Source organism: Elgaria multicarinata, chromosome 10 (assembly GCF_023053635.1).
Source record: "Elgaria multicarinata webbii isolate HBS135686 ecotype San Diego chromosome 10, rElgMul1.1.pri, whole genome shotgun sequence".
NCBI classification, from domain to species: domain Eukaryota; kingdom Metazoa; phylum Chordata; class Lepidosauria; order Squamata; family Anguidae; genus Elgaria; species Elgaria multicarinata.
The window spans coordinates 28,432,458-28,720,815 of NC_086180.1; the positions used below are offsets into that span (position 1 = coordinate 28,432,458).

Consider the following 288,358-nt stretch of genomic DNA (forward strand, 5'->3'; position numbering starts at 1 on the left):
TGTCTCTTTTTTTATTGATGTGAGCTGCTTTAGGAGACCATAATTGTCTGAAAAGTGGGATTAAAATGCAGTAAAGTATAATTGTAACAAGGTGCTAGATTACCTAAGCGTGCAATCCCTTTACATGGAATTTGCCACTGGCTTCGTTTTGACGTGAGCTGCAGTCTTAAAGCTTAAGAAGAAACAAACTTACTGCCTACAGTAACTGGGGAGCCTGTGGGATGTAGTGGTTAAGAGTGTTGGACTGGGGAGACCAGGTTCAATGTAGCTCACTGGGTGACTTTGGGCCAGTCACTGACTCTCAGCTTAACCTACTTCACAGAGTTGTTGTGAGGATAAAATGGAGAGGAGGAGGAGGATCATCTAAACTGCCTTGGGCTGGGATATAAACTCTACAAATAAATGAAGACTTTCAAAACCAGGCCTTGCTTCTTCCATGAAATGGATCTGCTTCACCTTGACATCCTATCCCTACAGTCCTTACCAAAGTCCAGCTTTTAACATCAGCACTCTACTATCACTCAGCAGATGGATTTTGGAAAAACTACAGATGTTCCCAAAAGTGCCAGAAAATGAGTGGGCTAATTAAAGACTCCAAAGGATTAACTAAAGGTATGTTGGAGGGTGGAAACTAGACAAAACGAATCTAGTAATATGAAGGCGAGAAGGCTAAACCTTGTCTAATTCCTTGGGTTCTACAATAACCAGTGCCTCTGAATCCCCAGATACTGACAGGTTTGTTATTGTAGCTAATATTAACAATTATCCAGCAGAAGAAAGATTTATTGTGCTACTTTTGTGCTCAGTGGCGCCAGAGTTATGTTCTAAATCCAGAAACAAGATAAAATTTCTGCCTACAGAAGTGCCTGAGAAAAGGTGGAGCCATGACTCACACTGGAATCAGCTTACCTTGCTAATGCCAGGTAAATACATATTCGGTACAAAAACTTGTCCTTTGACAGCTGAAGAAACATGCTTTGGAATACCTTGAGGGTGAAAGGGACTCCTCACCTCTGTTTTTACTCAGAATGCTTATTTATCTGTATACTTATTCTATTAGGGAATGAAGAATAATACTGGCAATTATTAAGAAGGATACTGGCAATATCTACAACATGCATTTCAGGCTCTTATTACATTTCTAGGACCAGACAGTGTTTTGTCCACTGCAAATGAAGGTAAAGTGTCCCAATTAGCTTGATAGGTTTGGTCATCTACATATATATCAGTCATATTTATCAATGGGATTTAAGTTAGTCATTTACTTAATCACATTGATTTCAGTGAGTCTGGAATTTAAGAAAGCCATAAAGACTGATCTCTTCTGGCAGGCCTACCCAGCTGAATTTTAAGATGCCCTTTAATAATGTGCTGCTTTTTAATCATATATTAGTTTTATATGTTTTTAATCAATTATATGTATTTTATGGTGTTTTGTATTTATTATTATTATTTATTTATTTATATAGCACCATCAATGTACATGGTGCTGTACAGATTACGCAGTAAATAGCAAGACCCTGCCGCATAGGCTTACAATCTAATAAAGTTGTAGTAAACAATAAGGAGGGAAAGAGAATGCAAACAGGCACAGGGAAGTGTAAACAGGCACTGGGTAGGGTGAAGCTAAACAGTATAGAGTCAGAACAAACTCAATATTTAAAAGCTATAGGGAACAGAAAAGTTTTTAGCTGAGTTTTAAAAGCTGTGATTGAGTTTGTAGTTCTCAAGTGTTCTGGAAGAGCGTTCCAGGCGTAAGGGGCAGCAGAAGAAAAAGGACGAAGCCGAGTAAGGGAAGTAGAGGTCCTTGGGCAGGCGAGAAGCATGGCATCAGAGGAGCGGAGAGCACGAGCGGGGCAATAGTGTGAGATGAGAGAGGAGAGATAGGCAGGAGCTAGACCGTGAAAAGCTTTGAAGGTCAACAGGAGAAGTTTATATTGGATTCTGGAGTGAATTGGAAGCCAATGAAGAGATTTCAGAAGCGGAGTGACATGGTCAGAGCGGCGGGCCAAGAAGATGATCTTAGCGGCAGAGTGGTGGACAGAGACCAGCGGACTGATGTGAGACGAAGGAAGGCCAGAGAGAAGAAGGTTGCAGTAGTCCAACCGAGAGATAACCAGTGCGTGAACGAGAGACTTGGCAGAAGAGACAGACAAAAATGGTCGAATCCTGGCAATATTATACAGGAAGAAACGACAGGATTTCGCTACTGCCTCGATATGAGGAATAAAGGAGAGCGAGGAATCAAATATAAAGCCAAGACTATGAGCTTCCTATTATTCTTCATTCCCTAATAGAATAAGTATTTGTGTTGTACCCTGCCTTGATCCAGAAGAAGAGGTGGGTAAGAAATAAACAAATAATAATAATAATAATAATAATAATAATAATAATAATAATAATGATGGTCAGAACTCTTCCAGGCCCAAACTAACTAGGGATTCAACTGGGTCTCAGAGAAATTGCATCCCATGCTGCACTTCCTAACACAGCCGGCTCCTATTCCACCTTCTGCCATGAGTGGTTGGAAGGGGAGACTGGGTGTGTAAATGGCACTTGAGATCTAGAAAGGGAGCATATAGTTTGAATTTGCCTGTTATCTAATGTCTTCATTTGAAAGTAGAGATCCAATGCGACGTAAGGGAAATTGTAAGCATGCTGAGCTATTGCACATTTCTGTTTGCCAAGTCAAAAAGCACATCATGGCCTGAAACCCTAAAATAGGCAAACCCTCTTGTGCATTTTCAACACTTTACAGCCCTTGACATCTTGTTAACCTGCACATTTGAAGAGACCCTCTGCAAGAAAGGGAAACATGTATGAAAGTACACTCCAATTATGGCAACAAAACAGTCAGCACTTTATTTCAACTTTATTTTTGATGAAAGCATTTAAGTAAGGTATTTCATAACACCCCAAAATATGGAGGTTAACAGCATTGGGATGCCTCCCCACATCTGACCGTGTTCATTTTGGTGGTGTTTGTAAATTGACTGACCAGTGATGCTCCTGCAGGAGGTGAAGCTTGTAAAAAACACATATTAATTACATTAAAAATTACAATACAAAATCCAAGGCTATCTGTCAGATTAGTGCCCTTCTAGGTTATAAAGATATTACAGCCTGTGCTTTATAAGACAACAAAAGTTTTTTTTAATCATACTCTAAATCAAAGTATGATTGTTAAACCTGGCTTAAATGAAGCAACAATTCTTTCTATTGCCAAGGGTTCAGTCAACATTTTACCAGCCTAATCTTTTCCCACCTCTCAACATCACTATCTGCAAAATAGCAATATCTGTTTATAGTAACTATGTTTCAAATGCAAGTTCTCCGTTTCCTCAGAAATTCTGAAGAGTAGATATCTATTGTTCAACAAATAAAGTTCAGAAAGTGATAGATTAAATTACATGGACAGAACTAAAGCTATTTCAATGACAGCTACAGTAAACACCAAAGATTTAATAAGGGATGTATGAACAGATTTCTATGAAAGGACACCTTTGAAAAGATTGAACAATGTGCTTTGAAGTCAATTTCCAATTTGTTTTTGTTTTTCTGCTTATGGTTTTTTTAAATTTTATTTTAAAAGAACATACCTCCAGAAGATCAATGAGGCAAACTGATTCATTGAAGGTGAAATGTGTGGATGTTAAACAATTCTAATGCCCGTATCAGTGGATTACATCTTATTAAGTGTTTGCTTTCTGAAACATTACTAATGAAATAATAAATTTAGTTACACATTAATACTTTGTCAGAATATGTACAGACTTTATAAACCCAACTGAACTATACTGCTGTATTGTTACATGGATGATGCTTATTCAGATGACAAAAGTCTCGATAAGATGACCCCATACATTTTAAAGCTTTACATTTTCATTCAATAAAAAAATTAAACTCTACGACAAATGGTAAAAGAAATTCCTTCCCTGCAAAACCACTGTGGAAAGACCGCAATGATCTGTGTCACTATTATAATGCAGGAGCTGTAATGCCCTTACAAGTGTTCTCATAGTTGATAAGTCACTTCAGGTTTCTGGCTCATATTTGTGGAGAAGAAACAGTCAGCAGACCAGTTGGTTTGATTTTGTTTATGCCTCCATCCAGAATGCAAACCCTTGGATATTTGATTTTTACCAGATGAGCTGCGAACTGAAGCAGAAAGACTCTGTATAAGAATGCTGCATACATATGCAGTTTACACCAGGGGTGCAGAACCTCAGGTCCGGGGTCCCAATCCAGACCTTCAGAGTTGCCCAGATGGCCATAAACCCTCCGTCTGGCTCTACCAAACACCGATTATTTCATGTTTTCCTGGCTTTTGAAATCCCTCTCCTAATGCTTAGTTACTGACAATCATACAATATGCTGGTTTTTGTTTTTTTTTTGGTTTTTGGTATTTTTATGCTTTGTTTTAATTTCTGCCCTTTTTTGTATCAACAAAACAGAAAATATACTGTGTAAAGGAAAAACACACACATTACATACATAGGAATATCATTTTCCATCATGTGTACGTTCATTAAAAAAATAAAAAAAAAAAAAAGAGAAAAGGAGAGAATTATACATAAGTTTCAAGAAAAGTGGACCAGATATTCAGGTATTTATCCACTCGTAAGTTTCGCCTATATAATACCCGTTCAAAAGTTGATAGTGTTATTAGGTCTTCAGTCCATTGCATTAAAAGAAGTGAGCATTTGTCCTTCCAACGTGATAGTATAAGTTCTTTGGCTGTCATAAAGGCCCTGAAGATCCATCCGCGCTGATCATGTGTTAACTTCCAAGAAGCTGGTGGGTCATTTAGGAGGACATGCACATTGTTCCATACTATACACTGTTTCACTATGAAGTTTACCCTTATTATAATTTTCTCCTGTTGGTTTTTTTGGGTAATTTATGCTGGTACAACATGATGATTTTTTTGATTTTTTTGGCTCCACCCCTTTTGCCCCACCCCATTGCTTTTGGACCACTGGGATGTAGTTTGCAAGTGACTGGCCAAAAGTTGGAACATGAAGACGGTAACAGACTGACAAACCAGTTGTACTGTAGTGGCATATTTGTTTTTCGTTGGAATTGTTCTAACAACAGAAAACCAATAAATCATTGATTAAAAATAGATGCAGATCCACTTCAGTAAACAATGGGAAGATGGGAAGATGTATTGTCCTGTTAATCGAACAACAAATTTGCCTTGTTAAGTTATTTCAAGGTGACCTGATTAGGTTCGTATGTCAGAAATACTCCTTTTTACACAGGGAAGGGCCCATCGCCCAGTGGTAGAGCACTTGTAGGAGGTCTCAGGCCCAATCCCTGGCAAAAAAGGATCTGGAGAGTGAGCAGGCTTATGTGGGCATGCACCAGAATGGGCAACATGCAGGCCCTTGCTGCCCTGCTAAAATTTGTGGCAGTGGCAACAAAACAAAATAAAGGACGACAGAAGCCTAAAACATCCAAATGTTGCTTTTCTAAAGAGTACAGCCTGCCTGAATGAGGCCTGCAATGGGGAGGGAGAGTCTGGGGTGGAAAATGGCCCTGGACCCCTCCCCCCCCTGTTGCCCACCCCTGGAGTAGATGGCCCTTCAAGTACTTATGTCCTCTGCAGTTCTTGATCACATTGATTAAGATGGATCCTCACTATCATATTTCTTGTGTGAGAAAACCACATGGAAGTCACTTATTGACAATCACGGTTGAAATACGTCCAACCACTCCCCTTCAATGGTGAGGGAAACTCATGTGTTGTAAAATTTAAAATGTGAAAATCATCTTGTTAGTGTGTAAGTGCCTAAGATTATTTGAACCAACTAAAAAAGGATCATTGCCTCAGCTGACAAGAGGTTCATTAAAAAAGAATTGTAATCCAAATTGGATAATAGGTCAACAGAGCTACTTTTACTATCTTGCATGCGTGCATGCATGCAAACAAAAATAATTTTCTGCTGCTTGTCTGTATGTTAAAGAGGGAATTTCTTTGCTTCCTTTTTATGTTGGGCTTCAACTGCGTATAGACAAAAACACAGTTGATCACAAAACATGGAGTATTTAGTGTCACCACTATTAAAATATATTGCTTCAACAAAGTCCAAAACCAAGCAATCTTGGCATCTCTCTCTCCATTCAGATGGGTGCCAAATCAAGACAGGTTGAAGAGGGGAGGACCCAGTGAACTGACTGCTCTATAGTCACCTGGGGGAGAATACTGCAACAACACAGGCAGGGCAAAAGTATGGCCTGTCCTCTCTGGTCATGTTTTGCTTGACTACTTCTTGTTTTGTTTACTACTTCTCTTTCATAGCCTGTTGTCCCAATTCCAGAAATGTGCTACCCAAATAATTCACCATTCCCACTGCTCTGCTATAATTGACACCTCTCTTCAAATCTCTACACTGGCTTCCTGTTCCTTCTTGGATCCTGAACAAACTCCTTGTCCTTGCCTTCAAAGGCCTACATGCCCCTGCCATCTCTTCACTCTCATGTCCTAATATATCCTTCCTATGATCTTCAGTCTTCCTCCAGTTCCATCATTCTCAAGCATCTGAGGCTCCTCTTCCCCCTCAAATCGCCTTCCAGAATATCAACATGAATGACAAGCATCTCGTTTCATTAAAGTCTCTCAAAAATCACCTATCCCATGAAACATCTGACACAAGACTAATCCTCATCTCCCAACTGGTAACTATTTGTAACTGAAATAAAACCAGAATATTCACCTGCCAACATCTACTCTGGTGTTGAATTTAAACTGTAAGCTCTTCGCTCCTCTGATGCCATGTTTCTCGCTTGCCCAAGGGTCTCTACTTCCCTTGCTCGGCTTCGTCCATTTTCTTCTGCTGCCCCTTATGCCTGGAACGCTTTTCCAGAACATTTGAGAACTACAAGTTCAACCACAGCTTTTAAAGCTCAGCTAAAAACTTTTCTTTTTCCTAAAGCTTTTAAAACTTGATTTTGTTCTGACTTTATACTGTTAGTTTTACCCTACCCAGTGCCTGTTTACCCTACCCTGTGCCTGTTTGCATTCTCTTCCCCTCCTTATTGTTTTATTATGATTTTATTAGATTGTAAGCCTATGCGGCAGGGTCTTGCTATTTACTGTTTTACTCTGTACAGCACCATGTACATTGATGGTGCTATATAAATAAATAAATAAAATAATAATAATAATAATAATAATAATAATAATAATAATAATAATAAGCTCCTTAATGGAGCAACCTATCCTTTTGCTCTCTGTAAAAATGCCATAGACATTGAGGATGCTATATAACCCATGACAACAACTAAGCCAATCACGTGGTTCTTTTCTAGCCAATTGCTAGTGTGGCAGGAAGGGAGGTGATGCTTGCGTAGAAAATTAGAAAATTCTATGCAGTCATCTGTCCACCCATGTGGCTACAGCAGGGGTGGCCAACATCCCACACGGATGTGCCCCCTGGCCTTTTCAGAGGCACCCACTGCTAAAAATCAGTTGGGGTGGGTGGGTGGCAAAAAACAAACAAAAACTTGCTACTTTCCATAGACCTGCAGCCTTTGAGACCTGTTAACCATCTTCATGTGAAATAGCAAAAGAATTCTCCTCCATACTTTACTAAGTATTTCATGACTATGTCTTTGGCTTCCATTTATCCAAAAGGCAACTGTGTGTGTTGCAGGATTTGCTCATCGTTCCAGCTGATAAATCTTGTCCCGGGTTTGTTCTTTTGTAATGCTGAAATAATCATGATGTCGGCTTTCACTGTGGCTTTGACAAATGACCCTTTTAAACCTCCTGATGGGATGAGGGGCGATTACTGCCATTGTGCTGGGAGACCCATAGCAACCAGGCTGGAAAGGATCTGTGACAACTGGTAAAATATTACAAGGAGAAGAGAGAAGAGCAATGCAGAGGAAGAGCAGTGCATTTGCTAGCTGGGTGGTCTGAAGCAGGATGGGACACTGCAGAGGAAAGAGAGACTGCAGGCTTGAATAGAAACGGGCAGGAAGTAGGAGGTCTTGAAATAAAATTCATAAAAATGATGGGAAAAGAACAAGATGAAGTAAAATGTGTGTGTGCATGCATTCTTCTTACCAGAGAGCAAAACAGATGTAATTCAGATTGGAGAAGAAACACCATGAAAAGGAAAGCAGTTACGCCCAGCCCCATATTAGATCAGATCTAGACCATCTAGGTTACTATCCAACAGCATCAAAATAGATAGTTGAAACCTATATACACATACACTCTCTCTGGGCCTGTTCAGGCAACACACTAAGCCATGGTTAGGCCGCTAACCTGTTTGCAGCAAATGGTTGGTGAGTGTATTTAAACTCTGGTTATGTAGCCACCATGGTTAGGAATGGTCCACACAATACAAATCATGGCTCACACGCCATGCTAAACCCTGGGGTTAGTGTGTCTTCTGAACAGGGACATTCTCTCTCTCTCTCTCTCTCTCTCTCTCTCTCTCTCTCTCACACACACACACACACACACACACACTTTCTCCATAGATCTCCCTTCTTGATAGGAAATCATTTGCACTCCGCATGTGGCAATGTGTGCTCACAGTGAACAAACAAATGTGCATTTGTCACAGGTGATGGCATTCATGTACTACCTGGACATAATACCACTTTTCATCTGATACATTTTTCAAAGTAAACATACTTCTCAAATGGCACCTGTAACTATTGCCAATGAATTAATTTTATGGGATCATCGATATGCAAGGTGCTTTACAGAGTACAGGGTCCCTACTCTAAGAGGTTTATAGCCTAAACGTCAACATATGGGGAGAGAAGCAGAGACGTTGGCAAACCAGGAAAGAATGTGCAATTATTTCAGCTGCATATATTAGTTACAGGATTAGTTACAGTAGGGTTCTCTTCCCCAACCTGGTGCTCTCCAGATGACCAGAACTCTCGTTGTGCTGAGCCAGCATCAGCCACGTTGGCTGGGAAGATGGCAGTTGTTGTCCAACACATCTGGATAACACTGGGTTTGGAAAAGTTAGAGTAGGGCTTGGAAGGTAAGGGGTTGGGCCAAAGGCTGTATTGTCTTTTCTTACCAAAGATGTTAAATGATGGCCATCATTATTGACTAGCGCCGCAACTTTTGGCAAGTTAAACATCAATAAAATTATGTACGTAACTGTAGAGGTTAAAATCAGAATTGAGCCAAGACAGTTTTCAGTACTGTTTGTTTTATCATCTCCAAAATCACAGGATACGATTCATAACAACAACCACAAAAAAGGTTAAAAGGTTATTTCTGGTATGTATATCGCTAGAGGGAAAGAGGGACAATCATTCCAAATATTTACAAGGACCTCTAAAACTTGCTTTCACAACATAGTAGGTCTGTGTAACGATCATGAAGTTAACTTAGAAAAGAAAAGAAAATGCTGACAGGAGGGGGGGGGGGTTGGATCCTGCAAAAAGATACCGAGAAAGAATTATATCAGAATAAACATGGCCAGAAACAATTATCTAGGTTCCTACTTTAGAGGCCTAGACCAGAAATAGTCACTATGGGAAGACTAAAAAAAAAACCAGTTACACATTATTTTCCAGTTAATGCCTTTATTTTGCCATGTAGTATGAGGATGGAACTAAGGCAAAGAATGGTACTAGAATTATTTATGTGTGTATCTTCCTGAACGGGGGGGGGGGGGGGCGGAGGAGAGAGAGAGAGAGAGAGAGAGAGAGAGAGAGAGAGATTGGAAGCGAGGGAAGAAAAGAAGAATGACAAGGAAAATAAGGACACAGAGTTAAAACTAAACCCAATCCATGATTTTTGCGACTCCCCCCTTATTAAGACTCACTTAATCTAAACTGAGAACTGTGGTAAAATTCAAGCAAATGCTAAAAGCTTATAAAGAGTACAGCTTTACAAATTAATTTAAAACCCTTTTTCTCCTGAATACACTATTCTGCTTTTGAATATATAGTGCAGTTCTGACTATTTATGTTATACTCATGTATCAGAAGCTAAAATCCTTTGTTTACAATTCAACTGTCAACCTTCACGTTCCTCGATAGATGATTTGTCGAATTATGTTTATGCCAGACTGCTGTAAGCAGTAAAACCTCACATTGTTCAAGTATGTTGGTACATTAGACACATCATGTTCTCAAAGTGTATACAATAGAGACTCCATTATGAGAGGGGAAAACTGTTCAGCAGTAAATGGATTAAAGCCAAATCCTTTTACTTAAATTTCTCATACTCACGGACAAGTGTATAGCAAAGAAATAATTGAAGGTTTGGGACTGACAGAGAAGTAACAGTAGTTTCATACTTCAAGTATTTGGCCTTGGGGCTTCTTGGGATCATAGTCTTAAATGAGTTAATTCAGTAATAATGTGTAAGGAATTATGGTCACCTAAGTTCTTGATGTAGTAAATCGAGACTGAGGTCAACCAACCCTCTATTGTCCTATCACCATACAATCCCATGTCTAGAATTCAGCGAAGTAAGTGACAAGTACTAGGCACTTATTGAATTTTATATTTAAATTTTATACAAAGTAAAAATAAGTATGTGTAATTAGACAACATCAAACATATGTAGTTACTGGTTGTTCTGCATTGATTCCACACATGTGTATGCAATGTGGCCTTCTAGATGTGGTTGAACTTCAACTCCCATCAGTCCCAGCCAGCATGGTCAATGGCCAGGGAAGATGGGAGCTGTAAGCCAACAACATCTTGAGGGCCACAATTTCCCCACTCATGTCTTAGGCTGTTCTGTTTTGTTTTGTTTTTAGCAGGTGTCTATTTAGTCAACAAAGTTGAATAGTGAAGGTCTTCTATCAATGACACTGAAAGAATTCAAAATGTTTCTTAGATGTGGTTTGAAGCTTAAAGCAGACCAGCCCTGAACTATCAAGGCAATGAGTGAGATAAGTAGTAAGGAACACAGTATGGCAAAAATGCACTTTTTGTTCACTCAAGATCAAGGAAAAATTCCTTACATACTCAACTGGTAAGGAATGTACACTTTCCACTCCATAATTTCAAGTATAAACGACAGGTATAAGAGTCCAACACACAAGGAGTTTAAAGATCCCATTAATCTACATAGATGGAAAACATGATAAAAGATAAGACTACCATGGTCAGCATACTGTCAAGAGAGAATATTTCTAGGTTAACAACTTTAACTTTAACCATACTAATTCTGCATCGAAGTGTTTACTTAAAAAGTAGAAGTACTTTTTAAACCACTTCTCTGACCTTTAAAATGAAAAAATCCCATTACTTCCAAAGATTTCTTAGTATCCTGCTATAACAATGTATGTATGTTTGTAAAATTCAATATAATGTGCTACAATCAGCTAGTGAGGAAGGAAGACATTTATAGGGCTTTTCTAAAGTACATAAAATCATCATCATCAGAAGATGAGAAGGAGAAATTTAATTTCTATAGTATCACCTTCCTTCTCACATCCTGGCACTTTACAAGCAATACGTCAATATAATCACACACAAAATTTAAACGCATTTATAAAAGGAAAAAGGCAATGGAAACACGCAAAAGGGATTCCAACAGTAAACCCATAAAAGCCCACTGAAAACAATAAGATTTTCAGGTGCTTATATTTCAACATTTTTCATGGGTGTGTGTGTGTGTGTTGGTGTGGTGGGAGGGAGATAATTTTTGCCCCACTGGCAGTTTGCTGTTTTAAAATGAAAATGATATGTAGGAGGCTGCAGTGGGGAATTAAAGAATTGCTGGGTAGAGGTGCTTAACCATTTCCAATTGTACCCCATTCCCCCTACACGTAGCTTCAGGAGTGTGTGGGGGGACAATCTGGAGATGGATTTTGAACTGAAAACAATTGCCTAGTGAGGGAAAGTTAAACACTCCATTGTGTCTGCTGTTTCTCTCTTTCTGGACTCAAGTCTCTTGTGGCTGCTTCTCATTGAGAAAATAATAATTTTAAATTGGTTCTTGGGAAAGTAATCATGAGTCACTGGCCCTGTTCAGAAGACACCTTAAACCACGGCTTTAACCATGGTGAACAAGGCTTTTTGCCTTATTCACCGCGGTTAAACCTGTGGGTTAAGGTGTCTTCTGAACGGGGCCACTGTCCAAGGCCCAGGCTGGCCCATACATTCAGTCAGCAGCATTTCAAGTGACTTTGCACTAAAGATGGGCAACAATGCTAGTCTCCCTGTGCTGTGAACCAAGTAATTTTCTTCCATTGTCAGCCAAAGGAACAGTTCCCACATGGAAGAGTCACCATGCATATTTGGAAATATGTCAGTTTCATAAAGGAAAGAGACACTTGCTGAGGCCAAGAATGTGTCATGTTGCCTTATTGCTTTGTAAGAGGCCAACAACACCTCATGCAAAATCAAGACAGACTTTTTGTTTGGAGATGACTGCCCATCTTTCTTATAGCTAAAACTTCCATAAACTTACACGGATTGTGATATTATGGCAGAGTGATGTACGTGAGCTATTTAAACATTGTTCCAGATAATGAGAGGGGTAACATTACACTAACTATTACGGGCCAAAATAAATTGGTGTGATGATCAAAAGTTCACTCACCATAACCACGGACAGCTATAAAAACACAGGAGGGTAAAAAGTTCATTTAGAATAATAATCGCCTTTTGTGGCCTGAGCTTCCAAAGTTGAGTCCAAGAAAATGTTGTTCCCAGAGTAACAGAAAAGAATAGCTAATTATTACTGTCAACGGATTAATAAAGTTAAAACGGATCTTCTCTTTCCTATTAAGAGGGTTGTTTCTGTGCTGCAAAAGGTCAGTCCTGTCATCAGTCCAGATCTATGCTTTTTTTTTTTAGCAAATGTGCGCAGAGACTTCAACACACAAATCAAGTAAAAACATCCAGTATTTTAATACTAGTGTTGAAAATCCTTTAAGAAATAAAAGAAATCCACCCCACCACTCCAAAATGTTTAGCCATTTTCATAATGCTCTGAGTTATTGCTGCTGATCAATTGACATATACTTATTTAAAACGTTTCAATACCATCCGTCAATTAAAAATTTCCAGGGCAGTTTACAATAGCTTGTAAAACACTGAACACTCACAACACAGCATAATAAAAACATCAATTAGCAATAAAACAGTTAACAACAGTCAGCACTAAAAACGACCACAAAAGGAAGGCTGCCAAACCAGTCTCTATATAGTCTAGCTTTCTCTGCAGCCTTGTATGTTTGAGCTGTCAAACATACAAGGGTTCAGCCAAGGCAAGCCTCTATATTTTGGATAGCTACAGCCGTGCAAATGTGCGAATAACTGATTTTTTAAAAATTCCACGGGACGGAGGAAATGCGAAAAAATTCCTGGTCCCCCTATTGTGTAAAAAGGGGAAATAATAACAAGGGCTCCAACCATGATCAGGATCATGACTGGAGCAGGGCCGGGGCACTTGGCAGCTGAACTTCTGTTCTGCCACCATGTCCCCTGGGATGCTGGGCAGAGCCAGCTGGATGAACGAGGAGGGAAACAACCCGCGCCCACCCCAATCATCTGGCAGGTGCACCAACCACGCACTCACTGTGGGTTGTTTGCAAAACAAGCCACATTGTGTACTTCTCACCCATCGTGGGTTGGCATGTCATGTGAATGTGCCCACAATCACTTTCTCCTGATTCGGCTCATGGAAGACTGTTCTTACTATTTGCATCCAAACGAGCTGTGCACAGCGCTGATTGGCTAATAATAATAATAATAATAATAATAATAATAATAATAATAAATTTATTTGTTACCCGCCTCTCCCTCTGGATCGAGGTGGGGTACAATACAAATGCAGACACCATAACTAGCCTTCTGAAACCTCTTCCTCCCTCTTCAGAGCACTATTTTAAGTGTAAAAGAATGATAACATTTAATCCAATGCTTTGGGCTTGTCTAAGGGGCAGACAGCCCAGTATTTAAACATAAATGATCAGATGATGATGATTATGGTTATGATTTATCTCCTGCCTTTTCCCCAGTACTGGGACTCAAGGCGGTTTAAAAGATTAAAACAAGTACAATTAAAACATATAAATTACAAAAGTTAAAATAGAATTAAACCTACAGTAAAATTAAAAACATGTTGTTGTTTTTAAAAAAACTGTTAACAGATTAAAAAGTGGGGGGAGTTCAATACATTAACACAGGTCCAGTATTATTATTATTATTATTATTATTATTATTATTATTATTATTTATTTATATAGCACCATCAATGTACATGGTGCTGTACAGAGTAAAACAGTAAATGGCAAGACCCTGCCGCATAGGCTTACATTCTACATGATGAGGAATTATCACTCTATTTTTTCATTCCCTAGAGATTTATACAAGTACTTCTAATATAATTTTTACCCCAACCCATTTTAGTGTGATCACCCAAGTTAAAGTTGGATTTTGGTTATATTAAGCCGTGCTTGGGTTATATAGAATTTTCAGCAGAAAGTTACAGAGTACTACTTACTGAATGTTGTTGTTCTGAATGAAATATATGACACATCAAAAACTTACCAAGGCTGCATTCTTTGCAACATGTCCTACAACCACAACGACTCTTCCTTTGAAGCTCTGAAGTGTGGAAGTAGCAGCACACTGGATGAACTCTCCTTCGGCAGTGAATGCTGATCCATATGGGATATTGATGCTGCCTGATATATGCCCTCGATTAAAACTGGGCAAGAAGAGGATATGTTAAGGAAATTAATGAGGCTGAGAGGAAAAACAAGTTCTGTATATGGTGATGGAATTGGATCCTGCCCACAATGAGAAATCAATGCCATCAAAAGGGAAGAGATTCCCTTTGCAAAGTTGTTCATAGCTGTTTTTAGATGTATGTTTTTGTGTATGCTGCATGTTTTTATGGTTTTACATTTTGCATATTGTTTTTGTTTTAATCTTATGTAAACCGCCCAGAGAGCTTCAGTTATGGGTCGGTATAGAAATGTAATGAATAATAGTAACAATAGTAAGCATCTGGGAATATGCTGGGATGCAAAATGGGAAGCCTCGGGTCAGCTGGGTTGAGCCTCTGTGAAGAAGTATATACATATTTTTAAAATACATAAAATAAAATACAAATTTCAAAGTATGATTTGTGGGGCTAAACATGTTTTTTTATCTGATGCACACAAACAGCAACTTTGAGAGCTGCAGAGCCCAGAATCAAGGTAAGTTACTTTTCGTTGAAGTTGCTGCAAAACCATGACAGATTCTAAGAACTCGCATGAATTGACTTGGAAAGCCTTACAGTTAATCCAAGATTAATACTTGCATAGATTCCTTTTAAAATAATTCGCATGAAAAGTTCCATTTGGATGACTGTCAAAATTACACTGTGGGAATTACGAGAGCAAAGTTTCTTACAGAACACCAAAAAGCTGACCTAGCCCACTAGTTAGAATAGTTCATTAATTTCTTCTAACAGACTAATAAATCTATGGCTTCCTCATAAATATTACAAAATGGCATGATAATTGTAAAAGAAGGAGAGCCCTTCATGACAACAGTACTAATGATTTAACCTTAAGAAGGACAAATATACGTACTTTCGGTTACGGTAATTGCATTAGTATATCACTATGCATACTTTAAAAACTCTTCTGTATTCTTTCTAATCTTAAATGGCCATCTTAACCATTCCAGTGCTGAGATGATTATAAGAGTTAGACATTTATGCAAGGGAGTTAAAGAACCATAAAGAATTTCACTGAGATCTTCATGAAAGGAATGGACTGCCGCCAGTATTTTTGTAATGTATTTAAACCGAATCTTAGACAAAACTGCTGCCATTGTATTGCAAACACTAACATCACTTAGATGTTACTTTTTTCTTTCTTTCTTTCTTTTTACCAGCAAGGCCCAGACTACGTTATCTTTTTACCAGGAAATTTTACCTTATAAAACTGTCTTGGAGAAACAAGGGCCACTAGAGCTTATGGTGTAAGCATTACAAGATGCACAAGGCTGTATTTCAGTAACTCCTCAGTGTCTAAGTGCAATTTTACATTGAAAGTGACACCAAATAAAATAAAATAAATAGAATAGCTTTTGCTATGGACTGTGCAATATGTGTTTTCCATCAAATTGTGTTAACACAATAAACTAAAACATCAACCACCTTTTGGTGGGGTCATGAGCTGCAACATGGAAAACTATGGCTTACATTCAATGTAAGTCCTACTTACAATAGAGCCACTAAAATGAATGGGATTGAAATTAGTCATTATTAACTTAAGTCACATTCATTTCAATAGGTCTACTTTAAGTAGGGCTTACATTGGATTTTACCCTATGATCGGGAATTAATGTGAACATACACAGGTGAGCAACAATTCAGTGATACTGGCAGGGCCATCAAATCTGGTGGCATTGTTTGGCCATCAGAAATGCACTCTACGCTCATACATTCAAACTGTGATTTCCAGTTTGGTTTGGAGACAAAGGATGGCTAGCTGTAATCTGTTTGCCCAATTTGGGCGTCACTGTAAACTGCAAGCCAGAATTGGGCAACATCAGGACCAACCAAAATGTCATGAAATAGTGAGCAAGCTTTCAAGTTCTCCAGAATTCTTCATCAAGTGTTACACAAAGCAGGGACTGAGGGGGGGGGGGGGAAGCATATGAAAACAGGCTAGATTAAGGTCCACATTTAGACTCGTCTCAACATGGAGATTGCAGACCGATTGGCTTAGTCTCTACTAAGTGCGCTGCCAGTATCAGGCTACAGCTAGGATTCTGGACAAAGAGACAGTGATGGAATCCCATTTTAAAATACACACACACACACATAATGCCCCACTGTTTCCCAGATATGCCTCTAGGCTTAAGTGAAACACACACAGAGCAACTAACTATGGATTGCATGGACCAAAATGTGCAGGAGGCAATGCAATTGATGCAGTTGTCCACTCCCAATATTTAGGATCAGGTGGGCTACAGAACCAAAGAATCAAAACATGCAAAGCCTTTCCTCTTTTGCCCAACTATTCTTTTTGTACATTTTTCAGATCTGTATTTTTCATGGGTCAATTAAAACCTAACATTAGTCCAGCAAATCCAATGATGACATGCTTATTAGCTTTACAAACCCTCTTTGCATTGTAATGAAGAGCTGTGTTAATTGTGACACGTAAGTTATTACTAGCAAACTTGTTCATATTTCTGTTGTGTGTGTGTGTGTGTGTGTGTGTTTGTGTTTAACATGCGAGGGACAAGGGATGGCAAATTAAAAGCCTTTGTTATGAGTGAATCTAGCTTAAAAAGTTGAGCTATTTCAGGAGGGAAAGCCTCAGAAGACTAAACAAACGAGGAGCTGAATGATTTAGACACTGAAGCCTGTGATTGACTGGAAACCTCAAACGGTGCATGAAATTAATAAACATACAGAAGAAATAATTATACTTTCATGCTTCTTTGATCACTTTTGTTTTAGTTAGACAGCATAACATGTTGAAGGTTTAGTTTTGGCATACATTCAAGCCCTGACAATTCTGTTTTGCTTATATTTGCTAACATAGAGCAGTCTTCGAGTTCTACCCACTACACTGGAAGAAAGGCAATTTAAGTGATATGCTGCTGCTGCTGCTGAAGAAGTAGAAGCTGGAAGAGGAGAGATGGATACATGATTTTGTCAAAATAATCTCTAGCATAACATTGAGAATTGCCTTTCTGCTGGATAGGACTTGGAAGGTCCGTTTTGCTCCAGTTGCAGTGGTTCTGAGTCCAAATTCAAGGTGTTGGTTTTTACCTTTAAGCCTTGCATGGCTTGGGATCTTACATAAGGATTGTCTCTCTCTGTATGAGCCTACTTGCCATTTGGGGCTTAGTCAGAGGCCTTTCACGCCAGCCTTGTGACACATCCAGATGGTGGCAAAACAGAAACTAGGGTTTTACAGCAATTGGTCCATATTTGTAGAACTTCCTTCCTGAACAGGTCTCTGGTGGTGGTTGTTTTTTGGGAAGGCTGTAAGGCACACTTCTTACATCATAATTTTGGTTTGGTTACAATCTTATTATCTTTGGCCAACTCTATCATGTTGTTGATAACATTACGTGGCTGGTTCAAAATTGTAAACAGCTTTGAACATTTCAGAAAAGCAGTAAAGATTTTTAATTAAAATAAAAAATAAAATAGTAAATATCAGTGCAAGAAGATACTTTTTAAGTACAAATCTTTAAAACCTTGAGCTATTTCCTAGCAAAATCACTCACAGATTGAAGAGCTATCCACTGCAATAACATGAAACATTTTTGTACCATCTGAAGTAGATATAATAGACAATGCGCTTTAAAGTACTGCAAATATTGGCTTATCATGCACTGATAAAATCCATTATCGTGAAATTAAAACACTCTGATCCTGTTCAGATGACATGCTAAGTCACAGTGCTTAAGGACTTTGAGCTAAAACGTTATGGCTTAGTGTGTCGTGCGAACCATTCCTATTCCTAACCATGGTCCTACATTACCATGATTTAAACATGCTCACTAACCATTTGCTGCTGAAGGGTTAGCAGCCAAACCATGGTTTAGCATGTTTTCTGAACAAGGTCTTTGTGTCCTGGAACAGTTCTACACCTGATGGTAAATCATAATACAGCTTGCTTTCTAACACGGTCAGGGCCAGCCAGCCATTATCCACCCAGAGTTTTCCAGTCTATGTTGGCCCACAGCTTTTGACCTGCTGATGGCATTTGCCAGGAGAAGTGCAATGTAGCAATGTCATGCTGTATCAAAAGTCAAAAATCTTCAAGTTAGTTAACAATATCAACTCTCAGGGTGGGGGGAATAGCATGAACGCTTTGCTGTTTATATGTTTTTTTTAAAAAATCTTGCTCTTTGTTCATGGATACACACACACTAGAGCAGACTTCCTGAACCTAGCACCCTTCAGATGCGTTGGACTACAAGTCCTATCATACACATGCTGAGGATGATGGAATCTGTAGCCCAACACATCTAGAGGGCACCAGATTGGGGGAGTCTGCCCTTGAGTTACCTTGAATATTGAATCAAAGTTAACTGGCAATGGAAAACAGGCCTGGGAATGTTAACGAATACTCCTAACTTCCTAAGGAGAAAGCTTACCTCAACTGATGTTCAGAATGGTTATTTGAATGCTTTGCCATGTTAAAAAAACACCAATGCACAAAAAACTAGGTGTCATAAGGAAGGCTGGGCTAGGAATCATCTGGTTTTCTATGTGCAGAGAGATTAAAAAAAACATGTGGGAACATTCTATTATATGAGCCTCCCAATGGAGATCTGAAATGGTATAATCCAGACAAAGGTTGTTCACTTCAGGGAAAACTAGGCCTAAATCAGACTAGTTAAAAACTTTTTTTTCTACTACTGCAGTAACATTTATACTTAAAGCTGGCAGAGCAGGTAGCCGGGGAGGGGGGGGGAAGGATTAAGCTGTGACTTTTTCAATTTAGAAGGATACTCCTCGCTGTTACGAATGTCAACAATAAGCAACTTTGGCTTGCTGGATTTGGTTTTCTTTGTTGGGGTCTTGAAATGGCTAGGTCCCGTCAAGTCGCACAGGTCAATCAAATCTTCAGCTGAGATCCGTGGCGACACTTCTGATTTCAGATCATTCAACTTGATAGAATCCCTAGACTTTTTAAAGGAAAATAAAAATAAAATAAAAAAGAAAAGAAAAGAAAAGCCCTTGGAACAGGTAAGTCAGCTGGCATTAATTTGCAATTACCAATTTCTATGAAGATTAAGATGTGGAAATTCAGTAATGAAACATGCCTTCTGCAACAAACTTTAAGCTATTTTATATTCTACTTTACAATTCTACATTATTATTATTTTGAGAGGATGAGATGTCAGCTTATGCATTCTGTATTGACAACTTCTAGCCTGTCTCAGCCAACGTACATTTTAAACAGATGTCACACACGACTGTTTTCTTGCTGAAGCGCAACTTTTAATTGGTTATTCAAATTATGTGATTGAACCCTCTTTTTTCTACAGCTCCAATGCAGAGACGATCAGTACCATTACTTCACATTATGAAGCACAATGCAATATACCTGATAATTTGGCCATGTCTAAAAGCGCTGTGATCCTTTCTAGCCAAGATTGAAATAAATATTCTACATGCTACACCATTCTGGAATTACTAGTACTATAAGGGAGCAATCCTATCCTCATGAAGGAGTGCTCCAAGACTGGAGTGTTTCATTCCTTCCTATGTCTTCCTGGCAAGAGCCAGGTAGGGCAGGAGGAGGGTAGAGGCAATTTTGCCTGTTGTTCTTTCTCACAAACAAGCAGGCCTCCAAGCCTGTCTACTTACTGGCAGTGGGTGGGGATGAGGGATGGAGAGGCTATAGGATCCTCTGTATCCTGGCCTCTCCTCTCACCAACTGGAATGCCCCCTTTATGGCCTCTATGAGGTCAGTCTTGTGACCTTGTCAAGCAGCCGCTGCAGTTTTTTCACTGGCTGTTGTGAGGCAGAAAGCTCCCATGGTGGTAGACATGTTCACAGCTTTGCGAGGGGGAATTCGAAATACCCTATGGTCCCTCTCTAAATCAAGAATTATGAAATAAAGATGGTGTAAGAAAGAAATAGGTTGATGAAAGTGATCACATTCTGTGTCTGTGTGTGTGTTTAAAGAACAACAACCCAGTCTTCCAGGTTCTAGTGTGACCGAGAAACAGAACCCTGGATGGGGCTGTGTAAGTTCAGAAGTGAAGCTACATGTAGATAGGAGCAAGCTTGGTTCTCAGCTGCTACGGTGTCTACCAGGGGCAAGTAGACAAAGCACTGTACTTAGGGGATGTTCTGGTGAAGGCCAAAAAATTCCTCCATCCAGACAAGGGGTGGACTGGCTTTCAATATCAAGGATTGCAGAAGGGGATTGTGTGTGCACGTATGCCCACTTACATAGTGTTTCTGGTCTATGTTTCATGGTGCTTTGTAAAACCCATCTTCTATCTGCACACCAACCATCATGATGACAAGGACTTTTCTACTTCTGAGATACGACTCAAAGAACCATACTTCCATTATCCACTAAATTTCACTGAATAAGTGGATTCTGGACTATGCAGAACAAGTGCTTCTGGTTGCCTGAGAAGTTTGGTGTGATCAATGCCTATCTTTGTTTACCTGAAATAAGGTAACTGCATGTGATTGGAAACCATGCTGGGAAACTTTGACCCTTCATTCTCATGATGGTGGTGGTATGTTGGCGAAACCTCATTTGCTGCTTCCTCCTCCTCTCATTAAAAAGGTTAGCCACTTCTCTCCATCACATCGGAAATAAATCCATTGCAAAACTCCACAGCAATCTGGCTGCTCTTACAAACACACATAGCCCACACAGGCTAATAAAAAGAGTGGGAAGGGAAATATGGCAACCAAGGAGATTAAAAAAATGTAAATAGCCTCATTAGTCTACCTCTTTGTTTTATGATATTGTTTCCTTGGGGAACAACTAATCATATCATAGGAGGAAGGTATCTATTTTAGAGCTTTACTTGGTCTATAATGCTGACAGTATTGAGGTCTAATATATCTGCCCAATGGACTAGCCCTTCAGGGCTATTTCTCTACTTTATATGAAATTTAATACTCACTGTAGGGCTATTTTCACTCTTTTTAAAGATGAAGTATACTATTTATGAGATAAAATATATGGCATCCTTACTGAAGCAGGAAAGAAAACAGTAACACTCTAGAAACAGCACTATACTTTGCAGTATTTAGCTGCCAATATATCTTATTTACCTAAAATCACTCAAATATTTAAGGGAAACCAAAACACTGTTAGGGCTACATCACATCTAACACCTTCCCCAAATCATTATCTTGTTCCCTTTTATCACACCTAAAATCTGCTACCTAAGTCATCTGCCTCCCTTTGCCTAATGGCAGGACTGGCTGTGACTGCAGTAAAGAGTACAGAAGTGGACACAGGGCAGAACTTTGAAGAGCTTCTTTTGAGGGTAAATTATCCACATAACTCAGAAACCCACAGTTGAAAAATAATGAAATGTTGGTTTATCTTTCTTGACATGTATGTTTTGCAATTGTAAACTGATAAGCTGTGGTGGTGCCTCAGGATCCCCAGTTATTTCCCACTTCAGAAGAAATGAAGCCACTTCAAGCACTCTTCTTGAGGTACGGCATGTGCTAAGATGGAGAAAGACACACAAACACACACACACAAAAGCACAACAGAAGAGAGTCCCATTGCTGAAAGAGTATTTATTTTTCCTTTGTATAACATACCATCAACATTTGCTTTGCTCTGTGATAACGGACTTCAGGAGTTTACTTCAGGAAGTGATCAACAAACTGAGGGGAAATACTGTTCATGGCATGAAAGGAATTACAATTTATAAATAAGACTTCCAGTGTCAAGCCGATAAATGCTAGAGTCCGTTGGGGTGTGAAGAGAATCGTGGAGTACCAAAGGAGTTCTGCTGATAAGGCTGCTACTTGGCTCAGAAAGTGCAAACGTCTCAGAAAGGCAACGTCTGTTGCCTTGTTTATCAATTTTTTGCATTTCTGCTGCTATTGGAACTCCTCAAAGAGGAAGCAGTAATTGCTCCAAAGGAGAAAGTCTTATGCAATGGAATTGGTTCAGTTATTTTTCTAGAAACAATATATATGTTTGTTTTTTAAAGTGAATATTGTGTCTTTCCAGGACATGGACCCTATTCTCAAAATGACTGAGGTAGGTCTTAATAAGAAAATATAGGGCAGGGATCATATCAATAATAAAATAAACTTCAAAGAGAGCCTCAAAACGTCAGTGAGAAACATGAAAACATACAGGCAAATCTGTTAAAGGACTGTATTGCTAGCTATACAGTTTTCACCAATTGTCACAATGTGTCTTCTTCAGGAAAGTTAAAATACTATTTGAATTAAATGTATCTTAAAGTCCTTCTCCCTCAGAACTGAACAACTTCCTCAGAGACCATCTTGCTTGATATGTTCTTGCCTAGTCAATATGGTCATCAGGGCAGGCACTTTTAGTAGTGTCTTATGCTCCCTTTATAAGTTTTATGGGTTTACAAGGGAGAGGGCATTTATGGTGTGGCAGCACCTGGTTTGTAGAATTCCCTTCCTATTGACATCAGGTAAACATCTATAGTGTTGCTTTTTAGATGCTTGCTTAAGTCCTATTTATTTAGATGGGGTTTCCCTTTAGTGTGACTCTAGCTATAACCTTTTTGAGCAATATGCAGTTTATACTGAACTCTTACATTGTTTTATGAATTGTTAGTGCTGTATGCTGCTTTTTAAATGTTAAACACCGTACAAATTTGAAACTAAAGCAAACTGCAGTGGGTAGAAAAACACCACGCTGAAGGCTATGGGCAATATCCAATAGTGACTCTCCTCAATTGAGACCCACCATCACTCACATTTCATAAATGTACGCCGCTCTGAGATCTTAATGATATAGGGCGGGATATAAATGTTTTGAATTAATAAATAATAAATAATAAAGCAGCCAGCCCTGTTGATTTCGAGCTCTGCCAACCTGCACCTTATGCAGACTTTGCTGAACTGTCCTGTTCCAGAAACGACTGTTTCTGCTCATTTGAGGTTGCCCCTGGAGGCACTAAATTTCCGTTGCACAAGGGGTGGGTTTGCTTGTGCAATGGAATTGGCAGGGCTGGCCGCTTGTTGACAGTCACTGTTGGATACTGCTTAAAGTAATTGAGTTTTTTGTTATTTCTTCCTTGCCACTGGGAAAAAAAAGTTTAAATAAATAAGATTAAAATGGTGAAAGCTAGAAAGAACTGTTAATCTTGTGAAAAGATTTAAAATACTTCCCCAAAGAACAGACAAAATCAACATATACCTAGGCTGGTATAGACAAAGATCCAAAATGTTATCTGGTGTCATCCCACCACTTACCCAAAATACCGTTTTCACAGCACAGCTTTCCCCAAAATGTGTTTCCATAGGTAAATGCAGTTAACAAGGATAAATTAACACAGAAGCTACCTTCTTAAGGAATTGGTAACCAACACGTTAAATATAATAAGCTATCTAAAGTAAAGTATAGGCATTTTGAACAGCACATTTCACAAATTCCGCGAGAGGGAGGAAATGGGTTCTTTTTTGCTATTATTCTCAGTGGAGGGAAGGCTTACTCAGAAGCTCTGTGTCTAGGCCTCAATAATCTTGGTTAAAGAAATAAAAGACTACACTCAACAGAAACAGTAGGAGAATAGGAGCGGGGAGAAGCCCTGGCACAAGATGAAATACTTCCATTGGCACATTCTTCAGAGCAATTTTAGGATCAAAATGGTACTGGAACATAAATAAAGGTCACATGTGTATCAAACCAAGTACAGCACAGAGTGAGGGAAGACAGAAAAAAGGTACTATTGCCTAGAGCAGCTAGCTAACTAAAATAGACTATTCATTAAGAACAGAGATACACTTCAACTTCCAAACAATAAATATCCAAACAGGTGGTGAAGGAATGTAAAAAGTAATCGTAAGATATAAACTTCCATGCTTGGCTGTTGAGTGTAAAGACATGAATGCTAACAAACGTTAGATCTATTATATAGGGTTTCTTATTGCTTAAATAAAATCTCCCAATATCCACTTATTCCTGTGCTGCAGGAACACGTAATTCATTCAATGCCACATTTCTCAAGTACTGTTCAGGTGGCAGATTCCAGGAAGTGTTCTGAGGGTGCAACTGACCATTGAGAGAAAATAAGTAATTGAGTGGGCTGTGCCATGCTTATGTAAACTCACTACCTCTCAGTCTACCTTCCATTTTTTTTTCCTGACAGAGCAAGTGGGGAGGAAGATACTTTGTTCAAATAAACATGGAATAGCTGAGTTGATTTGTTACTTTCTCTGTGCTTCATGGTGGCAGGGAAGGAGCTTGTGAGAGGGGGAGAATGATAGACTGAGAATTCTCCATAAAATGTAACCCCTGAACAGGCTTTCAGTCACTCCAAAAAACAGCAAAATATATTCTACTGAGAAAGCATTTGTAAGGTTAAAGCACTTTGCTCCAACAGTGCTTTAAGTTATCATAGCTTTTTCCTGATAAAACGTTTACATGTGCTTTCACAGATTATACCTTCAATATACATTCTCTTGCAAAACTCCAGAAAGCCAACATATTACTCCCCATAAGAACTCATCTGTCTATAAAATCACAGTGACACAGTACAGTCAATATCCAGGCAAATGCTCTAATCCCCATTATTGGGAAGAACTGTTTTACATATGTTACATGTATATATACACAGTACAGTTATGCTTAATTTGAATAATTATGACATTGCTGGAACATGAAAGATAAGCTTCTGAAGTTTACTTTTTATGTTTATTTATTTTAAATATCTATCTATCGCTCACTTTCATACTGTAACATCTCACAGTGACTTAATACATATCAATTGTAACCCTCACCCACCCCAATTAGTTTCACAAGAGTATGCTTAAACTTTTATTCTATATTCTCCTTAATAAAACATCAAGATTAAAAATGAACAAACTCACCAGGTCACTTCTGGGCGCATCCTGATAATCTGATGAAAAACAAGACATTAAACTTCTTGTACAGTTTCCCTCACTGGCTTGCTTAGGATGCTGTGCATATTGTCTGTATGTAGCACTCTTAGGAGTCCAGCAAAAAAGGTTGATGGATTCACGGACACATCGTTCTATGTCAATTTCTGAAGAGAGGATACCAAGGCACAAATTAAAGGGGAGAAAATGAACCATTGGAACCAAAGATACAGTACTTTTTGTTGTTGTTGTAAATATACAATTGTGCAATGAAATTCTTTTAAGTTTTAGCACAAACCCTTGGAGATTTGTAGGTAAATTGTGATACAATCTAGTCAGACAACAAGAAACATTCCATTCCTCCACTAACAGGCAGCCAAGTGGAAATTCCAAATGACAATTACAAAGCAGAACAAGTCACATCAGAATTATCCCACAATTGCAAGGGAAGGGTATATTTTAAACAGCAAACCATAATTACAGTGCGTACACAGTCTGCAAATGTAATCATTGTAAAACATGGCAAAATCAGGCCAAATGGTGTTGGTATGATAATGCTTGAATGTAGGACCTGGCATCCATTAATGCAATGTGAAGTTCAAGCTTCGTGCATTTTGTCATGGTTACAGTTGCTAAAGGAAATCGTGAAGCAAACCAAAAGCACGAGTGGAAAAAATGTTCATGAATTTGAACTTTATGTAGCGTGCTGCATTTGAGAAAGCAGCACAATCACTTCCAGGAAACAAGAAAGAATCCGCAGCATTATGATGCAATTGATATCAAAGACTTGATGTTTTTAATCATCTTAGCTGGAACCCAGTTCCAAATGGCCCACAACTACCAGGCCAGAGTACTACCAAAAAATCTGTATTCAACCATGTCTGGATTCACATGCTTTGCGTAGTTTAAGAGGCTTACAGTGCTAACCTATGCATGTCTATTGAAAAGTATGTCCCCTGGAGTTCAATAAGACCTATTCTCAGATTGCAGTTTTAGGGTTGTCTGCTGCTCCGTATCAACCCCTAAAACAGGCAAAAAAAAAAAAAAAGATTTTAAAAATCTACAGGAGGAATACTAAAGACAAATTTAGTTTCAAGTTAAATTAGTGTGCCACTCACACTTAGCAATATTTAAAGCTATGAAGGATATGTAAAGATTTAGGGTGGGTATCTTGAACATCCACCTGAACAGAGAGGCACCCATTCAAGACAGTCAGAATAATATCTGAACAGGACTTCGCTCTCAGGTTAACATTCCAGTATCATAGCAAAGGTGGGCAACACGCAGCCCAGCTGTCCCCCTGTCACCCCCCCCCCCCAAAAAGGCAAGAAAGAGTTGGCAGCAAACCACTATGGATGCTTACTAAGGAGCTTAGCTTCTTTTCAAGTTAAAGTTGGCCTTACAGCCTCTGTAGCTGTTCGCTAATAATTGTTCTCCTTTTTTTTTGCCATGAAGACAACAAGAGTGCAGCCTGTGGAGGAGTCTTGGGCAGGGGGAGAAGTTGGTTCCTGGACCACCTGAAGTTGCCCACCCCTGAGCTACAGTATTAGATGGCTTAGCGTGTTGTCTGAACAGGCCCACCATATATGGCCATCTTGAATTCCATAGATGAAGGCAAGGCTCAAGATATTGCAATACATAAAATTACAGGGAAAGATTAAAAAATAAATTGTATTTATGTCTCCCTCCGCTTCGCAAATCACTTTCATCTAGCCTGAAAATGATTCTAAAGATTGCTCACCAAAATTAAGCAAGTCTGGTTAATAAACATATTTCCTGTAACTTTAATGAAGCGGGAAAAGGAAACTGTTAGCTAAACACTAGCAATTGGTTGGCTTGTATTTTTCAACATTAAGCCAATCATTAATCTTCTTGATTTGATAAAATTGTCACACATGGATGGAGAACCTTTAGGGGAAGGAGCAACCTAAAACTCCACGCTGCAACTCAGTCACGTATTACGTTCTTAAAAGCCTTGTCAAAAGATAACTGATAAAACACCAAAGCCACGCTGACTTCAGAGAGATTCCATAATCTCCGGCAGCCATTTTAAACCTTCAGCCTATATTTTACTGTGATGGCAGAGTACATAAAGCACCCACTTTAAGACGACACACAGGTGACAACAAGGGAGAATTTTACAGCAAAGTACTTGAGAACCTGTCTGCAAAGACAGCTCACAGGGGAGAAAACCTCACAGAGAGTGCTAAACAAGTGATTTGTGACAGAAACAGTTTCATGAAAAGCATAGTAAAAAGATATATAAATATGACAGTGCATGTGCTCATATACTTGTCTTCTGTGTATCATTTCATCCGTTCCAGAAACCTGCTCTTTTCAAATAAACCTGCATGCCAAGAGGAAATTTAGAGAAGACAAATTGCTTGTCACTCTCAGAAAGAATTAATGTTAATAGTTTTGGCCTGACCTCTTTGCCCAATGCATTCTGTTTATTATCCTACGCAACTAGCCCCAGGCACACAAACAACCCACCTCACCAGCGGGGGGGGGGGAAGGCCCACAGAAGCCCTTGTTTTTTACATCGTCTTGCCTATGAATGTACGATTTATAGATTACAGTTTTGGTTGTGACCTACCTATTATTAAAAGATTAGATAACATTCCATTCTTCACCTGACATCAAAAAATATTTTCAATTGATGAAATACTGTTTTGCTCAAAATCCTTTATACTTTCTCTCAACTGAACACAGCAGAAGAATATTGCATCTGATTGCACTGTAACTTAATGTTGCTGTCCTGGACTCTATCCTTTAGATAGGTAAAGGACGCAATATGGCAGGCTCAGTTAGGATTCTTGCACAGTCCGGTCATATGTTTGGAGCTTTTTGATCCAGTGGAGGCTTCTGTCAGTGGAATGGGTAGGGAAGTGATTTTCACTGATATCCTTTTCCCCGCCCATCTTCTCCAGAGGGTCTGTAAGGGGAGCCGTGCAGGGTCTGTAAGGGGATTGAAAATTGGTGGAAATTCTCTGGGAAAGCGGGGGGAGTGCAGGGCAGAGCCAAATTGATGGAAATCATTTCCTTACCCATTCCGCAGATGGAAGCCTATCCTGGAACATAAAGCCTACCACTGGTGGAGGGACACCACTGTACCCAACCCTATATAAATAATTATATAATGACCAAGGATCAAGAAGAAAGCACAAACGGGAGATTATTTGGGGTTCCCTCATTCTTAGTTCTGAAAAAAACCAGAATCAATAAGTTTGGATCTGTGGCCATCTTGTTGATAGAAGTGGAAAAATATGTATTATTTATTTATTTATTTATTACATTTTTATACCGCCCAATAGCCGAAGCTCTCTGGGCGGTTCACAAAAATTAAAACCACAATAAAACAACCAGACAGGTTAAAAGCACAATTACAAAATACAGTACAAAAAGCACAACCAGGATGTATTAAAGGATTCATAGCTTTAGGTAATATGGCATCAATCTTGCAGGCCTTAACATTTCAGAACATCTTTGGTAAGCAGGTGTGTGCTAACAAATCACTTTCTTGCTGTACCAAAGCCAGCTTCTCTATCCCATACTTGGCTGCGAGCTATTAAGTATTGGCAGCTTGTATAGCTTCTGTTTCACAAATACCATTATTCACCTTTGATGAATTTCTGAGAGCTGTTTTATAAACACATCTGCCTCCTTCTCCTTGACAAAGCCATCAAACACAAGTGATTCAAGAATATGTGGGGACAAAAACAAGCCTTCCATAAACAAGCAACTCTTGTGTCTTTTCCTTGGAACAGAAATAGCAAGTAATGTACCTTCCTGAGAGGGATGGTGAGGAGCAAACAAAGTACCTGACACCTCTCCAAGCCTTTTGTTGCCTGTAGGGAAAGTTCTTGGAGAAGGCTTCATCGTTCAAACACACACACACACACACATACACACACACACACACCCCTAGCTGAGCTGCTTGCCATAAGACTGGCATAATATGTAGTTCAGCTCCTTCTTTCTAGTAAAGTTGCTTAGGATTTCAGAGCCGCTTTCAACGTGCATGCACATCTTGATATTTCCTAATGCAATTGTTGCAATTCAGATCCTTTAGAACCAAAGACTGGTTTGCTATTGACTTTAAGGGTAGTTAGATTGCATCTAAGGAGATGTTAATGTTCTGCTCAAGATAAGGACTGGGGGGAGGGGAGAGGGAAGAACCTCAAACTACAATATGTAATAAACTATTTGTAAAAATAAAATCAAGATAAATCTGGTTGCTAGCATTCAAAAATGATACTGAATATCTTTCAGAACTTACATACACAGTTCAGTGTTGTAAGAACCAAAACAGAGTTTCCTGATTATCTTGGAGGTCAACTAGCTAAAATTGGCTATTGTCTTTGGAAACTTTGATATCATCTTCTCTGTAACAGCTGGCGAGAGGAGAGTATTGTTTTCTTGCTAGCTGCAAGGATGCCTGTAGGTTGCCTTGCTTATACCAGAGCTAATAATTTGTGGCCCTCTGGATATTGATGGACTGCAACTCTCATAATCCTTAACCATTGGTAATGCTGGCTGGAGCTGATGGGAACTGGAGTCCAACAACATCTGGAGGGTTACTGGTTCCTCATCTTTGTCTTACACCCTGGAAACTCAATTCATATCTATTCCATATGTTAAGATACCTGATTTGTAAGGCAGAAACCACTAGATGCTTATGGTGTCTAAAAGCTGGTGCTATATCCAGTGGAAAGATATAAAAGACATGGATGACCATACTGAGCTGATGTTCAATTTTAGAAAACATTTCTGGATTACTATTGGTTTTTTCTTGAATGAATATCTTTTTACGATAGCAAATGTTCTATAATGATGAGAGATTCGCTGTACTCCTGACACCAAGAGGGAGTGGTTCCTAAGCTATGGTATAAAAGCATGCAATTCATCGCCTTGGTGAAGCTAAGCAGGTCCAGCCTTGGTCAGTGTGTGGAAAGGAGACTGTGTGGGAATGTATACCTCCTTGAGATCCATTATGGAAGAAATGCAGAACATAAATGCGATATATAAATTAAGTCAATTTATTGGAGAGACAAAGTGTTGATAAAAATGCCTCCACACACACATACTTGAACATTTGCAACCCAAACCAAAAGAGGGTGAGGAAGAGGTTTAGGTACTCAAGGTTATAAATTAGTGCAAATTTCTAATCTCTAGACACACACCAGCTGCTCAAGGGAAGTTCAGGTGGATATGTCAAATACAAAGTATGGCTTTCTTAAGAAATATTTGTTAAGACTCTATTACACTTGTATGGTTGGAACTTTGGGAATCTGCTTTCTGAGTTACTTACACTGACATTAAAAAAGTCCTTGCCTTCTCCCCACACTTTAAGCTGTTCAGGCTTTGATTTATAGTCTTGTAAATAAAGCTGAGGTTGAAGCATATTAAGGGCTTGTCACTTTGTGACTAGTTATTGTGTATGTGTACGTGTCCTGAGGTGAAAGTATTAAATGCCTATTAAGTGCAACCACTGCGACTAGAAGTCGCTAAACTACAACTCCCATTCAATTACAAAATGACTGATATTTTTAAAAAATCCACTTTCAACTAAAAGTAAACAGAACTTTCATATACTGTAGAGAGATATCAGTAGGGAAACACTGTGCAGGGTCCGGGCAGCCTGGAAGCACCGAAAAACACTGAGATGTTGCTTATTGATTAAAGAATTCTGGGAAGAACTGCTGTCTCAGGAAAAGTGTTTGTGTAGCATTGCATTGGCAAATACCAGCTCTCCTTTACTAAGTTCTTGGCTTTCGCAAGAAGTAATAGCACAAAGCCTAAAACGTGTATTCTATAACATTTTGCGTAATTAAATATCAGTGTGTGTGGCATGAGTTGTCAATATAACGGAAGGAGGAGAAAGAAGGGAGTGGCAGTTGGGAGTGGTTAGGAAAAGAGGAGGAGAAAGAAAGAAAAAAGAGAGCTTCGGCTATTGGGCGGTATAAAAATGTAAGAAATAAATAAATAAATAAATAAAGGAAGAAGAGGAGGAAAAAGGGAAAGAGCGGAACGTTGGAGGGATTGTGGGAAGATTAGAAAGAGAAGGCGACGATGGACGGACGATGGTCTGTAAGGAGCAGTGAATTGGGCAGCCTGTGACATCGAACAGCATTTCAGGAGCGGCATCAAGAAGTTTACCCAGGCAACATGCAGGGCCTGCAGGAATGGCTGGACATCTATTTAGGGGTTGAGACAACTCAGGGACTCACAGAGTGTTAACTATTAAGTTAAGAACATAAGAAGGGCCCTGCTGGATCAGACCAAGGGTCCATCCAGTCCAGCACTCTGTTCACACAATGGCCAACCAGCCATCGACCAGGGATGAACAAGCAGGACATGCTGCAACAGCACCCTCCCGCCCATGTTTCCAAGTTGTTAATAAAAAAATTCATAGGTTTTGCAAAACAAAGAGATTTCTGCATTTGACAAAGTTCTGGTACCTCATCCTTATGGTTACATGTGTATTATATTTAGCACATTGTCTAGGTCAGGAGGGGGGCAGAAGATCCCCCCTCAAAGTTGCACCACATGCCTATGGTGGGTTGGAAGCAGAGCCTGACACAGCTTTCTGTGCTTGGGGAAGGGTAGTGGATGCATGCCTATAGTCATGCTACACTTCTGAAGTGTAACAAGCACCTCTAAAGGATAGTGCACATGTCTGGGATGATCCCACTTCCTGCAGCTCCAAACTCAAGAGGAAGGCTGTGGCCTGGAACCGACACACTGTGCTTCATGGAAGTTAGAGCGCTTCAGAAGTGCAATACAACTGCAGAACAAGAACGCACACCAACGTCTTGATCTGCAGGAAGGCTAGAAGCCATCACGCCCACCACAAGGTGTTGGGCATTTCCCACGGACAGTGGAACTGTGGTCCCGTGCCAGCACAAATTACTCTGAAATCTATTAGGAGAAGAATTGTGGTTTCACATTTCGGTACACCCACAATTAATGCAATCATCTATTATTACACTCATATAATGCATCTATCCAATTTTGCCTTTCTCCTCTAAAATTCAAGAAATACTACCAATTCAAATTCTGTTCAGCGCAATGTAAGGGCCTATCAATGCCAATTCTTTCCATCTCCCATGGTAATATATTGATTGACTGATTTAAAATTATTTCTAGGCTGCCCTTAAGGGCAGAACCCTTATTTTATATTGAAATCCTGAAAAATACAAAGATAAAACTTCACAAACCATAAGAGAAAACATCCAACATGGAAACAAGTCTAGCAAAAGTAATTTTAATACCTGGCAAATCTGAAAAGAGTAAAATGCATTCGTTGAATCCATTGGAGAGAAGCCGGTCTCTCAGCTGCTGTAGAATAGCCACTCCAATGCAGAATGGGAAGGAAGAATTCCCAAGGAGTAATGTATCCCACAGATGAAAGATTTTGTGCAAAGGGAAGACATCTGCAAAGTGGCAAAGAAACATTGATTTAAACAGGATAGTGTCTGTAAAATCATCTTGCAAGGCTAAAACCCTTCCTTGGTCTATTACCAGACGAACCAAACAAGCCTACTGATCATATATTTAAAAAAGGCTTCCACTCAACTGGAACTGTTGATCTAGGGTGTTGCTGCAGAGTGAGATGCATTAGGAAGCACATGCAACAGAGTCAAAGGGTGAAAAAATGATTTGGAAACTTTTCTGCCTATTAGGAATTTCTCTCACACGAGGTGGACAGGGAGTGGAGGAGAGGAACAAATCCTGTGGTATGTATAAGACTAATAACAGGGAGTCAGTATGAGAGGACTTGTGTTGCACCTGAAGTTCCAGATGGCTGTAGGAACAATAGGCTGTATACGCAGGGCCATGGCACATGCAAGGGACATTCATGATACTGGCGGCCCAAACATGACTGGACTAAACCAAGGGCAGAAGAATATGTTAAAGGCAACGAACAGCCAGGGGGCAAGGCACCCCCTCCCCAATGATACAAACAGGAAGCTAACAAAAGAAAGGTATGTCTATGAAAGGAAGACCAAAGGATTGATCACTGACTGATGCACCATGTTTATAATTATTTTTATTATTTTATTTATTGCATTTTTATACCACCCAATAGCTGAAGCTCCCTGGGCAGTTCATAGTACTGTTCAACAGAGGTAGCTCATTTTATGACTTGTGAAGTAGATCAAGGCATGCCATTCAGATTCATACACTTCCTGGTAATTCCTAATATGAAGACTAGCATGCAACCTCTAGACAGGTGGAAAGAGAGGGCTGGGCAAGGGACCTAAGGCACTGTACCAATATCCAGGAGAAGAGTAGAAGGAATGGGGCTACAGTCAATCTTGGAACATGGGAGACTGCTTTTGTGGCCAAGCTGTCCCGTGTTTTTTTTAAATTTCAGCCTATATCTTATTTTAAGCTGACACTTAATAACAAGCCAACGTCAAGCCATGGATTAGGAAGTTGGGTTATTAGTGTTAACTGTGATCACCAGTTCTGATGAAATGGGAAGCCATGGTTAAGGAAAAGTGGAGGCAAAAGCTTCCAAAGTCATCCTCTTCATTGTGCAGGATGACAGGGGAGGATAGGCATGCACAACCCCACAGCGTGTTGCAGTTCATGAACACCATAATAAACCATGGTTTATCAATGACATGCAAATGTTGCATTTAATCAACTAAAGGCGCAATCCTATACATGTTTAGACTGAAGAGAGTCCTACTGCATGGCTGGCTGGGGAATGCTGAGGATTGTAGGACTTTTTTCTGTCTAAACATGCCTAGGATTGTGTCCTAATTCATTGATTAAAATAGTATGATTCTTAAAGTTCTACAGACTTTGAACTGGTTGTCAACTATTTTTCTACATGCATTCTTTTACTATAACAACATCATGTTACTGCTTTGACACTTGAGAACAAACACTGCCTCAACTTGTTTGGAAAGATTTGTTTCCATATGTATATTTATTACTCTCCAAGGCAACCAATCTTATTTCAATATTATTATATGCCCAATTAAATGGATAATATATTCTGTTTCCACCTCCACCACCACCCCCCGCCACCTTCAAGGACTTTTCCTCTCTCTTTGAAACACTTATGTAGAAGGATATTATCGAAGCAAAATAAAAGAGATGAATGATTTGTGTTGGCATTAACGCCCTAGCTAACTGTGTATTCAAGGGGGTCTTTTCTCCTCTAAGCAGATTCCCGATCTTCTTCTTTTAATAAATGTCATGGGTACAAAATACTCAGGAAATAACCACAGTTAGCAGCTAATTAATATGCTAAAAGTATAACTGGCAATGATAGGAACACGTAGGCAAAACGAGACAACAGGTGCTTGTTACCAGGTAGGCATATTTACATGCAGAACTGATGCATTAATACAATGCAATGGCTTTCCAGCTTCATGATTGTGAAGTTAACTACATAAGCAGAACATCCCTATTTAAATGTTTTGCTTACCACGATATTTCAAAAGAGGCCTTCAGTGCTCAGTAGCACTGAAGGATGCATACTCAGAGCTAAATACCATTGAATTCATTGGAATTTGCTCCCATCTAAGTGTCCATAGGACTATAACCTTAGATAAAGCACAACTGGGGAATAGTGCCAATTTATTTTATTTAAAATGAGTCAGATTTGCCCCTCTGCAAACAGAGAGGCACCATCTGTTCATGGAGGAAATTGGGATCCAGTGAAAGCCTTTTCCCCACGACTGATGGCCACCAATTTGGATGGCTTTAAAAGGGGGTTGGATAAATTCCTGGAGGAGAAGGCTATCAGTGGCTGCTAATCCTGATGGTTATGTGCTACCTCCAGTAGAAGAGGCAATAAGTCTATGCACACCAGTTGCTGGGAATATAGGTGGGAGGGTGCTGTTGCACCATGACTTGCTTTGTTGGTCCCTGGCCGACAGCCGGTTGGCCACTGTGTGAATAGAGTGCTGGACTAGATGGATCCTCGGTCTGATCCTGCAATGCTCTTCTCATACTCTTAAGTTTTGCCAATTCCCACTCCATCCTGCAGCCCTCAGCAGCAATTGCCACTCTGTTCTGCTCCTCTGCTAAAGTGATAAAATGTAGTCAGCACCACTCAGGTTACTTGACAAAGGTGGATCTCGGAAAAATCGCAAGCTGCAAACCAAAACCTTCAGGAGCAGTGAAACCATGCCCAGAATATTTTGAATGCCATCTCCCAAAGGTTTCTGCATTTCATATGCAAAATGACTGATTTTGTTTTTCAAGTCCTAATTAAAAAAGAAAGTAAGTATTTCGGAGGGATTGGTTGCATATACTTATTTCTGTGCTATTTTTTTTAATCTTTACCTTATATTGGTCCCTGCTCCTTTTTCTGTTTATTATGTTGTGCTCTGACTTTACCTGCATGTCTTGCCTCCTACAACCAGTACATCTTGGGAGAAGTTAACAGGTTATTATTTCTGTTAATTTAGCTATCACACACTTGGGTTTATCAGAATAATATGTATAATATTACTAATAGTAATTTATACTTAAAATCTGTATAATACTTTCAGATTTTGTAATCCTTATTACAACCCCAAAAGGCAAGTCAGTATTATTATCCTATATTGCAGATGAGGTGACTGATGGGGACAACCTAATTCATAACTCAGTCTCTCATGCTACTCCATGCAACCGTTGCAATTAAACCCTGAGGCATTACACATAGGAGGGTATTTCAAGGTGCAAAACCCATGCATGAATCCATTCATTCCTTTTTTTATGCTTGCTAAACATCATGAATACACCATACACAATCATTGTCTATGAGGCATATTATCTGAAGAATGGAAACATCTGCATGTATGTTTGTGCATTTTAACTACTCATCTGAGATTTCCAGAGTATCATGACTGCAGAACAATCTTATACATGTCTACTCTGAAGTAAGTTCCATTGAGTCCAGGTAAGTGGGGATAGAGGTTTGTGGACTTAATCTATCTGACTAACACCACGCAGTAACAACCACTTGAGTAATAGTTAAATTTAGAAAACAATTTTTAAACCACATCAATATCCCATCACCAAAACTGATCTCTTAAAACACACAATTGTGGCATTCCTTCCCCAGCTATACAACTGTTATGAAATACTAATAAAAACAATTCTTCAGAAAAATGCTGACAGTGTGATTCTTAGATATTCTGCAAATCTCCTGTTAAGTATATGGATTATTCCACACACTTGTGGATGCTTGTAGGATAATCCCCTGTGAATTACGCACAAGTCTTTATACAGAATGAGCATGACACTGTATAGTAACTTTTCAATATACTGCAGACACACACAATATCATCAATTCTGAATGAGGAGCACTTTAAAAATATGATGATGCTGCGTGTGTAAACAAAGTCATGCAATCCTATACCCATTGGGACTGACTTCTAAGTAGACACATACAGGATTGCACTGTTAGTATATTCTAGAATTGCACTGTTAGTATATTCTAAGTGTTTGACATTACAGACTCTTAAGTGTGCCAAACTCTTGGCATGAAACTCTAGCCATCTTTTGCAGGCTTAGAACTTAAATAAAAGTATGCTTAGTACAGAAAAATGAGAAAAGATCATACTCACGTGTAAACATTGTGAGAAACCAAGGAATAGCATATAGCTATAAAACAAAATGCGAAAGGGGGAGTAAGGAATGCATCGTTAAAGCAGATCCATTTAAAATATGTTAATGTTGTAATTCTGCAGCTTCTGGTTTTAACACATGTGAGAAATTTGCATCAGGGTTACGATTTAAAATCTCTAGTTGTGTAATATGCTATCAACACCTCAAAGGAAGCTTCATTTGCCCTGTTGGGGAACTTGGATATGCAGACAGAGCCAAGTTGGTTGTTGCCAACTCTCCAGCTGAGAGCCCCTTCCCTCCTGCTACCAACTGTCTCTGCAGAGGCCACCAGTGAGGGAGGAAGCAGCAGCCAGGCACCTCTCCATCGTGCCTGGGTCCAGCTCCAGCTGAGAGCCCCCTCCCTCCTGCTACCAACTGTCTCTGCAGAGGCCACCAGTGAGGGAGGAAGCAGCAGCCAGGCACCTCTCCACCGTGCCTGGGTCCAGCTCCAGCTGAGAGCCTCCTCCCTCCTGCTGTCAACTGTAACTGCTGAACTTTCCAACTAAGATTGTAGCTCCTGAATTTGCTTTCCTTTCCCCCCTCCTCCTCCTCCCTCCCAATCCCCTTTCCTTTTGTGTCATGTCTTTTAGATTGTAAGCCTGTGGGCAGGGACTGTCAAGAAATACTTTTGTAAGCTGCCGTGAGAGCCTTTTTTGGCTGAATGGCGGCATAAAAATCCTTAAATAAATAAATAAATAAAATAAATAAATAAAGAGACAACCCACACTCCTGTTAAAATGGCAGTCTCTTTAGTATTAGATTAACCAATTTCTCAATATTTAGCTGCCTTAGATTGCAGTTATACCAGCAAATGCATAATTTGATAAAATAAAATCCAGACACGATTTTACTAGTAAGGAGTAATGCATATTTTTCCAGAAAAGTAAAATTCTAGGAATAGGAAAGAACAAAAAAAATTATCAAAACAAAACAATCATTTTTGCATCTTATTTTACCTTAGAAAGGTAACTTTAAAATAGCAAGAAAGGAAAAAAAGGACACCCAAGAATCTGGTTCAATTGCTTCCCCAAAGAAACCATTCGTTGAAATGTATTCTTAGTACACACTGCCCCCTACCAACCTCATTCAAGTATAACCAAATGTCAGGACTGTTCTTATTGCAATATCCCCCCCTCCCCAAATCTTGCTTTTAAGCTACTAGTTTGTGCAAGGGTGTGCACTTATTTTTCACTGCATGCCAGGGTTTGCCACTAATAAAGTATGCTTAAAGCTTAACACAAATAGTTACATAAAACCTTCAGTGTTCGAACTATTACAGTCTTACGTTGTTCACTGACACAACAAGCCCGTGAAATAAATATTTTGATATTATCCTACAGAAAACAGTTTATGATCAGAGCACCAAACAGTCAGAACTGCACTGTGGACCACCATTCCACCCCTGCTATGCTGAAAAACAACAACTGATTTTCCAATTACATTTGCTATCTGCCTAATACAAATTTAGATATTATGCAGCCCATCCCTCTTAGCTCAGTTGCCCTGTTTCAATGTTTCATATTAGTGGCAGGAGAGAATGCATGAGTGGCTGGCTAAGCATCCTCTCCTCCTACTTTTGGGTCTTATGGAAAAGGAGTAGATGCAGATTACCTGATATGATTTGGCTTGGCTTGGATTCTGTTCACAGAATATTGCTTTTCCATCACCCCCCTTCCCTCTGTAGATCCTTGCACATTTGGCCTTGAGAGTTGGGCAACCCTTAGGCATGGTGTAAGATATGATGCAAGGGGCAATCAGTGGAAAATGCTTCCCCCCTCCCTAAAGCATGAGCAGAAAACCCAAAACCACTTGGAATATGAACAATGACATGCAGCTCTTTGTGTGTGTGTGTGTGTGTGTGTGTGTATACATTCTATTCCCAGACCAGGATGTGAAGGTCAATCAGCTTTCCTTCTCTTGGTACTGCTATATAAATAAATGTACTATAAACGTCATTGTAATATGAAAAACCTCCAACATTTAAGATTTTTAAAAAGACAGAGAAACTTGAATGAAGGATGGACGTTTAACATCAGTGTCCTCTTAAATACCAATTAGTTGCAGCCTTATTACACAAACTCAACAATAATATGTCTTATTTGTTAACACCTATAATTAGCTAAGTGCAAAGTTTCTTGCAACTGAAAAAAAAAACCAGGGGTTATGGAGTAACTTTGCTAAGTGGTTCTGAGTAAACGTAACTAGACCCTATAATTAATGGGCAAGCCAAAAACTGTGGCTTGTTTTCATAATTGGAAACTGAAAACAAACTGGTACAATCTAAGGATATAGTTTGCTCTTCTGGTGGCAAGTGTTTCTTAATTTAAGAGTGCCTTGTTTCTATGTCCGAATTAGTTGGCAAGCATGGTATTTTTTTGCAAGTCATTAATATTTTATAAAATACAAAGGGGAGCAATGTTTAGAGCTCTTCCTCAATTTCCCCTGCCAATTCCACATAATACTTAATGTAGGTGTTGCAATAGCTGACAGCAAATGCTGTTTAGTGATGTTCAATATTCTAAAAGTTCTATAGCGTAAAAGCAAATGGAAGGAGTGCCAAGAAATAATCTCTCACACAGTGGGAACTTGAAAGATTAATCAGTATTTGATTTGATAGGATTAGAACTCAAGCATGAAAATCTGGTTCGTATCACTGCAGAAGTACCTTCACCGTGATGGATCCTGGAGAGCCACAGGTACAGAAATACAATGCAGATTTTATTTTCCAAGTGACAAGACGAACTCCTTCTATTATTCTTATGGTAGGATTGCAAAAGTGTTTGTATGAATGCAGTTTTACAGATAATTGTGGCAATTATACGCTTTCCCCATCATCTCTTTGCTGGCTTCATCTGATCATACAACTCCTTGCAGAAAGGACTGTGTGTGTCACTATATAGCAAATTCCCGGGAGAGCCAGCTTGATGCTGCTTGCAGTGCACCTAACTACAATTCAGAGGTTTCTACATAAGCATCAACACTAAAAGTAAGTTTCAATTCAGAGGACCAGGTCAAAGCTTGCAATGCCACCAGTAGCACCAAAGGACATATCTATATGACATGCCAGCTGTCTTAATATTCATTCTGCTCAGGGAAACCTGTGAATTGCACTTTGTGTCCAGAGTGTGTACATGTATCTATCTGAATCTGATCTGTCAGCTCCTGTAGTGAGTTAGTAAGTGAAAATGTGAGCTCCACAGAGGTCCTATATGGTGGTAGCAGGTCTAATTTGGCTTAACCGGCAGCTTCATAGTTAATTAGACAGGTCTTTCATACAGGCCAGACATCTATGGATTTCACCTTGAAGCTCTTTTGGCCAGCCATACGAAATGAAGATAAGGATGAAGATTTTTTGTTCTATTTCTCAGGATGGGAAACTCCCCCCCCCCCAACTCCCTTTTCCAGAATCTGATCGGTCAACTCCTACGCACTTGCATCTAGCATGCAAGTGCATAGAATCTAGTCCGGAGGTTTTGTGCTTAGGTTTTGCTCCAAAGGGCAATACGTGCTGTCAGATTGCAGTTTTTTTTGTGGTCCTAAGGAACAGCCTTTTGTACTCTGTTGGGGGGGGGAGTACAAAACAGTGTGACAGAGGATTGCACCTGTCACTTGAAGGATTGCACCTGTTACATGCATTTTTTGCATCCATTTTCTATCAATAAACTGTCATCTTTTTGCGCAAGAGAGCTTTGTTTCATCTTGGACATCAAAAGAATCTAATCTGACTGGGACCTAACAGAATCAGGACTCGAGATCAATACAGTGGGCCTGTTCAGATGACACTTCAGGCTCTGTGGTTAGTGAAAATGTGATTCTCTGGGGTTAGCACTAACCACAAGCTGTGCTGTTTCACACAACACTTTAAGCCACGGTTAGAGATGCTAACCCTGCTGCAGACGGTTAGAAGTGACCAGTGAGGTTAGAAGTGACCAGGGTTTAGCAAAACACATTGCACAAGACACCTTAAACCAGAAGAGTTTATTTTTTTATTTTTTTATTTTAAGGTGGCTTCTGAACAGGTTCAGTGTGTGTATGTGCATGTGTGCATACATACATGCTAGAGAGGTTTAAAAAAGAGCAATCAGCACCATCAGAATTCCTTGGGGAAATACATGAAAGTTAAAGTGGTTGAAAAACCAGAAATAAGTACTTGCAGCAGAGATATCCTCCAAGTTCACCATTGTATGCCCACTTACTTGGATGTAAGCCTCGTTGAACTCGCTGTGGCACCCCGGTTGTGGAATGAGCTCCCCAGAGAGGTCCGCCTGGCGCCTACACTGTACTCCTTTCGTCGCCAGCTGAAGACCTTTTTATTCACTCAGTATTTTAACACTTAATTTTAACTTAAATTTAAATTATACTGTTTTAACTCTGTATTTTAACCTTATATCAATTTTGCTGCGTGGTTTTATCCTGGTTGTGCTTTTTATATTGTATTTTGTATTTGTATTTTTAACTTGTTGGTTGTTTTATGATGATTTTAATTTTTGTGAACCGCCCAGAGAGCTTCGGCTATTGGGCGGTATAAAAATGTAATAAATAAATAAATAAATAAATAAACTCAACGGGACTTACTTCTAAGTAAACACTTCTAGGCTTGTTGACTAAGAGAGGTTACAGGACTAATTTAAGGTAGCCGTTAAGTGAGTAGAAGTGATGTGGGAAAATTCATGAGATTAATGCCATACATTTGAAATTGACAGCACAATCAGTGGTACAGCTACTTTGGTACAATACGTAACGGATTGTACTGGCAGCTGCTATCAGGTTGTGAAGGCTGCTTGCGTTGGAGTGTGATTTGCGAAAACAAACCTTTACAGCCGACCCTGCCTTCCTCTTCCGCTACCACCTTTATTAAAAATGTATTAGAACCATTTCCACTTACATCTGGAATGAAGCCAATTTCGTTGAGATGGTTACTCAGCTCGGGGTCATGGAATGCAATCATCTGGGAGAACACCGTCAGGTATTCTGGAAGAACGATAAAAGGGAAAGACATTTTAGAAAACCTTCCGCTAGGAATTTGGCCTTAGGGATCAGAAACAAAGTTTGGTTGGTGGAATCTCCATTACAAAGAAAATAGGGTGGGGGGAGGAGATAAGCTCAAAATATTTACTACAACTAATCTGGAATCGCACAAATGCTATGTTTCTTTATTTCATTCCTTTCCTTAAAAAAACCCTCCCAATAAATAGTACACAAATATTGCAGGAGACGTACATTTTGTATACTCCACCTGTAATAGTGCAGGACATAAAATATTTTGACATGCCATTAGAAAGTAAGTTTATTGTAGATGCTTAAAAATAATTCACTTTTAATGGTGGTTTGCCAGTTGTAGGCTTATGATAGTATTTGTGAATTGCATTAATAGCAGTTCCCAGCCATCTGCTTGAGTTATACCAACCATAATATGTAATATCACTGAACATATTTATGCTTAATATTTTTATTTCCCTTCTTACTATGAAACACCCTTGATAACATATTTTATATCCTCTCACAAGATCAGTGGGTTTTTCCCTAACATACCAGATTTTGAGTTTGTTACTAAAGTCAAAAGATGGGCAACCCATTAGCTGGGGGCCATATAGACCTGCTCAAAAATTTCTGAATCATGATTCTCAGCATTCATGATTAAAATCAGAGATGGTCAACCTCTTCAGCTTCAGTGAGTTGTGGTGAGACCCTTCCAATCTGCATGGGAATATTGTCAAAATTACAGTGGCCCCATTCAGACGACACCATTAACCAAGCTGGTTAAGGATTTTTGGTTAAGCAGCAGGGTTAATAGTGTCGTCTGACATGCGTTTTCCTTAACCAGGTGACTCCGCTAACCACATTGCGGTTGGCTTTACTAACCCTGTTTTGCTGCAGGGTTAGCGGTACTAACTTTGGCTTAAGGTGTCATCTGACGTGCACCTGCGGTTAAGGGGCCAAAATCATAGAGCTAGCAGTATAGAGTGCCCTAAATAGCCTAAATCATGCATCTGCCAGCTCTCTCAGCACAAGGGTTGATGGGATACGTCGGGGCAGAGCATTCAGAGAACTCAGGTGCTCATCTAACTGCTTTGTGGTTAGTGTGTGGCTAAGGAAACCAGGAACCGGACAGGGTTAATGATGTTGTATACAACAGTTCCCTTTGTAGTTAGTGCTAACCACAGAAAAGCATGGTTAAAGCTAACCACAGAGCCCTCAGTGTCATCTGAACGGGCCCAGTAACGATCAAATTAGCTATAAAGAGCTGGCTGATGACAATAAGGCTAATAAGGCTTTACAGGTTTCTCAGGGCCAGAGTTGAGAACTTGCAGTTAGCCCTCTAATTTTTAGTTATTCACAAGCAAGTGCATGATCAGGTTTGGGACCACCATACATGAGCCTGGGAGGTTTAAACATTCCCCACTTCTCCCCTCCTGTTTTGTTTTTTAATTGGGAGGGCAGTGGGAACTCTGTGTGCTTATTTGTAAGCAATTAAAGCCTAGAGGGGGAGCTGCATACTACGTTTTTAACATAATCTGTACCTAACACTCCTCCATTTTCAAATAGAAATTGTTTTTTGAGCCAAAATTCACAAGTTTTTCAACTTGCAAGCCTTTAGCACTGGCTACCTAGGTGGTCAAGTAGAAAGAATAGCAGGTTTTCATAGAATTCCCTTTTCTTACTTTTAATTTTGCCCCCGAGCTTCACACAGAACTTTTATCCTAGTATGAAAAGCCATGTGATCCTTCAGTACTGCATTATCTTAAAGCCCCTGAAATGATCCTTACTTTAGCTTTCTCCACATGTAGTGTTAACATATTTATGTTCCTAATAAATGCACCAACCACAGGTAAAGTATTTAAAACCACTAATCACATAAACTCAGCTATGTGCTGATGAAAACAAATTTACAATTAGCTTCCTGAAAGCACATTTCTTTTTAAACAAGGGATTCGTGCCGAAAGTGGTTCTACATGGATATGCTATACTCCGTTAAATGTCATCTTTATTTGAATAGCAAGGCTCATAAAATATAATTTGTGTGTGGGATTACATGGTTAATTAAGTGTCTATTTGAAGGCACACATCTTTCCATGATAGCGAATCGGTTGAGTTCAGCCAAACAGCATTGGTTCAGATGATACAAATTATTCCTATATCTATAAACCGCTAATTGGTCTTTCATTTCATACCCAGACATGGATCTTAAAAACCTATACTGTGGCTCCATAGGATATCATTCTGTAACTGGAGATGCTATGCTTACTCCTCATCTTGCAAGTCTAGCACCACTAGTATAATTGCCTCCAGAACAGCCACTAAATGCTTCCAGCCAGAACAGTATGAAGACACAGATTTATTAAGTCCTCTTTCCATGTGGGATCTATCCATAATGGACCTGTTCAAACAACACGCTAAGCCATGGTTAGTGAGCGTGTTTAAACCGTGGTTATGTAGCCACTATGGTCAGGAATGGTTCACATGACATGCTAAACCATACTGGGCCTGTTCAGATGACAGTTCAGGCTCTGTGGTTAGCAAAACCGTGGTTCTCTGGGGTTAGTACTAACCACAAGCCATGCTGCCACAAACAACACTTTAAGCCATGGTTAGAGCCGCAAACCCTGCTGCAGACCATTCCAACTGTGGTTAGTGAGTGAGCGGGCTTTAGCAGAATGCATCGCAGAAGACATCTTAAACCCTGCTGCTTAACCAAAAGCCTTAACCAGCAGGGTTTGTCTCTTCTGAACAGCTCCAAACGCTCAACCACTGTGGCTTAGCATGTCATCTGAACAGGGTCAATGTGTCCACAATTTCCTGCAACCACGGTGACCCTTTTCTGAATTGCTGCAATCATGAAAATAGGAATAACCATGTGTTTGGCCCCAAGGGGTACTGGTGGTTCATGCGCTTCGGGACCGCCATGTGCGACGCTGGCTCTATTGTGAGCCCGTGAATAGAGTACTGGAGGCCACTGTGTGGGACTTTATAAACCAGCCATTAGAGAAGGGGCATAGTTCAGTGGTAGAGCACACATTTGCAAGATCAGTGGCATAATAGTTTGACCCTGAATAAGTTAGCTGCCTTTGTTCCGAGTCCTGGTTGACGAACAGCCACCTACAGAGATTCTGAAAAAGCAGGACGGTGGCCTATTAAAATAGAAGTATTGCATTTTTATTTCACATGGTGCAACTGCAATTAATAGACTAAATACATTTGAGGTGGGGGGAAGAAGCCATCACAAATATAGTTATACTTCTACAAAGTTAGTTTCTTTCATCCTTTAAAAATCTCTAAGCCATTATAGAAAAGCGTAGAGCAGGAAGTTCTTAACTTGTTTACTCTGTACAATTAAATTATAGTTTTATTATCTAGCCTTAAAATATGTCTTTTCCAAACTAAACAGTCTTTATCTTTTATCGTTTCCTCGTACATTAAAAAAAACTCAATCTGATCAACTTTATTCCTTTGAAGAGTCCTTCAATTAAACGTCACTGCCATATTTTCCTTGTAGAACTGTGACATGGATTGTTTATGCACAGAAGGTTTTTAAACATTACCCTGTGCAGGCAACACTCCCTGTCAGTATTGTTATTTGCATGACACTTTCAGCAGCTTTTAAGTAAGTGCCAGGAATGGAGAACAGGTTTCTTTTTTCTGAACTGAGCTGTTAGAATGATTGTTAAGGGTCTTTCAAAAGACACCATAGAGATGTGCAAAAAGAGGGGTGCAAAAAGTGCAGCCCATGGGATGCAGGTGAACCCCCTTCCTCCCCCAAGCATTGTCTGGTGGCCCCTGATATGTGCAGCATCTGCTGTCACTAAAAAAAGAGCAGGCTCTATGATTCCTGCCATAGAAGCCTCGTTACTAGACCATCCCCAACGTATTTTAGGAAGCAATGCTTGAAGGGTCCTGCTGGCTTCCTAGGACGTTTCAGGGATGCTCTGTGAATAATATTTCTATGACAGGAACCATAGAGCCCATTCCTAGAGAGTTTCCCTTTTTTTGTAGTGACTGAGTTGAAGAGGCTTCTACCTATTCCCAAACTTATTACGGGGGTACTTACAAAAGAGGTAGCAATACTCTGCAATATATGTTAGCTTGGGTCTTCCAACAAAAACTGATATGGTATGGTATTAATTGCTCTGGTAATTTATCAGATGGTTTAGTGTGTGTGTGTGTGTGTGTGTGTGTGTGTGTGTGTTTGTTATGCAAGTTGTATGTGAATGTACAGCTTCTACCAGCCCAGGAAACATCCCATTTGGCTCTTGGGGCCTAAAAGGTTGTACACCCGTGTTCTACATCTGCCATTTCTATTGGAGGGCCCATAAACCAGCAGTATAACACTAGGTTTCAAGCTCCATTTCCAATTCAAAGAAGCCAGCACCTAGACTGGAAAAATATTCCTGTCTGAGGCCTTGAAAAATCTACTGCTAGTCAGGGTAGACCAGTCTTCCCCAACCTGGTGCCCTCCAGATGTTTTAGACTATGATGCAGGGAGGTACAGATGGAGGGGGAGCTGGTGGAAAGCACCTTTTCCTTTATGTGAATGGAGGAATAAGCAATTTAGGATTTAAGCCACTGTGAATAGCAGGTACTGTCTGAGCCACAAAAAGGTCTTGAAAAATAATTTGTACAAAGTCTTGGCAAATGGTAGTTAAGCAAGATTTTCAAACATAAGGAAGAGGGATGAAGTTCAAAGTCTCTTTCTGCCTACATAGGGTTGTATCTAATATTAATCCTACTTAGATTAGACCTATTAAATTAATGGAATATAACTTAGACTAACATTGGATACAACCATAGTCCTCTACTTTTAATCATACTTCTGTGACATGACCTGCAGTCATGAAGATAAATCACATAATGGATAAGTTCAGACAACGCGTTTCTAAACGGTGGTTTTAGAACTTCACAGTGGAGTTTTTACACCATTGTTGAGAAATGTGTTGTCTGGAGGGAAAACTCCATGCAACAGAGGGTTTTTTTTGGGAAAACACTCCACACAGAATACCCATGCTGTGCAGAGGAGAGATCCTGCACAACGGTTGTGTTGCGTGTTGTGTGACAGGCTCCATGGAGTTTTCCGTTGCAGTAAGTTGACTTTTCCCACTAGCTACAGAGTTCCCTGGCAAGTGCCACTCTAGGAGTGCAAGTGCCACTCTAGGAGAGCCACCAAGATTGGGTTTTTTTGCAGCAATTGCTGATGAGATACCATCGGGAGGGCTGGGGGAGGAGAGAGGGCAGAGAAACTATCAATCGAATGTCGCAATGGATTTTACTTTATGCCATGGTAGCCCACTGTCACGCAACGGTGGAATATGTTAGAATATGTTGTGTGGGGAGTACCCCCTAAAAACTGAACCGCTGAGTGGAGTTTTCACACTGCGTTGACTAACATGTTGTCTGAACTATAACTAGCATCACTAATAGGAAGTCATCAATCAACAATATCAAATATTTAAATCAATGTCAAGATGTCAAACCTAAATTTGCCCAAATTCTGCAGCTTCCCTCCCTCCCTCCCTCCCTCCCCGTATTATCGGCTTTTAGGGGAACTGTTTTTATGCCGCTCTTTCAGTGTAATAGTAGCATGCCTTCTGGTATTTGTGTCCATTGGGTTGCAATGTAGATTATAAATTTAAAACTATATAAATAGAAAGACAAACACTTCTATAGAGGCTTTTTAATGCTTATGAGAATATGATTAAACAGAGAACTTACCTTGAATCACATGGGAATTGTCTTTTAGAAAGAAGTTATAGAGGTATTTAGGAATAAAAGCAGACATACAGGCGTAGGCCAGGGCTAAAAGAGAATTAGGAAGAGAAACTTGAGTTCTACACCCAACAAATTATTACTGTTAGAACACTTATATTTTATTTCATAAGTTACATACACAAAGACTCCTATAAAATTTAAAAATAGATGTAAAAATTAACCACCATTCGTTCAAAGACAGAACGTCAGGAAACTTAAAAGCGATAAAACAAATCGACGCCTGTATTAAGGTAACCACCTTCCTCAATAACCTTCTTTTACACACACACACACACCATCATCTTTTTATTATTATTATCGCCCTTTTCTCGCTCGTGGCGGTTTTTCTAGACAGACATGACAGGCTTTGCCAAGTCATGCTGTCTTTTACTGATTCAGGAATTTCCTTACTATTGGGCACATTTTAAGAATGGCTGCTTTCTGGATGTCGGTGTGGAAGTATTTTGGTAGGCCCAGTTTCTGGAGGTTTTCTGTATAGTTTTTTGATGTGATGCCAGTGACTGATGTGTTGTGGCGTTTTCCTGTTGCCATAGTTCTTTAACTTCGTTAGGCAGTGGTGTATGGTTTTCTCTCTTTTCGTCTTCCTTTTCTACAAAATTTTTGTCATTAAGAATTGTTACGTCAATGAGATAAGTGGGGTTTTTTTGGTCTAAAACTGATATCTGGTCAGTTGCAGGGTATTGTTTTGCAGTTGTATTATGTCTGTCCATATAGTTCATTCCTGCCAGAATTTTACATCGTCTTGTTACATTGTCTATTGTTTCTTCGAACTGATAACATTTCCTACATAAATCTGTTGTCACACTTATCTTTTATGATGTATTTTTTGGTAGGTTTTTGTTGCTATAAATTGATCCTGTATGGCTGCTATTATTATTATTATTATTATTATTATTATTATTATATTTCTATACCACTCCACAGGCGAAGCTCATTGGGTGGTCTACAAAAGATTTACACACACGCTTATGTTTCACAACAAATTTTGCATCAAATGAATACAAAAAGCAAAGTAGCTATTAGCAACATGTTTGATTTCTCTGATCTGTGTGCACATCTGAATTATTATTATATTTCTATACCGCCCCACAGGCGAAGCTCATTGGGCGGTCTACAAAAGATTTACACACACGCTTATGTTCCACAACAAATTTTGCATCAAATGAATACAAAAAGCAAAGTAGCTATTAGCAACATGTTTGATTTCTCTGATCTGTGTGCACATCTGAATTATTATTATATTTCTATACCGCCCCACAGGCGAAGCTCATTGGGCGGTCTACAAAAGATTTACACACACGCTTACGTTCCACAACAAATTTTGCATCAAATGAATACAAAAAGCAAAGTAGCTATTAGCAACATGTTTGATTTCTCTGATCTGTGTGCACATCTGAATTATTATTATATTTCTATACCGCCCCACAGACGAAGCTCATTGGGTGGTCTACAAAAGATTTACACACACACTTATGTTCCACAACAAATTTTGTATCAAATGAATACAAAACGCAAAGTAGCTATTAGCAACATGTTTGATTTCTCTGATCTGTGTGCACATCTGAATTATTAAATAATTATTAAACATAAATCCTGTGAAGTTGCACAAATCTAAGCAGGCTTTTAATGCAGGCTTTCCATCCATTCAAAACATTCTTCATGGAGGGCAAACAGCTTACCTTCATTGTTGAAATTTAAGTATAAGAACGGTGCACAAAGGGAATCAAGACCTGCAGGGAAGAAAATAAATGAATGCACCAATGGCGTTAAAGAGATAGCTCAGGTATTAAAACAAACAGTATTAAACATGAAAAGAAGATGACTTTACACATTCCTTCCTATCCACCACACTCACAGGTATTCATCTCATATTACTTACAAAAGATATTTTTCTCACGTAGCACTTTAGAGAAATTCAAGTTTTTTCCACTTCTGTAATGCCCACGATCTCAGTTAAAGCTTTTGGTATATTGCTTTCTAAAAATCAGAACTTAACCTGCAATCTTACACACACTTCAGAGAAGGCTTCTTGAGTTAGATGGACCTTATTTCTGAGTAGACATGAATTGAATTGTGCTGCTAATCATTATTCTCTTTATCTGTTAACGTAACATTATGGTAACTTAACCAACTCGGAGTATGAAAGCAGAGTATGAAAACAACAGATGAATGAACAAATTTAGAATTAAAAGTATATACAATGCATTTTTTTTTAAAAAAAGAAGTCAGCAGAGTGTAGAAGATATCACTGCATCAATCGACTTGAAAGTAAATCATTTCTTTAGTTTCTCTACGATGTAGAAAGAAAACATCGAGGAATTTTTTTTTCTGATTGCTTAAGGAATAATAAATTTATGACTTCAAAAAATAATCGCTAGCCCTGGTAAAGAGCTGAACTAACCTTGCCAATATACAAGATCAGGATGGGAAACGACCCATGCTTTCAGTACCCGCCTGAATTTTGCATGACCCTCTGGTGATGACAGCAACTCGTCGTACTGATGACAGCGAGGAATGTCAACTTCAATCTACAATACAGCCAAGAGCAGGAGGGGAGATAAAGATAAGCACCATAGAAAGACACAACAGTGAACAGTGAGCTAGGTCCTGCTGAGTACGTAGAATTCATACAAACCGGGTGATAGGAGCTCAAATCGGAACTCTACAATATAATTCTCTCATGACAGGAACAAGTCATAAGGGGGCTACAGTGACTTTACAGGGATTATTCCAAAGACATGGCTGAGCATGAAGAAATGTTGTCTCCTCCCCCACAAAAAAACAAAAACTCCAGCAAAGAAAGAGGTATAAATACAGGAACAATGGACGTTTTTGATGCCAAGAGAATGTCCTTTAATTTCATATTCTCTTACCCATTTTGTTCTGCATATTATATCTGTTGTAGGGTCGGGATGAAACCCCTCCTTCCCTGAAGTTAGTCATTACGCTTGCAGATGGTGAATTTGGAGAAGCTATTTAGTTGCTTTTTCAGGCACAGAATGTTTTGAAAGGTTGCATGAGGGAAGAGCCTGCTTACCATGGACAGTCTCCTACCTGGTACTAGCTAATGAAAATTATGTTATGTTAATGTAAGTGACCTCTAGTGCAATGCTAATAGTATTAGATGGCACAATGGGTTTTCTTGGGAAAACGGCTGTGCCAGTTAATGCTATTGGCATTGCACTTGACACTGCTTACATGGTGCAACAGAGAACAGCCACCATTTTTCTTTTCAACATGCTCATGGAATGATCTTGATGTAATACCATTCTAGGGGTGGGAAACGTGCAAGAGCTTCCCCATGACCCAGAGCCCTGAAACTGGAAAGTATTAGCGCAAAACACGTTTGCCCCTAAAAAGTACAAAAATAAGACATCTACACAAAATAGGGGAATGAAATGATTCTCATTCTTGCTAGAGAGCTGGACTTTGATATGTACATAGTCCTGTATTCTGCTTATTTGAGGGGTCTGGAAGGGGGACATTCATACAGCTACTCCTCAAAATAAGGGACTCGCACTGTACTCCCAAATGGTTAAATAGTGCCACACCTGTTAGGAACTTGAAACGTGTAACATGGCTAAGAACCTGGATTACTAGATTAACCTGAAGATGGGGCATCTGAAGTAGTTAAAGCCAAGGAGGAGTGATTTACCTCATAACAGAAGGGGGCACACCACCACAGAGCCAGCAGTACTACATATAGGATAGAGTGTGTGAGTTATTTTGCCATCTACATATAATGCTCAATTTCAGGGAGACTAAAGTCTTGATGGGGAGAGAGGGAAGCAATTTTGAACTGAACTCTTTCCCCTTGTTTCCCTGCACACTGGAATATAGACATGGGTTCCCATGTGAAGCCAAGTAGAGGTGGTGTGGTCTCACCAAAAAACGTTGTGTTCACATCCTGATTCAGCTTTGTTTATGTTACTCTCAATATCTCAGTTCCACATTTTTCGAATGGTGCTAATCATGGCTTTCTCACAAAGGATTATGGTTTGAAACACAAACACTGTACGGGGTTTTCTGCACCAGAAGTGCTATTACGTAGCACTTTAAAGTGTTTTAATAATTTCATAGGTGATTACTTCACTTAAAATGAAAAGAATCTTACTTGTCTATCTGTAGGAATTGGAGTGTCCTTGTCAATAGCATCATATTTTGCTTGAATGGCACCCTAAAATGCGTAAGACAACACAGAAGTATTAATTGAGAATCTGTAAACGCTACCGAAGTATAAACTGAAGAATTGCCACTAGAGATGCGAGTGAAACCTATTCATCCAGGGGTCAGATATGAGACCACAAAGAACAGGAAGCACTGGGAACTCCAAAGTCTTTTCTTGCTTACATGAAGATCTGGGCCGGAAAAGAATTTGCAGTTTACTTATCAATAAGCTCTCCCCCTTCCTTTAAACACCACTTACAGGTTGGGCTGGTAATGTTCCAGCCACACGAAGAGTTTTTCCTCTCCTCCCTAAGGCTAGAAGTACATAGTGGCACACCAGACAAATGGCATACCCACCCACCACCACCACCACCACCACCCTCAAACCAGTTCCCAATGTTCTACCTCTTTTGGCCAATACTGATCGACTGTACACCCAACTTCGTTTTCCTCTCTCGTTCAAAACAGGATTTAATAAGACAAACCAGCAATCAGTTTCATCAATACACCCTGGTATTTGCAAGAAGCAATTCTCTCTCCTATTCTTACCTCTACTCCAAGCAAGGCTGCCCACGTTAATCCTCTCATTAGCGGAGGAATGTCGACTCTGGCTTCTTTCCAAATTTGGTTTTTTTTATATGGATATGCCTGGAGACAACATTTACAGTATTAGAAATACTTTCAATGCAATCTAATATTCTGATGTTGTTTGGATCTTTTTTATTTCATAATATTATTTATATAAACATAAATCTACATGTAATAATAATATTATTATTATTATTTTAAAATAATAATAATAATAATAATAATAATAATAATAATAATAATAATATCATCCAGGTATTAATGTCTAAAGAAGAGTGAATCATGTCTATATCATATCATACTGCATAATCTGTCAAGTGCAAAATTAATAGGTACAACCCAAGAGGTTATATGCCAAGGAATTCTACCTTTATTAATATTACACACCTTTAGCAGCCTGTCAAACAGGACGATTCTGTTTAGCTGGTACTCTGTATCCCGCTCTCGGATAATAAGAGGAAGATTAGCAGCAGCAGATAACTCATTGTTACTGTTTGAATGGGGTATATTTGACTGGCTGAAACAGAATGGAGGCAAGAGTTGTGCAAAAAGTCATGATAAATGCTATAAATGGAATTAACTGTAAAAGAAAACCTGAAAATGCTAAAGCAACTAAGATAATCATCATCGTCATACAGACAAAGCAAAGTCAATATTCTTTTTTTAAACAGAAGCTCAATTCACCCGAATCTCTTAATTCAGAAGGCAGAATATAATAAAATGTTGCATAAGAATTAATCAGTAAAGTAGTATCTTGCTATTGGACAGATTAAATATATAATATATTAATTAAGAAAGAAAGAACGTTTTGGCATAAATATAATGTCATTACTAAATCTGAACATTATACTTGCCCACTCAGCTGCTCTCTCTTCCCAATCAAGTTTATCTGACTCAGAACTAAAAATGGTTTAATGACCTTTACCAAAATCACCTTTACTGCTTCACAAGACTGGCCTATGGAAAGTGAAGCACGGTTGAATCCAGTCTTAGTTATACTTAGAGCAGACCCACTGAAATCAATGGGGTGGAAGCTATCCTTGACTAATTTCCCATTGAATACAAGAGCTCCTTCAGATGGGGGGGGATCATATTCCCTTACTGTTGGCTCTGAAGCTGTATCTCTTCTGCTTTTGCAATGGGCATGAATTACATGGGCATGAATTACAATGGGCATGAACCACGTGGCTTGTGCAGCTACAATGAAGTTTAATGGGACAACACCCTCTAGTGGATGTTTTATAGCAGAACTTCTCTTGCACATGGCAGGAAATGGCGACATATATATATGAAGAGTTGGCTTTTCTGAGCCTTTTTTAAAATCACTAAAACCGGGAAATGGAGGATCACTGTGTCGTCAAAATAACCCACGAAGGACCATGAGTGGCCAGTCATAAGCATGCACTAAAATGCTTGTCTGAAGAAGCTCTAAATGTGACAAAGCCTGGATCCAAGCGATAAGCATTCTGTAAATCTCCTTGATCTGGTAACTGCTATAATGTAATATCTTGCTTCATGTAGGTGAGCCATGCAATTTACTGAGAATCAGGGAGAGTTAGCACGGATAACCAATTTCTCCAAAGAATTAATGGCTTGTCCCATATACTTACTCATCTTCAAGCAATGGATAAAATGCTTCCCCGCCAACATCTCTCAGCCTCTGGGAGGGGTTATAAAAAAAAATTCAGGATTAAAAAGATGTTCTGCATTTAAAGTGATTAGTAAGGAAATAGCTAACATGACAGAATGGTCATCTACTACTCCATGATTATCTTGAACTTGGCTCTGAAAGAATCTCTTGCCTGTTTGAACCCTCAGAACTGATGCTTACTCCTTTAGCCTTTCGAAAGGTCAAAAGAAACCAAACCAAAGGGCTTCCTTCAAAACCGTTAAAGGTACGGTTTTGAGACTGGGCTTAAAGTGGAAGTTAGATAAACTCATGCTGGACAGTTTGTTCATTTATTACATTTCTGTACTGAAGGCTATCAATGGCTACTAATTATGATTGCTATATGCTACTTCCAGGACCAGAAGCAGCATGCTTCTGAATAACAGATGCTGTTATTCAACAGTTGCTAAGGAATAGCAGCGAAAGAAGCCTATTGCTCTCATGTCCTGTTTGTCCAAGAGGATAAAAGGGGGTTGGATAAATTCCTGCAGGAGAAGGCTATCAATGGCTACTAGCCCTGATGGTTGGGTGCTATCTGCAGTATTCGAGGCAGTAAGCCTGTGTGCTCCAGTTGCTGGGGAACATGGGTGGGAGGGTGCTGTTGCACCATGTCCTGCCTTGTTGGTCCCTGGCCGATGGCTGGTTGGCCACTGTGTGAACAGAGTGCTGGACTAGATGGAACCTTGGTCTGATCCTGCATGTCACTTCTTATGATCTTAAGAGGCATCTAGGCAAACAATGTGGGAAACAGGATGCTAGCCTGGATATGCCTTTGGTTTCATCCACCAGGCTCTTCTTATGTTCCCTCCTCTCGTGTTTGTGAATTAAATGTTGTGTCCGTACAGATGTTTTCATGGATAACTCTTAATCAGGTACATTTCTGATGCAGTGTTTGAAACAAGGAACTTGGTGTGTTTCAAATGCTGGGTGAGGAACACATCTGGGTTGGAGGGGAGGGGATTTGCACACAAGAAGGAGGATGCTACCGCACACCTTTCTTTACACTCCCTTAACAAACAAATGCTGTGAGATCTGCACCAATTCTAAGTCAATTTATTTATTTATTATTGCATTTATACCCTGCCTTTTTTCCTGCAAGGAACCCAAGGCGGCATATATAATTCTCCTCCTCTCCATTTTATCCTCACAACAACAACCCTGTGAGGTAGGTTGGGCTGAGGGTCTGTGACTGGCCCAAAATCACCCAGTGGGTTTCTATGGCTGAGTGGGGACTAGAACCCGGATCTCCTGACTCCCAGTCAGACACTTTAGCCACTACATCATACTGGCTCTCACTAACTTCACATTTAACCTTGAAAGTGCATTGGATTTTGAAAATCTCTGCATTGGAGGTATGTAGAAGCATTTTTGTTTCAGAAAAACACCACCACCAACCCCATCACTGCACCTTTGGTATTTCGGAAGCGCCAACTGTAGCATGCTTTAGGCACCAACTAAAGACCCATTTCTCTCCGCAGACTTTGCCTGAGTGAGTGTGCTGCTCCATCTGTTTGCTTGTGATTACGGTCTGGTATTAGTTTTGTCTTTATTCATGTTATTTAAATGCTTTAGCAATTATTATGTATTTTAACTGCATTTTAATGAATATCATGAAGTTAGTGTATTTAATTTTTTTGTGAATCACTTAGAGATATTTTTAGATAAAGTCAGCCGTATGTAAATGTATTAAATAAATAAATAAATAAATAAAATAAAGTAATATTTAACCAACGTTATTAAGTTTGACTTGGTAGATCTGAACACTTCATTTGTATTTACTTGAGAAAACAGTAAAAATTTCCTATCATACCAATTATACAGTGGCATCTGCTCCCACTGCCAAGAATCTCTTGAAGTAAAGGAAACAGACATGTTCATGAAGAAATTCTCCTGAAGCATCAGGAGAGCCCCTGACAAAGGAAGTGAGGCAGGTGGCTACTAGAAGGAGGGCTTTCTCCGCTGTGGCACCCCGGCTGTGGAACAAGCATCCAGAGAGGTCCGCCTGGCGCCTACACTGTACTCCTTTCGTCGCCAGCTGAAGACCTTTTTATTTTCTCAGTATTTTAACATTTAATTTAACTAAAATTTAAACTTTGCTGTTTTAATTCCATATTTTAACCTATATCAATTTTTGCTGTGTGGTTTTAATCCTGGTTGTGCTTTTTATATTGTATTTTGTATTTGTGTTTTTAAATTGTTGGTTGTTTTATTATGATCTTCGTGGTTTTAATTTTTGTTAACGACTCAGAGAGCTTTGGCTATTGGGCAGTATAAAAATGTAATAAATAAATAAATAAATAGAGAACAGCATGGGGCAAGGGGATTCAGCAGGGAGCAAGAGGCACCTCTTTCAATTTTGTGAATGTGTGTTTTGCTTTAAAAACAAGTGTGTGTGTGGGGGGGAAAGAAGCAGATAGCTATGGGATGACCTGCCCCCCCCCCCACTGCATAGATTCTCTAATTACTTGCCCAAGATGAAAAACAGAAAAATTCAGCCAGCCAGCTCAACATGTTAATTTGGACATAAAACTCACTGAGTTCAGTGAGGCTTCCTCCCATTTAAGCAGGCACCATTCATTCAGCTTGCAGCCTAGACAAAACGTGCGTGTTCAGGGGGAAACATACTCGCAAACCATGTGCTTTGGGTGTGTGTGTTTTTTTTTTTAAAAAAAGCATTGACTTTTAAAGGAAAGGGGGAAAAGTGAGGTGGCAGCTGCCATGGTTGGATTAGGATAATAATTAGGAAAATAAGGATATTAAGACACCTGCCTTTATTCAAAGAGGAAGGAAGGAAGCAATGCAGAACAGAGTAAACATTGCCCTGGGCAATACAGTGATGTGAGCATGCCTCTTCTCCTGTGCTGTGCGTAGCCTTGGGCCACAGTGCCTCGACAATGGTAGAATGAATGTCTGGTCATTAAATAGTAGCTGTCGGCAACGGGGAGGCCACTGGAGCATCAATAAGTGTCAGCCCACAAATGAATGAGCACTTCAGAAATAGCTGAAACCCCCCCATCCATTTTCCCTGGGATGTGAATGGGGTTGCAGAAGTAGAAGTGAGCATTGCCCTGGCAATGCAGGGGCACATGCGTGCTTCTTTTCTTGTGCAGTGCACAGTGTTCTCCCCCGTGGCCTCAGCAATGGTAGAATGGCATTTGATACTTCCTCTTTTCGTGAGGTAATCCAACCTAGGGCTTGTTTGCCCCGGCATGGATCCACAGTGGCGGCAGGTCATCTATATGACGCAGCCGCCATCACAGAGCCGTCCCGAGGCATTTCCCCAAAGCCCCACTTTAAAAAGTTTGGGCACTTACCCCGACTTTTTCAAGCCAGCGAGGGGCAGACCTGCATCTTACATCTATCCCACTCCTCCAGCTTTGCGCGGGAGGCACGTCCCCAGCCACTGGCGAACCCTGATTGGGTCACCATTGGCAGCAACAGGGGGAGGGGATGGTTCAGCAAGCCAAATGGTCACTGGGCCAGCTACGTCCCTCCATGGGCCCGCAGAGCAGTGCAGTTAAAGAAAACAAAACAAAACAAAGTGGAACCAAGTGTGGTGGGCCCAGACAGGTGGGAGGGGATGGCCAAACCATAAAAATAAATAAATGGAGGGGGCGCTGGCGCACCAGGACAGGGGGGAGGCAGCTCCTCCCTCCCCTCCTGTCACAACCCCCTCGCTCTCTCCTTCGGATGCCAGGCCTCTTCCCCACCTCCTCCAGGGAGAGCCAAGATCAGCCCGTCTTCCTGGGAGAGCAAGGTAAAGGGGGGCGGGGGGCGAGGACGGACGTCCCGAGCTACAGCGGCGCCCATCCAGTGGCGCAGCAGAGCAGCTCCTCTCTCCCCTCCTGTTACAACCCCCGCGTTCCCTCCTTCGCGTAGCAACAAGGTGAAGGAGCACAAACAGGGATTTGAGGGCTCACGGCACCAGTGCGCCGCCGTGAAGATGGGGCCCTAGACAGTCTTCTCTCTGCCTGGCACCTCAGCATTGGTGCTGTGATTATATGGGGCTTTATGACAGCAAAAAGAAATATTAAAGTAGTGGATGGTCACTACCTTCCTCCCCTAAAGGCGCAAACCCATGCGTGTTTAAACAGGAAAGAGTCCAACTCCCAGGACTTTTTTCCGTCTAAACATGCAGAGGGTGCCTTAAATATATCAACATGTGATTGTAGACCTTGGTATTGTGGCAACTCAGAAGCTCATGATGGAATAAACTGGTCAAAAGCGATCACTCTGATTGCAGTCCAGGGCCTCCAACCTCCAATGGTAGTTTTTCACTGAACAGAGGATGTAAATACAAATACATTATTATAGGCAAGTGAAAGCCTTATTTATTTTACATTATTGGATGTTTATATGCTTAGATTACTGTATTTTTGAATGAATAATAATAATATATTTATAAAAAAGATGTTCGCAGACATGACAGACGTGAAGATGGCTCTTTTAGTGCTCTGCCGGCTACAGCGCCAAAGATGAGCTGTTAACGGTAGACTAGAGTGCGCAGCGTGATTAAAGCTAATACCACCTTTCTGGCAATGATCTTAGACAATTCAGAGCCTACTCTGACGGTACAGGACTATCTTCTCGGGGGGATTTGCAGTGAAGTTTCAAGCCTTTTACTTCATGCAGCACTGATCCTCTTTTGATTACAGTCTGTTCCATCAGTGGCGCTTGGAGGGATCCGATTGCTAAGGAAAATCTTTCAGTTAATACTGCAAAGTTTGGCAAGGAAATTAGTGAGATTCAGACCAGATTTTCTCAAAAGAGAAAGATCTCTGCATTTAGTGTATTTCAATTTTATTGTTCAGAAACCCGGCAGCATAACCAAAGTAAGACTTTTATTTGTTCAGGTATTTATGTACCAATGAAACACTGAGACAAAATGTCTGCCAAGGGTATTCATACACTAAATACGCTGCCTCAAGTCTTTTCCCTGTTGTTCAAACTGCACAGGGGTAGGCTTTCTCTAGCTTGTAACTGATTATCCCACTGCTATTCCATTTTACTGTTTTTCGCCTTTTCCTTTATTTATTTAGTTTTGTCACTGTTTATTAATAGTGTATTTTAAACAGTGATTTTAATACGTTCATTTATAAATTGCTTAGACGTACCATATGAAGCTGTGCACAAATATTATTAATAAATAAATATGGTTAGTTGTAATCTTTTTTTTTTGCTGTTGTTCAAATTACATATGGGTAGCTGTGATTTATTACAATAATTACATTATTTTTGTAATGGTTCATTAATAGTGTATTTTAAACAGTGGTGTTTAATACGTTCATTTGTAAATTGCTTAGACACTATATGAAGCAATCCACAAATATTATTAATAAATAACTAAATATGGGTAGTTGTAATTCGGTTTGTTTTTTTGGCTGTTGTTCAAATTACATACGGGTATTTGTAATTTATTAAAATAATTTAATCTCAACTTGGTGTTATTGTGTTGAATATTAGGCTTTTAATTTATGTGAACTGCCCAGAGAGCTTTGACTATTGGGTGGAATAGAAATGTAAGAAATGCATGGCGGGGTGAAATGCCCAAGAGAAGTTGCACCGAATTTGCAATGCAACGAAAAAAGCATTCTCCCCCCCCCCCACAAAAAAAAGGCTAAAGTTGTATTCAAGCATTCGGCTTCAGAGTACAATGAACAGGCAACCAGGGGGAAGGGGGGGGAGCATGTTAGCCTTGTCCCACTTCATCCCTGTCACCCCCCACATTGAACATCTGCAGCTGTGGATCTTTTCCATCTTAAGCTTCCCATTCGATTTAGAACCCTGATTTTTAGTTGGATAGTTGTGCTTTCCATTGCTTTCTAGGGGACTTAGTAATGACTAAAGATTTTCCGAATTGTTCCCAACATGTTCCTAATGGAGATGAATAAGAACACTGTCAAACAAAAAAATAGCACACGACTTTCGTTTAAAGCAACTTTCAAGTTGTTTCCAGTTTTTCCAGCTTGTACTGATTAGAAATACCACAAATGTCAAAGTTTTATTACTATGTCTGCAACTCTCTGTCCCCCACCTCCCAAACAAGACCAATATATGCTTTATAGAATAAGAATGACCAAATAAAGGAAACTTCTAAGCTATTCTCTTTAACAGCTATAACAAGATATCTTTCAGTTACTGCATTCAAGCAAAATTACCAATGATATTTTCTTAATTAGATAAAAATTAAAAGCTAATGGGAGAGGGTGGGGATGGACTCTTGCGTATTGTAAAGGCAAGCTTTGCCGGCAAACTTTATAAATACTTCAACATGAGGAAACACTTTTTTCCACTTACATTTCTGAGCTGGCATAACGAAAGCGTCACAGTGGTGTCATCCAAAAGGAAGCTTCTGTCTCGCCCTTGTCCAAAGCTCTCTCCATCCTCAAACACAAAACTAAAAATTAAATTAAAAACACAGAAGACAGTTTTTAAAGCTCAACGTACAGAATTCAACACTTGATATAGGCATTGGATGGGCTGAACAATACAGAATAAAGCATTCCCGACCTTTGATCCTGTTGGCCAATGTTAGCTGAGGCGCGTTAAAATCCCAAACATCTGGAGGGCATTGGGTTTGGGAAGACTAACAACAAGAAATTCTGGGGTAACAAGAAATTGAAATAGTGTGTTTACTTTAGGCCACAATCCTAGGCAGTTGTGCCTCGGCTACTTGTAACCCTCCAAATTTGCAGAATCATTAGCACCCTACTCTGCATTTAAGCTGGATGGGCACTTTTGCCCATTTAGCAGAGACTTCAGGAAGGAAGAAGACTGGGGCAGCCATAGGATTTGTCATATGGCAGCCGCTCCAGTCTCCTCCCCTCCCCAGGAACGCCCCATTTCCCCACTGCTGCGCTCCATTTTGTAAGCCTGGAGAGGTAGTGGGCACAGTTCTTTCCGTGCCAGCTATGAGGGGAAGGGAGTGGGGAGCCTGATATCTTGGCTCCCAGCTTGAAGCACTGAATGAGCTCAGAGCTGGGACACCCAACAAACCTATGTCCCTCCAGACACTGTCTAGGGGACATAGGATTGCTTCTTCCAAAGCATATGTTTCAGGGCACATATATTACGCACACATTAGCAAACTGAGATTACAGATTCTGAAACGAAGATCCAAAAATTTGTACAATACTGACTGTACAGGCTCAACAATGCAACTGTTTTTTCAGACTGCAGACTTCCACTTTCTCCTTTAAAAACAATTTTCACTTTATTTTAGCATGTGACTATTTTATTCATGCTCAATTCCCAAAAGCAGGTGTTTTTTTTTCATTTCTTACATAGGAAGAGTGCAGATGGGTGGTTTTGAATGAATGATTTCCTTGTTGACAAGCTCTTTCTCCAAGTCTCCTCCAGCCAAGCACCAGAGATAATAAACTTCTTCAATCGACCTTTCTGCTAGGTAATCAGAGTTTTCTTCTATTAACAGAAGCCAACAAAGACAGTATTATGAACGGTCCAGCAACCCGTAAGATTTTTTCCCAACATTCAAAACATTTCTTTTAATGCTAGAAACAGAATAGGAGCAATTCCTCCTACTATGTTATTAAAGATAAACGATCTTCCCTTTGGAAGCACTAGAAGGAAAATCCCTGGGAAGACCAAGGCACCTGGACAAACTATGGGGATGCTCTTTAATGAGGGAGGGGAAACAGTGACAGAATGTCTCCATCTTGATTTGATAGCAGAAAAGAGAAAATGCAATGAATACACAAGGGAAACATTTATTAAATGCTTTATTCATTATTTAAAAGATGCTTCTCATCTTTAGCTTAATGGGATGCAGTGGCGGTACAGAACAGAGTGCACAATGTGTCTCCAAAATGTTTATGCTTGTACCACTTTTAATCTCTACTAAGATAAGACAGACTGCCCCTATGTGGTGCCCTCCAAATGTTTTGGACTGCAACTCCCATCAGCCCCAGTCAGAATGACCAATGATGGGAGTTGGGGCCAGGTTGCCTGAAGGATTGTCTTCTCCCATATACCCCTGCCCAGACTCCCCAAGAGTGCCTTCAGTGGTCCTTTAGTCCCTGCCAAAGGAAATGAAGTGGGTGGCTACTAAGAAGAGGGCCTTTTTGGTTGTGGAATGAGCTTCTCAGAGAGGCCTGCCTGGCACCTACATTGTGCTCTTTTTGGCACCAGGTGAATACCTTTTTATTTCCCCTTGAATTTTAGTATTTTTTCAGTCTCTATTAAATCTGATAGTGAATTTTAAATCTTTGCACTGCTGCTAGGTTCCATTTGGCTATTATTATTATTATTATTATTATTATTATTATTATTATAGACTGTAGTTTTAAACTTTAAACTTGCATTTAAGATTTTATGCTTTCATTTACTGTAAACCACCCAGAGAGCTTTGGCTATTGGGTGGTATAGAACCGTAATAATTTATAAATAACTAATAGTCTAAGAGGGCAATCCTATGGTTCCAGACAGAGTCGGGGGATACTTTGGATTTCTAGATCCAAGATCAGAGACACCGCTCCAACCTCAGACCCAGGAGTGCAAGCTCCCTGCCCCTCCCATTTCACAAAGGCCACCTTGGAGAGAAGGGAAAGGGGGAGGTTCTGTGGACAGAGAGAAGAGGAGAACAGGGCAGCTGGCTTATGGTGTATCTTCCGGCCACCCCAGCTTTATTCCCTCCCGCTCCGCGGAGCCCCAGCTAGATGTGTGAAATCGCCCATCTAGTTAAAATGCAGAGCGGGAGCAGCATGGAGGCAAAGAATGATTCCATGCTGCTCCGACTCTGCTCAGGATTCCCGTCAGTCTCCGAGTTTGGAGGCCTGATGGAAATCCATTGTGCCTGAACGGTTCTGTTGGGCTCCGGGCTGGGGACAGCTAGCTTGAGCTCTATCAGATTTATGGCCAATGCCAGTTGTCCTTCAGAAATCAACATCAAGGGCATTCAACACACTCCAGAGTTCAAGCTGAAATTCTCCTTTCTTTCTGACATATGAAGAGCTGCTATGTATCGAATCATAGCAATTCTCCTAAGGAATTTTCATCTCTAGGCATTCCAAACCGTGACTCCTGGTATCCATTTAACAGCACAGCTACTGATGAGGGCATTTCTATTATTTATTTATTTATTTATTGCATTTCTATACCGCCCAATAGCCGAAGCTCTCTGGTCGGTTTACAAAATTAAGACAATTCAAAGTATAAAACAACAGTATAAAACCATAATATAAAATACAGTATAAAAGCACAATCAAGATAAAAACAGCAGCAATGCAAAAATACAAATTTAAAATACAAATTTAAAACAGCAAAGTTAAAATTAATTTATAGACTGTTAAAATACTGGGAGAATAAAAAGGTCTTCACCTGGCGTCTAAAAGAATATAATGTAGGTGCCAATCTTTCTTATCTTTCAATCTCTATATTCTAGACTTACCTTTAAACAGCTGACTAATATCTTCAGGAAGAGTTAAGTTAGCACATCTTAGAGTGGGAGAGAAGAGGCTAGCAGGTTTGTGGAAGGTTGGGTATAAAGATGAGATTTCACTAAATACTGGGTCACTCAATAACTTGTCAGGAGTAGGCCTTGAGGAAAAGAGGAGGAGGAGGAGGGGGAAATTATCAAATTCTTTTGAAAATGAACTGCTTAAAATATATTTATGAAAATCCAAATAGAAAATGTACATGCACATTTGTATACATAAAGCAGCTTCTACACTGTATACCTTTTCCATGTAAACTCACACTTACAGTTCATCCTCATGCATCTTTACTTCAAGTAAGTCCCACTGTGTTCAATGGTTCTTATTGCATTGCCCATGCAAGATAGCATACAGTTGATCTTACTCTTGCTTGCATTTAGCAGCTTCTGTGCACACTGTATATCTTTAAGCTCTTCAAGTACGTGAAAGGGTTGAGGGGAGACATGATACTTCAGAGGAGGGCCAGGATCTCTTCTCGATCATCCCAGAGTGGAGGACATAGAATAATGGGCTCAAGTTACAGAAAGCCAGATTTCAGCTGGACATCAGGAAAAACTTCCTGACTGTTAGAGCAGTACGACAATGGAACCATTCCCTAGGGAGGTCGTGGGCTCGCCCAAACTAGAGGCATTCAAGAAGCAGCTAGACAGCCATCTGTCAGGGATGCTTTAAGGTGGATTCCTGCATTGAGCAGCGGGTTGGACTCAATGACCTTAAGGACCCCTTCCAACTCTACTATTTTATGATTCTATGCCTTATTACTGTGGGCTGATCTATACCAAGCAGGATATAACACTTTTAAAACGTTATGAAAACAGCATATGTAATGTGCCCCGGCCTGAACAGTTGTCATAACCATTATAAATCATTATAAGCATTAGTGTAGATCCTGCCAGGGTAATAAGGCATATTACCCAGTATTATGTTTTGCAACTGTGTTACCTTCTTAATCTACAACCAATCATGAAAAAACAGTTGCATCTTGGTGAATTTAATTGCTCATGTAGGTGGTCTACTTATGTAAATAAGAGAAACAGTAGGGAGTTATGCAACAGCTACAGCAGCAATGTTTGTGAACAATTTTTCTTGAGTGTCTCCTATTCACTGCTCCTGAGATATGTGTTACATTGCTCATGCAAGGATTTCACTTGTGCGAGCTGTTAAATTTATTTATTTATTTTATTTAAAACATTTATATCCCTCCCTATATCATTAAGATCTCAGAGCAGCGTACAGATAAAAACATACAGTATAAAACAATAAATATACACAAAAACAAATTAAACCATGATTCAAGTTAAAACAATATATAATTTAAAAGCAATAAAAGCAGTTAAAACAATGTGCCAGTGAGTTAAATGTGACGGATCATAACGTATGAACTGGCCCTTAGATCTCAATCTTTGTAGAAGAACAATATAATATGCTATTTAAGTTGCAACAACAAAAATGTATTTCAAATTCTGCACTGCCTTAATTGCTTATCTAGCACAAAAGAGAAGAGAACATTAATGAATCTTATCCTGACTTCCCCTGACTATCCCAAAAGATCAGCCATTGCTGATAGTCCTGGGACCACACACTATATTTCTAGGAATACACCTATAATATAAAGTGTGACAGGGAGGAAAAACCCACTTTTGTTTGCAAGTATCATACAGGTATGCTTGTTAGGAATCTGTGATTGGCTGCAACTCCCAGTGTAGCATACACCTGGTGGCAAACCTGGCATTGCCTCTGCATAATTTGCAAAATGGCCCAGGTAGAGACTAAATGTATGACCGCTAGATGTATTACTTCCCAAAAGGGGATCATACTTCTGTACACCCACTTAATTGGACCGGAATCTCTTAATAGATCTATACTGTGTATACATATATTAGATGTATATATAGCTAATAGATGTTTGTACAACTAACAGAAATCAAATCGGATTGCCACATATGGCTGTCATTTTTTAAGGTAAGTAGGAACATAGTGTTGCAGCACAACAGTTCTATTTCCTTTACCTTAAGCACATTTTGCCAATGTATTTTAAGTGTGCACTCACCGTCTGGAAGGCTGGAATGTAAGACACTTCTGCAGCAGAGCTAAAGTATTTTCAGGAACTTCCTGGTACATCAAAGTATAAAAACCATAGTCAAAGTTTGCAGATTATATTGGATGAAGTAAAGCATGTCAAAAATGTGCTTCATTTTTAATTAAAGTGCAAAGAGAACTATGGCCATAGCTAGACCTAAGGTTTATCCCTGGATCATCCAGGGGTCAAACCTGTTCATTTAGGTGACACACAGGGGATCCAGTGCTCAGGCAGGGGTGAACCCTGGATGATCCCAGGATAAACCTTTCGTCTAGCTGTGGCCTATGTTTCTGTTTGACTAGTAAGTGTCTAAAGCACATTATAAAAGCTGTGCCTTCTGGTTTGGCTAAAATTTGTAAAATACGATGCTGTGTGAAAAAGTACTTCCTTTTATCTAGCCTGAATCTCCCCCCCAATCAGCAATATATTTTTGTCATGTGCCAATTACGACGGAGCAGAAGGGATTTCATTTGTCAGACAGTGATGAACATTCATTCATAGAAAATCTCATTAACATCGTAGACTATTAAGCTGAACTTTCAGTCTTTAATCAGTAGAGCTTCTCTACACATTTTTGCTGAATGTGTGACTCCATGCAGATTCACTGCAGTATGTTAGTTCAATAAATGACATTCAGAAGGGCAGGCTTTGTATACTGGTTTAAAAATGTACTCAAATTGGATTAATTCCTGTTTTGAGGTTGGGACAGTCCCGAATAAGCTGAGTTTGCAATATTAAACACACACACAACTAAACACATCCTAACTAAGAAATAAGCATTTGTTACAGTGCAAGAGAAGTGAAAATGACAATGGATTGGATAAAGAGTTTTGGACATACAACAGGGCTGATAGAAGTGGACATTCCCATTCTCTATACCCCACAACAGCCCCTCCCTCACCCAAATGCAACACGTCACTCATCAGCGTTGAGGAACGCTGATGAGTGACGGGAGGGCGAAGAGGGTATCCCTGAAAATCCGGAAGATGGGTGGAGCTCTGGTCTCGGAAGGTGCTTTCATCTTTCACCTCTGCCTCCTATAGCACAGCGCATTCCTGAGAATCACACTTAATGAGAAGCCACCATGGGAGAATTTCCCTACAGCCCCACCACAAATTTAAATGACAGGGGTGCACCAGAGCTTGTAATTACCCTATTTCTTCGATTGTAAGACGCACTTTTCCCCCCATATAAACATCTCTAAAAATGGGGTGCGTCTTAGAATCGCGGGTGTGTCTTAGGGGTTTTTTTTTTTCTGTTGGTGGTACTGAAATTTGTGTGCGTCTTACAATCGATGGCGTCTTACAATCGAAGAAATACGGTACATGCAAATCCGGTGAGGTGGGTTGTTGGGGTGGTTAAACAAGCCACCCAGAACCCATGGGTTGTTTTAGGGTTGCAGAGGCTTGTCAACCACTCCAACAATCCACCCTCAAAGGGTTTGCACATATGGTGTGCCCTGCCCCGGCGCAAATATTCAAAATGGCTGCCATTTCCATGACGAGGAGTTCCACAGTGAAATTAACCTACTTGGTTCTCATTACATGCTAATGTCTCTGTGTAGCATTTGGTGGGGCTGAAGGGGCTGCAATGGTAAAGAGAAGGGGAGAATCCACTTCCACCAGTCCTGTTGCACATGCCGAAATCTGGATCCACCTCACTGAATTTTGGAACAAATATTTCACGGAAAAGCTCCCAACTCTGTGATAATAAGTTAATAAGGCTATAATTAAGCAATACAGAGAAATAAATATTTTCCGACCTTAATAATATCCAGACACCCATGTTCCTCAGCCAATACTGTTATGATATCATCCACACATCCTGTAAAAGAGAACAGTAGGAGGAACAAATGTTATCAATGTGACATTGCTCAAAGAGAAACCAGAAATCTGTCCCCTTCTTAGGGACACTCATCACCACCACCATATACACAGAAAAGAGCTTCACACTCCCATATGGTCAAGAACCAAGGTTTAGATCCAGAGTTGTGTGGAACAGATCTCCACAAATTGGATGATCCTGCAGGTGGAACGAGGGAGTGAGGTGATTTTCTATTATCCCCTTTTCCTCTGCCCTGCAGCACCCCTTGCCTCCAAAAATCTGCTATGGAGGGTTGCAGAACCCTCCAGAAAAACAGGCACAAGTGGCACCACTTCGGATGTGAACCAGCCTCTGCCTCTCTCACTAGCTCATCACAACAGCCTCATAGCAAACAACAACATTGAATAATAGAGTTGGAACGGGCCTATAAGGCCAATGAGTCCAACCCTCTGCTCAGCACAGGAATCCACCTTAAAGCATTACCTGACAAATGGCTGTCCATCTGCCTCTTGAAGGCCTCTAGTGTGAAAGAGATCACTAGATGGCCTTCTCCTCCAGGAATTTATTCAATCCCATTTCAAAGGCTTCTAAATTGGTGGCCATCACTATAATTTATGGTGAATTCCATAGTTTAACTCTGCACTGTGTGTAGAAGTACTTCCTTTTATCTATCCTGAATGTTCCACCAATCAGTTTCATGGGATGACCCCAGGTTTTAGTATTATGGGAGCGGGAGAAAAATGTCTGCCTATCCATATTCTCTTCACCATGCATCATTTTGTGCACATCTATCATGTCTCCCCTTAGCCTCCTTTTCCCCCAAGCTAAACAATCCCAGCTGTTGTAACCTTCCCTTATAGGGGAGATGCTCCAGCCCCTGGATCATTTTAGTTGCCCTTTTCTGTACTTTTTCCAGCAGTACAACATTGTAGTGGAGGCTAAGGGACCTACGCTTTCTTTGGTGCCTTTAAAACACAGATGTTGAACCACTTTCAGCCTGAGGGCCAAACTCAACTTTGGAGAAGGTTTCAGGGGCCGCATTCCAGTGGCAAGTGGGGTCAAAAGCAAAAGGTTCAAAGCTGAAAATACCTGTATATTTTAGCTTAAAGCTCTTACTACTAATAACTAAGCCTTAGGAGAGACATTTCAATCTTTTAGAAAGGGGAACAAAACTAGTGATTAGCAGGCAGGGGAAAGGGGGTACAGTCAAGAGAAGGAGGAGAAGGCATGGCTATATTGGGAACTCCGGAGGGCCCAATTGAAGCCCAATTGAAACCCAGGTGAGCTGGATTTGGGCCAAATGTTATTCCTTTATATTTGCAAACTATTTGCTGCATTATGGATATCACTAAAAAAAATGAATCACCATGATAAGCAGCAGTTCTTACTTTCCGCCTTCTTAAAATACTTTTATATCTTTAGTATTCTCTTTTAATAGGATTATTACCTTTATGTACAGTGCTGGTTTAATGTGTGTTTTAACTTCCCAACTTTCACATGCACTGAAAACATTGCACCCCACCCCCACCCCAAGTCAGTATTATGACCTTGGATTCATCTGGGATTTTATAAAGTCTTCGTGCCCTGCAGTTATATTTACATTACTCACCAAGATTAAGTATAAGTTTTAGTCTTTCAGCTACATCTAAACTCTGGAACAGCTTTCTGCCCTAAAGGAACAATAAGGTATGTGATTAATGAAGAATCTTTATGAAGTGCATGACCATTGTGTGCTCTTAAATCTTGTATTAAGAAAGAAATCCATGACGATAATAGTTTTGTTTTATGTAATCATTTTTTGCTTACCTAAGTAACATATGCAGGCCAATTTAAAACTGCTGTGCCAACTTGAAAGCCATGACTATATGAGTGGTTAAGATATCAACAAAATGCAGTGATAGGAAAAAAATGGTAAATAGTATGGTAACGTGTAATTCTCAATGTTGCTTCCCCCCACCCCCCTACAATGGTCAAGTTAACTGCTAAAAGTTTTGCTTTTGGAACAGTGAAAAAGAAAATAAACTCTGGCTTCACCAGGAGCACTGTCCTAAGGTAAATGGTAAATCTTACAAACGTTGAAGGTAATTGCTCCTTTCTGTAGAGGCAACCATAGACATAATTCTACCACTCAAGAGGTGAAGACCCTTTTAACACTTTTCCTAAAGTATTTCCTGTGTACGTTATAATATTTTACCTTCTTCTGCATTATTTCCTGTACGCTGCCGAAATAACCAACGCTGTACAGGGTTGATTATTTGAACAACCACTGGTTTTTGTGTCGGGCACCATTGACTATTCTGCTGCACACAGTTGGCTATTTTCAGTAGACAGTCTCCTGGCAAGAGCGACCAAAGCGGCAGCTACCGCTCTAGTCCAACCAGCAGAACTCGCAATGGCTGATGGGATACCAGCAGGAGAACTGAGGGGGAAGAGAGGGTGGGGGATGTGTCAATCAAACACACCGTTGACTAATAGTCAACTCAACGCTGGCCTTAATCTACATCACGGATTATAATCATGTTGTGTGGGGAGTATCCCCTCGATAATCAACCGTGGAGTTAACTATTAACCCACCATTGATTGTTGTGTTGTCCGAATGCAGCCGTAGTCTCATAAACAAAATTACATGAAGAAAATATGACATATATGGAGTGAAAATATATTTATACAAAGCTGTTTTGCTCAGAAGCAACCCAATAACCCAAATACATAAAATCATGTAAGTTACATACCACACAAAGCTCAAATAATATAACACCAAGGGACCACACATCTGATTTCGGGCCTGAAGGGAGAGGCTTTTCACTCTGCATTTGATCACTACATTTGATAATTCCCTGTGCAATTACTTCCGGTGCAAGGTATGATGGGTACCTATAACAAATATAATTAAAGCAAAGACATATTTCAAGAGCCCTGTGAGGCATGCTGAAAACCAGTATCATTTAAACCACATATCACCTTTTAAAGCTAAAAGAAACTTTGAGAGGTACCGTTGAAATGAAATACTAGTACTTTCACACACACAAAAAGTCAACGTTCGCCTGAAAAGATACATTGCCTCACGTATAGAAAGGACCAAAAAAGTATTACTTTTTGTTAACTTTTTATTGTGGAGATTGCATTTTCATTTTCTTGTTCAATATTATGGGCATTTCAAACTTTGGTGTTCTGCAAAAATTCCCCCGTTTTTTTTTTTTTTTAGGATTTGAACATTTCCTTGCAATGCACAGCCACAGAGGAGTATTCGTTGTTTTACAAGCTGTACTCTCCCATAAAGGACAGGACTGTCGTTCTTGCCCAACTCTGCACTTTGGATTCCTGCCTCCCTCACAGATCAGTGCAGCATTGTTTTCTCTTTATCTCCCTCATGGGTGATTGGTAGGTCCAACAGGCTTTACCAGCATGTTATGCAAACTGAGAGAAAGCCCAAGTCCACTGAATCAGAGCATGCCTTATAATGCATCCTTGAATCCACTGCAATGCGCAGGGATTCCTCAGTACGTGCGCTGAAGCCTGTGTGGTAGACAGATCCGCTCTACATGATCCATCAAAAACTACTTGTTCCAAGCAACTTCAATAAAGCCTGGTCTGTCCATTAACCGCTCAGAACTGAATTGCGATAACAAGACTGTCAATTGGTGTGATGTGGCCACAGAAGACTCCCTTTATACCTATAAGTACTCCAAACACCCGTATTGCATTGCGGTGCCATTAACTTTCAACATTGCAACTTAAAGCAGGCATTTCTCAGATTACGATACCAACCCAAAGAAGGGAAAAAAGCAGATCAAAAGAGCTAGGCTGGTACCAAGAAATTATCTAATGCAGGACAGACCCAGGAGAAGAATCAGAACACCACTTGTTGTCATCTACAGTTCCCAGTTAAGAACACTCAAACAAATCAGTGATCTACAACCCATCCTGGACCCATGCAACATATCCATCTCACAGCCCTTGTGTGGTACTTGCTGTACAGACAGCCGATCAACCCAAAAAGGTTACTCACCAGCAACAACAGGCCTTACAACAGAGGTGCAAACACAGGAACCAGACCCTGTGATGGATCCAGATGCCAACATCATTGCTCTGCCAGTGGAACGGATACGGAAGGTGAGCCAAGTGCTCCCTGCCCTGTGCAGCTCCCAGTGCACTATTCAAGGAGATGGTGTGCAGGAAGGAGAGGGGATGGGGAAGTCCTATGCCTGTTCCGCTGGCGGATTGACAATACTGGATCTAACTCCTCATTATTTGCATCATTATTTATGAAACCTCAAACTTTAAGTTTACCATGGCAACCGGGTACTACTCTGCAACTAAGCAGCTGAGATTTCGGGAACATTGGAAAAAAAACGCTGAGTATTAGTTTCTGCCAGCTACTAGGAGGTATTTTCAATAAGTTTACAAATGATGTACAATACTTAGAATTTCACAATGTATAACTTACCCAATAGGAAAATCAACATCTGCACCATAAGCTGTCATGTGGTAAAGGCCAAATTTAGCCAATTTAACATGCCCCTATTTAAAAAGAGGGGGAGAAATATATCCATTAGCTACAGTATGAAATTTTCTACCTTGCAGATTGTATATGGAAAACACACACCTTAACATTAGCTTTTGAGGCCCCAATTCCTATGGCCAACATTATTATTATTATTATTATTATTATTTGCATTTTTATACCACCCAACAGCCGAAGCTTCCTGAGCGGTTCACAAAAACTAAAACCACTCAAAGTATAAAACAAACAGTATAAAAACATGATATAAAATACACATTAAAAATGGATTAAAAACATACCATACATGATTAAAACGTCTTTAAAACATTAAAAGATCTGAACGAAGTGCCTCTGATGATCAAAGATAGCCACTACCTTCATGTACCAATGTCTTGGTAGTTTTAATATATATATATAGTTGTTCTCCAATATAGGTAAAGGCCGACATGCTACTTATGTACGCAAGGGGGGAAGGCCCTGTGCCCACGAGCCTCTGAGAAGTTTAATGCAAAACATGAATATAAGAATCTATCTTAAGTTTCCATTTTGATCAGTTTTGTAGTATTAGTAAAGTGCTGCATTAGTAAGGAAGGTTTCCTGAAAAATTATTTCAAAGGGAGCCATGATATAGACAAAGGATGTGTGTGGACTGACAATCTAAAAATAAAAGCCCGTAGCCTTACTTCTTGATCCATGAGGATGTTGTGAGGTGAGAGAGCCCGGTGGACAATTCCATGGTTGTTCATGTACTTCAAGCCCTGCAATACTTCAAAGGCGATACATAAAACCCTAAAAGAGCTGAAATGAAAGAAAACAACCTGATTTTCTTCTCTACACAGTCAAAACTTTAAGAGCTTTCACCCCCTGAACTATTGTAATAATATATTTTCTAGATTGTAAGTCATTTGGGCAGGGTGTTGTTTTATTGTTTTGCTCTTTGTACAGTGCCATGTAGAGTTATAAAGGTACATTGATTGATTGATTGATTGAGTTATACTTTATAAAATATAATAATAATAATAATAATAATAATAATAATATAGCATAAATTGTATCAATTTATTCTACTGCTCTGATCAGCTTCTCCTCCCCCCTCCTATAGTCAAGTGAAGGCTATGGATGCACAGCAAACAATTTAGCAAATTGATATGATATTCATTTGGTATATATGACGCAACACCTAAGTTACTATCCAAATACAGCAGACAGAAGAAAAACTCAATAAAGCCGGAGTGGTGTGGTGGTTAGCGTGTTGGATTGGGATTCAGGAGGCCTGGGTTCTAGTCCCCACTTGCCCATGAAGTTCACTGGGTGACTGTGGGCCAGTCACCGACTTTCAGCCTAACCTACCTCACAGGGTTGTTGTGAGGATAAATGGAGAGGAGGAGGATCATTTGTTTTCTGTTTCTCTAGAGATTAGGACCTAAGCTAATGAATTTCAATTATAAGAAGAACTATTTTTCTAATCATTAGGAAGAATGTTCTGACAGGTCTACAGCTGTAGCTGTTGGGACAGTGGAAAAGTCTTCCTTGCCTTCATTATAGGCTTATAAACAAGGGCTCAATGGACACATATTGGGGATGCTGTAGCAGCAGAGTTCTTTCATCAGTAGGGGATGGGCTGGATGACCTGAGGTCTCTTCCAGCTCAGTGGGGAAAGTAACATTACACATACTGTATCTTTCATTTTGATCTCCGGAATTGAGAATCAGAAAATGTGCATGTGAGAAGATGTATTTTACTGAGACACTAGAGGGCCTCCTTCTCATATCTAATCGCCACAAAAGGCAGTGTCTAAAACCAGAGCATTCTGGGGATAGACTGCTAAACACAGCCAACTCTAAACTCCCCACAGTTTAAATTACAACCATTACATTAACTGCTCGAGTAAACCATGAAACAGATCCCTTAAGTGAGAATTTCCTTGTGCTGTGTGGAAGGCAACAGTACCGTTTCTTTCAAGCCTGCAGAAGTTGACATCCATGGAGCAGGTGACCCTACCTTTTATTAGTATTTCTGCAGATTATGGGAGAGAAAGCACTGTTTTTATACTGTTCTGCTCCATGTGAATACTTGAGCTGAGAACTCTATCAGTAATTAGTGGGAGGAAAATAAGAGATGACATAAGCAGACAAGACGACTCTGAAGTTTCCTTTTTTAAAAATGTGTCTAGCTGTTTTGTTTGCACAAGACTCCAAAACATGAAACAACTCTAATTGAATGCAGAAATGCCTGCAGTTTGTAAGTAAGCCGAAAAAGCGTACTACTCGTGGAATGAACTGCCCCATATACGTCAATGGCCGCGAGTACTGGATGTGAGTGTTTTAAAAAACGGACTTTTTAATTATCCTCCTCAGAGATCATAATTACACCCATTGTCTGTATGCATTAATGAAAGGGATCCCGCCCCTGTCCCCAAAAGAAAATACTTCCAAAGGCAAAAAGCTATATGTAGGATCCAGCTGGTGGTCAGGAAACAGAATTATGAAAGGAGACGGAACAACGCTTAGGAAAAAAATCTACATAATGAAGCAGCGAGAAGATAATTTGTTTTCAATTCCCTTGACGAGAAACCTCAACCATTCGGAAAATACCGGACTACCTAATGAAAGACATTTTTAGTCTAAAGTGCTAAATGAATCCATAATGCTTCTGACCATTTGAAAGTCATATCAAAGGTTAGCCCACATTTTTCCTCTAAGGGCATGCATGCAAGCAAGGCCATCCCTATTAACAGTGGCAGGAGTTAGGAGACAAGGCAGGACTGGAACATTTGAAGCTGTCTTTTATCAGGTGGGAATATGTGTCCATCATTCCCAAAACTGTCTTCTCTTACTGAAAGTGGCTCCCCATCTTTCTCATCACGGACAAGCTGGAGAAGCCAGGGATTGAACCTGGCATTTTGGACACACCCACAACGCCAAGGGGCAGCTCGCTACAGCATCCTTCCAGCACTGCTGGAGACGTCATAAAAATGTAACTGAGTAAATATGCACCTTTGCACTCCGTTCTGCCCCTTCCCGCACACCCACCCATCTCCCATTTTGCTAGATGTATATTGTTTTTTTAAAAAATCATATAAAAACAGCATCAGCATGAGGTCGATCAATGGCGGCCTTTAAAAGGGGGCCTGCGGTCCTCCAGATGTTGCTAGACCACAGCTCCCATCATCCCTGATCATGCTGGCTGGGGATGATGGGAGCTGGAGTTCAAAATCATCTATAGGGCCAGAGTTTCCCCAACACTGCTTTGAAGTGTAAATCATTTCTTCCCTTCCTTCCACAGATTAAGACATAGCTCCCATTGCTCCTGCTCACAGGCCATGCTGGCTAGGGCTGATGGGAGCTGGAGTTCAAGAACACCTGTAGGGCCACAGTTTCCCTAACCTGCTGTAAAGTGTAAATCATTTCCTCCCCCACTTCCACGGCTAAGAGCCGCTCCAAGCAGCTATAAAGCCCGGTTCCCGCCATGATCAGCATGCAGGCATTCAAAATAGGCCTGTGGGGACAGCTATTGTTTTTTTTCCGAACAAGACAAGTCCCTGGAAGGAAGACATGTCATCACTCCCAGCCCTCCGATCATTTGAGGCCATATATTGATCGCCTGCATGCTGAGGGTTGGGCTCTCCAGCCAGCTGGAGTGGTTGTTAGCTGTGGGGGAAAGAAAGATTTATACATTAAAGGAAGCCCTCAGGCCACGGGAAATGCACATAGATGTCCGGACTCATTCATATATCTATGTACTGTGATAGTCTGGAAGTTGCAAACAAGGTTTGTTCTCTCCAAAATGAATGAAGTCCTCCCCAATCAATAGAACAAGTGGAAGGGTTACACCAAGGCCAGATTCAGTGCCTTAGACTGCGGAGACCATGAACACTGTATAAAGTGCAGAAATGAGAAACAAGGGGTAATGGAGTAACACAGTAGCAAATTTTCTCACCACTCAACCGTAAGTGAGAAGGGCTATAGCTCAGTGGTAGTGGAAAGGCTGTAGCTCTTTGGTAGAGCACATGCGTGGAAAGCAGAAAGTCCCAGGTTCAATCCCCGACATCTCCAGGTGGGACGGGAAAAACTCCAGCCTGAAACCCTGGAGAAATGCTGCCAGTCAGTGTCAAATAATACTAGAATAGATGGACCAATTGTCTGACTCAGTATAAGCTGGTGTCCTACGTTTCTATAAGGCTAATAAAAATTTAATCCCCTCTGGATTAAAGCAGTGTCATAGCTGCCTGGGGATCCAAGCACATATTTTCTTTGTCATCAAGGTATTCATGCCCGTGTCTTAGCTGGCACCGTTTCAACAGAGGTATTTCTTCCAGAGAGAGGTAGTACTTCTCCTAATGCCTCTATTCACCATTTTTGTAAGTACTGCATTTTTATATGAAATCTGCTACCTAATATTTGTGGCCACCTTTCAAATCAAATACATTAATTTATCCATATTGTAATCTTATGCTCCCTAAGGAGTGAGCCTTGTTATTGTGCTCCGTGGGACTTAATACAAATGGAATGTGGATTGGGCTGTACACGTGAAAGTCCTAATTTTTCACGGTCATCCTAAAAGTGTTTACTTGGAATTAAGTCCAATTTAAGTTACTGGGACCTAGTTCCAGGTACATGCAATTAGGAACACAGCCTTAGCTAATTCCCCTTTGTTTGGTAATGCCAGGGGCTTGGTTGTGAAGATTTCAGGCATATTATTCAACTCTCAGATGAAATAGTTGTTGTTTTCCTGAGCCTTTGGAATACCTCATGCTGAACTTATGTTTACAGTATCCTCAATACAAACATATCAGCACGACTTGAGAAACTTGAAACCAATTAAGATAATAATACACGTGTGTTATGTCCCTTTAAACCTGCCTCATTGCCTTTTAAAATTTACCTGTAAAAGTAGAGGGAAATACTTTTAAAATGAAAGCTGTGATCATCCCCAAATCCATCCAGAATCTGCACTCCACACAAAAGCGCCAGAGAACGGACATATTGCTGGCTGACGACTTGTTGCACAGTTCACTCCTGACTTAGGAGGTCTGACCTTGCGTATTTCAGATTGAAGAGTTAAACTTAGACTTGGTCTTGGACATAAAGCTGGAAACAAGTGAGCAAAATCCAAAGAACATATTAACACACTAGGGAGAAATATGTATTTGTCTACAGCCATTTCCATAGCCAAACTGACAAACGGTTTAAAAAGGAGGAGGAGAAGTGAATAAACAGCTCTGGCTGCTTGTAGGTTTCTTTCTTGCTCATTCAACACACAAAGACAATGTTCTTAATGTCCAGGTAGGTAAATATAGGAGGGGTTGTTCCTAGAAAACACTTAGATTTTTTTTTCAGTGGGTTGATGGGACAATGCTACCACTTTATTACTTGGGGTTGCTTGCCACAGTTCCATTTCGACACCGTCACACTGGAAGGGGATTACCATGCTATTCTAAATGGTATGGCAGTCTATTCATTTTATCTACATTATGTTACAGAAAACATCACAGTTTAGCCTACAAGTAGGATTTATTTTTATTTTTTTACAAAATAAAGCTGGTTGCAGGCACAAGAGGAATACTACTATATAGAACAGGTATCACTAAGTCTGCACTAAAAACTCCTGTGTGTGACAATTAATGTCGGTGTAATTAAACATTAAAGGGTGTTTACTGGGAAGTAAAGCCCAAGCTCAATAGGTCTTATTCCCAAATAAGTATAGGAATAAGTGTACCCAAAGGAATGTTGCCTCCCATATTATTTATTTTATTTATTTATTTATTGCATTTTTATACTGCCCAACAGCCGAAGCTCTCTGGGCGGTTTACAAAATTAAGACAATTCAAATATAAAACAACAGTATAAAATACAATGTAAAAGCTCAACCAGAGCTCCCCCAAATATGCCAACTTCTGCCTAAATACCAAAAGCCAAAAATTGGGGGAAAATAAGGAATGACAATTTTAAGGAAGTGACAGAATAACATTTGCATTAAATACTAATGCATAACATTTCTCTTTTTAAGAAACTTTGGAAGAGTTAAGTCACAAAAATGATTCCTTAGAACAATGGAATAACTTTATTCAGGATTGTAGATTTTTTTTTTTAAAAAAAAAACCCACAATCACACAAGTACATTTTAGTGATAGTGTGAAAGACAGATTATACCTAACATATATAGTAGACTTGATTTAGAAATTTTATTTTGGTTCAAAATAATACTCTGGGGGAACTATTGATTTGTTTGTGCTCTCCTGTTATATAATCATTTTTCTAAATAGTACTTGAAGGCCCCTTACTACCTACCTGGGCTCTAAGGTCTTCGTCCATGGCTCTCTTCCAAGTACCTCTATCAAATGTTGTGAGGTGAGAGGCTACAAGACAGACAGCCCTGTCTGTAGAACACTCCTCAGAGCAGATGCAAATTTTATGCAAATCTGAGTCCTCTTTTGTCTCCCTTTTATGGTAACACATCTTTTCTTTCTTGGCAATGTGTACATAACCACCCTAATTGTTTCGTTTCATCCTGTCTTGGTACCTTTCCATGATAGTTACAACTCCATTTTCTATTTTGCCTTTTTTACTCAATTCAGATGGCCATTGGTCAACAGAATTTTTTTAACATAATCATGTTTCATAGGAAGGTCCTCTCAGGATAATGTTTACAGAGCTTCTCTGTTATTTCAAGAGAATGCCAACACTTGTGGTAAGGGTCCAACTAGATGTGTCGCTAAATTAATCTTTGCATCCAACATACACTTTTTTTTAATGAATTGGCACTGACGGGGGTGTTCCTCCCAATGCAAATAAATAGTTCAAAAAGAGCAATTTTCCTTAGGATTGTAACAAAGAGAAGAATTAAAATTGCCCCTTCCCATCTGCTGCAAATCTGAGAATTATCACACACACACGCTAATACCCAGGACTGCTATTTGCACTTTTAAAAACATGCATATTAAATGTGGATGTATTTTATGTCACACCTAGATAGTCCACAATTTATTTATAGCCTCTTCGTCCAAACTTTTTTTTTCCAAAAGGAGAAGAGGCATCAACAACTTTTCCATTAAAAACAAAAGATTAAACTTTAAAATCTCATATTGGGCATTGAAAGGATATCTGAAAAAACTGACCATAACATGCCTTGTATGCTATCCTCTCTTCTTTAGGCAGCAGGTTGATACAAAATTATTAGACTTTTCACATTCCAGCAGAAATGTTCTGCCTGACCTTAAGAATTCAGCAGCTTCTGCCACTGAAGAACACAATGATAATAAAAACATGTGTATTTCTATTAGGTCCACATTCTTTAGGGCTAGCCTAGCTGTTTGGTCCCCATCCTGACTTGATTACACACCACAAGCAAACACAGCAGAGTTGTCTTCAATATTTTTTATTAACCATCATAAATAGAATACTTTATCAAGGAGACTGCGGTTAAAATATACACACACACCTCACTCTTTCTCTGGAATAAAACACTCCCAGATGGTAGTGTTTCATTTAATATACACACTGATGCAACTGACTGCCAGACTTATTCATTTTCACAATAGCAATAACTCATATTAACTCCGCTTTTAAAACAGCAAATTTGAGAATCAAAATTTGAATGCTGTTTCAGTGTCACGCAAATAACTTCCTTTTATTTTTCGCATGATTTTCAATTCCATTTGATAAATTTTCAGATTTGGATTTTTGTGCTTTGAAATTTTGTAAGTTCCCCCGTTGTAAGTTGATTGTAACAATTGTGCTATACCAAGACAAGCCATTGGTCTGTGCAGCTTATGCACTGTCCATGCTGAATGACAGTAGCTCTAAGATTTTAAGAGAGAGACTTTCTAGACCTAACTGAAGAATTCAGAAATTGAAGGAGGGACCTTTTATAGAGGCTTTACGACTTAGACTCCATTCCTAATGGTGAGCATGAACCCTTATAATAAAGAAATATATCATAAAATGTGATTTCTGAAATTAGGGGCAAGGAATTAGGTGTCCAAGTTTGCTGATGATATCAAATTATTTAGGGTGGTCAAAACAAAAAGGGATTGCAAAGAAATCCAAGAGGATGTCTCCAAACTGGGAGAATGGGCATCAAAATGGCAAATGCAGTTCAATGTAAGCAAGTACAAAGTTGAGGCAAAAAAATCCCAAGTTCATGTTTATGCTGATGGGATCAGAGCTAGTTGACCAAGAAAGAGATCTTGGGGTTGTGGTGGACACCATGAGGAAATTGTTGACACAGTGTGTGGATGCTGTAAAAAGGCGAAATCTATATATGGAATAACTAGGAAAGGAATTTTAAAAATGAAAATATAATACTGCACACAAATCTATGGTGCAACCAAACTTGGACCATTGTGTACAGTTCTGGTAACTGCATCTAAAAAAGGATATTGTAGAGTTGAAAAAAAGTGCAGGATAGGGCAAGTAAAATGTTCAGGAACTGGAGTAACTATAAGGAAAAGTTACAACATCTGGGACTGTTTAGCTAAGATAAAAGGCAAATATGGGAAGACATGATAGAGATATATGAATTATGCATGGCGTGGAGAAATTGGACTGGAAGCCATTTTTCTCCCTCTCTCATAATATTGGAACACGGGCTTGTCTGATGAAGCAGATTGGTGGGAATTCAAGACAGAAGTACTTTGTTGTGATTCTAACTGAAAAGTCAGATAACAAAGCAGTTCACTGTGCAATCCATAAAGTCTTTATTCAGTAAAAACAGTAACCACCTCTTCACACCTGAATAACATAATAATAATAATAATAATATTTATTTATTACCCACCTCTCTCTCTGGATCGATGCGGGGTACAACACAAATAAAAACACCATAAAATACATACAACTAATTCAAATGGTTGAAACCAGTTCGTCATCATGAAGGGACTCTGAAGGTTAGGAGCTATCTGCTAAGCTGAATTAATCAAACAAAGCAAGGCAGTTGCCTCTCAACTAAATAGATGGTTTCCTGCCACACCTGACAGGCTTTTACTGACGCCTCCTTCAGGGAGGGCCTTCATGACACAACTTTTGACATGCAGCTAGTCTGGCAGACCTGCCTCCACCTCTTCTCAACTCTGATGGCTTGACCCTGTGGCGGACGCTGGGATCTGTCAATTCTGATGTTCCCTCCTCCTCCAGCAAAGTCCGATTTTCTGGGTGGGGCAGTGGTGGGGAGACAATCTCTGAGCCTGGGCGTTCTGTTTGATAAGCTCCTGGGAAGATTCCTCCCTGACTCCTGGGGAGTTTTGGGGAATTTCCTCTCCCGCTACCTAATTTGGCTTCTTCTACTTCAGGCTCCAAGTCTCACTCTACATCTTAAACCCAACCAGGGAGGCCAGGCCCCATCCTGACACAGTTCTTATCATACAGCGTAGTTGAATTATGGAATTCGCTACCACAGGATGCAGCTATGGCTGCTAAATTGATTGATTTTGAAAGGGGATTAGACAAATCCATAGAGGATAAGGCTATCAATGGATGCCTATATGTTCCCACCAGTGTCAGAGTCAGTATGTCTATGTACACCAGTTGGCAGGGAACGTGAGCACGAGAGTGGTGTTGCACTCACGTCCTGCTTGTGGGTTTCCCATGGGCAGCTGGTTGGCAACTGTGTGAACAGAAAGTTAGACTAGATGGACTTTTGGTCTGATCTACAAGGCACTCCTTATGTTCTTATGAGTTCAGACATTCATTAACATACATTTGTTAAGGCAAGGGCACAAAAACGATGCTATCTGACAAACAGCCAGAATGACTTAACCTATTTCTTCACTCAACACATAAATTTAAGCACATATATAATTCCTAACTTCATGTTGCAGTGATGGCCACTAGCCAATACAGTTTTTGTTTTGCTGCTAGTCATGGGTTGTAGGGTGGGTATGAAGTTACCCCCACTGCACCGCGTGCTGGGTTTGAACAACATGGCAACCTGTGCTGCATTGTGGGAGATTATGCCATTGGCGATTGCATGTATGGGGACAGGGGAAGAAACCACAATGGCTTCTTTCCCACTGGTGATGTCCTAACTCAGTCACTGAGTGTGAGTTAGCATGTTGTAAGAACCTAGTCATTAACTCTCCAGGGTTTCAAACATGGGCCTTTCATTCCCTGGCATCTTCAGGTAGGCCTTGCTGGGAAAGATTCGTGCCTGGAACCTTAGAGAGCTGCTGTCAAATATGCTAGATGGATCAGACATGGGATACTACAATGAGTCATTTCTCTTCTGCTCACAACCCTTTGGGTTCTGATCATAGTCTGCACAAAACCAACAACCACAGAAGTAATATAATCTTCCCATTAAAATAACCGAGATATTTATCAGGAACTTTTTTTAAAAAAAAAACCCCACACCTTTTTCAAGCAAGAGAGTAAAGATCCTCTGAGAATAAAAAATTACTCTCTAGAGCCACTTTCAGATATTTAAAATATTTGGAAGAGAGTCTTTGGGTTTCCTTGTGCTTTTTCAGCTGCAATTATTTTAAAATAGCAAACCATTCATATTATTAGCATCATCCTCTCAATGTATTTTCCCCCCTAAAGAGTTCCTGACAGGAAATTACTAATTAATTTCATCATTATTTTTCTTTCCTTAGAAATATACATAATATTGCGCTGAGTGACCCTGTGTACTGTTTTCTAGCTTAAGATTGTGCAAATCGCAAAATCTGTCTTACGGTGTTGTGGACAGCCTACCACAGCTTTCTCCTTTATAGCGAGGCCAAAAGGATTATATTGATTTAATAAAACGTAAAGCCATGAATAAATGAAAAAGTGCTGACATAGCAGGGCCGCCAGGATTATGCTCTTTGTTTCAACACAACACCATTTTAACAGATGAAAATAATTGAGCAGAAACTTATTAAAATTTTCTCTTTCAAGTCCCTGCCGCCTCACTTTTTTAATCAGTCAAGTTCAATTTGATATGCATAATAAAATCAGAAGTGGAAGAGGAATATCTACGATAGGACCGAAGTAGAGGGGGGGAAATAAAATGAGTTCCAAGAGAAGATCATGGATTTTCTCACTACTATCAAGTTTAGTTCAAAAACTTAGTACCTGCCTTGTGGGCAAAGCAACCCACTGTTCTCTTACCTGCTGTTTTACAACATGACAATTACCCAGTAAGCCTGCAGCCCTCCCCTCCTTTTGGTCCATCTAAAGCTCTTTTCTCCACAGGCCCTGTCACTCAAAAGCCTACAAATATATTTTTGGAGAGGTGGGGTCCAAAGACGAAACAGATCGGAGTATCTACATGTAGCGCCCATGCAGCTAAGGAGCAGCCCTTTGGGACTGACTGTGATCGGGCAATTTCAGAAGGAAAGAAGAGCGATTGGAGCAGCTTCTTCCCTGCTACCTGGGAGAGATGAAAACCGTATGGCAAACGGAGAGTTTCCTCCCCACCCACCTCCCAGCACACATACATGCATATCAAATGCTCAGCTGCAGAGTGGCTCTGATCAGCTCCCTGCCAAGTTAGTGTTGATGGAGAAGGGGAAAGGGCAATCCGTGCCTAACAGAACTTTATGCGCAGGCCAGCCTGCATGTAAGTATGGAAGAAAGAAAGTGTATGCAATGTGGCTTTCCTCTCTGTAAGGAGGCAACGACCCTCCCCAATTAAAAAAGAAGTGGAGTCATACAAATGAATTCCATCTAAGAGTTGATTATACATTACAAGACTAAACAGTTCTAAGGAAAGCATTTAACACAAATCTAGTTTAACAGGCGGACTGTAAGAGACTCATCATAATTATTTATACCTCGCTTTTCTTAATAAAATGCATTCAAAGGGGCACACAAATAAAAGCTCATAAAATATACAGTAAAGGCAATGCAAAGTACTAAAATCAGTATCAAGCTGTTCATCTGGCATGGTAAAAATACACTAAAAATGATTAGCAGGATAAAACAATTCAGCATAAAGCCAGAGATAGAAACTTAACTCACACTAAAAGCATGACTATTTTTTAAAAAAGGTCCTAGCAGCTCACCTGAAGCTAGAGAGTGTAAGTAATGAGTTTGCATAGCACACAACAGATCTAAGAGATGCATACACGTCCCGTCCCCCCGATTGTGCAGGGTTCTGAATTGAGTGGAAACCAACATGCATATAGCTGTATGCACAAAGGTCTCCCCGCTACAGGAGTTCACACTGTATTTATAGTCACATACAGGGTCCACGCACAGAAGGAACGACATTGTGACATGACATCAGGTGGCAGAGCTACTAGGCATAGCCCTGTTCCTGCTCGTGTAGTGAGTCTCCCCACCATTATAACAATGCCTGAACAGAACCGAGGTGCGCAAAAATCACATGGATCAATGTGTGGTTAAGCAGGCTGTAAATTACTATATTTCCTCTCTATTATGAAGACATTAACAATATCCATTATGACAAAGGGTGCTTTGGCTGGGTTCAGACAAAAGGCCTGTCCAGACAACATGCTAGGCTGCTAACCCTTTGGCAGCAAAGTGAGCATGTTTAAACATGGTTACATAGCCACCATGGTTAGAATGGTTCACACGACACACTAAGACATAATGGCAAAATGCCTTATTCGCCGTGGTTAAAGCCATGGATTAAGGTGTCTTCTGAACGAGGCCAATGTTTAGCTCAAAATGCTTAACCACCGTGGCTTAGTGCGTCATCTGAACAGGATCATAACGTGAAATCGTGGATTGTGCTATTGTGAAGAAGCCACTTTGTGGTTTGAGCTTTCAAATCTACAACAGGACAACCATGGTCAAGAGCTGCGTCTCTGCTTTCATTCACCAACTGCTCAACACTCAGCTTCTGTGGTGCGTAGGCTCTTGAAGCAGAATAATGGCTCTAACTGTGCTGCGTAAATAGTTTGAAACCCTCCTCATAGAATAGCAAACTCATTATCCAAGTATAAATACATATGCAGCCATAATGGCACTACCCACATAGAAGAGGGAAATATCAGTAGGTTTGGGGAAACCACAAGGTTTGTAGAAGGAAAAAAGCAAACTAAAGAGGGGGAGGCCCCAAAAGAGCTCCATGAGGACTGAGCATGCTCAGTGGCAATAGAAAGCATCCTCAAAGAAGGCATGAGTAGGTGGAACACGGAACAGATGAACTCCACACTGCAGATTTATATTATTATTATTATTATTATTATTATTATTATTATTATTATTATTATTATTATTATTTACATTTCTATACCTCTCAATTGCTGAAAATCTCAGGGCAGTTCACAAAACAAAACGTACAACCATAAAAGTTGTAGTAAACAACCCAGATAAAACATAATATAAAACTTTTAAGTTTTAAACCCATGTAAAACCCAAAATATAAGCCAGCAGCAGGGCAAATACCTAAAATTGCATTAAAACTGAAGGACTAAAAAAAGCTGGGAAAATGAAAAGGTTTTCATCTGGCTCTGAAAAGACCAAAGAGTCAAGGTACATATGGAAGGAGATGGCCCTTCAAGTAACCTGGCCCCAAGCCATTTTTGTAGGTTAATGTGAATTGGCCCAGAACTGCTGACAAGGTCTTGCTGATCATAAAGCGCTGCATAATATGATAAAATGGGTCAATCAATTAAGAACCTTGCTCCCCTATTTTGAACCAGCTGAAGTTTCCAGACTGTTTTCAAAGTTGTTTTCAACTTTGTGTTGCAGATCATACTTGCTTAGACCACAGTTTGCACAAAACGTGATTTTGCAGTTTGCATAAAACGTGATTTTGCAAACCAGCTTCAAATGTAGTTTCAGAGTCTGGTTTGTCAGCCCCAAACAAGTTTCAAAAACCATGGTCTGTGGACAGGCTTAGATCCATATATTAAAACAAAATGTGATTTAGCTAGTAAACCATGATTTCACATTACCTCTGAACCAAGCTATTGTGATTCATACCGCATTTCTAATGGCTCAGAGCACGTGGTAAAGTTTATTGATATAAGGATATCTTCTGCTTTAGTTTTAAGACATTTTGCAATCCAGCTTCAGTTCCAAACTAATTAAGAAAAGCAGCATTGGATCCTGCATAAACAAGACATGACTAATGGATTTCCTTGTATCATGACTTCACTAAAATAAATGTTGTTTTGGAACTGAATTTCTGGAAAAGGATTAAAAAGAACTCTGGGCATGTAATTGCGTAAAATGTATGTTTTTTTTCATACTTCGTTAGAAAACAGTTTTTAAAAATTGGTTTATTGTTCTTCAGTCAAACATGCAGGTAAGCTTTTTTACTTTTCCATTACTGTATGTAGCCTTGTCCTTTAACATATTTGCTTAGTCTTTGATCCCACATCCATGGATTCAGCACTTTGCCTTTGATGAACTACATGAAAGCACTTCATGATCTTCACTGGCTGCCAGTCCATTTCTGGGCCCAACTCAAAGTGCTGGTATTAACCCTCTAAGATATAAATAGCTTGGATCCAGGATTGTCTTCTCCCATATAGATATACCCAGACTATGACTAACTTCAGAGGTCCTTCCTGTCAAATGATGCGAGGCAGGTGGCTACTAAGTAGAGGGCCTTTTCAGTGATGGTACCCCCATTGTGGAATGCCTTCTTCAGTGAGTTTCGCCTGGTACCTACGTTGTGGTCTTTTCAATGCCAGACGAAAACTTTATGCTTTTTTAACATTCTTATTTTTAGTTTTAAAACTATGTTAGTGTATTTTAAATTTTGCACTGCTGATTTATTTTTTACTTTGGTTTTATCATGTTATTTATTTATTAATTACATTTTTATACCGCCCAATAGCCGAAGCTCTCTGGGCGGTTCACCTTTTTAGGTTTTACATTATGTTTCATTACGTTTTTTATACTGTGTGGTTTTAAGTTTTATTTTGAGAACTGCCAAGAGCGCTTTGACAATTTAAAGGTGATCAATCGACAAAAAGATTCCATTAGTACCAAAAAGGTATTGAAGGGAGTACTTTTAGTCTTGAAAGACTACATTTTGAGCTATAACGGACATCCGTGGCATTATTTTCCTTCTTCTTCCACCTATTTCCAAACAAAAACTTCTTTTACCAAAAAACATACCCAGTCTTTCGAAAATACGTATTGTATTTTAAAATAAATATTTTTCACCTTCCAGGCTTTTAATTTAAAACTGTAATTCACTTTCGATGGATTCACTCTCCAAATCCAGCCTCCAAGTACTGACCGCACGTGTGAAGATTCCTTAAGTGTTGAGTGTTTCAAAGAAAGCATCACGCGTACAATCCTTGAAGCCATATCAATGGATACTTCTGAATTGGAATCATATGAGAAGTTCAGCTGCTGGAAAGCATTCCGTGCTATTGATACCCCTTGGGAGAACCCTTTTCTCATAAATCTACCTCCCGTTTGATTTTTGCAATGCAGTACAAGGGTAATGTATCTAGCGGAGGACGGAACAAACACATCTAATCCAGAGAGTAGACAATAGTTTAATAAGAGCAAATAAAATCTACTCATCCGAGTCCGATCATGCTTTCTACCAAGCTAGTAAACAGCTGCAGACATAGTCTGCTTCCGATCAAAGGCTCTGTGTATAACATATTATACCTCTGTATCTCTCTGATGGTTCACTGGTAATTTTTCAAAACCATAACCTCTGAAGCATATGACAACTATATTTTATTGAAGACATACTATGACCACTCTGCTCACAAATTCAGAGCCATGCAGAATGCAGGTGCCAAAAGTCATCAAAATGTCTGCATACTGCATTTGCTAGATTTTTTATTTTAAGATTGCAAAAGGCTTCAATAATTTTGAAGGGCATTTTAAAGTATAGTTTAGAAGAATAAAATAGTGCATGTCCTTCTTTTAAAGGCTTACAGGAAAACACTTCCCAGCTAACAGCTCTAAAAGCTAGCATCACTGGATAAAATAGCTCAAGTCAAAAGACATGCCATTAAGAAATTTCAGAAACAACTAAGGATATACCCCTGTGCATGTTTCTACAGGAGAAGAAGTTCCACAACTCACAGCATCCCTCCAGTCCGCCATGCTGGCTAGGGAAAGCTGGGAATTGTAGGACTTATTGTCAAAACATGCCTGGGTTTCTACCTTACAATCCTACACAGACACTGAGATATCAGCCCCATTGAACACAGTCAGACATAGTTAATAAGAACAGGATTATGCTGCATGAGATTAGGTAGAGTTTAATAATTCTGATTAATTGTAATTAAATTCTGTCTTATAATTAGAATGAGCAATCCAATAGGTATATTTGCTTGTACTCTAAACAGATTATGTTAACAGCCTCTCTCTGTGTGTGTGTGTGTGTGTGAGGCTAAACAAGCAAGGGTATTTTTTTTAAAAAAAACACTTGTAAATGACTGTGATCAAGGAGATAGGATTAGAGTTCTATTGCCAGGCTACAAGCCTACTCACCCAGGCAGATGGTTTTGTTGTGATTGCCTATTGCAATTCTACTGATATCAAATTATCATCCCAACATTTGAATGGCAAATTAAGAAATTAAATTAAGTCAAATTAAGAAATTAAAATCCAAGCTGCAAATTTTGTCAAATTTCAGATTTTTGCAAAATGCAATTTCAGCTTTACTACCAATGATTAAGTTCAGTTCAATTGGTTTGTGCTTGAAACACAGTAGAAACCAAATGATCAAAAATGGACAGTGCAATCCCAAGCATATCTACTCAGAAGCAAGATCCAGAATGCAGCTGGACAGCCATCTTTCAGGTATGCTTTAAGGTGGATTCCTGCGTTCAGCATGGGGATGGACTCGATGGCCTTATAGGCCCATTCCAACTTTACTGTTCTATGATTCTAAATAGGGCTTACGCTCAAGTAAGTAAGCACAGGACTACAGTCTTTCAGTGCAATTCTACACATATTTACTGAGAAGAAAATTCTAAGAGACTTATTCCCAGGTAAGTGGGAACTGGATCACAGAGGTACTCTAAATTGTTGAAGTCCTTCGTTCCATACTAAACGTTATAGATACAACACCTATTGGCCCCATTCAGAAGACTCCTTAAACCATGGCTTTGACCATGGTGGTTAAGGAAGAAAGCTCAGAAGACACCTTAAACCACAGCTGCAACCACAGTGACCAAAGCAAAAAGCCTTATTCACCATGGTTAAAGCCATGGTTTAAGGTGTCTTCTGAACGGGGCCAGAAAGAAATGGTTATATTTGTTCCAAATGTTCATGGGGTTGAAAGTGGTGGACTACAGAGTTGGCTAAATTTCGTTTTCTATACTGCTACCCAGGTTATTATAATAAGAGTTTTTTTAAAAAAAGGAAAGTAGAGGTAATAATATGCTCTCAAGAGTCTTTGAAGGTCATTGCATTTAACAAAGAGTTTTCCATTATCCAAACTGGATTCCTCTGGGAATACATAGCGATTATAACAGAAAATGTGCTGTAATGTTTCAGTGGAATGTTTAGCTTTCTGATGCGTTGCAACAAACCAGAACAATACAGCCACATATATTTAAGACTGCAAGAACTTCAGATGTCAAACGTTAATAAGCTCTTCTGATAGCACCCTATTTGAAGGGTAGTATCACCTCTTAAAAAAAGAAGGATCTTCTGGTGGGCTTAAAACAGAACTGCACAGAAACACCTATGTAAACGTTAGCTCATATGTAATGCATATAATGATGCATGACTTCATAAGATTAACTGCAAACAACTATCAGACAGCTGGACAGCCTGCTGTTTTGCAATACGTATGGAAAGATGGACCGTCGACTATGGTATATCTTCAATTTCAGCAACAGCCTAATAGAAGATTTCCTGCTGACTTGACATCAGCTTGTGGTACAGGTGCAAAGGACTTATTTCCTGGCAAGTGTAAGAAGAATTAATCTATAAACCACAAGGACAGCTTCTCCCATTCCATAACAGTTTGCAAAATTAATTACAATAGCATGCACATCAACTTTGGTGTATAAGACCAGTGTTACTATCATGAACTAATGCAATCAAAGTATGCAGAGAGTGGTGGTGCGGGGGTGGGGGGCAAATATTTCCCTACAAAGCTAATTGACAAAGATGGATTGAATAGCATAACTGGGAATTGCTCCTTCTTAAATTATTTCTGGCTATTGAAAGGTCTTATGAAAGAAACTAAAAAAATGTCCATTTTCATTAACTGAAAAGCAATGGGAAATATTTTAGTTAGTCTCTCATGAAGTCCCTTTGAGGTGAGGAAGCTTCTCTTTTAATGACTTTGAAGCTGAAATTGCACCACCTATGCCGACCTGAGGATGGCACATAGCAACACTCCCCTGCCCCTGGGCACCATGTCCCTGTCCCCAAAATATCAAGAATCGTGATTGGTTTTTTAAAAGTTGGAAATTATGCTTCCATATAAAATGTCTTTGGCCAAGCTTCTTCTTAGTGTCCTTGGGGAAGGGGGGAGATTTCAATCTTTCACCTTTCTAAGCAAGGAGGGAATTAAAGGCCTGAAAATGTAAATAATCCTGAAGCTAGTATTGAGCAATAACTGATATAGATATAGATATATATAAAGTCAAACTGCTGAGATAAAACCCACTTTGGAGATATTGGAACTATGCATTTAGACAAAACTTCATCAACCTGGTACCCTCTAGGTGTGTTGAGCTACAACTCCCATTATCCCCAACCAGCCACAGTGGTTGGAGATCATGGAAGTTGCACAACACCAAGTTGAAGAAAGATACTTAGGTAAGTAGAACTTGACGCTATAAGAGTAAAATCTATACATCATGCAGATACATTATATCTGAAAAATATTTTTCTTGGATCCAGTAGCATCTTTGACAGCTTGAGCAGCTCAGTGGCTACAAATCAGGAAGGTGACAGTTCAAATCTCACCTCTGCCACAAAACTACTCTCAGCTTCAGCCCCCCCCCCCAACTGCAATGAAGGGATACAAAAATACTGACTTGCCTTGCAACGTTGTTGTTAGGATTAGAATGAATAGCATTTTAAAAGGTTAAGTACTTTAAATGTACTTAACTAGCTAAATAGACTAGACTAGCTAGACTAGCTAAATATGTAACATTTAAAATTTGTAACATTCAAAATATGTAACATTCAAAATTTGCTTAGGCTATAGAAAGGGTAGGGATACAGGAGAGGAAAGGCTGGTAATAAAGCTTAGCATGGACGTAGGATGGAGAATGGCTGCATCTATTTGGCAAAGGAGGCGACTAAAATTTGTGTGTTTGTCAGACTCAACCAAAAAATTTACATGAGGGGTCTCAAATTTCCAGACCATTGGTGATCTGCAAGCTCCATTCATGTGGTCCATGGAAAGGACCGCAAAACAGTTGAGAAATCTGTATTTGGCCATGCACATTAAGAGCTGGAATTTTTCAGCTCAGAAAAAATACGAGTAAGGCAGGGGGACATGATGGAGGTGAACAAAATTGTGCATGGTGTGAAGAAGGTGGATAGGCAGGTGTTTTTCTCCCTCTCCCATAATACTAGAACCTGGGGTCATCCCTGAAGCTTTAGGAGATTTAGGACAGATAAAGGAAGTACGTCTTCTCACAGCGGATTTGTCTTTTATAGCTGATTGCTCAACGTTGTTTTTAAGATATATGTTGTGTCTGTGTATACCATTTCAGTGTTTTTATGTAAATGGTTTTAAACTTTTACACACTTCATTTTAATATTTTTAATACAATTTAATGTTTTATGTTTTTAATCTTTGTAAACCGCAATCATCATCATTATCTTCATCATCATCATCATCTATTCACTTCCACAAGAGGTAGTGATGGCCACCAATTTGGATGGGTTTAAATGGGGACTGGCCACATTAAAAGAGGACAAGGCTGTCAGTAGCTACTAGCCCTGATGGTTATGTGCTACCCCCAGTAGCAGAGGCAGTAAGACTATATACACCAGTTGCTGGAGAATGTGAACTGTGTGTGTATATATACGCGATTGCACTCATGTCCTGCTTGTGGGTTCCCTGTGTAAACAAAACGCTGGACTAGATGGACCCTTGGTCTGATCAAGCACGGTTCTTTTTTTCTGATGGGAAAAACTGAGGCCACTTTGACCAGGTACTTTATGTGTGCAATACAGGATTTTCATCAATTGCCACCTCCCAGCCCAAATACAGAAGCAGGCAAATGTTACACCCAACTTCACAGAACGTTGCTCACAAAAAACAGGCACATCCATGCATTAGAAAGGCAAGATGATGATTATTAAAACATGAGATTCCCCTGCGATTTTCAAATATTTCATGGAGGAAAAACAGTTTTGAGCACCTTTGCATTATAGGACAGGTGTATCAAGGGGAAAGCATCAGATTGCATAAAATACTCAAAGTAATTAACACCTCTTGACCAAGCTTAATATATTCTAGTTTTAACATGACATTAGGAAGTGTAGGAAGAGTTTTCAGTGATAGGGGCTTAGAAATCTTTAAACATAGCTTAGAAAACTGCTGGCTGTTACCTAAGACTCAGGTATTGCCACTGTGACCAGGCACGCCCCTGCTCATTCGGTATACTCTGCACATTGGACTGTCTCATTGGGTATAGCAAAATCAGTCAAGACAGCCATGCATCCATGTGCCATCTCTAAATGGTATGGCCTTAAACAGGAACACTCTCAGGTTTTGCTCAGATTTTCACTGGGAATTGCAGCTTGGAAGGAATTTTTTAAAAAAGAAGTCCATCTGCACCACAGTCCCGATCCTGATTCTAACCCAAGCCTACCTTTGGTTGCTATTTAAAGTTTGTTTGTTGTTTTTAAAAGCATTCAAAGTCAAACTTTATGTTTACAATAATATGCTATTTGGCTTCAAGTACCCTGTTCCCATAGCGATTTACCAAGCGCATTATACCCAAGACTCTTCTATACAGAAGCTGGCATTTGATGACCTGATGTTAAAAATGATTTCTGACTTTAAAAAGAAACACACCTTAGATTTTTATACTCAAACACACTTTACATAACCTTGCAAGGTAGGACAACACACAGAGCTAAGGAAAAAGAAAAGGAAGGATTCTGAATTCAATGCTTGTGAAATGAAAAGATTAACAATACTAACTAAGAGAAAGCCAGGGCTGGAGAATTTGACCACAGATGAGTTTTTTAAATATGCACAAGAAATATTGGTTGCAATTATACGTGTCTCATCCACAGGAAGAGCTAACTGTTTCACATTTATCGAATGTGAGATTTTAAGTGACTGACCCTATGAGTTACTGCATGGCAACAGCAGATAATCAGTTTAACTCTCCCAGCACAAGCACAAAGGAAGTCCTACATACTGCTATTCCACTGCTGAGATCCACCCTCATCTACAGCACCCAGGCAGCTACAGACAGAAAAGAATTTCCATTTGGTGCCAAATCTGGCTACATTAGTCCTATTTGCGTGATATATTTAAGTTATAAAAACATGGATTGAGGGGTGGGCGGGAGAATGCGAGGTTATCCCCATTGATCCTGTCCCCCCCAAAGATCCAAGATGTATGCATAAAGGTTCTGTCTGCATCACGTGTACCCTAGACAGGGTATAGATTTGGTATAGCATCTTCGCACATTAAGAGACAAACACACATGGGATCTATTCACCACTTCGGGTCAAGGTTTGGACGGCTTGATCCCTTCTACAACGTTGCATTCATTTAGGCAGATAGCTCAAATCAACAGTTGTGTTAAGCTAATTGCTGCCTAAAGCCAGAAATAGGCAGGGTTGTGCCATATTCTGCACTGAGCACCATTACAGCTGCCCCCTCACCTGATCAGAATGCGCATCTCTGTTAGATTCAAGCAAAATATAGCCTAACCTCTGGGGTGTATTAGCATTTTATCCCAAACACATTAATACAAAAACTAGAGTAAAATTTACACACACACTTTCTTTTTTGTAGCAAAAAGTCACCATTCATCATTTAGACACTTAAAATCCTGCATAACTAACACAAAAGCAGTGGAATCCAAATAGTTTTCAATACATCTGGGGCGGGGGTGGGTTTGTTGTTTTTTAAAGACACAAAACTTTATCTGAAACATAACTTAAAAACACAAACAAGATATACTGGGAGAAACAGTTGGCAGCTTTCCGTACCTTGATCATAAAACCTTAAACTTTTGTGCAGAAGTAAATATATACTGCGTCCTAAGCATGTGTTTATCTGGCTGCCAGAAGGATAAAGTAGTACTGGAAGATGTCAGCTTTAAATCTGTATAGACCTGTGAAGGTAGTTAACATTTTAAAAGAAAAAGTGGATCTGGACTTTGTCACTTAAAGTAGATAAACCTTTCAGTTAGCATGTTTGCTTGCAATGTTTTTCGTGATTCCATACCTCACTGGTTTCCTGTCTCGAAGCAAATCTTCCAGGCTCCTTCCACAGTGTTCTGCAACCACCACCAGCCTCTCTGATGAAAAAATACAAGCAGAGAGACAGATTTAGCATCTCAATAGACACAGGCACCAAAGCACTTTCACTCTCACATCACGCTGAAATTAAATCCATATTATTACCCCACAGCATCTCATAAGACACAGAGAATGTCTACATATTTTGGTAAAATATAAAATCATGCAGAGCATATATTACACAGAATATAATTGAATTAACGCAAAGATGGCAATTATTTCCAACCAACACAGTTTGAAGTAGTTTGAACATATGACCAATTTCTCTCACGTTACTTCAACTTTGGTGGCACGGGAGGGGGGTGGATGTTAAGACAAACTTGAACACACATAAACACACAGGCTCCTGTTGTCAGTTTCAATGTTCTAAATGCTTTTCGATATGTTTTAGAAAATGATTTGGCATTACGTTTAGCTTTGGCAAAGTCCTCATTATCAAAATTAACAAGTTATATTTGTGCAAGTGAAGGAATGCAAGAAATTAGACCAAAACAAAACAGGCACCATTTTTACAACAAGAGAAATGGAATAACATTGCAAAATGCAAATTACAAGGCACATGCTGGGTGCTATTAGTTCAATTAAACTCCCAGGCACTGTTCTTTGTGTCATCTGACCCGCAGCAGGGCTTGTTTGAGGGGGAAGCAACTCTCAAATAACCCATGGCCTGTTCCTAATGGCTCCTGGCACGTGCTGCAGATTTAAACAAGCCAGAGGGGGTTATTTGGTTGTGCAAACCAATTCATTCCCTTCCACATCCATTAATTCATTTAAAAAGCATATGTCTCACATTTTGTCTCAAAGAAGGAGGTTAGCTTCCAGTACAAGCCAACGGTAGTGGAGAAGGGAGAATATATATAGGGCATAAACCTTATGCTGGCAGAGCAGAAAGTATGTATGGGGAGAGCATTTTCCCTTTGTTTCTGGCCTTTTATTCCCTGTTTGAACTTCTTTCCCACATTGGGAACAATGGGAGAAAAATAAACTATATCAATTCCAGGTTTAGCACAGTTGCTCCCCATTTCAGGTGTGTGTTGGGGGAATGCCCCATTCCATCCTGGAAATGCCTTCTCTTTCTTCAACTCTTCCCTGGAGTTTTGATGAAAGAGAAGTAACAGTGGCAGACCTTCCCAATGCTGCACAATGGAAGCTTCTGAGGGCAGGTCTCCTTCTTTGATCACAGACCTCCCTTTATGTGGTCAGAGAGGGAGTTCCATTAGATCCTGTGGCCATATCCACTAGATAGGGTGGGGAGTTCCACTAAATCTGGGATGGACAACTGGTGGCCCTCCAATGGACCTACAACTCCCATGGTACCTTTGCCATTGGCTATGCTGGCTAGGGCTAAAGGGAGCTGTAGGCCAAAATATTTTGAGGACCACAAGTTGCCCACACCTGCCCTAAATCCTATACTCCCTGGGACAACCTTCCAAGGACCACAGGATTGCAGCCTTACAAATGAAGCGTTTTAAAATGGAAGAAAATATTAAAACTATATTTAAGCTGTTTTAATAATGAAAACATTATTATTTATTATCAGAGAATACTGGCCATAAAGGAATAGAGATTCAGTGATGGATTGAAAACAGCAGGACACCATGTTGAGTCCTATTTTGGCCTCTCTAACTCGGTTATCTCCTTCAAACAGAAGCATCACTTATTAATTCCCACAACTGATCCATTTGGATCACTTTCTAGAATAGTTATCCTGCTCATCTTACTAGTCAGCTACCAAATATTCCCATAACTGGAAACATTGGCGAAAGTATATCATAGCACAGTCTTTTCTGGTGACTCATTTCATAACAAATGCAATTCCTTTTTATTTGTCCATTTTAAAACAAAAAACATTTCCTTCCTTCTGCTACGTTCCAATACATTATCCCTGTATAGTTACATGAATATTGCCATTCTTCATACAACTCTCACTCCTTAAAAAGAAAAAGAAAAAGATTTGCAATGTGAAATCTATTTGCTGCATCCTGGTTTTGCCAGACATAATGTTTAGCTATACAGCTAAAGCTAGTTTAACAAAACTCACCATGTTAAATATATATACACACACTCCTTTTAAAGTAACAAACTGATCCCAGGTGTAATGGTCATTTTTTCCTTTCAGCAGCCTATGCCAAGATACCAAGGAAGCACGATCATCTTGAATTAGTTTCGAGCAGTGTATAGAAAACAGGGAAAAAATGACTTCTGATCTAACCTGATACATAAAAACACAATGCTCCTAAGAGACAGACCACATGCAATATCCAACATCAGAACTGGCGAGGGGAACGGGGAGAGGCAAACAACAATGAAAACAGAACAAGTAAAATGAAGTCCAGTGAAAACCTGAGCAGCTGCAGATCATGATACACACATGATCATGATACACACATGATACATACTCTAGCAATATGCGAGTCATCATGATAGGCAAGTTGTATATATTTTAAGGCTTTGTATATTTCTGTGTGCATACAAGGACACAATGCACATGTACCCTAGCAGGACCTCCTCACCACAACAGTAGCCAAGCGCAGCACTTTATTCCGCCCTACTTCCCCTGCTGCAGGAATGTATGCCAAACTATTTGCCTATACTCAAGATTAATAGCTGCAATCAGGAATGCCACTTGAGTGAGGGAAACATACATATGAAAGAGGAAGATGAAAAATAAAGGCATCCTACGACTTTGAGATATATGGGGTTTATCCAGAGGTGGGAGGACTTGCTTGGAACATTGAAATAAGAATTTTTACTCATAGAGGAGCTGGAATATTTACCATTGCAACTCTAAAACGGTACACTGTGTAGCCGGTGTCATGACAACAGAAAGAACAGTGTTGTGGATATTCATGGTTTCTCTTTTACTATTAGCGACCTTTAGAAATGTAAAAGGTTTGGATAATTTGTCAAGACAAACTTGACAAATTATCCGGGTGCCTACTCCGAGAGAGGCTTGGAGTGTGGCAACGAGGGACAGGGCCTTTTCGGTGGTGGCCCCCAGATTATCTCCCTGACGAGGCTCGCCTGGCACCAACACTGCTATCTTTCCGGCGCCAGGTTAAGACTTTCCTCTTTGCCCAGGCATATGGCAGCAGATCTTAATCACCTACATGTTTAGGTTTTTTTAATGGTTTTTAATGCTTTATGTGAATATGTTCTGTGTTTTAGAATTTTAAATTTTGTATACTCGTTTTTATCTTAATTTTAGAATTTCTGTAAACCACCCAGAGAGCCCCGGCTATGGGAGCGGTATATAAGTGCAATAAATAAATAAATAAAATAAATAAATTTTTAAAAACCATATTAAAGCCATTTTTACTTTTGATACTAGCACCAGAGCCTCGCCTCTTTTTCCTCGCCCAGCTTCAGTGGTGCTTCTCCCTTCCGCCTCTCCACCCTTGGAAATTTTGAAGCCATGTTTTTTTCCAGGAGCTTTCAGGGGGAAAATGGGAAAAAACTGTTTTCCCCCTCAAATTTTTCCTGACCTTGACATCTTTAGCCACCTTCAGTCCACTGTCTGGTACAAATAGTCAAACCCAAAGTAAAGTTCAGATGGAAGCAGCCGAAAGCTGTCATATACTTATTCACCAATTGCAGTCCATCCTGATGCTATCACCACAGAAGTAAACAAGTAAAATAGAAGAAGTGAAATAAAGTAAAAGCATTATTTATTTATTTATTTTATTGCATTTTTATACTGCCCAATAGCCGAAGCTCCCTGGGCGATTCCAACCCAAAACAAGACTCTCCTTGCTTCCATCCCACAACCACTACAATTAGTTCTTAGCATTTATTATTTATTTTTAAAAAGCAACCCTGCATTCATTGACTCAAATACAAAGGGGGGTTGAGACAGATGAGATGCCATTCACACAAATAGTCAGAATTGTGTGAATGGCTTTTAAAAAGGAAATTACAGGCATATGAGGCCTGATCAGGATTGGAATTGTCGTGGGGTTGGGGAGTTTTGACACTGCAGTCCCAATCCAATTTGTATCACTAGTGACTACTATGTGCATTGGGGAGGGGGGACTCCCATTCACTCCGATAGCAGGCAAATAGTAGGCACAGTGCATTGGGACCACAGCAGGGACAAAGAATTAAATGCATCCCAAATCGGAGTCCCAATCTGAAATTTACTTTTAAAAGCCATTCACAATTGGTAATTGCATGAATGGCATCCCATCTAGTTTAGTCCTTTATCACACTTAAGCCCTATTGAAATGAATGGAATGTAACATTACTGAGAACTTGGTCCTATTGATATCAGTATAGCATAGTCTTGCCAATTAAGCACAACTAACCATGTCTGGATTTGGGATCTTAGAAAAAGCTTCACTCCTGAACATCTCCACAACAAAAATTATATGATGTATGGATCATATGCAGCCATGTGTTGTACATATCAATATTTTAGAGAGATTTTCCACTCCACATTAACGTAATTTGCATATGGAAAATTTCCAGTTTTGGAAAATCCACATCATTAAACCATGTTAATATTGACGAACAGACAAGCTGCACAACAGAAACGGGCAGAGAAAGAAAGAAATCTATCCAGTTATAATCTCAACCTGTCCCGCAGTCAGAAAACAGGAGTTTGGACTTGTTAGTTTACACTGTAAAAAGCAGTATGTGTTGATGACATTTTAAAACAAGGAATCATTTTACTTGCTTCTTTGAATATGGCACAATGACTTGTAAAGGATAAAAAAAATCACTAAAGAATGGTGAATAACGGTATTGAATTTACTATAAAAAGTTCTGACATTCATATGAGTGGAAAAAGCTACACTCAAAACTTATGACATTCAATGATTTGCAGCATTCAGTGGTCTACAAGATATATATCAAGAAGTGTGAATTACAGTTTTATACGTCATCCTCACCATGATATATGCCTCACTGATAACGTCCAAAATGTAAGGACTGCATGAGAATGGTTGAGGCGGCCTTCTGTGGAGCACATTTCTTTTAAACTTCGAACATCAAAAGAGAGATTTGAGGAATTAAAGCAAAAGCAAGACAGATTGATGAATTACAGGAACCTATGAAACAAATCCACTGAAAGGAGCCTGTAGATTTAAAGCAAAGCAAAGAAAAAAGAAAAAGAAGCAATTGGGGAGAAGGGGAAGCAAAGAGAGATAGCCAGAGTGCGAAAAAGAAAAGGAAATACCTAAAAATTATCAGTGTGATCTGAACTACAGGATAACAAAGGCCTGCAAACCCAGCAGCACCCTACATCTGTGTCTGTTATATGTAACAATAGGGGGAAAGACTGAAAAATGTTGCTACGGAGTCAGTCTGGAGAAAAGCAAACTGTTGTCTTCGGGGAGGGGGGAATGCTAGTCTTTGAAGTCTATAATGCTCCAAAACACATGTACAAAATAATTACTGTAACACTCTTACATGCACACCCTACAGTTCTTTGGGGAAGGCGGGGGGGGGGGGAAGAGGAGAACGCACTCACCATGTTTTCCACGAGAAATGTCCACGTATTGGCAGAGCCTAGGATGTGTAATTGTCTTAAGAATCTGAAAGCGCCCCAGGATCTTTATGGAGTTTGGCGTCAAAGGCAGGCCGTTGCTCCCACAAACGTCATTTGGAAGAGCCGAAGCGAAGAAGGTGAAAGCTCCTAGCTCCGCATCTTTTAAAGGAAACATCCTGGAATCCAATGAGATTGCACCCTAAGCAGTGTGTTCCAGAAAGAGAAATATACTCAAAACAGGTTGCCGCTTCTAAGCCAGTAGAATAGTTTGCCTACAGAACAAGCGGTTTAAGGCTCACAACTTTAATTGTAAGGTTACTCAAGGAAACAGAAGCAGAGATGTGGGGCAAAACAATTTCTACAGCAAACTTTCCAGAGCTTTATTCTCCCGTGGAAAATTTCCCACTTCATAAGTACATTAGCAACAATGAATGGATGCCAATTGCAAGTGGAGTATTAGACATGCTTCGCAGTTTCAAAATTGTAGATGAGCAGTCGTCAGCATATCATGCATAGTTCTTTGGGCTGCTAAAATTTATTAGTGCGTCAACAGTTTTCGGTACCCTTTGCTTCCCCCCCCCCTTAAATTTAAACAATGAAAGGGAAGTGCATGTTATTGTCTTTAAATATTCCAATTAAAAAGATCAACATGATATAAGATTCAGATTCTTCTGGAAAACCCACATCACTTAGCATTAACATTGGTTTATAACAAAGCAATGCATGCTGTGTTAGATGAAAATATACACAGCAATGCACCACAAATAACAGAATATTTAAGTAACACTGCAATGAAGCCAGGCTATTTCTTTAATTTTGGTGAGTGAGGAAGGCTACAATTCCAGGAACACATGAAACCTGGCTCATAAAAGATGCTTGCAACAGTAGTCGATTAAGCATGATACGGGATGCTGTTAAGAAGAAAACGGGCAGAAACCTGCCCCTTAAGGCTAAGTGACACAGATCACTAAATCCGCTATACTGCCTCAAAACGAAAGAGAGTCAGGCTGAGAATACTAGCAGCTCCGGTCTCAAGTCAACGATAACACAGTTAAGTTCTGCCAGACAAGTCCAAATGTTTAGGGCTGCTTTCTTTGGTCTGATTTAAACTGTTTTGCTCCTTCACCTGGCACGCACGCACGTGCACAAACCTACCCACTTTTCCTTAGATCAAAGACCTGACTGGCTTTTATCAGCCCTAATCCAGGCAGGTGGGTGTGGGCATTCCTAATGTCATTTCAGGCTTCCCGTGACATTGCCAGCTTGCTTTTTTGAACAAAAGGCAGTTTATGGCTGTAATCTTAAACACATTTACCTGGGAGTAAGTCCCACTAAAATGGGATTTACTCCTGAGTGGACATGTATTAGATTGTGCTGTAATTGGCCCACTTTCCCTCCCGTTGGGCATACCAAGGGCTTAATAAAGAGATGCAATGTCTAATGGAGGAGCAGATCTAAAGCAATACATTAGTAAATGCAGCTTGGAGTTTCTGCTGATTCAAGTGTGTAAGCAGCCAATGAATCTATCACAGGTCAACAGACTATCCACTGTCTGAGTGGACATGCGTCCTGCTTTGCAGATGACAGTTCTGTATTTGAAGATGTCCTCTATCTGAAGGTCTGTCATGTCCAACTCTGCTTTGAAAATATAAAGAACTGTAACAAGACAGAGTAGCAGGGGCCTAGAAGTTGCCCATCAACATGTGCACCTGGACAGCTGACACAACATAGGTCATCTTCCCCACTGTGGTGAGATGCATTGCATTTCTATTTAAATTACAGTAATCGTGTCAGAATTTGTGTCTATATAAATTATCAGAAACAAATTTTAGGCCAATCTGTGTCTTCTTTGTTTTGGCAATTCAGTTTGCATCCAATTTATTGTATCAAATGTTAATCTAATTTAAGTCCCCTTCATATCAATGGATCTACTGTAATAGGATTAACATGTTTCATTCCCCTTCCCCACTTGGGTGAAAAACAATATAATAACACTCCTCCGCACAATTTACGATGGCCTTGTTCAGAAGACACCTTAAACCACGGCTTTAACCACGGTGAATAAGGCAAAAAGCCTTACTCACTGTTGTTAAAGCCATCGTTTAAGATGTCTTCTGAATGGGACCAAAGAGAGTATGAGCTTCCAGAAAGAAAACCACAGAGTGTGCACTGCAAGAGCAATAGAAAAAAGCAGGAAAAGTTCTCAAAAAAAGTGCCAATTGGGGTCAAAGAACTCTAACCTGTTCAGGAGTTGGCTGATGGCTATCAGGCACAAGGATCTCATTGAATGCATGCATGAGATCACATATCATATGCATATATTGTTAAGTATACATATATATTAAAATAAAAAATAAAATTCTGGAGTGTTGCTTTTATATCCAGTTTTTAAAACAAATCTTTGAATTAGGGGGCATTTGATGATAATGCTACATACCTGGTGGGTTGTGTTACATTCAAGATTAAGAACCATGGCTCTAAGGGTCTGGGATTGAGATATCTCAGAAATCACCTCTTCCAATGTGAACCTGATCCCGGAAGAGCAGGCCCTTCTTGCAGGGGCAACCACTAGCAGATGTTCAGTTGGCAGGCAAGAGAGCGCCTCTTAGATTGTGGCCCGCAGATTATGGAGTTCCCAAGAGAGATGTGTTTGCCCCCATTTTTGTCCATTTTAAATAGACACTTAAGGGCACAATCCTATGTATGTTTAGACAGAAAGACGCCCTACAACTCACAGCCTTCCCCAGCCAGTCATGTCATTTTCTGTCTAAACGTGCACAGGATTGTGCCCTAACATGGCTCAACAGGCCCTCTGAAGTCAGGGCTGGCACCAGACCTTTAGTCAGATCCTGCTGCCGCCCCCATTAGGAGTTCCCATCCAGTGTTGAAGCACAGATGTGTTTCCTTGGCTGGCAGAAGTGCTTTTGAATGAGAGCTGATCTATGGCGACTGGCCACCATCTTAAGATTTCTTAAAATGCCATGCCTAGGCAGGGGCACTGGCAGGGGCTGCAAAAATAACATCAGAGCCTTGAGTGCCCTAGGGCTGTGCCAACCTCTGATGCTGGCCATGTTTGTAGTTGAGGCTCTTTGTTACTTCATTGATTCTCTCTGCTCTGTATTATCTTCTCTTTCCATTGGGTTTTATGCTTTTTAACCCTCCTGCATTCAGTTCTAAACCTGGATGCCCAGATTTGGCAATGGGCATTTGAACAGCTAAGGCTAGTGCACCAACTGTGCCCATACCTGAAGGTGTTAGATCTGGCCATGGTAACCAGAAAAGCCAGAGACTTCCTGAGGCATAGAGTTGTCAAGCTTCCTGTACCTTTAAGAAATGCAGAGAAGGGAAATTCTGCCAGCTACAAAATTCTCCTGTCACAACAAGCCCATGGTGGGAAAAGTCACGCAAAGTGACACACACCTTTCTATGCCACCTTTCAATGCAAAGTGGCCCTCTAAGGCCCTGGGAAACGCCAAGACAATTAAGTGATGAAAGTCGCAATTTGATTTGAACTAACTAATCAAATGCACTATGGAGCTAAGAAAGCAGGGCAAACTCCAGTCCAGTCTGGGAAGGGCTCAGGTAAAGTGCATGAGAAACAGACACAATAGTCACATGCTGCAGTTGGAGCCATAGTACAAGAGTGAGAAGAGCCAAGTTCAATTCCCCGCTCAGTTTTATAATCCAGTGGGTAATCTCAAGAGATTCCTCTCAGCCTAACTTCCCTCATAGGGCAGTTGTGAGGACAAACTGAGCACAGCATTCACATTGCTCTAAGCTCCTTGAAAAGGGGCAGCATTAAAAAGAATAAGAAATACTACTAAGTATTTAACAGGCTGCCCTTTTCCTGCCTGCATCTCTCTTTCTGTAACAGAAACATACCACTACTAATCCAGCCCAGACAGGCCTTGCCTTACCTCACCTCCTGTCTACTTCCAGACTACAGCTCTGGTTAACCATGGCCAGCATCAGAAGCCAGGTTGCCAAAACTGGTATTGCCGAAGAGCACAGTGAACACAGCCGTGGAGTGGGAGCACCGTGCCCCCTCATAGCTCTTCCCTATTGCTCAGAGTCTTCCAGGTTCATACTGCAGCAACTGCCGCTTGCTTCTTCCGCTGGCTCTCATTTTAACCTTGCTGGTCATGTGGGAAACTCCAACAGTCCCAATTCAGTGAAAGAATGATATTTGTATCCAGTTCATCTTTTTTTCTCTCTTGACAATTCAAGTAGCAAGACAGGCCCTTTCGAAAACACCCTCACTTGAAGAGTCTCATTTGTCAGGCACGTGGGAAAGGACTTCTCCTGTGTTGCTCCCAGGCTCTCGGATGTATTCTCTCTGGAGTTGCGAGAGGTTTTGCATTCTTCCTGTATTCAGGAAGGGGCTCAAGACACAACTTTTCAAGTTGTTTTTTCATGATTTTAAATACTTTTAATGTTTACTATCTTTTTTATTTGCTAACGGTTTGTATGTTCAGAATTTTTGTAACCCACTTTGGTTAGTCCCAGAAAGGTAGTACTGAAATGCCAACAATAAACTGCAGCAGCTTGACGTCTCTAATTAATTCTTTCAGTTCATGATGGGCAGAAATACAGATGGATGACAGGGAACATCAGTGGAGTATGGGAGAGAGGGCACAGAAAATGCAAAGTGGTTTCATGACCCAAAGGAATATACTGGCTAAAATTCCTTAAACACCACCCTTCCCACATACATAACAAGAAATAGGAGGAAGAAATCAGAACAAAGTCAACAGCGACTCTTAGAAAGCAATTATATGGTCCCTGGGAGAGTGTCCCAGAAACCATAGAATTGCTCAGAAAAACATTCCGAGGTCAGAGACAGCACTCCGACCTTGATCCAACCTTCCTCTCCCAACCCCTCACAGCCAGTGCAGAAAGAAACACACTGGCTGCCCTTCGAGGTCAGAGAAGTTATCTCAGGGGAGGAAAATGAGCAAAGGGGGTGTTCCAGCAAGAAGCTGAGACTGGAGAAGTCAGGCTATGAAATATCCTGACACTCCTCCAGACTCCTTCCCTCCCCCTCCAAAGCACTCCCACTAGATGGGCTAAAAAGCCAGTCTAATGAAAATTATCAAAGACGGAGGATGAGAAGGCGAAGATCACTTCCACCGCACCTCCGGCCTTCAGCCCAGCAAAGTATAGGAATATTGGAAGCCTCTAAGTTCAGAAGCTTCCAAGTAGCAAGAGCACAATCAATAGAAAATCTAGACTACAATAGGTTGATGAGGAAAAGTTATAGACTAGAACAGCCTTCCACAACCTGGTGCCCTTAAGATATTTTGGACTACAACTCCCAGTACTCCTGGAGCATAGGCCATGCTAGGAGATGAAGTCCAAACCATATGGAGTGCACCAAATTGGAGAGGGCTGGGTTACAGCATTTGTTCTATGCGACTAGATTTGTTTCCTTCGCTATATTCTGTCAACCCTCTTTACTGCCTCTAATGATCTCCTGCCTTTGTCTTAACCTCCCTGTTCTCCCTAATTTACCAGTTTCACAATGGGTAATCATAGTACTTTGCTATAGTAATCACAACAAAGAGTGTTGTGGCACCTGAAAGACTAAGGTGCTGCAATGCTGGCTGGAGAATGCCAGAAGCTGTATGACTCGCTCTTTTTTGACAAACGTGCATAGAATTATGCCCTAACACATGCATTATATTATACTATTTTGTGGATAAAGCAGTCCATGAATGCTTATATCATAATAAATATCTTAGCCTTTTAATGGCATCTTTTCCCTGCTTTCTATTCTATCAAATCTTTACTGAGCATCTTTTTTCTCCATTTCACTTCTCATTTCTTCCCTTTAACATTTGCTTCAATCTGTTCTTGTATTTATTAACAATGTCATCCTCCACATGTTTAGACAGAAAAAAGTCTTACAGCTTCCAGCATCCCTCCAACCAGCATTTTTTTCTGTCAACACGTGCATGGGACTGTGTTCAAAATCTGAACACAAGTATGCCTGCTTGGAAGAAAGCCCCGCTGAGTTCAAAGGCGATAACTCCTCAGTTAAGTGTACACAGCATTGCAGCCTCTGTGCCATTTCTCTCTTCCTTGTTCCCTTTCCTCTCCGCCACTTCCTTTAGCACTCTTCTTACACCCGCTTCCTTTCTAAATTACTTGGGGATGGTTTGCTTGAAATTAAAGAACTTATGCGGGGGAATAATAACCGTTTAGACTCGTGGGTGATAGAACACGTACTCCAAGATCTAGAACATCGTAGGCGCCTCTACTCGTAAATCACACACACACGCACGCCTAATCCGTACTCCCGAAGTAAACTGCATAAGATTTATTTATTGCATTTGCATTTATAAAATTGCAGCCTTAACAAGTAATAGCTATACCCAAAGGTACACAAAACCATTTTTCAAAACATCTGGAAAGCGTTAGAAGCGAAGGCAAACCCCCATCACTCTTTGGAAATCACACACTTACAAACGAACCGTGCTAACACAAATGTCCTTATAACCAGGTCTTATGCAAAGCACAGGGCACTTTTCCTCTTTCGTTTTAAGGAACAACCCAACGCGGATATGCCGAACACGAATATCACCGCCACTCCCCCGACCCGCACGCCTTTAGCCGCTAAACCTCCTTCCCACCCCACAAGCCCCTAGCCCTCATGAACACGAACTCCCCAACATACACACCTGCCTCTGCCAGTCCTTCCTCCCATGACTCCGCCCACCCCGCTTTCCTCCTCACCTGACTGGCCAGAGCCGGCCTTGACCCAACGCGCGTGCGTTGCTCACGCACGCACGTTTGGCCTCTCGCTCTCTCTCCCCCCTCCCACGCCTCGAGCCGCACGCATGCGCACAGGGGCCGGTTCGCGCTTCCGCTGCTTGTGGGGTGAGGTGGGTAAGTTTTGGGGGGTCAGTTAACGGTTGGGGCGAGCGAGGCGTTGAAATGGGCTGGTTTGTTTTGGGGTGATGGGGAGCCGCTGCTAGCAACGGCTGAAGAGGGAGTGTGGCCAGCCCGTCCTTCTGTTGAGGGGGCCTCGGGAGGGGAGCCCTCAGGGCAAGGCCTGGGAATTGCCTGGGCTTTAAAAGCAACCCTTAAAAGTAGTTGTTGCCCTGACAACAGCGGGAGGGGGGAACCGATCCCTTGTTGACTGGAAGAACGTGGGATGGGATTGGGGGAGAAGCTGGAAGAGCCCCATGTGCATGAATTCATTTACAGTATTTATTATGATAGCTCCCTATGTTTTTATGCTCCTGTCATCTGGTTACTTATTTACACGTGAGAAGGTGAGGGATTCAAGGACCGTTAGGAGGAGCCGTTGCGGGAAATGTATGCGGGGGCGGGTTAGGGAGGGGATGGGGGGGCTTTCTAAGTATGGTGTGGACACGGCGGGGAAGGTATAATAAGCTGCGAACTTTGGTGGGCCCTCGTTATTCTTACTCGTGGGTGAAAAGTTTTTATTCCAAACTTGTTGCTATCTGTCATTCCCTTAAATGGGTTGCTGCACTTTATCCCTCCTGGTGTTTCATAGCCATTTGGCACCATTTCTTTTTCTAGTTTCAAAAGGGGCAGCCGTGTTACACGGCTGTGGTATGAAAACAATAAGGAATCTGTGTCACCTTAAAGACTAGCTGTGGGTTGAGCCCATACAAGCTCATGCCTTAATAATGAAATCGTATTTTTCTTTAAGGCGCCACTGACTCTTTCTTCATTTCTTTTTCACTATGTGTGTGGGATGGATTGTAGCTCAGTGATATGGAGCATGTGCTTTTCATACAGAAGATCCTCAGTTCAATCCCAGCCCAGTGTCTCTAGGTAAAAGGATGATGGAAAAGACTTTTGCTTGAGACCCTGGAGCACTGCTGCTAGTCAGAATAGATAATAATGTGCTAGATGGCCAAATGATGGATCTGGGATAAGACAAATACTTAAATTGCTGCCAATAGAGGACAGTCCTTAATGTATTTAAGTCTAGTTTGTGAAAGCCTGTGACAGAATAACCCTGATAGTCTTTAAAATGCCACAATACACTATTTTTTGTTGCAACAGGCATGCACAATTACATCCCTGGAAGTTTAGAAGTAGATTTGCAATCTGTGTTTAGCTTCTAAAATGAGAATGCTGGGGCTAGAAAACCATTTTAAGGCAGCTTTAAAGACTAGCCTTTTCTGGCAGGCCTATCCAGATCAATGTAAAATCAAGAATTTTTAAGATGTATTGATTCCTGTTCTAATGTTGTTCCCCGCCTCGATCCAAAGGGAGAGGCGGGTAAGAAATAAATAAAATTATTATTATTATTATTATTATTATTATTATTTGGTTACTTTGTCTAGGAAACTATTCTTCCTAATCCTTGGCTGGTGGAAGTGGAGTTGGTTTTTACTTCATGTGGACTGTAGAGTTGTGAAGATCTGGGGGGGTGGATGGATTTTTTCCCTCCCAAAATGGGAAAAAGAATAATTTTGGATTATGAAATATTTTCTTTTAGAATGATGAATAAAACTTTTAAGACAAGGTGTTCATATATTTATATCATAAAATTATTGTTCTTGTTTTATTAAATATAAAAGTTTAGTTTATTCAGACAATTTTAAATTTACTGAGCTTGCTTTTAAATGTTGGTAATTTTAATGATAATTTTATGAGTAAACCAATTTATACATAATATATTTTACATTCTGAAAGTAACAAAGTGAGTAACAAAGAGCATGAAAAAAATCAAGTGTATTGCATATTTTTCAATTTCCCCCCAAATTTTATTTTTTCTGCTTTTCCCCCATTTACATTAACTCCTCCCTCCATATGGCTCTTAGATCATCATGGTGACTAAACACACTTCAACATAGCTGATCTCTTATGCAACCTATTTAATGGCTGTTGAGATCATTCATATAATGCCCTGATAGTGTGCATTCTTAAATTTCTCAACTGTGTCTAGAGATATTTGTATGCTTAACACTGCAGGTACTCATAAAAGACAGATTTGGCGGGGAAGAGGAAGTAGAGTTGGGGTCCTGTCTTCCACTGAATCTTGCAGTGAGGATCTTTTCTGTGGCTGTACCCGTTAAATGTGAGTTGTCTTAACATCTGCTGGTGTAATGCATTCCTTTGAATCAAGGGGAAGCATAATGTAAGCATCACTGTTGCTGAAACATGTTAAGGAACAAAAATTGGGTTCTTAAACATGTGTTACCTCATAATGCTTAATCTTTCTTGTATCCACTGATTTCATGCAGTGTCTTCTATTTTCTGTTCCACTACTGCAGCCTCTTCTGTCACCCATAGGATTAAGATACAAGGCAGTTCTTCTGTTTAGAAATTCAGGGTGCATTCCTATGCATGTTTAGATAGAAATAAGTCATACAACTTCTAGCATCCCCCAGCCACCATCCCACCAGGAGCAGGTAACCTGGTGCCCTCTAGATGTTCAACCAGAGCCATCATGCTAGTGGTCAGGGATTATGTGTGTTTCCCTCCACGTGATTTGGACTATGCAGGTTGCCTATCCTTGAATAAACAATGGAGAGTTACCGACATCATTTTCTTTCTGTCACAATGGAGAGTTACCTACACCATTTTCCCTTCTTGCCTCCTTTTCAGACAAGTTACTAAACCAAAAGAAAATCCACCAGAAATCATCTTTTCTTTCAGATCCCACTGCTGCAATCTACCGACACTCATTTTCATTCTTAGGTTTTCCTTTTGTCCACTCACTCCCCCACCACATTTTTCTATCACTTCAGTCCTCCATAACCCTTTCTTTATTAATTTCTTCTCCCTGAGGATCTCTGTGTACTGAAGCACACTCTAATTTCAGATTCGGTATGAGTGGCTGGTTTCTGCACATTCTGCACATTCTCAAAAACGATTATTTGTGCTGACTTGCCACAACTTTCATACTGTAGCTGCAGAGAGAGATGGTATACAGGGTTCTTTGAAGTCACATGAGTAATTGGCTATATTCACAGTTGCTTTTGAAAGCCGAAAATACTTATCCTGCACGCTGTATGCTGCTAAAATGCCATATTTCTGTAAAATAGTTTATTATATTTTTCATTTTAAAATTATGTTATTACTTAACACTCAGTGAAGACCAGGCTGTTCTGTTTGCTTAGTTGCCATGTTGTGGATGATATACCCTATGGCTGGGTTCACAAGGTAAGACATAGTGGGTAAGTGCTGGGAGTGACCCACAAGGAGCTAACATGTGTCTGGGGGGATGTTCTTGCCACCCACAAGAGGTTAATTACCAACCCTCATAACCCATTATCTGCAATAGGGGCAAAGGGCCTCATGGTGGCTAATGGGGACTTATCACAGACGAGTACCTAGAGTGGCTGAAAACTCTCTGCTCCACTGGCCAGATCTCTTTACTATTCTGTAGAAAACAGGTGAAGTCCATCTTGTTTTACGGCTTTTTATAGCATTTGATTTTGTTGTTGTTATCTTGTCTGGTCCTCCCTCTTAAGTTGGATTGACTGCTTTTTAAAAGATCTTTTAAATTGCTTTTTATTTGTTATCTGCTTTTTTAATCTGTTTATGTTGTTTTGTTGTTTTATATGGTTTTTGTTAGCTGCCTTGAGGATTATGCAAAAGGTGGGATATAACTACCTAAAGTAAACTGGAACATCTGTTTCAATATTGTTTATCTTAGTCTTCCAATAATATATTTTAGAGATGACTTTCTGTTTTCAACCCTGGCAGCTTCTGCACTTCTTCACACTTCTAATAATGTATTTACCCAGCCTTTGAATATATACCACAGATTACAGTTTTCATGAAAACTCATTTTGAACATAACGTAATGATTAATTAGCATAACAGTATGATTTCAGATACATCTCAACCATGAATATAATTTGGATTAAAATGCCTGTTGCATGGGGGAAATAAAATATGTAAGCATTAAGATTTCCATTGAAAACCTCTGTTAAGATTTGCTCCCCACTTAGATATTTTTTATTGGAAATAATTGTGCAAGGAAACTTGGATCTCCAAAACGGATTTTGTAGTATTGCATAATAATTCAAAAATATTTTGATCATTTTATATACCTGGTAGAATTAATGTGCTTCAAAGTTCAATTCTGTTTGTTTACTTGGAAGTAAGTCCAACTGTATTCAGTGGGAGCTTATTTCTTCGTAAATTTGATTGGGATTGCAGTCTTAGCTGTCCTGCATTGAGAACTTTTTTATGTGGCAGTACAAAGCTCAAGTGAGGGTGCAAGAGCCCCCTCAAAATTACTGTGTGGACTGGACATTTAGGAAAATTCAGGATTGTGGGGAAAGGTCAACTTAATTGCAGCTGGGTGACATGGATGGAAGGAGGAGTATAATATGACCTTTAAGTTTATTATTGATACTACTACTTAATGTTCCCAGCCAGGTGGGCACTCACACAACATCAAAACACTTTAAAAACTGATACAGTTTTAAAGCAACATAAAAATATCGGAAAGCTGCTGCAACAAACAAGCAAACCCACAAATAATATCAGACCAGCAGCAAATCTATCCAACTTTAAAAAACAAAATGAAAACCAGGCAGGTGGGGAGAAGTATCTTAAGCTGGTGATAGAAGATACACATCAGAAGCTCTCAAGGAAGAGAATTTCACTGGATGGCAGCCAGTGTAAATCGGTCTGGATTGGATTGATTTTCTGTCCACAATAAATGGCTAATTGCACTTCATATCAGCTTAAGCTTTCAAACTGTTTTCACGGGCAGCCCAGTGTAGAGTACATTGTGGTAGTCTAAGTAAGATGGATAAATGGCTGTTGCAAGAACTTGACTAGACAGGAAAAATTATAGCTGGCTGACCATCTATACCTGGCAAAATATTGTCCTAGCTGCTGGTGCCATTTGGGAGTCAAGCATCAAAGCAAGGTGATGGAGCACACCTAAACTGCAAACTTGATTTTACAGGTGACTCTATCTAGATCAGGGTACATTCCCAAACACAGCTTCCTAATCATCATTACAATGTCCTTTCAGGATTTAATTTTAGTATATTTGTTGTTAGCCAATTCATACTGGCACAGTTACAGTGACAACACCCCAGCAGCAGTCAACTTGAAGATGTGTTTGGTTGCTAGGGACGAAGGTGGCTAGCTACAAGAACCTATCACTACCCACCCCCATTCTCTTTTAACATGAAGGTTGTCCCATCTCGTGTTCTGTTCCCCCACTCTTTTACTTGTTTTGAGCATGTAGAGACTTTTCCTTAGAGTTTTACATTTAAAGATTCCTACAGTGGCTTAACTTCCCAATACTTAACAATACTTTAGTATTGTTTCTAAAAGTGTCCCAGTGCTCTACACTTAAGATGTTTATTTGTATAAACTTTTTAGTGGGGCTTAGCAACTGCTTGGATAGAACGCTTGCTTAAAATTGAAGTCACATATGTAAACAATTTAAACTGCAAATTGGCTCTGCTTGGCAAGTGGGTCTCTGATCCCTCCAGGTGCTGAATGCAGATGATCTCAAAGTAATTTTGGCCTCTGAGAGTGATCTCCCATGGCCCTCCAGTGAGCTTTGGCAGAGTCAGGATTTAAACTGGCTCTCCCATACGCACAGCCAACCTCTGGTCAGTGGTTGATAATCCGCTAGTTGCAATACTATTCTGGAATTTAAAAGGCTTGAAGCAAAACCCAGGTAATGGATAAGAAATCTGTGTTTGTACCAGAGCTATCTGGAACCAACAGACAACATATATATCCAACAGTAATATATCGGGAATCTGAAACTAGTCTTTATGGAGCAGGATGGCTACTGTTAATTGTATAAAGCGATTCAAGCCCTTCTGGAATAAGGGGTTGGATCCAGAGTCCCCATGAGCAGAAATCCCTTCTGGAGGAAGAGGGAGAGACATTCTTTGCCAAGTCCTTCTTCCCACTGTCCTCCCTGAAAAGCTGCTTCAGAGATTTAGGTGACCCTCTCAAATAGTGTTAGGCCTGGGGACTGTAGGGAGAATTGGCAAAATTCAGCTTTTCTGTTTGTCTGCCATGAGCCTTCCTGCATCTCAGCTCTTTCAGCAAACAGAGTGAGCCTTTCCATTCAGGAAAAGGATGAAAAACTTTTAAAAGCATAAAATCAGAGTGGCTTGGATCCTAAATTTTTGCTTTGTGATCAGCAGAAACTTCCATTCATGGGAGGTGAGTTCTACTCATGGGATAACCCCTACCATGAGCAGAACTCTCCTAATGTAAATGGAGCAAAAATGTAGGATCCAAGCCAATATATATGTCAAGCACCTATTTTTCTATACATACTATAGTTAATTGAAAATTTGCAAAACATTTTCCCATCCTCACGGCTTTTGGCTAAGAAGCTGGCAGCTGATTCCATCTAAAGCTACAGATTGTTCTCAGAGGACTTTGCATCTCCCGCTGACATACTGAAGTCATTTAGGCTGCGATCTTGGGCACCCTTTTAAGGGTACTAAGTTCTGCTGAATTTTGTGGGACTTACTTATGAATAAACATGTATAGGGTCAAGTTGCCTATTAGTAAAAATATTGCCTCATCAGTGCAGTGATTATTTTGTGGTCTAGATTCAGGTAGGAATTTTGCCCCACCACTGCATTTGTTCAGGGTGGACTGGGAGAGAATAAAGCATTATTTTGAGTCCAAGCTAGACTACGAATGTTTGTACTGAGCTTTGGGAAGCAGGGGGTAGGGAGGGAAGAATTGTTATTTGAGGCTTTCTTTAGGCCAAGACTGCTTTTGGATCATATGCATTCAGCACCTGGAAGGAGGAAAGTGCTGCTTGCCAAGCAGAGCCGATTTGCAGCTTAAATTGTTTTCATGTGCAACTTCAGTTTGAAAAAAGCAACTGGTTGAATTGAAGTCTAACCCCACTAAAAGGTTATATAAATAAAAGACCAGCTGTAGAGGTTTGCCCATTCAGGACTGTAGAATTAACTAAATAATTATGTGATGTTAACTTCACAATGATTATAAAATTGATCTATAAAGGTTTTTTTTTAAAAAAAAAATTGTGCAAAGAGCATTTATTTCCCCTCTACTTACAAACATAATGCTTCTATAGAAATTTATATTCAGTTTTTGTTTTGCATAATGTTGAGGAATATAATACTGCTATCATTCTATTTTTGTTAAACCATTATTTAAAAGGTTCATAACATGTAAAACTGCTTAGAATGACAAACAACATAAAACTTTGTCATGTTTATTCTTGTAATTCTGGATTATATGATTAACTAGCTGGCAAATGCACTGTGGTGGATTGTGTGACGGAGAAGTAATTGCATACAGCTTTGTCATGGCATCTTATTACAGTCTTGGGAGATAAGTAGCTGGATTGTTCCTTTAGTTTCTAATGGATGGCCCAGAAGGATTTGTTAGATCAGCAAGTGTGATCATTCACTCATAACTGAACATAGTTAGTTCCTCTTCCATATTTAGGAACAGCTGTTCAGGGGCTGAATATATTTGCACTCCTGTTGAGAATGATATAAGGAACTTCAAGATGTACTTAAGGTGGTCTACTTAGTCCAGTTGCTCCTTGCTAAAATATCCTGCAATGACAAAAGGTATGATAATGAATTTAGAGTTAGAAATCAAGGCCACAACAGTCTAGCATGGACAGAGGAGAAGAATGCATCCTGCAAGGTTTGGACATTTTTACTTCAGCTCAGTAGGCAAGCTAATTTTAAATAGAGAAGTGTCTTGCCTGTTTAACAGAACTAAAACCCTTCACTGCACCTCTGTCTCATACTCTTTTCTCCCACCCACGCTATGGCTTTTTAAAAAAGAAGTTGTAGATGTATAGTAGAAATGTTGCTTCTTGCAGAATACCTATACGCTGGTCGGGCTACTTAACAAATCCTGAAATCTTGGCAGTTCAAAACAATGTAGAAGTCTCCCTTGAACTAGTGTAAAAGTCTTTCAGAACTTTCCCTGGTGGTCTATTTTCAGCTGTTATCTGTATTATCTTACACATGAGGCTACCAAGGAAGCATGCATAATTATTAACAATGTAATCCTATACATGGCTACTCCAAACCATGTTCTAAGGTGTTTAATGGGGCTTATTTAAGCAGCAGTGCACTGTCAAGTAGCCTGCAAACTGCACTTTCTTTTTTAATCCCTAGGAATTAGTCATGTGTTTTCTACCAGAAATACTAATGCCTGTGTGTGTTTTGTTTCTTATATGGCTGCACATGTAAATGTTCATTAAATAATTGAACTAAAATATGTTAAATAATTTTAATGACCTCTCAACTAAACTTGAGTAGGGTAGAGTGATTTGACTTGCTCAGGATTCAAGCAGTTGAATTTAACAAATGTGTTGCAGTTCTCATGTCCCTCCCAAATCAGTTGTGTTTGGCTTTTTATAACAATTTATAGAACAAAGTATTTTTGCATGCTCATGTAAATGCATCCATTAGTGTCCCTAGCTTAATTAGAACAGAAAAAAAATACTTCTGTCTTTTGTCAATGTGACTGGAAAACAACATCCAAGGTTATATTTTTTTCATGTTCAGTTTTCTGTCACTTTGTGATTTCTCCCGGTGTAGTGTATATGTAACTGTTAACCATGGTTAAGGAACAGGCTGTGGGATCTCGCTTGATTTCTAACCTATAGTTAATAATATCTGCACCATCCCACTGTCTTAGTTCTATTTTCATCCGTGGACTCAAAATACTATTCTACAATGTTGTACTGACAAGCCCTCGCTTTCATTTCTGAACATGTTTTAGATAATTGATGCACAGTATTGTATAGTATGGATGGGTCACCTGTCTATCATTGGAACTCTGGAATATTCATTGTCTCTTAGGGAACTTTTAAATTGCTGTTTGAATAAATTGGTAATCTGTTATCTAAAGAATTCCCAGAGGGGATCCCAAAGTGAAAAATGTGGGGAAGTTTTTCTGTACAGATGTTAAAAAGAGAAAGTCTGTTGCTTAAAAACCTTTGAAACTAGTACATTTTAACCATGTATATCATCTACAGAATATTTTCTAAAACTTAAGTACTATTCCAAATATATAAGATGGAAATACCAGTCCAATATCTTGTTGAAGTAATATGTAACTATAAATAACTGACAAGGAACAGTTGCTGCCAAGCAGCATGACTGCGTGCCTTAGAAAGTAGTAAATGCTTGTGATTTCAAAGCTGGACCAATCATTAATATTAATTCAGGTAATGTAGATGCTTGCTGGATATTAAGAGCTTTCCTCCAGCAATTATCGGCTTGAGAAGATGGAGTTCTTATATACTTCTAGTTGATTTGAAGTACATAAATTAGAGAACTGCAACTGTAAGTATAGCATTGGGTAAAGCAGTTTTGATTTCTACAGATTGGCCTGATTACTGCTGTAATTTTGGATATTTACTTTTGTTGCAATATTACATTATTTTGGTCTATGAAAAAGATTATGTTTATAATTTATTTTAGGTGGATAACTGTACGCTTGTTGGTTGCATGCTTCCCAAAATTGTCAGGGTATATTTTTGGAACGTTAAGCATAACATAGTTAACTTATAAGAAGCCTCTATTCCTTCTTAACTGCTACAAAATGTATATTGAAAACAGATACTTCAAAAAATAAATGAAAACACTATTTTAGAAGATACGGTTTGTGAATACTACAATGTCTATTTTTGGTATGAGACATGCTAGATTACAAATACTTTGGGTTGGACCCAAACATAGTCACACTCAAGTAGATCCATTGAAATTAGTGAACTTAGCCATGATTAACTTCATTGATTTCAGTGGTTTGTTAGTGCAGCTGACTTCACACAGCACAACAAACCAGTAACAACCCACACTCAAGCCATATTCAACCTTGAATCTGGGTTTTGTGTTGTGTGAACCCAGCCAATTTTGATTAATAAAATTATTTTCCCCCAATCTGTATTAATTTCATTTATTGATATTTCTAGGAATTACAAAACTATAAAATAAGGATTATTCTAACACATAGCTATTGTAACAGCATATATTATGGAGCTATGGAGTGCCGCAGGGCACCATCTTGTCCCCAATGTTATTTAACATCTATATGAAGCCGTTGGGAGCGGTCATTAGGGGATTTGGAGCTAAATGCCATCAATACGCTGATGACACGCAGCTCTATCTCCCTGTGACAACTGAATCAGGTGAGGCTGTGCAGGTCCTGGACCAGTGCCTAGACTCAATAATGGGCTGGATGAGGGCCAATAAACTGAGACTGAATCCTGGCAAGACGGAAGCCCTGTGGGTGAGTGGTTCCCGAGTCCAGGAGACAGGCTCATTGCCTGTTCTGGATGGGGTTGCACTGCCTCTGAAAGAACAGGTTTGTCGTTTGGGGGTACTCTTAGACCCATTTCTGTCATTGGAGGCTCAAGTAGCCTCCACGGCTCAGAGTGCCTTTTACCATCTTTGGTTGGTTTGCCAACTACGGCCTCTCCTGGACAGGGATAGCTTGGCCACGGTGGTACAGGCATTGGTAACCTCAAGATTGGATTACTGCAACGCGCTCTATGTGGGGCTGCCCTTGAAGCTGCTCCGGAAGCTGGAGCTAGTGCAGAATGCTGCAGCTCGGCTGTTGTCTGGAGCTGCCCCTTTCCAGCATGTAACTCCTCTGCTGAGGGAACTGCACTGTTATTATTATTATTATTATTATTATTATTATTATTTATTTATATAGCACCATCAATGTACACTGGCTGCCAATTCGCTACCGGGCCAGGTTTAAGGTTCTTGTACTTGTGTACAAAGCCCTAAACAACTTGGGACCAGGATACCTGAGAGAGCGCCTTCTCCCTTTCCAACCTGCCCGGTCACTGAGGTCATCCGAGGGCCTGCTCCTGGTGGTTCCACCTAGATCCATCCTCCGATTGGAATCCACCAGGGGAAGAGCCTTCAGTGTGGTGGAGGTCAGGCAGGCGCCAACCTTGTACTCCTTTCTGCGCCTCCTGAAAACATCTTTCTTCCAAGAAGCCTTTCTTTAACATGCAGCCTTGGATTTCTGTTTTTGCTTCTTTTAAATTTTGTTTTAACTGTTTTATTCTGTTTTTATTTTCATTTTACCTTGTACACCGCTCCGAAATTTTTCAATGGGGAGCGGTATATAAATATTCTAAATAAATAAATAAATAAATAAATAATATATTAGAATTGGTATGTATAAATTATCAGAAATTTGAAAACAAATATCCCAATAAAATTGTTGATTTGGGGGAAAATATTAAAAAACGTGCAACTGTTTCTTGCCTTCAGAATTATATGATATAGTAATATATTTTGTAGCTTGGTTAGCCCAAAATTATCACCAACAGGCAGAATTTGTTGCCTTAGAATTAATTGGATGGGCCTCCAGAAGTCTTGGACAAATTAGACAAATTGTTGACCTATGTTTTACTGATCATTCTATTTCTTGTTTCCGTTGCTGCAACAGCAAACGGGAGTGTTTAATATGAGAGGGTGCATTCAGTGGGTTGCTAGCAATCCTCCAGGCTTAGTGCTGCATTCATCCAAAAATGCCCCTACATCGGAAGGTGAGAATACTTGAGTAATGTCCCAAGGCTTGAGCATTCACAGTCAGATTTCTTTGTTTTTTCCCTTTCTCTCTCTCTATTTGTAATGCCCTCAATCCATGATTGCCAATGTATTGAGAAATGCACTCTAAACTAAGCATTGCACCATCCCAAATCACTCACATAGCCAAGACTAGAGATGTAAAGACCCAGGAAAAAACTGGGGAAATGGGAGGTGTGTATGGAAACAAAACAATTTCCCCCAGGATTTTTGGGAAAATTTGGGGGCAGGAAACATTTCCCTGGTTTTTTGTTTGTTTTTTGGTTCTGCCCCTCATTTTTTCCTGGAGTTTTATATCCCTGCCCAGGACAGTGTCATTTAAGAGATGACATGCAATCACATCTGGCCAGTGTATTTTAGGGGGAGAAGCAAGATACTACCAAGCATTTGGGAGTGGCCCATATCTTATTGTGGGGTACACACACACCCATTGCCATATTCATTTCTTCCCACATTGGCTGCTGTTAGCATGGGGGCATGCTTTATAGTGTCTTGTTCCCAAAGAAAGCATTAAAGCAGATCTAATTCAATGCCAGAGGCTTATAACATCAACAGGTTTCAATGATGACATAGCAAAGTGTGCAAGATTTGCTTTGAAAGCTTTAGCTTTTCTTGCTTTTTTCAGCACAACAATAATTAAATCTTTGAATATTTAAATGCTTGAAAGCTTTTTTAAAAGGATTCGTTGAAGTAGAAATATTACAGTGGGATGTGACTGGTACTTTTCAGCAATATTCAGTGACTTGATAAAAAACCCATTTTGCATCACTGCCACTTTTAATATATATTATGCAGTCTGATCTCTATAAAAATATTTTCTTTTGAGCTTATTTTGAAGTTCAGTCTTATTTTTTTACTGAACTGTCATGGTGGAATGACCTCTTTAGGGAAACCTCTCTGGCTACATCACTGCTTACCTTCCACTTTATAGTGAAGACATCGCTCTTCCAGAGTACCTTTAGGACTATGAAATTTGATCAATAGCTAAGAGCTTTCTTACTTCTGCTTGTTTTTTAACAGTTTTTACTCTGTAGACCTGATGTTTATTAACTGTGTTTTATTAACTGTCTTTTAGTAAACACCTTATTTTTCAATAAACTTTGCAATGTTTGGCATGGTGCAGTTTTTATGTTGTGTCTGGCACTGTGACACAAAGCCTTATACTTCAGCATTCTGATAGAAATGAACCTTAAAATTGGTCAACTATTGTTTGCAATAAATATTATCTGTACAGCACCATGTACATTGATGGTGCTATATAAATAAATAATAATAATAATAATAATAATAATAATAAATAAATAAATAAACATTGTATGACTTGCACTCTGCCTCTGCCTTGCAGTCTAGAAAAATGAAATGGATTTTAAATTGCACAGAAGAAACATGTTTGTTACAGATGGAAGCAGAAGTCACTTGTCTTTCCAAATACATGCACACATCAAAATCAGCTTGACAATTCCCTTTTAATGTGAGTTTTAAGTTAGAGTGAGCCCAGTGTGTTCTATTCTTAGATACTCTGTTCTGCCAACAATGGTTGGTTTTCAGTCCACTTATTCAAAACAGAACTGCAGATAATTGCATTAATAAAATGTTCATATTATCCTGTTTCCTTTTGTTTAGGATTTTAGTCCGTTCCTTGATGAAAATGGCAGCCAACAATGCAGTTTTGAGCAGATTGGAGCAGAAGGGTGCAGAAGCTGATCAAGTTATTGAATACCTTAAGCAGCAAGTTGCTCTTCTAAAGGAAAAAGCTAGTAAGGCATAAATCTTTAACCATATTGTTAAAAGTCCATGGAAAAGCAGTGAAATAGAGTCTATATCTTCAGATTGTGAACCAAACCCTAGGTAAAACCTCAATTTTAGTCTATATCTCTCCTATAGCAAGCTTTACACATTTTAAAAACCACAAGTTAATTTATTTATTGTCAAAAGGTGAATACGGTTGTTACTTAGTAGTCAACCCTGTGGAGAATATACAATAGAGTGCTAAGACTCTACTATGACCAATTCCTGAATTAAGCTTTGCAATAGCTTCCCTTCTCAGGTATCTGGTACATATGGGAGAAGGTATGCCAGGTCATTTAGGATTTTGTAAACAATAACAAGCACCTTGAATTGTGTCTAAGAAGGAACTGCCAAGAAGTGCAAATGTCCAAGTTGTCTTCAAGTGCATTCTATGAAGACTACATACAGTAGTCTAACATGAAGGTTAGAGCAGTGCATGAGTTACGGTGGCCAAGCTCCCTTATGATTAAGGAGGAATGGGATGGTATATTGGATTCAGTTAGTAAAATACGCTCCTAGTCACTGTTGCTATCTGGACATCTAGGTAGAATGCAGAAACCAAAGCATGCTGAAATTTCAAAAAATGATGTCAACATGTTTAGCAATCCTGATGACTAAAAATTAAGTATTTCTGAAGGATTTGTAATTTTATTACTTCTTCCAAACTGCCTTGAAATAATTTTCCAATCATGAACAATTTACATCATTTCCTGAACTAAATTGTGGACAATGGGCCAGTTAACAAGACAGCCCACCATGGGTTACTTAATCCACGGTGAAGTTGTGGTGCGTACAGGATGCATGTGGCTGTCATTTTGCATATGCAACCTTTCCTTGTGGGTTGTTGTCACATAACCATAGAATGGGCCATGGCTTATGTGATGGTTATTTAACCCTCATATAACCCACATTCAATGCATTTGCATGACACGTCAAACACCAAGCAGGCTGGATATTCAGAGTGGGGCTCGCACTACCGTGACTCCTCTTGTATTAAATAATCCATGATGAGCTGCACTGTGTCGTACAAACCAGGTAAAACACTCCATATGGAAGTTTAAAAGGTAATGTGCACTTCTTTTCGCAGCTAGCATCAAAGTTAATTCTAGGTATAGCATTTGCCTTCCAAAATTTGTGTGTACCTCGCAAACACTCACTGCTTGGATATATTCGCACACAATTACTTCCATTTAATAATATTGTTTAAGACAAACGGGCAATCCAACTTGTTTCTAAAAGCATTTGGATAGTTATCTTGCTGCTGGTTTCTAACTTTTTATATATTTTGCACTTTGGTAAAATTTGCATTTTGGCTTGTTTGATGCTTTGAGAATCTGGAACAGACCTATCAAATTAATAAAAGTAACTCCTGTTCTCAGTGGGAGGAGAGTTAAGATGCACAGGGATAAAGGGTATAAGCTCCTCTTTAAAGAGAGAGATGTCAAACTACTACTAACCTACCAGTTCATAAGAAAGTTACCAGAAGAGGGCCTACTCCACTTCTTTCCACAGTTTAGAGAAAAATCTGCTATAACTTGAACTGACTTTACTGAATTCCATCTTCCTTGTGAAGAAGAAATAGCGTCTGAACTTTGCAAATGTCAGCCACCTGTCTCCACATAACAGTCTCTCTGTCTCTCTCTGGGACTGCTAAAGCCCAACATATGAAGCTCCCTTATAGGAGCTGTTTGAATTTATTGTTACCATTTGTCCTTTGTCAATTGCACTTAACTGCCTATATACAGAATGGTAATTGTAGGTTAAGCTAAGACTATATCAGAAAGCGAAAAATATGCACTTCCTTCTTTTTTAAAAAATCATATTTATTCCAGGCTGAAGAGTTTTAGCATATTTAATGTGGCTTAACTAAAGCCCTTCTTCTTTTTTTCAATTCCCAAGGAGGCATTTTTGCTTAGAATTGACAGACAAATGATCTGCTTATAAATATAAGACATCAGACTTTTCATCTATTTTTCTTAATAGCCCTAAGGTAGTGCCTCTAGAGTTCATCTCACTACAGTTCACAGTGAAATGCTCTGTCATCTTTCTTCCACTACTGCTTTCCTGATGTAATTAGAAGGTTTTAAAGAATAAACCGTTTGGCTATGCATTCCATTGTAACAGGCATATAATGCCGTTACAAATTATATTCCCTCCAGAATCTTAGAGCAACAGTCCTTTTCTAGCAACAGGGATTGGGGGTAGGGTGGGGGAGTGAATATGAATAAGAAGTCTATTTCTGTTTATGCTATGGAATCAATTCCAAAATATACCACCACAAATATTACTGTAGTATTTATTTATTTATTACATTTCTATACCGCCCAATAGCCGGAGCTCTCTGGGAGGTTCACAAAATTAAAAAATTACTGTTTGTTGACAGTAGTGTAGGGTGCTAAAAACATCCTTTAATATTTAGGAATACTGAGGTGCTAAGTGCTTATATAGGCATTCTGTAGAAGAGGAAGGGATAGAATTCAAATCTTCTGCTCCCTATTCCAGAACTTTAATGGAAAGAATATCTTTCCTTTTGGTTGCTATGTTGAGACTGTCTCCGTTGCCATGACAGTTCCTCTCATTTCATTTTTAAAACTGATACTTCCACATTTTTAAAAATAATAAATCTGAAATTCAAGCATTTCAAGAAACTCCTCAAGTTACATAAGTGATTTTGCGTAATCCTACATTATTGGTTCTGTGTTAATTTGACCATTATTACCCTGCATTGTTTTTATAGAAAAGGCTTAGGCTTTGTATTGTATTATATTCTTTTAAATATTTGTATTGTATTTTATAATTTTAAGTGTATTGCATCTTAAACTGGGTTCGGACAACATGATAACCAACTATGGGTTAAATAGTGAGCGGTGGGTTGAATACTCAACACATGGTTATTGTGTCGTCTGTCAGGATTTTTCCACAGCACAGCTGGTTATTTGCCCGAAATAACCAATACAAATGACCACTGCTATGCAATGTGCCCCATTGGTTATCGTGTTATGTGTTGGGCACTGTTGACTATTTAGTCGCACACAGTTGGTTATTTTTGGTGACTACAGAGTCCCCTAGCAAGAGTGATGAGAGCTGGCCACTCTAGTCCAGCTGCCAGAACTCGCATTGGCTGATGGGATACCAGTGGGAGGACTGAGGGGGAGAGAGAGGGCGGGGGATGTGTCAATGAAGCACACTGCTGACTAATAGTCAACTCGACGCTGGCCTTAATCCACACCATGGTTGATTATAATCATGTCGTGTGGGGAGTACCCCCTTGATAACCAACTATGAAGTTGAGTATTAACCCACCATTGACTATTGTGTTGTCCGAATGCAGTCTTCGTCTTTTAACTGTTTATAGTCTGCACATTAGTTATTAGGCTTATTAAAAATATAATAAATAAATAAAAATAAATACATTAGGCCAAGTGTATATGGAACAGCTAACATATATGAATTGTGACTTTCCGGCTTTTTGAGGTTTTAGGAGCAAGTGGTTCTTATGTCAAACTGAAGCACAATAATAGAGCTCAAACTTGTACAAAAAGGCAAAATTGAGCTTACCATTTATGACAATATGACTTTAGTAGTTCCTAATGGAAATTATGTTTCCTGTAGTCTTGCAGGCATCTCTGAGGGAAGAAAAGAAACTTCGTGTAGAAAATGCTAAACTGAAGAAAGAAATTGAGGTGCTGAAACAGGAATTGATCCAGGCAGAAATTCGGAATGGAGGTGACTGAATGTGGGCTGAGGGAGCAAATGTTGCCACATGCAAGCACGTCATTTTAAAGCCAATTTTTAGCCATTTTGATTTCAAATTTAGGATTAAAAAAGTGTGGTGAAAAATGTGATAGGAGGGCTTTTATGTGAGTAGGCATTTTATTTTGTATGTGTGTGTATGCAAACTGGGTATAGCCTCTATAGGATCTAATTACATTTTTTTCTTAATTCTAAAGCTACTTTGAAACACTATTTAGTCATCTAAAGTCCCGCTGAAAGCTATGGGATTTAAATTAAATGTGATTAACACATTTCAGCAAGTCTTAGTCATGAACAGCTTTAGCTGGATTGAGAGCCAGAAGGACTTTGATCTTGAGAGGCATTCTCCCTCTGCAAATGTAAGTTTGGTCCAGCTATCTAGACTGAATTGTGAAGGAGAATGTATTTTGTAAGCCTTTAGATACATCAATAAGTCTGAAATATCCAGTGTTTGAAAGCATCCTAAATGTGTAGATACTATTTTCATGTTCTCTATTTATTTATTTATTTATTTATTACATTTCTATACCGCCCAATAGCCGGAGCTCTCTGGGCGGTTCATTCTGTCTTTCTTTTCTGGTCACTTGCATTTTATTCCTCTGTTATAATATGCATTTCTAAACACATGCAGCTTGTAATCTTCATATTTCGCTTCCTCCAAAATTTTACATACAGAAATGTTTTCTGTGACAATCATATGCAGAATATAGCCCCTTTTGGGTTTTCTGCCTCCTCTGGTCCCAGTCATGTGAAGAGAGGAGAGTGGGGCTGCATGTATTGACCCTACTTCTCAGTTGCTTCACCATAAACATTGCATTGCTATCTTGTTGGAGGGGAAAATTCTGAAGTAGAAACCTGCTTTCTGCAGGTGGGCTCCCTGTGTGATTCAGAGCCCTCATTATTGTTCAAAGTTCTAATCACAGGGAGAGCCTGCATGCATAGAGCTGACTTCCGACCTCAAAAGTTTCCCCTCCAACATGTGAAAATTGGTGACAGAAATGTGGCAGAGCTAATCTGCATGGCCCTACACTCCTGTTTCATGCGAATGGAATTATGTGAGAAAGAATGCCTGAAGAAGCCTTAAGTTTACAGGACATAGCCTTGAGAGTGCATGAAGTGGCCACCTTGCTGAGACTAGGCAGGATTGTGACTGATCAGTGCTTGGATGGAAGACCACGTGGAAATCCCATGTATACTGCCTTGAGTTCCATGATTGAAGAAAGATGGGATCTAAATGTATTTTAAAAAGCAGATAGTAACAGCCTACATTTTCAGTTGTAAACGTAATCTTATGCTTGTATCCCTACACGAAGGCACTTTGGCCTTGTTTATACATGCAGTGAAATGAGGTGGTAGATTCCAGAATCTAATAGTGTACTGTGTCACTTCATACTGCTCATGGGGGGTAATAACTTTAACCTGCTTGTGTTGGTTTTGTGTGTGGATGTGTTATATATGAGTGCATTTCAGTTATGCTATTAATCCATTTCATAGAATCGTAGAGTTGGAAGGGGCCCATAAGACCATCGAGTTTTCATCACACTGACTAAAATATAACATCTATCTAATCTCAAATAGATATTTGGAAGCAAGTATCATTTAAATTGGTTTTACTTGCTTCTGATTAATCATGGTTAGGATTAGCCTGCAATAACAGTAATTTTGTTGCTGTTTTCTACTTCATAACTACTTACTAATTCTCATGATGCTCACCAGTAAAAGCTGCAAGCACACACTTAATTTATGTAAATGAGCACAAAACTAGAGGCACCCCCCAAGTTTTCATGTAATGCTACATTTTACTCCAACTTACATTTCACAAAATACTTCTAAGTAGCAGAACCAAGATTTTAGATTAATGGATTGGATTTTAGCAGCAATATGCATTTGATTTGCTTAAATCTAAATATTTCTGTATTATCATAGTAATTTCTTTTGTAAAATTGATGTTTATTATGTGTTTAAATTTAGTGAAACAAATCTCTGTACCACCCAGTGAAACATCTTCTACAGCTTCATTTTCAGAAGGTGTGTCTCAGCCAGCACCTGCTGCAATCACCCCATCTGGTCACAAGGAACAACCTAAAGGAACAAGCGAAGAAAAGAAGAAAAAAGACAAAGCAGAAAAGAAAGGTAATTCTACAGAAGATGGAAACATTCAATGTACAATTTCACTGATACACTGGAAAGGAATTTGGTAAAGGAAGGAAATATGAACCAATTTTCTCATTAGTCCAGAAGTGTTCCAGGAAAGCTATTTGAGATCTTGTAAAGTATATAGGAAAGATTAATATGCACATAGCATATACCCAAGTTGGTTGTAGAACTACTCCAGAGTTGTTAGAGTTGATTTTCATATGAATTCGTATTTTTAAGGTTATTAAAAATGCACAACTATTAAATCTGTATTAAAATTAAAAAGACTGCCAGTGCTGTGTTAATGCTAATGAAATTGTTTTGTAGTCTGTTAGAACATGTTGATTCAAACACAGCTCTGAATCCCATTCTTGGACATTACTTCTAGTGAGGGTATTATGTGAGCTAGACAGATACCTTAGCAAATCAATGGTGTCTAAAAGAGTGTTACAGAATGGGCAATGTCATCCCCCTACTTGAGAAGTCCTCTTCAGAGGAGGAGCTAGAGGAACCAGAAGCCCAGGATGCCCTAGAAGTCAAAGCCCCAGACCAGGGACTTCCGTTAGCCTCACAGAAGCATGAGCCCTTGGAGGAAGTGGTTGCAGGGCCATCCCTGCCAGGAGAAAGAGACTCTGCCTCTTCCTTCTTTAAGGAAATTATACTGTGATATACTGCAATATACTGTGGAATTATGCTAGTTAGGAATGTTTAAGGAAACCTGAAGAAGAATTGTAATACTTGGTCTCATTTGAAATCACAGGGTGTATTCAAAAATACGTAGCGAAAAAGGGAAATGTATATTTTTATTAACTTGCTTGAATTGCATTACAAAGTGTATGTGTATAATTAAGCAGCTTCTGATTTCTTCTAGTTGCAGAAAAGAAGGAGAAAAAGCAGTCAGCTGCAAATGATGACTCAAAGCCTTTAGATGTTTCCAGGCTTGATTTTCGTATTGGCTGCATCACAACAGCAAAGAAACACCCAGATGCTGATACTCTGTATGTTGAGGAGGTTGATGTTGGAGAAGCAAATCCTAGAACTGTTGTCAGTGGTCTAGTGAAACATGTTCCTGTAGAAGAGGTACAGGTGGAATTCCTTTGGTACATTATTTGCTAATAAGGTTTATTTTAATAGTTTTTATTAGATATGATCATAGTTCAACATTTATTTCTGGCATTTACAGTATATATTAGGTGAATACCAAAGTAATCTCAGGAAGCTGAATATATTACTTAAAGAATAAGTTAAACAAATACCAAAGCAAATCTAGCTTCTGTGTGTGCCAGCACTAGAATCTGACTCCATCTGAAGAACTCTGCTGGTATCTCTCCTATATGCAGCACTCTTGGAATGGCCAGTATTAACTCCTTATTCTGCATCTTCTACACATCTATTGGCACAGCTTGCTCTGCTGTCCATTATAAGACATGGCAATTGAGGCAGATCTGAGTATTTTTTTATTAACCAAGCAATAATGCCACTTTAGCTGTCACAGCCCATTAATCAAGCAGTTAATATGTCCCTGTTCACTTTCATACGTGGCATACATGTTTGCCAATTATAGACAGAAATGTGTTTGTGTGTTTCTGGAGACTTGAAGAGGCCATTTGCAGGGGGGGAAATGCAACATTGATCTCCACCTTTATTCACACTCTTTCTGTAGTCTGAGCAATACAATATTGGGAGTAATTTTGCACATATGCATAACTTCAGATTATTTCTGCGAATATCCGTAGATCCTAAGCTCCTCTTGGTTCCCCTTGCTTAGCTTACTGTTGTAATGTATATTTTTCCAACATGTTGATGAAGGTGTATTCCTCAGAATATGGATGACATCACTTCAATCTATGCAAGAATGAAATGTTTGGCTCTTCCTGTGTAACTCAGCAAAGTTAGCTAAGTCAAAATTTACCCTCTTCTAAATTTTCATTGGCTGAGATCCAGATATTTATTACATTTATATGCTTCCTCTTCTTCAATGAGCTCAAGGCAGAATACATGAGCCTTCCCTTCTATGATTTTATCCTCACAACAATCCTGTTGTTGGATAAGATTAGGCTGAGAGAGTATGACTGGCCCAGGGTTACCCAGTGAGTTTCATGACTGACTGGGGATTTGAACCTAGGTCTTTCTAGTTCTAGACTAACCCTTATGCCATGCTGCATCAAGTAGCTCTTAAATAGCCTTTTTAGGCATGCCTAAAGGTTTGGGATGTGCTCAGTGGGATTTTAACTCCCCCCCCCCTTAAAGTGGCAGTCCCCTTCTGTCTCCCTCACCGCCCCATTCACAAACTTGAAATTCACTTTGGTTTCAAAAGAAACTATGAGGCAGGGTTGCTGCTTAGTAAACAGAAGCACTAAACGACTCCTGACATGCATAATTAGTCCTGCCATTTTTGGATCAACAGGCTTGTGTTTGGGACATTATGATAGACCTATATTAGGTCCTGCTGTTCATTTTTTTTTTTCTCCTAGGAAACAAAAAAGATACATTTTGTATAGTGAGCTCTGTGTCTGTGTGTGTTTTGGCAGTTTTATTATTCCATTTTTATTGCATAAAAACATGCGAGGCCTTTTGTTGTTGGCTTCTTTTGTATCCCAATATGGTTTAAAGCGTGTTCTGTACTGTGTTTTGTGTCTTACATAAAATATAGTGGAATCTTCGCAATCCAGACAGCTTGGAGGACACCCACGCTATCCGGAAATGCATTGAGGGAAAATTCCTTCCTGTCTGAACATATTGCAATAAGTCAGATCCTGAGTGTTAAAAAAAAACACTTATCCAAAATATTATTCAGGGAGGAGGATGCTTTGCTTAGCTTTTTGTCTCTTGTTCTGACAGTCCTTTTGTGTTCGAAAAGAGAGGAAATGGTCAGTTGGTCACAGACAGGGTTGCCTTAAATTTATTTGACTGTTCATTAAATCACTGAAGTTATTTGCTTTCAATATCTTTTTAATGTTCTATAATGTTTCATGAAGATAATTAGAAATAGGCTGTAGCTTCCAACCTTTCTTTCAGTTTTACATGGAAAAGGTATTAATCAAAAGCTCTTCCTTAAATTATGACTTATATGCAAATGTCTCTATTATGGAAACAGTAGTGTGGATTGAGATGTCCAGTTTTGTTAGATGTATTGTTTGTGAATTCCTATGTATCAAAAATAATTCATTTCCCTGGATAAAACTGTTGATTGCAATGCTCCCTAATGGAGCCTCATTGCCGTATTTATTTGTGGCATTCTTTCTTGGAGAAACAAACAGAAGCATCTATAGTTTTAAACAAATAGGTTGCAGTGCACATTGTGTGCAAGTATTTTAATTGAATTCGCTCCAAAACATTCATCCTGTCTTTGGCATTTGGGATCAGTATGTGTATGTACCATAATTACATCCTGAATGGTAAGCCACCTGGGCATATTTGTTATACTTTCCCTGATTAGTTCAGAAGGATGTTTTTAGCAAAATCCCTAATGTAACTGTTAAAAGTTGAAACTCAGAACCACAAAGAATGGAAAGCCAGTAAAACATTGCTTCGGCCATTATCCCAGCACATCAGGACATAATGTTAATGTCTTCATTGCACCCTGTTATGTCTGTTATATTAGAAGACAGTTAACTTTAATTGGCTGTTTCCTGGCTTTTACTGCTGAATTAATTTTGAAAGAATGTTAATTGTTGCTAACATATTAATATCTGCATACTTGTGTTTTTCACTCCGTGTGTTGGATGCATTAACTTTTTTTGCTTCCACATTGTGGAAGAAACATGGAAAGACTGACATTCCACCTCTTTTTAAAAAAACTTTTGTACCCATGTACAGATGCAGAACCGGATGGCAATATTTCTCTGTAACCTGAAGCCTGTGAAAATGAGAGGAGTGGTGTCCCAGGCCATGTTGATGTGTGCTAGTACACCAGAGAAGGTGGAAATTCTAATCCCTCCTAGTGGGGTTGTTCCTGGAGAGAGAATCACATTTGAAGGCTTTTCCGGTAAGCAAAAATATCCTAAAAATGGGGAAAAGGACAAACTGACCAGAAAGTTGTTCTTATGGTTTTATTCAATTAGAAAATGGGTTAAATGTCATTTTAAGCAGATACATATATGCCCAATAAAAGTTTTAATTTCAGGAACATTAATTTCAGGAACAACGTATACAGGAATGAAAAAATCCAGTGGTTAAACTACTTCGAGAGAGAAATAATAATTCTCCTTTTGGCCTTGGTGTAGTCCAGTATATGGAAAATTTGCAGAATAGATTTTTGTTCAGGGTTTACATATGTTGTATGCATCCACCTTCCTGTCGCAGTTCATTTCATTTTGGTCTTTTGTTTACTTGGTGTTAGGATTTGCATTCTTCTTTTGCTCATGCTCTTTTTATTTATATAAACATTGAATTTGTATAATTACCCATTTGCTCTTAGACACTAATAATTGGTTGATGAGCAGAACAAATGGAGTGAATGAGTGCCTTTTGAAATGCATTTGTGGATTGTGTGTGAAACGATTTGGCCTGTTTCTTATCAGCACTAAGACTGGTGGAAGAAGAACTTGGTGAAAGTTATATAACAAATGGGTGGATTTGCACGAATGGATACTACTACTGTAATAAAGTACCTGGCACCACTGAGATAATACTTGATAATAAAGTCGCTGGTAGGAATGCTTGAGATTATATTTCAGATAGTTGCCTTTAGTTACCTTTAATAGATATCTTTAATGAAGTACAAATTTTAATGTGAAGAAAATGTGAAGGGGAGCACCAGTTATGGGTGACAGGACAAAGAGTGTACCAATGATACATGATACTTTTACTGAGAGATCACACAGATGAACTGATGCACCGGGGGAGGGGGGAGATCTGTCCTTATTCAGTTAAGATTGTCATCAAAATTAAAAACATTTTTTTCTATTAACTTTCCACATCAGTTAATGTATAATCAGTTGGAGTGTTATTTTATTTATTTATTTTCTACAAACCTCTGTTTTTTAAATTTGATTAAATTGAATGGAGTGTTCGGGAGCCACTGCTAGTACAACAGGGAGTTAGCGGTTCTTAAAGCAATTGAAAACTGCTTGAGACACTAATTTCTAGAATGGGGCAGGTCAGTGGAGTTGGCAGAAGGGAACTTTGCTGAACTATCCAATTTCAGAAACTAGTGTTTCCAGGGTTGTTTTTAGGAAGCCCCCTACTCCCTGTTGCACTAGCTAGTGACACAACAGAATGTGCGGAAGTGCAGTGACAGTATAGGATACTGCCCAGCAAGCTATAACAGGTGTTTTTCAAGTTGAAAGAGAACCTAAAACTTGTGTTGCTACTTCAGATTCTAGAATACATTATTTTATAGGCAAGGAAGCATTTTCTTTGTCATGGAGTAGATGTCGAGTGAAGAGTAGAAATGCAGCCTTAGTATTATTAAATTAGCCTTTCTTTCACCGATCTGGCTATATAATAAGCTTAATATCATAGATAAAAAGTTGCTAAAGCAAGCATTATGCCAAAAAAAAAAACCCAGTAAAGCAGCAACATATTGGGTGGAATCCATTTACTGATGAACTGCTTCCATCAGTGGAACCAGGAGGGGACTTTTTCCACCTCGTCTAGCATGTCCTCAAGAGCTGCTCCAGAGAGTTCAAGGGACCTTCCAGAGCAGATATTTGTGGGGATGGACTGCAACAAAAAGGAAAAAAAAAAAGAAAGAAACTCTGGTCACAGGAGCTGATAGCGTGACATTGGATTCCACTCGCCAGCTTTTCAGATGAACGGGGAATTGTTTTGCTGTGAATTAGGCCAAGTACATTTTGTCTAGCATTGTTTCTTCCTACAGTTGCCAACCACTTGCCTATGGGGTATTAGCAGGCAGGGCATGATGGAGATAGGCATCCACTGAATTGCCCATCGTACCTCTTCTGATTTCTGCATTGCTGCTGAACATGGAGGTTCTATGTATCCCTTTGCTGAGGCATTCAGATACCATAGCATTAGAACATGAAGAAGAGGCATGCCGGGTCAGGCCAAGGGTCCATCTAGGCCATTAACTGTTACCAAACTACTTAACATGCAGATTTGCAGAGCAATTCTACCACTACCTGCAGGGAGATCCAAGGGCTCATGCAATGTCCTGCCAGGCTGATGCCAGCAATGCAGAAGGAAGGACAGAGTGGTGTTTTTGTTACTTTTTTAAAAACGAACAAACTCCCTCATTAGTTTCAGTCCACAGCAGTTCCAGAGCTGGCACAGATGTGCTGCTGACCTGGGGGCATGAGAGAACTGGGAGGGCTTGCGGATGCCCTGCTTCTCCCAGAATCCCCTTGACATGCCTCCCTCTTGCCACTATCTGATATTGGAATTCTGAAATCGGAGAAGCACCAGACATGGAAATTTTCACAGCAGTTGGGAAGGGGGTTCCTAGGTTGGAGCTCCTCCTACAAGGATGGGCCTCTCAGCCTTTGAAGGTGTAGACCCAATATATCCTATCCTGTGACCTCTGAGAGGGTCCCAGGGACAATAGGATTGCAATTTTAAAAACAAAGTTTGGTCCAACTTCGTGGCAAGGGCTATAGAAATTACTAATTAACAATTCCACCAAATTATGCATGCACTTCCCATTTGAGTATCAGAGTTAAAGAATGAGAGATTATGCCAAATTACATCACCTGTTTGAAAATAAAAATGTCTGGGGGAAGCAAAACTGCAGTTAATATTCTTCTGTTCCCCAGTAGCTATTATGCCTAAAGTTAAACAAGACAAGTGCTTTAGTTCCTTGAGGTTAAATTCGACAGTGACCTTTTTGGTTTGCATACATTACATTAGATTTATATGTGAATATCACATGATTATGATCCATCATACTGCAAATTCTAGGGTCCTCATCCTTTCAGTTCAAGCTGTTAAGATTTATCTTTCAAAAGGTTAGTGTTCCAACCAGTTAACCACATTCAGTGAAGGAACTGTTCCTTTGCATTTTTCTTCCTTTGTTAAAAGTTCACAGAATAATATTTCTTTTTTTGTTTTTTTTAGGAGAGGAATTATATCTATCCTGGTATAATGCCTTGATTCTAGCTAGGTTACCCATTGGTCCAGACGACCTCAGCATCACCTGTCATTTTCAAATGACAGGGCAGTGATCCATAAATATGTGTTTATTTAGGTTTTATTGCCAGTGTTGATGTTCATTTACTTTGATGCATGTCAAACTATAGTTTAAACCATAGTACTGCCTCATAGATGATCCCAGGGAGCAACACTGCATCCATCCATGAGGGATAGGCTGGTTTGCGATTTTATTAATTCATTATTAATTTTCTTCTCTCATTGTTTCCTAAATGCTCACAACTAATTCTTTTAAAATGTTGTTCATTTACTTAGTTAGGACTTTTTATTAGTAATACAAAGTTTAATAGCTTTCAGTTATTGTCTTCACACTTCCAAAAAGTTTTAATAAACAAAAAATCATCAGTACCCGCAGTTGTTATAAAAGCATTTCTCAGCTTGGTTTTATTTTAATAAGCTCATCTTATTAAGCCCACCCCTTTAAGGAAGGCACTGAAAACTGCTGCTGATTGATGAGTTTCCCTTTGGGGATGATTATGGTCCTATTCTAATTGGCTATGTTTTTATTGTGGTTTGTAGCGTGACAGATTGTAGTTTATTTTTTATTAGATTTTATTGTTGCATTTTATTGATTTTATAAGCCACCTCGAGCAAAGGAGCAGTGGAGTGTTTTTGTGTGTTGTTGTTGTTGTTGCTGTTGGTTTTAAAAAGTCTCATATGTCCATTTATATGAAATATAAGGGAGAGAGGCATTCTTCTCTCCCCTGCCCTGATAAATTATGCTACATACATGATTCAAAGGTTGCATTGAGGAATTAAGCAGTGTTGCTTTACCACTGATTCCTTTCTGATAGGATACCAGAGATAACTGTGGAGTTTAAATAGTTCCAAATGGAGGATTTATAACCTATTTTAAACAAGCTTGGTCTTCTGAGACTATATATCATAGTTGCAGAATAAGACAATGCTCCCTAAAGCACCGGAGGGAAATAACTGCTCACAAATCTGGTAGCTGTGAAACAAAGGCTGTAAAATTTGTCTCTGAGAATACACTTAATAGTGCAAGAGGCTCATTCTGACATCACAACCGAACTGAATTTTTGTTTATTTCTCCTGATATTCAAGTATATTAATGAAAGAAATGTAGAGAGCATGTAGGAAGACTCTACACTAATGCACAAAATAGGAAAAGCTGAAGGAGACTTTGGATGAATAATGTAGAATTGGTAAGACAAACTCTTTTTATGGAATCAAGTAATATAAAGATGGTTTCCAGCTCCATTTATTTAGTAGAGGTGCCCTTGATCATCTATCTTGTTATTTGGTAATTTTTGATCATGTATGCAAGAAACTGGAGGAGAAAGATTGTAACCCAAGAGAGTTGTTAGGTTCACATTAAGTGATTTTGAGCAAGAGCTGCTTTAAACTCCTGATCCTGTGCACTTCTTGGCAATAGCTTATGTGCTTTCAAGTTGTGGTCTTGGATTTGCATTTATTATGATACCACGTACCCCTGCATCATCTTGTTTACCCTTTAAGATCAGCTGGGAAGGCCCTGCTCTATGTCCCTCCCCTGTCTCAAGCTCTTCTCTGACTTTCGAACTTACTCCCTACTCTTTCACCTCCTTCCTCTCAACATTTCAGAGATCGTTGAACTCTGTCCTGTTTAGGTGGACCTTCAGTTTGGGTTGATTTATTGTACCCTTGCATATCAGGCTCTGTTTGGCGGTGGCTTGTAGTGGTGGTTGTGCTTGGAAGGGGGGACTGTGCTGTTTCTTTTTATGAAGTTGTGGTTAGATATAATTTTTTAAATGAGATTTGCACTCTGCATTGGGGGCTTTTTGTCAAAAAGCATCATATACATTTTAAAATAAATAATTCATCTTTAAAGAGCTTCCTGTTGAATTGAACATATATCCAAGGTTTCATTTCAGTGGGATACTTGCCATGGCACATAGACCTGGTTTGCACAAATACTATGGCTTAACCAAGCCATGGCGCATGCCTAACAGTCCCCGTAGGTGGGGGGAAAGCCAGTGTGGTGTAGTGGCTAAAGTGTTGGTCTGGGAGTCGGGAGATCCGGGTTCTAGTCCCCACTCAGCCATGGAAACCCACTGGGTGACTTTGGGCCAATCACACACTCTCAGCCCAACCCACCTCACAGGGTTGTTGTGAAGATAAATTGGAGAAGAGGAGGATTATGTACGCTGCCTTGGGTTACTTGGAGGAAAAAAGGTGGGATACAAATGCAATAATAAAATAAAATAAACTTATGTTGTTCGAAGCTGGGCAGCATGTTTCATTGGATGGGGGATGAAATAACCCAACAACAGGCCATGAGCTACTTGAGGGATGTTTCCCCAAGATCTAGCTGTGCTGTTAGATCTGGATGACACGAGAAGCTACACCCAGTCAGGTAATTAGGTAGATGGTGCCTGGCATGCGCCGTGACTTATTTAAGCCATGGTGATCATGTGAACCAGGCCTCTCTGTCCATATTAATGGGACAACTTGCTTATACTTTGGAGTCCATTGTTCCTCAAAGTTATTTTTCCTTGAGTGATGAATATGTGATGCCTCTTGTCGGCATAATGAGTTTGTCCTTACTTTGTCCTTACTTCCATGGGTTTCAGTTCAATCCTGGGTACATTGTGGCAGGGTGTTGCTGTTTTATTCTTTTACTATGTACAGCACCATGTACATTGATGGTCCTATATAAATAATAATAATAATAATAATAATAATAATAATAATAAGGCAATTCTGAAAACGTACAATGTGGCATAAGCTCCTAAGCTCTTTTGTGGGCTCTCCCACACTAGAGGCATTCAAGAGGCAGCTGGACAACCATCTGTCAGGGATGCTTTAGGGTGGATTCCTGCATTGAGCAGGGGGCTGGACTCGATGGCCTTGTAGGCCCCTTCCAACTCTGCTATTCTAAGTAAACAGAATAGTTTACTTAGCGTGCAAATGAAAATTTTAGAGTTAAATAAGACCCTATTATGGCCACAATTAAATATTCAGAAATATTCTATTTAGTTACAGGGGCAGATGGTATCTTTGTCTAAAGTAATTTAGCAATGCTGAAAAAACCTTTTCTGGCTGAGTTTGTTGTATACTGGGGGAAATACCCCTTGTCTGACTTTGATCCCTTCTCTTGAGGATATGGTGAATTCTAGTATGTTTTCAGTGCATGGGCTAGTCTGAGCAACAGTTTAGTTTGATGCATGTCAATTTGCTTTCTCTACATATTCAGAAAGTTTAACATCTAAAAGAGTAAGAATCCTGAGTTTTATGCAATTTCATTTATGGATGTCCTTCAGAATGGTTGTTGCTCTTGAAAGGGATGAGAAGGGGAGGTTTCTATGGAACATACAACATGCTGCTCTGGTAATGTTTAAAAGTGGTGCCTGTGCTAATCTAATACAAGCCCACCACAGATCCCAGGAGAGCTTGCCTGGGTATTCCAAAGCAAATTTTAATAAGATCCAGAAGGTGTTTATGTAATAAAAGCCAGATTTTAATTTATTCTTGAAAACGAAATTTGCTTTTATAATGTTTGCATTTTAAAAGAATTTCCTTCACCTTTGGAGTGTTATATTTCTTGTTTTGCTTAGATTCCCTTTCTGTGGATGTGTAGTGTTTTGTGTGTAAGTATTCAGCTTCCTCCAAAAATTGGGGTGCTATGAATTGGTTTATTATAGGGGCAGATCATCTTAATTATCCTCTCACTGCCTTATTGTTTCTTTAAAAGGTAAGCTGTTGCTCTGTAAATAGTGCTAGTTGGTAATAGTTGATGCACTGAAACTTCACAGGCCAATCTATTCTACAGAGAGGTGTGAAGGATTAATAGCAATTTACTCTGTGGCTGAGTTGGAAAACTGATCTCTAGCCATCTGGCAATATAATTGGGTGGACACCAAAGTCCAGTAAGTTCCATGAGGAAATTGTGTGATAATTTCTGTGTCTAGCTTCTCTGATTTATAAAATCCGATGTACCATTTATGGCTGAAACTGGTCATCAAAGGCAGATCAAAACAAAGTTGTGTGAGTAAGAATCTGTTATATAGTCAAGTTGAAATTGATGACTTTGTTTTTATTTTTCTGTTCACTGATAATGGGTGGGCAAGTAAAGCAACCATTTTATCCAAAATCTCTGACATAGTCTCTTGTTTTCTCCCCATCATAGCAAAGGAATATGGCCACCAGCTGATGCTAAGAATAGATGTCCCTTGTGCCAAATGTCCAAAAATAGTAAAACTTCAAGGCTTGCCTCTGATTTCAGCCTGTTACATTTAATATAAGCATTTATCCTTTAATTCAAGTTCTATAAAATGAAAGCAGAGATTTCTCTAAAAGAAAACAAAAATCTCATGGACAGGGATCCAAAGAACTGATCGAGTAGCTCTTTGGCCTAAAGAAAGCTTTGAACGTGTATTCTGCGTTCTGCTTTTGTTTGAATTGGTTCACGTGGAGGGAAAGTAGGTACATCACTGTGCTCACAGTTGAAAATCGGTTGTTGCAGAGAATGTTCCAATTCCTATTAAGCTAGTTGCTTTTGCTGTCTTTTGAAGAGCCTGGGTGTGTTTTCTCCCACGTAAATTTGTATGTGCTTACATTCTGAAGCCCAGTACCAAAATGCTTGTACTGACAAAAGGCATGTACAGTGTGCTGTTACTAAAGATTAAATGAGTCACTTGAAATGCTGATAGTAAAAGGATTGTAGCTGAGACATATTATCACTACAGTCAGTTGTACTTGCTAGAAGGAATTGCACAAAAAATTATAAGGTATCCCAGGGCATTGTGGCTCCATAAATTGAAAGCCTTGTTCTAACTATGAGGATTATAAGAATTATTATGACTAGCCACTGTTTTTCTGGTTCCTTTGTTTTTAAATTGAACAATTTTAATTTGCTTTTTTAATCTTTTATTGTTTATACCTATCTTCACCACTCTGGAATCTGTGTTAGATAATTGAGTGGTATATAAATATTGTAAATAAATAAATAAATTATGAACTGAAATTTACTGGTTATTACAAAAAGAAAATTAATAGTCTGATTTATTTACTGACACACTTCTTTTTTAGATTGTTGACATGAACTTCATTCAGTACCTGTAATCTTTAAAGTGACAGAAGAGAAGATTACTGAATTGTTCCTTATTTTTTAAAATGAGCTATAGATGAAACATAAAGAACTCTTCTTATGTCATTTGGAGTTAATCCCTCATATTGTATACCAGTACAGGAGCTTGCTGAAAGAATTCTTGATTTCAGAAAGCATGCATTCATAGCAAGTGCATTAAAGACACTAATTGCTGAAAGAATCTTCTACTATGGGAATAAGGAATAAAGAATTACTGCTGCTCTGCATGTTCTCTCACATTCGTGATGGAAAGCAGAGCACCTATCTCACTTAAATGGTTTTGATCATCTTACCGATGGGCTTTGTATTATTCCACTGTTGCAAGCCCCTTAACCATTCACAGCAGTTTCACTGAGTAGAAAAAGAGCATTACTCTTATGTTCCCCTAGCTCTAGGTTACATGGAAAAGGCCACCACTTGTAACCATGTGTTTTCCACCCTGACCATTTTGAACATGTTTGAGTGATCTTTTTAATATCAGCATTAAATCTTTTTTTTTTTGTTTTGTTTTGTATCCCGGATTCTATCAGAGTGCTTCAGAACTAATTGGCCACCACTAACTATGCTGTTTCCTCAAATATTAAGCATTGTTAATGCTAACCAGCATTTGCTCATAGCAGAACTTGAAAGCAGTTTTAAACTATGTGCATACTATCATATACGAACTATACAAATTATTTGCCTCCCAAAATTTGAATAAAACATGGCATTTTAAATTTTGGTATGAGAAAAAACGTGTTTATTTTTAAAGCTCATGCCATTTCCATTACATTTTGAATGAAAGTAATCTCTCAAATTCTCCCTCCCACTTTTCATGTTTTTTATAGGTGAACCTGAGAAAGAACTCAATCCAAAGAAGAAAATGTGGGAGCAGATCCAGCCGGATCTTCATACCAATGGCCAGTGTGTTGCAACATACAAGGGCGTACCATTTGAAGTGAAAGGAAAAGGCGTGTGCAGGGCTACTACCATGGCCAACAGTGGAATCAAATAAGCATAATCAGTTGTGGAAAAGCTTGAGTTCATTTTGAATGGAAAACAATGTGAACACAATTAAAAACAAATATTGCCTCACCCAAAATCATAGTTTACTCATTTTTGTTACATCTACTACCAAAAAGTATGCATACCATGGCTAGCAACTTCCAATTTCTTCCATCATTTCCTGCTTTCTTGAATATGAATGTAATCATTAATTAGGTGGATTAGAGGTCATTAAAATGATCTGTAAGTAGTTTGAAGAATATTTACAGAACTCATAATCCGTGTTTCTGGCCAACTGGTACATATCAGTGGCCTGTGTTACAACTGGTGTAGTGACAAGCCCTTGTTTAGTCTATATATGCTGGGGTTTTGCATGATCTATGGTACACAGCTTTATGACTCAGCGTTTTAATTTCAAGAGGGCCATGCACATAGACTGAAAAGGCTTCAGAACATATTATTCCGTGCAGCAAGAATGGGAAATAAAGGGCAGGGTCTGTGCACATTATTGGTGGTGGGGCGAGCTGCCTGGCTCCAGCTTGACCCTTCATGTGTTCTTCGGAAGGCACAAAATAAGGCTTATGTGGTACATTAACAATGCATTAATATACATGACTCTTCAGAAGTAAGCCTTGTTCAAGTCTTGGTCAGCATTTTCAGGAGTAGGCTCCTAAGCAAAGTATAGACTGAATAGTTCATTGTCCTATATTTAGGATTATTTGATATCCCTGAAAGATCTGGGATTGTCAGTCTCTTCTCAAAATACATCCAGCAGTTATTGTAACACTTTATTCACTATTCAGGACAAGTCCTAAATTTTTATACTCAAGTTTTTTTGAAAATTCTGATTTCATACACATCTACCATAAAGCAACCTATACTGCAAAAAAAGGAAGAAAGAAATAAGGCCCATTGAGTTCAGGTAAGTGTAGATAGGATTGCAGCTTAAATAATATTGGATGGAATACTACTACTTTACTGTAGTTGTCATTCACTTCTAAAAAGAAATCAGTTGAATTGAATTATTTGACAATTAATTTAGATTGTAACCTTATTCTAATGGTGACTAATGTTCCAAAATATACGGGCACAGAGAAAGAGGGGAGCCATGGAAATAACAGATGCATTCCACAATGACAGGTTTCAGGAAAAAATTTAGTATCCTGGGCTCTAGGAGGTGAAAAGGAATGTAAGTCTCTTGTGATACCTTCAATATCCATGAACAACCACATATGGCATGTGATGTTACCCTTGAGCTGCTGTCTATAAGGTCCTGCATAACTATGAAGAACTGGGTTAAACTGGAGTCTAAAATAGCAGCTGTCTACATGAGAGTATTGCTATGAAATCAAGAACAATTGACCCCATCCCAGTTTGATCATAGCCTGATGCCTGCAAAAATAAGCACTGTTAACTTTTTATTCAACGAGTGTAATGAAATGTAATGCCAAATCTCACATAATAAAATTGACTTTTATATAACGTACCATGTGTTACAAAATGTTTAGTCTTCAAATCTGTTTATCTCTTAAATGTACATATATTTTTACGTAAGTTTTAATTTATACCTTTGAACAGAAATACACAAAGATGCCATTATACAAAAATGATTCGTAAAAGCAGTTTAAAATTATTTTAAATTATTAACAGTGTTATCTGCTTTATCAAGAAGTAAACTAAAATTTCCCTCTGGTATTGATTCACGGGGGTATTGAATGTTTTCTTTAAGAACAGTATTAAAATGCGTTCATGAACAAGAAACAGCTCAGCATTCTTACAGCCTCATAAACTGCAGCCTGATAATGAAAGGTCTACCATGCTGGTATTGCAAGAACTCATATATGGAAAGTGATTTTTTTCATTCTTAACACTGCCATTTCTATGTAACTAAACAAAGTAGGACTGGCTAACACAGATGCATGAGAAATGGCATAGGGGAGGGGTGAGAAAGTGAAAAAGCACTGTAACTTAAAGCCAGGACCATATAACCAATATTATCTACCCTTTGTTTAATACATGTAGTGATCAAATGTAGTAATCTTTTAAACTTAGGGTTTAATGTTTAATAATATTTATTTATTTATTTATTACCCGCCTCTCCCTTTGGATCGAATTACATCAATTACATTTGATCATGGACACATGGTATAGAAAGAAGTCCCATTCGGATAGAATTTACTGCAGTCTGGTATTAAAGCCACTGCTCAAAATTTAGATATGATTAACAACCCCAAAATTCCTTCGAATGAATAGGGTTTAAGCAATTAACCATTCCAAATATGCTGGTTTAGGCATATTTACAACTTTTCTTGGCCTCTTTTCAGGGCAGAGGCCCTCACAAGGTGGCTTACAACAATAAATATTAAAAGCAATAAAACATGATCGCAATAAAACTAATTAAAACACAACCAACAATAAAACCAAGAACAATAACAGCAACCACAATACTCATCATGGGGAGGTCATGGTAAAATAAAATGTTTTTAAGACCTTGAAAACCTGTAAGGATGGTGCATGGCAGACCTCTCATGGGAGTTTGCTCCATAGGTTTGGGGCCACAGCAGAAAAGGCCCGCAGCTTTCCCTGTATTGCATCTTCTTTCTGAGCTTATGCTGAGGCCTCAGCTAGAAGAGGGGGGTAGTAGAGTGACGATCTCGCGATTTTATGATCAAGAGATGGTCATTCTGGTTTACATGCGGAGTGTGATCTCGCAGCCACCATTTTTGTGTTTTTTAAAGGAAAAGACCGCTCGTGCGCAAAACGGTGAGTTTTATTAAAAACAATTTATTTATTTTTTGCTGCTCCTACCCCACCCCTGAGGAGCTCTGTGCTCCGTTCCTGGGTCCTTGCAGTTACTTGCGAGGAGCCAGGACAAACTGCGATGCCTGCCCACATGTTCTGCGGTCTCAAGATCAGCCTGAGACCGCGGAAAAAGTGGGCTAGAAGTGTAGGGCGAGATCCTGGGGAAATGGGATCATCCCTCCCTGCTCCCAGGATCCCCTATGCTTCATGTGGACACAAAGGAGTGATCCCAGGGATATCGCCCCATCTAGCTGTGGGCTATGCTCATTTCGCCCCTACAAATTAGAATCTCATTGATGTTGTATACTATTGCTAATTAATTTATAATGCAATTTCTATTTAACATTGACAGGTTAATAAATAATGATTATATTGTCTGACAAACATCATCTCCCAACTCTTGTCGAAGCATAAACAAGGTTTATCTTCCAGCAACAATTGAGAAATGCTGACACATAGTAACAAGACAACACAATAACTCTTCTGTCTCTTTCATTCCTTGCATTGTATAGTTGATATAATCTAAAGTTTAAGATATTAATACACTAAGACAAACTAATTATAGAGTAACTGTATCGAAATGCTGCTTAAATAATCCTTGAGAGTTAATGCAACTTATTTTTATTATGCCTAGTGATGTACTAGGTATTTTCCAATTATAAAAATAGATGTGTCTCTTCCTAAAGAACTTACCATCTAAACAAAGACATAAAAGAAAACAATGTACAGGAAAAGTACGAATCATATATCTAAGAAGTTGATAGCGAACCAACTTAATTTACACCATTGTTTATTTGAATAGAAGGGTCTGGTAATGGTTCTGTCTTATAAACTCCATAATTTTTCTTAAAGCTTTTAACTTTTCCTGTTTTAGCATCCTTGCATGATTGTCTACAAAAATGTATTTTTGCTCAACTGACTGCAAGACTTTATGTAGTGTGTCTGTGGCATTATGCAAATATTGTTCTGAACTGAGCCTTGCCTTTTCAACCTGATCTGCATGGGTAAATAAAACGGCAGTATAATTCTTCCAGTTGGGACCCAGGAGTTCCTGTAACAACAACAACAAAAGATAGGAATATAGCTTTAATATATTTCTTTGTTTCCTATATGTTTTCTGTTTCAGCTTTCCCAACAAATGAGCAAAACATTGGTTTGGATCAGCAATGGACCTTTCGTGTCCCCTCCCCTCTTCATACCACCTTGTTTTGGACCATCTCCTGACCTTCTTGAATGGTTCTTGGGAGCCCAAGAGGCTGTAGGAAAAATTGCCAGGAAAGTGCCATTGCGTGAGCAGCCTTCTGTCCAAAGTTGGAACCAGCCCATTATGTCCATATAAAAGATGAATTTGCGATGGGTTGTGAAAAGAACTTAAATATTGGGGGGTAGGATGAGGCTGTGCCACTGGATATAAAGATTCCCTCTGGGCCTGACTGAGCATGTGATAGAGCTCCAATTAAAGGCTTTTTGAGATACAGCTACAAAGTGGGTTGGGTGATGCAACTTTCCTTCGGTACCTTTTTGTGACTACCAAGTTGGGAGGGAGACTGAAAACTTCACATTAGCAAAAGTAGTATAAATAATGAGAGTAATTTGTGGTTATCTTTGATTCTGTATGCTATGCAATTCATCAAAAAATTGTTACTATTGTTAATGAGTGTTTGCGGCTGCAGTGTTCTTGAGGGACAGCCATACTGAGGTATAGACACTGTTCTTAAAGAATCATTTGTTTCCCCTGGACACCATCAGTTCTCTGGCCCCATTTCTTTTATGATTGATGAAATCATAGCATCTGGAATTTTAGGAAAATAAATAATTAGCCAAAATTGCATCAACTGTCAACTTATAAAATTATAATTATAATTCTGGAATGGTGGCAGTAAATATTAATCTTCCCCGTTCCCAACTCTTGAATTAGTTTCCTATTCACTTTATTCTTAAAATCCCTCCACTTGAGGAGTTGGCCTGTGTCCTAAGTTACAACCGAATCATGATCATATGATTGGCCCCGTATAGAATTGTCCCATCTCATACTGTGTCTTCAGGGAACACAGTGCACGATTACGATACCGATACCGAAGTTTACTCTAGATATTTGTGGTGTGCACCTCACCACCTCTGTATCACACCTCTGTGATTTTGGCAGATGTTAGGTGTGCTTTCAGAAGTACTTGACTGATGTTTGTTATATTGAAAAGTAGCAGTTATTTAAAAAGAAAAGAAAAAGTTCCACTACCACAACTAAGAGTGAAATCAGATGGATTGCTCTGTTGATAGGCAGGGGGCTCCAGGATGGGAGCTCTTTGGATAGACAAAGCCCAGCCAGCGAGAAACAGGCAGGCTGGGAGGAGGAGACACTTTTACAGCCTCCCATTCCCCTTGGTCCATCTAGCTACCCAACCTTCCAGTGGGTGTGAATGGGTGATGGAGAGGCTTCAGATGGCATGTTGCAGATACACTTGCTGATATTTTACCTGGACCAACTGGATCATAGGATCCTCTTCCTGTTTGCAGAGCGGGAAGTCAGCTCTCAGGACCCAAAATGCCAAGTGCAGGCCCGTCCCTCCAAAGTGCTGAGCTAAAGCGGTTTTCACTTCTTGCTGCACCTGTTCTTTGCTCAGGCTGCCGTGAGGATACCCAGGAGTGTCCAGAACACGAAGCTGCACAGCGAGCTCGCCCCCCTGCCGCCGTGCAAAACCTGACAAGTGACAGCTGCGGCCTAGACTGCAGGATGTGGTCACAGAGCATGGGGAAAGACAGCTGTTGAAGTCCATGCTGCCTAGAAGGGTGTTTCCTGCAGCACTTTTGCCACTCTGTGTTCTTCCAAGCAAGAGAAGGTTGATGGTCATCTTGCTGTCAGTGGACATAGTGCCCTCCTCTCGTAAACCTTAAAAAAGGAAAGATTAACATTCATATCCGGCCAAAATAACAATATCATACTGCAGCCTCCCCCAGCCTGGTGTCTTGCATGAGCTTTCGTGGACTTCATAGTTTATGGTGCATGGAATATTATGAAGAGTTTCAGATCTGTATATAGTACATGTGGTGGGAGAGAACTGGATATTCTGGTTAGTATAGACTCTTAAATTATTGTTCGTTGAAATGAAGCATGATCATCAGCCACAAATAATTGCATTTGCTGATGCATCAGATGATAAATACTATAGAATTGCTGTGGCAACAAAGGAAGACTGACTTTTTGTCCTCAGAGGATGACTATCATTCAAATCCAGAGAAATGCTATCAAGTTTCAAAGATACCAAAGGATCCAACAGGGAAGTTTAAAGATTGTAGTAGTTGATATTCACAGCGCGCATTTCAAAAGTATCACACTGCTGGAGCTCCACTTGACATAATTTATTCAGACTCTGTGTTATGTCCTGTTCAGTGATTCTCACTCATCCTTCAAACTACTCATGTGAGCCTTATATAACTATTCCAGTAAAGACCAGAGCAGACGTGACAGTATTAAATGAACACCTTGTTGTTAAGAGCAACTGATTCTACACTTCCAGCCATTTTATTTGAACCCATGGTGAATAAAAGACTTCAATTCCTTTCCCTAGGCTCCAGTAAAATTAGGTTGGAAACATGTACTTTTCAAAGACATGTAAACCAGTTTTAAAATCACTTCACCGGCTGCCAATTAGTTTTCGGGCAAAGTATAAAGTGTTGGTTATCACCTTTAAAGCCCTACATGGTTTGGGTCCAGGCTACCTGTGGGATCACCTTCTCCCATACAATCCGCCCCACACACTCAGGTCCTCTGGGAAGAATTTACTCCAGCCAACAAAAACAAGGCTGACAACTATTACCCAGAGGACCTTTTCTTCTGCTGCTCCCAGTTTGTGGAATGACCTGCCAGGAGAGATTCGTCAACTTAACAGTCTTCCAGATTTTAAGAAAGCTATAAAGACTGATCTCTTCCGGCAGGCTTACCCAGTTGAATTTTAAAATGCCTTTTAATACTGTGCTGCTTTTAATAATGTATTAGTTTTAAATGTTTTAATCAATTATATGTATTTTATGGCATTTGCATTGTACCCTGCCTCGATCCAGAGGGAGAGGTGGGTAACATATTATAATATTATTATTATTATTATTATTATTATTATTATTATTATTATTATTATTATTATTCTGTAAATTACAAAACACATTTGCTATTTTCTGCATCAGTAGCTGACATTGTGGTTTAAAAGAGAGCAAGATTGGTACATCTGGCTTAGAGTACCTTGCTATCATGTAGTAAGAACATAAGGAGAGCCCTGCTGGATCAGAACAAAGGCCCATTTAGTAACTGGTATTTGGAGGCTTGCTTCCCATTAGGAACCCGTCACATTGATTTGGGGGAGGGAGATCCCCAGAAAGCAACCATTTACTAAGGGAGGTATGGGAAGTTTTGTTTTCGGTCAAATTGCTTTACTGGTGGCCATGTTCTTTCAAGTATTTTAAGTATACATTTTAAAGCAAAAATATATCATCATCATCTGTCTGTTAGCTGAGTTTGCTGCTGGAATCTATGATGTATGTTAGAGTTTACACAACAAATTAAATATTTTGACCCTGAATTAGAATAGCATCAAACAACATTCTGTGCCTAAGAAGGTACTCCAAAGTTGGCTTACCGTATTCTTCTCTCTGTTCCGTTTCTGTCTTTCAAAATCTTGTCTGTGATGGGTTCCAGCTTGTACTTTGAAGCGGATATTGCTCATGTACCACAGTGTGACTGACACGGGCTCTTTGCTCAGGTTAATCGGTTACAGAGTGATCCTCATTTATAGCTGATAAGAATGCCCCAATAATCTGCCTTGGCTTCCTCCGAGTTGTTCAATGGGATTGCAGTTTTCAGTTTGCTTTCACCTGAAGCCACTTTGAAAATTACCAGAGGGAAAAAATGAAATGCCTCATTGTTTGGAAAAGCTGTTATCCTGAATAACTGAGAAGGGAGTTGGTGCTCCTTTTATAATTCTGTTCTCTCCTTGTCACTTTTCTTTTCTATTAGTAGGCCTCTGGTATTTAAGTTCCTAACCATCAGGAACATGTAATGGCCAACCCTTGTCCTAGATAACAGGGGTGTAGAGCTAAAACGGCTCCAGGGGGGCAGATTGTTCCCCTGGTCCATCCCCATAGCATCATTCTATGAGCTGGATTGACATCGAGGGAGGGAGGCACCATCCATGATACCAGGGTTGGGGCTCTCCTCTCATAACGTTTTTGGGTCCCTGGCTTCACTCTTCCCTCACTTGTCCCTCAGTGAAGGACAAGTGGAATGCACTTGACTGATATATCCAGAGTGTCCTAAAAGCACTGGCTGAATGCGCTGCCAGGTTTGCTTATCCCTTTCCTTCCCCCATTGGGAATGATGTGGGGGTGGGAATAGCACTTAGCATGCTGCTCACCATCCCAGTTGGGGAATCTCCAATCTATGATTGGAAATAAAAAGCAGATTTCCTTTCACACCACTCTTCCTCCGATTAGGAAGGGGAGCAGTACACAGGGCACTCCTCTTGTTAACTCTGATCAGAGATAACAAAGGGATTATTCTCATCACCACCTTTCCATCCCCCCCCCCCCCCCATAGACCAAGGCTGGGGAATGGGTGGGTCTTGGGGAGGTTATCCATCTCTGCTATATATTAATAGCAAACTCATTCTCTGAATGTGGATCCTTATGTAGCCAAACTAGCACCATCCACATGCAAGAAGGAGGTATCAACAGTGCAAAATTCTTTAGGGGCAACCCCCCCCCCCAAATAACAACAACAACAACAACCCTATATGGAGAGGGTAACCCTCTACCATGCAAACAGCTTAATAAAGACGGAGCATGCTCAGAAGGCTGCCTGACTGAAAGGGTGGGGGAAGGAATGGAGTGTCTTGGAAAAGGGCATGGCTGGCTGGAACTCTAAACAGGATCACTGTTCTTTGTCTGCATATTTTCAAAAGTCAGCAAGATTTCACCCTCCTTTCCCAGCCTTCTGTCATTCTTTTTTCTTTTTCTTTTTTTAACCAAGAAGCAGAAATCAGGATTGGGCTGGTTGGATGGCTGGGATTACCAAGGACAGGGAAGAGTGTCCACCCCAATGGTGTGCCCTTCTCCCCCAATATGGGAAAGGATAATTGAACGGCTGCCATTAATTCCTGAAAGGGTTGCTCTGGTGTAAATATTGCAGTAAAACCCAAACCTGCTCCCCATCTGTAACATGGGTAGTTACTTATGCCCTCAAAGATGCCACAGTGGCAGGCACCCTCCCCTCCTTACAGCAATCCTTGCAGTATTCAAGCCCGCTACTCAAACATGCGTGCCCCATCATAGTGGTGAGCATTTGCTAGTGAATGAGTAATTATGCTACCTCCAGTATCCAAGGCAGTAAGCCTATATGCACCAGTTGCTGGGGAACATGAGTGGGAGGGTCCTGCTGCACCGTGTCCTGCTTTGTTGGTCCCTGGACGACAGCTGGTTGGTCTGATCCAGCACGGCACTTCTTGTGTTCTGATGATATTGATCTCTGAATTTTCTTGGCAATCCTAGTTGAATGATCACTGTAAAGCTCAGATGTTGTGCAAGCTAACCATAACAGGTGCATCGTGTAAATGTCTTAAACATTGAGAGAATGAGAGCGGCAGCCCCAAGAACTTGGTCTGAAATCCACATGAATGCTGAAGTTCAGGAGAGAAAAAGTTAGGCTTCAGTTTTATATTTGGGTATCTAGTAAAGCTGTGGTTGTAATTGCTGATCTATCTGTTTTGTAGAATGCAACATTGACAGTGGAACCCTTCATTTTACTGGCTTGCTATGCCAGGTGATATTAAGTTAAAGCAGGCATTGTGAAATTGCACGTTAAGCTATACTTCTCCAACTCAGAACAATGGCAGTTCTCCACCATGAGGATCATAATGTGAATGGTGCGAGGAGACATCTGGAAGATCTTATGACTGCATGAGTAGAAGGATTTAAGAAACGTTTCTTCCTGTGGGGATATGACAGGCAAAACATGAAATTGATTTATGTTACAATGCTCAAGACTCCTTCAGCTTCAGGGAAGGAAACATCCCCAAGGTGGCAGCATATTCCTATGTCACAGGTACCACTGCAACTTGCTGGAAATTTATTTTGTTTCAGTTATAGTAAGATATGAACTACTAAGAGTTACGTCTTAACATACAGGCTGGTTATTGGGGGAAAGGGCCTTTCAAGAAAACTGACAACCAAATATTGGGGAAGTTATGTAATCTAACTAACAATTCCTGTATATAAATTGTGTTAATTTTGAATGATTAAGGCAGGATCTACACTACTGCTTTATAACGGTATTGACAACTGTTGGGGCCCCTGACACATCCCATATACTCCCCCCCTTTTTTTCTTTTTTTAAACAAAAAACATTTTCAAAGTGTTATAACCTGCTTGATGTAGATTTGGCCTAAGAAGAAATAGGAGAGCAATTTAGAAAGTAGAGTCTGCTTATTCGTGGTTGTGAATATCAGTATATTTCTTGACCTGCTCCACAGAGCTTAATACTTTTGGTTTGAAAGTTTTGATGCATTATTAAGTGGAATTGCTGTCATTGCTTCCATTTCATGCATACTCATTCATACATATTGCAAAACAAAATACCCCTCCCCAAAATGTGTGTGCGTGCGCACACACACACACACACAAGGCTGGGAATTTTGAAAGCAACTTAAGGAAATTAAGTATCCTATTCACTTTTCATTCAATCCACTATGGCTCCCTAAATCCCTTATATGTCATTGTTAATTTCATTCTATGTTAATATAGTAATGCCCAGTTAAAATCTGGAAAGTGTTTTTCTACATATCTTTACTATTAAATTACATTGCATTCTGGTTGTTGCATTTACTGCTTTATTGGCAAATGGGATCAGAACCGCTTCAACAATGGGGTTCATCTTCTAGGTAAGCCATGTTGCTTTGCCACCCATATCTTCCCTCTTTTTGATGCTCAGTTCCCATGCATTCCAGCTCCTCAGAACTTCATTGCATACAGGCACTCCGATTTAGCCAGAGATAATGCCACAATAAACAATTTAAGATGTGCTTTTGTGAGCTTCACACTCTCTGATGGGAAACCGGGTGACATCAATTGATGTGCTGCACTTGCAGATGCTGCTTACCCCCATTGTTTCCTAAAATCATGGGAAACTTTGATAGCATCCAATATTAGAAACAGAATGCCGGCTGTGCATCCACTTCTTTTGAAATCAAAGTGCCACTTCTGTTACATAAAAGGAAATGTATGTCATTCAAAGTTTGCTCAGAGGAAGGGAGCAGAAATCCAATACTCTAAACACATTGGTCTGGATCCAGAATTTTTTGCAACTAATTCCCCATACCCATGTTGTTCCTCAAATAGCCTAGGGTGACCAGGTGTCCTCTTTTGAGGGGCTCTATTTGAAGGGTTGCCAGAGGACCATCCTCTATTTCATAGAATCGTAGAATAGCAGATTTGGAAGGGGACTATAAGGCCATCGAGTCCAACCCCCTGCTTGAATGCAGTAACCCACCTTAAAGCATACCTGAAAGATGGCTGTCTAACTGCATCTTGAATGCCTTTAGTGTGGGAGAGCCCATGACCTCCCTAGGTAATTGGTTCCATTGTCTTAATGCTTTAACAGTCAGGATGTTTTTCCTGATGTCTAGCTGGAATCTGGCTTCTTGTAACTTGAGTCCATTATTCCATGTCCTGCATTCTGGTATGATCAAGAAGAGATCCTGACCCTCCTCTGTGTGACAACCTTTTGGGTACTTGAAGAGTGCTATCATGTCTCCCCTCAGTCTTCTCTTCTCCAGGCTAAACATGCCCAGTTCTTCCAGTCGCTTCTCATAGGGCTTTGTTTCCAGACCCCTGATCATCCTGGTTGCCCTCCTCTGAACCCCTTCCAGCTTGTCTGCATCCTTCTTGAAGTGAGATGTTCTCAATTTGAAGAGCTGTTCATGAAGATAATGTACCATAAGAACTTTGGCCATCAACAGCGCCTAAACAGGCAGGCACAGAGTCACCCGATCACTATTTTCCACACTACACTAAGATGTCCTGCATTTCTATTTGAACAACAACAACAACAACACTAATTTCTAAATTGCATCTATTCGTAAAAATGAGCGTATGTAAATATGTGTCATTTTCCCTCTGTTTTGGCGATGCATTTCCTCTTTTTGGCGATTCATAAGTGGTCAACCTAACAACAGCTCCCCATGCCAAACCTCTTTTGAATCCAAGTAGAGATTCCAAAGAAGTCTGTAATAGGGCACTCTGGTCCTGCATTTAAAGGGGAGGGAGGAAATCAAACAACATATCCTTCTAGGCATGCCTAAGCCCTTGAACACACCTGAAGGACCACAGCTGTTTTGTACAAGTTGGACCTGTTGAAACCAAGGTGCCTTCAATGGGGTTTGCTTTCATTGGCCGGGTTAATGATATAAAGGATTTGATGCATCATATTGTTTTGCTGAATATGTATGTCCAAACAGTGATTGAGAGGGGGTCTTAGTTTTCTTCCTCTTAACACTCTTGCAAATTTAGGTTCATAGCCAACCACAAAGGTATACCAAATAAATACAAAACTTTAGTAGCTCCCAGTGCTACTTTGAGTTTAATGTATTTTGTTATAGTAAAGAAGTCAAAGTATTCTTCCTTATAATGTCTCTGTGTTTTACATTCTTCAATGTCAGGTTTCTCTATAATCTTCGTTATGTCTGGTCCAACATATTTCTGTTTTAGTGTTCTACTGGGTATCTTAGAAATGAATGGCTGGCGATGCTCTTTTCTTTATTATTTGTCCTAGCAAAGGATTTTAATGACTCCAAAGGAATAGTCAAGCAAGCAAAATGGTTGCACTATGCAATGGCCTCAAGTTCTAGCATACTCTTTGGCTTGTCTCAAAAATCAGCAAGCTCTACCCTCACCCATATTCATATGGCTGAACTCTTTGTATCAGGTCATTCAACCTAATCTCAGTACTCGTTCCGTCTTTCAGTCTTCACATTTATCCTCCTTTTTTCCATTGACAATCCTGGTAAAAGGTAATACTTTGATGTATGAGACCACCTTACATTGTGGGATAAGCATTGTTTGCTTGCAAAATACTATATTTCAAATATTTTACAAAGGTTAAAGCTCTAGCCTCACCTTTCGGGTTCATATTAAATTGTTCTGTAAATTGATCACTCACCCAAAGTAATTTAAATTGCAATGTAGAGCAAACAAACTAATATCCGCTATAAATTCTTTACTTCCCTATATTCAAATACTCGCTGGAGATTCAGAACACAATGTTTGACCCAGATACTTTAAAAATATTTTTACATTTAAAGCTTTCTAATGACCCAAGTATGAGGATGTTTTCCCAATACATTATACAGTTCCAAGCCATTGCAAATGTAATGTTAAAAAAAAAAACACAATATGGAAATTACTTTACAAACCAATGTGGATTTCTTTGGCAATGTCATTGTTTTGAAGGTCTGAAATTGCTCTAAATGGAATGTAAAAATCCCACACAATGCATGTAAATTGGAAAGGGTGGATTAGTGGTCCAACTGCAAGGCCTGGAGTTCAAGACTCCCTTGCAAACATATGTCTAAATCCTAGGGTGTTCAATCTAGTCTTCTGTGTTTGGGTAGGCTGATAAATTGAGCGGTAAGTTATTTGTTGAGATAGCTGTTTCCCTGAAGACAGAACAAGTTTTATTCTTGGATTTAGCTGCATGTAACTGTGGACAAGCTGACAGGCCAAGTCTGCAAACTTAGCACAGCTTGGTTGAAAGCAGATTCCAGTGTAGTGTGGTGCCATTAACAGGGTATTGGCCATGATCTAATCCCTGCTCAGTCATTATTTATTAAAAACATTTGTATCCCACCCTATATCACAAGGCTCTCAGGGCAGCATACAGATAAAATCATACAAACAATATAAAACAATAAATATACAGAGCTAAAACCAAAAAACATTAATAAGCTAAAACCAGTATAGAATTTTAAAACTGGAAAACCAATTAAAACAATTAAAAATATGTACAGGCTTGGTGAATTTAGTCACCAAAGGCTTTGTTAAAAAGCCATGTGTTAAGTTGGCGTCAAAATGAAACCAGAGCCAGTTGTGCCTCTAAAGGGAGGGCATTCCCTAGCTGGGGTGCCGCAACAGAGCACGCCCTCTCCCACGTCCCACCTTAGCATATGTCTCAATTTGGTGGGACACAGAGGAGGGCTCCTCTGACAGATCTCAAATCTCGGGCAGGCAGATTTAGGGAGAGGCACTCCCTCAAGTATTGAGGTCCCAAGCTGTTTAGGGCTTTAAATCTCATTACCAACACCTTGAATTCTGACCGGAAGTGTAAAGACAGCCTGTGCAATTCCTTTAAGAGCTCAAGGGATGGCTTTAGGCAAGAGATAAGAATATGCTACAGTTTATCCTCTGTTCACGAACTACAAAATCAAAAATAAGTACAACCTAGGTAGTAATAATGAAATCTCAAGATGCTTGTTATACTCCAATCTGCTAGATCATTTTCAGAACTAGTGGTGTGACATGGTAAGGTCATCACAGAATGATGACACCATTCAGTTTTGCACAGGGAATAAGTTGTTCAAATAATGTAGATAGCCTTCTTCAACTGGTATCCTCCAGTTGGGTTGGACTACAATTCTCATCAATTTATTTATTTATTTTACTTATTTATTTATTACATTTTTATACCGCCCAATAGCCGAAGCTCTCTGGGCGGTTCACAAAAGGAAGGAAAGACAGAATGGGTGCACAACATCTCTATCATCCACGATTGTAGAACATGAAGGCAAATTTCAGGTGAATATCAGGGAAAATGTCCTAATGGTCAGAGCAGTCAGGCAATGGAACCAACTGCCTAGGGAGGTGGTGGGCGGCTTTCTATCACTGGAGATATTCAAGCAGATACTGGACAGCCTTTTCTCAGAAATGCTTTAAATTAGATTCCACCACTGAGTGGGGGTGGGTGGGTTTGGACTCAATGACTTAAATGCCCCTTCCGACTCTATGATCCCATGATTCATAGTGTTAGTAGCCTTCTTCTTCAAAGAAGAGGAATATTTCATCTATCCTGAAATATTTGCATGACTAATTTTAGAATACATGAATAGAAGTAGCAGACAATAAAGGTTATAGCTATTGCAAAGTGATTGAGAGGGTATAGTGAAAACCATCAGACACCAGAGGTCTTCTTCTTTCTTTTATGCTAAGATTTTTGACCTGGTTCTGACATAAGGAATCCAAATCAAGTAAATCTGATAGACAGGTTTTCTAAACCAAATCATCAGCCAATGTACTCTTGGCACCAGCTCATGGAAACAGTGAAGTAGATTGATTTTGGATGATTTACTAGACGGGACCGAATAGCATGACAATTTTTCTCACCTAAGGCTTTACAGAATTCAGTCGGTTACTTCATTCTCTTTTTGCCATCCAAAATGCTATGGGGCATCTTCTGAGCAGTCATGGTAGAAGGATGAAGAAAGTCAGCTCACTCACAGGATGGTAAAGGAAAGTTTCTGCAATCCATATTTATTACGAGGAAATGAAGTTTTGAAGCTTCCCACTGTTGGCTAAGCTGAACTATTTCTCAAAGATTCAAAGGCAAACCCTGTGATGGATGGATTGACATCCCTAAGAGTCATGATGGAGGACTTCCTCAAGGGATATTCTTCATCCACCTGAGTCTGTACACTTAATTCCATACAAGCCACAGTATTTGGCTTCTGCAAGGAACTAACTTTCCAGCTGAACAGAGGCAGCTCTCTATTAGGGCTTTCTTTGGCTTGAATGTCTGAGAAACTGTTCCAATGGGAAGCAGAGGTTTTTATTTTATTTTATTGCCCTATCTTACATTGCTTGCTGTAGCCTTGCATCCAAATTAAGGCTTGATGAAGCTCTCTTGAAATAGGTCAAGAAACTCCTACAATTTATTAATTTAGACAAAGCCATTTTATGAAGTGCAGCCAAGGCAGAAAAACAATGCTTTTCGTATACGTGCTCACTTGAAATAAACACAAATTAATGACGAATGGCACACAATACAAAGCATAGGGATACCTGTGCTTTGGATTGTATGCCATACATTATTATTTTGTGTTTATTTTATACGAGCACATTACAGATGTCATATGAAAAACATGACATTTCATTAGCCCTAGCTGTTCATTTCTTCTCTTTCTTGGTAACATTGTGGGGTGTGTGTGTGTGTCACCAAGATGTCTTCCACCCATCCCATTTTGCTTAATTTTGCAGCCATTTACATGCTGCACCAATTTTAAATTTATTTTTATTTCTACATGCACTGCTTTTTTCTTCTTTCTCTGGAGTCTTTGTGCTCACCCAGCATTCAAGTGCATCAAAACAAACCAGCTCTCCCACCCTCAGCAAGATAGTTCTCCATCAGCAAAACTTTTCCTGCTTCCTTTCATTGCAAAGAGATATTGCTGGATATGGCTAGGGTTAGTAAAGTGCTAAGCAGCTTTGCCCTCTAGGGAAAGGATTTTTTTTTTCCTGGAAGGACCTATATATATATCTCAGCCAGTAACCTTTTGTACCAATAGGAATAATGTCAGGATAAAATCTTATTAAACTTGTCTTGGTGGAAGGTAAATAGTCTTTCAGACACGGGTTTCATCACGTTGTTTTTTTAATGACATTCTCTAGAGAATGCAGGTAGTGTTGTTTTAAACAATACTGACTGAACGATTGTTCGTGACTTCGTAAACTTTTAAAAACTCACTCTACAACATTTTGCTTTTTGAATTCTAGGCTTCTTTTGCTTTATATCCTCACAAATGCATGCCTCTCTTTTAAGTCCACCGAGAGAGACATACAGATTTTTATATTTCCTGCAAGTCACGTTTTCATTTCTCCCACTCTCATGAGGGGATTTTACCTCAGATACACCAAATAGAAAACATGTGGTCAGGCTAATGGTGCTCAGGACAGTCAGCTCAAAAGACTTGGTGCAATGCTTTTGCTAATTTAAAGTGAAACAAAAGCAGCTGGCATAAAGAATGTGAGGTATAAACTATCACATATATTTTTAATAGCTCAAATTAAGGAGGAGAGAAAATAATTATTGATAAAATTGAGCTTTTTTCCCTTCAAGAAAACAAAAACATTGTGTGTGTTTTTTATCATTGAGAGATACACAGTTCAATGCACAAGTGTTTATCAGGGGATAGCTAGTTTAACAGAGTCTGTGAAGGTGCAGTAAATTGCAAACATTGGGCCTGTTCAACAACATGCTAAGCCATTGTTAGTCCTCTAACTGTTTTGCAGTAAATAGTTAGTGAACATGTTTAAGCCATGTTTATATAGTAACCATGGTTAGGCATGGTTCACATGACACGCTAAGCCATAATGTTTAGCTCAAAATGCTTAACCTCTGTGCCTTAGCGTGTTGTCTAAACTGGATAATTATTATTGACTTTTCAACCTATGTCCATTGATTTTTTCAGCAATGGCCCTAACGTGGATATATTTAATAAAACCAGTGTAATAAGTAACAACATTTTAGCGATGGGTGAGCCCAAACCAGCAATTCTTTGAGAAAGTATAAGCACACTGGAGTTTTAGGTTCCCTGCTTACTTTAGGTTGCCATCTCATGTCCACAACTCCATACAAGCCAAAAGTGACAATGTGAAGATGGCTTGTTGAAGGAGTCGGGAATGTCCAGTTGTGCAAGAGTTCTAAGAGAGCAGTACAGAAGACCAGTTTCCAGCCATTAAAAGTTAAATACATAGGCAACCAGTCTCCACAACTAAGCCAACACAAAGCAATAGCCCTGCCCTCTTTCTTTAAGAACCATACATGAATGTAGCGAGGTAGAAGTATGTGTGGGGAGAGAGAGAGAGACTGTTGTGGGTTTGGCTGTTGCTTTCTCACAGAGATAGCTTGCTGAAATTAGAAAAGTAGCACATCATGGAGGAAGCTACTTGAAATTTAGAAACTATACCTATAATTTAAATAAAAAGACAATGTATTTCCCTATAGTGGGGATGACTTACCCATTGACCTCAGCTACTGCTCAGTCTGCTGTTCAGGTGTTAACTGTTGATTGGCAACTTCAAGGACCCTGATTGTCTATCTTAAGGTTCTTTATCCTTAAGCCAGACTTGAACTGTAGAGTCCTTCAGATACAGTACTGACCTCAGACAGCTTTTCAAACAGAGAACGGTCTTCTATAAAGTAGGATACCTTGACACCCCAGTCACAGGACACTGCAGGTAATGTAACTTGCTTAGCCTGTCCATTTTATTGTGGGGCAGGGGAGAAAGCAGCCATGATGCCCCAATCTAGAATGTGCTCTTGATCCAGATTGGGGCCTCACACTGGACTACTATTAAAATCAGCTTTAACTGGGTGCTATGGCCCCCTGTACTAATTAACAGGGATTAGTTCTCTATATGAAGATGAACTCAGTTTGAATGGCTGTCTAGTCAGTCCTTTAAAGATAAAGAATCATAAGAAGTGAGAGTAGAAGGGACCTTGAGGTTGTCCATCGACAGTTAGCACCTGGACAACAGACGGAGCAAGTATGCAGGCCACCTGGTTGAATTCTTCCCCATTATGCTACAATGTATTGTACTTCCATTTAAATCATAGTAATTATTTCTGAACTTGCCCTCTATGAGTCAAATTTATTGAGGAAGTCTTCAGACATTTTCAAACAGAACAAGCACAGATTAAAAACAAGCAATAAAATACCTATATCTTAAAACATAAGACTTCAAACAGAAAACTGTCATAAAAGAGTAAGATTAAGGTATAAAAAGTTCATATACATTGTAATAAAATGAGGTTTTATAAACACATTAAGACTGCACATAATTTAAAAGCTGTAAAAAGGCTCATGCCCGTTATACATATGCAGTTTCTCCTCTTTTTTGGTGATGTGTAAGTGGCCTCTCTACCACCTTCCAAGGTGATTTGAGTACCAACAACAGTCCGGGTCTTTTCAATTGTCTCACATCATCTTGGGAACACTTGCTCTAGTCTCTTTGCCTATCCATCAGTCTGCCTCTCTGATGATTTATAAGAAATAACTAAAAACTATTCCTTCCCCACCCCTTTTTAACTTCTGATGGTGTTTAAAGTGCTGCTGCTAAAGTGCATATGTGGACTACTTTTATCTGTGAATTTTAGACTCAATGCTACCATTATCTGTTTAATGCATTTTGTGGGGTTGGGAAAGAGGCAGGATACATGTAGATTTAAGTGAATTCACAGTGGATTGGATCTAGATCTTGACATGTGCAACTGGACTAGTGGGAGTAGACTTCCTCACTTCCCCCCTCCCCAAAAGCAACTCCTCCATCCTATCAAAAATACTAGAGGGAGGACAGGGGGATCCTGCTGAACGCAGCAAGCTGAGGTCTGAGCAGGTCTCCCTTACCCTCTACGTAGTATTTTCCATGGGCTGGAGATGCTGCTATGGGAAGAAGGAAGGTGAAGAAGTCTGCTTCCACCAGCCCAACTGCACTTCCCTAAATCTGGATCCAACCCATGTTTGGACTTGGGTGCCAAGCCACCTTCAGAATGAGGATGAAACTTCTTGCTTGTCTTATAATGTGCAGATTGTTTTCCATGAATCCAACTAAATTGGGCATCAGAACGGGATACTCCCCATGGTATGCCTCCTCTCTCTTTTTATTTTGGAGTCTCAATGGATATTAAGAAAAGCAAACTTTCCATTCTTAGTGAGATTCCTCTGTGTCAAAAATGATGAATGCTGGCACTTTTCTGGCTACATATCAAGCTGTTTCTCTCCTTTGAAAGTTTGCTATTACCATAACACCTTTCTACTCTGCACTTTCCCTCCCACCCCCCAGTTCCCATTAAAACTAATAGAGTTGATGGATGTTGTCAGAACAACTTCAGTTTTTCAATCTCTGAGGCCAAAGGAGATTGCATGTGTTCAGGAAAAAGAAGTCCTATTGGATATGAAATGTAGAAGTCCAGTTTTATCAGAGGACATCCATTGCAGGCATAAACAAAAATAACTTCAGATTCATACGCTCTATAGGGCATTGGTGGTTACTGCAAGACCAAAGTAATGTCGCCTCCTTATTAATTAACTGGTGTTTCAACTAGGGGTGTGCTCCGCTCCGCCTAGAATCGGAGAATCAGAAGCGAATTGGCCTGCTCCGCCTTGCCCAGAGGCGGAGTAGAAGCGAACCAGGGACCCTTAGAAGCATGGCAAAGAGAAGCGGCCATAGGAGAAGCACTTCTCTTTTTGTGGAGCGATCCGCCTGCCATTTTGGATAATTTCGCCCACAGGATTGCATTGCAGAAAAGATTAGGGCATAACTGTGTTGTTTTTAAAGCTATCTTTCTGAAATTTCTTGTGCTTAGAGAGTTGTGGCTGGGGGTCATTTTGAGCCTACTCTCAGCACTCTGTGTGGTGCGGTTCGCTTGCTATAATTTTTTTTAAAAATCTGGTAAAAAAAGCAGGAGAGGTACCTTTTTGAAGTGTTGAGAGGCAGATTCAACTCCCAGTCATGATCACCTGATGAAGCATCCTCCAATCCCAAAGTTGGAGGAGGGGATAGGCAAAACGGGATACTTAGTAACTTGGGATACTGGGAAACTTCTCTTTCTTAGTCTGAACGGACTTTTCCCAGTGTTTTTTAAAACAGTAGCCCCACCAAATGCACAAACACAACCTGAAATCATATACTAAGCAAATAAATAACAGATAGGAAACACAGCACTGCTACCCACCCTAACCTTGGTGAACAACTGAATAGATGTGGTGCAAGGGGATGAGGTCCCCTAGGGCATGTGGACGTGCCCAGTGCACACACACTGTGTCCTGCCCTTGGAGGGTAATCAGAGCCCTCCAAAGAGTAACCCAGTGGAGAGACTGAAGCTAATGCCTGTCATGAGTTGAAGTGACAGGTAGCTTCTTAAGACTGGTACTTACTTAGGGCCAGTCAAAAATTGGCATATCCCCCTCCCCCTGGGCACTTCCACTTTCCTCTTACTGGTAAAAGACAGACATAGCCTTTTTAAAAAAATTCTTCTTGTTGTTTATTCAGCAACACTGCTGCTTTTAATTCCACCCCTCCTTTGTTTGTTTGTTTGTTTATTTATTTATTTATTCCATTTTATATTTACACCCATAGCCCAAGCTCTCCTGGCTTTTCCTCTTCAGTGAAGTCAGGCAGGCTTTCATTGTGGTTCAACTCCTTGTTGTTGTTGTTGTTGTTGTTGTTGTTGTTATTGCTATTAATATTAATTAGTATTGCTATTATTAACATTACTATTGTTGTTGTTTAATAATGGCTGTGATCACAGTGCAGTCAATCAACTCTGAAGCAAGGATCACAAAGCTTTACTCTTATCCTCCTAGCCTCCTAGTTATGGGATGCAAAAGAAAAGGCATCTCTTTGTGCTGCTCCCGCCTCACAGGGATGGTTTGCATTACTGGCTTTGAAACTATCCTTGGCTCACTTCCTTGTGCCCCTAGAAATGTCTGCTGCCTGCCTTCCCCCCGGGGTGCTGCTGTGGTGGGGCATCTGCCGGGACTGACTCCCCCATACTAGATCTATGGCATATCTCTGCCTGGCTCTCTGCCCGCCTCCCCTCCTCCTCTGTGACCACCTCACAGGGATGGTTTGCAATGCGTTACTGCTGTCTTAGAAAGAAACAAGCCATCCTTTGCTCACTCCTTGCGCTCGCCTTGCAGGGTTGGTTTGCAATGCGTTACTGCTGGCTTAGAAAGAAACAAGCCATCCTTTGCTCACTCCTTGCGCCCGCCTCGCAGGATTGGTTTGCAATGCGTTACTGCTGGCCTAGAAAGAAACAAGCCATCCTTGCCGCACTTCCTTGTGCCCCCAGAAATGTCTGCTGCCTGCCTGCCTTCCCTCCCTCCTCCCCTGCCCGCCTCGCAGGGATGGTTTGTGTGTGTCTTGCTTTGACTCAGGGGATAAGTCCTTCCTGCGCTCACTTAGACATTTTGAAGTTCCAAATCAATTTTTCAAGTGTGGAAGAAGATTCATATTTAGGGTTATCTACTCCCCAATTCATGGCATGTTGGGATTTCCTTTGAAATGGCCCCATTGAGCTGTCTGCAGCTTTAAATCCCTGAGATACTGGGGTGTCCGATTTTCAAAAATTCCCCAAAAATCAGGGGAGGCTTCGATTGGCTTGAGTCTTGGCATGCATGTGTATACGTGCATGAGGTGTCATGGTGCCTAACTTGAGGTTTCTAACGTGAAAATTGACGGAGATATAGAAAGGGGTGTGTGAATTGGGGTTGGGGTGCTGCGTTGGAGGTTAAAGCCCCCCCAAAAATCAGGGGATGATGGAATCTGCTTGAAACTTGCCATGAATGTGGATGTGCCTGCTTCCAAGTTTTTATCTTTCAAAATGTCGGAGAACAGTCCATGTCTGAAAATGGGGTGTCCGATTTTCATAAATTCCCCCAAAATCAGGGAAGGCTTGGATTGGCTTGAGTCTTGGCATGCATGTGTATACATATATGAGGTGTCATGGTGCCAAATTTGAGGTTTCTAACTTTAACAGAAAAAAAGTTGTAGGCTTTTTTGGATTTCAATGCAAGGCTATGGGGGGGGGGAAAGCGGAGCTCCGATCCGGATCCGGATCTGGAGCTTTGCAGCGAACCGGAGCGGACTATAGGCAGATCGGAGCGGAGCAGACCCGATCCGGAAGTTGCGGATCTGGAAGAGAAGCAGATCGGGGGTCCGTGCACACCCCTAGTTTCAACCCACCACAATATTGTGATACTCTGCAGGGATCTGTAGTAAAGACTTAAAAAATAATTTCCAAGAAGAAAAGCCCTAATACAGTTGAAGTATATAGATTAGATATTATTCTTTTTGATAAAATGTTCTACAACTATGTGCTGTGTAAAAATTAAGCATTGATGCTGTAGAAGCAGCCACAGGATTGTTAAAATAAGTGTACATATTTGTTTTAAAAATGGAATTATGTTACGGTTCCCTTTTTATTACTGGGGGAGAAGAGAAGTTGCTCTGACTTTATCTACAATAATGTAATTCCAAGATGCTGATATTTATTTATGTAGTTTTCTTTCCTGCTTTATTCCCAGGACTCACAACAGCTTATTCATACAGTTTTCTTCCAAACAACGCTGTGAGATCAGTTAAGCTTACAGACTTAACTGTAACCTGCCCAAGGTCTTCCACATTGGTGAGCTTTCTGGCTAGTCAAGTATTTGAATCTGGCACTCTCATCTAACCTCTAGCAGTGTGTGTGTGTGTGTGTGTGTGTGTGTGTGTGTGTATCCGTCTCCCAGTCCTGAGCCTGCATCACATAAATCCCTTCAAGCCTAAAAGGTTGTGCTCTAACTGCTGCACTAAATCAGCCCTTACATCCTTGGAAAGGCTCATTGTGCCAGATATGCATGCTCAGGTAATGTTCAGACTGGATTATTCCAATGTGTACATGTGGAGATACCTCCTGAAGACTATTTGGAAAGATCATTTGCTTGAAAGTCTGGAGGTAAAGGGCAGTATAAGCTGCCTGCACACCAGCAGGATCTGCTGTTAGTGCAACAGCAACTAACAGTTTCTGAAACATGCAGAAATACTCATTTCCAGAACAGGTCAGGCCAGAGGAGCTGACAGAAGGGAGCTCCATTGACGTGTCCTGATCTAGAAATGAGCATCTCTGCTAGTTTCTGTCACTGTTTCAGGAACCACTCGCTCCTCTTCCACTACTAGCAGGTCCCTCTGGCACAGCAGAACGAGGGAGGTGCAATGGCAGCAAGGTTATTAACCTCGACCTTCCATACTAGTGAGCATACTACTTCAGTGTTTAAAAAAGTCCAACTTTTGTCTGTAGGGTACAGCTCTGAACATCACATGTATGAAAAATTTGGTACCAGGGTGACTGAAAAACCACCTTCTTCCTTATGAGCTGTGACTGGAATAGGGGAATCGTGGCTATGGGACGCTTTCCTTAGAGATGTTTGTTTGACACTTTTGGATGACTGTTCGAAAACATTTTCTTTTCTTTTGATTGCATTGAACTAGCACGAAGGCTTCCTTATTCGTTTACTACTATTGTTAATCTGTACTTTAGTTTTGTCAATAGCTATTATTCGTGATGGCTATATGCATTCAGAGGCAATATGCCTAGGTACACCGTTTGCTGGGGGACATGGAAGGGAGGGTGCTGTTGCACTCAAGTTTTGCTTGTGGGTTTCCTGTGGGCAGCTGGTTGTTCACTGTGTGAACTGGATTAGATGGACTCTTGGTCTGATCCAGCCTGGATCTTTTTATGTTCTTCATTGGTTTACTATTTATATTAATTGTTTATTTTTTGTGACCCACCTCGAAAGACTGGGTATAAATGTTTTAAATAAATAAATAACCCCAGACTCTAAATATTTTTACTTGGAAGGAAGTCTTACTGGGTTCTGTGGAATTACTTCTTACTAAGCATGCTTAGAATCACACCTCAGCATTCTACGTTGTGCATTGTACAATATTAGTATTCTAATCTTGGCTCGCCGCTCTGACCATGTTACTCCGCTTCTGAAATCTCTTCATTGGCTTCCAATTCATTTCAGAATCCAATATAAACTTCTCCTGTTAACCTTCAAAGCTTTTCACGGTCTAGCTCCTTCCTATCTCTCCTCTCTCATCTCACACTATTGCCCCGCTCGTGCTCTTCGCTCCTCTGATGCCATGTTTCTCGCCTGCCCAAGGGCCTCTACTTCCCTTGCTCGGCTTCGTCCATTTTCTTCTGCTGCCCCTTACGCCTGGAACGCTCTTCCAGAACATTTGAGAACTACAAGTTCAATCGCAGCTTTTAAAGCTCAACTAAAAACTTTTCTTTTTCCTAAAGCTTTTAAAACTTGATGTTGTGCGGACTTTATACTGTTAGTTTTACCCTACCCTGTGCCTGCTTACCCTACCCTGTGCCTGTTGGCATTCTCTTCCCCTCGTTATTGTTTTACTATGATTTTATTAGATTGTAAGCCTATGCGGCAGGGCCTTGCTATTTACTGTTTTACTCTGTACAGCACCATGTACATTGATGGTGCTATATAAATAAATAAATAAATAATAATAATAATAATAATAATAATAATATGAAATATATCAGTTACCATTCTACCATCTATATAATTTGAATACAGATATGAATATAGATACTTTTTTTCCTGCAAGGGAATAGTCCTATAGTTTTCGATGCACAATTCAAAATTCTGTTGATTTTTGAAACTTTTAAACTGGGCCCTGGAAATCCTGGGCCCTGGATTTCATAGAGGCTGCCCCCTTTCTGCAAGTCTCATTTATAATTTCTATTAAAGTCATTCTTGAGAGAATTTCTTTAACACCACCATCTTCTATTATTGCCTTAGGCACATAGAGAATTGTTCTTAGTAGTAGTGCAATCATTTTTCAATAATTATTCTATGTTTGTTTTGTTTGTTTTTTAATTGACCCCAGAATCATTGTTTTAAAAGGATATTGTTGTTTTTATGTTCTTGATGGTTTTAAATTTTGTATACTTGTTTTTAATGTTCACTGTTTTTAACTTCTGTAAAGTGCCCAGAGAGCTTTGGCTATGGGGCAGTATATAAATGTAATAAAATAAATAAATAAATATTCTGAAATAATTAAAAATAATTATGTCCTACTTTACTGAGGACAGTTAAATAAAGGGCTGTCCAGTCCAAATCCATTTTAAAGATAAAGCACCATGACCTCAGGAGAGCAGAAGCCTTGAAGCACCCAATCAAGCATTAGCAGCTGGGACTTGCAATCAAACACATCTGGAAGGCACAAGGTTGGAGAAGGCTGCTGTAGCTTTCGCTACCAGGGAGGGGTGATATGTTAGCAAATTTTTCTGTTGCCCTGCAGTTGTGTGAATGTGGAAAAGGGGGAGAGAACAGAGCTATGATTGGAAGGAAAACCCTCCTGCTGCACCTTTTCTCATTCATGCTCCTGCTTGAGACCTGTTGGCCACACTTGGAACTGTTAGAGTGTTGCCCAGGTTAGTACTTCCCAGAGCAACCTTGAATCCTCATATATTTGTGTATGAGAGTGCAAGGGAGGCCCCTAAATTCATCTACACGAATGGGAATTCTTAGCGGTGTCAATGTTGAATAGTATTTGCAGTGATGTTGGCTTCTAGCAGCATGCCGCTCCTTAGAGGATGCAATGACGCTGCTATGGCAACTAGTTGTTAAGGTTGAATCTGATGGGGAAGCCAGTGAGACAAAGTGGGGAAGTTTTCAGGCGGACAGGGGCCTTCAAGGGGAACAAAGGTCTGTTGCTCTCTCCATAAAAGAGGACACCTGTGTTTTCATTCTGTCAAAATTTCCTTGAAGGACAGCTCCCATGCCAAACTGAAGAGCCTTCATAGGCTCCATCACCTTTCACTCCAAGTGCAAGGTGAAATGTCTCTGGTCTCCCATGGCTCGTGCACACTCTTAACAGCATGTACATTCCTATCAAAAGCCAACCAAAACAAACAAACCCACACCTACTAAACAAAGCCCTCCCTCCCGCTGTGCGCGCAATTCTCTCTTGGAGAAAGAATGAGTCACACATGACAGATGTTAGTCACATCACTCAAGGCCCTTTTGGAAGGTGCTCATGTGCTGCGGTGGAGAAGGCCCGAGAGGCCTTGGATGGGATGGAATAGAATGCAGCACAAATTGAAGAATGGCATTTGTTTGGATTTGTGAACAATACAGTCAACCATCATTTTCAATTGCACTTAATGATTTCCTGTTGGCAAATCAAATGGATCTTTCATATGAGTTCCCCACATTCACACAAACACACACACACACACACCTTCATCTTGCTGGATGCTATCTCTCCAAGTACCACATGAGCAAGGTTAGCCCAAGGTTAAAGCCCTCCAGCCCCCAAGATTCATCTGCAGATAATTTTTATTTGAGTGTGATTTTATGACTGTGTATAAAACCTCCCCTTTTAAGTGTCAGATTCTAACTGCTTTGTATAAAGGCCATATCAGTTTTATAACACACATCTTGAGATACTCTTAAAATGGGGGCTGCTGCTTTCAGTGGACTGGAACTGAAGTACTGAACTCCAATTTCTTTTATAAGCGTTTCTGGATAATCTCTGGATAATTGTAGTTTCTCTTACTGAAGTCTTTTGAGATGATCAGAAAGCTTGTTAAACTCTGCCAAAATAGAAAAGAAAGTGTAAAAAAGTAGTCAGTTCCTTTACCACACAAGGTCCGCTTAGTTAGACAATCACTACTGATAGACTGAAGGCAATTTATATCCCAGAAAATATGCAAATGCATGATTTTACCTTATGAGCTCATTGCCCACAAATACTGAATTCTTAATTTACTTTCATTTTATCTTACAGGTTTTGTGTCTTCTTCTGTCAAGAAAATCTGGTAGACTTTTCCCCCCACATGTGGTGGAGTTGTCCAAAGGTTTAAAAGGGTTTGGAGAATTGTCAGTAAGAGAGTAATTGGTATTAAGTTACCTAAAGACATTGTACTGATTTCGTTTAGGGTACTTGAGAGAAATTTATCTCACAACTGAGCGTTCGTCAGGGGTCTTTGGGATGCAGCTAGAATGACAGCTGCAAGATTTGCCTGTAATTCATTATTGTCTTAGAGTGCATCAAAACACACAGACAGACAACTAATTTTGAGAATGCACAGATGCCACTGAATTCTGGAATGGGTATATGCTGAATTCTGAATATAATATTTAAAAAGTATTTCGTGGTATCTCCAGATTATTGAAACAACAATTTTGAGGAACTAACTTCGGCAATTTCTTGGTTTCTGATGCTGACTTGAATCTTACTCTGTCGATATGTGTACTCTGCATTTACCTCTGGGGGAAGCAAAGCTTTGGGTCCAAGGTATAGGGCTGGGTCTCCCAAAGTGCCTTTGGAAGAATCTATAACAGGGAACAGCTGCATGTAGAGAACAGGTGGTAGTTTTTGGAGAAGCATCATTTTTGGTGGACGGTTGGTTAGCAGCTTGAACACATTCATAGTTTCGTAATTGTGTTTTTAACCTGTTGGATGTTTTTTGTGGTTTTAATTTTTGTGAACCACCCAGAGAGCTTCGGCTATTGGGCGGTATAAAAATGTAATAAATAAATAAATAAATAATTCATCCCCTTGCTTCCCCCCGAAATTGCCTGGGAAAATCAGGCTATGAAGGTTAAATTAAAAGCTGCATGAGTATTGCAGTCCATATTAAATTTTACCGGAGTTAAAGAAGTGACGTTGTTATTTTTTTGTAGGGCATTTATGTCCCTGTAGTTTCAAACCTTCAGTTTCAGGGAGGAGAACACAAAACAATATTACTAGAGTAGCACAGTATTGAAATTGATGATATTGATCATTATTAATTGTTCTAGATCTACACTACTTTATAGCAGTATTGAATCTGCATTCCATATACTGCTTTCATAGTGTCATATATCCTGTTTTTTATTCCACGTTTGTAATGATTAGACATTAGACACAAGGTGTAGATCTGGCCCAGGAAGAAATTTGTAAGGAGAGCTCTTAATTTAGGTCGGGAGGGTAAATAACAGTACCAAAACAATAGAACAACTTAGAGTTGATATAGGAGAATTAGGCTTGGGATGGTTACAAGAAATTCAATTATCCCATTTCCTTAGGGACACTAACACAAAGATACACACACTCAGAACTTTAACAGCATTTGAATGAGTGTTGTTATTGGTAGGGGGAGGAGGGAAGGGAATAGTATCTTTAGTGTATGCTTTATTAATAGGTGTCCAGATGGGCACAATGGAGGGATTGAGGAAAGTGTGGGAAGGAGATTTCAAAGGAGAATTAGAGGAAGCTGGTCGGAACAAATTATGGAATAACAGACCATTTAGATCAATATCAGCTTCTATTCGAGAAACTTCTTTAATAATATTGCATAGATGGTATCAAACACCAGTACAATTAGCACACATCACTAAAATTAGTAGTCCTCTCTGTTGGAGAGACTGCAAGATAAAAGGCATGTATTTTCATTTATGGTGGTCTTGTCCATATATACAGGGATTCTGGAGATCAGTACATAGAGAAATATTTTATTTATTTATTTATTTATTTATTACATTTTTATACCACCCAATAGCCGAAGCTCTCTGGGCGGTTCACAAAAATTAAAACCATAATAAAACAACCAACAGGTTAAAAGCACAAATACAAAATACAGTATAAAAAGCACAACCAGGATAAAACCACGCAGCAAAATTGATATAATATTAAAATACAGATTTAAAACAGTAAAATTTAAATTTAAGTTAAAATTAAGTGTTAAGTCTAGTAATTAAGTAACATTGTCTAGTAATAATTGTTATTACTAGAGAAACTATTGTATATGATCCAAAATTATTCTTATTATCAATATATAAAGGATTTAATACTGGATTGAAATGCAAAGATTTAATAATATTCCTGTTGACGGCTGCTCGTCAGACAATCATGTAGCAGTGGAAAAAATGAGACAATTTGAATTTATCTGCATGGTATCGACACATATGGTCTGCGGCAATATCAGAAAAAATAACACGACTTTCTTCAAATTCAAGGAAAATCAGAATCAACGTCGTTCGAGGCCATATGGGGGAGATTCGTTCAATATGCATCACAACCGAATGTACAACAATGTATGCCTGTTTCTGCTCTGAATATATGGACATTGTAACAACTAGGGATGTGCTCCGCTTCTAATCGGACCGGAGAAGCAGGAGCGGAGCGGGGGGCTTCGCCTGCCCATAAGGCGGAGGCGAAGAGGATTGGGGGGCCGGCGGAGCGTGGCGGAGAGGATCGAGGTGAAGGCGGATCCTTCGCCTCGATCCGGAGCTCCGCCGGAAAAGTAAGTGGGGTTTATCGGGCCCTGCCGCTGTCGCTGTCGCCCATGCGGCGACAGCGGCAGGGCCCGGTAACCCTCCATCCTCCTCTCCCTTACCTGCCTCCGTCCGCGGTCCATCAGCGTCTTCAATTGAGCCCGCGGTTCCACCAGGAAGTCTGGGCTCCTTGCGGCCCAGACTTCCTGGTGGAACCGCGGGCTCAATTGAAGACGGTGACGGACCGCGGATGGAGGCAGGTAAGGTCCCCCTCTCCCTTGGTCCCTTACCGGGCTCTGCTGCCGTCGCCGCATGGGCAGCGATGGCGGCAGGGCCCGGTAACCCCCCCCCGCCCTCCTCTCCCTTACCTGCCTCCGTCCGCGGTCCGTCAGCGTCTTCAATTGAGCCTATGGTTCCAGCAGGAAGTCTGGGCTGCTTGCGGCCCAGACTTCCTGGTGGAACCACGGGCTCAATTGAAGATGGCGACGGACCGCGGACGGGGGCAGGTAAGGTCCCCCTCTCCCTTGGTCCCTTACCGGGCTCTGCCGCCGTCGCCGCATGGGTGGCGATGGCGGCAGGGCCCGGTAACCCCCCCTATGGGGGGGAACGGAGCTCCAATCCAGATCCGGAGCTCCGAGCGGAGCGGAGTGGGGGCAGGGCGGAGCGGCCCGATCCGAAAATGGTGGATCTGAAAGTGAAGCGGAGTGGTGGGTCCGTGCACACCCCTAGTAACAACAAATGAAGGAATACAGCACATTTATGATTTAGGGGTTTTTGTGTGTGTTTCTTTTCCTTTCCTTTTTGTCTCCTTTTTTCTTTTTAACTTTTCTTTTTCTACTTTCATTAAGCCTCTTTCCCCTAGAAGTTGTATCAATCAACTTTATTTTTTCCCTTGTACATTATACATATTCATATAACCATTGGTTTGATATTAATTGTTAGGTGATTGTTTGTATTCATTCCTTTTTTGTATCACTTTAAATAAAATAAAATTTGAAAAAAAATAAATAGGGGACGAAGGGGAAGGAACTGTCTTTCCCATGCCCTGTTCGCCAACACAGAGCTCTATCACATCTACTTTTTTCCCCAGGTATGATCCACAATTTCTACCTCTGGTTCATTAGCTGGACAAACGCTGGTCCTTTTCATGTGAGTTCATTGTTGCGCTATTTCACCGTTGTTTAACCTTTCACCTGTGCGGGCTCACGCTTCGCCACTGTCCTGGCAAAATGTCATTTCACTTGTTTGCTCCACCCCTTCTCCTTCCAGTTCATTGGTTGTTGTGGTTGTGATGGACATTGTGATGGCCATGGCCATCCCACTCGCTCTGGTTTTGTGGTCTAGCATTTTAGCAATTTAGGGTTTTATCGGCTGGGCAGCATTTCTGCCATTCGAGATGTGCTAATGCTCCCTTCTGCATGGGGTGTTCATACACCCTTTCTCCCTCCTTCTTCCTGGTTGAGCAGTTCTATGGAGCACCTCGTATAGTGTGTGTGTGTGTGGGGTGGAGACAGAAGTTGAAATGGGTGGATGAGGGAGCAATGAGAGTGGGGTTGGAGCAGCGAAAGTCTGTTCGACAAACTCAGCATGTGTCCCCAAGCAGAATGAGAGAAGGAATTCAAAGGGTGTGCTGGAGGAGAACTGACCCTGCCCTCCTCTTTCATCAGTGAGACCTCCCTTCAATGAACACTATCCCACAAAAGTGGGACGTTCCGACATAGCTTGAGGATGGCAATACATGGGGATGGAAGAGTGGTTTTATCCTGTGGGGAGAAAAAATACTGCACTTTCCCTGTCCTACAAAAACATGGAAAATGGAGGGGGAAAGGCAAGATGATTGCAGGACGGGGATGACATCACGTAAGGGTCATGGTGCAAAATCATAAACAAGGCAGGATGAAAGTGTGATAAAACGCTGGTGTGATGGAGCTCACAGTTGTGGCAGAAGTTGAAGGGGGAACATTTCCTCCCTTTTTTATTTGCTGTTTCATTTTTTCTTCTTTTTCTTTTCCCTCCGTTTGATTCCAATTGACAGTTCTGAGGCTGATTTAGTTCTTCCCCCATTCTGGGGACTTGTCGGGGGCACAGGAGGACCTTGGAACCCCAACAGAACACCTCCTTTTTATTCTTTCTGATGTCAGAGTTCTGTTGAAGAAACACATCCGAGGCCTTTTCTGCATCCTCACAGAGGAACTTTGAGACAATAGGATTGTTTGTTTATTTATTTATTTATTTATTTATTTATTACACTTATATACTGCTCCCATAGCCAGGGCTCTCTGGGTGGTTTGTTGCCTTCTGAAGACATTTTAGTGGCCTAGCAGACAACCTATGCGTCATATTATTTTGCCATTTTTTGTCATTCGGCACTGTAGTTTCTATTACGTGGTTTGGACTTTTTAGAGATTTGGTTGTAGGGGGTTGAAACCTTTGTGCTTGACCAACAATTGAACTGAACTGAAACCCCACTTAGTATTAGTTTGCCATGAGTCAGAAGACTAATAATAATGGGCTATGGCTTGGAGTCTCGGCACCTCTCCCTATACATGCCTGCCCAAGATTTGAGATCTGTTGGAGGATTCCTCCTCTGCATCCCACCAACACGAGACATACATCATGGTGGGACATGGGAGAAGCCTTTCTCTGTTTTATCACCCTGGTTATGGAATATCCTTCCTTTGGAGGCCCAGCTGGCTTCATTTCAGTGCCAAGTTAAAACATGTCTCTTTATCAAAGCTTTTGAGGACAAAATTCTCCATGGTCATCACACATAGTTTTAATTGTTTTAATTGTTCTTAATTTTTTTTTCTGCTGGTTTTAATTTGTTAACAGTTTAATACTTTTTAAGCTGTGTATATTTAAGTTTACATTGTTCCGATTTTATCTGTATGCCTCCCTGAGATCCCAGTGATATAGGACAGGTTACAAATGTTTGAATAAATAAATGAATTAATAATAATGTGATCTTCCCTTCCAGATGTGTTGGACTACCACTCCCAGCATGCCCTAGCCAGCCATAGGGGGCATGCTGGGAATGGTAGTCCAATACATCAGGAGGGTGCCAGGTTGGGGAAAGCTGATATAATGTCATCATGAAGATGATGTCATGAAGCTGATGTCATCATGAAGCTGATGTCATCATGAAGATAAAAGGAATAACAATTGTAAAATGGTGTGTCCACGTACAAGTGCTATATAAATGACTAGCAAAAATAATGTATTGCTTTATATTATTGTTCATAGGTTGTTCAGAAGCTGCAAAGCTGCATGTTTTTGTTATATTTATGGTAACATATTTTTCCCAACAGTATTTTCTTTATAAATTATCAAATCATACATTAATGAATTCTGGTGCAATTGAAATTCAAGTGGTTAGCAATATTGAACTTAGCAAGGGAAATCACATTTGCTTTATAAAACTGAAGTTATGTTTTTAATATATTTTGGGAAAGAATCATTTCCCTGAATATATGCATCTATTACTTACTTTTTTCTGTTTATATGACATGCTTTATAATATAATTCTTTGTCCAAATGTTATGTAGATCTTACCCATATGTACAATTATGAAGTTTCCTAAATCAGTTTCTTATGAAGCCACAAGATTAATGTTTAAACCTTTATTCTTTAAAGCTCAGTTTTCAGACAGACTCAGTCATGCAAAGCCTTCGATTCATAGAGAAATGGCTTAACCATGGAATATAGAGCCATGAATCTGAAAAATACACTGGAATCTAGAATGTAAATTGAATACACATAAAATTTAACATGCCTGAACTGAATATAAAAGAAATCAAATAGCTTGGTCTTGTACTTAATTGTACATAGGGTGAAATTCAATGAAGTAGTTCCACTGACAGAAATGCTCATTCCACAAAGTCAAGATATCACACACACACACACACACACTGGTAGCTACATTTGAGCAGTGGTTTTCAGTTGGTCCAGACCCAAGACCCACCTCAGACTCCCAATCTGCAACATGGGACCCACTTTTGCAATTTCACAATTTCCCAATATGGTAGCAACAGCTTTGCTGCAATCCATCTGGAGTGATCTCATGACTCACTTCTGGGTCATGACCCACCAGTTGAAGATCACTGACCTAGAGGGTTGATGATTCTGTGGGGCACATTTGTGGTTGTACAGTTGACGGCAGGCAGGAGGAGAGAGTAAGGCAGTTCTGCCACATGAGTGTTGGATTCTGCCCATATTTTCAACAATTGCTAACATTCAGTAGTTAAACAGTCATGCTTACGTTAAGCAGCCTTCATGGATTAAACATGGTACATTGGTCCAAACACCGAGGCATGAGAATGTTATCTTCTAGTAACCGGAGGATCTGTTGTACCAGATAACTACAGCACAGGAGCCTACATGGTTTTGTGCTGGAAAAGGGGCAGAAAGGGGCAACTAAAATAATCAAGGGCTGAAGAAAGAAGGTTACCACAGCTGGGATTGCTCCTGTGGGGACAGAGCCATGGTCATCTATTCTGAGGGCCCAGGATCACCCAAGTCTCCTGCCATGGGTGACTCCTTGACGTTGGCTATATCTGGGAGCTCTAGTTCCTCCTTAGAAGAGGATTCATTCAATGGGGGGCATGACACCAAATTACAATGGCAACTCCCCTTTCCCCAGGTCAGTCAAGATTACCATGATACTTTCATTTGATGGTCAAACCTTCAAGCACACAACACAATTATACAACACCAACTAGCCAGCCTAGGACTTGCAAGAAGTTGTGAATAAGCTAGACACCCCGGATAAGCAGGAAGCAGCAAGAAGCTGGAGACTGCAGTGAGCAGCAGGTATTTATTTATTTATTGCATTTTTATACCGCCCAATAGCCGAAGCTCTCTGGGCAGTTCACAAAAATTAAAACCACAATAAAACAACCAACAGGTTAAAAGCACAATTACAAAATACAGTATAAAAGCACAACCAGGATAAAACCACACAGCAAAATTGATATAAGATTAAAATACAGAGTTAAAACAGAAAGATTTAAATTTAAGTTAAAATTAAGTGTTAAAATATTGAGAGAATAAAAACAATTACTCTGTTGTCCAGAGAAGGCCAGATATGTATTTCATGGTCAATCTAGAGCAGGGGTGGGCAACCTAATTTCAAAAGCCATTTGCAAATGATCAGTTCATATCTTTGGCAAGAGCAATCTGTCCTCCCCTGGCAAATTGCTGGGGTGGGGTGGGGGGGGAGAGAGAGAGAGAGAGTTAGGTTACCCAAGTGTCATACCATGAAGTTCCCAGTTCTCTGGAATTCATGTCCTGTGAGCACCTCAAGACCAGGACAGACTGAGAACGGCTTTTAAAAACTAACATTTGTGTGTTTGTGTGAGAGAGACTTTTAAAAGTAGTTGTAAAATGGGCATCCTTTGGCAAGAGTGACATTCTCAAAGGGGAGTGTAATGCCTGAAAATGACATGCCAATAGGATGGAGAGCCAGTGTGGTGTAGTGGTTAGAGTGCTGAACTGGGACTTGGGAGATCTGGGTTCTAGTCCCCACTCAGCCATGAAGCTCACTGGATGGCTTCGGATTAGTCACGGACCCTCAGCCTAAGCTACCTCACAAGGTTGTTGTGAGGATACAATGGAGAGGAGGAGGACCACAAAAGAAAAGAAAAAAAGGCAGGATATAAATGTAATCAAAGTTGCAAGTAGTTCAAGGCCACCTGGATCACCCATTAACCTGAATGAAAAGAACCAGAATAACATTCATGAAAAAGAATGCTACTCCAGTGGATCAGCAATGGCACTAATGAAGAGTTTTACAACAAAGAGAAATAGATGAATGAGATGAAAACCTCCTCCATGCACATCGCCATGTGCAAGAATGGCTGCACTCCCAGGTAATTATGCCACAGCAGTTGGCCCCAATATGTCTAGTCAGCCTAGGCATAGTCCCAAGCTGCAGGGAAATGCTCTTGGTGGGTCTTTTTAGTGTGACTCTTGGGACGATCTTGATTAAAGCATTCTGATATGGATTTTTAAAAAATTAATGGCGAGGTCTTTGAACCAGTGAGTCACATTAGCTTTGGGAGGCAGGGGATCAGCTGGTAACAGTTAGTAGTCAAAATCTCTGCCTCTAGCTGGCTTGCTGCCTGCCACACGCCTGTGCAGTAACGAAAGACAGACAGGGTTTAAGACGCCCGGCTCAGCTCAGAAGTATGTTGGCAGGACTGGAGATGAAACAAAGATTTTTCTTGAGGTAAGTGTAAATTGCAAAGGTATTTTCCATGCAGTCCCATCCAGGTTCTCATTCCATAAATAAGCAATTCTGGGAGATGATGATTTAAATAATATTTATCTTGCGTTATCTTAGAGTTGTTGTCATTTTTCTTTGATTTCTATATAACAGTTGGCTCCCTAAGAATGGCTCTATCCTGCTGACTCTAGTGCTCTTGTTGAGCAAGAGCTAACAGACATTTGGTTTTGAATTAAGGCCTCTGATACAATGTCAATGGTAATAAGTGCTTAGCTTTCTGGGAGCACAACTCTCTCTTGAAAGCTAGTTAGAATAATCCTTGAAGCTTCTGAGAGGCTAGATCAAAGTAGAATACTGAAAGAGCTAGCTCTTCGTTACAGTTTGATGAAATGGTGAGGCTGACCATATGAAAAGGAGGACAGGGCTCCTGTATCTTTAACTGTAATATAGAAAAGGGAATTTCAGCAGGTGTCAATTGAAGTGGGTGAAATTCTCTCTTCATCAACACAGTTAAAGCTGCAGAAGCCCTGCCCTCTTTTGTATCTGGCCACTCTACTATAGCTAGTGTAGCTTTAACTGTTGTTATGAAGAGGGAAGTTCACCCACTTCAATTGACACCTGCTGAAATTCCCTTTTCTACATTACTGTTAAAGATACAGGAGCCCTGTCCTCCTTTTCATATGGTCACCCTTGGTGCTAAAATGGATTTGCTGGCTAGCGCAAAACTGAATTAAGGCAGGGATAAGCAACATGGTGCCATGAGCACCAATGCACCTCCAGACACTTTTCTTGATGCCCATCAAGGTGCCCTACTCCTCCCACTTAAAAAACACACACCCAACAAGACACATTTCCTTACCAACAGTTCTTACCAGCAGTTCTGTTGGTACTCCAAACTATGGCTTCAAAGGAATCATTGGGGCTCAGTCTGCACCTCTGTCTTTAACTCAGTCTTTTGGGCAGGTGACTTGTTCTTTGTTATGCCTCCCATGGCAGTCATTTTGTGGTGGTGCCCAGGACAGCATCTTAAATTGCCAAATGTGCCTATGGCCCAGAAAACGTTGCCTACTCCTAATTTAAGGTCTTGCAAGATCGTCTGCTAGAACAGGATTTACAGACATTGTTTAGAAATAGACTAAAACCTTGGCAATATTGAAAGCATGGCAATATGAAGCATCTCCTTTCAGCCTATATTTAGGAATGTAAACTGAGTTGAATGCTCCTAGGAAAAGAGCAAAATATGATAGAACAGTTGTCTTGATTTTGCTTTCATCCAGTTGTGTTGGGGAATATTAAAATTAGGAGATGAAGGCAAAAGCCACTTCCAGACACAGATCTGATTCCTCGTGCATGGAATGATTCAATCTGCATTGCTAACTGATCAATCCAAACAACTAATTGTGTGGCTTAAGTTTTGCTCTTCAACATATTCTGGAGAACAGTATGCTTCCCTTGTGCTACGGCCCAAAACTCTAGCAGATCAGCGCTCAAACTTTGGGCAGCCAGCATCAGCTGCAACTGCATTGCTTCAGGGGAAGGTTAGAGAAGAGTATGGAAGAGGAGAGTTTTGACTGACCTATATTATTTTCTGCAAAGTCAGGGGTGTCCCAGGGACACAACACCAACACTTTTTTATTAGCAGTGTTGCTGATGTCATCTGTCACACCCCTCAGACATCCCTGTTCCCTCTGAGCTTAACTGCTATCCTCATAACAGCTGGTTGTGTAGGGTGTAGGGGATGAATTTTCTCAGCAGCAATATATTATTCATTGTTGTAATGCAAAGTATGTTGGGGTGGCTTGCTCTTGAATGTGTAGTTTGCAGTGCAACCCTATGATTTATGCCATCGATGATTCTAAGCCTCTGAACTCAGAGGCTTAAATGCATCTAGTGCAAAGTGGGAGACTCAGTGGAGGCAATCCTCACCACTGCTGCACCATTTTCACTAGATAAGCTTTCCCAGAGGAGGCAGGAAGGAAGCTGCAGAGGCCTTAGGATAGCTCGTATCCTGGTATCTCCAGTCCCTTCCCCTCTCCTCCCCTCCCCATTCACGAGAAAGCCCACATTACCTGCTCTCCGAGGTTGAGTTCCCAAGCTTGGAGAGGCAGCCGGCATGATTCTTTCTGCATTGGCTTCCGGGGGTGGGGGTGGGGGGAAGCATGGATTCTTGGATCCAAGGTCAGAGTGCTGTGTCTGGCCTCAGATCCAGAAATTGAAAGTATCTTATCCCTGCCCCCCGCCCCCAGACACTCTCTAAGGGACACATTATTGCTTCCTCTGACCCAGTAACTTTGTAAATGGCCTGCTCATGATGAAAATAAAATGGCTAGAACTAGTTAGTTGATATGGATCAACACAACTGGCTGAATTTTTGGACCTTCCTTGGGGTTGTGGTTATGGGCACCATCATGATGAGTGCCTTCACTTCAAAATTTACTATTAGACCACTGAATGCCACCCCATTTCTGTGTGCCACATGAAATTAGAGCAGCTCAAAATTAGGCTGAGAGCCACAGCCAGGTCCCAGATCACAGTTTCCCCAGTCCAGTCAGTAAAGGGACAGAATATTATTTATTTATTTATTTATTTCATACTGCCCAACAGCCGAAGCTATACTACCTTGCTTTTTAATATTACTATGCTCATGTCAGAGCATGTTGTGAAAAGTTGTGAATCTTGTCTAAAGTTTAGCTGTGCTGGCCAAAGCCGCTTTGTTTTGTGAAGCAAACCCCAAATGCCACCCCTCCCATGTGATGGCCAATACTATATATAAAAAAAATGCATTGTCATCTAGATGCCAATTCCTGCCTTGATCTATGCTTTCCTCATGGTGCTGCTTGAAGCACATCCCTGCATCCTTCTGTATGGCAGAACCAGCCCTGGGATTTGGGTCCCGGGTTCAAGGTATTGCGCTGCAGCGTGGGGTGAAAGTATTTTATTGCTATTGTCAAGAAACCATTAGTAGATAGACTATGCCTGGACGCTCCAGCACAAAATAAATTTTAAAAATTAAATTACACCCCCCCCACACACACACTAATGGTAGGGATGGATGATTCTGGCATTTTTGGTTTCTCATTTTTCAAACCTTATGTTCAGTTTGTCCATTTCATCAGCAACATGAGAATAAAAAAGAACAAAGAAAAAAATTGTGTGAAAATTGTTTATGCATGTTTGCATGCAGTTTTACCTCATACACATGTTTTATTTTATTTTTGCAGTGGATGAATGTGTTAATTTAACTTGGGAACTGTTAAGCCAAATGCAGATCATTAATTGTGTGGACTGAAATGGTGGTTTGCAGGGGGAAGGAAGGTCTAGGTTTCTACAGTGTGCAGCATGGGGTGGGGGTGGGGCGTTTCATGATGAATGTGGTGCACAGATGAGGGGCTAAATATTTCTCCTCACATGTACCAATTCTCCCTTGCAAGTTCCCTGAGAAGAGGTGAATGAGTTCTGTAGACATTTGACAGTAGGGGAAAGGTGTTGTACCATAACTCACATCAGCCACAGCCAGCATAGCCAATGGTGAGGGATGATGGGAATTGTAGTCCAGTAACATCTGGAAGGATGCATGTCCCTCACTCCTTTTCTACAAACATCTGATGTATAGGTCCAGCCGTAGAGAAAGAACAAAGGTTACAGAACATATCCAATCTGTTAAAAGTTGTATTAGTCTTCATCATTTTCCTGTACTCCACACCAGAGTATTTTTTTTTTAGGGGTAAACTTCAACTTGCATTAGTCTGATGCACTCTAAGCATTCTTTAATAAGTTAATTATGCAGAGCTATTAGTTGGGCAGAATATGGCGCTTAATGACTTCCTGAAACATGTCAAGGACGGAGGGGAGATCCCTCTTTAATTTCAGTTTGTTCTTTTCTCTTCTACAAGAAACGGGTAACAATAATAAACCAACAATATTAGTTGAAAGGGGAAAATCTAGGGAATGGGAAAGTGCCATCTGAGCCAATCAACAAACCACCAAATTCTTGAAGAGTCTTGACCTGAATCAAAACAAACGTTCCTTCCTTTTTTAAAATGCACATTTCCAAAAATGTATTTCTAGCATTGCTTCCTTCATCTGCTGGGGTTGTGTTGAATCTTGATGTGAACATTGTAGCCAATGCCAAGATTTGCAGCTGTTTCGGTTTTCTCCTTATCTGGAAAGCAAGGCCAGAATGATTTTGATAATGCACCTAGTTCGCTTTCCACATGATTTCACAGCGATAAATCCCCATGCAGGACTATATTTAACGGAACAAAGATCAGGTAGCACTGTCAGTGGGTGCAAATTATATACAGTCTGCTTTTTTGGCTGATCACGCTTGTTATGTGCACTTGGACAATTGAGGAGTAAGCACAGGGCAATAGGGACTTCTCTGGCGTATCTGTGGCCGTATAAAATATTATTTTGCTCTTCTCATTTCCCTGAGTGATAGGAGGTTGCAGAAGCAGCCTTTTAAAGGGTCAGTTCTCTTTGGAGGCAAGAGTCCAGATCTACACATTGTGCCAAATCATTTACAATCCCTTTGTGGTAACACTATATCCCTCTTGTGCATTTATACCTTGTAGGACACACAATGACATTTGTTGCAGTATCATGGAATCAAGCAGGAAATGACACCATGAAAGCCGTATATGGAATGTGTAATGTGCCCCAACAGTTTTCAGTGCACTTCAATACTGATGTAAAGCAGTAGTGTAGATCTAGAGATTTATGTTGTATTTGTTAGACCTGAATGGAAATGCCTCTCTCAACTAGAAGGGAAACTAATTTTCTTATGCCCAGCCACTGTACTAAAGGAAGAAGTTACTGGCTTATTCCCTGTTGTGCCATGGTGGCATCACTGGAGAGGTTTGGAAGGCGGTAGCAGTGCACCTATCAGCCTAGCAGGGATCAGCTGGCACAAGGGGCCAATACAATTATTAAACAGATATTTTGTACAAAAGGGATTAGTAATATTTACTTTGGGGAATTTAAAAGGTTGCTTAGTGAGAATTCTTTAGGACTCGAGAGATACTGTTGCTGTTACAAGTAGGGCTGTGTACCCACCCCCTTATTTGCCTCTGAGACTGGCTTGGAGCCCCCAAAGCAGCCTGGCTGCTTTGGGAGTTTCCCGACCCATCTCAGCGCCAAAGCCAAGGTGAGATTCGGGTCCTTCGAGGCAACTCTGACTTTTCTGGGATGCTGGCTGTGCAGCCAGCGCCCAGAAAAGGCTCCCTTTCCCGACTTACCTGTTGCCGCCATCCACTGCCTCCGTTCTTGTGTCTGGTGGCTTCTGCTGCCGCCGACTCATATGACCGGAAGTAGACCGCCACAGCCTACTTCCTGTCATATACGTTGGCAGCAGTGGAAGCTGCCAGATCCAAGGATGGCGGTGATGGTGGTGGAGGCAGCAGGTAAGCAGCAATTGGCTTTGGCTTCGGGGAGCCTCGGGCTTCACCTGAACCGCCTCGAAACTGAGCCGAGGCAGGCCGAATCAGCCCTCCTTGGCTCAGATTTGGGGCCTCAGCCCGAGGCACTGTACAGCCCTAGTTACAAGTATCTGAGTACCTCTTTTACCTCAGGCCAAATTTCCTAAACCTCCATACCAGCAAAATGCACTTACAACCAGTAAGTTGTAAGATCTTGCACTTCTGGCAAGATCTTAGAGCAGCCTCTTGGCATAACACAGCCACCTGCTCCCTACTTCTAATCTTCACTAGCCACCTGAGGTTATCTCACAGAGAAAGAACAGCCATTCCCTTTCTGCTCAGCAGTCCTTTTTACAATACCACACAGAACCAGAAGACCTTTTTCCTCCCTCCACAGACTCACCCAGCAACTACTATACAGGTCTTTGACAGAAACAAAACAAGGACTTAGGCTTACTCAGATACATTGTTGCCTGACAGAGACCAAACAAAGTAAACATTACAGAACATCAATAATTATATAGAAGCATTTCTTAACGCTAAGATTGGGAAAGGAGAATAAAATGATTCCTGTTTATTTACAACAGTCTTCAGTAATACTGTATGGGGATAATGAGAGTTGTAGTCCAACAAATCTGGCGGACACCAGGTTGGAGGAAAGTGATTGACAAGGATCTCCTATTGAATCAGTGAATGGATGCTTCCATTGCGGTATGGTTTCAATTGCTCTTTGAAATAAGACTCGAATATTCTGGATGCCAAAACACATTTTTCTTTGTCAGACATTTCCTTCTTCTCTCAATTCAGTGAACTCCTTATGAATTTTGTCCCTTGCTGGTATGGTAAGGCATTTTTGTGAGTTTCAAACTGGATTATTTTTTAACCTTTTCTCAAGAGATGTTCCAAATGCAGTGGTACCTATGACATGAACAGTTGTCTATAATACCAAATGCCTTAGGGACAGATTTAAATGAAAAGATAAAAGGTTGTGTTCAATTGCCTGCTTTTGTGGCTTTAGGAAAGACAGAGGTATCATAAAATCACAAGCCTGCAATTTCCTGCTTCTCCATGGCTTTTTTGAGGATATTTTATCAAAGCTGCACCACACACGGAATTTGTTCTTTCATATGCTCATCCTCCTCATAGACCCTCACCTGAGTGTATAAATATTGCAGAGTTAGAAGTGTATGGAATGTACCTCCAACCCCTTGTGTAGGAAATATCCTATATATTTGCACCTCAAAAAAACATTGTAGGGTAGGAATGGGAGCAAAAAACAACAGCCAAAATGATCAAGGGGCTGGAGCATATCTCCTGTGAGGAAAAGTTACAATGTATGGAGCTTTCTAGCTTGGAAAAGAAAACATGTAAGGGGGCATGATTGAGGTGTATAAAATTATATATATGGTGTATAGGAAGTTGATAGGGAGACATTTTTCTCCCCCTCTCAAAATACTAGAACCTCAGGTTCAGTGGCATAGTAACGAATTTTGTAGTGCAGGTGCTCATCATGATGGTCTCCATACCCAGGGCCCCAAAGACAGTCCAAAATTGCAGGCCGCTGTGTTGATCCACATCAACAAACCAATTCTAGGAGTTTTCATCTGCTAGGAGCAGATCTTTTGCGAAGCTAATAGATCTTCACTGCCCATTTAAGAGCAAGACACTCCAAAATACTTTACATTACAATAAGGAGCGCTATATCGTTGCTGGGAAAATCCACCCCACCCCCTGCCTTCCACAACTGTGAGGATTGCAACTAAACTCAGAGCGAACAAGGGATGCCGACGATGCATCCCTGCGAGCCCTGGTTCTACTACACCACTGCTGGGCTCATCCAATGAAGCTGGATGGTGAGAGATTCAAGATAAAACAAAAGGAAGTACTTCTTTACACAGGGTAAAGTTTAAACAATGGATTTTGCCTCCACAAGGCATAGTGATGTTGCCCACTTGGTTTGCATTTAATTAGACAAATCCTTGGGGGAATAAAGCTATCAAGACTCCTAGTAATGATGGCTATTTATTACCTCCAGTATGCCTCTCAATGCTTTTATGTTCATTTTATATTATTTAACTATGTTTTATTGCTCCTACCCTGCTTTGGGATTTTTTAATAATTAAAAGCGGGTAAGAAATTTCTTAAATAAATGGCCTCTAGACAGCATCTGAGAGGCCATAGGATATTTCAGCTTCTCTGATCTGAGGTTGGAGAAAGCGTTCTGACCTCAGAGGGCGGGGGGAAATCAGAGCTCTACCCCCTACCTCTCCTTCCCTCTCATTGCCAGTGCAGAAAGAACTATGCCAGCTGTTTTCTGAGGTCAGGAACTCAATCTCAGAAAAGGGGACATTTTGGTGGGCAGGGAGAGGAGGAGACTAGGGAGGCCAGGATACAAATTATCCTAAGTACTCTTCAGCCTCCTTCCCTCCTTCTCTCAAGTGCCCCTGCTAGACAGGCAAAAAAAGCCTGTCTAGCAACAAATGCAGTGTATTAGGAGGCAAAGACAGACTTCACCCACCCTGCATAGGATGCTCATAAGCCTCCAAGTTCAGGGCTTTTACAATCATTACACTCTTCCCTAAATAAATAAAACTAGTTGCTGGGGAGCAGGAGTGGGAGGTATTAGTGTGCCCCTGTCCTACCTGTGGGCTTCCCATAGGCCTCTGGTTGGCCACTGTGGCCATTTCTACACCTGCCTTTTTTCCAGGAGTTCTCCCGGGATCATCCCTGTGCATGCAAATGACACACAGGGGATCCCGGGACAGGCAGGGACAATCCCTCCATTTTCCCGGGATAATCCTTAGGTGTAAAAAGGGCCTCTGTGAACAGACTGCTGGACTACATTGGCCTTTGGTCTGGTCCAACAGGTTTCTTCTTATGCCCCGAATGAGATTTTGACTGGGCCCTTGCGAGCTTGTGAAATAAGAGATTTAGCTTCAGGGGCTGTTAGGGAAATAAAATAAATTGTGGAACTGCTGTAAATAACAGGATACGCCCAGAGGTTAATATAGACCCAAGTGAAGAATACACTTTAATCTTGTATCCTGTCTCTAAGAGTAGCAAATTTCAGAGATGGTGGAGTGTTTATCATAAAGCCAGGTGAAGGTCCTGCTCAGGAGGCAGGGTTCAAAGATGGCAAATTAATGGTTTTGTGTGTGGTGGAATTAAAAGCTTCCTTACTGTACTATTCTTACACACTGTGGGCCAAAGCAGACATTACTTTAATGTCTGTATCTAGCAGCTCTATCTTTTCTCTCTCCTTTTTACTCTGGAGTAGTTGCAGGGGCTAGAGTGGCCAGATGTTCTACTTTACAGAGGACAGTCCTGTATTTAAAGGACTGCAAGTCCTCTACTGGACGGGATGTCCAGTCCAAGTCTGACTTAAACAGAAATAACCATAAAACGGGAGAGCAGGGGCTGCGATGGCCAGGAGTCCTACATCATATAGGACAGTCCTCCATTTCTGAGGTCTGCAGAGGACAGTACTCTATTTGAAGGTGTCCTCTATTTGATGGGCTGCCCAGTCCCAGTTGAGTTTAAGGTCTAAGTTGAGGAGGGAGAGCAGCCAAGGCTTTGAAGTTGCCCATCAGTAGCACCTGGACAGCAGGCTGAACCATCCGCAGGTCACCACATCGCAGTCTTCTCCACTATGGTGTGATGTCTTGTATTTCTATTTAAATAGCAATTATTTCTAAATTTGCACCTATAAATGTAGATTTGTATATGCAAATGTTACGAAAACGGATGTCCCCTTTCTTTGGCGATGCATTTCCTCCTTTTTGGCAATGTGCAAGTGGCCACCCTAGCAGGGACCTAGAAGTTACCCATCAAGAGTGAATACCTGGAAAGCAGACTGAGCAGGCATAAAGAAGTTTAAATTATGGTAATTTCTAAGTTGGCATCTGTACACATGAATTAGCATATGCAAAATTTATGCAAACCAGTGTCCTCTATTGTCCTCTTTTGTGGTGAAGAATTTCTTCATTTTTGATGATGTCACCCTAAGGGTCACCCAACTGGCCACCCTAAGGGCCCCCAATCTAGATCTTAAATGTTCCCCATATCCCTTATACTAGGGTCCAGATCTTGATCAGCCCCCATGTGTCTTCTCTACAGTAAAAATGGGGGGCGGGGGCAGAGATGAATCAGCCAGTTATGGGTTTAAAGTAATGTTTATTATGGCCCTGAGATAGTTCTGCTTATGGGCAACACCGACCAGCATTCATGAACAAAATGCATACACACTTAGACATACACTTGATGCTAATTTCTTTGTGTGCCCCTTCCTTCCTTCCTTCCATGGTGGAACATGTTTTAGCTCAGCTGCTGTTGGGGGGCAAATATACATGTTCCCTAGCTTCATTTAAGAACAGTTGGCACCTTGTGCATCCACATAAACAGCAGCAAAACATATTTATTTATTTATTTATTTATTTATTTATTTATTTATTTATTTATTTATTTATTTATTTTACGAGATTTATATACTGCTCTCCACTCAGAATTTTGGAGCAGTGGACAGAATAAAATAGAATATGAACAGAATAAAAACACATTAAAAGTACACTTTTCAAAAAAACAAAGTGCAAAATAAACCACAGCTGGTGATTAAGGTAAGGCTTCCTGGAACAATGATGTTTTCAGGAGGTGGCGGAAGGAATATGAACTTGGCGCCTGCCTGACCTCCAGAGGCAGAGAATTCCATAGAAGGGTGGCCACCACACTGAAGACACTTCCCCTGGAGGACTCCAATCGGCTGATAGGTCTATGTGGAGCCACCAAGAGCATGCCCTCAGATGACCTCAGTGACTGGGCAGGTTGATAGAGGAGAAGGTGCTCTCTCAGGTATCCTGGTCCCACTTATTATGGCACAAAGCATTATCAGATGCATAAAGTATTATCCTCTGTTGGCTTCCATATATTTATATGGGCGCAGAGAGAGAAAAAATGAAGAAAATAGAGGCCAGGTGGCTAAGAAATGCAAAAAGTACACTTTGTACTAATTCTGTATAAAATTTAACTTTTGTAAACTGCCCAGAGAGCTTCGGCTATGGGGCGGTATATAAATTTAATAAATAAATAAATAGATGTGTAAGTTTAAACATAAGCAAGTGCCCATTCACAACAACAGCAATCATTGATGATAGAATCAACCTACCAGTGCTGCGCTAATTAGCCTCTGAACTTGGCCAGACACATCCTGCTTGATGTGTAATGAGGATCAATAGTTCATCATTCAGCACATGAGCCTCAGGAATGTCCACTCCCCTGTTCTCTAGTGGTGTGGTTACAAGGAGGAACCTGGAAGCTTTTCCTTCTTATTTCTGTTAACCACAGTTCAGCATTATGTTTGAATCCTAAACTATGGCTTATCTTAATTATGCTTAGTTGAAACAAGCCAGATTTAATCTGGATTGTTGTCATATTATATTATGGTTTTAGCTGTAAACTGCCCAGAGAGCCTAGGCTGTTGGGCAGTATAAATATATAATACAGAAAGAAAGAAAGAAAGAAAGAAAGAAAGAAAAGTTTGTCTGGGTTTCAGTGTCACGAACAGCTGCAGTTAGTGTAACAGTGAAAGTGATCACTTCCAAACATTTCCTTCTGGACATCTTAGAGGAGGGGAAGAGGAGGTGGGTGGGGGTGGAGTGTGCTAACCAGGCTCATTTTCACAATGAAAAACAATGATTTATACTCAAACAAGGCTATTGTTTCAGTTCAAACCAAAACAAATAGGATCAAACTCCTTGATAAGTTCTAATTCAGCACATTCATGCTGAAGTCTCCCTATGAAGTTCTTTTCTTGGCAATTGGCAACTTCAAATAAAACCCCAAACCCAGACATTCATTATTAGAATGTAATAATGCAGTTACTAAATTGGATTTCTTGGAGCACTAGTACATATTTGTTTTGTAATCCCAAGAAATGGAAGATCACGGTATGCACTGGTGGTATGTGATGCTATGGAACCTATGATTTATACACCTGTACAGCATTAATGCTATGGAATGTTCTGTACTGGAAAATTCAACATCAAGTCAAAAAGAATGCAGATAGAAGATGCTTGGGACTGCCTGCACCTCTGAATCAGATGTAATTGGTATGCCATGGCTGCTTTGATTACCATTTTAAATATATGTGAAGCATACTTAGGAACAGATTTTATAAATCGTCTTTCAAGTGAATCCATTTGGACCTTGTACAGATAGACATGTCAATACCACAAGCCATTTCAAGCCTTGAGTGATGCTGTGTTTGTTTGCATTGTTTAATTAAAACAGGATGAAATCACAAATGGAAATTTGGCAAACGCTAGGGTTGATATGGTCAAATTGCTTTAAGATATGTTGGAAATCTCCTATAAAAGGATGAGCAGGGATGGCCCATCCAACAGACACATGGAACATTTGTTCTGGTTGCCAGCCCTGCAGGGAACGCTGATCAGATGTTACTAGGAAACAGAGAGGTGCGGGAGACCGCCTGGGTCCCAAAGCAGAGATAGGGAAATAATGAGATGTGGGGTGAGGCCTGCTTCAGGAAGAAAAGGGGGGGGGAATGGGTGGTGGCATAACCCAGAAAGGGAGCATAAACTTGTCCACATTCTGGGTCTTGTGGATAAGGTAAAATATTGCCTTTGAATATCTTATTCCTTTTTCCCCTGGGGACAGGAAAAGAGAAATCTGATTTTGCAGTAAATGTAGCTGATAAATAGGACCATATCTTTAACAGTTGTATACAAAAGGCAATTTCAGCAGGTGTTATTTGTATGCATGCAGCACCTGGTGAAATTCCCTCTTCATCACAACAGTTATAGCTGCAGGAGCTCTGCTCTCTTGACCAGATACAAATTGGAGGTATTTGATATTTCTGAGTTTACTTAGAACAGCTTTCCCCAACTTGGAGCCCTTTAGATCTTTTAGACTACAATCCCCATCATCTCCAGCCACCATGCACATCAAAGCTAGAGATAATAGGAATTGTAGTACAACACATCCAGAGGGCACCAGATAAGTGAAGATTGTCTTAGACCCAAGTCCATCCATCAGGGGAAGATTTTCGCAGCATTATGCAGTCAGTATTCTTGTTAAAAAATAATAATTGTGTACTCAGTGGAACAAATTGTACCTACCAAATGATAGGGTATCTGTATTGAATACCATGCTGATGAGCATAATGAAAACAACAAGGAAGGTCTGTATGATGTTAACTAGAATAAACCCATGGAATGGGAAACACACACACACACACACACACACACACACCACACACCACACAATGATTAACACGAGACAGGCATTGATGCACATGCTGGCCATCAAGGAAGCTGGAGAAAAGATTGGCAATGTGGCAAGAAAAGACAGGCAGGCACTTATCTGTAAAATTAAAGCAACAGATGATGCTCTAGTTGTCAGTGTTTGTCAATGCAAAAAGAGTGTTTGACATCTCTATCCTATGCATATTTACTTTTACCATGTTCAGTGCTGGCTGCAGGTTTTTGAGGGCCCTTGGGTAAGACACCTTCAGTGGCCCCCATCCCTTAGTCTACCTTCTCACCGCCATTGCCACAAGGTGCTATTGCTCCTCATCCTCTTATCATTGGTTTCTCATCACCACTTTCTCATCCCCACTCGCTTGCTGGACAGGCAAGAGAGAGCAAGTAGGTGGTGGCATCTCCTGCTCCTCTTTCTCACTACCACCGTTGTCTGGACATTCAGTCGGATGGCTTCTAAATAGTAACTGACCTTGTGTTTACTGGGACAGGTAGCTCCTAAGTAAGTCTGTGTATAGGGTTGCAGCCTATGTCAGGATTGTGTACAAAGTTCCAAATGGACAATAATAATAATTAATTAAACACGGCCTTTGAAATTATCTTGTAATTAAGCTGAATAACAAAGAGCCCTGCAAATAAAAACAGGAAGGTTTGTATTTTACACCATCTCACATTACCCCCTCGTAACCATTTCAACAAGATATCCAAGACATTTCAGAGAGTGACTATTTGCTTGGTTATTCTTGGTGACCTATCACTGATGTACAAGCCATTTATCTGTAAGTGTTTATAGAGCATTTTCATTGTGATGTTCTGAATTTTCTGCACTATTTCTAAAAATGGTACCTGAAATTTGGGGCCAGGAGATAGGGTGACCTTACGATTTCAGGATGCATTAGCCCACTTTGAATGCTTAGTTCCTGACTTGCTGAATGCATAGTTTAACAAACGGGAACAAGCAATGGGACTGTAGGCTCCCTCATTTTCCTTCATGTTACCTCCTCCTGTCCATGACACTTGTATCCTGATTCAATTAAGCCGTATTTAGCCATTGTGTGCTTTCAAATGAGCCTTTTATTCTGCAATTGCCCAGCCCCAAAACATAGAATTTTAGGGTGGGGGAGGTTTTGAATGTTATTCTTCTATTTTTAACTCTCATGTGTTTTTCCACTGCTTCTTTCATCTTTTTTCTTGCTAGAAGAAAAATCTGTTAATGCTAGGAGTCCTCCAACTCCTTTGAAGCACCCCTTGTGTCTGAAATGGGGAACTATGGTTTAATGTTAATTAACTAACCAGGATCTTAAGCCAACTTCAACCTTCTGGTTTGAGTCTGGTTGATTATTATTATTATTATTATTTATTTATTTATTTATTTATTTATTTATTTATATAGCACCATCAATGTACATGGTGCTGTACAGAGTAAAACAGTAAATAGCAAGACTCTGCCGCATAGGCTTACAATCTAATAAAATCCTAGTAAAACAATAAGGAGGGGAAGAGAATGCAAACAGGCACAGGGTAGGGTAAGCAGGCACAGGGTAGGGTAAAACTAACAGTATAAAGTCTGCACAACATCAAGTTTTAAAAGCTTTAGGAAAAAGAAAAGTTTTTAGTTGAGCTTTAAAAGCTGCGGTTGAACTTGTAGTTCTCAAATGTTCTGGAAGAGCGTTCCAGGCGTAAGGGGCAGCAGAAGAAAATGGACGGAGCCGAGCAAGGGAAGTAGAGGCCCTTGGGCAGGCGAGAAACATGGCATCAGAGGAGCGAAGAGCACGAGCGGGGCAATAGTGTGAGATGAGAGAGGAGAGATAGGAAGGAGCTAGACCGTGAAAAGCTTTGAAGGTTAACAGGAGAAGTTTATAGTGGATTCTGAAGTGAATTGGAAGCTAATGAAGAGATTTCAGAAGCGGAGTAACATGGTCAGAGCAGTGAGCCAAGAAGTTCTCCATTTTGATGAAATGGCTACTTGTGGTTTAATTAAACCAGGATATAAGCCCTGAGAACAAGAGGGAGGGACGAGCACTTCTGTGACTCATTCCCAATATGACTTAACAAGCTAGGAATTGAGCTGGATATTATAAAGTCAGTGCTTCCTAGTCTTCATAGGAGATGTGTGGTGAACTGTGTCATCACAACATAGGCAAATTTCAGAAAAGTATCTTCAATTAAAAAAAAACTTGTTTTAAGGGGGATAAATATGGTTGGAATGATTATTGAATTTTGTTGATGTTATACATCAGGCTGTTGCTGAATTCCACAAAAAGCAAAAATTGTGGTTACACAAAATGAAATGGTTTTCCAAAATTACAGGCAGACATACCAAAAGCCGTGTGCTTTCATTAAAGCATTCAGGAAGTGCTGTGTTTTTATACCCTTTCATACAAAAAATATTTCATAAAATCTTGTTGAATCAAGTGATGACTTTTCCTTAAGAGCCACTTAAAATGGTCAGTGGTTATTCCCCAATATCTGTGCATTCATGCAACGTAATATATTTCCCATGATGCAAATGTTGGAAGGGCCACGGCTCAGTGGCTGAGCACATGCTTTATGTGCAGAAGGTCATAGGTTTGTTCCCCAGCAACTTCTGGTAGGACTAGATATAAATTGTGCTTGAATTCCCGTAGAACTGTTGCTGGCCAGTGTCAACAATACTAGGCTAGATGGATCAATGGTTTGACTCAGGATAAGTCAGCTTCCAATGTTCCAGTGCAAGTTTGAGCCTCCTCCTCCTCCTCCTCCTCCTCCTCCTTCTTCTTCACATTTTTTTTGTTGCAAATTGAGTGGGCGGACATTTTTATGTATGGCTGTTACCTTAAAATTGTACTTCCAAATACAGGCTGCACATGGCCAGCTTTTCAACAGGTTTGAGTTAATCCTGATATTGAACTTGTACAGCTATCATACGGTAGCTCTTTTCTCCCTGGGGCAGTTTGGTTATCTCGATCATCCTGTATCATTCATGGTAAGGAGTTCAGTTTGCCATACATAATATGCAGATTGGGTTAACATCTATGGTCGAATGTGTAGTAATATGGTTATTTGTATGGGCACCCCACATAATTCACCGTCTTGCTGATTTTGTTTAGAATATCACTTTTTAATTTTGATTATTTATTTATTTATTGCATTTCTTATGGTCCTCTCAACTGTTTGAAAACAGTTGAGAGGACCAGAAGAATCAAGGGAGCTATATTTTCCCCGCCTCTCTCCTAGTGTAAGTCTCCACCAGGGAGACCAATGGAATTCCAAACTGCATCAGAAGCCAGGTTGAAATCAGTCTAGATAATCCATTTCATCCTGAAATGTCTGGAGTTGAGCTGCCAATATGACTAATGAAACAGAATGCATTCCGGATAATTCGTCACTGGATAAATACTTAACTAATTAATTATGGTGCCATATTCTGTCTTCAGTTAAAAATTCATGCTGCCAGTAAAAGGAGTGGATTTGCTCTGATGAGTCTTTCTTACTCATACTTAAGTGGGAAATAATTCGGAAAGACCTCTTGATTCCAATTGAGCTGCTTCTCAAATGTAGATTTTTAGGGTAAAAATAACATGGGAGTCCTTTTTTGACAAATAGATGAGACTTGTCAGTTTTCAAAGATGAAAGGCCAACTTCTTTTCTGGCATCAGTTGTCACCATCAATGGAGTTGTCGATCAGTTTTGTTCAAAGAGTGACATGCTGAGAGCAAAGCATATACAGTGATCAACCTGAAGCCTTAGACATGATGTCATAGATCCATTTCTACAGTTGCAGCATAAAAGGTTATAATCTGCCTCTAGTGAAAGATTAAGATATCATCTGTTACCTCTTGCAGCAGAGCTTACAACTTTATTTCCGCCCTTTGGGCTCTAGCGTTCAAAAAGCCAGCATTTCAGACTTCTATCCAGTGGTTCCAGCCAAGTATCTATTGTTGAAAGCACTCATGAGTGAGAAAAAGCAAGAGATCAAGGACAGCTGCCAAAGGGACAAAAACAAAATCAATAGTTAACATCCGTACATATTATTACTCCAGGTCAAAACTAAAAACAACAACAACTGCATTAAAAGCAGGTTAAAGTAGAATGGTCAAGTACTCAGATATCAGGAAATGCCAAAGACCAGATGGCCAACTTGGGTCTAATAATATGTACATTATAATATTTCAAATTTACTTGGTTGCATGTACCCTGATAATCCATATGAACTCATGGGACCTTCTCTTTGTTGTACCTTTATGCTAGAATTTTAACCATACTTTCTAGGATGTAAATTGTACTGAACTCAATGGGACTTATTTCATGTTTAGAACCAGAGTGTGTAAAACACACAACCTGCCTTGTGAGATTTTTATTTTTTTTAAGTTGGTTGCTCCAGTTGATAGAGCTTCAAACCAGCCAAATTGTCTGAGGATAAGATTTGTCTGGGAATGATGTTCCTGCAATGTTTCCTTCTAATAGTCACTTTTGTGTGAATGCACATAGGGATATAAGTTTGAATATAAATGGGAGTTCAGAGAATGGTCTAAAAATGGAGGGTAATCAATCTATGCCACAAAGATTTTTGAAATTGTTTATCTGTTCATTTAAAATGTTTTTAGGCCAAGCCCTCATAAGGCGGCTCCCATCATGCATCTAGCACTGCAATATGAAGAACAAAATAAAACATAAAAAATAAATTCAGAATAAAGAAAACAACAAGAAAAAGAACAAGCAAAAAAAAAAGAACATCTGACTCAGATAAATATCATTTAATAAAATAATTAAATCATTTAATAAAATAAAATAATTCAGCACCAGATCAATCAATGGCAGTACAATATGTACACTAGCTTGACAATTGTTGGACTCCATCTAAAATGCTTCCTTTGCCAGCACAGCAGCTCATAGGTTTAGGCTAATACTTATGGTTGACTTGAGCTCTTTACCAAACCATATACATCACTCTCTAGGAATGAGCTTGGGGCGCCGTTATCATGAGAAGTGGCATTTTTGACATCTCTTCAAGTGAACATTATGCCAGTATTCTGCCCTTGCGCACCTCCATCATTCTTCATTAAGACAATTTAATCACACACACCAGTAGTGTAACTATTTTTAGCTGCATACTGTATTCTCTTGGTGACAAATCCATGCAATAGATCGGATGCCTGAGCCAATATAAGTTGGCAGAACACACTTAAATTGAAACCCATTTCCCTTGGAACACAAAGCCATTTGCGCCTCCCACCCTCATATTTCCAGTTTTTATTAACCACAATAATGTTGGCTTCAAGTTTCCTTGGAAAAGATCCTCAGTGTTTTTATAGGGATAGTTGGGTGCTTCAAACTCCTGAAAAACCAGCCACTTATTGTAGTGGTTAAATGTGGATTTAGAATCCAACTTTATTTTAACACTACAGTTTTATGGAAACATGCATGGCTTTGTTTGCAAGCAATGTGCGCAAATGGTTTTTGAGGCTTACGTTTTGACATACTATAACGTTGAACAAACTTTGTCCTATATACGTATTCTAATGACTTTGCTAATATAAACAACACAGGCAAAGGGTGGTGGTGGAAAACAAAGTATTTCCTTGCAGGGAATGGCCTGCTTGGTGGCTCATGATATCCAGCATTAGCCCAAGTATCTTGTCCCTTGCGGCATCGCAGAGGGGTGCACCATCAGAGAGAATGCTGGCAAATGGGGTACAACTTTCTGATGATGTATGTATTTGAATAGAGTTTAGTGAATTAATCCAAAGAGCATATCAAAAGAGAACAATGTAAAACACATTTAAAATTCCACGCAAAAATTAACATAGGATGGCATTTTGTATTGGGGCTTTGCTAAAATCAAACTCAGAATGAAGACTGAAAGTGTTCTAAAACAATTAAAAAACTTTTAAAATGGAGGGAGTATATACCAGTTAGAGTTTCTATCTTCAAATCTCAGAATCTTCACAGCAGTTAATTGAGATGGATTCCAGATATTTTTTTCCGAAGGCTGAAAGCCTTTATTGCAAAGGAAACTACTCACCATGTTACATGCATGTATGATGTCCATAGAAGTGTTCTAGAACAGGAGGTACATATTTCTGTGTGATTCTACAGTCAAGGACAACTTAAAAGGCATCTTTGAAAACAAGAGACATCTGGTGTTCCTGCAACCACCATCAAGCCACCATCAACAAACGTACAGCTTCCCCACACAGCAGAGGCTTAGTTAAAATGTGGCAAAGAATATAAACAACCAGAGGATAATGGGATGGTAAAACTGTAAAACGAAAGACCAACGTTCACATAACTGCAGGATCCATTACCAGTTTCATCTTACTTGTTTCTGGGTGGTTGTGCATGCTCGGAAATGCACCCCCCACTCTTTCCAGTTGTCTTGGCACTTAGACATCTCTAAATTAAAAGTAGCTGGTCTTTGTTTATCATATTGAAGATTAGTTATCCAAATGCATTCACCCTAGATTCTAATAAAAGATTTTTAGTGCGCTAGCCTGCATCTTCTATATGCTTTGAATTACACCATATTCAGTTTACTAGCTTTGGAGTGTTGTGGAGACCATGAATGCTCCATTAATGGACTATTCATCTTCAGAAAAGCAGAGCGCTTGTTGGCATTGAAAATGTTATTTTTTTTATTATGGTATTTTCTGATATACAGTCATTTTTTTCATTTTTCAGTACAATTCAAACTATACAATACAAATAGTTTTATCAAGGAGATGGACCATTGATCAATAAATTCTGTTTGCTTGTATCACTCCTTTAATATGATCAAAATGTAATCATGTTTAGGCTTTGCTGATTCTGTGTGTGTATTAGTAAAATTTAGTAATATATGATGAGTTATATCTGATATAACTGGTATTTTAAAATTATTGGATTTCATTTCTGAAGAACAAAGAAGATGCAAACTTTGACAGTTCTACTAGATTCATAGATAGAGATATGGTCTGTTACATGGAAAGCAAAGGGTAGCCCTTCTACCTCTCTATCAACTGTAGTGCAAACATCCAGTAGTATTCATTAATGTTCTAGAGGAACTTCCAGCTATAGATTAGATTTAGTGTTTCCTAGACTAACCAAATAGTCCAAATGCTTAAAACACAATCCTATGCATGTTTACTCATGTTTACCACCTCCTGTATCAGAGGTAGTAAGCCTATATACACCAGTTGCTGGGGAACATGGGTGGGAGGGTGCTTTACACCATGTGCTGCTTGTGGGTCCCTGGTCAACAGCTGGTTGGCCACTGTGTGAACAGAGTGCTGGACTAGTTGGACTGATCCAACATGGCTCTTTTTATGTAAGTCCTCCTTAGTTCAGTAGTGCTTACCAGTGCCAAGTCCTGGGGGCCCTTGGCCAAGATATCCTCAGTGGACCGACTCCTTCCCTTCTCACTGTCATTGTCATAAGCTGCTATTGCTCCTCATCGTCTTTCTCAATATTGCTACCACTTGCTTGCTTGACCGGCAGAGAACCAGTGAGCGCATAGTCAGTGGCATCTGCTGTTTCTCCTTCTCACCACTACGCCCATTGTGTGGGTTAGAGCAATAGGCAGTTGAACTAATATGTTGCAATGGTGAAGAGGAGGAGCAATTTGGGGATGGAGTGGGGGCTCTTGATGATGTGTCCCTGCTGAGGGGTGGACCCTCAACAGATGGCCAACCCTTGAGGCTGGCCTTGGTGCTTAATGCCAAGTGTTCACAGGGTTGCAGCTCTAGGTTAGAGTTTTGTGAACTGCCCAGAGAGCTCCGGCTATTGGGCGGTATAGAAATGTAATAAATAAATAAATAAATAAATAAATAAATTACTTAATTGGAATGACTATGGAGAATGAAAATCTCATTTTAGAGTATGCTAATCTGCCTCTCATGGTCTGATTTGTGCAAGTCAACAGGCGTGGGTAGTAGGAATGGAGGAGAATTTCATCTGGTTTGCATTTTAAGTGAACTGACCTAATTTGCGATTTCTGGACTAATACGAGGATCAGTTGTCCTTCAGATTGCACGCTTGCCTGTATTTTGCCATTCATTTGTCGGCTGATAAATGGCATAAAATGGCATATGTTTGGAAATATATGCAGTATATTTGCATATAAAAATGCATGGATCAGGGAAAGTTGTGTACAAAAATGCATATATTAAGGAAAATTGTGAACAAAAATGAATGTGATTTTTCATGTATTGTTTTGTTTTAAATCACGGACTGATGCAGAATTGGACAGAATTAGACCACATGTGAAAGGGACATGGGCAGGAAATAGACCGATTGGTCCATCCCTGGTGGGGGTTCACCCTTTCTCTATGATGGTGATATTCCCTATGATGAAGATATTTCCTCATTTAGCGAGGGGGCTTCACAGGGGATTTGTTTGGCTTAGAGAGCCTTTTTCACTCTGGGTTAAACTCTTTTTTGCGGTTTCTTTTGTTCTCTGATTGACAACATGTGCTTAGGGACAACTAAGACTGAGGTTCAAACTACATCCAGCTAATGTGCAGGTTTAAAAAACACACACGCAAGTTGCATCAGCTGAGGGAGGGGCTGATAATTAATGGGAGGGCTGGAGGGAAAATTTAACCATCCTTCCCTCTGCAGCCCTGAGGAAAATGAATAACTGATGCAATTTGAATTTTAAAAAGTTAGTTGCAAAGTTGCATTTTCTCTCATGTGTAGCTTCACCCTGAGGGAAGCATCTATTCCATCAGTTCCTTAGACCAGCTTAGGAAATTAACTTTTAGAAACCTGTAACAAATGTGTTGACCCTCCGCCTATGGACCAGAAAGCTTTTAAGTCAGCTATTCTGACTGGGAATTCTGGGAGTTGCCGTCTCACCATATCTGAAGGGCACCAAGATGGGAAGACTGAAGGTTTGAAGATATATATTCTCCATTCCTTAATTTTTGTAACAGTGTGAACTAATTCTCATTGAAAGCTTCTTTTAGCGATGTAGTCTCAACTGTTCACCTACCGAAACACCTATATAGTTTGATTGTGTAGTGCATACCAACAATCTTTTATGAGTAACTGAGTCAGCTCCATATGCCTGGAGGGTGCAAAGAGAAATATTGCTAACACCCATTGCAGTGGTGAATTATTTCCTTTATAGTGACTTGTGAATGTTAACAGAGAATGTCTGAATGTGTATGGGTGGAAGGCTGGCAATCCCCCCCCCCCCCCCAACCCAGCTTGGCTGTAGAGTTCCTTTTACAAGGGCAATCTTAACTTTTTTTAAAAAATTCTATTAATCTGAAACATTTCCCCCCTCAATGTTGATTTGTTCCACAATGTAAATGTTGGCAGCACTTTCTTAATTTCCTTAAAGGAGCATCCCTGTGCCCCCAAGACAGCATTGGGGGGGGGATGGGGATGGGACGGGACATATAGGATTGTGTGGTTTCCTGGCTTTGAGCTCACAGACAGGGTTCTGAGCTGGGAGACAGGAAACCGTGCTGCCCTCCCTGTCCTCCTCTCCCCTGTAGCTGGTGCAGAGAGAACCATGCTGGCTACTTCTTTGTGCTCACAAAATGGAATGCAGAGATGGGGGAAAAGGCATTCCTAGGAGCGGGAGGAGACTGGGGACGTGGTGTTACAAGGTATCCTCAGCTGTCCCCAGAGTCCTTCCCTCCCCCTTCCCAAAGCTACCACTAGATGAGCAAAATTGCCTATCTAGCTAAAATGCAGAGCAAGAGGCTTCAGAGTAGCCAAGTTCAGAGGCTTATGAGGAGCCAGAGTGCATCCCGCAGGATTGCACCCTAAATTTTAGGTATTATTGCTTTTTTTCTGTGTGTAAGCATCAGTCAACATTCTGTGCCTAGTGAGCATGCTGAGTTCTCACTGAGCTTTTTTGAAGGTTCTACCCATTTAACCTTTTTTGTATTTCTGCAAAGTATGGCGATCGCTACGAACCGAAACCTCCCTTTTGCATCCGGATCATGCTATTTTGACTACTATTTTGACTGCATTTGGAGAAATGAGTTTGCTGTTGAGGCATATGATATGATGCAACAGGGAAACGAACTCCAAATTAAAGTCAAAACAAGACTCAAAACAAGCAAGAGCAAGAATGGAGCAAATTTTAAAAGCTATGGCAAGATTTTAAAAGCCTGGGAAAATGGAAGGTCTTTGCCAGGCAGGACACAATGAAGTGGCCATTCCATACCTGCAGTGCCACTACTGAAAAGACCCATTCACTCCTAGCAATTTGTTGCACCTCACCTTGTGGGTTCACCCAAAGAAGATCGTCCATAGATGGTCCCAGGATTTGGATAGATATGTGTGGAGAAAGGTAGTCCTTCTGGTACCCCAGTTCCAAGTCATGAAGGGACTTAAAGGTGAAAACCAGTTATTTGAATTGGGCCTGGAAAACACTAATTTATAAATTTCACTACCATATATAACTTCTTACAGGCAATGCAGGGTTGTTCTTAATTGCAAAGATTAAGAATTTCTGTCTGTGGCTGTAGTATTCTGCATGACTGCACTTATGGGGTTAATTATCCTTACCTGATCTATCATATTTTAGAAAGCTAATCCTTATCCTTATTTTAACGATCCATGGCCTTGCAAGATGATGCACGAAAGTGTGGCTACTTACTTAGGTTTGTTCCAGTACCCCGAGTATTTTTTTTTTTAAAAAAAACCATCACGCAGTGCTAGCTCCTTAGAACACTTACACAGGTGAATGTTTTGCCTGCAGCTGTGTGTGAAACCGCACAAAAAAATTGAACTCTGTGAAGTAAGCATCCTTGTATGCATTTTATCCTTAAATAAGTAACTGTGTATGTATTTTGGTATACATAATGGAATGGTCCTCAAAGATCCTACAGTCCATTCTTTTACTGTTTTTTTTACTGTGTTATCTGTACAGCACCATGTACACTGATGGTGCTATATAAATAAATAATAATAATAATAATAATAATAATAATAATAATAATTTTTTGAAAGTTAGATCTAGACTTCAATGGAAGTTTTACTGCATAATGCTAACCATCATAAGCAACATTTTGGCCTGCAGCTTTATGAAATTATAAACTGGTCATTTTTCTTTTCTTTTCAAAGGGACTTGTAAAGCTGAGCTTGGGGCCTGAAAAACACACAAAAATGTTTCATTTATACACATATATGAGGACAGCTTAAGGTCATTTTAAAAGTTTTAAGGAACCAAATAATAATAATAAAAAGATCAATTTCTTTACAAGCGGTGGTTTAATCCTGTTGGTAATGTGGTTATACTCCAGATGACTTTCCCAAGGGACAGGGAGGAGCCTGGCTAAATGTGCCTTGCGTTGAAAGCTTTACAAAGAAGAAACAGATCATATTTAGCAGGCTGACAAATGGCTTCGTTTCCACAGCCAGAAGGAAGAGCATTAATAGAAGGCTATTTGTTTGGTTTGTTTTCTTTTGTGGAACGGCAAGACCGTGTCCTCCGCATTACCTCTCAATCGGGGTACTCAAGGGAGAGCTATTTCCCCATCAGTTCCGAAAGGTAATGCACAAACTTTCATCATGAGCCTCTGGATTCCATTATGGGCATTTTTATTTCTTTCAGTAATGATTCGATCCAAATGAAGTTAGCAGTTTTAACATGATGAAAGCCCTGATGATTGTGATGAAATGCAGACTAAGAAGGACATTAAGGCTATGAAACGATTGCCACACTCTTCATAAATGCCTTAATGGCATTAAGACGTTACAAGGGCCGTGGCACCTTCAAGTCTAACATTTTTATTGCGGTGTGAGCCTTCATAAGCTACAGCCTAAGGAAGTTCATACCGCAATGAATCTGACTCTCTTTAAGATGCCACAGGACTCTTGTTGTTGGTTGCTGTTGTTTTGTAGTACAACAAACACAGCTACTCTTCTGAAATCTGAATGAGAACCCAGTTGGCACCAACAGCTGTTGAGAAGGCAAAACTGTTTCTGGACTGTAGCATTTCCAGGCTGGAGACAGTAAAGGGTGAGTTGCTTGTTCAAACAATCCTCTATGAAAAATCACTGAAAACTAGCAAGTCAGACTTGAACTTTTCATCTTGACGTCTAGTCTACTATGTGCAAGGACATTTTTTAAAAAAGAAATATATGAGGAAGCATTCAATCTTATATGCCCCTGCCCTACTTGCTGTGTGAAGAACAGATTACCGCTTCATCTGTTGTTTGGAAAGAACAGCCTATGGTTATTGGGGATATTTCTTACGATAGTGACATTTTTAATAACTTAGAACTAATCTCTTTCAGTCAGAAAACTGTAGGGTGTGGGTTATCCCAGTGGTTCCAAATTATACCAGATGCTTCATCACATGCTTTAGATGACACTCTAACCCACAGTGGTTAAGCATTTTGAGCTAAGGATTTTGCACTCCTCCTCCCCCCCACACAACAAGGAAGAGGAGAAAGTGTGTGTGTGTGTGTGTGTCAAAGGTGGGAAGTTCATGGTGCCATTTTTGCTGTTTGCTTTAATTTCTTTTATCCTGCCTTCAAATCCAATTTAAAAAATCAGTGTGAGGAAAGAGCATGGAGCAGAAGGAGAAAGATGTGAAGATGTTGGGGAAATTGTTGAAAAGCAAGTTTTACAGCTTTAAAGCTGCTCTTACCAGTAAAGTTATAATACTGCTAGTTTGGAACACACATGTCTTTGCAGTGCTGGAAACTGCAAGCACCAGAAAAACTGGGAAAAAAAGAAAAGAAAAGTAGTTTGGGAAACCATAGTATATTGAGAAAGAAAAAAGTGTCCTTGCACTGGGTTGGAGTATGCATCATGTGTCCTATGTGTGAGCCAGACATTAGAGTACCAGGATAAAACATTTGTGTAAATTAGCCCAAGTCTTTTCAAAGCAACATTTTCCATTGGCTTCCTTGTTGTTGCTATTGTTTTTGTTCTTTCATTCCCCCCTTTAGTGGTTAGGGATGAGGTTGTTTAAATAAAACAAGTTTGGAGAGAAAAAATGAACGGTTCAATTCAATTAACAGTTGATTATGACATCAGTGATTCTAAACAATGGCCAGCTTCCAAAGAACAGTGAAGCTCATTCCGGAAGCCCAAGGAGACTCTAGGTTTGCTTTTCTCAAGTAGCAATCCTAAAGACATTTCCCAGACATGCCATTTCACATGGCAAACTGCTTTCAAAAGCGGTTCATGATATTGCATATGGAGAGGTCAAAGTCAAAATGTCCACTAGCAGTTCTTTGGATCACAGCCATTATACTACCTTCATTCTAACTGATTTCTAAATGTGCATCTACTCCCAAATGTGTATAGCAGAAGCTTCTCTTCCCTCATTATGTGTCATAGTTTTATCTGATACAAATGGTGCAGGAGCTTCAACTCACTTTGGATGGCTGAGACAACATAATCCTAGGGTTATGTTATTTGATGACAATCAGAATTATTTTAAGAACATAAAAACATAAGAAGTGACATGCTGGATCAGACTGAGGGTCCATCTAGTCCAGCATTCTGTTCACACAGTGGCCAACCAGCCATTCACCAGGACCAACATAACAAGACACGGTGCAAAAGCACCCTCCCACCCATGTTCCCCAGCAACTGGTGCACCCAGGCTTACTGCTTCAGATACTGGAGGTAGCACATAACCATCAGGGCTAGCAGGCATTGATAGCCTTCCCCTCCAGGAATTTATCCAACCCCCTTTTAAAGCCATCACTACACCTTGTAGTGAATTCCACAATTTAACTATGCACCGTGTGATCAAATACTTCCTTTTCTTATCAGAAAATGCTGTCTTCCAAATATTACTATTCCTGAATATGATTGATGTCTACTATCCTAGATGGCATCTAACATTGTCTTCATAGATGTCTCAAAATGCTATCAAATTCAATTAACAATAAACCTGTTCAGTTTAACATGTTGTGTCAAGGACTTTCCGTGTTCAATCAAGCTCCAAAATTCTGGGAAACTGAATGCCCTCAACAGATTTGATATTTAGGCAATATGCATATGATATGGTATCCTATGCTGTGCTTAGTTCCAGCTTCTCCACTCCCTTGGAACTCAGTGGCAGAGCGGTGGATCTAAGTCCCAGATTTGTCTGTGTGCTGGAATAAACGAATTAGGGGTGGACAAACTCGCTGGGCCACGTGAGCCTCTTCTGAGGCTCAGCTTGGCCTAGGGAGTGCTCGGCAGCGGCCCACTCGTGTGGTGAAATCACACCCCTTCCCTTGCATCAATGGGGCCTTTTAGGCTGCCATTGGCATGCAGGGTGGGGGAAGGATGCACAATTTATGGAGGCTCGTGAAAATGCACACTTCCCCTGTTGCATCAATGATGCATGAAGGGGGGAATGCGCAATTTTGGAGTGCAGGTAGGCAGTTGCCAAAAGCTTGCTGGGGCCTTGGGAGCACTTGGGAGCATCCACGCTCACAAGTGGGTGCAGACATGGGGGTCAGTGGGTTCCTGGACCCAGTTGGGCAGTCAGGATAACCCTACATGAAATCTATGCAATCATATCTATCATGCAATTGAAGGTACCATTCCATATTACAAGTATCCAACTGGCAACCAATACCATCCACACAGAATGGTAGAGTTTGCCAATCAAATAGCTTTGTTCCTGAATTGTGGCTTTCAAATCTTTAATTTGTTAAGATCATGAGTTTAAAACAGAATTGAGGAGCCTGTGACTTTACTGATGTTGTATATCTCCCATCACCTTTGTTCTTTGGCCATGTTGGATGGGGCTGGTGGGACTTGGGAGTCCAGAAATATCTAGATGGCTACAGGTTTGAAAAAAATAAGATGCAGAAGTGCAAAGAAATATCAAATAGTAAATTTTAACAAGAGAGTGTAGGTTATAGATTAATAATCTCAGTCATTTTCTAATACTGTACCCTTGGGGGAAAACACAATACTGGATAGAAGAAATGAAAATATTTCAAGATGAGAGATAGTTGTAGGTAAGGTTGCACTCATGATACTCCTGGATAGATGTCAAAGTGCTTAGAAAAGAGGCAGAAACAGTGTTAGGGTGGGAGGGAAAGGAAGAGATACAATACATATTACTTTGCCCCCCCCCTTTTTTTTTGCTGTTTTGTATTAGACAAGGATCTCAATATAAATTCTTCACAGTGGAAAAATGTGTCTCATGGGATCTATTTTATTATTGCATTTTTCTCTTTTGATGGAAAAAATGGTAATGGTATGAAGTCAAGAAAAAATTGTCTACAAGGTTGACATTGTAAACTGAAATAGGAAACACATTTTGCTATGTGTCACTGCACTTTGCCAAAGCTTATAGTACAGGTGAGCTGAAATATTGAATTATAATGGATGACTTTCCTTTTGCACGCCATTGTTCTGTTCTTGTGGATCTCATCCTACATTCGGGCCTTCCGTTAGAAAAGCCATAATGCACCTGCTTAAATTCATTTGTCCTTGAAATGTCACTTGTTTTGCATTGCACTTGTACCAGTGAAGCCTTTGGCATTGGTTTGCTGAGCTGAGAGTGACCAGGTATCCTACTTTACAGAGGACAGTTCTCTATTTGGAGCTGTCTGAGGACAGTAGGTGTCATCAAGTTTTGTTTATTTATGTAATACTTGTATAGTGTTTGATATAACAAAATATCTAAGTGGGTTGCATGCCAATTACAGGTATAACAAAAATAAAGAACAGAGACAATGAAAAAATAACAACAGAAAAACAATAAAATGGTGTAGCATCATGGCATCAATTACAAGCCAGGAAAACAGGTAGGTTTCCAAGAGGCATTTAAAACTCACCACATTTTCTGACTCCCAAATCACTCAGGGGAGGGAGTTCCAGGGGGTGGATGCCACTACAGAGAGGTCCTGTTTTCTAGATGTCACATGGTGATATTCTGCTGGTTGTGGAGTGAATATGAAGGCCTGTCCAGTCCAAATGCTATTTAAAGATGAAGAACCATAAGGCAAGGGAAGTTCAACCACATGTATTTAGGGTTTCCATATGTCCCATAGAGCAGAGCCCTCTGCTTGAAGGTGTCAAAGGGCTGTCTAGTCCAGTTTAAAGATAACAAAGAAGGGAGGACAGCAGGGCCTTGTTGCCCATCCACAGGTAGCACCTGGATAGTAGGCTGAGCAGGCACATGGGTCTCCTGGTCACAGTCTTCCCCACTATGGTGAGATATATTGCATTTGTATTTCATTTGTAGTTATTATTTCTAAATTTGCATCTATGCATATAAAATAGAACATACAAATGTTATTCAACTCGGTGTTATCTTCGGTCTTGTTTTTGGATAATGCATCTCCTCTGTTATCTTTTCAGTGCCAAGTCAAAACTTTTCTTCCAGGCATTTAACAGCATATGCTGAGTTTTTTTAACTGACCCCAGAATAGTTGTTTTAAATGGATATTGTCCATTTTTGTTTGTATTTTATGCTTTTTATAGTTTTAAATTTTTGTATATTTGTTTTTAATGTTTACTGTTTTTAACTTTTGTAAACCACCCAGAGAGCTTTGGCTATGGGGCGGTATATAAATGTAAATAATAATAATGATGATGATGATGATGATGATGATGATGATAATAATAATAATAATGTGGTGCATAAGTGAAGTAGTCTTCCTAGCTGAGGTGATGTAAATATTCCAACCTCCTGAATATTCCCAATAGCTCAGGAAGCAAGGGGCAGGGAATAGAGCCTTTGAGGAAAGCTCAGAGTAAGATCAATAGGGGGGTGTACACCATGAGAGAGGAAGATCTTCGGCTATTGGGCGGTATAAAAATGCAATAAATAAATAAATGGAAAGTTCTAAACATTATTCTGGCCCAACAAGAAGTTGGCTAAAGGCAGTGGGATGAGCTATATAGTCGGCTGAAAAACAGGGACCTGAAGAAACCACAAGTGGTGCAAAAATGAAGAAAGGAGGAGTGAAAAGGAAAGTAGGTCTGAAGCAAAAGTTCAGGTGGGGGACTTAGGAAGAGGAGGGGGCAGTATGATATTGTCAGGAGGGAAGTGAACAGACCAAGGAGAGCTGACAGGTTGAGGTCTGGAAGGCCAGGGAGCATAGACTATTCCTTTAAGAGTTGCATAAAGGAGAAGTTTTGCCAGTTGTGGCTTCTGTAATTGCAACATTGTGATATGGTAACCCTAACTGGATAACAAACGGGGAAGAAGAGGGACAATAGGGCAGGCCATAAGTGCTGAACATAGGGTGACCATATGGAAAGGAGGACAGGGCTCCTGTCTCTTTAACAGTTGTATAGAAAAGGGAATTTCAGCAGGTGCCATTTGTATGAATGTAGCACCTCTTTTGTAACTGGTCAAGAGGGCAGGGGCTCCTGCAGCTTTAACTGATGTAATGAAGAGGAATTTCACCAGGTGCTGCATATATACAGATGACACCTGCTGAAATTCCCATTTTGATGCAACTGTTAAAGACATAAGAGCACTGTCCTCCTTTTCATATGGTCACCCTGGTTGAACTAAGCAGTCAGTCCCTGATAGTGGAAAATTTACAGTGCTGTTCTTATACATGTCGATGGAGAAGTAAATCCCATTGAGTTAGCTCTCAATTAATCCCAGACATGGATGACAGCCCAACCCAGCATCCCTCAGCCTGGTACCTTCCAGATGTGTTAGACTACAATTCTCAGCATCTTCCAGCCAGCTATGTTTAAGCAAAAGTAATCCCATAGAATACAAAGGACTCACTTGTGAGTAGAGGCATAGGATTGGACTATTAGTACTTTAAGTATATTATTTATTGTATATTTATTTACAATGTTTATATACTGCTCTCCATCCAAGAATTTCAGAGTGGTGAACATATAGAATAAAAACAGAATAAAAACACATTAATATATATTTTTAAAAGAAACAAAGTGCGAATAAAACTGCGGCTGATCCTTAAGGGAAGGCTTCCTGGAACAACAGTGGTTTCAGGAGGCACAGGAAGGAATGCAAAGTTGGCACGTGCATGACCTCCAGAGGCAGGCAGTTCCATAGGAAGAGGGCCACCACAATGAAAGCTCTTCTCCTGGTGGACTCCAATGAGACCATAGATCCATGTAGAACCACCAGAAGCATGTCCTCAGATGCCCTCAATGACCAAGCAGTTTGATAGAGGAGAAGGTACTCTCTCAGTTATCCTGGTCCGAAGTTGTTTAGGGCCTTGCATTAGTACTAGAACCCTAAACCTGGCCCATTAGTGAACACGCAGCTAGTGCAGTTCCCTCAGCAAAGAAATTGTATGCTGGAAAGGGGCAGCTCCTGACAACAGCCAAGCTGCTGCATTCTGCATTAGCTCCAGCTTCTGGAGCAGCTTTAAGGGCAGTCCCATGTAGAGCGGATTGCAGTGATCCAGCCTTGAGGTTACTAATGAATGTCTGGACCATTGTGGCCAAGCTATCCCTGTATATAAAGCTATTTAAACTGAAGCTCCATTAATTCTAATTCAGGAGCTGAGAATGTTTTCGTTTCAATGGATCTGGCTGACATTTCAAACTTTCTTTTTTAAAAAAAGCGTTGGAAATTTATGTGCTTTGTTTTATTTAGAGCTGTGGCTTTGGCCGGAGTGATGGCTAAGGGCTGACTTTGGATAATTCTGTTTTGACTCATTTTGCTAGCCAAAATTCTCAATGTAGCGATGTTTTGAAAGCATATGCAGGAAGATGACAATGGAAAAAAATGTTAATAAAGCATCTGATGTTGTGCTTGGTGCTGTACAAATTCAAAACAAAAACCAAGTCCCTGCCAGAGACTTTCAACTTGTCTTGAATTCTGAAACCCATTTTAGCAGCAAAGTTATACCAATCAGATGTGTTCTGGAATCTCTGGAGACTTTAGAGACCCAGCAGTGGAGACTTCAGTGATGCAACTTTACCTCATAGGGTTGTTGTTGTGAAGATAAAATGGAGAGGAGGAGGATTATGTATGCTGCCTTGGGTTCCTTGGAGGAAAAAAGTGGGGTATAAATGCAATAATAAATGCAATTTAAAATAGAACAAATGAAGGTATTAAGAACATAAACAACAGGATATATATATATATATATATATATATATATATATATATATATATATCGTGCCTCATTCTGAAGCAAACAGCCTGTGCCAAGAGCAATACATAGGAGAAGATGGTCTTAATAAAAAGTGGGGAATAAGATGAAATATGCAGCAAAATTAAGATGAGGAATCGAAGTCTGAAGGGGAGAAAGCAAAACCCCAGTGAAAAGAAAATTACACTAATCAATGTGTAAATCAAAGGCTGAAGCAACATTTTGGCAGTATTCACAGGAAAACAAACCCTGAATAAACCTTAGCAACATTATCAAGAGAGAAAGAAATTACAAGCTTGAGGAATAGAACTAATCTGAACAGAGAAAGATGTATTGAAAATAACACCAAGGCTATACACAAAAGGAAAAAAAATGACAATCCCCTAAAAGAAGAAGGGAAGTTCAATGTAAATACAATGACTCTTAGGCAGATTGGATGCAATGGAACCCAAGTTAAGTCCTTTAAGGGTGCAAAACTGTGCATGTCTAGACAGAAATTGTCCTAAAACTCACAGAATTCTCTAGTCCTAAAGTTCTATTGATTTTCAGTGGGAAAGATTTAGGTACGTGCTTAAATCCTCCCTTTAAATCATTGGTACTTAAAAGGTACCATGAAAATAAAACTTATACTTAAACCAAAATACTAAATAAAGTAACCAAGAAATATCAATACAAAATGAAAGAAGCAGCAGAACCTAATCATAGCAGGGCACCAAATGAAGGTGGATAGATGAAAAGAAAAAAAGAGGCAAAGGTCAGGAACACAAAAAGAATGTGCATCAAGATATGAAACGGAGCGAGAACAGAGCCCCCAAGTGGCAAGAGATTCAATAAGAAAATAGTAATTGGCTGAACTTTACTGCTGCAACTTTACAATCCAGTTTCTGGCTATGAAATTGACAGGTGCATTTCACTGATTTTTTGGGGGGTGGGGGGTGGGGGGTGGGGATATGAATAGAGATGAATTGTTCATCCCTCTTCTTTGCAGCATTGTTTATGTTCCTCCTTTCTGCTACTGGAAACTTTTTTAAAAGTTCCTTCTTATCCAGAAGGAATCTCTGTTCCTTGCTTTGATTTGGCTTCAGGATGATATCCAATGTATCATTTCCTCTATTTCCCAAGTCGACGGGTGAGTGCTGATACTTACCTAGACAAAATGGCATCACCCACGCAGGTTTGGAGTGACCTTCGATTTTCAGAAGTGCATAAAATGTTTGTCTGCTTTTTAACTATAAATCCCTAAACCACTTGGGACCAGCATACGTAGCAGACTGCCTTCCATTATATACACCCAGATGACAGTTGTGATCTTCAGAGGAGGTCTTGCTAGCCATTCTGAAATGAATGGAATGTCGTCATGAAGAACCTCGACGGCAGGCCTCCTCTGTAGCAGCACCCAGCCTCTGCAAATACCCTCTCTCGTGTGGTTTGGGAGACAGAAAACGTAACAGCCTTCAAATGCCTCCTGGCTTTTTCTTGACTGTAACTTATCTGATTTTATTATATAGCATTTTTAAACTGTTAACATTTTAAATTTATTCAGATACTTGTTGTATTTTATGATTTTAATTGTGCGCTGCCTCGGCTACTGGGCAGTTTTGAGAATAGTTGCAATAAGAGATGCACAGTGCTCAGTAAAGTTGGTTGGTTCCACACGAATGAGAAGCCTCTAGAATGCACAGGATCAGGTTTGGCATGCCACCACTAACTCCTCAAAACTCTTGACTACCATTATCTCGTGCCAGACATTTCTGTAATCCAGTTATGGAACTCTGCTACCAGATGTAGCGATGGCCATTAGCTTAGATGGCTTTAAAAGAGTTTTAGAAACAGATGATCTCGGTAGAAAATATTGCCTGTAGGAAGGACTAAACATGGGTTCTCTGATCAATATGACCCTTTTACTGCTAGTTTATATGGTGGGATCATCCTATGCATGTGCTGCAGGGCAGAGGTGGGTGGGAGAAGGGAAACGTGTGTTTCACGGATTACGCCACGTCATGAGCTTTCCTTTTGCCTGTTTATGGGGCTGTGTAGTTAGAATGTTGCTCTGTCTACTAGGGCTAGGCAAAGCTGCTGCTCCTGCCTTTGTTGGATATTTCTTCCAAATGAAGATGGTGGTGGTGGGGAAATATTGGGTGCTTCCATATGAAGGCTCTTATCCTGCCATCACTCTGCCTCCTTCACAGAATTTCACCATGTCTTTTTCCATTTGTCCGGATTTCCTATCTTTTCCTTACTGCAGGAAATCTGTTAAGGAGAGAAAGAGGGAACCATTGCTCAATCCGTTCTGATTGTTAGCACTAGGACCCCTCTCTGTGGAAGCACAGTGGGTAACATTCTTGGGATGTGTGGGTCATGAAAGTCATGTGCATTATTCGTGGGTGTGGGGTGTAGTATTTCTTTTTGTTGCTTATGAGATATTCCTAGCTTCTGATACCCCCCCTCCATTCCATGTACAGGGGTCGACTGGGTTGCCTACGGGTCAGCATTCTCCACCACACCTGAGTGAGTGGGGTGAGCCATACGGCACACCCAGCTCTGTTCTCTGCCACCTTCCCATCACTCCCCATCTCCCAGTATCTACCACCTGAAGCAGTTGTTACCACAGTCTGCCTAATGATGGGGCTGAACCTTTATTGTGAAAGGATTAATTATGCCTGTGTGTGTGTGAGAGAGAGACAGACACAGAGAGAGCATACGTACAAATCCATGTTTTGTGCATACGTTGTTGCTGCCCACTGGCCAAAATGAGGTGCCATTCTAGGCCCACAGAAAATGGTCCCCCTCTCTGGCTAAATATGAACCACATACAGTCCTGATTCATCTAGCCCCAGACTGGCCTCTTTTCAATTCACATGGAGAATATATTTTACAATTTCAATTTGCTGCCGCTTGCATATAGTAATTGCAGGAATGTTTCAGGCTACGAAATAGAAGAAAATTGGTCTTTGCCTCTAATTTAAAGTAAAATAGACAGGAAATACCTTATTTTAGGCTTAAAGGGTGCATACACATTTTCAGAAGGGAACCCTAAGACCTTAATATGATCCACATTAAAAAATAACTTATGAAATTAATCAGCTGTTTCCCATATGGTTTTAAAATATCTTCCAATAAGGTAAATATGAGCCAATGTGATTTTTTGATTGAATAGATTATTTAATGTTTTCTTACTTTCTATCTTTCTAGAAAGTAAGATGGTTATCAGAGCATAAAAAGGATTTTAATTCAAAGTGACATTGCCAGGTTCAAACAACATCCCTAGCTTTTGATATTTCGCTCAGAGATGTAAGATTTAGGACTATTTCCTAGCTTCAGCTGTGGCGAATATGGTGGTGGTCGTGACTTCAAGAGGAGATTGCCCTTAATAAAAATGAAGGGCTGGAAGGTTTGGATTTTATTAAAAACATAAGCTGTAATGATCAATTTGGATAAATTAAGCTTCTGTAATTGCTTGCAAGTGACGCATTGCAAGGGCCTGGAGGGCTCTACTTTATCATGAGCACAATTCTCAGTATTGAGTGTATTACAGAATAATCTCTGAGACATCTCTGTGCTCTCCAGAGGGCCTAGTAGGTCTGTGCATGTAGGAGATGCCCATTCATCTCAGGCCACATGCAGAGAAAGAGTCAAGACATCTGCTGAAGCCTTTAGGAAAGACTGCTTGTCTGCTTTGACAGTACTGGGCTAGATGGACAAAGTATTAGTCCACCTGACCCAGTATTAGGCAGTTTCATATGTTCATGGTTTGGGTCCAGGCTACCTGCGGGATCGCCTTCTCCTGTACAATCAGCCCCACACACTCAGGTCCTCTGGGAAGAATCCACTTCAGCTAGCAAAAACTAGATTAACAACTGTTACCCAGAGGACCTTCTCTTCTGCTGCTCCCGGACTGTGGAATGGCCGCCGGAGGAGATTCGTCAACTTGACAGTCTTTTAGAATTTAAAAAAGCAATAAAGACGGATCTATTCCGGCAGGCCTATCCAGTGAAATTTTAGAATGTTTTCAGAATGTTTTAATCATGTATGGTATGTTTTAATTCATTTTAAAGTGTATTTTATCTCATGTTTTTATACTGTTTGTTTTACACTTTGAATTGTTTTAGTTTTTGTGAACCGCCCAGGGAGCTTCGGCTATTGGGCGGTATAAAAATGCAATAAATCATCATCATCATCATCATCATCTTACTATGCTTGTTTGACAGCTTCTGCCAAATTAGTTCCCAATTCTCTTAAGCAGATCACATTTTTCAGGACGTTCTGTATTTGGGCCCATCCTGGAAAATATTAGGATGTTGACATTTCCTTGGATTGTTTCCTTCCCAAACTTCATGTGTGCTCTGCAGGAGGCCTTGCATGGCATTGGCAAAACCTTCCCCGTTTGTTTCAGTGTTCGGGACAGCCCTATATTTGCAGCTAGAACTGAGACTGCGGCCCCAGCTAGACCTACCGGTCTAGTGCGATGGAGGGGTGAAGATCTCACAATATTTTTTATCATGAGGTCTCCCCCTTTGTTTACACACGGCATGCGACAGCCTCAGAGGGAGAGGCCATCGTGGCCGCCATTTTGTGTTGTTTTAAAGTGGAAGGAGTGCATGAGCACTTGTGCACAAAAGGTAAGTGTTTCCCCCCCTGCTCCCCACCCCCACGCCCGATGGGCGCAGAACTCCTGAGGAGCTCTGTGCCCCATGCGCGGATCCCAGCTCCTCACCAGTAACCTTGAGGAGCTGGGACAAACCATGACGGTGGGCCACACTTTCCGTGGTCTTAGGATCATCCCACGGAAAAAGTGGGCCTAAAGTGTAGGGCCATATCTTGGGGCAAGGGAGGGATCATCCCTGCCTTGTCCCTGTGCATCATGTGAATGCACAGGGACGATCCTGGGGATCGCCCTGGGATGAAGCCCTATCTAGCTATGGCCTGCCTCTGGCCAGTGGCTTGAAAAGATTCACTAGAAATAAGTGAAGATCGAGGTAGTGTAATTACAGCTTATGTGAACCAAAATAGGACGGAAGATGTTCTCTATCTTAGGTTAAACCTTATTTGTACTGGGAAAGATGCCCTTCAAATGTGGTTATTTGACTATCTAGAACAGCCTTCTCCAGCCTGGAACTCTTCAGATCTTTTGGACTTCAGAATAGCCAATGATAATGAATGCTGGGAGTTGTAGTCCAAAACATCCCAAGGGCATAAAGTTTGGGAAGGCTCGTTTGGAACATTGCCTTATTATTGACTACTTATTTATTGGCTAAACCTTTTTCAAAGCTACTTTATAATGCCAATACGTAGGAGCACTGGGATAGCAGATACTGCAACCCGGGTATGGTTAACATCTGCTCAGTTTGCCTACATATCTTGGACATAGAATATAATGATCATTGCAAGTAGGGTCCCATGAATGTAGGCCTAAAAATATGTGATCTTTACCAGGGAAAATCAGTGGATAAGAATTGCCTGGTTTGAGACCTGCTGCCTATCTCACTTGACACTGACTGGCAGCAGCTCCCCAGGGTTTCATAAAAACATAAGAAGTGCCATGATGGATCAGGCCAAGGGTCCATCTAGTCCAGTACTCTGTTCGCACAGTGGCCAACCAGCCATCAGCCAAGGATGAACAAGCAGGACATGGTGCAACAGCACCCTCCCGCCCATGTTCCCCAGCAACTGGTATATATAGGCTCACTGCCTCTGATACTGGAGGTAGCACATAACCATCAGGGCTAGTAACCATTGATAGCCTTCTCCCCCAGGAATTTTTCAATCCCCTTTTCAAAGAAATCCAAATTGGTGGCGATCACTACATCTTGTGGTAGTGAATTCCATAATTTAACTATGCGCTGTATGAAGAAGTACTTCCTCTTATTTGTCCTGAATCTCCCACCAATCAGCTTTATGGGATGACCCCAAGTTCTAGTATTTTGAGAGAGGGAGAAAAATGTCTCCTTATCCACATTCTCCAAACCAAGCATCATTTTGTATACTTCTATCATGTCTCCCCTTAGCCTCCTTTCTTACAAGCTAAACAATCCACCTGTTGTAACCTTCTCATATAGGGGAGATGCTCCAGGCCCTTAAGCATTTTAGTGGCCCATTTCTTCACTTTTTCAAGCTCTATAATATCTTTTTTAGGTGTGGTGACCAGAACTGTACACAGTATTCTAAGTGTGGTCGCACCATAGATTTGTATAAAGGCAGTAGGATACTGTCAGTTTTATTCTCAATTCCTTTTCTTATAATGCCTAACATGGAATTTGCCTTCTTTACAGTGGCCACACGCTGGGTTGACATTTTCATTGAGCTGTCCACCAAAACCCCAAGATCTCTTTCTTGTTCGGTAACCGCCAGCTCAGATCCCATCAGGTTATGCTTGAGGTTTGGGTTTTTTGCCCCAGCGTACATCATTTTACACTTGCTTACATTGAACCGCATCTGCCATTTGGATACCCTCTCTTCCAGCTTGGAGAGATCCCTTTGGCACTCTTTGTGTCTTAACAACCTTAAATAATTTGGTGTCATCAGCAAACTTAGCCACTTCACTGCTCACACCTAATTCCAGATCATTTATGAACCAGTTGAAAAGAATTGGTCCCAATATCGATCCCTGTGTGACCCCACTATTTACTTCCCTCCATTGGGAGAATTGACCATTTATTCCTACTCTCTGCTATCTGTTCTTTAGCCAGTTACTGATCCATAAGAGGACCTCTGTTCTTATTCCATGACTGTTAAGTTTGTTCAGGAGGCTTTGGTGAGGGACTTTATCAAAAGCCTTTTGGAAGTCCAAGTAAACAGTGTCCACCAGATCACCCCTGTCTACATATTTGCTGACACTCTCAAAGAATTCTAGAAGATTAGTGAGGCAGGACTTACCTTTGTGGAAGCTATGTTGATTCTTCTCCAGCAGGACATGCCCTTCTATATGCTTACTAATTTTGTCTTTAATAACGCTTTCAACCAGTTTACCTGGAACGGTTGTCAAGCTAATTGGCCTGTAATTTCCCAGATCTCCCCTGGATCCCTTCTTAAAAATTGGTGTTACATTGGCCATATGCCAGTCCTCTGGTACAGAGGCTGAGCTTAGGGACAAGTTGCATATTTTTGTTAGAAGGTCTAAAATTTCATATTTGAGTTCTTTGAGAACTCTAGGATGGATACCATCTGGGCCTGGTGATTTAATCGCTTTCAATTTGTCAATAAGGTTGAGAACTTCATCTTTTGTCACCACTATTTGCTTCAGTTCCTCCAACTCCCTTTCTGAAAACATCAGTTCAGGCACAGACATCTGTCCTGTATCTTCTCTAGTATCTTCTGCATGTTTGCAGCTAGAACTGAGCGAGCTGTTTAGTCCAAGTCAGGATTCAAAGTTACCCATCAAGAGTTAGCATCTAGACAGCAAACTAAACAGGTTGCCTGGTTGCTGGTCAGGCTTCCCCCACTATGGTGACATGTAGTGTATACCTATTTAAATTATAGCCATTAAGTCTAAATGTGCATCTATACACATTTTAGCATATGCAAATTTTATGCTAATCTGCAACCTCTTTCATCCTGACAAAGTGTTTCATTGGGGTGATGCATTTCATCTTCTTCTTTTTTTTGACAGTGTACGTGGCCACCCTTGTGACCCACTAAGCCAAATGTAGCCATTACTCATAAATTGTGGTTTGCCAGGTGTTTTAATTCTTCCTGTTTTGCAATCTGAGAAAGGCATAAAAAACCAGACGTTTTTGTGAGCTTCAGTTAGATTACATTTGACTTGGTGAGTAAGTTACAAATCATGCAGAAATTGTTCTACTGTACACATCATGGCTTCTGGGATGATCTGTCTTGAACTATTCACCCTGTTAAATAACATGATGTTGCCTTCTTTTCTGCTCATTACTGTGGCACACTGTGCTCTTGGCAACAAAGGTGACTCAGTGGTGAGTTCTACCCATGGCAGGAACAGACTGGGCACATTCCAGAATCTGATGGGTTCTATCATAATTCTGGAATAGCTTCAGCAATATATTGGGGCTGATGCTCATGCTGTGGTGCAATGTTGGCATCATGCTATATCCCATCTTTGGGCATATCTGGAAGAGGTTGTGCCTCTCTGAAGTCTTGAGAGTTGACAGAACCCATCTGATTCTGCTAAATTCACTACTGAAAATGGGGATTCCCGAAGCAAAGACAGATTTCAGAATTAGAAGTGAAGGTTCAATAGATATCGGGATAGAAAAAATTGTGGTTCCCCCTGCCCCCCTGGGATGCCAACCTCTGAATGCCTATTTATTCTTTATACCAACTTCTTTTTTAAAGAGAAATAATATTATTTGAAAATGAATCTTTGAGAAGGAATATTATTTGAAAATGAACCTTTGCAAAGTTCCTATTTAGACAATTGAGCTTTTATGCTAGTTCTGAACATATTTATGGAGCAGAGCCATTTGGGTCCAGTCCCATCAAGACATAATGAAGAGCAAGGAGAAACAGAGGAAAAAAATGTGTTGCCAAACAAATGGTATTATGACTAAAAGTTGAGGGGTGGGGTGGGGGGAGAGAAAATCTTTTGATGAATAATTCATTCAGGTGACCTTTTGCTGAGTTTTGGCAGATAATTTATATGGTTAATAGCATCTGTCCATTTCTTCAATCTGTGCAAGCCAGAAGTGGTTTCGTTTAAGGAAGACGAAGTGGAAGAACAAAAGCAGAGTTTATGCTATAAAACTATGACAACTTTAATGCATTCCATAAACTACTTTCACCAGAAACAGTCTTACGCTGGAGACAGATTGTTCTTTCAGAGCGTTGAATTTATTAATTTACTTTAAAGCACTGAGATGCCGCCTCTTCGCCTGATAAGAGACCTCCAAGGCGGCTGACAAAAAAAAGTGAAAGTGAATTCATAATAATCACGCTTAATATACTTTTTTTCCAAAGGCATCAGTGGTTGATGAAGGCTGTGGAGGACAGTGATAGGGTAGCCTTCCCCAACCTACTGCCCTCCAGATGTTTTGGCCTACAACTATTAGCCCTAGCCAGCATGGTCCAGCAATGGTGGGAGTTGTAGGTTAGTATTTGTCCAAGCCACAGATGTCACCTATGTTCTAGGTGCCTGGCTTTGTGCTCCTAACTCTATTTATTTATTTATTTATTTATTTATTATTTATTACATTTCTATATTTATTTATTACATTTCTATACCGCCCAATAGCCGGAGCTCTCTGGGCGGTTCACAAAAACTCTACCAGTATATAACAACAACAACAACAACAACAACGTTAGTCACATCAGTCACTGGCATCACATCAAAAAGCTATACAGAAAACCTTCAGAAACTGGACCTACCAAAATACATCCACACCAACATCCAGAAAGCGGTCATACTCAAAACATGCCCAATAGTCAGGAAATTCCTGAATCAGTAAAAGACAGCAGGACTTGGCAAAGCCTGTCATGTCCATCTAGAAAAACCACCACAAGTGAGAAAAGAGAGATAATAATAAAAAATGTATTTATATAACGCTGTATTACAAAGTGCTGTACATAAAATAAAGTAGATCAGCAGTTCACAAAAAAACCCACAATAAATACAATGATCCTAATAGAAGACGTTAACGGAATCGAAGAATACAACAATAAAAACTTACAATAAAAACCCATATTCAACTCTACCACATACAAGTTTACAGCAGAACTATCACAAAAGTATTCAACAATATACTACAAGTTTGCATCAGAACAGAGCCAATGAGAAAAAAAATAACTTGTTTGGAATAGTGTCTCCCCCCGAAACAGTGCCTCCCAAACTGCAGCTCCAGCCTTGCTTTTCAAGCCTTGGGGGTTGGGGAAGGGGAGAAGGTAGAATAGCTAGGGTGACCATATGAAAAAGAGGACAAGCTCCTGTATCTTTAACAGTTGCATTGAAAAGATAATTCCAGCATGTGTCCATTGTATGCATGCAGCACCTGGTGAAATTCCCTCTTCATCACAGCAGTTAAAGCTGCAGGGGCCCTGCCCTCTTTTGTAGTGTGGCAGTGTGGCTTATTTTTCTCAAACAAGCCACCTTGAGAATCTATGGTTTGTTGTTGGGAAGTTCAGGGCGGTTAAGAAATCACACTGCATGGTTAACAAGCCACCTTGTGGAAAATAGCCTGGGTTCAGGCAACAAGCTACCCCACGGTTGAAGATGCAACCCATGGTTCAAGAAACAACCCACACTCAACAATTGAGTGTAGGTTAGCATGATGGGTGAACACTCCCATTTTCTTACCTGTAGCTGGAATTTCTATGAAATAGGTTTCTGTTGGTGCTGAAAACTATGAGTTCAAAGGAGCTGTTTAGTGTGTTGGGGCTTACCCCTCCACCTCTGCCTTGTACTCAGTCTTTAATTGACTTCTGCCATACCTCCTATAGAAGCCCAATACAGTTTCCTGAATTGTCAAATGTGCTCATGGTCCCCAACGGTTGCCTATCCCTTTTCAAGAGGCATCTGATGGTAAAAGAAAGCTAATCTAGATGGGCCTTTGATCTGGTTCAGCAAGGCAATACGTGTGTGTGTGTGTGTGTGTTTTCATATTTATGGGTTAATGTTAGATTGTTAGTTGATCAGTTTGAAACTTGCTCTTTTTCAGTGTAGCTCAGTTTGCCATATGCAAGGCAGGCTGTACTTCAGCAACCAGACCCACACCTGCAAACTGGTCTAACAAATAACTAAGGCTGTAATCTTAAGCACACTTACCTGTGAGTAAAAGCTATTGATTACAGTGGGTATTCAAATCACATTTAATACAGTTGAATCTTAGTAAACATGCATTGGGTCATGCTGCACAAATGTGAGTTACGGTTCACATTTCATTTCACTACGAACTGTATAAATGTCCTTCTTGGATCCAAATGTACATTGGATTTGGCTGAGGAAACAGGCCTCTTCAGATTATTTCTGGTACTTCCCATGGTGAAGTTGGAAACTGAACCCTGCATGAGACTTGTTCATGATTTGACTTCGGAAAGGCAGAAGGGGAGTGAGGAAGTTGAGTTGAGTAACTTGTCAGGTCCACTTTCTAATCACACGGCATGTTTTATCAGGTGCTTTCCAATCACTGTATTTTGGGGTAGTGAAGGATGGAACCATTTTTCTAATGCCATCTGGCTTCATTAAGAAAAAAGAAAAACCTAATTCTGTTTTCAATCATCAGAACTCCCTAGCTCCTGAACCTATCCTTTTGAAACTTTGCAGGTTTCTTACCTGGAGATACCTCTATGATCTGTGCCATTTTTGTACAAATTGCCCAAAGAACCACATGGGGGAGAGAAGGAGAATCAAATTACTCCCCCTTCCCAAATTTGATGACTCTCCTTCCACATGCACTGCTGCACCCATCGTTTTGAAACTGTTCAGTTTTCTTTACTTAGGATCACCATTACACCATCTGTCATTTTCAGAGAATGATCCACATTAAAACAATGGATGTGCATTGCTTTTCATTTTTGGATACCCTCAAAATATAAAGGCACCTCTTACACAAGCATCTATCCTCCTATTCATCTGAAGTATGGCAAGCTCAATCCCCTTGGAAGGAGCAGCCATCCCTGCACATTTCATTGAATTCTACCAAGAAATAAATAAATCAAAAATATTGGAAGTTTCCTTTAAAACAAGCAAAATAGAAAGGCACATAGCACAAAAGCGCTGCACCAAGTTTTCTGAAAATTCACAGTAATAATCTCCTCAAAGGGGGCTATTATGCTTGTAAATGTCATCCAATCCTAACAAACAGATTTTTTTTTATAGCTGTTCTTTTCTAATGTCCCATGGTAGTCAACGGGCCTCAAAGAGGTCTGAGTCAGTTCAAGCAGAATCAGGCCATTTTCTGAAGTAGCGAATTGGGGTCCAAGTCAAATCTTGTCATCGGTGTATACCTTTAGTCCTTATGCAAGCCTATCCCCTCTTAGCATGGTGAGTATAAGAACTGCAAATTGGGTATAATTCCCCAACAACTGTGCTTCATAAACTGGTAACCAAAAATCAAAAAATCAAAAAAATCTATAACACTTCAAAATAAGCACCCAGTCTGTCCACATGATATCATTTCAAGGTAGAAGCAGTCACCATATCTCAGGTGAACGGAATGTAAATGTGGCTTAAGTTTACCCAGAGGGCCTACTTGGTATAGCAACTGTTACATAGACTGTGAGATATGCTAGTTCCATAGCAAATAAAATATCATTTGTATTGGCTCCAAAATCCCCAGGAACTTCATTTCAGATTCACAGGAAATGCAGAGTCATGAACACCAGGTGCTGCTACTCTTTCCCCGGAGATTCCATTACATAGTGAATAACTTTCTGCCGTCTCTGAGAACAATTTGCTCTATGCAAATAATCCTCTATCCCCTGCCACACCACGTAATTCCAAATGACCAGGAAGAAACAAACATCTTTCCCTCACACCCCAGGAAACTTCTCATGGGAAAAGATGAGGAACCATATTGTACAAAAGGATTGTTGACTCTTTTGAATCCTGGCCTCCCTAACCTGACCTGTAAGCATAATACACCGAGGCAATAAAAACACGTATCTTCATTGATGGGTCAAGTTGGGTTTTGGTTTTTAGTTCCTTTGTGCCTTTGGTCCCTTGCTTTCCTTCACCCCCTATGTTAACTGTACTTCTGGAGATGTATCTTTAAAAAAAAAATTTAAAAAAAAGAAAAATTCTTTATAGAGTAAAGAAACAATAAATATAATGTGGTTTTCAAATAAAATAAAGCATCAAACATCTAGCCCAAATTAATGCCATCCCATGCCTCCCTTACTGTGGAATAAAACTGTTGGCAAAGCAACTGGGTCGTATATTCATTTCCTTTTTGTTCCTTGTCCACAGAGCCCATCCACCTGGGATGAGCAGGAAAGAGGAGAAACATGTACAGCAGTTAGCCAGCAAGATTAAGGATGCAAGACAATTGGCAGCTCAAATACAGATTGCAATTTAATTAACACCATAAGTATTGGTTTGAATCATATCCCTAAAGAGTTGATTCATTATGGACAATCTCCACCAGCAGGACCTCATGCTGAGTCCCATGTCCGCCCCCCCCCCCCCAACCGCCCTACATCTTGGCAACTCCTTCTGACAGAGCACACCCACTCATATTTTAAAGAAAATGGACTTCTTTGTTGTCACCAAAAATTAGCTCAATGTAGTCAAAGATTGATATCCAGCCTTCATGGGCTGCGATTGGCAAGCCCTATGAACGCATCTTCTTATATGGAAAGATGGTATGGAAACATTTGTGCTCTGCTTTAAAAAGCACACACATACCCTCTTCTTCATTTGAATCAGAACATAAGGAAATTATCTGCAGATTATGGCTCAGTTGTTCTTCAAAGAAGACTACACTCAGGATTAATTGGACCATATCGGTGTCTGAAGAAGAAAATGATGATAATCTCTCTCTCTTTCTCTCTCCCTCCTTCCCCCTCCCCCACCCTTCTTCTTTTTTTTTTTTTTTTTTTTGGCAGCTGAGGACAATGTCATATCTGACTTATTGCTAAACTGTGTGCATGTTATTCTTGATTAAACAGTAATCTTGTTTTAAGTGTAAGAAAGACGCAGTGTGTAATGGTACATGGAAGTCCATGACATCTCAATAGTTGTGGCCTTGTAGGTTCTCCATCATCATTCCAACTACATTTAGAAGCCTTGTGTTACAATATGATATTATTCCACAATCTAACTTTCCCAGTGCTATTCATGCATCTATTACCTCATCCCTATTATGGGCATAATTGGGCATTATTAAGGATGTCATGGTGCAGTATCCAGTGCTGGCAGTTCACCAGCTCTGAACACAACACACTTTAAAGCAGTAGTGTAGATCCACCCTTAGAGACACTTCACATATTGCACAGCACTTGACCGAAGGCTGCGGCCTACACTGGCTCTCTGCCAAGTGTGCCTTTATGATACCCATGTCTCATCGACTGTCTGATGCATCTGACCGTTTTAGGCCTACCTTTAAAAAAATGGTGTAATTAAATGCGTGCAGACTTTATACTGTTAGTTTTACCCTACCCTGTGCCTGCTTACCCTACCCTGTGCCTGTTTGCATTCTCTTCCCCTCCTTATTGTTTCATTATGATTTTATTAGAATGTAAGCCTATACGGCAGAGTCTTGCTATTTACTGTTTTACTCTGTACAGCACCATGTACATTGATGGTGCTATATAAATAAATAATAATAATAATAAATAATAATAATAATAATAATAATAATAATATAGTAACAATTGCTTCTGGAGTAGGACAAGTAAGCAGAGCTCTCTTTCGTGGCCTCTGCTGTCTCATCGCATTCCAGGAGCAGTAATATCCAGTTGTGTCGGGCTCTGCTAGCCAGCACTACCTTCTCACTGCACTAGCTGTTGTTCCCACTAGCAAAATGGCTGTACTGGATTCTGCCCTTTGTTACTAGAAGTGATTCTGCCCCCCAGAATGGCCACAGTTTTATTCAGCACACTTTGCAAAAAAGAATGTCACTGGTTACACATTTGTTGTTGGGCAGTAATTGCTCTCCAAACATGTCAGTCTGCTTTGTTACTGTTGTGATTATTGTTCAGAGCAGGGGTGACCAACTTTGGGAGGTCCAGGGGCCCATTTTCACTCCCCAGACCCTGTCCACACTCTGGGAGTGCCAAAAAATAGGTCTTTAAAAAAGAAAAGGAAAAAAGAATTGAAACAAAATGGTGTCTGGAGCTCTATGGAATACCAAAAGCATCAAAAAGCTCCTTAGCTGCTATGGAGTCACAAAAGGGTCAACATTACTTTGCAAACAAATTAATCTTGATCCTTTGGGCACATAGTAATTCCAGATGCCATTTCATTTGTGGGAGGGGGGAAGGGTTCCCCTGAATTTAGATACTATTATTTTGAGTTTTACAGGCTCCCCCAATCATATACTGAGCAGGGCCTCAGAGCAACCCACCCTAGTATGTCCCCATTATTCCCTTTTAACAGATGGGAAGTGAGAGATAGCAACTTGTTCAGAGTCACACACAAGTTTCTAGTCATTGGAACACATTTCATAAATGGTTTGCTCAAACAACGGGGTTCCCATTGTTCCCATTGGAAGCATATTCCACAGTAAGATAGATTTCATTCTTTTGGAGGAAGGGGGATTATACTATATGGCAGTCAGCCGAAATTCTTTGCTCAGTTCCATCCCTATCTGTTCTAATTGCATCCTTTGGACCACCAGAAACTATTCTTCTTCCTCTCTGTTTCTTAAACACTTCAAATATGCGTAGACAATTTGTCATTATTTAGCCAGGCTCTGCGCATTTCCTTCCTTTCATCCCTCTTCATAAGTCAGGAAAAAAGCCTATGGAGCCACCATAGAGATGTAAAGCTAGATGAATAAATCCCATAGTGAGTGCGACTGATATGGCAAGATTGTGGTGGCTCAGAAGAAGCTGCCAAAAGGAGAGAAGAAAAGAGAGAAATATTAAAGGATATTTTGCTTACATTTTGCTCTTCTCTCTCCCATCCAGTTATGCTTCCCAGTTGGAGTTGTTTATGTTTTGAAAACATGGACTGGGACTGCCTGGGGATGCCTCACAGTTTGAAAGGGGAAGTCATTTCTAGTATTGTAAGCAGGCTGGACATTTTTGCAGCACATGTACCATATAATTTGAGCCAGCATTTGTACACATTCATAGAGCTGTCAAAATGTAGCAACATCTCACATAAAATGGATTTTAAATGGTGTTTTTCTCGATGTTGGTTACTGGTCATTATTCTCTTAGGGGTAAGCATGTCCTGTCCCCCCCCCCCCCCCCGTTCCATTAATTCATTGTTCCACTGCCCTGTATTTTTCTTCTCTGGCAATCTGCTTAAGTAGGAGAAGTTCTACCATTAATTCTGGATTTTGATTGTTTGTAGGTTGTCTCAGCTTCCAGCTCATTCATTGGCCTCTTTCCCTCTCTCTGGCCATGGCTAGACCTACTAGTCTAGCACAATAGAGGAGGTAGGATATTATGATATTGTTATCCCGAGTTCTCCCCCTCTGTCTACACGTGGCGCATGAAGTCCTAGGATGAAGAGGACATCACACACACCATTTTTTAAAAAGAAGACAGATTGCATGAGTGCTTGTGAGCAGAAGGTAAGTTTTTTTAAAAAAAAAAAAAAATTCCCCACTCCCCCACCGCACCCATGATGGGCACAGAGCACCTAAGGAGCTCTGTGCCCTGTGCCCGGCTCCTCGTGGTTACTTGCGAGGAGCTGGGACAACCTGCGACACACGCGCACACGTTCCACGGTCTCGGGATCATTCTGAGACCATGGAAAAACCATGATTACGGGGCCTACCAATATCCCGGGCCAAGGGAGGGATTATCCCTCCCTGCTCCCAGGATGCAATGTGCGTCCCGTGGACGCACAAGGATGATCCCGTGGCGATCCCAGGGATATCGGCTGGTCAGGCTATGCCCTCTGTGTTACTGATTTGCACCTGCCCATTGAAAGAGCATTGCATTGTCATTTCAGTGTGATTCTTGTTTGATCACTGTACATATGCATCAGTAAAAACAACAACAACCCACCATGCAAAAAGAATCTTGATGTGATCATATATGAATCTGAGCGAATATGCCCCTGTGACGTGGGAAGTGTGGAAACTGAGGCCTACTGTCCTTTTGACCGTGGCCTCCGCAAAGATCTTATTACTCCAATTCTCTTGAAAAAACCGGGCATGTTATTTAAAATATTTATTATCAGACTGGAACCCCCAGATTACACACAATGTAGCATAATTCTGTGCATCTGCTATCACTTGCAGAAAAATTATGATAAATCGAGGATAGCAAGCCTTTACAGAGGTACCTTTACTATTATGTTTATTGCATCTTGTGTTTCAGATACGTGACTCTTGTTCCCCTGGTTTAAACTAGATAGCTTTGATAATAATTGTAGTTGTAGTTATTTTAATCAGCTGGTCAGTGACTCTTCTCTCCCTGTTCTTAATTTGACTTGCTTTTATAATTACTGTATATCTAGTTATTTTTAGTCTGCTGGTTTATGACCGTAATAAATATTCTTTGATTTGATTTGATATATGCATTTTTCATTCAGTCATACACACACCACATCAAGGTTGCTTCTTCTTCTCATTGAAATTTGGCCCTCTCATTAAGAGTCAACAGGGGAAATCCTTTTTATTTAAATAGGTGTTTGGCCATTTGTGTTATTGATTTGTTTTTATACTCTGTGTTTTTATCTCTGTTTCTAATTTTATTTATTTGTGACAACAACAACAACAATAATAATACATTTATTTGTTACCCGCCTCTCCCTCTGGATCAAGGCGGGGTACAACACAAATAAAAGCACCATTATATATCACTGAATCTAATAAAATCTCTCAGCAGTTCACAATATATATTGAAATCACATTTAAATTACAATAAAAACACAACATTAAAATATTTTCAGCCCAGAGAAAGCCTTGGTGAAATGAATTTTCAGGAGGTGTTTAAAAGATGCCACATTTTCTGCCTTCTGAGCTTCGTGAGGGATGGTTTTTTCCAAAGATTACATTTTTTATCTGCTCATAACTGCATCATGGAATCATAGAACAGTGTAGAGTTGGAAGGGGCCAAAAGTCCATCGAGTCCAATCCCCTGCTCAATGCAGGAATCCACCTTAAAGCATACCTGACAGATGGCTGTCCAGCTGCCTATTGAATGCCTCTGGTGTGGGAGAGCCCATGACCTCCCTAGGGAATTGGTTCTATTGTCATACTGCTCTAACAGTCAGGAAGTTTTTTCTGCTGTCCAAGCGGAATCTGGCTTCCTGTAACTTGAGCCCATTATTCTGTGTCCTGCACTCTGGGATGATCAAGAAGAGATCCTGGTCCTCCTCCATGTGACAACCTTTCAAGTATTTGAAGATTGCTATCATGTCTCCCCTCAATCTTCTCTTCTCAAGGCTAAACATACCCAGTTCTTTCAGTCTCTCCTCATACACCGCTCATTACCTCCCCACAGTTTGATAAGCACTCTTTGAGTCCAATTTTGTAGCCAACTGTGGATCCACCTAATAGTTGTTTCATTTAGCCTACTTTTAGCTTATTTATTTATTTATTTATTTATTTATTTATTTATTACATTTTTATATCGCCCAATAGCGAAAGCTCTCTGGGCAGTTTACAAAAATGAAAACCATGAAGAGCATAAAAACAACCAACAATTTAAAAACACAAATACAAAATACAATATAAAAAGCACAGCCAGGATTAAAACCACACAGCAAAAATTGATATAGGTTAAAATATGGAACTAAAGCAACAAAGTTTAAATTTAAGTTAAATTAAGTGTTAAAATACTGAGAAAATAAAAAGGTCTTCAGCTGGCGATGAAAGGAGTACACTGTAGGCGCCAAGTGAACCTTTCTGGGGAGCTCATTCCACAGCTGGGGTGCCACAGCAGAGAAAGCCCTCCTTCCGGAGAAGGACCCCTGTAGATGATCTTAAGGTCTGGGCAGGTACATATGGGAGGAGGCGTTCCTTCAAATAACCTGGCCCCAAACCGTTTAGGGCTTTAAATGTTAGTACCAACACTTTGAATCAGGCCCGGGCCTGGACTGGCAGCCAATGAAGGTGTAGAATGACTGGCTAGTTTGTTAATCAGAATATCATGGGGCACTTTGTCAAAAGCTTTGCTGAAGTCAAGATATATTATGTCCACAGCATTCCCACAGTCCACAAGGGAGGTTACCCAATCAAAAAATGAGATCAGATTAGTCTGACAGGATTTGTTCTTGACAAATCCATGCTGGCTTCTAGTAATCACTGCATTGTTTTCAAGGTGCTTACAGATTGTCTTCTTTATAATCTGCTCCAAAATTTTCCCAGGGGTGGATGTCAGACTGACTGGTCTGTAGTTCCCATGTTCCTCCTTTTTGCCCTTTTTTAAGATGGTGATATGCACAGAGGTGGGGGATTGGCATATTTATTTATTTCGTTTCTATACCACCTAATAGCTGAAGCTCTGCAGTTAACAATCCATGGGTTGTTAACCATGGCAACAAGCCACTTTCACCATGCCAAGCTGCACCAGTGAGGGTAATTATGCAACTTTCCCCATCACAGGACTGGCATAAGAAGTGGGGGAAATAGGCCACCGTGGCTTATTCCCCCCTCCGTGCTAGTGCAAACAGGCCCATTGTCTGGCAACCACCTTTCCTCCCCACTTAGCATCAAATAACAAAGCATTGTTTTCTGACATGAAACACAGCTACGTATAAATAGAAAGCAACAATAATTGACAAAAGAAATCTGAGGAAGTCTATGTAAACTTTCATGACAAACTGCTGTAATGAAATGGGGAATGGCAGATGTTTTCCAAAAGGTTGGTGGGGTGTTTGTTTTTGGAAATCTTTTATGAGAGCCTCTCTGAAGTTCACTACAGTGTATACCACATGTCTTATCTTCAGGGCTATTACGGGCTCGCAGCCTGTCCTGGAGTATTTCCCCCTCCCCCGCCCTATTTTTACCAATTACTTGTGGGTTCATAAGGGAGTCATACTTGTGTCCATGCTTTCACGTGGGTTGTTTTCAAGTTCAGGTATGGATTGGACAGACGCACAATGATGGTAACAATCTGCTACCTTTGTTTTCAACAAGACTATCCCATCATGGCTGATGGGGAAGAAGTGGAGCAGGTGGAAAGACATGGGGCAAGTCTATAGGTCTGTTTACCCCATCCTGGCTGTGCAGTGGTGCTGCAATGTTTATATGATGCAGCTGCCAACTCATAGCTACAAAGGGCTTCTACCCCCCAAGCTGCCCTTTTTTGCAGCGTGGTTTTACCATGATTTGTTGTTGTTGCTCCACCTTTCAATCGTGGCCTTGGTTTGGGTTCAGTCAGTGGGCATTGCTGGGGGTGGATGCAAATCCTGGGTTAGTCCAGGGTAAGCGTGAGGAGACAAGACAGGGGTGGGCTTGATGAGTCAAATGGCCACCAGTGCTGCGGTTATTTGGCCGGATAGCCTGCGCTTACACCTGTCATCTAAATTTATTATTCCTGCCCACAGCAGTGATGCTGTGGGGTTTCCAGGGAACCGGCTGCAATGGAGGCTGCAATCCAATCCACCAAGGGTGGGCAATGGGGCCCTCCAGATGCTTTGGCCTACAATTTCCACCAGCCCTAACAAGCACAGCCAATGGTCAGTAACATCTGGAGGAGCACAAGTTGCCCATTCTTGCTAAATACATTCAGTGTGGACATACTTCTGAGTAGACATGTATAGAATTGCACTGTGAGGCAGTGATAGGGTATAGTCTGCAGAAATCTACAGTCATTTTATATATACATTTTAAATATTCTGTGGAATTTGTCACTGTTACCACCGGAAATATAGTTTATGAACTTGAAATCTTCGCCAATTACTTGGTTCCTGGACATAACCCGAAAACAAGGGGTATGTTAGAAGAGACTGTGAATCTGCAGGATCCTAGTCCCCCTTGCTCCATGGATATCCCCCACCCCCAAAGCCCTAAACAATTGTTAATTGACTGCAGTGAGAGGGAATGAAGAAAAATAAAAGAACAGGGAAGGGAAGGAGAAGAAAAACAGCCACAAAACCTTCCCATCTTGGCTGCAGCAAACCAGCATGGATTTGTAGTTGGTGGTAGACCTGCCCCATCTCCATTAGGACTGCTCTGTTAATTATTTGTTTCATAAATGTCAACCATGTCTCTCCATTTATAAATGTAAATAAAATCAACAAGGCAGCAGTCAGAAATGTATAAAAACAAATGCAAGAATAAAGACAAGAATAAATCAACGGTCTGGATGCCATTTGGGCCAGCAATTTGAGCAGTTTTTCAATTTTAAGTCAGGAGCAAAACATATGAAATATATCCAACATGACACACATGTCTTGGTGTTAGTTTTCTTTCTTCCCCCCACCCTTCTTCTTTGTTTTCTCTAGTGACAAAGTGATGTGATGAAGAAGGCCTACTGGTCTGATCTGGCCAGCTCTGCTCCTCTTCCAGTTCCTGTTCCTCATTTGTCAGCTCCTCCTGCAAATTTCTCTGCGTTTCCTTCGGTCTCTGCAGATGAACTGTCTACAGTACTGCGCTCTTCGAAGCCTTCCACTTGTTCTCGTGATCCGATTCCTTCTCGCGTCTTTATTAATCTTACTCCTGCTATCTTCCCTTCCTTGCTTCATATTATTAATCTTTCTCTGTCCTCTGGTTCATTTCCTTCTGCTTTTAAACATGCTACAGTCTCTCCCATTCTCAAGAAACCTACTCTTGATAGGCTATCTCTGTCTAACTACCGACCTGTCTCTTTGTTGCCGTTTGTTTCAAAGATCCTGGAGCGTGCGGTCTACTCTCGCTGTCTTGACTTTCTTTCTAGTAACTCTGCTCTGGATCCTTTTCAATCTGGATTCCGTCCTCTGCATTCCACCGAAACAGCCCTTACTAAGATCACCAATGATCTCCTTACTGCCAAGTCTAAAGGCCATTATTCCGTTCTTATTCTCCTTGATCTAACTGCAGCCTTTGACACGGTTGATCATGATCTTCTCTTAGATTCCCTTCATGACCTTGGATTTTGTGGCTCTGTCTATAACTGGTTTGCCTCCTATCTAGCGGGTCGCTCTTTCAGCGTGTTGACTAATGGCAGCTCGTCTTCCTCCTTTCCCCTTTCAGTAGGGGTTCCGCAAGGCTCGGTGCTTGGCCCGTTGTTGTTTTCCTTATACATGTTGCCCTTGGGCAAGCTTATTCAATCTCATGGCCTCCAATATCATCTGTACGCCGATGATACACAACTATATCTGTCATCTCCGGAACTTTCTCCTGATGTTCACGATCGTATCTCGGCATGTCTTTCAGATATCTCAGCTTGGCTGCTTCATCGTCGCTTGAAACTTAACATGGCAAAGACTGAATTGCTTGTTTTTCCTCCTAAACCTTCTCCTCATCTCTCATTCTCTCTTACTGTCAATGATGTTACAAGGAAGCTCGTAGCCTTGGCTTTATATTCGACTCCTCGCTCTCCTTTATTCCTCATATTGAGGCAGTAGCTAAATCTTGTCGATTTTTCCTGTATAATATTGCCAGGATTCGATCATTTTTGTCTGTCTCTTCTGCCAAAACGCTTGTTCATGCGCTGGTTATTTCACGGTTGGACTACTGCAACCTTCTTCTCTCTGGCCTTCCTTCTTCTCACATCAGTCCGTTGGTTTCTGTCCACCACTCTGCCGCAAAGATTATCTTCTTGGCTCGCCGCTCCGACCATGTTACTCCGCTTCTGAAATCTCTTCATTGGCTTCCAATTCACTACAGAATCCAATATAAACTTCTCCTGTTAACCTTCAAAGCTTTTCACGGTCTAGCTCCTTCCTATCTCTCCTCTCTCATCTCACACTATTGCCCCGCTCGTGCTCTTCGCTCCTCTGATGCCATGTTTCTCGCCTGCCCAAGGGCCTCTACTTCCCTTGCTCGGCTTCGTCCATTCTCTTCTGCTGCCCCTTACGCCTGGAACGCTCTTCCAGAACATTTGAGAACTACAAGTTCAACCGCAGCTTTTAAAGCTCAACTAAAAACTTTTCTTTTTCCTAAAGCTTTTAAAACTTGATGTTGTGCAGACTTCTACTGTTACTTTCTACTGTTAGTTTTACCCTACCCTGTGCCTGCTTACCCTACCCTGTACCTGTTTGCATTCTCTTCCCCTCCTTATTGTTTTACTATGATTTTATTAGATTGTAAGCCTATGCGGCAGAGTCTTGCTATTTACTGTTTTATTCTGTACAGCACCATGTACACTGATGGTGCTATATAAATAAATAAATAATAATAATAATAATAATAATAATAATAATAATAATAATAATGGTTGGGTGGAGTATCTGCATACATTTTAAAAGTTTTTCAATAAAATGTTAATAACAGTGAACCACAAAAAGATATAAGGCATTGGAGTTGTTGATCCAAAACTCAGGAAAATAAGATGGTCTTCACTTGCTGTTTATCCAACAAAAATAGAATTCCCTGGCACCATCATTGTTGAATTTTCATGTGAATTAAAATAAAAATCTCAATGTTTAGGACAAAACCAATTTGAATGAATGAATGAATGAATAGTTTATTTGTTTGTAGCACAAAGACCATTACAAAATACAGAATTGCTCACATATAGCAACACACATTATTTAAAATATTCAACATATTTGAGGTACAATCCTTTCTCAGCCAAGGAATCAGTCAGTGGGTCACTCTAGGGGTGCTCCATTTGTCTGCAGCACCCACCCTTTGCTGTCACAATGGTGACATACATGCCAAAGTCACAAGGATAATTTCAGTGATTACATTATAACCTAAAATGCTGGCAGTCAATATCTGGCACTATCAGATAGGTGGGATCTCTGATGATAATTTATACAAAACTATTAAATCAAATGGTCCCCCTTACAATCTACGCAGACTTTGTTAAGAAAGTTATTTCTGATTTTTTGGGCTGCAGCAGCAAACTTTGCTACCTTAATTGTGATTGCTTTACTATGGTCCACCAGCAGATCGCAGATAATGTCTCTAGTGTGCCAACCCGCTCTTGCTAACAATAGTTCCTTTAGAAAACGCTCCCTGATTTCTTTGTACAGAGGGCAACACAGCAAAACCAATTTAAGACTGGAGAAATTCTTAAAGTTGAAGATGAACTGAATTTAAGATTGGTAAAATGAGAAACCAAAGTTGACAGATCTATCCATCGCTATTCATTACTGAAGCAATACACACGCCCATGTAAAGGTCTTCCCCATAAAACCATTTAATCCAAGGTCTAAATTTACCTAGCTTTGCTACTGCTTGCTTCCCATTTAACAGGAGGAAAAAGATGAGAGATTCTTAAGTGCTGCAGTTGAAAAGCAAAGGACTTTTACTTTATGGAGGCTTAAATGTGAGCACACACTCACGTTAAAGTTACGAATGTAAATTTAGGGTTCACCCAAATTAAAGAGGATTAGATCAGTTAAATGAGCTGGCTCTGGCTCATCACACAGTGCCATCAGCACAAGCACCATTAAAATCAACAAAGGTTATGCCAGAGGAAGAATTGTGGTGAAAGTGAACATATATTTTCGGTGTTTTGAATTTTCTTGAATCGTAGGGATTGCTGACTGCAATGTGCTCGTCCCCCTCACCCTGTCTCAGTGTCTCTGCAATTCTTTCCATGAACGGCATACAAAGGAAGTCTTGTGCAGGGCCTTGTATGTTGTATTTGGGTCTCCATTCCTTGTACTCTTTGCATTTGCTTCTGGGGATTTGGACATCAACATATAAACAGTAGACTGCAACTGAGAGACAAAATGTCCCTCGCCCTAATCATAAGGACAGAGGCTCCAGTCAGTAACACACATTTATTGAATCAACCCTCATGCAATCTATATTACTCCTCCCTATGTGTAGGATGATGTCCCATCTGTCTGATGTGTCTGCACAAGGAAACACATCTGATGAAGTGGGCTGAAATCCATGAAAGCTGCCATAATAAACTTGTTAACCTTTCAGGTGTTTTTGCTGCAACAGACTAACATGCTTACCCCTCTGGAAACTGCACATAACTGTGTAAATAGTTTGTCTTTGTACTGAACATTATACTGATGTTCAAGGATTTTGTCTGGTTCACATTTTGGAGTCAACCAGCCCAATCTGTACCTCCCAAACTAATGGGCAGATTGGAGTGCAGTTACCCTTCAGATTTCACACTTCTCCCAATTTTGCGATGCAATTCCCAGCTCAAAAATCACACAAACGTGTGTATAAAAGTGTGAGTTCTAGGATCAAACACTTTTGAAATGTGCACTTTGTGAGAAAATCAATGAAAATACATATTTTCAGATGTTCAAGAATTAGGTGGTAGGGGATGGACAATCTCAGGCTAGTCTGGGTAGTGTGCCACTCATTGGACCCCTGGCAGGGGATGTCGCTGGACTCCACCCTCTTCCTGGACTCCTGTGACATCCCTAGGTAGATGGCCTTTTCTGGATGGGGTAGCACTCCTTGTGATGGAGCAGGTATGCAGCCTGGGAGTAGTCCTTGATTCAAAACTGTCACGGGAGGCCTAGATGGCCTCAATGGCAAGGAGTTCTTGGGGCCAGCTATGGCTGGTTTTCTGGACAGGGAAAACCTGACAACAGTAGCCAATGAACACATAACTTCCTGCATGGATTACTGCAATACTCTCTAGGTGGGGCTTCCCTGGAAGATGGGCCAAAAGCTGCACTGTCTGCATGCCAATTGGAGCAGTGAATACATCTCTGCCCTGGCTGCCAGTGAGCTACTGGGCCCAATTTAAGGCATTAGTAGTAGTATACAAAGCTCTAAACAGCTCTGGACCCAGGTATTTGAAGAACTGTTTTCTCTAATATCAACCAATACAGAATTTAAGAACTAACAGGGAGGCTTTGCATGTGACTCCCTTGAGGAACACGGCCTGTGGCACTGCCACTTGCGGCAGAGCCTTCTTGGTGGTGGCATCCCAATTGTGGAATTCCCAGTAGAGATTTGGCTGTCCATCTTACAGTTGTCACTTAGCTGGAGGTTAAATATATATTTATTTGTACAAACCTTTGGGGTAAAACCTAATGTTTTATCTGTTTTCTCATTTTGTAATGATGGTGTATTTCATTGTGTATATGTAATTTTAGAATTAAGATTTTAATGGTGGTCATGCATTGTGTTGTTTTGATATGGGTTGTTAGCCGCCCTGGGCTCTTTGTAGGAAAGGACAGGAGATAAATATAAATAAATAAACAAATATCAGCCTTCCACTCATGGAAGGTACCTGCTCTGAATTTTCACGGGCTTCCCCCATGTTTCCCCATAACACATCTTACCAAGTCCAGAAGGATCCCTTAAAGGGTCCTTAAGACCCTGGAGGGTCTGTTATGGGGGAAGGAGATCATCCTAATCCTTGTCCAGATGGATTAGCGAAGGAGGTAAAGTTAGATTAACACAATTCCAACCTTTTTTTTTTGTTATATTAAGCAGATTGGTTTGGCCCTGAGGTGCAAGGCATAATTACTACCTCAAAACCCAAAATGCCCTGTGGTAGCCTTTGAAATCCCTTTACAGTTCCCACATCCTCCATAACTTAATGTTGTTTTCTCTGAGATTAATATCTCTTCCTCATATGCTCTCCATGTCTATTCTTAAGCTTTTCCTTCTGAACCACCCGTCTGTATTGTTGTTTTTCAAATCTCTATTAAAAATAATTTCCCAACCCCAACCCCAAAGGCTGTGCCTATAAATAGATGTGTGCGGAAGAAGTTAGGTGCTATTTGGGCCCTATGTTTAAACCCAATGCTGTCTCCCTTTTGCTAAAATACCCTTATCTTGTTGAGCCATGCCCTATTTTTAGACTGCAACCCTACACATTTCTGAGGAAACTTGCTTAGGTATATATCTGCTAAAACGACCCAGTCCCCTTCAGCAATCCTGCTGCATGGTTTGTTACCCATATTATGTGTTTGTGCAGTCAGATTTTCCATTTGGTGCATAAAACAAGGCTGTTGATACTGCCGGATTTCATTTTATTGTTTTAAGCCCCATTGATCCATCTTTTTGAATTGTTCTCTGAGCTTATGATATGTTTGCAACCACAACGAGGCTGTTTCTGATTTTGGATGAGGAGAATTGGCTTCCTAGGTGTGCTTGAATACCCAATGTCTGATTACAATTGGATGATACTTGGAAAAGATACAAGGGAAACAGTGTGCTGTTATTAAAAGCTTTGAGGGAGTTGGAGTCCTGTTCATTCAAAAGGCATGTGGTAACTGTGTTGTATCCAGGCACAGTGAATTAACTATGCACTATCCCTTAATTCTATCCCAGCTTCCAAACTCCCTTTCCCCTTTTATCCATTTGACTAGGAGAAACCCATGCCAGGATTAAGAGCTCTGTCAGAGAGAGCAGTCTAACCTTGTTAGGGTGACCATATGAAAAGGAGGACAGGGCTCCTGTATCTTTAACAGTTGCATAGAAAAGGGAATTTCAGCAGGTGTCCTTTGTATGCATGAAATTCTGGTGAAATTCCCCCTTTATCACAACAATTAAAGCTGCAGGAGGTATATTAGAGTGACCAGATACAAAAGAGGGCAGGGCTCCTGCAGCTTTAACTGTTGTGGTGAAGAGGGAATTTCACCAGGTGCTGCATTCATACAAACAACACCTGCTGAAATTCCCTTTCCTATGTAACTGTTAAAGATTCAGGAGCCCTGTCCTCCTTTTCATATGGTCATCCTAAACCTTGTAAATAATCAACTAAGGGCCAAACTAAACGTTTTACTAATCATGAAGAGCAGAGCTATGTGTGATTGCCTTATGTACCTGAGTGTAAGTGCATGTGGTCTCAATTTGGATCAGGACCATGGTGATTTGAGATGGTAGATTTAAGCTCCTCCCCTCTCATTTTTGTGTCATGATTAACAGAACATTCAGTTTGGCCCTAACTGACCAACATCTGTGTGGAGGGTTAATTTAATAGTCAAGTTGAATGAGTTATTTTCTGTTGTCTTCACTGAAGAAGTTGTAGGGTACATCCCTGTGCCTGAACTGATATTTTACGAAGGGAGTCTGAGGAACTGAGGCAGATAAGTCATAATAAGAGATGGAGTTCTTGACCTTATTGACAAATTGAAAGCTAACCAATCACTGGCCCCAGATGGTATCCACTCTATACTTCTTAAAGAACTCAAATAGGAAATTGCTGAACTTCTGGAAAAAATATCTAACGTGTCCTGAAGATAAGTTTCTATATGAGAGGACTGGAGAATGACCATTATAACAACAATTTTAAAAAAGGGATTCAGGGAGGATTCCAGAAAATGACAGTCAGTTAGCTTATTGTTTGTTCTGAATAAACTGGTGGAAAACATTATTGAAAATAAAATTAGTAAGCATATAGAAGGGCAAGCCCTGCTGAAAGGTAAGTCCTGGTTCAATTTTAGAGCTCTTTGAGAGTGTCAATAAACATGTGGACAGGGGTGATTCAGTGGTCTACTTGGACTTCCAAAAGATGTTGTAACCCTTCCTCTTATTGGAGCAACTCCCTTGTGAGGAAAGGTTACAACGTCTGGGACTGTTTAGTTTGGAAAAAAGGGTGAGAGACACCGTAGAGTTGTTACAAATTATGCATAGTGTGGAGAAAGTGAATAGGGTGACATTTTTCTCTGTGTCTCATGATGCTAGAACCCAGGGTCATCCCATGAAGCTGATTCGTGGGAGATTCAGGACAGATAAAAGGAGGGTGTTATTGTATTCATGTCTGTCTTATGGGCTTCCCACAGGCATCTTGTTGGCCACTGTATGAACAAAATGCTGGACCAGATGGACCCTTGGTCTGATCCAGCATGACTCTTCTTATGTTCTAAGCTTCAAGAGACAACACAATAACCAATCTAAATTTTAACTTTTCTTCCCCAGTCATTTGAGCTGCTATTTGCTCAGTCTAGATTTGTGACAGATGGTTGTTCATCAAGAGTCATGGGGTAGTCAGATCTTTCCCAACCTGGTACTTTCCAGATGTTTCGGATTTCAACTCCCCAGCTTGCATGACTAATGGTCAAGAATGATGGGAGTTCAGAACTGGGTTAAACTAAAGACAGAGTGACTGGACTAGGGTCTCCCAGTAGGCCTCATCATTGTGTGGAGATTTGAACCTAAAACTCCCCATCCTAATGCCACATTGGCTCTTAGTACCCAGGACTAGTCTAATAGCCAGACTCCAGGAAAAACAAACAAAAACAAACAAGGATAGGAATGTGGACTCCTACTATTGTAAGTCACGGAGATGGACACTTGGTCCTTTGGGATGTAACCATGTGTATAGGTCATGGGTGGTCAACATACCAGAAAGGTGGGATATAATCTTAGATACATATTCAATTTTTATCTCTTTCCCCCTGTTTATCTTATCTGGGAATAAATAACTAGACATTTTAATTATATACATTTTATGTATTAATGTAAGAGTTGTGTTTCAACTAAGAAAGCACCCTAAGGTGAAATCAACTTAAAAGCAATTTTAAAAAGATAACAATTTTTAAAAAAGTTATGAATGCTGGATCTAGGTGCACTGCAAGTATAGAAGAATGGTTTTCCAAGACCATTGTATTATGTAGATTCTCAGTTGTATTACATAGATTCTCAGATTTTTGGTTGGGAAAGGGATTCAAGCCAAAGTTGATTAAGGCTTACCCTTTATGCTATCATCACCAGAATGCTTACATTTCTATCTAAGAACAAATCCAGGATAAGAGGAGCATATTACACTCACTTTTCAGTCGCCGAGAAAACAAAATGAATGGTTTTCGTAGCATTATTTCAGAGCAACAACAATTTTACTACAATTACCTGTGAGCATCCTTTGTTGACTTGGCAAGATGGATGTTTTTGTGAAAAAGTTATTGAAACTATTATATATATATATATATATATATATATATATATATTCTGTCAGGGAATTCTATGTGGGTCACAATGCATTATCAGAAATAAATTCCAGTCATTTCTCACTTGGAATGCTGAACTCATTATTTGTCTTTGGCTATGACAGGGTTTCCACATCTGCAGAGCTCAAATGAGTGGTGCCAAATCTTGCTTGAAATGCCTCATTTAAGTAGCCCTACTAAGTTCAATGGAATGACTCATGTGTACACATTGGAGATGTTTTGGCTTAATGACAGTGTGAAAACCAATATCTAGCCTCATATCTGGGCTTGGGATCATTCTAATGTTGCTGGTTAAAGGTGTTTTGTTTTAGTTTCTAAAGCTGTCAGTCTAACTTGGACAAATATTCAGTGAAATGCATTTATTTTGAGCCTGGAAGCATAACCAGTAAATTTAATTGATTTTTTTTTCAAAGCTCTTATAGCACAATTTTAATGGTTTTTTCATATGTGTGTGTGTGATGGATGGATGGATGATTCTGCCCTCCCATTTTAATTTGGAATGTGGTTAGCAAAACAATTATTTCCCCCCAAAGTTGGAAAACAAAGAATTTTATTTCTGAGGCCATTCCAAAATTTTAGTCAGAACATGACAGGGCCTGAGTTTTCCCCTCCCATGAGCCTGTCAACACACAGTAAAATCGCAATCTCTTTTAACCCCCTTTACTTTCCTTAAAATGTAAGTGGAAGAGGCAAAAGAAGAACCTTGTGACAGAGGTATCACAACAGTCTTTTCATAATGCCCATGGATGTTGCTTCAGCAGCAATGTGGGTGCCCTGGGAAATATAAACCTTACTAGGGATATCAGGAGCCCTGGAAGCATTTCCCAGGATGATGATGATGATGATGATGATGATGATGATGATAATGATAATTTGTTACCCGCCTCTCCCTCTGGATAGAGGCGGGGTACAACACAAATAAAAACACCATAAAATACATACAACTAATCCAAATGTTTGAAACCAGTGCATCATTAAAAGCAGCACACCATTAAAAAAGGCATCTTAAAATTCAACTGGGTAGCCTGCCAGAAGAGATCAGTCTTTATGGCTTTCTTAAATTCTGGAAGACTGTTAGGTTGACGACAATTAAAAATAGTAAACATTAAAAGTATGTGGGGCGGATTGTATGGGAGAAGGCGATCCTGCAGATAGCCTGGACCCAAACCATGTAGGGCTTTAAAGGTGATAACCAACACTTTATACTTTGCCCAGAAACTAATTGGCACCCAGTGAAGAGATTTTAAGACTGGTGTGATGTGGTCACCCCTAGGTGTACTGGTGACCAACCTGGCTGCCATATTTTGAACTAGCTGAAGTTTCCAGACTAGGCACAAAGGTAGCCCTATGTAGAGCACATTGCAGAAATTGAGCCTTGACGTTACCAGCGTGTGCACTACCGTCTTTAGGTCTTCCGACTCTGATAGTAGACACTTCTGGCCGTCGGATACCTGGCATCCTGGGTTCTACTGCATATGCTTGCAACAGTGTCTCAGACACCAGGAGCCATTTCTTAACATACCCAGTGAGGAGTAGAGAGCCCAGGAAAACACATCTCACATGGATCCCAGTCCTGGGGTACTGTTGAAGCAGCAATCTAGACGTAATAGGGCCACACCGTGAAGCTGTCACTGCTATACTCATCACCTGGTGAGTTTAGATGGGAAAAGGAAACTGTGCTAGCAATAGTGATGGCAGTACTTGATGCGCCTATTATGAATCAGGCCCATAGTTTAGGGATACTTGGTCCAGTTTGGCTAGGGCTTGAGTGCTAGAGTATGTAAACTCATATTCCAAGCTTCTGCCCCAGTTCCAAAATTCAGTTTCACAATTATTTATTTATTTATTTATTTTATTTATTACATTTTTATACCGCCCAATAGCCGAAGCTCTCTGGGCGGTTCACAACTGCATTATACAAAGAAAAAGAAGAACAGATAATTTCCATTAAGATATAAGTTTTAAAAAAGGATGGTTGCACTAACCAAGGAGCCTATTCTGAGACATTTGACCATTAAATCTATCTATCTATCTATCTATCTATCTATCTATCTATCTATCTAATGCTTGGGTATGCAGGTATGTTTCCGTGAAGATTCCAGTATTGCTAAGCAACCGCGGCCCCACCCCCACTGTTACAGCTCAGCAACTAAAACACAGGTGGGGAGTGGGGGGAGGGAGGGATGACGGGACTCTAAGACCCAGCGGCCAATCGGCGACTGAGATGAGGCAGGCAAAACAAACAAACAAACAAACAAACCACCCTCCCCCACCCCGCCACATTGTGTGCCCTCGTGCTCTTTTCCCGCCCTCTTTGCACTTGAGCTGGAGTGGCTCTCCAGCCTTCGCCTCAGCGAGCGAGCGCCTGGGTGGGCGGGGTGAGTCGCCCTCTCCCACTCACATCGCACCCTCGCTCGGGCTGCCTTCCATCGCCCGCTCACCACATTCTGGCCTTCCTTACCACGTATTCCCCTCAAACATAAAGACAACAGCGCTCGGTCACTGCCTGCTGCCACCTTTCAAACGCACACCAGGCTCAGGCAGACGCCTCTCGCACCCTCGCTGTCTGCCGTTGGCTGGGAAGTGCGCAGGCAGATGGATGCTGAGGCGGAGGAGCTTGAGAGGGAGGGGAAGAGGCGGCCCATCATCCGTCAATGGCCCTTCTGAGAAGGGAGCGGAAGGATGACGATGGCGGGGAAGTAGTGGCTTTTGCTCCCTGAGGGAAAGCCTTTGCCCAGTAGGCCTGAGGTGGTCATATTCTTATGTTTGTTTAGCCCATCCCTGTGGGGGGACAACACCTATAAGCACAGGTGCTTGCGTTTTGCTTTTTCATCTTCCTTCCCAATCTCTTTTCCTTTTGTCACCTGTCTGTTCTATTGGAAGTCTGAGGGCAGAGATTGTCCCATGGTTTAATTTTTGTAAGTTGCTCTTGGAGCCTTTTTGTCTGTTGTAGGGGGAGGGGTTAAAAATGCTGAGGAGGGAGTTAATAAAAACCAAAAGTGCCACCAAAGCCTTCTGCCACCCCTTCCCTCTACCAATGGAGCCTGGTGGCTCCTATTTCAGTGGGGCTGTGAATAAGTTTTGGGTTTCAGACATAACTCTAAAAGAGCTCTCCAAAGTGCTGAGCCCTAATTCTCCCAAGGTGCAGTCATCTAGCGCATCACAGAGTGAGATCTAATGTAAACTGACAGCCAGTGTGGTGTTGGGATTAGAGTGCTAAGCTAGGGTTGGAGAAAAGTCCACGTTCACATCCCCACCCATCCATGAAGTGCATAGGGTGACCTTGGGCTGCTTGCTGTCCCTCTGCCCAATCTACCTCATAAGGTTGTTGTTGTTGGAGGGGGGGTGGAGAGAATGCTGCCTTGAGCTTCTTGGAGGAAAGGTAGCATATAAACACAACAAAATGAAATAATTTAAATACTGCATGAAGAAAATATTTTATGCGAGGGAACAATGAAAATCTGTAACCTGACCCCAACCTGTAATTTGAGTTTCTGCAGTCTGGGGCTAATCACTTAAGATTGTGTTGCATATTTATTTATTTATTATTATTATTATTATTATTATTATTATTATTATTATTTATTTATTTGTATTCCGCCTTTTGCCCACGTAGATTTTAAAATGGCTGAACCATGTGAAAGAACTCTGAGCTGGTGGGGAGTGGTGGTGGGGGAGGGAGGGATGACGGTTGGGACTCTAAGACCCAGCGGCCAATCAGTGACCGAGCTGAGGCAAGAAAAACAAACAAACTAACCACCCGCCCCCACCCCACCGCATTGCCTGCCCTCGCGCTCTTTTCCCGCTCTCTTCGCACTTGAGCCGGGAGCGGCTCTCCAGCCTTCACCTCAGTGAGCGAGCGCCCGGGTGGGCGGGGCGAGTCACCCTCTCCCACCTGTGCCACCCCCTTGCTCGGGCTGTCCTCCGTTGCCATATGACTAAATAAAGAAATAAAATGCAATGATATTTAATTAATAACTTTTAAGATATGCTAGAACGGCATATGTTATGCCGGGTACAGCTAGTTAACACATATTTCCCTTGCACTTTCTTTTTCAAAGAGGTGTTAATGAACCTGCCTGAGAGGCATTTCATGTTTTGGTGGAGGGGATTAAGTAGGATGGCCCACTTTACAGATGACAGTCCTCTGTTTGAGGTAATTCCCTATTTGAAGGATTGTCCAGTCCAAATCTGGTTTAAAGACAATGAGCGCTCAGAAGGAAGAGCTGGGCTTTGATAGCAGATGGAGCAAAAGCACATAGATCACCTCATCACAGTCTTCTGCACTATGGTGAGATGCACTCCATTTCGATTTATATTATAGTAATTATTTCTAAATGTGCATCTATACAGATCTGTACATACACATATATTAGCATATGCAGATTTTATGCAAATCTGTCCCCTCTTTTTTAGTGATGCATGTTGGCATTGTAAGATGATTGACTCATCCTTTAGACCCACATGAATGACCAGCGATGACAACGACGGGAGAGGAAGTGGACCTACAGACCTACTGAGGTCACCTGGTCACCATTTCCCTCACGACACTGAGATGCATTGCATTTCTGTTTAAATTATACTAATTATTTCTAAATGTGCATGTCTACAATAAATTAGGATATGCAAATATTATGCAGATTCATGCCTTCTTTTGTCCTGTGTTTATCCATTTCCTCTTCTTTTTGGGGAAATGTGAAAGTGGCCTCTCCAGGATAGAGTTGGGCGGAAGATCTATACCAAGGTTCGGCCAACTATCACTAACTGCCCTGTGAGGAGGATTCCAAGAGCATGGAGCAGGCAAGTGAAGAAGACCCTTTTTAGCTGGACTCTTCCTTCCCACTTCCTCAGAGAGCCTTTCACTACCAATTGCACTATGAGAAGGAATACAGAAGAGTGAGGCAGGCAGGCAAGTGGTGGTCCAGCTAAGTAATTTTTGACCCTGGACTTAATAGTCTTATGGGAACCTCATTTTGGTGGCCAACTGCATTACCTTTGTTGTGAAGCACACAACTAACATGTATATCCCCCTCCCCCATTCAACTACCATTCCATGCTTTACAACTGCTTATGTTAGAGCAACAACAAAACTGCTTGCCAGTCCAGATAAATAACTAAAACACAATCATCTCAGCATGGGCAGATTTGCATTTGAAACGGACTTAAATCACATCACCATCATGACTGTGGAAACAAAATGGAGTGTGCTGAACATGGGAGAATGCCTCTGTCAACATATATAGAGTTTTGGAGAACAAAGTATTAAGGAAATGAGGTCCCGTCCCTAACAAGGGTGAAAGGAAACATGGAGCTCAACTACACCAAGCAAGATATTCCACTATGAAAGCAGTATGTGAGCCACACTACTGCTTTATAGTGGCACTGAAGTGCACTGACAACTGTTGGGGCCCATGTCACATCTACACCAAGCAAGATATAGCACTATGAAAGCAGTATTAAAGCAGTATATGGTATGTGTCATGGGCCCCAACAGTGGTCAGTGCACTTCAATACCACTATTGAAGTGCATTTTCTACACCGCTTTCATACCACTTTCATAGTGGAATATCCTGCTTGGTGTAGATGAGCCCATGGTTTGTAAAAGGGTGACCTAGGGTTTAAGAGGGGTGGGAGGAGTTAGGAACAATGTGTTTTGAGTAAGTTAATGATTAGTAATATTAAATCCGGGTGATAATTTAAATTGGAATTAAATATAAATGTATGATTTATTATTTGACTTACGTAATCAGAACTAAAGAACAATAAACTTTCTTGGAAAAAACAAAACAAAAAAGCAAAAAATGGAGTGATTTATTTGTGGCCCCCTTGGCTGGGAGTCCTGGATGCTGGTCCTAAGGTTTAGCCCTTGCTGCACCACTGCAGGTGAGGTTAATGCCAGGCACCTGTTCCTGAAACAGCTGGACTGTCACCTCCCCACACCCCTATGGGGAGAGCAGAATAATAGGAATAAAGGTTCCTAGGTATTAGTTTTATTTTTCTGTTATTTATTGTGATCTTATTAATGTATTTTAATATTACTTAGAAGAACTTGCAAGCAGAAAGGCAAGACCCAAGTAATTTGGTAAGGATTCTGGCTCAGTGGTAAAGCACATGCTTTGCATGCAGAAGGCCACAGGGTTCAATCCCTGGCATCTCCAGGTATATTTAGGAAAGACTCCTGCCTGAAAGCCTGGGGAGCTGCTGCCAGTCAGAGTCGACATTTCCGGGCTAGATGGACCTATCGTGTGACTCGGTATAAGGCGTCTTCATATATTCCAATTGGAATAAGTAAATAATGCCTTTAATTCAAGATTAAAATGACAAGCAGTTTAAAAACAAACAAACGTAGGCATCTCAAGCTATTTCAGTTTCATGTCAAATATTAACTCATGGAAATACCCGACTTGTATGATTTTCCTAGGCTATGTGAAAACCAAAAGCAAAAGAGCCCCAATTTTTAAGAAATCTGACAGAAATATCTCTTACAGCAAAATAATATGCATTTTCACTCAGAAGTAAGTAAATTCTGATTTGGGGGTTGGTTTTAATTTTCCAATCCCAATTAAATATCTGAATCCTCCCAAATTAATCATGCCATTTCATTGCAGTACTGACATTCTCTGGACTAGCTGGTTTATATATATAAAATCTTATTAAAGAACAAATTGGCCAAAGATGTCCATGTGGTTGCTTGTGCCTAACGAGCTATTTCCAGTCCCATCGATGGATTGTTTCAGAAACCAAGCTAACATATGAATGAAGCCACTTGGATGGCTGCCTAGCTTTAAGTCTGAGAGGCCAATTAAACATTGGCTCTGGCAGGAAATATAAGGCCTAGTAATGTCCCTATGAGTTGTTCTGCCATCCTAGGGTAACTTACAAGTCATTCTGCATACTAAAAAGAACTTCTGGGAGATAAATGAATTCAGGGTTGTGGTTTTGGACGTTGGAGGAATGCAATTATATACAAGCTTAGGCAATTGACTGAGGTCTACATCTGATGCAACATTTTCCACACTTAAAACACACCCACCCACACTCACCCACACACCCCACCAGCAGACTTTTAACTTTGTATATCCAGTTCACATCCACATTGCAGTTCACAGAAACAAATGCCAGGCTGTCAAAAGACTAAAGTGTTATGGGAAAAACTGACACCAGTGTGGTGTAGTGGCTAAAGTGTTGGACTGGGAGTTGGGAGATCCGGGTTCTAGTCCCCATTTGGCCATGGAAACCCACTGGGTGACTTTGGGCCAGTCACAGACTCTCAGCCCAACATACCTCACAGGGTTGTTGTTGTGAGGATAAAAATGGAAAGGAGGAGGATAATGTATGCCACCTTGGGTTCCTTGGGGGGGGGGAAGGTGGGATATAAACGCAATAATAAAATAAAAATAAAAATAAAATAAACTATAGGCAAACTGACAATGGAAGAGGAACAACACGTTTACACAGTAGTGCTAAAAGAAAAGCCCTCTCCCATTATTCTTCCCCTTTCCTGAACACAATTAGAATTGCATAACGGTGAGACTTAAGTATCATCATCATAAAAAAAGGGACAAAGATGGCACAGAGTTGTATGCCATATGCATATGCTAATGTATATGTATAAATGCAAATTTAGAAATAGTGAGTATAATTTAAATAGAACTACACTACATCTTACTGTAATAGGGGAGTCTGACAAGGTGCCTGTGTTGCCTGCTCTATCTGCTGCCCAAGTATTATCGCTTGATGGGCAACTTCAAGGCCCCTCCTTGTTTTTCTTATGGTTCTTTATCCTTAAGCAGCCCTTCTACAGCCCTTCAAATAGGGGACTGCATCAAATCAATTACTGTCTTCAGAAAGTTCTTCAAATAGAGGCCTGCCCACTGTAAAGATGGACACCCTAGGGAGAGTGGGGATGAGGCCGTTGGCCCCACTTCCTCCATTACACTGAACTTCATTGCCCTCTATGTGTTGGAGAGGTAACTTCTGTGGTGTGGAGCCTACTCTACTTAGATAGGCTACCCAACACAGGTTTGAAACCAGGGAGGTCAGGGTTCTAAATCTTACAGGAAGACCACAGGAGTTGAGCGCACTCCTCGCTGCAGATGGTCTGCCCCCAATATGCAGAGGGCTATAGGACTGGTGATGACGAGAGGCAACAGAGGCAGGTTAACAGGTTTATCCTGTTGTGTGATGGTACTCGTGTGGCAGAGGTGAAGAATACCAGAAGGTAGCTAAAATGCCCAGTGGAATGTTGAACAAGATGAGAAGGGGCATCTCAGCAATCGATGGGTTGCAATGATGATTGGATGCGGGGCCACATCAAAGGTAGGCATGGTTGGGCACCTGCCAAGAGCCCTCACCCCAGCAGGGGCCCACTAACAAGAGCCCCCTGGACTTTCTCCTCCCCTTCACTGTTGAGACCTTCCCCCCCCCCAGCGCCCCATTCTGGCCCAGACAATGGTAGTGGTGAGAAGGACAAGCTCTCTGCCTGTCAAGCAAACAAGGGACAGCACCAGTGTGAAAGATGGTGATGAGCAATAGCATCTAGTGACAACATTGGTGAGAATGTAAACTCTCTGAGGGGCCCATTGAGAGCAAAAATCATATATATGATTGATAGATAGATAGATAGATAGATAGATAGAGGATTACTTAAAAGGAAGCTGAAAGCCACAAAGAAGAGCCTTTGGAGTGATTTAAATGCAATATGAGAAAGACAAATAAAATATCTATCACAGGTAATCAAGTGGCCCAGTACAAAAGAGGACCGAGCCTCCTATAGCTTCAATAGTTGTGTAGAAGAGGGAATTTCAGCATGCGCAGCTTGAATAAAAAGCTACACCTGTTGAGATTTCCTTTTCTACACAGTTATTAAAGTGGCAGGAACTCTGTCCACTTTTGCCCTTGGCCACCCAAAGTATACAGATTTAGTCTTGCTCTCCTCATCGTGTGATGGTTCTCGTGTGGCAGATGGGGTGGGTGGAGAATAACAGAAGAGGGCTGAAATGGCCGGTGGAATGTTGATCAAAATGAGAAATCAATGGGTTTCACTGGGGCTAGGTGGCACTTATCTGAAAGCTCTTAAAGAAAGAAAGGGCAAACTTCATGGAGCTGAAAAGGGTTGTCTCTATCTCTGCCTGTGACCCTGCCACCATGTCTATAGTCTATAATTCAAAATCTCTCCAAACTAAAGTTTTCAAGTCCTTCCAAAATCCAGTTTTCTATCCCCTCCTCTGAAGGCCCTGGAAAATGCTTTCATGTCCTATTATTATAGGCTGGGCTACTTCAGGTTGCTTCGTGGGACAGAAAGCAGGCAGAAGAAGAGCATTAAGAGCTCAACCTGCTCCCCTCTCGGTACAGCTCCCCTCGGCACGGGGCTACCGCGCTCTTCTGTCATGTTCATAAAAGCGCTCCTCTTGCTTGCTAGCACGTCCTTGGCTCCATAACACAGAAAACGCTTGGCTCCCTTGCTCGTTAACAGAGAACAAGGAACTGGAGCAGGCTTTCTGCGTTTTCTTGTAATACGTTTCCAACATTCTGCCCTGTGGCTGACCTTTAAGCCTGGAGTTTTTGTACGCCTCACTCTCTTTCTGGCAAATGTCTTGGTAAGAACGAGCGGTCAGGTGGCTTCCTGGCTGGAGCCGACATTATTAATTGGACACATAGAGCGAACTGAAATGAGTTTTCATAGTGATGTCATTACACTTTTGCCCTGTAATCAATCTGTGCAGCCCCCCCTTACACTTTGAGCTTGAGTTCATCTTCCATGAGCAAAAGATCTGAGACTATTACCAAGCAGCTGATGGAGATGCAACCCATGGGCCTTTGCCATGCATCCTCAGTGCTTTACAAGCAGTTACGATGGATGGTTCTCAGGTTCCATAACTGTGATTACCTTGCATTCTGAAGAAATACAGCTACTTTCTAGTGAGGTATTCCCACTTCTTCCTTTCCTCTTCCTAGCTATGAAAGGATAAAGACCTCGTCATACAATTCCTTCTGGTTTATGTTAGGATTCCAGCAATTTTAAATGCTCTCCTTTTGTTTTAAGGTTTGGCCCTGTTCAGAACGATTATGGATAAAGAATTGCCTTATCGTTGATATCCATTGTTAGGAGCCAAAGGGGGAGTATGTGAGAACCCTGCACACTGTAAGTCAAGTCAGAAAACCTCATCAGCAAAGGACTGTTTTTTCTCAGATGAAATTCAACCAGCATGATAACTGTTCTGTATAAAATTCTGAAAATTAAATTATTTTAAAAGCATATCTTTATGGGGTCCCCCCACCCCTGTGAGCTCTCTTAATTGCCTGTTTGGAGAGGCTAAGAGGCTTCCAGGAGTCAGAGAATCAGTGCTGTTTCAAAGTTGGTGGACTGAACCCCACAGATTCAAACAGACTCCAAACAAACTTCCAAGTTTTATTTAAAGAAAGGCTCCAATGCAGAGCTCTTTCAGAGCTCTCTCTCTCCTCAGGCCAGAAGCTTAACTACTTCCTGCTTCCTCCCAGGAAGCAAAACCCATTCAGATTGAATCCAGCAGGGTTTTTATATATATATATATATATATATATATATATATATATATATATATCTTTACATCCCAAAGCAATCTGGAACTTTATTCAGGTCTGTAGGGGGCTGTTATACAATGCAGCAGTCATCTCGCAGCCACCATGAGGCTTTCCCGTGAAGCTGCATAGTAGAAAAGTCAGGGACTTACCCTGACTTTTCCTGCCAGAGCAAGGTCAGTATGACTTTTCCTGCCAGAGCAAGTTCAGTATGACTTTTCTTGTCAGAGCAAGGTCAGTATGACTTTTCTTTCATCTGTCCTCACTCTGGCACTGTGCCGGAAGTATTCCTGGTCGCCAGAAGCCAGGCAAGGGGGTGAGGGTGGGCTGGAAAGCCTGCATTGCCTCCTGCATTGGGATTACCTGATGCCACCCTGCAGCAGCAAAAGCTTGGGAGGGTGGGGGTGGGGTCCTGAAAGCAGGGGCAAACCGGTGCCGTCATGGCAACCCCCTGCCTCTTACTCATCAACTTCAAGTGTGTCTGGGTTCAGTTATGACATCCTTCAGCTCCCTTCCTTTATTCTGCTCTACTGTAGACTCATGGTGTGTCCTTCCTGCAGTCTCTTCTTCTACATTCATCTTCCCTGGACTATCCTCGGATATGTCTCTGCCCTGGTCAACATATGGCAAGGATTCCCTGCAGGATCCTCTGCTGGTTACATGCTGTCTTTCATTCAAATTCATGGCATCACCTAATTCTTCTGTTGTTTTATTTTGTTGTTGTCTTTTGTTACATCCTACTGTCCATCTGCACTTTATTTTATCATGGGTTAACATGTTGAATTATGGTTGCCTTGTGCCAGATTCTGTCCTATTTTGTTAGGATTTGGACTCTGTTTACCTGGCTCTAGGCTTAGAAGATATCTGGCTGATTGGTTGTAATGTAGGGCCTGCTGTCTCTGTTGCTGCCGCCTCCTGTAACCCCTGGCTCTAGTAGCCTCCTGCTTGTTGGTAATATGTCTTTGTTCTTTGACTCATTAACCTTTGTGCTGGACTTGAGTTTAGGCCTTGGAATGGGTGTTCTGATAATCTAGAACTGCTAGATATGGGTACACTACTACTTTTGCTTTTTTCAGGAGTTTCTTAGCTCCACCCCTCTGCAGATTCTACATGGCCACTTTGGAAATACCCAGATGATGAAATGCTATGTTCAAAATTCCAATCCTTGCTGAATTTCTGGAATTCCACTGCAACAAACTGGGGAAAGAAAGAGGAAGCAAGCAACAACCATGTGACCCCTTCACTGAGTATCTTTTTTGCACACAGCAGGAAATGGTGGCAAGTTTCACTATAGTCACCCAAATCAGATTTTCTCGGTCTTATTTTATGACAGAAAAATACCCAGAAGGAGCAGGAGACACATGGGAGGCAGATGTCACCATCAAAGGGACCCGCGAAAAACTGTGAGTGGCCATTAACGAGCGTGCAATAAAACGCTCCTCCAATGACACTCCAGGTCTACTGTTTTTTGTTCTCTTGTAGCCCAGCCTCTGACTGATAACTTTGCTTTTCATTCTGCTGTCTCTCTCTCCTTTTCATGATCCCCACTAACTATGTTTGAAAATTTAAAAGTAATTTTCCTAATGTTTGTCAAACATTTATGCAGTGGAGGCTGGTGGCGCTGATTTCAGTGGGGTTATGAATCCAGTCTTGGTTTTAGTCAGAACCACCAAAAACTCCAAAGGAGCTATCTAAGGAGCTGAAACCTGTTTTGACGATAGGGTCCATCAGCTTGGATAGCCCCTTTCGAATTCTGGCTTGCTCTGACTGAAACCCAGAGTGGATCCACAGCCTCACTGAATCCGGAGTCACCAGTCTCCACTGGGTTTATAACAATTAAAACAAACCATATATTTCAGGGAATGATGCTCAACAGAAAGTTTAACTTAAAACTACCACCACCACCACCACCACCCAACCAGTCTTCAAATCTAGTGGTTTGGTTGATACAGTGTAATTTTTTCATGGTATTATTATTTTAAAGGAGGGGTGTGTGTGTGTCCCTGTTCAGACAACATGTTAAGCCACGGTGGTTAAGCATTTTGAGGTAAATATTATATCTTAGCATGTCATGTGAACCATGGTGGCTACATAACCATGCTTTAAACATGCTTACTAACCCTTTGCTGCAAAAGGGTTAGCAGCCTAAACATAGCTTAGCATGTTGTCTGAACAGGCCCTGTGTGTTTGTGTGTATAACCTTTGTTAAAATATTTAATATTTTTTAGTGTGTCTAGTGACAGCTGTGGTGCATGCGATGAAATAAAAGCCTCCTCATTTTGCCTAAATGTATCCCTGACCTGGGAAGATGACCCTCTCTAGGGGTAAGAGATGATTTAATTTCCATGCACGTCGAGTTCTGTTTTCCTTTGGCATAAAGGCAGCAGATAAGTGTCAAATTCTGTAAAAGCAGGCATCTGAGTTTGGGGATTTACATAGCCTTCCTAATGAGTCTAAAGCATAGACCACCAAAGTTAATTTTCATCAGGCCTTCAGATGAGCTGAAAACCACAGATTATGAAGGTGCCTTTTTAAATGTATATTCTGCATAACATTTTCCATTTCCAACGTTTATCCTGGCTTTATTAAGTATTTTATATTCATGAGAGCATTTGTAACCAATACTCCTTGGGAAGGGGAGGAGGGCACGGGTAAATTTGCTTCTGCTCTTTCACAGTCTCCTGTATAAAGGAAATGGTTAAAGTCATTCATCTGGAACATAGAAATTTTATAACTGGAGTCAGTTCAGAAATGCTGCTCTCTTAGCACTTCTGGAAAAAACACGTAATAAATAAGTTATCTATTAACCCAGTGGAGGCTGGTGGCTCTGAATTCAGTGGAGATGTGAATCCATTCTGGGTTTCAATCTCATCCAGCATGAATTCTAAAGGAGCTATCCAAGGTGCTGAACTCATTTTGGGGATAGGATTTAGCACCTTGGATACCCTTTTTGTTTTCTGGCTGTTTCTGACTGAAACCCAGAATGGATTCACAGTCCCACCTAAACCAGAGCCACCGGTCTCCACTGCTCCCACCTCATTTTTGTCTCAGTGCACTTTAATAACTCCTGGATCTTTTGGGGATAACCTAAAACACAGTTCTTCTGTTGAGCTTTATCAGTATAAACATTACTTCTCTCCCCAGAACCCCATGATACTATAGACATGTTGCAAGGAATCAGTTGTAATAGTTCCTTTCAGTCAAATAGAACAGAACAGAACAGAACAGAACAGAATAGAATAGAATAGAATAGAATAGAATATTTATTTCTTATCTTCCTCTCCCTTTGGATCGAGGTGGGGAACAACATTAAATACAAAATCACAATAAAATGCATAAAACTGGTTAAAATCATATAAAACTAATACAATTATAAAATAACAATTGAACATGTTAAAAAACCATCTGGGTAGGTCTGCTGGAAGAGATTTCATTCAGGGATAATGAACCTAAGTAGGTGGCAGGCTGTGGCCTTGATCTACGCAAGTTTATTAGTATGTCTGAAGACAGCCTTATTCTGTATCTGTATGGGTTTCTTTTCAGATGTTATAATGAACTGTGTAGATTTGAGGTGGAGTCTGCCACTGAGATATCACCCCCGAGATATCACACACACCCTCCAAGCACCTTCATTATCTCCAAATCGAACAACTGAAACAGGCTGTATGAAGGCTGTCAGCTCTTGAACTCAAAATCCTGTTTCCTGAGCAGAGCCCAGAGGCAGTTTATTTATTTATTTAAAACATTTGTATCCCACCCTATATCACTAGGATCACTAAGGGTGGAACTGTGAGGACCATGAATTTTTGATAGGATAATAGGTGAAGCCCATTGGTTTTGATTACCCTGGGGGCAGGGCATGGCAGTGTCAATTTTTTTTAAAGGGTACATTAACTTTGTTTTGTATATGCCAGCAAATTCTGATTGTTTCATTAGTAAGAAACCTGTTTTTATTACATCAGTGGAATTAGGATGTGACCTGATGTTTTACTGCCTTTTTGATTATATGCACCCCATTTCCCAAGCTTCTCCAAAAGGTGTTTATTGCTAACAGCATCAGCAAAGCTTCTACAGGATTATGGTGGCAGCAAACTCCACCATTTAGAAAAGCGAAACAAAGTTCAGAAGACCAAGGGGTCCAGCGTAGGCCAGTGGCCCTGCTGTCCATGAAGGTGGTAAATCAACTTTGGGTTTCAGTCAGAACCAGTCAGAACTCTAAATGAGCTATCCAAAGTGCTCAACCCAACCCCCCCAATAGGTTCAGCACCAAGGATAGCTTCTTTAGAGTTCTGACTGAAACCCAGAGCTGACTCACCGCTCCACCAACATCCCAGCCACCAGCCTCCACTGAAGGGGTCAATGCTTGTCCGCTGTTGGGATTGTCAAATGGCTCCTTCCAGCAGCTATTTGGGTGGGTTTGGGGGCAGAAATTCCAACAGTGGTATTTAAAACTTACAGCCACTTATAAAATGCATCACCAAAAGAGAGGACAGTGATATGGATAACATCTGCATATGCAAATTTAGAAATAATTATTATAATTTAAATAGAAATAGAGTACATTTCACCAGAATGTGGAAGGCTGTGACCAGGTGACCCTGTGTGCCTGCCTCTTTAGTCTACTGCTCTGGTGCAAACTATTGATGGGCAGTTCTTATAGTTCTTTATCTTTAAAGTGGACGTGGGTAGGACAGCTCCTCAAATAGAAGCAGCCTTGGAATGGAGGACCAATGGGACAATAGGCAGGCAGTCTGGAAGAAAAGAAGGACCTGGTAGCTTCCCTTATCTATGAGGTGGAGCAGGCCTGCCTCAGAGCCATCCAGCAATCAGTGGCTCAGGACCTGTTGGCTGGGATCACCTGATTTTCAAAGTCAGGAAGATTCTGCTCTGTGAGATTAGTTCCGTGAACTGTCTGAAGTTCCCTCCTCCAACAAGTGGCACAGGGAAGAAGGAATCAAGATTTGAGCCCTCAAAGGACTTGATAGGAGTCACTGAATTGGAGCACAAGGCTGGACAATGGTTTGTGATAAAAACAAAGCAAACATCAAATTGAACCAGCAATACATAGTTCTTTTCACTTCTCAGGGTTGGCATCAAGGGTAGGCATGGTCAGGCACCTGCCAAGGACCCCCACCGCAGCCCACTGACAAGACCCCCCTCAAGTTGCTCCTCCTCTTCACCATTGCAACCTATTTGTTCACCTGCCTGTCAGTCTGGCCCAGATATTCGTGAGGATGAGGATGATGAGCAGTAGATGCCGCTGCCTGCTTGCTCACTGGCTCTCTGCCTGTCAAGCAAGCAAGTGGAACCAATGATGAGAAAGAAGATGAGGAGCAGGAGCTGTTAGTGATGATAGTGGTGAGAAGGTAGCCTCACTTGGAGAAGGGGTCATTGAGTGTGTCTTGCTCAAAGGGCCTTCAAAAACCTGGAGCTGGTACTGTCACTAATGGTCCCTTTTGAGGATGGAAAGGACTTGTCTCTGAGGAAAGGTATGTACGCTGAGCCAAGGCTCAAATGGAAAATCATTCAAACCATTGGAATTAGTGATATATTTGTTTCTGGTTTCTGGCTACACACATTACTGTGCTCAGTTGCTCATTAGTCTGTAGCAGTAGTCCAAAGTTCCACTGGCAAGGATTTGGTTGTAGGCACCCATCTACTGGAACAGCCTCAGTATTCTGGGGAACATTCCAAGTACCAGAGAGGATAATTGCATGAATATATTCTATCCTAAATGTCTCTTGGCTTTCTTCAGACCCTATTATATTAACATAGAAGTGGCCACTCATTCACAGTTATGGAGAGGCTTCTGTTATGGGCACAGAGCCAGCTGGTCTGTTATGCTAGTTCCTAGAATGGCTTCCTAAGTCTGGTTCCCGAATTTTTGTTCTAATAACATGGAAGCCTGTGAAAGGAGTCTATACACCACGGCCAGAGGGCCTGCAGCCATTAACTTGGGGCTAATAAATAGCTGTTTGAAATAGAATCAGACCCAGAATTGTGCCAATCTCATCCCGGACGCCTTTCAAGACAAGACATTTAAAGATATTTCCTTGGGCAAGTCAGAGGGCTAAAAATATTTTAAAATGTCTTTAACAAGACACTGCTGGTTAGCAGTTTTGCCACATACACTGTTTTATGGGATTGTGCTTGTGGTGAATGAGCCCTTAATTCAGATTGGCAAACTGGTGTGACAGCACACACTTCAGCCACCCAGGGATGTCAAGAAATTTTGCTTCGGTGAGGGAAAGGAAATTTGTTAATTTGACTGCTATGAAAATCTCACACAGGCCCTAGAAGCTAGGGAAGCTAAGGAAAGAAGTCCAGGAGCAAGATAGGTGAAGGAAGGGTGGTTGCAGATTAGGACTGCAAAATGGGATCTGAAGTCAACAAGAATTGACTTCAGGAGGCTGGAGGAAAAGGGCAGAGAAGATAGAAATGCGTAATGGGGTAAAACAAACTTCAGGTTGGAGAAATGACAAAATGGGTGAAACCAAAATGGACAGATCTGCCCACCCCTAGTTGCAGGTGGTGTGAACCAGTTCTTTCATTAGAGCTCACATTTATGAGGTCTATCAAGAAAAGAATAAACTCAAAATCTAGAAAGCCCTGGATCATTTACATCAGAGTACAACTGGAATGAACATGTTGCAATGATTGGAGTTAAGGTTTACACTAGGCTAGCTAAGAAAAATATCAAGTTTGATTTTATTATTTACTTATGTCTTTCTTCCTGTATGTTTACATTTGGATTAGACTTAAAAATCTGCTAAAATTTATATTAATCAAACTTTGTCTATTTTTATATAATGGCCTGAGTCTAAATATAAAATTCTCTCTAGTCATCTTTGGGCTTTAGAGTCTACATTTTTCACGGGCAATAAGAAAATCACCAACTAGCTGGGATATAATATTGCTCTGCTAGTTCAGCTTGATCACTTAAGTGCATGTGAGCCCATATTGCAATTTACTATGAGAGAATTTACAGTTGAGAGTTAATTCCCCTTACCTTTTAAGCTATGTTTTGTATTCAACTCACACTGGCTAATCCATAAGGATGATAATCGTGGACCAAATCATAAGCCAATCTGGTCCAGGCTGGTTCTGTTTCCTTCTAAGATTGGCCAGCCAGTCTCTGAATTTTCACAGGCGTGTCAAGAAACTTTTCTTGTTGGCAGATTCAAGACAGATAAAAGGAATAACGTCTTCATACAGCACATAGTTAAACTATGGAATTCCCTACCACAAGATGTAGTAATGGCCACCAATTTGGATGGCTTTAAAAAGGGGATTGGACAAATTAATGGAAGAGAAGGCTTTCCATGGCTACTAGTCCTGATAGCTATATGCTACCTCCAGTATCTGAGGCCTATGTACACCAGTTGCTGGGGAACATGGGAGGAAGGGTGCTGTTGCACTTATGTCCTGCTTGTGGGTTTCTGGTGGGCTGTTGTTTGGCCACTGTGTGAACAGAATGCTGGACTAGATGGGCCCTTGGTCTGATCCAGCACGGCTCTTCTTATGTTCTTATATTCTTAAGAAACTGATCAGCTATTCCCAACTTGGTGCTCTCCAGATGTTTCAGATGACCACTCCCAGGATTCCTGGCCATTGGCCATGCTGGCTGAGGCTGATGGGAGTTGAAGTCCAAAACATATGAAAGTCACTTGATTGGGGAAGATGGCTATCCCCTGATTTTGTACCAACAACCTAGTACCCAGAGGTATGTTGCTAAAAGTTTAGGAAACGTGCAGCATACTTCTATCTGGATGAATGACTGCTATAAAAATGAATAAGGAGAGTATCCAAGTTGACAGTAATGCTAATTACATTGTGCTCGTGTAAGGGGACTCTAGTGTAACACCAGTGATATTAACTGGCCTGACAGGTTTTACAGGGAAAGGTGTCAGGCCAGCTAATCCTATTGGCGTAGCACTGTAGGTTTCTTAGGGCTCATCTAGACCAAGCAGATATTCCACTATGAAAGTGGTATGAAAGCAGTATATAAAAGGCAGGAGCCACGCTACTACTTTATAGCGGTACTGAAGTGCACTGACAACTGTTGGGGCCCATTGACGCATACCATATACCACTTTCATAGTGTTATATCCTGCTTGGTGTCGATGTGTCATGGGCCCCAACAGTTGTCAGTGCACTTCATTACCACCATAAGGCAGTAGTGTAGATCCTGCAGTGCACTTCAATATCACTATAAAGTAGTAGTGTGGCTCCTGCCTTTTATATACCACATTCATACTGCTTTCATAGTGGAATATCCTGCTTGGTGTAGATGAGCCCTTACTCTACTGCAATGTAAATTATATTAGTGCTAGTGTTGACTTGGATACTGCCCTTTATTTGTATTTCCACCCCTACTTATTCTTATTTCATTTCCCAAACTGTTCACTTGGCAAGATATAATTGATAGATCTGTGATGGCTAGAAGAGGCCTTGGGTGGTGGTTGTTGTTGTTGTTGTTGTTGTTGTTGTTGCTGCTGCTCTCTCTCTCCCTTTTCCTCTCTCCCTTTCTCTCTCTCTCTCTCTCTCTCTCTCTCTGTTTGCTCTCTTTTTTTCTTTTGAAAATACTAATAATACTGCAATTCAAAAGCCAGTTTGATCACCAAATTTACAGTTTTGCCAAGCATGCCAACCCAGGAGGCTCCAAAGATTAATATAAAACAAATCAATGTTTGAATGACATGTATGCCCTTCCTAATTAGCCATCCAATATACTGTTTTTGGTTTAATTAAATAGAAAGAAATGTGACATCTCAAAACGAACACATTATAACATCTTGAATGTATTACATACATCTATTGTACCATGTTTGTTATCCAAGAACTCAATAAAGAGCATCCATTTTGTCTTGGGTACATTTGTTCTCGGTCATCCTTCCTTTACCAACACATAATTAGTCAGTTTAGCTACCATAGCATATTTATACATTTGTCCCCTTGGTGTATTTTTGGAATATTTTGCATAAAGAACTCTGTGAACCGTGTATGAAATCATTTCCCTATGTTTTGGATGATGATGATTTTGTAAAAGTGACCAAAAATAACAATAGGTTCATTTTTATTTATTATTTATTTAGAATAATTTCAACCTGCCCCATTTCAAAACGTCTCAGGGTGGAGTACAATCAATAAAAACAATTTAACATAAAATCATAAAACCACAGTATACTACAATCCAGTATAAAATTAGCAACAGTAAGCCAAATGGTCAGTAAGACCCAAATGCTTGGGTGAATCTTGACTTGGCATTGAAATGAAGCCAGTGGGCGAAGGGGGTGCATTCCATAACTGAGGCCACAGCTGAGAAGGCTTGTGTCTAACAGTGGGATGGAGAGAAGGGACCCTTGGCAGATCTAAATCCTTGGGCAGGTGAATACAGGGAGAAGTGCTCCCTCAAATATCAAACAGAATATTGGACACTGTGAAATAGATTCAAACTGGTGATATCCTTAACATTTGAGAGTATAAAAGTCCAAACCTCATTGCTTTTGGATAAATGGGAAAGGCTGTTACACAGAAGAAAGCAGGGCTAGATCTAATGGGCTTATGTTACAACTGGTTAGATTTCAGCTGAACATTAAGAGAAATGTCTTCGGTAAGAGAAGTTCAACAATGGAGCCAGTTACTGGGGATAAGATGGACTTCTTTCTCACTGGTGGTCTACAGCAGAGACTGGGCAGCTATCCTTTGGGGATGCTCTAGCTTTTCTACACAAGGTGTTTATTGTGCGCTCCTCATTCCCAACTCATGGTTGCTTTATGGGTTCTTTAGAAGACATCATGACCCTTCAGGTTTTTTTGCTTCTGTTTGTTATCAGCACTTTAAGTGAGGGGTTTGTTTTTTTTAGAGCAGGGGAAAATGGGTTATTATTTCTGAAAATGAAAAAATAGGTTATAGTCACCTCTTACCTTCTGCTATCATTGCATTCAGTTTAAAACTGCATGGACACTTTACCCTTCCCCCCTGCTCCCCCACCCCCAGGTGTGTGCTTATGACATCTTCAGAAAAAGGGCCCTTGACTTAGTAGGATGAAAATGGAAAAAAATGAAGTCAATAGGGAATAGCAATAGCCCTATATGCTTATTTCTTTTCCTCTTCTGTGGACAGGATTAATGAGCTTCCACTATTGGGTGGAACAGAAATGTAATAAATAAAAACTAAAAAATAAATTTAAAAAATGTGACATTAAAAACAGCAACTCATCTCTTGGGAGAAATGAGCAGCCCTTTCTGCATTAGAAAGAAATTTAGCGTTGCTCATTACATTTGATGAACCATGCTCCTTTAAAATGTCTTTTCAGGTTGACAGGGTTATATATCTCTGCTACTCTTTCAAAGTGGTCCATCTGTAGGGAACAGTAGTATCCTGAGAGTTTGGTTGTGACACATCTCTGGCTGCATCTGATCATCTCTGGCTGCATCTGAGCATCTATGAGAAGGCAAGCAAATACTTGCAGGATAATGGGCCCAGTACCATACTCTGTGGTTGTTTGATCCATGAGTCAACTTTGGGTTTGACAGTTAATATGCTGCATTCCAAGAGGATTCTTTGCAGATGTTGCTGTGGTGTTTATGACATAATATCTCTTCCCACCATAGTCAGATAAGTGAAAGTGACCATCAATAAAGAGGGAAAGCAAAGCACTCGCATGTGTTATTTCATGGGGGAAGTAAGTCAAGCATCACATGTTCGGGAAACTTGGCCAAATAACACACATTAAACCTGAGTGTGTCTCTGTGCTCTCCCAGGAGGGTTTATGTACAGATGTTACTAGGGCATTTACAATACCTTTCCCCCCCCCCCCTTTTTTTTTTTTTAAAAAAAAACATCCCTTCTCTGTGAACTAAATCGAAGCCGGTACCATGGAGACCAAGGCTCAAGATCTCTGTGGCACAGGTTCCTTGAGCAATTTTTATAAACACTTCCTAAACGCTTTATGAGCTACGAAAACAGTTGGGGGAAACTGTGCAGCCACGTAGAGGTCACATGCTAAGTACATTGCTGGAAAACTATTGGGAAGGATTGGGAACATGAGTTCACAATGACAAATGTTGCAGACCTAAGATGAGAGCCCCTACCTTGACATTTCCTGCTGTAGTTCTTAACATCTGTGTTATACTCTGCAATACTTTCTCTCCCCCCACCCCCACCCCCCACATCCCCCACACACACATACACACACATGCAGAGCTGTGGAGTACGCCTTTCAGTCACCAAACACGTGTCTTAATTCACATTCTTTAAATTCAGGCTCATAAATCATTGAGCTTGGGAAGAAAAGATGGGGGCGGGGGGGGGAGAATGAACGGGGATCGTTGGGGTCTGTAATTCCACCCACCCACCCTGGCCCCTGCTGTTCCTGGTCTAGATTACAAACATAAATGTTGCTAAAAACATAAAAATAAAAAAAAGCCGTTCACTGAATTAGCTGATTTATGGCTTGCAATTTCCGTAAATGCCAGCAGCTACAAGGCTCTTAAAACGGCTGGGTTTTTTGCTGCCTTGCTCCATGTTGCACACGCGTGCTTCACGAGGCAGCCATCTGAGAGCGACGACATGGCGTCCCGGTCTTGTCAGGTGCGCTATGTGAAATGTGCGGCTTGAGTTCAAATGTTAACTGGAGTGATGGAGTGATAATGGTTTAGAAAGAACCCGATCCTGCAAAGTGTTGAACTTCAACAGCAAGGTGCTGAGTGTCTGGGCTTCATAGGAGATGAAAGTGCTTAGCATGTTGTTAGAAGCAGTCAACATGAAATGGAATTTAATCCAGATTGACACTAGGAGCTCCATCCGACAAGCGTTTTATTGCACGCTCATTACTGGGCACTCACGGATTTTTCGCAGGTACCTCACATGACGTCGTCTGCCTCTCGTGTGCCTTCCGCCCCTTCTGGCCTTCCTTGTGCTGCAAGAAAAAACAGAAAAGTCCAAAGTATTTTTAAAACCCGAAGCTGCTGCTCCCTCTCCTGCTGTGTGTGAGAGAAGCAGCACAATTACAATGCCAGACTGAATGGGCCTCGTGCTCCTTGTTTACTTCCTGTTTTCAAACAGGAAGCAACTGAGCGATGAAACCAGGAGCAGAGAAGCCACGGGAGCCAGCGTTTTTCCCCAGGTGTGATGGAGCTTTCAGTTCCTGGAAAAATAATGCTTAGCATTCATATGGTGCATTTCAAGTAGTCAATGTGCTTCACATATATTCATATATTCATATAAGCGAGACTGAAAGAACTGGGCATGTTTAGCCTGGAGAAGAGAAGATTGAGGGGAGACATGATAGCACTCTTCAAATACCTAAAAGGTTGTCACACAGAGGAGGGCCAGGATCTCTTCTCCATCCTCCCAGAGTGCAGGACACGGAATAACGGGCTCAAGTTAAAGGAAGCCAGATTCCAGCTGGACATCAGGAAAAACGTCCTGACTGTTAGAGCACTACGACAATGGAATCAGTTGCCTGGTGAGGTTGTGGCCTCTCCCACACTAGAGGCCTTCAAGAGGCAGCTGGACAAGCATCTGTCAGGGATGCTTTAGGGTGGATTCCTGCATTGAGCAGGGGGTTGGACTCGATGGCCTTGTAGGCCCCTTCCAACTCTGCTATTCTATGATTCTATGATCTCAGAATTCTGCAGTATTGTACTACAGTAGTGTATTTTGATGGGTTCCACATTGGAAGGGTTTACCATGAAAGGTAGCATTAAAAAACCTGAAACAAACAAAAAAAGTAGAAGAACCTTGTAAGATAAGCTAGTATTATCATCATATTACAAATGAGTGACTAGGAGAGAACCAAAGGTGGAAGACGATGGAAGATTCAACTTTACAGGTAGAAGCACCATCTCCAATCATGGACAGAGTCTCCATCAAATGATTATTCATTAAATGGTGAGGCAACTAGTGTTATATATGGATGTGTGAATCAGCCCCGCAGAGGTTCTACACACCCATACACACCCCTGTTTCAACTTCTATTAGGGTTACTGTTCATGAGAATTATATCCGCTATGTTGTAATTTATTGTTTTATCTGTTGCAATAAATTTATCCCAGTGCAATACTTCTTCTTCTTCTTCTTCTTCTTCTTCTTCTTCTTCTTCTTCTTCTTCTTCTTCTTCTTCTTCTTCTTCTTCTTCCATCTTATTATGTACACAGTGACTTGTGAAATAATATTTAAAAAGAGCACACACAGCCCTGCTCCGATTCGATTGCAAGCTGTTTGGGGGCAGGGACCTGCTTTTATTTTGTTTTGTTTTTTGTTCAAGGCAACAAAGGGAGGGGAGGAAAGAGAACCAACTTAGCTTCTATTGCATTGCAATTAGTCCCACAGTGTGGGTCTCTGGTGATTCAGAGAGTGCCACTCACCCTGAATGATCTTTCTCTGAAACTCCATCTGGGTGAAGACCAACTTACTCTAGGATCTATCAACTTGCTTCAATCATCAATCACAATGTTGGGGGTGGGGAGGGAGAGTTCTATATATTTATAGTTTGGAAGCTATTGCACAGGAAGTGTCAGATCCAGGCAAGGCTGGTTTCCTCCAAGTGTTCCATGTTCAAGTAATGCCAAAAAATGTTGTTATATGATACACCTGTCCAAAAGCAGCCCTCTCTGCACAGCTGCAGCATCACTAGCCACCAAGACGGCTTTTGATGGTACCAAGTGGGAATAGGCTTCATGCACACAAATGGATTCAATTGGCCTTGCTTTCCATTGATTTAGCTACGATTCCACACACAAATCCATCTGTCAGCAAACAATGAGAGATAGTTGATAAATGCTGCTTGGAGGAGCAGCGTTGCCTGTTGTATCGTGATGCTGTATTTGTCTTGGCCCTTAGAAACATAACTCAGGCAGACTGAAAAGCAACAAAAGTAGCAAAGATAGGGATTTATTTAAGAGGTCAGAGGGATCTCTCTCAAAAATCCATGCCCTTTGTCCCATCACTCTCTTGGTCATCTGGAATATTATTTTTGTCATCTTAAGGGAAAGAAAAAAATGGCCAATGGGATTTCACTTTGCACGTTGGGTATTGACTTCTCTTTCACTGGTTCTGGAGGGGTACCAGGTTCAAATCTGCTTGGAAGCCATGTTTTCTACCCTGGGAGCACTATACCATAACTGGACACGTGGGGATTTACTCTTGTTACAGACTGATGAGGGGAAAATAGGAAGGTTCATTCATCCTAGGGATGGTTGAAAAAATGATTGGGTTCGCATTTGTATGCAATATGACCCAAATAGCACCTCCTAGAACGAAACACAATTTGCAGTTGGAAATAGCTGCTCCCATGCTATGGAACTCCCTGCCAAGGGAGGCTCAGTTGACTCCTTCTTTGCTGTCCTTCTACAGTCAGGGAAAGTTGCTCTTATTCAACCAGGCCTTTGGCATGTAAGCTGGTCTGTTGAGTTGGGTACTGTTTTTATTCTGTTATTGTTGTGCGTGCATTCATTTTAAAATGCATTCATTTATTGTTTTAGTAAAGTTTATATTGTGTGTTTTTTAAAAAAAGTTCTTATGATTGTTAGCTGCTATGTGCTCCATTTTCTTGGTGGAAAGGCAGGATAGAAATCAAATTAATCAATCAATAAAATCAGTATGCCTCTGATAGTGACAGGACTGAGAGAAGGGTCTCTCCTGAGGAGCTTAGGGCAGGGCTTGACGAGCCGAAAGACCACCAGTGCTGCTGTTTTGGGCTGGATAGCCCACACTCACTCCTGCCATCTATATTTATTGTTTCTGCCTCACAGCAGTGAGGCTGCAGGGTTTTGAGGGAAATGTCTACAAAGTGACATCATATAGACACCCCCGTGGCCTTTTAAATAGCCTGGTCCCAAGCCACATAGGGCTTTATGGGATATAACCACACTATGGGGAGATCTACACTAAGCTGGATATACCGCTTATAAACATTTTTTATTGTGTATTGTGTCTTATCTCGCCACATGACGCTTGCCTTGTAACGTTGTATCGCTTACCCTTTCTATCGTTCTATTTTCTGATCTTATCCATATAAGTCGTTGTATTTTCTCTTATGTGGCCGATTGCATAGTAAGAAACCTTCCTTCTTTCATATACTTTTCCTTAGCCAATCACCTTCCTTGGGGTGTGTTTCTTGTGTTTCCCTGCCCAAAGTAGCATCCGTTTTCCCTCTTTCTTGCCTCCTGTTCCTCTTTGCAGCCACAACCTCCCTCTCCCATTCCATGATCTGCATGTTTATGGGCATTGTTCTATATGTGTTTACTCAGAAGTAAGACTCTTTCTGTTCAATGGGCTTTCCTCAAAGGTAAGTTAGCATGTGATGTTAGCAGTTGAAATCAATGGGATTTACTTTTGAGTAAGGGAACCAGAACCCCTGTAGTTCATGAACTTGAAGATGCAAGAAAGCAGGGAGGGAGACTCCAGGCAGGGTTAGTGGATTTACTTTACTCAAAAGTAAATCCCATTGATTTCAACTGCTAACATGACATGCTGCCCCCTGGTCTGTGCTTAGGAAAAGGGCACAGAAAGAGGGGAAATCTTTCCAGCCCCACTTCTCTCCATTTCTCTCCCCTCTAAGCACAGACCAAGGGGCAGCAGGTTGCGTTAGCAGTTGAAATCAATGGGATTTACTTTTGAGTAAAATAAATCCCCTAACCCTGCCTGGAGGCCCCCTCCTTCCATGGCTCCTGCTTAGGAAAAGCTCCCAGGTGTGGAAAGAGGGGAAATCTTTCCACCACCACCCTTTACGTTTTTCTCTGAAGAGGGACAATGGAAGAAAAGAGAAAGTGGGAGGAACAATAAGCAGACGGGGAATTGAAAACACACACGTTACAACGTACATTGTGTGGCCCAGAGTGATGCATTCCTACCGGAGAAGAAAACGGTAAGAAACGTGTGCCCAGCGATGTTTTAAATCGGTATAACATATTACATTTACTGACTGACAAGACAACGTTATATATACCAGTGTAGATCGATCTCCCCTATGAATTGTGTATGCTCCCTGTAACCAACCCCTGTCAACAGTCTGACTCCAGCATTCTGGACCAGCTGAAGTTTCTAAACACTTTTCAAATCCAGTCCCATGTAGAGTGCATTACAACAGTCCGATTGTGACTTCCTGAGCTTTGAAAATGGTATCCTACTCTCAGTATGCTTAGGCAATACTCAGTCTTCCAAAAAAGATTCCCCTTGCCTAGAGTATTCACCCCACACAAATATGTGTTTGTGTGTGTGTGTCCTCATTAGCATGTGTCCCATGCTTGGGTGATTTTGTGGGTTGCACAGTTAGCAATGCCTCTAATAAATTTTGACAGAGAGTTTCCGCTTTTAACATGGTGCCATTGCTTTCGCAAGTCATTTTTTTGAGAAGAAGAGGAGCAAGGAAACATTTTTGGGTTGAGATCCTGCTGCACAGCAAGCCACCTTCTGGCAAGTGTTAAAACTAATTTCTCAAGAGTTAGATAAAATTAAGAACATTTGTATGTCTTTGCCTCCATCTATAAACATCTCGGTTGTTTGAATACCCCTACCGCTGAAAAGTGACATACATGTGGATGATTTATGAAGAACAAAATTGTTTTGTAAGGGTAAAAGGGAAAACAAAGTAGATTGTTTCACAATTAAGCATTCCTTGAAACTTACATTTCAGGCTTGGTGCATTAAAGTTGGCAGAACTTTTACCATCATCTTCAGTGGAGTGAAGCAAATATTCTTGAAGTTCTGGCCAGATGGTGGAAATCATTTGTGGGCCTTGATCCAAAGGACTGTGTGGGGAGTCCCATGTATGCAATGGGACTTCTGAGACCTTCTGACCACAATGCGCCCAAACCTGAAAGTTCTGAAACACAGATCTTCAAGAACAGCTTCCAAGACAGAGCAAAGGGCTGTGGTTGGATAAAACCTCCCAGGGAAAACTTGGTGAACATGTGGAAGCATTTGTGCATACCTAAGGGGATGTTTGGATCCTGGCCATGCCTTGAAGGAATGAGGCTTTCTGCTTGTATTACTTATGTAGTCAAGAGGTGCAAGACTTGAAGGGAGGTTGCAGGGAAGGTTGCAACTCCAGGTCCCATCAGATTGCACATTGTTATTTCTTATACTAACTCATCCAGGAGGAAACTCAACCCATTCCAGATTCTCATCTCCAATCCCCAGCCCAGAGCTTTTCTTCACAACTAAATGGTTCAAATCGATAGAAGAAACAGATCTGAATGTGCAAAGGAAGGCTTTTTAAGAACATAAGAAGAGCCATTCTGGGTCAGACCAACCAAGGTCCATTTAGGTCCAGCACTCTGAAGCAGAACTCTGGACTAGACTGACTCTTGGCCAACCAGCTTGCATGAGTAAACCCACAAGCAAGACATGAGTTCAACAGCACCCTCCCACCATGTTCCCTAGCAACTGGTGTATATAGGCATACTGCCCTTGGTGCTAGCGGAATGGTGCATTTAGATACTGCCCCATCTCATACTTTACAGACAACAGTCCTCTATTTGTATGTGTCCTCTATTTAAAGGGCTGTCTAGTCCAAGTCCAGTTTGAAGATAAGAACCATAAGGGTGAGTAGGGTTGTTGAAGTTTCTCATCAATATCTGGATAGTAGAATGATCAGCACACAGGTCACCTGGTCCCATTCTTCTGTACTATAGTGAGATGTATTTGATTTCTATTTAAATTATACTAATTATTTCTATATCAACATACACAAATTTGATGCAAATCTGTGTCTCTGTTTTGTTGGCAATGGATAGGTGGTCACCCTACTTACTCAACTGAGTTTGACTACCTGCCATTCATTCCAATTCCACCCATAATTCCATTCTGCTCACCTGCTGTCACTCGTTCATCTACTCATCCTTTTGTCACAGGAGCAATTTTTGCAGGCAGGAAAACTGTTCATAAGGGGAGTGAGTTTGGTTTCATTATACCAAGGTTCACATTGTTTGGATGGACGTAGGTTTTTTTTTTTAATAGCATAGATCGTTCTAACTACCTCTGATCATTTTGCGTTTCAGAAACTCATATTTCCCAGAGCTGAGAGGAACCACAGTTGCAATGTTTAGTCACTAAATATTGGTTTACTAAGTAAATATAAGGCTCCAAAACTGCACTCATAAATTTAATGTATGTAATTGTAGATTTGAAAAGGAGCAAAATGCAAATAAACAACAACAACCAAAACCAATAAGGAAAATCACAGCTTGGATGCGATGTCTTGAAGGACAACCAAGGGGGAATCCAACTACATTCAGCACAAAGCAATAACTGGAATTGGCTCACACTATTTTCATTTCAATGCATTTCTGATTTGTTGTTGTCGCTGCATGCAATGAGGGAAAGTTCCTTTTGAGCTCTCTGTAGAAGTTAGCTGTTTTTTTTTCTGGGTGAGTCAATTTTGCTGTTACACAGAACAGAAGAAGAGACCCACACTTTTTAAAATGCACTATCACTCCTGCTTTCTTGGCCGTGGACTAACAAGGGATTAATTTTTCACCTCATGTGTTGTGTTATCCTGGAGTTTATTCAAAGGCCACCATGCCTGTGGGAGAATCTAATATCTTGAATGAATTTGGACCATCTCCTAAGGACTTTTGTTTCTTTGCATGACCAAAGCTGGTTACATAATGCTCAAATAGTCTTCTAATGCAATACACATGGGTAGAGTCTACACTAGAGCCCCTTTCGTTTCCAAGACACCGCTGTGCTGGTATTTTTTTCACAGGCAAGTGCTGCTCTGTGGTTGTGCATTAATAAATACAGTGTAGTATCTGCTGTGTGTATAATGCAATGAAGTACCACACACCAATTCAGAGAGTTGGAATTGTGGGGGGAGTAGGGAGAGTTTGGAAGATCATATGTGCTGTATCTTTGAGTTTATAGCATGAGCATATGCCACAAACTACAGTATAGTGCTAGATTTGGAGATATGGGACATCATGGTGCAATTTGACGGTCCCCACCTTTTTTTTTTTTTTTAAAAAAAAGACACATATGTCTGGTGAATGCATGCACAACTGCACAGCTGCACCGGAATGCAGGTTTTAAAATAAAAATCTCCTTGTTCACAGCTGCACAACTGTGTAAGTACAAACTTGTAAATTAGCTTTAAAAATGGCTGACCAGCCAACCACCGCTATTGGCAAAGGAGACAAATGAAGGACAACCAAGGATTTCCTGCCAAGAAATCACTTCCACCCAAGATCAAAGGTGTGTGTGTGGGGGGGAGTAGTTGCAAAACAGGCTCTTCAGCTTTGAAACCACTCTCACTGGTAAAAATTATAATATTGGCTGAAAACAACAGCATGAAATTTTATAGGGATAAATGCCAAGTTCTACACCTAGGAAAAAGGAACGAAATGCACAGTTACAAGATGGGGGATATTGGCTCAGAGATACAACAAGTGAGAAGGATCTTGGAATGGTTGTAGATCACAACCTGAATATGAGCCAACAGTGTGAGGTGGCTGCAAAAAAAGCAAATGCTACTTTGGGCTGCATTAATGGTTCCCCTCTATTCAGCACTGGGTAGACCTCATCTTGAGTACTGTGTCTAGTTCCGGGCACCACAAATCAAGAAGGCTGCAGTCAAGCTGGAGATCGTTCAGAGGAGGATAATGAGGATGATCAGGGATCTGGAAACAAAGCCCTATGTGGAGAGACTGAAAGAACTGGGCATGTTTAGCCTTGAGAAGAGATGATTGAGGGGAGACATGATAGTACTCTAGAAATACTTGAAAGGTTGTCACACAGAAGAGGGTCAGGATCTCTTCTAGATCATCCCATAGTGCAAGACACAGAATAATGGACTCAAGTTACAGATTCCAGCTGGACATCAGGAAAAACTTCCTGACTGTTAGAATCGTACAACAATGGAATCAATTACTTAGGGAGGTTGTGAGCGCTCCCACACTAGAGGCAATCAAGAGGTATCTGGACAACCATCTGTCAAGTATGATTTAAGGTGGATTCCTGCACTTAGCAGGGGGTTGGACTTGATGGCCTTATATGCCCCTTCCAACTATAGTATTCTGTGATTCTACGATTCTATGATAATAGCACTAGATTAGAACACACATAACTTAGTAGTGCATGGAAAGTACAATCACTGGGCGGGGGGAGGATGTCATAAATGTGATATGGAAAAAAATCGAATATTGGGGGGAAATATATCAAAACAACTGGTTGGAGAATGTGCTGTGTGCATGAGCCAGACATTGCAGGACTGATTAAAAATCAAACACCCCAGTGTAGTTTAATCCATAGTTTTTATAGACGGGATGTAGATACATTTTAAAAAAAAATCTTGCAAATTCATAAACAGATCATTATGTTCTGGGTACAGAAGGAATGTCACTGTTCTCACCTCCATTTTGTCTCTCATGCCCTAATCAGCAAATTGTGTTGTTTTTCTGGAGAGCCACTCTGAGAAGTGATTGGAAGGATGCAACAAATTTCTATTCCCACTCAAGGGGAACCAGATTGCAAAGGGGGGCAGTTAGCAACTGGGGAACCAGACGGAGGGGGCAGATTTGGCTGAGTGGCTTCCAGTTGCTGACTGTCCTTGTAGTACATGGTTTGACTCACTTGTCATATGTGCCCATTTGCTTTGCAAGCAAGCTTATTTCCAGACGTGGCCCTCTGTGGTTTGCACTCCCAGAGACTGTTCTGTTCTGAATCTACACACAGAACAGAAAGAGTAGTGAATGAGATGGTGGAATACTGAGGTGGTGGAATGAAGGGTACCTTGTCAGACTACAGAGATATCACTTTTGAATGATCTCCTTCATTAACAAAAATAATGTAAGAAGAAAACGTGTGCAACGGCATCCCTAGTTTTCTATTGGCAGGATTTAGCTTTGGGGCTGTTCAGGCAACACGCTAAGCCATGGTTAGGCTGCTAACCCTTTTGCAGCCAGTGGTTAGTGAGTATGCTTAAGCTGTGGTAATAATAATAATAATAATAATAATAATAATAATAATAATAATAAAAACAACAACAACAACAACAACAACAACAACAACAACAACAACATTTCTTACCCGCGTCTCCTTTTGGATTCGTTATGTAGCCATCATGGTTAGGAACGATTCACACAACACGATAAGCCATAATGTTTAGCGCAAAATGCTTAACCACCATGGCTTAGTGCGTCATCTGAACAGGGTCTTTGCTTTAAACCAGAAGTTAGAAAATACAAGAGGCTCACAGCGCAATCCAAAACGTATTTCTTTGTTTAAGGCCTTATGAATTCAATGGAGCTTACTCGCCAGTGTATTTATGATTGCAGTCTTAATGAGCAATATTAAACATAGGTCAAGAATACAACTTCCACATATAAAATGGAAAGGCCACTGATCAACAATCGTGAATTTTCAGTCAGCGGGTTCTTAGCACTCCCACTCTGATGGCACGGGGCAGTAATTCTGCCTTTGATTCCTTAACGGATTTTGTGAGGTAAGAAAAAAGAAGTGGTGGGAAAACATGGGAGAGTTACAAGTTGAATATGCCAATTATGTTTGCTCGTCTGCTCACCCCGTACACCTACCACTGTAAAATTCGGTGAATGAAGCAAGTTGATTGTATAATAAAATCCTCATCTAGCAGTAACCATAAACTGCATTCTACTTTATAAGATCTTCTCTGATTTTAATGTCTGCCCCCCCCAAAGTCAGCCACTTTGATATCTTCTCTAAGTTATTCAATAGGCAGCATTTATGTTGCTGCTGTTGTTATTGTTGTTATTTAGCTATATCATTTGAAAAAGCAGAACATTATCCTTAGGATGAGAATAGGGTAGGAGCAGGCAATGCAATAGATGATGGGCCAGGTCTTCCATTACTTGCATAGTACTAATGCGGATTCTCTGTTCATGTAAATGCATCTCATTCAGTTATCACAATGGGCACGGTTTGGAACAGGAATGCTCTAAAGGCTTCCTGCAATTTAGGGCATAATCCTATGAATCAAGGATCCTACAACTCCCAGCATACCCCAGCCAGGTGTTGTAGGACTTCTTCCCATCTAAAACATGCATAGGATTGCTCCCCCTCCCCACCATGATCTTATCTTCTCCTTTAAGATGGCCATGTATATTACTTCTGTTTTGAAATGAACAACATTTCCCTTCTGCTCCCACAACCACAATTCCATGCTTTAGAACTAACATTCCTGATATGTTAGAGTCACAGCATCTTTGGCCAATGCTGTTTTAAAATCATCATCATCATCATCATCGGAGTAAATCACAACACCATCATGACTACAGGAATAGAATAGAGTTTGCTTTTGCTGCCCTTATCTCTTTGTTTGGTCATTTGGGGGACCCCAGGGTTGTAGGGTCTTAGACTTTGGCCCCAGCTAGGGCTGGACCATTGCTGGAAGTGATAGGAGTTGGTCCTACAACATCTGGAAGGTCACAGGTTCCCCACTCCTGCTCTTATTGAAGTGAAACAGGAAATGTTTTAGAAAGTAAGAATTTATCATCATCATCATCACCACCACCACCACTATCATCATCATCTTAATACTAGTCTATTCCATGCATGTATCTCATGAGTGTCAATGGACTTAAAACACACTTGCTGATACGGTTCCCAAAATAAACACCAGAAAATGATGAAAGATGCCATGAATCTGGTAAAATATTGTGCAATCACTATAACAATCCCCAATGCATGTAAATTCTGTCATTCCAGCTGTTGCTAATGCCTTCTAAAATAATGGAAAAGAAGGATTTATTGATGGGTGACTGCTGTGTGGATTTGGTTCAGGAAGATAAGCAGTTGGCTAAGATCAATGATGGAAATCTACGAGCATTCGGGGTACAGATGTTCCAGGTACAGAATGAACATTGTGTTTTCTGTTGTCTACCTTTGAGACTGTCCATAGTTAGAGTGAGTCCATTAAAAGCTATATCCATCACTGCAAACACTCAAGGGTAAGTCTGAATAAAACGGCAGGAAGGAAACGCTTCAGATTAACGTCTTGGCGAAGTGCCTCATGAAGAAGGCATTAGCTGAAATATTAGTCTATAGGATTTCCTTCCTCCAGTTGTTCTCAATACGCCAAAGGCCCACTGATAAAAGAATTGGATATTCTGGTGTACATTGGGGGTGGGGAGTTTGGACAGATGATGGTAGAAAGTACACCAAAGTACAAGGAAATCAACTCTGGAAGATCATTCTACAACATTTCAATTAACTATAATAAATGGCAAGGGTTAAAAAAGTGCCACTTCCTGTCCAATGGGTTCTTTTCAATGTTAGTCCTACTTAGAGTAGACCCATTGAAATGAATGGGATTTAAGTTAAACTAGCTTTGGATACAATCCAATAAGAAAAAAATGGAATCAGAAAAACTGCTTTTACCCATACAAAATAGCCCCAGAGTTGCTCAGTAGAGGGCTTTACCCCCGCCATTATTATTATTATTATTATTATTATTATTATTATTATTATTATTTTACAAAGTAAAGTTAACAAAATAAAGACAACAAAAGGAAGAGGAACATACATAATAAGATCACTATTTACTGTTTTACTCTGTACAGCACCATGTACATTGATGGTGCTATATAAATAAATAAATAAATAAATAATAATAATAATAATAATAATAATAATAATAATAATAATAATGAAACAAAGGTATTTAACTAATTACAATTCTCAGTCTATAACTGATATGCTTATGGAATGTAAGCTGAACCTGTTTGCAACACACGTATCAACTACAAAAGATGCCATTCAGGCAGTAGCATATTTAGTGATTCAGTATCTTGCCTTTGTTCCATTATGGAGCTAAAGGTGGCATATGCAAGGATCCTGGATGGTCTCCCATCCACACAATGTCCAGACACAGGCCTGCTTAGTTTCAGCACAGTGGCAGCATCATGTGCCCACATATCAAATCCTAGAACTTAGATCAATGTAAAATTTAGTACCCATTACAAAAAAACAATAATATGAAGTAAGAATTGTTCAAATAAAGGTTTAGGAAAACCCTTTGGGCATAGTCTACCCTTGAACTGAAGTGAAGCATTTTAAAATTTCATTGAATTAGATAGGATACAGTTAAAGCACATTGAAATGAACAGGATTTACCAGTGTTCAGGTTTGGGAGACTGTGCCCTTTATATTCTATGTGGAGGGAACACTTGATTTTGAGATCTTTTAAAAATCATGCTATGCCAGCCTTTCCCCAACCTAGTGCCCTCCAGATGTTTTGGAGTACAACTCACATTAGCATGTCTAGCTAGGGGGACTGGTGGGAGTTGTACTCCAAAACATCTGGAGTGCACCAGGTAAGGGAAGGCTGTGCTATGCCATAGGGAGGTTTAACTATGAAAAATGCAATGATATGAGATCAAGTGACCTCCTGAGATTAAATGCTTGGTCCATACTCACGATTTGGATTTAACTCACTTGTTACTGATAACCCATCACTGATGCTTTAGAGGCTCTGATGAAAACATTAAGCTCCTCTGAGGCCTTCCCCATTCACTTCAGTGGAAGAACTGAGAGCCATTCCACACCCTTGAAATGCATACAGAAGCTCTGTGTGTGCATGAGAGCATGTCTGAGGCTCTAGATCATGCAGGTGAAGTAGGTTGTGGATTCAACTTGAGAAACAGTTATGACTTAACCCATTCTTTTCCTCCTGGCACTGAAGCAATAAAAACCCAGTTACTTCATATAATGGGAAATCTCCATCACACTTGTATCTTTTTATAAGATGAAATTATGTTTCATATATGTTTCATATTCTATGTCTCATGAAACACTGTTTACTTTTTTCCTTCAACAGGCCTGAAAATGTTGATTGGAATAATCGTGTTAGCTTCAGTTGACTACTCCAGAGCAAATAGTTCTCGGAATGCCTCTGATGCATATGATTTTGATAATAAGAAAAAGACTTGCAATGTTCCAGTTTGTATTATTTCAAACTTTCTCTGTGATTGTGGTCCATAAAATGGCCTCTATGATGTGATGGATGACATCCGACAATAGCAAACAAATATTAAACTCATGCCAGAATTGTAGTTCCATGATTTTCCCCCCTGAGGCAGCCTTCTCCATCCTAATGCCCTCCAGATGTGTGGACTACAAACCACATCATCCCCAGCAGCATGGGGCAATGGTCAGAGATAATGGGGGTTGCAGTTTGCATTCTGGGGAAATCGGTGGCTCTTGCATGCAATAACTTGCAAATATTTGGAGAGCACAATGATTGAAACACTGTAGCAAAGAGTAAAATGAAATGGGGGGAAGAGAGTGGCTCCATTTGCACACAATAGTAAGTCAGTTTACTGTGAAATCATTTGCTCCCATTTGACTCTTCTCACCAGGGGGAGCAACTGAACTAACCAGAAATTGGAAGCTTGTTGTCTTAATGGGGGATCCTGGCTTGTTGCTCTCATATAAGCCAAGAACACTGATTATAAACACTGGTTAATAATCCTGGCTTGTAAGGAGAGCAAAAAGCCAGGAGTCCTGGTCTGGATGACATTCTAAGAGGCTATCTATACATCTTCTAAGCCCTGTGGGGCTTTTACATGAAGCTGCACTTTTAAAAAATTGGGGACTTACCCTGACTTTTTTCTTCAATGCGAGATCACCCACAGCCCTTCCGCCATGTAACCACGCTGCAGCGTCAAGCTGGGGACATTCCAGGGCAGATGGCAAGCCCTGATTGGTCTTTGGAAGCTGGGCAGGGGGCGGGTCTGGTGTGCCATATGGCCACTGGAAAGCCTGTGCTGTCTCTTGCCATCAGGATTACCTGCTGCCACCCCGCAGTGGCAAAATCATGGGGATGAGCAGCAGAGTGGCAGCAACACAGTACCATGAAGGCAGGGCCTAAGTTTCCAGCTTCTGGCTAGTTTAGACTTCCGTTTGGGTGGTACAAGCCAAGTAAGATTGAAGAAGCTGCATGCAGCAGTATGTAGCTTGTTCACAGTAATCAGTAAACCAGGATTCTCTGGCATCTTGGCTTACTGTTGTATGTGACTGTAGACAGTGTGTCTCAGGGACACTGGACTTTAAAACCTGGGCATCAGGGGCTGGGACTGGGATATACAACAACAACAACAACAATCTAAAACATTTGAAATCAAATTTTGAGATAACCATTTCACATCCAACATTTCTTATGCAAATTTTAGATTTTGAAATTGGAAACATCACTGAAATTTCAAATCTTTGTGAATATTTGTATTGCCTCCAGCCCTGTATGATGTGTTTATTACTGCCATCAGGTTCAGCGAACCTGTGCTTTGCTTAGGAAATGATTGCCATTTACATAACTTAGACAATCTGCAAGAACTTTGTTTCTGGATGTGGGCTATTCAAATGATCAGATAAAATCTATGGACTCAATTTTCCATTGCTTCAGTATCAATGGCTTACTTTCCCCCAGAATGATGGAAAAGAAGCATGTACAAGCACATTCAAGGTTATCCACAAATGTGGATGGGCAGGTGTGATGTCTGCATCCTGTTGCAGCTGGGATGGATTCCTCACAAGTGTAGAAATATCAGATGAGGATAATCTTTCAGTGAACTATTAAGTATTTGGTTACTTTCCAATATCATGAACTGCAACAGCTCATTTTGTTCTAACTCACTTAATTTATTCTTGCCAGGATGCACTTAGGTGATGCATTTGCTAGTTTGATATATTCTTGGTAACATTAGCACTTCCCTAAAATGTGCTAACAGGTGTACAGGTGAAAAGTTGAACAGCTTAAAGGGTTCAAATGATGCTGGCAGAGGCAATGGATGTTTTAGGCCTGCTCCATAAATACATTTATATCTGAGCTATACAAAACTCTGGATGCTGCAGATGCTCATTCTTTGGCCAAACTAAGGGGTTGTCTATATGCATGGGAAGCCCTTGGGTGGGTGCACGCTGGTGCTGTGTCGATTATACAACACAGCTGCCACCTCCCAGCCATCGCGGGGCTTTCCTATGAAGCTGCAAAGAAAAATAGTCATGGACTTACCCTGACTTTTTTCTCTGGAGCGAGGAGAGTACGGTGCATCTGCCATCTATACTTGATCTGGAGTCATGGCAGAGGCAGGGTGGGGTGGATAGCAACCCCTGATTGGTTGCTGTCTGCCTGGGCAGGGGGCAGGGGGTGGGCCTGGCCACCAGAAACCCTATGCTTTTGCTGCTGCATCGGGATTAGCTGCTGCCACCCTGCAACAGCAAAAGCACAGGGGTTTGCTTATCACGGCGGCAAACTATTGCCATATAGGCTGCCCCTAACCAATTTAACTTCTGTTTGCTGCAAATGCTCTGTGCCTCTCCACATCTTTCCTATTCTGAATTTTCAATTCCTCCTGCTTTTATGTCAGAAGATCATTCCACCTTTCCACTCCATGCGTAGTCTGTAAGACACACAGAGGGTTCCGTAGTTCCTTTTGAGTAGTTCTGTAGACCTTATTAACTAGGAAGCATTCCTTTCCTTTCAATCTGTAGGCGGAGGCAAGCCCAGCCTCAAGCTCAGCCTATATCAACTGTGGGAGAGGGTGCACATACACCCATCGTACAGTGATGGAGCACACCTTTTGCATTCAGAAGGTCCCAGGCAGTGGAGGCTGATTCTATTTATTTATTTATTTATTTATTTATTTATTTATTTCATTTCATTTATATACCGCCCCATAGACAAAGCTCTCTGGGCGGTTTACAAAAGGTAAAAACAGTGAACATTAAAAACAAATTTACAAAAATTGAAAACCATCAAAGGCATAAAAACAGCAATATCCATTTAAAACAACTATTCTGGGGTCAGTTTAAAAAATCTCAGCATATGTTGTTAAGTGCCTGGGCTCTGATTTCGGTGGGGCTGTGAATCCATTCCAGGTTTTGGAAGAGCCAGCAAGAACTCCAAAGGAGATGTCCAAAATCCTGAACCTGATCCCCCAAAATGTATTCAGAGCCTTCAATAGCACCTTTAGAGTTCTGACTAAAACACAGAATGGATTCACAGACCTAGTGAAGTTGGAGCCACCAGTCTCCATTGGTTCAGATTCAATTCTTAGCACTGCTAGGCATAGCTGAGAAAGTCTCCTGGCTGAAACCCTGAAGAGCCTTTGCCAATCATTGTAGACATTGCTGGGACAGATGGATTAATGGTCTGGATCACGGCCAATGGTATGAATCTATAATCGACCTGATGAGAGCTGCTACAGTTGTGCAAAATTTCAAACCAAGCCCATACAAATTGCCACAGACAGAGCAAGTTCAAAGGTGCTGAAAATGGACACTTTTGTATTTTTTTTTACTCAAGCTGCAGCTTGGCATATCATACATTCCTTTCCAATTCTGGGGGGAACTACTGATGTACTTTATTCAGTCTTGTTAAGGAGGTGTGACTTCCAGTGCTTTGGTGAAATTATGAGCAGTAATTTTTAAAAAAATATATCAAGGTGTTTCTGCCCCATGAAAGCCTATAATAGTAAAGTTATGTTGGGCATGCTCAGTTTCCCTCGGAAGCTAGAATGCTGCCAGTAAGCCAGTATTTCCATTTCCACTGTTCCTGTCAGAATTCTGACTGTGGGGAAGGGGTAGCAGAGAACTGTGAACTGAGAAAAGAGTGTGGAATTTTTGAAGGCTGAGGGAATCAATGTTACTGATGAAGAGAGGGAGGGAAAGGAAACGGCTATGCTGGAATCCTGTCCAGGCATACTCGGAGTTAAGGATGGGCGAACTCACCAGAGCCTTTCTTGCATGCCATGTGCTGGACCCTGCTGGCTGCCTGACTCTGTTCCACAATTTTTGCTGCCAAATGGCGGTTTATGGGAAATGGTGGCTCATGGACAACTGAGGATTCCCACATTTGACTGACTGGTGGGTTACCAAGCAGGCAAGCATGGGGCTCTGTGGACTGGGGTCTAGAGGAGACACAACCAAGCCGCAAGCCCGAACCAGGTTCTTGCGACATCCCTATTAGAAATAAGCTATTTTGAACATACAGGGACGTTTGTAACATCTGCTCAATTAATGCCTTGTATTTTGTTTTTTAGTTTGTGTGTGTTGTTTTTCAGAACACTCTACGCATAAATTTCATTTTCAAAACAAGGGAAATTCAACGTGTGCGTTTTTGCTTTTTTTATTTTTTAAAAAAAAACACCTGCCAGTGTCATGCCCCTACTTGAGGAGTCTTCCTCAGAGGAGGAGCTAGAGGCCCCAGAAGCCCAGGGTGCCCCAGAAGCCGAAGCCTCAGACCAAAGACCACCATCAGACCCACAGGAGCCTGACCCTCAGGGGAGGTAGTTGCAGGACCATCCCTGCCAGGAGAAAGGGACTCTGCTTCTGAGGCACAGGCTGAGCACCCTCATGACCCCCGGGAGCAAGGTCGCCTCAAATAAGGCTCCTGTGCATCGGAGTGCTCGCGTGCAGAAAAGGTCTCCTCAGGGAGAAAGAGACTCCTCAGGTGTAGGGCTCTGAAAGGAGAGCTTTGATTACCGCAGCTGAGCTCTGGGTGGGGTCCAACAGGCTTTGGGCTTAAAAGCCTGCATTTGGAATCAGCCAGTGTTGGAACAACTTTGGTCCATCCTGCCTTGTGCCCTGAACCTGGCCTTTGCTTGATACCCTGTTTACTGACCTTTTGGACTGTCTACCGACTCTGCCTCTGGACTGTGTAAAGTACTGACTATTTATGGTGTTTTGACCTCTGCCTATTATTGTGACTAGTCCTGTTATTGCCTGATTGACTGCATGTGCTCTGACCTCGGCTTGGATTGATCATCCCTCTGTACAGACCTGATCTGCACCTAGCGCATCCTAAAGTGTGTGCTGCTTGTTGACAAGCAACACACAGGAGGATTCCTCTACCAGTACAGCAATGTTCAGATGCTTTATAAAGCAATACAGGGCCAGGACAATGTGAGATATCATTGCTAGTCCCAGGCACTTCATCCTCTTCATCTAGATTTGAGTCTTAAAGACCCAGGAAAAATGTGGGTGCATGAAGGGTAAATTGTAAGCAAAAACATATTTGTGACCATCTGTTGAGGCATCACCCTAAGCTTCCAATTTCCTGGCTTTATGGAGTTAGAGCCAACATGAGAGAGCCTTAACTCTGGTCTCCAACCTGCAGGTTTTTAAAATTGTTGAATATATAATATTATTTAGCAGACATTATGGTACTGTCTTTGCTTTTGCTTTGTGCCAATCTCCAGGGCTGAGGGAGGCAAAGGACAAAATGGTAAAAAAAACCAAGATTATGGCAACCAGCTTGATTGGTAACTGGCAAATAGAGTGAGAAAACGTGGAGGCAGTGACAGACTTTGTATTTCTGGGCGCTAAGATTACTGCAGACACTGACTGCAGCCAGGAAATCAGAAGACGTTTACTTCTTGGGAGGAGAGCAATGACAAATCTTGATAAAATAGTTAAGAGCAGAGACACCACACTGACAACAAAGGTCCGCATAGTTAAAGCAATGGTATTCCCCGTAGTAACCTATGGCTGCGAGAGCTGGACCATAAGGAAAGCTGAGTGAAGGAAGATAGATGCTTTTGAACTGTGGTGTTGGAGGAAAATCCTGAGAGTGCCTTGGACTGCAAGAAGATCAAACCAGTCCATACTCCAGGAAATAAAGCCAGACTGCTCACTTGACGGAATGGTATTAAAGGCAAAACTGAAGTACTTTGGCCACATAATGAGAAGACAGGATACCTTGGAGAAGATGCTGATGCTAGGGAAAGTGGAAGGCAAAAGGAAGAGGGGCCGACCAAGGGCAAGATGGATGGATGATATTCTGGAGGTGACAGACTTGACCTTGGGGGAGCTAGGGGTGGCAACGGCCGACAGAAAGCTCTGGTGTGGGCTGGTTCATGAAGTCACGAAAAGTCGGAAATGAATGAACGAATAAACAACAAATTCCACATGCAGAAGCCAATGGCACTGGTAGTTATTTCAACACCAGTGACAGGATAGTATGACCACTGCATCTGAGCATGGCAGGCTAGTTTAGAGGGCATAGGGCTGGCTGCATGGCATATACAGCAATACCTTGCCCCTTCTCTGCAGCATCTGCTGCCTGAGGCAGCTGCTCCACAATGCCTAATGGTAAGGGCGACCCTGTTGGCCTTCACTGTCAACTGTTAGGAGACTTTGGGGGAGTCTACACCAGCCATTTATTGCAGGATTGTATCGCAGTCATCACTAACGTGGTACATGATGTTCACCTGTTCCCGCAGTGATCTCGGTTCTACCTCTCATTTATTCCGGAATATCCCTGACTGCTTTCGTTGTGGTTTTCCCAGCTCTCTCGCTTCCATTCCGAAGAACGTTTGTGGTGTACTCCCCCCTTTGTGAAGTTGTTGGTGTTCGCCACAAGTTCTGGGCTCAGTGAACAGCCAATGACCATGGGTATTGGAAGTATGTGGGAGTGGACCTGCCCACCATTTCTGCCACATGGTTTGGATAGGTATTGGCGTGCTTCACCACCAAGTGCACATTTTGGTTTTTTTTTTAATGCAAGTATACTCTGTGCTAGAGCACATATTCGAGGGAGTTCATATCACCCCATACATAGCTGTGTGTCTGTGCTTGTACGCATTCCTCATGAGTCATAAAAAAACCTGTGCCCCATAGCCATCTGCCTAGCCCCACCCACTTCTACTATTGCACATGAGGAAGCACCATAACAGCACTCCTGTAATTGTGGTAAAGTGAGTGGCGATCGTGAAAGTGGGGAGCGTTCGGAAGCATCCCTCTTCCATAGCGAAAGGGCTGCAGGTGTAGAATAGCCCTTTCTTTTTCTCTCCCTGTTGTCCTAGACACTTTTTTTCTGCCTGGGATCTAGCTGTTTTCTTCAAGGTCCTATACAGATATTTGAGACATTCAGTACTTTTGAACTGGCAACAACAAATGTTTCTCTTCTCACAAGAAAACCTTTCATGGATCACGTCAATATAAATGCCAGAACAATTGAAATCTGGAAAGTTACTATTCTTTGTCGGGGACAGACTGAACCAAGGGAAGATTGCTTGATCTTCACAAAAAGCTTGTCTCAAAGAGCCACTCTGATATATTAAGCCTGAGGCAAATGCCATCTTTGATTTTACATTTGAAACAACTTTACAACCTCGTACCAGAGCTTAAGAACAGTATATTTTTCCTGAGCTGCTTTACATCATTTCTCCAATACCTGTAACAAGTGTAATAAGAGATACAGTTGTCTAACCCCCACCCCTCACCCCCACCCCCCATATCAGCAATGCATGCACTTGCCCAGACAGGCAAATTGGAAGTGACATCTTATTTTTCATTTTTATTGTTTACATGTGGTAGTCTCATTTTGAAGCTTAAAATACATCATTTCTGAAGTTGCATAGGCATCCTGTCCAAGAAGATCTTTTATTGCCATTAATACTTCTGCCCACAATGCGTGAGTCTCTGGACATTTTCATAATATTATTAATTAACAGAGCACTAGGATGTGACATTTCTGGCATACATCACCGGTTCACTACACTCCCTAATTTTGTGTAAATCTTTGTGTTTTATAACTGCAGAGAATTAAATCTGCTATCAAAACAGACTTCTCTTTATCCTGGGAGTGTCATAAAATTTTAATGCCCTTTATTATTTAGTATGCTATGTACGTCAGGAACAATTTCTGGTGTTGTTTCTTTTTCACGGCCCCTGAGCATTTTTTTTTTAAAAAAAACATTGCAGGATGCATTTCCCCCCTGAGGTATCTCTGCATTGCCTAAATAAACATCTACAGTGTCACAGATCGGGCTAGGAAGCCATTCTTTGGGATGCTGCAGACATTTTCGGATGCTGGTGGGTGATTGGCTAGTTAATAGCCAAGGTTCTCTATTTCTCCCCTAATATTCCATTAACGTACACATCTACATTTCAGCATAGTAATTTTCACAGATACTATCCAGTTTCTCTACTCTGTAGCTCTGGCCAGCTGGGATTGCCCTTCTGTTTCGTTCCATTAGTTTGTTCAGCTCTCCGTAATATATTTCAGCAAAATATGCAGAGAGGACATTCTGCTGAACTTTGGGAGGCCAAATTTCCACACAAATGAATATTCAATTACCATCAGTACTATTTTCCTAAGTTCAAGTATATCTACAGTCAGATAGATGCAAGTCATTCTGCTCCATATTGATCGGTGTGTGAGAGAGAGGTATACTCCAAATGCCGTTATTTAATACGGAGATTTCCTGTTTTCCAGTATTTTCTTTCTAAACTACTCACCCTGTTGTGTACTTATTTTGACTTTTAGGGTTGCCTTTTAAAAACATTGCTGCTAATGTTTACCAGAGCTATACCATTTCTCAGCTGTTCCACCGACCTCAAAATCAGCAATTTTGATTTGGCTCTATTTGGGAGTGAGGCAAAATGATTTTGAGGAGAAAAGAATCAAAGTGGCCACCATTTTGTTTCCCCCCAAAGCCCTTTTCTGAGATGTCTTTTGAATTTGGGGAAATTCAAAATGGCTGCTGCAAAAAAACCATGCCCCCTCTTTTGCCGGTTACTAGGGGCACTGTTATAATGGAGAGTATCTGAACATTTACAGAAAAACACACACTTCTGTAGAGTGGGCAGATCATTTTAGCAGCTTAGTTTATTTGAGAGGTGTAGTGTTAAATGCTCATCTAAAGAAACAGTGGTGATTGAAGCAGGCTTTGTAAAAATATAATGTCATAGTATACCATTCAATGCAACTCAATTTGTAAACCTGGTCTATAATGAGAACTTCTTATTTATTTGCCTTTGCATTTCTTTTCTTTTCTTAAATAAGAATGAATTTCAAAAAGCCCCTCCCCCAGGATACTTTATTCAAAAGCAGAGCCAAGGGTTTAAAAGGTATTCCATGCCAATTTGTCCATGCTTGAGGTTGGGGATGGAAACAGAGATTAACAGTGTAATCCAATGTAAGGGTGGGGGACTACTTTTGATGGTCTGCTCTTGGATCTTGATGAATCTGGACGATTTTTTGACCTCCCTGGGGGATTTTCATGCAGGTTTATCTGGGGATCCTGCTGAGGTTAGGGAATGAGGGGATGACTTAGGCCACCAAAACTGTTACTCTCAAACATCCTAAGACAAACTGTGAAGGCACATTTGCTCTCCCTTGGTATTCTGAGGTGCTGGAGGGAATGATATGATTGGGTTGATGTCGTGGTCACAGGTGAAAGATGTCTCATAATGAATATGACCAAACATGAGTATAAACCCATTTTGTGGCTCATTCCATGGTGGTGCTAGTGGCAAAGAAACTGTAGTTCTCCACCATCATATCTGCACAATGTCATCCATTCGAGCTGTTTTGGGTGGCCTATTGAATACAGTTCTGGGGAATCATATGGTAGAACCCCAGAAGGTCAGCTGTGTCTGATTTGCTTTACTTTTGTGGATCAAATCACTTGTACCTGCCTTGACTTGGATGCCGTAGTTTTAACAGAAGCAGAGGTGGATGCAGCTAGGGTATCACCTGGTTCTGTTGCTATGGCTATTGATCATCTTGTGCAACCAGAGGATGTGGACAAGCTACTTGGAGGACTTAAGCCTGCCACGTATGCTCTGGACCCTTGTCTATCCTGACTGCTGAAATCTGTGTGAGCTGGGCTGAGATTATGGAACTCAGAAGTAATCCATGCTTCTCTGAGAATTTCTACAGCACTTAAGGAGTCAGTAGTGAGATTCTTTTGAAAAACAACACCACTAGGGTGACCAACTTTCAGGATTTCCCTGGATTTGTCCTGGTTTTTGTTCCTTCCATGGTGTCAGGGGGGATTTTCTATAATTTTCAATAATGTCCTGGAATGACACACCTTCCTCTTTAAGGCTGCCATTAGCATGGCAGGAGGGAGTGACATGCTTTCTTGAGGCACATCATTCCCCCACCCTGAGCTCCAATTGAGGTCTTAAAGGGGAAAGTGGGTCATTCGTGGACATTATAGAAAAGGCCCCAATTGGAGTGGATGGTGGTGGTGCAGAATGAAAACTTTTCCCCTCCTCCACTCAAATCGGGTTCTTTAAGGTGGCGGGGGAATAACGTACTTTCTGCAGGACTCAGAAAGCTGTTTCCCCCCGCACACACTAGGTGTCCTCTTTTTTGGTTTCCCAAATATGGTCACCCTAAACACCACTAGTTTTCCTCCTATATTCAAGAACAATAACCAATCTTACATTTTTGAGTAAGTTGTTGGCCTCTCTAATTCAGATGGTCTTCATGGAAACTGATTATTTGAATCCATTTCAATCAGGTTTCGGGCTTCCTACTGGTTTGTCACTGCATAAACAGACTGCAGGCCTAGATAGGCCTCAGATCTGATTCATTTTGTTCCTGCAGTGATCCAGTAGTAGGTGCAAAATAGTCCTCCCATAAATGGAAGACACCTTCCACGTGTAGAAATACATATTTGCATCCAACCCAAGATATTCAATAGATTTGGGCTTGTCGTAAATGCATATACTATTAGTCTCAATCAAAAATTAATCTTTGTTCTACTGAGAAAGCATACAACAGTTTATTGTCTCTGGATTCTGCTAGAGAATTAATTGAAACACCACCACGAAAAGCCATAGTGTGCACATGGTCTTGCAAACATCATTATTGAGCCTATTATCTATTCTGGGCAGGATTTCAGACCTGATGTTAACCTTCTACCGGTATGGGCAGCTATTTATTAAAGAAATAATTAAGCACAGCTATTTCAACTAATTTAGTCAAATTTGGGAGGAAAATGGGAAGTGATCTGTTTTGCTTCCCATCAGAGTTCTCAAAGCATTCCAAAATACGGCAGAGTTGGCTCATGTCTTCTCTTAAGAACTTCCAGCCAATGCTTCACAAAACAAAATAATTGTTGCATCCAGAGAGTTCAAAGATGTACAATTCAGTCATCAGACCATCTCTGGATGTAATTGAGTTGGAAGCTGGCCAAAAAGTTGCCAGCTTCGGATGGACCATAACCATGGAATCATTAACGTTTCCATTGTGTTTGTGCAAGACCTGACTGACAAACAAACAAACACCACCCCATCATTCAAATTATTTGAAACATATTTCTATCTCTATCTGATCAAACAGTACTTTCTTACTATATACCTACAACAGCGAATTAGAATAGCTGAAATGCTAAAAGGCCCACCTGCCAGCATCCTGGAGTTGTAAATAATCTCATTCTTCAAATCATGTCACAGTGGTCGCTACCCATATACTAGTACATGTCAGGACGTTTCTCTGGTCCAAATGCAGTACAAAAAAAAGAAAAGAAAAGAAAAAGATAAACAGGTTTCAGGAAGTTCTACTTGCCACCATTATCATAATATCATTCTCTTGATCACGTTTGGGACTTTGCATGGGGCATGCAAAACACAAAATTCTCATACATTCCTAGTTAGAATTGGCTGTATATCTACAATTATATTTTATTTATTTATTTATTTATTTTATTACACTTACACTCCCATAGCCAGGGCTCTCTGGGTGGTTTACATTCACATTGGGAGCACAATCCACCTCTCTAGTCCAGACATAGCAAGTACAGTGACTTGCTTTCTAAACCTACCTGTCTTCATATCAGCCTATACATTATTTTATTCCTTGTTTCAGGAGAAACAAAATGCACTCAACTCATTGTTGTGGGTATTTAGAAATGGCTTCATCTCCGAAACTCATACCTAGAATGGTGTCAACATCCCCAATCTAGGCATGGCAACATCTAGCTCAGCAGAGAAAAGTTCAGCATGTGTGTGCATGGCGCATTGGTTGATGATGGCCGGTGAAGCTGATGTGGCTTACTAAAGAGGAGGGATATAGCCAAACTGGCAGATTAAAGAACATGGTTTGGCAATGAGCTTCCTGAAAATCTTAACTCTCATCAAGTCAAATTTCTAGGTCTTTGGCCCTGACTCTGTTCCCAATTTGGATTGGAATGGGGGTCCCACACTTGCTGTTTGCACTGGAAGAAAAGCTTCCATTAGAGCAGATGTGGGACCAAGACCTGAATAAGGAACACAGCAGGGGCAAAGAGTTAAAGTACCCCTATTCCTACCAAGGTCCCAATCCAGATTGCTTCCATTTTGCACCTGCTATTTAGTTTATATAAGCCATTCACATAATTTCTAATTGCGTGAATAAAAACTTGTCTAGTGTGGCCCTAAGCCAACCTTGCTTGGTTTTAATCCTTCTTTCTAATGGTGTAGAGCTACATAGGTGTCATATAATGGAAGGTGAGGGATTGCTAAAGGAAAAAGCCTCCTAACTGTTCCCTTACAAATTTAGCCGAATTATAAATTTTGCATACGTACATATAATGTACTTATACATATATCAGCAGTGTAACCAGAGTCCAACTCGCAATGCTCAGAAACAAGTGCAACAGTGTCAAGAAAAAGCACGCTAAGAAGAACATTCTAGATCAGTGATGGGGAACTACCATTTCTCCAGAAGTTTTTGGACTACAACTCCCATCATCCCTGATTATTGGCCATACTGGTTAGAGGTGATACATGTTGGAGTACATCAACATCTGGAGGGCTGCAAGATCCTCACTGCTGTTCTAGCTGGAAGAGTACTGGTGGAGACATAGGCTTAGGTCCTACATTATCAGCAGTGCATTGCTGGTTCTACTACCACTCACTGTATAACATCTCACTGACTGAAATTGGAAATCAGTGGAGTGCTGGAAGGCATCCATTTAGATGGAGCAGGATTAGAGTTTTAAGTGACTTCAGCTGATGTGGACTTTCCCAGCTTATCCTTGTTTTAAGGCTTGTATTATGTTTGACTTCTTAAAAAAAAAAAGGTGCTTGTCTTCCTTATTTAACATCTAAGCAAGGAGAAAGTCAAATGATTCCTTGAAACAAAATAGGCTATTGTTTTTGTAGTGATGCTTAAGAAGTTTGATCATGCAGGCCCAGCATGATGAGCAAATGTCCCGCATACTCGTACCCACAGGCATTCTTGCTTTGAAGTCAATGGCATTACTCATGTGCAAATCATTCGTTCAAGAATGATAATTCTTCCCATGATAATCGGCAAGGGAGCCTTAGCTTCATTGAAATTGAAAGGTAGGAGAGAACAGTGATAATTAAGTATTTGACAGATCACAGGCTATTTCAGTCTAAAAATTAATCATGGTTTTTATTATTCTCAGATGGTGAAGTTTTTGAGTTGGGTACAAGATTGTAACGAACGATGGAAATCTAATAATTTAATAGTCCAATGTCTTTCTATATTTCAGTCTTCCTTGACCCAATTCCTTCTGTATGTGTCAGACTACAACTCCCATCACTCTCACCCAGCATGGGCAGGGATGATGGGAGTTGTAGCCCAACATCCATCTGGAGGGTGCCAGGTTGGGAAAGGTGGCTATAGTTTATCACTAGGGCAGAGAGGATCTTCTGAAAAACAGCATCCACATTCTGTACTCAACAAAAAAAATAATACTAAAGATTAACTATTATTCCTATTTTGGTATTTATTTCTTTACATTTGTATCTGGATCTTCCTCCAAGGGGCTCAAGATGATGTAACTCTTCTGTATTCCCAACAATAGCCCTTTGGAGTACTGAGAAATGATGTATCAGAGAGATAATGATGGGTCCAAGATCACCAAATGAACTTGATTACAGAGCTGGGTCTGAACCAAGATTTTCTGATCCAAGTTCAATGCTAGCACACTGGATCTCTCACGCAAACTATAGCTATCTCCTCCTTGTTGGCTTTACATATATACCTTTTGCAAGTAATTCAAAATTACCCTGATGATAATCTTTTTCTCTCTCTGCCATTGCTGTGTCATGGTAGCCCTCTCCTCAACTCCTTCTTACTTCACTTCTCTAACTTTTGGCTATGGTCCATTCCTTACCTTCTTTAAGGACTTGTTCCCAAATGCATATACCTCATTCAGTACCTCATCACTCAATGGCTCTGAGAGTAAAACTAGAGATTGCAGTATTCTGAGGGCTGGTGCCAATACAACTGCCCCATGACTCTTCTTCCTCTCTTCCATGTTGTTGAAGAATTGTCTCACCATGACATGAGTTATTTATTTAGAACAGGGGTAGGAAACCTGATGCCCTCCAGATGTTTTGAGCTACAACTACCATATCCCGGACCATTAGCCATTGTGAAGGGCCGATGGGAGGTATAGTATAAAACATCTGGAAGTGATCAGGTGACCTACCCCTGGTTTTGAACATCTACACACTGCTTTGTGGTTAAAAAAAATCAAGGTTATTTATAAAAATTAAAACTACCAATTAAAATAACTACAACAATGCACAAGCGTAGCAGATACATAGTACAATGAAAAGTCAGAGAATCCAAAGTAATCAATATATTGAGATATTTTAAATCCTTTAAAATGGCTGGCTTTTGCCCAGCATAAAGGATAGCAAAATTGGTGCCTTCCACAATCAGGGTGCCAGTGGTAAGAAATCCCTCTTCCCCGTTCAAACAAGTCAACTGATATTTGGAGAAGGACCTTCAATTGTGCATTTATTTATCTATTCATTTATTTATTGCATTTAGACTCTGCCTTTTTCCCCACAAGGAAACCAAGTTGGTGTACATAATCCTCCTCCTCTCCATTTTATCCTCATAACAACAACCTTGTGAGGAAGGCTGGGCTGAGAGTCTATGGCCATGGCTAGACCAGGCCTATATCCTAGGATCATCCCAGGATCGTCCCTGTGCATCCAAATGACATACAGGGGATCCCAGGAGCAGGCAGGGATGACCCCTCCATTTGCCTGGGATAATCCTTAGGTCTAGCTAAGGCCAGCGACTGGTCCAAAGTCACCCAGTGAGTTTCCATAGCTGAATGGGGACTAGAACCCAGATCTCCTGACTCTCAGTCTGACACTCTGGCCATACTGGCTCGCTTAGCTAGGGTAGGACTTTGGGGCATATATCCAGGACCCCTCTCAACAGCATGACCAGGAGGGCCACCAAACACAGTGGGGCAGGCTTAGCAAATTTTGAAATATGTGTATTATTCCCTATATTATCTACACACACCCTAACACACAGAGAGAGATAAGGCCAATTGAAGTAAAAGAAATAATACACATTGCCATCTAAAAACAGTCCTCCCCCCATAAGTCCATTTTAAGAAAGCAATACACATTACCATCTAAAGAAGGCGGAGGTAATACTACTAAGTCCAAAGTCTTAAATTACTCAAATGCACCATTGAGGAAAGTGGTCAATGATCTTATCGAGTAGGCAGGCAGGAATGGGAGGATTGGGAAGAGATTCTAATACAAGTATTATGTTTTTAATTATTTTATTTAAGCCAGTGTGGTTCAGTGGTTAGAGTGTTGGACTGGGAGTCAGGAGATCCAGGTTCTAGCCACCACTCAGCCATGGAAACTGACTGGGTGACTTTGAGCCAGTCACAGACTCTCAGTCCAACCTACTTCAGAGGGTTCTTGTTGTGAGGATAAAATGGAGAGGAGAAATGATGATAGAATCATAGAATAGTGGAGTTGGAAGGGGCCTATAAGGCCATTGAGTCCAACCCCCTGTTCAGTGCAGGAATCCACCCTAAAGCATCCCTGACAGATGGTCGTCCATCTGCCTCTTGAATGCCTCTAGTGTGGGAGAGCCCACAACCTCCCTAGGTAATTGGTTCCATTGTCTTACTGCTTTAACCGTCATAAAATTTTCCCTGATGACCAGCTGGAATCTGGCTTCCTGTAACTTGAGCCCATTATTCCATGCCGTGCACTCTGAAAGATTGAGAAGAGATCCTGGCCCTCCTCTGTGTGACAACCTTCCAAGTATTTGAAGAGTGCTATCAGTCTTCTCTTCTCAAGGCTAAACATGCCCAGTTCTTTCAGTCTCTCCTCTTAGGGCTTTGTTTCCAGACTTCTGATCATCCTTGTTGCTCTCCTCTGAATCCTCTCCAGCTTGTCTGCAGCCTTCTTAAAGTGGGGTGCTCTGAACTGGATGCAGTACTCAAGACGAGGCTTAACCAGTGCGAATAGAGGGGAATCAGTACTTCACAGGATTTGGAAGCTATACTTCCATTAATGCAGTTCAAAATAGCATTTGCTTTTTTTGCAGCCACATCACAGTGTTGACTCATATTCAGCTTGTGATCTACAACAATTCCAAGATCCTTCTCATTTGTAGTATCGCTGAGCCAAGTATCCCCCATCTTGTAACTGTGCATTTGGTTTCCTTTTCCTAGGTGTAGAACTTGCCATTTAGCCACATTAAATGTCATTCTGTTGTTTTCAGCCCAGTGCTCCAGCCTACCAAGATCACTTTGTTTTTGCCATCCAGGGTATTAACTATCCCACCCATTTTTGTGTTATCTGCAGATTTGATAAGCATCCCATTC

The 288,358-nt window shown here is 40.6% G+C and overlaps 3 protein-coding genes across 9 annotated transcripts; 1 reads left to right on the plus strand and 2 right to left on the minus strand.

Moving 5' to 3' along the window:
• Window positions 1-2,836: 2,836 nt before the first annotated feature.
• Window positions 2,837-100,214, minus strand: TBCK (TBC1 domain containing kinase). Its single transcript, XM_063135648.1, has 25 exons — window positions 99,988-100,214; window positions 94,444-94,516; window positions 72,858-72,972; window positions 72,118-72,191; window positions 70,403-70,544; window positions 69,280-69,340; window positions 67,609-67,670; window positions 65,817-65,878; window positions 63,721-63,869; window positions 61,598-61,736; window positions 60,612-60,711; window positions 54,256-54,305; window positions 53,033-53,162; window positions 52,607-52,705; window positions 52,005-52,067; window positions 50,292-50,418; window positions 49,570-49,620; window positions 47,834-47,917; window positions 42,015-42,100; window positions 37,090-37,126; window positions 32,782-32,943; window positions 25,499-25,674; window positions 19,436-19,611; window positions 14,503-14,662; window positions 2,837-4,158 (listed from the first exon to the last, which is right to left on the minus strand). The coding sequence occupies exons 1-25, from the start codon at window positions 100,178-100,180 to the stop codon at window positions 4,048-4,050; spliced, it is 2,682 nt and encodes an 893-aa protein (XP_062991718.1). The 5' UTR covers window positions 100,181-100,214; the 3' UTR covers window positions 2,837-4,047.
• A 6,639-nt stretch (window positions 100,215-106,853) lies between these two features.
• Window positions 106,854-139,507, plus strand: AIMP1 (aminoacyl tRNA synthetase complex interacting multifunctional protein 1). Of its 7 annotated transcripts, none has more exons than XM_063135604.1 (8): window positions 106,854-106,893; window positions 108,961-109,032; window positions 120,174-120,307; window positions 123,951-124,064; window positions 126,063-126,224; window positions 127,099-127,307; window positions 130,047-130,215; window positions 139,254-139,507. In XM_063135604.1, exons 3-8 carry the CDS (start codon window positions 120,193-120,195, stop codon window positions 139,418-139,420), a joined length of 936 nt encoding a protein of 311 aa, XP_062991674.1. In that variant the 5' UTR covers window positions 106,854-106,893; window positions 108,961-109,032; window positions 120,174-120,192; the 3' UTR covers window positions 139,421-139,507. The 7 variants fall into 7 exon arrangements, with proteins under 7 accessions (XP_062991674.1, XP_062991671.1, XP_062991672.1 ...); XM_063135601.1 differs by having other exon boundaries at window positions 106,855-106,893; window positions 108,961-109,066; XM_063135602.1 differs by having other exon boundaries at window positions 106,870-106,889; window positions 108,961-109,066.
• A 3,481-nt stretch (window positions 139,508-142,988) lies between these two features.
• GIMD1 (GIMAP family P-loop NTPase domain containing 1) lies at window positions 142,989-145,093 on the minus strand. Its single transcript, XM_063135707.1, has 2 exons — window positions 144,687-145,093; window positions 142,989-143,263 (listed from the first exon to the last, which is right to left on the minus strand). The coding sequence occupies exons 1-2, from the start codon at window positions 145,077-145,079 to the stop codon at window positions 143,003-143,005; spliced, it is 654 nt and encodes a 217-aa protein (XP_062991777.1). The 5' UTR covers window positions 145,080-145,093; the 3' UTR covers window positions 142,989-143,002.
• Window positions 145,094-288,358: the final 143,265 nt, after the last annotated feature.

What these genes read in the sequence shown, in the direction of transcription:
- TBCK (XM_063135648.1), bottom strand. Translation starts at nt 100,180, where the DNA reads ATGTTTCCTTTAAAAGATGCGGAGCTAGGAGCTTTCACCTTCTTCGCT. An exon ending in CATTTCTCGTGGAAAACATG is followed by an intron (nt 94,517 to 99,987) that starts GTGAGTGCGTTC and finishes TTTTTTCATCAG; the next exon opens with AGAGGCTGGTGGTGGTTGCA. An exon ending in CAATTCCTACAGATAGACAA is followed by an intron (nt 50,419 to 52,004) that starts GTAAGATTCTTT and finishes GCTGTATTGTAG; the next exon opens with ATTGAAGTTGACATTCCTCG.
- AIMP1 (XM_063135601.1), top strand. An exon ending in TCTTCTAAAGGAAAAAGCTA is followed by an intron (nt 120,308 to 123,950) that starts GTAAGGCATAAA and finishes TGTTTCCTGTAG; the next exon opens with TCTTGCAGGCATCTCTGAGG. An exon ending in AACATGTTCCTGTAGAAGAG is followed by an intron (nt 127,308 to 130,046) that starts GTACAGGTGGAA and finishes ACCCATGTACAG; the next exon opens with ATGCAGAACCGGATGGCAAT.
- GIMD1 (XM_063135707.1), bottom strand. Translation starts at nt 145,079, where the DNA reads ATGTCCACTGACAGCAAGATGACCATCAACCTTCTCTTGCTTGGAAGA. An exon ending in CTATGATCCAGTTGGTCCAG is followed by an intron (nt 143,264 to 144,686) that starts GTAAAATATCAG and finishes TTGTTGTTACAG; the next exon opens with GAACTCCTGGGTCCCAACTG.